Source organism: Thermobia domestica, chromosome 4, assembly GCF_964235325.1.
Source record: "Thermobia domestica chromosome 4, izTheDome1.hap1.1, whole genome shotgun sequence".
Taxonomy (NCBI): Eukaryota; Metazoa; Arthropoda; class Insecta; order Zygentoma; family Lepismatidae; genus Thermobia; species Thermobia domestica.
Genome location: NC_137457.1, coordinates 33,748,938 through 34,037,295, shown reverse-complemented (window position 1 = coordinate 34,037,295; position 288,358 = coordinate 33,748,938). Strand labels below are relative to the sequence as shown.

Here is a 288,358-nt window from a genome sequence, read left to right as displayed (position 1 = left end):
GCTTCTTATTGCAGCATCTACAAGAACACATTTTTCATCGTTGGGACCAAAACTACGAACAGTATGTACTATTAGCTTCATATTACTTAATTTAATATAGGCCTAAATAATATTGGATTAGATTACAAGTTCACAATGGTGGTTTCAGAATATTTCGCCCAAGACACTTTAACAACACGAGAGTGAAAAGAAATATTGCGAAAATATTGGTAACACATTCAGTACGAGCGGATTTATGACCCCAGGGAATTTTCCCCGGGTCGCCTTCTGAAACCATTACTGCAAGTTCGGTTTAAGTTTCTTGGGTATATTAGGAAAGTGGATTCCATTGCCTCCTCCCATCTGCGTCGTCACTGTTCCTATACTCAAACTCTGAACGTGAGAGAAGCATGGAATTCAGTATCTAGAAAACAAAAATAAAAAATCTTGAAAAGGTCTTTATGTAGCAGTGAATAGAAAGTTGTTGCAAATTTTGACAATGGCAATATTGAAATATAAATCACATTTTAACTCTTTCACCCAACAGGCATTTAGATATTTCGAAAAAAAGAAATCATATCCGAGAAAACCCCTATGATCCCAGGTGGATTGGTTTCTTCGAACCCTGAATTTTCGGCCCTGATTTTAGTAACTGTTTACTTTGATAGATGCTCTTAGCTGTTAAGTTTCTAATATCCACAAAAAAACATGCATCAGTCAGCAGTCGAACCTGGAATATTGAAGTCGCCGCCTGACGCTTCAAAGTGTACAGCTACTGCGGTCTTACTGGGATACAAGACTTCTTTCAAAACTGCAAAAATGGTTTTAAAGTACTTTTAAATTTTCATCTGCAACAGATGTAATCTGTTAGTGGTAGAAGGATGTCAGAAGAAAAAGAAAAAATATATACAATAAAACAAAAATATATATATTATTAAAACAGCAGCAATTCCATAGTAAAGCGCGGCAGATCTAGGCAACTTTGGATACGTATGGTTTAATGTTAAATTTAGCATTTCAATCAAAACACAATGAATTGTATGTTGAGCATTCATTGACATAGTAATTACCGCAATTTCTTCAAAAGTGTTGTGTGATTGGAAAACGAAACTGGTGATTAAGGGTATTGATATAGTAATTAATTAATTGTAAGTTTGCTAAATGTATACACATAACTTTAATTATTACTGCTATTTAAAGATAGCAATATTTTCTCATTTTAATGGTAAGAGATGAATTACTTGATCTTCAAATATCAAAGCGAATATTTATTAAGACAGGGCATTTTGTCACTATCTATGGCTCATAAAATGTGGGATTACTTATGAAGATCACATTGCAAAAGCGAAGAAACGAAATTAATCAAATTGCGTTGTCCCAAGTCCTTTTATTCCAACGAAAAATAAAGAATGCCCTTCTGTGCCCCACTGCCATATAACCAGATTTTACTAAAATACACGAATATTGCATAAACAGGCTATTCAAAATTCCTTCCTCAATTTACTATAATTACTGATGATGATCTTGGAAACATCCGAAATATTGTTGTTGCTATTTCTAATAAATTTATTTTCGAAATAATAAAATTTGCAAAAGATAAAGAAGAATAAATAGTCTAAATGTCGTACCAGACAATTACGAATGTTAAACGAGTTAAAAATGCCGACACTGGCCTTATTCAATGAACCATTACAGCATTTGCCTAGTACGACTGAGAGAAACCAGGGAAATACTTCAGTCAGGATAGGCGGTTCATGAGCGCAAATCCAAGACCTTCTCAATACGAAGCCAACGCTCTACTAACTGAGCTACGGTCACTCAGTAATATAAAACAATACTTTAATATAATTACTTCTAACTCTAGTAAGAAGTCAGATACATTTTCTGTTGAATTTGCTGAGCTTAGTCTCTCATTAGGAACCACCAAGGGTTCATTTGGTACGACACAAGTTTGTTGTTTCTCTTTTGACTTCAGTTTTTGCCTTTTTCTTCGTTGTGCCAATCTTACGAAAATATCCTACGGAGAAGCAGAGGAGAGAATTAACTAACTAACTAACTAACTAACTCTATGGCCTATGGAACCCGGAGGTTCAGTGCCGCGTTCACAAAAGCTCTCCACTGACTTCTATCCTTAGCTAATTGCATCCAGTTTCTACTTTGTATTCCTATCTCTGCGAGATCCATCTTAATATTGTCGTCCCATCTGCGCCTAGGTCTTCCTAATGGTCGTTTTCCTATGGGTCTACCAGTCAAGACTTTGAAAGCGTTTCTACTTTCTTCCATTCTAGCTACAAGACCTGCCCACCTAAGCCTCCTAGACTTGACGACCCTAACAATGTTGGGTAAACCGTATAAACTATGTAGTTCCTCGTTATGAAGCTTCCGCCATTCCCCATTCTCGTTCCTCTTGGGTCCGAATATTCTTCTCAGGATCCTGTTCTCAAATACTTTCAGTCCATGTTCTTCCCTCAGAGTAAGCGACCATGTTTCACAACCATACAGAACAACAGGCATGATTATCGTTTTATATATTTTAAGCTTCAAATTCCTCGACAGAATTCGCGACGACAAGAGATTTTGAACCGAATAGTAACACGAATTCCCTGCTTTCAGTCGACATTTAATTTCTTCGTGAATACGATTTTCGTCTGTTAACATTGATCCTAAATATTTGAAAGCATCCACTTTATCAAAAGTACTATTTAACATTTTAACGCCTCCACAATTTGCCGTATTACGGTCCCGACGCACTTCCATGTATTTAGTTTTCTCTGCATTTACTTCTAAACCCATGTCCCTGCAAGCGTTTAATAAGATCTCTGCATTTATTTCTACTGTTCTCCTATCATCCCCTATTAAATTTACATCATCAGCATATGCCATAACCTGGTGAATGCCATTCAACTCTAGGCCCTGGTTGCTATCTTTGATTTTCCTTATGGCGTATTCCAGCACAAAGTTAAATAATAATGGCGACAACGCATCTCCTTGTTTCAGGCCATTTTCGACGTGGAAGCTCGTGGACAAAAATTTTCCTACCCGGACTTTACTTTGGGATTCACTTAAACATATCTTAATTAATCTAATTAGCTTTGTCGGTATTCCAAGTTCTGTAAGAACGTTGTATAATGTTTCTCTCCTAACCGAGTCGTAAGCCTTTCTAAAATCAATAAATAGTTGATGTACCGGGGTATTGTATTCCCACTTGTTTTCGAGTATTTGGCGAATGGTAAATATTTGGTCGATAGTTGATCGATTTCGTCTAAATCCGCACTGATAATCTCCAATAATTTCTTCTGCGTATGGGGTCAATCTTGCTAACAGAATATTTGAAAGGATTTTATAGGATGTTGACAGAAGAGAAATGCCTCGATAATTATTACAGTCAGTTTTGTCGCCTTTTTTTTTTTTTTTTGAATTGGAACAATGATTGATTCTTTCCACTCTTGTGGCAATTCTTCCTTGTTCCAGATAAGGAGAATGAGTTTGTGTATCTTGTTCCACAATTTTTCGCCTCCAGCTAAAATTAACTCAGCCGGAATTTCATCTACTCCCGGAGATTTGTGTTTCTTCAATTTCTTTATAGCGGCTTCAGGAATATACGGTTCTGCGGTGTGTATCTCCTTTTCTCCACGCGCATTAGTTTTTGGCTGCGTGTTCAGCAAATCGTCAAAGAAATCTTTCCATCTATTTAAGAGGCTATCCGTATCGGTGAGAACTGTTCCGTCAGATTTCTTTAATATATAAGCACGAGGTTGATAGCCTTTCTTAAATTCGCTGATCCCCTTATACATGTCCCGAATATTTTTATTTTTACTATTATCTTCAAGTTCCTTAATTTTAGCTTTCAAAAAATCCCGTTTCTTTGTTCTAAAAGTTTTGGAAGTTTCCCGCCTGGTATCTGCGAAATTTTGTGTAGTTGTTTCATTTGGATTTTGTAGCCAGCGTAATTTTGCCTGTTTTCTCTTCTCTGCTAGTTTAATGCATTCTTGGTCGAACCATGGTTTGTTCCTACGTATTTCCGCGTGTCCCAATTTTTCTATTGCTGAACTTTTGATGCTATCTCTAATTTCAATCCAAGTATCCTCAACACTAGTGCACTCCGAGTCTTCTAAAACCGCGAATCTATTCGAAACTTCAATCTGGTATTCCTCTCTTACCTGGCTCTCTTCTAATTTCTTTAAATTAAACCTCTCCGTTTTCGGACATTGAATATTACCTTTATTCAACGATAATCTCTCCCGTATTATCGCTACTACCAGGTAGTGATCAGTATCACAATCAGCCCCTCTAAACGACCGGACGTCAATTATGCTAGATTGTCTTCTTCTATCTACTAAAACGTGATCAATTTGATTATGTGTTTTTCCGTCTGGTGATGTCCAAGTGTATTTATGAACGTCGCGATGTGGGAATTTTGTACTCTTCACGATTAGGTTTTTGGATGTTGCAAAGTTCACGAGTCTAACACCGTTGCAATTACTTCCTTATGCAAACTTTCGTTCCCTATAATCGGTTTGAAAATATCCTCTCGTCCTACCTTCGCATTGAAATCCCCTAATAGAATCTTCATATGGTATCGCGGAAGTTGGTCAAATATCCGTTCCACTTCTTCGTAAAAACTATCTTTTATATCGTCACCCTTATCTTCAGTTGGAGCATGTACATTTAAAACAATAATATCACACCACCATCCCTTAAGAGTAATAAAAAAAGTCTGTCAGTAACAAATTCAACCCGTTTAATTGCTGGTAATATTCGTTTGTGAACGAAAAACCCTGTTCCTAACTGGTGATTTTTATTTCCTTCCCCGTAAAAGAACGTAAAATTTCCTGAATTCTCAGATCCATTTCCTTCCCACCTAACTTCCTGAACTCCTACTACGTCCATCCTGTATTTCTCTAACTCACTCGTTACAGATTTTAACGCGCCTGACCTATAAAGACTTCTAATATTCCATGTTCCAAATCTCATGTCCATTTTCTTTTGCTGATGTCGTGCCAAGTTATCAGTCCTTGTCCGAGGCTTTTGTGATTGTTTCTGAACAAGTACCTTTTTTTTACAGGATGAGGGTGTTAGCCTTACCCAAACCCCCAAGCTGGAGGACCACTCCTAGTAGTCTGTCCGCGACTGCTTATTCAGTATATTCGCAGCTAACCTCTATATCTAGAGGCCTTCTCCTCGATCCGCAACCTGAGGACGCGCCATGCCGTGGTGACAGGAACCCACGTTACACGGGAGGAGAGAATTGTTACTTTTATTTTACCAATAATAGGCTAACTCATAGTTATAAGTCAAAATAAAAGTTACTGTGCTTTAAAATTGAAGTAAAACATTTGTATTATACTCGCGCTATTTATTCCTATTGCATCAGACAGCTACACATTTTCTTGTAATCGATGTCTACTTTCGGAAAAAGATCTATTTTCTTATCACTGCGTTCCATAAGGACTTTAAGACCAAATAAAATTATTTATATCCATATGTAATCTAAATAAATAAATAAATTTATGTAAACAAAAAGCGGTTCCAATAAAAAACTGGTTTAAACCCCAAAAATATTTAAAAAAAAAACGAAAAACCTCCATACCAACCCTGTGTAGCAGACAGACGCTGGTACCCAACAACATATTTCCACCAGTTTTATCGGGTAATATTAAATGTTAGTAGCGTAAGTTATTTCGGTGTTCCTATAAACATAAATTACACACGGATCGAATCACAGTACTTACAGACAAATTGTTTGTTTAGTTTCAGATATTGTATTTTCTATTGAGTTTGCGATAGTGAGCAAGGAACACTGAAATTTCGAAGCTACCGTATATTTTCCTTTTTTTTTTAATTTTGAGCTAGCACCGTTCAAGAAAAGAAAAGAGAGCTTGGTAAGTTGTAGGTCCGGTTGCTAAATATTTCTTTCGATCGTTTTTACGTTAACTGTTTTTTTACTTTGTACGAACTCTTGTGGAATATCAGTTACGGCCAGGTTATTGTAAGTCCTTTTAGTTTTCTTCGTTACACTCGTGATGTAAGAATATGAGGTGGGGTATGATGAAGGGAGAACACCTCCCCCATTATTTTGCGACTGTTATTGCCGCATTTTCATAAAAATAGGCCTTTTCTGTGTGCACATTGGGAATGTTCTCATTGCCATGTACTTGTATACAGAGTTCGAGAGATCCGTAGAAGGTAGAGACAGGGGCACAACGTTGTGATTGGTGTCTGAGGAAGGAGGGGGCATTTGTGCTGTATCGAGGACCACACGAAAATCGAAAAAGTACCAAAGTGTACTATTTCTTGGTTAGATTCTATTACGTTACGTTAGGATAGAATAGGTTAGGTTTAGTTACCTTCAGAACAGAGACATGTAAACTTTTACAATTTAGCATAGAAAATTACAATTTGCTTATAAACACGGCATCCGGATGTATACTACAGTGCAAAAAATCAAACCAACACATGCTAGGTAGCTGCTAAAGTGTAGGAATCCTATCTCACTGAGTCAGAGCGAGGGGAAGGTATTGAGCTCGTGCGACTGCGAGGGGTGCATACGAAGGAAGCAAGCGTGTCAACAACGATGGGTATGCGAGTGAGTATTGAAAACACGTGGTTACTAGTTACAATATCACCACTTCATATTAGTAAACCTCCGCTTAAAAATATATTATACCGTATCTTTCACACAATTTCAACAAGTGACGTTCGTTATTTTTGCATAATTCTATAAAACGCAAACACGATACGTTACAACCTTGACATATACATGCTATTTCCACACTGCCTTTCCCGCCACTAAATCGTAAGTGTACCTCTCTGCCTTCATGTACAGTATCCCTTACATCAAACACATCCTACAGCAATCACTTTCTTAACTTCAACTATTCCCCTCCCCTGACTTTCACTCACTCTTCTTCACAAACCAAAATAAATGATTCAGTTCACCCGGTAAACTAAAAAAAAAAAAAAAAATGGTCCGGCGATACAACACTTAATCCTCTCACACATTCACTTAGTTGCTCTTCAATCTACCGTCTATTGAATTCTCGAAGTCCTTGAAGAAGTACAGGGTACAGGGATTTAGTAAATGTTCTCTTGAACACAAGCACCAGAAGCCATATACACAATCTATGCAAACAAGGGAAGTGCAAGATGTACGTAAGCAAGTATGTGAAATCCAATTTATAATACTTACCCTTGCACTCTGGATTCCATAAATGATTTTTGATTTTTCTACGTTCATGAATGGACCACGGAAAAGTCGCAATACTATTCACATAAAGTGACGAAAATTAGCATGTACTGCATGATAAAAAAAAAATTACATTTCGTAATCGGCTTAACAATCGAATTGTTTCAAGGAACTATCGCTTAAATTACTGTTTAACTACGAAATAATATAGTATATATTTTAGACAAGTTAATTCATTTACAATATCCAAATACAACTATGAATACAAGAGTTTCCACTTACTCTTATATATGAGTCGTTTGATTGATTACTCGAATATTCCCGATCTTCTTTCAAATAATGTACACACAACACATTAACCTATAACACACAATATGGCGTATGTTCATGTTGGTATCATGTACCTTCTACTATTGTCATGGGTACATTCTTCGGTACGAATTTACTGTACCCATAAATCTTCCCTGTACCCAGACAACACGTACTTGTACGACACATGTGCACTATTCATGCATAAGCCGTTCATGTGCATTTGTGTGGATGATGAACACATACATAACCCGTGCATAAGCCGTACACTTGAATTTGCGTGGATGAATCACACATCCATAACCCGTGTATGTGCACATGTGCATTTGCGTGGGTTATGCACACGTACATAACCAGTGACTAAGTCGTGCTTGTGCGCATGTGCATTTGCATGGATGAAGCACATATTTATATAACCCGTGCCTAAGCCATTACGTGCACATGCGAATTTGCGTGGATGAAGCACACGTGCAGAACACGTGCTTAAGCCGTTATGTGCACATGTGCATTTGCATGGATGAAGCACACATTTATATAACCCGCGCTTAAGCCATTCTATACACATGTGCATTTGCATGGATTCAGCGCATGTACGAAACCCGTGTTTAAGCTGTTATGTACACATGTGCATTTGCGTGGATGCAGCGCACGCACAGAACCCGTACTTAAGCCGTTATGTGCATATGTGCATTTGTATGGATGAAGCACGCATTTATATAACCCGTGCTTAAGCCGTTATGTACACATGTGCATCTGCATGGATGCAGCGCACGTACGTAAACCGTGCTTAAGCCGTTATGTGCACATGTGCATCTGCATGGATGAAGCACACATTTATATAACCCGTGCTGTGCACGTTATGTACACATGTGCACTTGCGTGGATGCAGTGCACGTACATAACCCATGCTTGAGCCGTGCATGTGCACATGTGCATTTGCACGGCTACTGCACGTGTGTATAAGTCGTCCATAATACCGTCCAAGTGTATACTTTTACTTTCATTCTTTTACTCTCATTCTCGTCAACAATATAAAGTAATCTTGATTTTTGGTAGGTGTCGTTTTTCCTATAGGCGGTGTTATAGAGACTTTTCGACGAATGACAGCGGAATAATTATAATAACTCCATAACGTCCACTGAGCTAAGATACAAAACCAACAGGTAGCAGCACTGTAGTGATGTAGCTACTGTCAGGCAGTTCATAGGCTTACAAATTATTTTCGTGACCGATTACAGCAGAATATGTTGCGGTATTTGTTACTTGCCAAGCATGTCAAAGATACTACCTAAAGCTTTGCTCGTTGCAAATAATAAGCTCCAAAAGTAAAATTCTCACTGACAATTACTAGTTATATGTGATATATTTTGAAGGTGATGTCTTAGGTGTTCATACCTTACCAAGAAACCTAGCCTCTCTTGTGTTGGTTATTCTGTCAGCGAGGACCAGGTATTGCATCACGTACCTGTGAGCATAACACAAATACTACACTTAGAGGATTGACGGAAGTTATCACTTTCGAAGGGTTCCTTGTTCTTTGAATCTCATCTAATCATCTTTTCATCTCCTTTCATATTCGTTTGGGCTTTGGCCCTGGTACTCTTCATCTTTATGGCGGACTCAGGCAATGATCACGGACAATCGAATCTTGTTCATACCTCTCCGTTAAATATTGGTCCACATGGTCGGCAAAAAACACAACCACGAATTGTTACTGGTACTACACGTCTAGTACAAGCTACCACAACTGTTCCTACAAGTTATGCATCGTGTGTAACTAACGGACAACGAATTCGTTCTAGATCTCTTTCCGATGGTGAGCAAACATTAGACCCTAAGAAACAACGCCTTACACCCATCGCAGATCCTATTGCTGCTAACAATGTCATCACTAATATGGATTGGGCATGCACCTCGGCTGACTATCAATCAAAGTCACATCAAGAAACAGTTTATAACTTCTTGTTAACCGACTATGATACAAAATACGACTCAGTACGTGCTGTATTTCAACAACTAACAAAGTACGTTCCTCGTCCAGAAATACGAGAAATCATCAAGACACTTCGAGGCATAATCCTGAAATCGACCAATCCAAACTTCGCCACACACGTCCGGAACAATGCCACTTACGAAATTTTTGGAGTAAAAGCAAAAATATCAACTTTAAGTTCGAGCGGACGGAAAACACCACCTCCACTACGGTGTCCTCCAATGCTATCTGTCGTCATTCGAGGCGTGGAACCTGACTTCACCGATGAAGAAATTTACTCGGAATTACATTAAGAACAACTACCTGTCAAACGTTGTATACGTATTAAGAACAACCAGGGTCCAACATACTTAGTCCGTGTTCTTACTGATCAACAACAGTTGATCGACCAACTTCTTCTCAACGGTGCATATCTATACCGGCGTCGTTACAAGGTCGAACCATCTCGCACACCAGCACCTTTACCTGTCAGATGCGAGAAATGTCAACAAAACAATTCTCATCCGACATCTGAGTGTCCAAATACCATCAAATGTGGCTACTGTTCACTTGAACATTCTACAAAAACTTGTCCAAATATTAAGGAACCACCACATTGTGACCGATGTTGTCAAAGCCATCCTACTTATAGTTACAAGTGTAAAGCTAAGCCTAAACCCGACCCCGCTAAGCCAGAGCTTGTTGTACCGATACGTTCCGTTGACACACCAACCCCGCCAGCAAATTCTTTACGCCATCCAATAACCGTTGAAGACTTATTACGCTTCCTTACTATTTCTTTACAGAATATTCATCCTTTTGATCGCAACCACATCCTGAACCAGATCATATACGCAGCCAAATTACTGTTTAACTTACAACTTCATGCTACCTATTCCGGACCTACAGCTCACTTTCAAATTCAACCAATAGAAGTCTACGTTTAACATGGATACTGCTACAAACACTTATATACTACATATAATTATGGCTTATAGCTTACTTTTTCTTAACATTCGATCAGTCTTAACACACCATGTGCTCTTTACGCAGCTTCTTCAAGAAGAACAAATTGCAGCCTTTGCACTTAACGAAACGTACCTCGCACCACATCTCAACTGTTACTTTCCGAAATATCACTTACTCCGACATGATGCTCCATCTGGTCCACGAGTCTCTGGAGGAACAGCTATGGGTGTTAGCCAACGCCTTCCTTATCAGGAAGTCACGGTTCCATTAACGCTCACACTGCACCTACCTGAGCATAATGTCACGACTATTTATTTTCGAGGCCGCACTGTCACCTTTGTTACCATATATTTTCGTCCAGGTAAAGCACTCAACTACGACTTCTTTCGATATATCGATTCTACCTTTAGCACTATCTTATCATGGCAGATCTAAACTTTCATAGCCGGTCACAGCGTGACAAAAATAACTTTCTTGACTTTCTGCAAACTGAAACAGTTGCTGAGTTCCATGTTCTACCGAAGCCTACACGCCCCGTCAGCAATACTACTCCTGATGTCATCACATCAACATCTCTCTCACAGAGTATTCATATCGATGTGCTTGATTCAATTGATAGTGATCATGTGCCTATCAAACTTACACTTCACTTCTCTCCTCGCTCTCAACCTAAGCTACCTCCTCAGAAAGTATTCTGTTACAAACGAGCTAATTGGGAGCAATATCGCTCTGATTTGGACAATGCTATTAATACACTACTCATGCCAACTACACAATGTGATCTTGATCACACAATAGCCGCTCTTACTGAATCTATTCAAGATGCAGCACACCGTTCCATTCCAACAGCAGAAGTACAATTACATAAACCAAAATTGCCTCCGCACTATTTACCTTTCATATCCGCTTCTCGTTGAGCACATCGTGAGTACCTCGCTACGGGTAATCTTGAAGCGCTTAGACTTCATCGCCAATACCTTAGAATTACGCACAATTATATTGTTGCCTATAAGAAACGCCATTGGATTCAAAATTGCAACACACTTGCAAGTGAATCACACCCCAGTAAATATTGGCGCAAATTCCATCAACTCACCGGTACAGTATCCCGCACACCATACCCCATTGTTCACAATAATCAGGCAGTGATCACTGATATGGATAAAGCGAATACGTTTGCTTCATTTTTTCAAGATATTTTTACACCTCTTCCTGGTTGGCATACACCGCAGCGCCTACAAAATTCAATAAACCGACGTACAGATCCAACATCTGCTTCTCTGCGCCCATCTATCAGCCACTCTTTAGAGCCCAATAATAAACTTACCACTCCGATCCAATCAGATGATATTCGCCAAACATTGCTCCGTAAACGAAACACTGCACCATGCTTTGATTCTGTTACCTATGTTCTCATCAGGCAAGCATCACCTGCTTTTCCACTTTTTCTCAGCGCCATATATACTTTCATCCTGCGAACTGGATTTTTTCCAATCGACTGGAAATACTCGTAAGTTCTTCTATTTCCCAAACCTAACAAACCTTCAACTAACGTACAGTCCTATCGCTCTATTCATCTCACCAGTTGCCTCTGCAAAATATTAGAACGCATTGTAGTCCGCCGCTTGCACGCTCATCTTGCCACTCATAATCTACTTCCTATTCATCAAGCCGGTTTTCGACCTCATTTTAGTACAATGGATCAGTTATTACGACTATCTACGGCTGCTTATGATCAATACAACACAGGTTTTTCTTCTTGTCTGGTAGCCTTTGATCTAGAAAAAGCTTTCGACAAAGTTTGGCACCCTGGTTTACTATACAAACTCCATAACTATTTTTTTACCATCCTCTTACATCAGATTCATCCATTCTTTCTTACTAGGGCGAGTAGCATATATCTCTATTACCGGAACACTTTCTCATCCGATCTTCATCCAATCTGGCGTTCCTCAAGGCTCGTCACTGTTTCTTTTATTATACCTACTGTATGTTGCCGACCTTGTGGTTCCAAACAACATCAACATATTTCAGTTTGCTGACGACACCGCCTTTTTTACGACAGCCCGCACAGTACAATCCATTAGTAAAACTATGCAAACGGCAATTGATGCATTCGTTGACTGGTGTAATGTATGGCGATTAAGTATTAATTCTACCAAAACTCCTATTTTGGCTATTGTTTTCCTGCCACGTAGACGCCGTTCACGTATCTACAGGAATCCAAGTCGATTAAACCTCCAAGTAGACCATACACCTGTCGCGCCGTCAAATACTCTTACTTATCTTGGTGTCATATTTGACTCCAAACTTACTTGGACCCCACACCTCACCAAGATCATACACCAAGCGCAAAATCGGCTCAACCTCCTCAAGCGCCTAGTTGGTACAACCTGGGGTTTAAAACCGTTAACAGTACTTCATACATATAAACATTTATGCGGAGTACATTAACATACGGTCACACTGCCTGGACATCTGCACCGCCCAAATTCTATCAGAAGTTGGCTATCCTAGAGCGCCATGCTCTACGCCTAGCACATCGCATCAGCATACCGCATCCGACACGGTTACTTTCGAGCTGCTTGACTTTTCACCTTTATTGCACCATCTCGAAAAGCTTCGTACTCGGTACGTTTGCAAGCGAATTGACCAGCAGCATCCCATGTTACTTGATATCCTACGGTACGATATGGATCACGACCCACCCTCAGCTTACGTTGATACTCCCCTACAGCACTTCATGACACTTTATCATTTGCAACTCGATGATGGTGTAGTGGATCCCGAAATCTTTCACATCTACGAACCACGTGAGCTTTCATCATTCATATATCCATCATACGCACCGTAACCACCTATTAACATGGGCTTCCTCTGTCTCCATCAGTTCCTGAATCGCTCCAGGAACAGAAGATAACTTGCATTCGTCTGTACTAACAAATACCTTGTGATGTGGCGTTCAGAGCACTTCATTTCATTTTCATCTACTTCTCTCCATATTGCCTCCTGTACCATATTCATTCCAGTTTTACACTCGTCTTAACTCCGCACTACATGGTAATAAACTTATTATTTTCTACAATATTGCTGTCTCATGCTTATAGTGTGCTTGTACTTCATTAGATGTTATTGTCACCCTTCCATCCCCTCTCTGTGTATATGTATTTAAGAAATAAATAAATATTATATACTTGTGCGCCTCTTACACACCACATTAAACTGCAAACTACATTTTATATAAAGCACTTACCCGAAGAAAGGGCAAAACCCTTTAGCGGGACGACGGACAAAAAAAAATAGGTGTTATACATACTTTACCAAGAAACCTAACCTCTCTTGTGTCAGTTACTGTCCCAGCGGGGACCAAGTATAGCATACGTACTTGCGAGCATAGCACAATTACAGCACTTAGGGGTCTGACGAAAGTTTTCACTTTCGGAGGGTGTCTTGTTTCTTGAACCTCATTTAACATCTTTTCCATTTTTTTTCATGCTTTGGCCCTCGGCTCCTCTATCACGATGACGGACACTGACAAAGTTCACGGATCTATGAATCTCGGTCATGATATAGGATTACAACCTCCACCGATTAACATCGGGCTTAACGGTCGCCAAAAGACGGAACCAAGGATTGTTACGGGAACACCTCGTTCAGACCGTAACTCTATTCCTTCCTACGCAGACTGCATCACTAAAAGACATAGAATTAGTTCTCGATCTTTCTCTGATGGCGAACAAGCGCTAAATTCAAAGAAGCAACGAATTACTCCCAGTGTTAATCAGATTACAACTGACAGCCAAATTATGGATTGGACTCCACTTCTGCCGATAATCATCATCAGCAATACCAGCCAGATCCCGTGTACAACTTCTTGCTAACCGACTACGATCAGAAGTATGACACTGTTCGTGCTGTCTTCCAGCAATTAGTCAAGTACGTCCCTCGGCCTGAAATCCGTGAAATTGTTAAGACACGCCGTGGCATCATTTTGAAATCCAGTAACCCAAATTTCTCCACGCATGTTCGCGACAAGGCAACTTATGACATTTTTGGAGCGAAAGCAAAGATTTCTACTTTACAACGGAGTACATGCAAAACTCCTCCTCCACCACGGCGATCTCATATACTGTCTGTAGTTATTCGTGGTGTAGAACCCGATCTTACTGATGAAGAAATTGTTGCTGAACTCTATCAGGACGGGCTACATATAAAACGTTGTATCAGGATCAAGAACGACCAGAGAACAACTTATCTAGTACGAGTGCTAACTGATCAACATCAGCTTATTGATCAACTTCTATCCAAGGGCGCATATATCTATAGACGCAAATATAAGGTTGAGCCCTCTCGCACGCCAGCACCTCTGCCTGTTCGCTGCTATAAATGTCAACAGTATAATTCACACCCAACAGCTGAATGCACAAACAACACCAAATGTGGCTATTGTTCCCGCGAACATCCTACAAAAAACTGTCCAAACCTTGAAGAACCACCACGTTGTGATCGCTGTTCTGAACGTCACCCAACGTACAGCTATAAATGTAAAGCTAAGCCTCAGCCTGATCCAGCTAAGCCTGAACTCGTTGTCCCCATACGTTCAGTCGATGCACCAACTCCACCAGCAAATTCATTGCGCCATCCAGTTACTGTCCAAGATCTACTCCGTTTTCTCACTATTTCACTACAGAACATCCACCCCTTTCTTCGCAATCACATTCTAACTCAAATCATGCACGCTGCAAAACTGTTATTTAATCTACAACTACATGCAACGTATTCCGGACCAACAGTGCATTTTCAAATCCAACCACTTGAAGTTTATGTTTGATATGGGCAACTCTACCTTCGGACTTATATTCACTTTCATTATGAGTTACAATTTACTATTCCTTAACTTACGATCACTGTTGACGCACCAACTGATCTTTACACAGCTACTACAGAAAGAACAAATTGCCGCATTTGCTCTTAACGAAACTTACCTTGCACCATATTTAACATGCTATATACCGAAGTATCACTTACTTCGACATGACGCACCAACTGGACCACGTCTCTACGGAGGCACAGCTATTGGTATTCGGCAAAGTCTTGCTTATCGTGCAGTTACTGTTCCACCTTTTCTTCATCTTCCTGAACATAACATGACGACAATTTATTTTAGAGGCAAAATCATTACCTTTGTTACTATTTACTATCGTCCAGGCCGAGCTTTCAGCTATGATCTCTTCCGCTATATTGATACCAACTTCCGGCATTACATTATCATGGCCGACCTCAATTTTCATAGCCGTTCCCAACGTGACAAAGACAACTTTCTCGAGTTTGTTCGGAATGAAACACGAGCTGAATTACATACTTTACCGAAACCAACACGTCATATCAGTCGCACTACTCCTGACGTAGTCACAACTTCATCTTCACTATCTCAGTCTATTCACATATCTGTACTTGACTCCATAGGTAGCGACCAAGTCCCCATCAAAGTCGAACTTCATTATTCTCCCAACACTCAGCCGAAGCCTCCTCCTCAGAAGGTCTACTGCTACCAAAGGGCAAATTGGGAACAATATCGCGCCGATTCAGACACAGCCGTAACTACGCTCACAATGAATAGTACGCAATACGAACTCGATCGAACAATCACTGGACTTACTTCAAGACGCAGCACAACAGTCTATTCCAGCGATCGAAGTTCAGCTACATAAACCTAAGTTACCTCCGCAATATTTGCCATTTATTTCAGCATCCCGGAGAGCTTTCCGTGAATATCTCGCTAGGGGTAACCTTGAAGCGCTTCGGCTTCATTGCCAGTACCTAAGGATCACTCATAATTATATCGTTGCGTTCAAGAGACGCCACTGGATTAAAACTTGCAACACAGTAGCTAATGAAACACATTTTACAAAATGTTGGTGCAAGTTCCATCAATTAACAAGTAGAGTTTCCCGTATGCCTTACCCCATTGTTCATAATCATCAAACAGTCCCTACGGATGCAGAAAAGGCTACTTCTGATTTCTGCTTCCTATTTACAAAATATCTTTACACCTCTACCCGGTTGGCATACACCAAATCGTTTGCAATCAAGTATAAACCGACATACCGTTGCAGCTTCTTTCTTTCGTCCGCCTGCTGATCATGATTTAGAACCAAATAATCCTCTAACCATGCCGATTCAACCCGAAACTATTAGTAATACACTTAAAGGTAAACGGAATACTGAACCAGGATTTGACTCTGTTACATATGTACTCGTCAGGCAAGCGCCTCACTCTTTTCTACTCTTTTTTAGCACCATTTATACCTTTATTCTGCAAACTGGATATATTCCACTCGTCTGGAAATACTCAAAAGTGCTTCTCTTTCCTAAACCAAAGAAACCTCCATCAGAAGTCACATCCTATCGTCCTATTCACCTCACTAGTTGTCTCTGCAAAATCTTGAAAAGAATCCTTGTCCGTCGCATGCACGACCATCTTCACTCACATAATCTTCTTCCAATACATCAAGCTGGATTTCGGCCAAATTTTAGTACTCAACATCAATTATTCCGTCTCACCACAGCTATTTACAATCAATATAATGCAGGTTTTCCTTCGTGCCTTATAACGTTTGTTTTGGAAAAGGCTTTTGACAAAGTTTGGCACCCTGGCTTACTATATAAACTTCATAACTATCTTTTGCCAACTTCGTACATCCGTTACATACACTCCTTCTTAATAGGACGACTAGCTTATATCTCAATCAATGGAACGCTACTCATCCTATCTTGCAGCAAACTGGTGTACCACAAGGCTCATCATTGTCTCCTTTATTACACTTACTGTACGTCGCTGATCTTGTTATTCCTAATAACACCACAATATTTCAGTTTGCTGATGACACTGCTTTTTTCACATCTGGCCGTACTGTACAATCTCTTAACAAAACCATGCAAGTAGCTATTGATGCATTTGTGCGATGGTGTCATGTTTGGAGGTTAAATATTAACTCTTCCAAAACACAGAGGTAAAATTTTGGGATGCGGTGTGTACCCACTAAAGTCTTCGGCACATTAAACTTTCATAGGTACATCAGCGAAGTACCTTCTATTTCATGGGTACTTGTGCAAAATTATGGGTACTGTTTAGAGTGTACACACAAGCATACTTGCATTCCCAAAACATTTTATGTAAGAATGACAAACAGCAATAAAGTATCATAATAACTAATCTTGGATATATTCTGAAAATCATAAACGAGTTAAATCTTGGCTCTGAAGATACCGTGTTTAGTGAAAAATCTTAATTCGCATGGAATAGGGTCGATCACTTTTGAAACATAAATCCTACTCGTTTTCTTACAGGGGGTGGGGTGCTTTAGTGGTAGAGCATTCGTTTCCGGTGCTTGGGATTCCTGGTTCGATCTCAGCTCACGGACTGTGGAGTTTGTGGTGAGCAAATACCGTGCTCGTGTGTTTTCTCGTGGCTCTCCCGTTTGGTCCCACTTTCTTCATTCTATCATTTTACTTTTTTACTGAGGCCCACGGCATACAGGTCATTATTTCTCACGGAAAATCATTTATCTTGCCTGATATGAACTTGGGATGTCTAACAAGGTACATTCGCGAAGTGTCCCCTCGGGATTCGTGTACAATTGATTTAAATACAAAGTTCTCAGCGGCGGAATGTATACAGTACTAACTTGAGCGGCCCATACGGGTAATTTGCATGTTTATGGGCCTTCATGTATCCGGAATTCATAAACAACTATAACGCTCGGACGCAAATTGCTTTTAATTTCGTTAGATGTAAATAGTCATGAATGTGGTTATATGCAAAACAAATTGCATCAAGTACGACTTTTCTGACGCATGTCACTCACCCCGGCCGCCATCTTGGATACACCATATTGGATTTTTTACTTTCGATTTTTTAAATGGGCTTGAATGCAAGCAATATATCAAATTCATATAAAACTTTCTTGGAAATCCACTGGTGTAGTTGCTTTTACCATGGCTTTGGATCGTTTGGAAGTAATTGCGTATTAAATCTCTCCAGACACTTCGCGAATAGACATTTTAGAGTAATATCAGTTAAGATAACGATGTTGACAAATCGAAACAATTTCTAACTGCAAAAAAAGTGTAGGCAGTGGTATATTGAAGAGGGTCTACCGGGCTTAAACCATCCACCCAAAATTTTATTTACTACCTTAAAATAAATGAAATTTTTCAGAATTTGCACATTTCCAGAAGTAGTTAGCAAAGCCCCCGAAACAAAATCGTAAATACACCATTGACTGTAGATATAAACTAACTCTTTACAACATTGGTGTTATAATCTTATTATATTTGCGAGCGATTGTTATTACTTTCATGTTATACCATAAAAAGGACGTATTCTCTTACGGTCAAAATGACTAATGTAAATGAAAATACGACCAGATTTGGGTGAAGACCTATCATTTCCGTATTTACGTCTGTGTGTATGTATGCATTTACGTTCAGGGAATATTTTGTTCACAATAAATCGGTTAAAAGATTACATATACACACGGGGAACTGCACAATTTTCTATTTTTCAACATTCGTGAAGTGCCTGACATTTAATATGCAATACCTTGCAAACGGTGCAAGCTACGTTAAAATTAACTACTACCAATGAATTCCCGAGAAACATTTATATGAATTTCATGTATCACATGCACCTATTCTCATTAAAAAAAACGAAAGTTGAATCAAATATGGCGGATCCAAGATGGCCGCCAGGATGGGTAACACTTGTCAGAGAAGCAGTACTTGATGCAATTTGTTTTGGATATACCAACATCCCTGTCCAATTATATCTAAAGAAACTAAAAGCAATTTTGTGACTGAGCTTTATAGTAGTGGTTGACTAAATTGCGGATATATGACGGCCCATAAATATGCAAATTACTTGTATGGGCCTCTAAAATTAGTACAATAAACGGGAACTTTGCATTTGAATCAATTTTACACAAATCCCGAAGGGACACTTTGCGAATGTACCTTGTAAGATATCATATATTTTTATTCAGTATTATTAACTGTTTTCTAAGCACAGTGTTGGAAACTATATGTGTGAAATTGTTTAAGTTACCATTTTTTATTTATGTCAGTAACTATGACCTATTTATTTTATTGTTTCTGTAGAAAAACTGTGACACAGATCAATTGGTACTTAGTACAGTGTAATATGTGTACAAAGGCGGCTTCTAAAAAAATTTTGTTGGTGAGGCAGTAAAATGGGATAAAATGGGAACAGTGGATTATACTTCAGTATTTGAATGAATTCAGGGTTAATCTTTTATAATTCCATCTCGGTTATCCTTGGAATTTCGAAATTCTTTCAAATTTTGTTTCTGAGTAAAGCTAGACAGTATGATGGAAATTCATTAGACATTATGGGGATCTCACCAGAGAAGCAGCATTGCCAACTCAACATAAGCTACGATTTTTCTAGTAGCAAAACGTCGCCTTTTTGCACCTATCGAATGAATATCTATAACGTAAGCAAACAAGTTTCGACTTGGCAGTCAGTTTTGTAAACTAACACCACTACAACATCATGAATATTACAAGGGATTCACTGCAAGAAACTTACTACTGCTCCATTTGTTACATTTGCTTTATGAAACGAAATGTTCAAATCACTGTATTTTGCATCCAAATCTGACAGGGTTATTTCCACCTTTCTTCATTCGAGCTCACTACCTTCTATATCAGATTCATATAAAAGCCCTTTAAGTTCCTTCTCAATTGAACTTTGGCGAAGAGCTCGATTTGCCATTGTTCCAATGCTACTTCAGATTTCCACATACAGTCACAGTCAGATAATAAGAAACTAACAATTTTCTATGAAATATGCGTCTTCAGTCAGTGTTGCAGGCTGCTGCTTGTAGATTATATCATTAAAAGTACTTGATAACACCAGAGGTGCAGCATCATAGTTCTTTCCAATCACCATTGAAACTTGATGCTCTTTCTTTATGTATATAACAGGTTTAAAGGAATAAACTAATAGAAATTAAAATATTTATGCGCCAAAAAATAATCAGAAAAATGTATATGTTAATTTTTAACGTGCAGTTGGCAACAGAGCACCAAAACAATAGCTAAGGTTCCCCTGCATGTTGTAATACCAAAATTGTTTCAAAGAAAAATAAAATCTATAGCCAAAACATTGGAATATAGCAGTTAGCTTATGCAATGAACAGCTCCTTCGTACTATCAAGGGAGAAGAGGGAAGGGTCTGAGCCCTACGGCACTTTCTTTATTTATAAATATAGGAAACAAAACACTAAAATCTAAGGAAGTATGTTGTATCAGGTATGGGTCAAGCTTGACAATGTCAATTGTCTTCAGATATTTTATACAATTAGAAATGTTACAAAATGTATCAAAAATAGTTTTAGCGTCTCCGACGCCCTACTTGGTGTTATTATTGTTAATAGCAATCTATAGAAACCTTTCAGTAATCCTTCTATCAAAAGACAGCATCCTAATTTAATGGAAATGTAATAATGCGATGTAATGTAATAATATAATAATGAAAATGTAAAGTCCTAATTCTAACTGGGAACTCAGGTTTATGCAAGGCTAATTCATTCATCAGTGACAATGTAAAAATTATAGATGTTCAAGCTTTTTGGCACTATAATATTATCTAGAGGTGCTGTAAAACTTAGTTAAACAGAAAACAACAATTGACATATTCCTGTTTAAATATTCATATCTAGACAAGTTCATACATCTACTTATCAACCTGAAACTACTACTGACATCTCGAACATCAATCCAAAATAAAGGGATTCTTTATTTCTGTACATATGAGATTAGAACTCCCTTTCATACCCAGAACGAAATTGTCCGTCCTTTAAGAAGGTAAAGTTCAATACATGGTAACATGGCTTAGAACCTCAGTCAAATAGATTTATAACAGGAGATTGAAATTGTCCATCTGAAGGTTACAGGAAAGCTCGTGTTAGTTGCCATTGAAAGACAATGTCCACACCCATAAATTCTAATAAACACAAAATTGAAGAAGGTATCTACATAGGTGTAGAAAACAATATTGTTTTAATGGCAAAGAAGAAATGGATAGGAAGCTGAAAACAAAAACCATATTTTCTCACGAAAAGAGAGGTATTTCAATTTAGATATAGGTGACACAATGTACATTGAAACTAGGTAGCATATTATATTTTAAAACATGATCAGATTTAAAAAAGGAATTCTGACGAAAGCACATTCTGTTTAATAAATAATACTGTTACGATTTTATCTTTGCCGAAACTTTAACGGTATTATTTACTGAATAGTATATGCTTCGAATAGAATTATTATTTTTGTTTTCTATCAAGAAGTTTTAAGATAGAATGAGTGATGTCCATAATCAGATTTTTTGTCGCTCCTTCACTTCTTCAATAAGCTTACGAGAGAGGGTTTTGACGCTGTTCATAGAATTGTTCGACAGTGGTAATTATCCACGAATTCCGGTAGTGACCTTTGTCATAGATAATTTATGATTTTTAATGATGTGGAGATGAATGATGATACTTTGATGTATATGGTTAAATGGACCGTGCTTACAAGCTGTACGTGATAGGAATCAGCTATGCTAAACATCTTCATGTTTTCTCTGTATTGACGTATTTCGTTGCCAAGTACAATAATAGCGCTCATAATTGAAACATGAATATCTAAAAAGACAAAACAACCCATAACATAAGTCACAGTATGCTGTCACTAAAACACTAACGCAACGGACATTGTACACCGTCTTAAATTTAAGTACCCGTATTCATAGGTTCTAAGTTAATACCTAGAAAAACCTATAGCGGGAATATCGTTAATGAAGTGTCTTAAATATGTAACTTGTTCCAAACAACTCCATCAACATATATTATACTTAACAACGGTACTATCAAAACCATAAGTTAGGCCTAAATGCTCCAGAAACAGTTAGACCAATATTTGTATTTGTAAAGATAAGATTTGAAAGGAAGAGAACAATTAAGCATACGTTGACTGGTTCGGAATAAAAAATATCATAAAATTTACTTGGAAAATATTACAGGTTACAATATTACTTGACACTAACACACAAATAAAAACACTGAACAGTCTGTTCCTTGCAGCATTGTGACCTTTTGGAAAAATCAGTTAAATTGCCTATTGTAGTCAATTTTATTTCGTGAGCATAATGCATGCTAAATAAATAACAGTATACGCTATACATGCACTTGATAATGAAGTCGATAAGTGCAATTAGATAAATGTCTAACAATTTTCTAAATGTAACAAATCGAGAGAAGACAGTTTACGTTTTCTGTCCCTTTTAGGATATTTGTCAACAGACTGTATAAATGTCTCAGAGCTACTGCATATTCTTTAAATAATTATCAGTTTCAACCTATAGTAAATCTTCCACAGTATACACGTTACTCACTTGATTTTACAAAATACATTTAAATACTGATAATTATCAACATACATTGAGTTTATAATTTCATATACAAGCAGTACTAGTTTTTGCTATTCTTAGTTAGCAGTTTGTTCTTCATGCATTACGGAAAATTACCAAGTGCAGAGAAACTATTCACATTCTTGATATGCGTGCAAATTTTTCAGCATTCTGATTTAACTTTCCTTCACTTTGTTATTTCAAAACTTTATAGCATAATGCAGTTTCTTTAGAAAAGTATTACAAAAATACAATCTGACACACAATCACAGTCATACGTCTTGCGAATAAAATCAGAAAAATAAACACGCTGCTGAACAAGACTGCACTTATTTAATATATAAGAACATTTACACGTGACGTTTCGATCTTCTAGCCAAGATCCTCATCAGACGTATACTGATGAGACTCCTAATTGATATATCACATGACTACCTTTCTATTTCAAATGATATCACATATTTCAAAATGGCGTATTTCAATAGACGGCGGCGGTTCATGATCTACTCTGCCAATTCACCTTTTGACAATATGTGAAACTACCACCGTTTGCATTGTCTATCTTTCATTATTTTTACGATTTAACAGTTTATTTGATGATCCATCTATAATATAGCATAGTCCTTTTCCCACCAATTTTAATCCCTCCCTCTCCGTTTCTTATGGCGCTCAGCTACTACAACTTTACACATACACATATTTCCACATCCTCTATCAGTTGCACTATGTCTCATCCCTCAACAAGATTCACTCATTTTGACCCTTTACTTGTCAGCGTCGCTTGTCCTTGACAGTAACTGTGTTTTTGGACTTTATCAGTAACTGTCCCATTGCAATATGTTGAACTAGAGCATGTTGAGATTGCCTTTCATTAAAATCCAAGGTACGACACTGGCATTTCTACCAACCAACATCTCGATAATGTCGATGCGATCGGCATTCGATAATGGCATGATTCAACACCTTGGACGAACTCTTACTTAAATTAGATACCGGTGTGGTTATAAATTCGAAGTTCATATAGTTCAATCAGATTACACTAATAATGTTCTTAAATTCTAGCTCAGCTTCATATATCTCACCACTCTCTCCTCATTTAAAGCTTTTGCGCGAAATTCAGAATGGTTGCTAGGAATATGGTGGCCGTCATTATGATACGCACCATAATGTTACCCTCGGCGTAACGTGTTCTTACATTTACCATCCTCTATCTACAATGACTTTTATTTTATAAATGCTGCGAATGGAATCTTGACTCACCATTTATTTTACTTGCAAGGAAAGCTTCGTGCATAAGGAAACTATTATATTATTTCATTATATTCTACAAGGTGCCATTTCTCATTTTGTTTTTATATTTGCACATAATTACTTCAACATTTATGTTTCTTAGAATTTAATTTCTTCGGAGCCCATATGCGTAGACAACAAACACGTCCATTATAAGTTAAGCTACAAGAGGTTCATGACACACACGAACAATTTTATTCAAAGAACGTCCGTCCCTTGTGACGACGCCTGCCCATGCAGACAAATTTTATTATGAAATACGAGAAGTAATATAAAATTACCTTTTTCGTATACACAATTGTGCTGCCTCTCCATTTTTTCTGTTCTTCCACTTACTCACACCTAATTAATTAAAACTGGCATCGTCACTGTTAAGAATACATCAGTTAGTTCCTTTGTCAATGTATCCCAATTTAAAATACTTTTCACTGAATGTTTTATAGGTTAAGAAATAGTTACTCTTGAAGCAATCGATGACTCGAAGCAACTGACTCAGTGAAGCAATCGATGCAATTAAGTTCACTATTGTTGACTGAGTAGGTATTGAAGAAATGACCTGGAAACGACTGCTAAATCGTAGTGTGAAATATGGTATGAAAAGTTGTTCAAATACATAACCTTACATATTAACGTCTGATGGTTGCATATGAATTTGTGATTAAATTTGATTTTTTTTTTTAAATTTTGATTAGGGAAAACGTAGATATAGGGAGCAAAAGCACAGATTTGAAGCATCAATGCACTGTCATCTCTGAAAACATTCGTATTCTCACTTTTTTGATTTATTGTCTTATGTGTTAAGGTCAACACCACAACATCTATCACTGATAGCGTAAAACGTCTTACTTTTTAAAATTCCCTCTGTAGCCTATTTGTCAAAGCATTCATCTCGAACTATGATGTACAGAGAAGCGAAAATTTTTTTGCTAGTCCGAGGCTAGCTCCCTTGCGAGGGTTACGCCCTCTATCCGGGGTGAGTGATTAAATTATTGGAGTAGTAAGGTGATTGGAGCTGGTCTATGGGATGTAGGAGAACTGGATCATCATTTATTTAAGTAGCACTTTATTATATTTCAACTTTATTTCATTTTATTTTAGTATCCATTGGACATTATGATCTTGTGATCATAATCATTGGGTCAGGAAGAGATGATGATGAGGTGCAATTGACAGGACAAACACAAACAAGTTGTTAAAAACACGAATGGTGGTTATCTTCTTGTCCAGGGGCTTCTCTGAACAGTGATGAAGACGAGTGAAGCCCGGCTAGTATTATGAGTTTACAGTGCAACATATGTGGGCGAAACGTGACGGGGAAGATTGTCGGAAGAGAAGGCGTAAGCGAGAGAATGATCGCGGTGGCCAGTTGGAATTGTTTCAGATAAAGAAAGAGAGCAAAGATAGAGGGCAAATGACGAAATTATATCCCAGATGGTAGTGGCGGTCGATGTCCATTGTGTCCATAAGTAAGGATGCCTTTGCTGAATTTGAGTGGTAATGAATTTGAGCCTTAACTTTTGTATGTGATGAAGTATTGTTGGAAAAGTTATGCAGTGATACAACTCCTGCGTTAGACTCGGGAGCTTGATTTGATAAGCTAAGCGGAAAGCATTGCGTTCGAGTACTTTCAATTTGGCATAGAAGGAAGGCAAAGCACTAACCCAGGAAAGTTCGCCTACGTCAGGATGGGACGTAAAAATACCATATAGGTATTTAGGACTGCAGTAGGCTGTAATCCTCAGTTGGTGCCAATAAGATGTTTAAGTAGATTTAGACGATTGTAGGCCTTGCGAATGATTTCTTTCAAATATGGACGCCAAGTTAGATGATGATGGATAGTGAGATCTAGGTAAGTATCCTTTTTGGAGGTTTCAATTCGTGTGCCATCAACACTGATGTTAAGAAGATTCAGATTTTTCTCTATTGGAGAGGGCTTCCCAGTTGGAATAAAGACTATTGCCTGCGTCTTAGTGGAGTTGATGTGAAGTTTCCACGTATTGCACCATCTAAGGAAGGAGTCAATCGCTATGCTAAGAGAAGGATTGATCTGTGGAACGGTCCGGGCTTGTCAGAGAAAAGCAGTGTTATCGGCATATTGAAAATTGTACACATTGGTAGGAAGAGCCGTCACGTCAGCTAAAACAAAAGGTATAGAATGGGTGAAAGCGGAACCTAGAAGTACACCAGAGTCAATAAAAATAGGATGAGATAGAGAGTTATTTATGATTACGTAAGATAGGCGGTTAGAAAGAAAATGAAAGATGAAGCGGAGGTAAGATAGTGGAAGCCGGAAGCGGTGAAGTTTAAACATGAGAGCTAATTGCCATACTTTATTAAAAGCTTTTTCAAGACCAAAAAGAATGAGACAAAACGGACGTGCAGTATTATAATGATTCGTAATGAGATTTATGATTCTGAGTAATTGGTCATTGATGTGAAAATTAGGTCGGAAACCAGCCTGATGCACAGGTAACAGATTATGGGTAGTGAGATGAAGATGATGTCTGATGACAATGATGCGTTCTAGGATTTTACTAAATACAGAGGTTAGTTGAATCGGTGGGTAAGATGCAACAGAAGCTGGAGGTTTCTTAGGCTTTACAAACATGGTGGTAGAGGAGGTTTTCTAGTCTGGGGGAAAGTAGCTGGTACGCAGAGTGAACGTATACATATAAGAAAGGAGGAGAAGAAGACAGTAAGGTGCTTCTTTGATATAGCTGAACGTTATCCGATCCAGACCAGGAGCTGTATTCTTCGCCGAGCATGTTTTGGCGAAGAAAAGGATAGATATTTTGCATAGCGATAGTGAAAAATGAAAGTAGTTGTTGGATAGTAATGGTTTCTTTGGCAGTTGGTGGTGGTAGATCGCGCTGAGTTGGTGGTAAAAGAGGTCTTAACGGAACAGGTAGCTTCGGATTTTGAGGCTCAGCTATAGGCCGTACTTTGCAGCGATAACTATAAGTCGGGTGCAGCTCCGGACATGTAGAAAATTGAGGAGGCCTAGCTAAGTTAGAGCAAGCCTTGATGTCGTGGGCACCACTACAGTACCCACATTTGCTAGGTTGTGTGCATTTCGAAGTCGGATGAGAATTGTACGCCACACCGCGTTAACATCTCAGTAGTAGAGACGGTGACGATTTGGACGGCTCGACTGTATGCTTTTTATAGATGAGAGCGCCATAAGTTAACAGATCATCAATGGTAGTTTGTGAAATTTTTACGTTCAGTGATTAAGAATGTTGAAACATAGGATTTGAAGATTATCCCGTTTCGTGTACGAACAATTTGAGCGACTGAAGCGCGGAGTAGGTATTTGATGAGCTGTGGCAGAACCAGCTTGGTGTTTTCAAATTTGGTATCGAAATTATTAAGTAAGAATGAATGGAGACGAAGTTTGGAGGAATCTTCTAGAGACGGAAATTCATTACCGTCGTCGAGGTTCATGGACGAAACAGACTGTTCTGATTCACTCACGGTGTGATTACGCTTACACAGAGGCTGAGTTGAGGAAACGTTAGATATATCCGGTGTGCGTGATCGGGATCTACCAGTATTTTTGCCTTGAGAAGCAGAATTCGCCCAGTCCCCTGGCCCACTGACGTGGGGTTCAGAGACGACCCAGGAGGTTCCTGTGGTAGTCTCGGATGGCCACCTGAAGCCATCCAGATGAAAGCAGAAGCTTACGAGAGAATGGAGGATAAGGTTCAAGAAACGTCCTCGATCGGGTGAAACCCTCTGAATTCTCTCTTCAACACTTCGCCCGAAATTCAGGTCTACCTGATCTGCGTCCACAAAGCAGTAATAACCAGAATACAGACTTGGCAATTATAAATTGATGCCTCACTGGGAAAGCCAATGACGGATTAGTAGGAGAAAGAGATTCAACATCTGTAAGATTTATATGATTCACTAAGGGACTATATTAATTAGAACATCCGAGTTAAACACACGTAACAGAGTGACAGCGAGATCTAAAAATCTGAACTTTGAGAAACGTCCTAGAGAGGTGAAAATATAGTTTAAAATTAGAAAAGGAATCACGTAATTTATCTTCCTTTTCTTATATACTAGTATATTTATTTAAGCATCCAAACATCTCCATCTAGGATTACAAGATAACGGGAAGAGAGAAACATTTCCGTTTTAAGAATTAAATCAGAAAAAAATTCTATTCTACCTGACCTAGACTCGAACTCACAAACTTTGAACTTGAAGATCAGAGTCCTACATACTGAGCTGGTAAGTGCTACTAGAACTTTTCACTCTTCAGGAATCTAACACGACCTGTGCGTAGGAAATTTTCTAAGTTCTTAATGTGTGACTGAATTACTTTATTCGCTTCACTGACCTTATTTAAGAATGGAAACTGAATACGCTGAACGTAAATATGTTTCGCTGTCGTAAAGCAAGGGTCATAATAAATGTAAATAAGGTTCTTATTATTATATAAAACACAGAAGTATTTATCCGTGTGTAGCACAATATAACACAGTGGTCCAGTAAAATTAGTTACACCACTTTTCATATCTCCTTCCTTCTCTTCTCTCTAGATCATGTCTGCAGATGGATGTTCTGACTAATAAGCTACAGTGACGAATTTAAGAAGTAAGACGATATACACTATAAATAACAAATTTATATAGGGCAATAAATCGAAAAACTCTATATCAATCTTTTGCCACCACCCCGTTGGAAAAAATCCTGCGGGTGATAGTGATTTTCATGTTGCTTAGTTACTGTATTATATTGTACTATACACGGAATAAATACTTCTGTGTTTTATTTAATAATATGAACCTTAATTACATTTATTACGGCCCTTGCTTGACGACAGCGAAAAATGTTCATGTTCAAGTTAATCAGTTTCCATTCTCAAATCAGAACAGTGAGGTGAATGAAGTAATTCACGCACACATTTAGGACTCAGAAAAGTGTCCTGCGAACATGTCGTAGTAAATTCCTGAACAGTGGAAAGCGCTAGTAGCAGTTGTTAGCAGCTATTAATTTAACACATAGGACAATAAATTAAAAAAAACTGAGAATACGAATCTTTTCAAAGATGGCAGTGCGCTGATGCTTCAAATCTATGCCTTTACTCCCTATACCTACGTTATTTTCCTAGATAAAATAAAAACTCTTCAAAATTAATCACAATTTCTTATGCAACCATTCCTTTCTTGGAGTACTGATCGGTCACAAACCGTCACGGCGATGTAAAGGCACTTTTGGCGACGAGGATACAATAATAAGAAATATGCAATTCCTGTAAAAAAAAAAAAAAAAAGATGTATGTGCTCTATCGAGTTTTGAAAACAGAGCTCCTCATATGTACACAGTATGACTACTAACAACATAATGCAACATAAAATCATGGTATTTTATGCTCGGTGTCTACTTGAGAACCTTACTTCTTGTTTTCTTCAAATAATAAAGGTTTTCAATCATACGAATATCTTATTTTTATATTTTTACTTCGCAACACATTCAAAGGAGCAACATTTTATTTGCATTTTTTTTCTTAGTAGAAGTGTGAACATATTTTAGTCTAGCAATCTTACCAGGCGCGTACGTCTACCAAGGCACGTAGCCACGGGAGGCGTTCGGGGTTTGCGGACTAACCTCCTTCGAGACCAGAAATTAAAGAAATTAAGGAAGGATAAAGCGGAATAAAATGACAAAAATTAAAAACGGCGTTAAAAATTAAAAAAATAGTACAGAAAGCTTTAGGTTACTAATCTTATGACGACATTTGTATTACATGCAATACATGGTGGTGAGGTGAGTGAGATATTCCGGAAGATGCAGGGAATTTGAAATTACCGGAAGTTTCACAATTCCTAGAATATCTGCTACTAGTCAGGGAGATTTCAAGCTTTTGAAAGCATAATGCCGATTGTGCAACAGCGTCGACATTTTTGATCACAATTTTTCGTCATCGAATCGTTGCAGACTCAAACATGTTATTTGAAAAACAATTTTCTGCTACTCCTTTAACCTGTCGTTTGGTACAAGGAGTAGTTAAAGTAATAATAAAAACAAAAATTCATGTGAAAAGAAAGTTGTGTTAACATTTGCTTCAACAGTGAAAGGGACGCAGATATTGTGAAATATTTTACAAGACATTATTGAGTTTGTACACTCATGTCCAAAATTATTGTCGTATGTCTATAAATATGTTGTTGTAGGAGTATAATTTGCTAATGAATTCGCCCGGTATTTCTTACAATGTTAGTATGTGTATAATGGGCAAAGACATGTATGTGGCAAATTTTGTTAAAAGAGCAGTAAATAAGAACAATAAAAAACTTTCTTCTTCATTTACCAACATTTCGTTTTGTTTACTCTAATTTTCGTATTTATAATTCTGTTCCTATGAAATTTACCACAAATAGAGTCGATACATTTCCCGATTATACACATCGCATCAGTATTAAAAGTACCCTCCAAAATCATTATCAAATTATTTTCTTACGACAAGACAGTCATAGATATGCGACAATTATTTTGGACATGAATGTACTTTTTATAATAATGAATATGTACGTTTTATAATAGTTGAGGTCGTAATGAAGAAAAATTGTTATATTTGAATGAACAGAGGAAGAACCTAAATATTGTAAAATCATTTTCAATACATTTTTGTATTATTTTACTCGAAGTTTCTCCGTAGTTTGTTATTAAAATTCTTACCAACATACTCTCATTTTATTGTCCTAACAAACCAATATATGTTGATAGTAAAGTAGTTTATATTGATTGGGCCTTCAGTGTTTAATGTCACCTCCCTTTTACGAAATCCTGGCTAAACGAACCAGTATATGTTCCAGTAAAATAGTTTAGAATGATTGAGCCCCTGGTGGGATGACCACAATATTTCATGATACAGCCCGCCGTCACGTAATTCTGGCTACGGGTCTGGCCCCACAAAATAACTTTAAACTAAAGAAATCAAAATAATCAATATTTAAGGTAGATATCTAAATGAAATAAATATATCATATACAAAATTATAGTAACTAAAGCGACATTCATAAAGTTATTAAAATTACTATTACATCTTAGGAGCGCATACACCACCTTCAGGGTTGCCACCAGGTCTAGGAGGTAAGATTTTTATTCTTTAACAAATACATTATATTTGTAATTGTTAAATGGAGTTTCGTTAATCATATTTTAATTTTAAAGGTTTATCTATGTGAAACATGCAAATATGCTACTTGTTACAGTAATAGAAAAGATATTGTGTTTCTTTCGTTACTGTGAAAATACGCCTTGATAATATATGAACAAAGTACGCCTACTGATGATATACTGCAGTATTTGAAATCAAACATTTACTTTATTTACCAGAAAAGTTTACTTCATTAATCAAAATTATTTCTAATCTTAGTCCAGAAAGTCCAATGCAAAATTTGTAGTCATATATAAGCAGATGAAACTCATTTTTACCACAATATCGATCGTTATGTACACTGCCATAGGTATGTATTTCTCCGAATTGGTACCAACTATATGATTAATGTACGTAAAACAAAGTAATTTCTACCAGCCAATGAAACTCACTAGTAACATTTTTAACTATGTGAAGCTGGCTATAATTCCAGTTAATAGCAAACTCGAGCGTTCAACAAACTTCTTTAGCTGAGAACGTGATTACCTCCATTATTCTTTGGAACTCTTAATCACGTGGTTCTCGAAGGTATAGAAACATCTTAGGCAAACTTTGGAAAATACTTATGTATGGAATTCCTGTAAGTTTATCCTAACATTCAAGGTACAATGTATTTAATCAACGTTTGTTGAGACACTAACTGATTATTCAACAGATATTTTAAAGTAATGTACTCCTGAGTTTGAGGTCATTTCTGAACATTAACGTTACGAATGCTATGGCTACTTGTATCATTGTTAAACTAACAACATTAGACTATAGTCTAATTCTGTACATCTGGAGACTTTGGATTTTGTCGTAGTACTAAAATTAATATTATCGAACTGCGTGTGCGACTCCAGTTTTCTTTATTTTGCAAAATATTTGCATAAAATTTTAAAATCTTTGAGGAGAGGCCGGTAAACCAAACATGGCGTAATAAGTGTTTTCAGCGTTTCAAATTAAGAAGCATCAATGAATAAAAAAGCTAATAAAAACGATCATGATCATTGTGGCATTATTCTCAAGCACTATAAGTGCACGTCTTTACGGAACTTGTCTTTGATCCTTCGCTAATAGCTGAGAAAACTGGGAATGAGGAAACAATTCGATCATGGAGAATATAAATACTACAAAACCAGCACCATACTTACCTGGTTTTAAATCTTCCTAATTCTTTCAATTTGATAAGTTTAAACCGAATCTGATAGAATTCGTTTCAGCAAACGAAGACCCGCTAGAAAAAAACTGCAAGGAAGGAACACACTTTCAGGATATTAATCTCTATAGCTTCTACAAATGGAAAATATCATTATATTTCGAATGTTTCATTTTACTTTGAAATTCCATATTACTTTTGTTATCTAAGAACGAATTCAGTAAGCATGTACATCAGAAACACTTTCAACGTACGTATTCTTGACACACACTATTGCACTTATTTTCAATGCGTACTATACATTACACTTTGCTATTACGTATTCAATTTTCTTGTTATATATCTATATCTATGTCTATCATTCTATCTACCACTACTAGGCGTGTGAACTAACGAAGTTTAAATGAGCGTTCGTTCAAATGCGTTCAAAATTAAATGAAGTTTAAACGTGGATCCAGGACTTTTGTTGCAGCATTCAAAGTCGAAGTTCAGTACATCTCGTTTAAGTAAACTTCGGTGAATTTCTAAAATCAACTCTGATTGGTTGCCGTATTTTGTCTCTATTCTTCGTTTAACAAAGTAACAAATAAAGAAAGCATACCGCATGCCGGTCTTTTCGGCTTTCCAGATTGTGTGCTTGGAACTGTGAGTAGTTTAATTTCAGTGATCGTACTTGTGATAGACAAAATGAAACCTCGAACAAAAAAAAATCTCCGAACACGAAGATGTATTGTAATTTCGTTAGTGGAAAAAAAATACAAATACATTATTGAATGTAAGCAAGCTGACTTGGATCAACGAAGAGTAATCCGCCAAATTCGGCCGTTGAACCTAAAACCAAGTATATCAATCATTTGACCGAAACTTAACTTTGAAAATGTTATATTGTACAGATACATAATTTTACTTTTTAAATTAGCTGGTATATATTGTCAAAAATCTTCGAACGTTTCTTTTATACTTATTTCTAACTTTGAATTATTACGTAAATATAAAATGTAGAGATTGTTCATCATTTAGATGAAAATTTGAACCTACAAAGGAATAGAAGAAGATTATATATCGAAGTAGAAGGTAGTGAATACACCATCATAAAGCACTAATGACGACTATTTAGGAACTCCAATATTTTTAAATGCATACACAGTGCGTGTTATATGAAGATACAGGCTTCCAGAAAGTCTGTTATCACCCCTAGAATTCGCAAACAATGAAACAGATGCCAAATTAAGAAAACACGAGTTTGATCATTATAAAATTACATCGTGTCAAACAAAACGTGTTATCTCAGGGCCACTCACAGGGTCCCACGCGGCTTCCAGATCAAAATTTGCAAATGGTAAGGGGGCCAAGTAGCATATCGTTCGAAAGCTGTTATAAAATGAAAAAGATGGAACAAGTCTCGACTCACTAAAATAATCTTGTGATACATGGTGGCAGTTCAAAATGTCAGAAACAATGAAATTGTAAAATCTCTACCCACCTCCATAAATCTGGAACGGCAATACAGAAGTCATAACCGGAAAACACGTGTGTCGTTATTTTAAAAGTAATGATTAAAAGTAAAACTATTTTGTCTCAGGGTCTACCGCAGGGCCCCACACGCGGTCCTAGTAAAGATATCAAACAGCAAGGACGGTCAAGTACATATCGTTGAAAGTTATTGTTAGATGAAAGCAGATGTAACAAGTCTTGATATTCTACATGAACGCTGTGCAAAAATATTGCGTTTTAGATATTATTTCTATAGTTGGGTTTTAGTGTTTTCACTTTTATCTTGTACACAACTGAGAAAAAGGAAATGACACTACTGTTATATTCTGCCCTTTGGGAACAGTAATGTCTAAATAATAAAAAAGAAGTATAATAAAATAAAATTAAGAAATAATAGGAAGAAAAGAAATAATATTTGACATCTTTGAGTATAGAACATACTACTTAACATATAATGTAGAATACTGGTAATTATACTCACTGTCTGGTTTATCAATTATAAAATGATTTAAACAAAAAATGAATCATGCTATGTTTTGCCAGAACCTTTTTCTGAATTAATAGGAGAGAATATGATAGTGACGAACATTACGAAATGAGTTTATTAAGTGATATGCTTCACAGAGATGATATCATTAGCAGACATCACGCTATATATGGCGTAATGCAACTGCAGATTTACTGATCTTTACTTTTGACCTTCTCCCTGTTCGCTCGCACCGACGGAGCTTCACCACTGATAGGAACAACTTGACTCCAGACAAAAACAAATAACTAAATGAGTATTAAGTAGTCATTCAATGTGCATGTAAAATAAACTAGAATTCATTATTGGTGCCAACGGAAATCTCTAGGAAATCGGTTTCAGACTAAATTTAAATCATTCCTTTGCAATCCGATGCGATATTTGGTGAAAATGGGAAACTTACAATTAAACAGACATACGACTTTTACCATACATGTATTCGGGCCAATCATATTACAGTTTCTTCTACGACCATAATTAGTACTTTCGACCGATATATAATTATTCCTCCATTTCGACGTGTAATCTCTATCTTTTTCTGCTTTTCTTTTCATATTGTTTCTTTTATTTTCTTTCTTTATTTATTTCGTTCTTTCTTTCTGTACACATTAATACTGAGCAGACCAAAACTTCCACAGCCAAAACTCCTACATAAATGGACGAATCTTCCAAATTAACGAACGGTCATAACTCCCAACTAAGAAAATATCAAAACGCCTACATAATCGGCCATAACTCCTACACAAATGGACAAATCTCCCAAATGAAAGAACGGTCTGCTAACATTTCCACACAGGTAAGCGGTCATAACTACCTATTACAGTGATAACTCCCACACAAATGGACAAAACTCCCACACGTAGCAATGGTCAGAATCCCCACATAAACGGACAAATCCGACACACAAATTGACAAAACTCAGAAATTGTCACAACCACCCCACAAATGGGCAAAACTCCCACATTCAATGAATGTGAAAGCGCCCACTTAATATGTCATAATTCCCATACAAATGGAGAAATCTCCCAAATGCGCGAACGATCTAATCATCCAGTTATTTCTGTTTTTCTTTTCAGAGTGTGAAAGTTACAAGACGCGCAACAATCATCATTTCAAACTGTGGGAGATTTGTCTGAATTTGTGGAAGTTTTGTCCATTTATGTGGGGATTGTGACCACTGTTATGTGTGGGTGCTTTGTCCATTTTTTGGGAGATATGGCCAATTCTGTGGACGTTTTGACATTTCTTGAGTGTGGGGATTTGGGCAGTGGGCACTATCACCGTTCGTGCATTTGGAAGATTAGTGTCTTTGTGTGAGAGCTATGACCGATTGTGTGGACGTTTTGAAATTTCTTGAGTGTGGGAGTCTTGTCTGTGGAAGTTTCGACCTATACCACATTAATAGACCTTCAAAGCAAAATAAAGCAGTGGCGGCATTTCCTTTCTTTACGTTGCGTACACGAATTCAACAGAAAAAAAAATAAAACGCAAATGTAGAAAGAAGACCTAAAATAAAAAAATTGTTTGCACAGTGTTATCGTAGAGCGTTCATATTGGTTCCATCTGCTTTCCTTTTCCAGCAGGTTTCCAACGAAATCGTATTCGGTCTCTTACCATTTGCAATTTTCTTTTGGACACCGAGTGGAACTCTACGGGTGGCCGTGGTAGAACACTTTTTGCTTTGGTACGATATACATTTAAAATGATTAAACAAGTGTTTTTCTATTTGCACATCTGTCTCACTATTTGCGATTTCTAGGGGTGGTAACGGACTTTCGAGACACCCTGTATATTCGTGTAAGTGGCACAGTACATGCATTCCGAAACATTACATTACAGTTTTGTAATGGACGTCATTAGTACTGTAAACCATCTAAACCATCTTACACTTCAATATATAATCTTCCTCTCTTCACTTGTTGCTAACCACAATGGAAAAGAAAGCTTATAAAATGTCAAATTGCGAAAAATTCTAAAAATTAGTTTTAAATTAATTTGTGTCAGTAAAATCATTAAATAATTTTATGTATGGCTATATAAAACATTCATTTCCTTTTGTCACAGTTTACAAAGTAAACAGTGCTCAATACAGTTTTGAGATTAGAGACAAAACTACACCTGTTATGTACGAAATGGCTTAACCGAATATCCTTCAACAAAGAAAGCATTCGATAGAAATGTATTTTAATTATTTCAGCATATTTTTGAACTTTCTTTGCATAAACGTTATTAAAATAATGCAATTTGAAGAAGAAGGAGGACTTATTGAATATTCATTAAAATCATTTTATCAAAATAAATAAAATGACATAGTTCTATGGTTCAAAAATACTTTCAAGAACATAATTTGATAAATAAACAAAAATACAGACTTTGAGTTGATATCACAATATATGAGTTGTTTCCAAATATTTTAAATTTCTGGTCAAATTACCAGAAAAATAAAGCTACAATTCTAATTTTGTTCATTAAATTGTCAGAAACACTTTTTTTTTCGGACAAACTTTACCAAATGTAGTAGGTAAGATCAGTTGTTGATATTGGCTTTGAATTGAATTTTGTCGTAATTTAATATTTTTAAACGGTTGAGTTAATTCAGTATTTAATTAAGCTCTATCAGTGACTTCTCTAAATTGAAATCTCAAAAGTTGGTATAACAGAGTAAATTTTTTGTTCCTTTTACAGTCTTAACTAAGAATACTAACCACTTTCTATTTTCTTACTGGATCATTGCTACAAACCAGCTTTTTTATAATAGGAATTGTTAAGAAATAGTTACCTTCTTTGTTAAACTAATCAAGAATACTTTCTAAATTGACCGAATCTTAATACTACCCTTACACAGTGAACCTACCCAGTGACCTATAATTTTAAGTATACCCAATTGTTTATGTTGGGGTTACATTACTAATGAACTGTACTAAAATCTATTGGTTCATATTACGTTAATTACATTTTTATTCCTTAATGATTGTCAATTTCCTGATACTTCATTTTGTTGAATCCATTTTCAAGTTAAATTTTCATCACTAGCTTCACCAGTTGATATTTGAAACACAAATTTATTTAGGCTTATTTAGCATTCTCTTTTAAATATTTAAATTATTTTTCATCATTTATGTTTAAATATTTAAATTATTTAAATCGTTGCTTTTCATCTTTGTACATTCGTGATTTTTTTTTGTCAATTTATGTCAACTTTTGTCAATTTATGTCAAGATAATAAAATTCGTCATCGCTAAGCACGGAATAAAGAGTTTGCTAAAAGAATTATTTCCGTATTAATTCATTATGATAGTGTACTCTCAGCGTAAATAGTTATTCATTTTACGAATTACTTTATTTCATACTTTGTATTCAATTTCCTTATACCTCTTTTGTTGTTAAGGTAGACGATTTCTTAAGTTTATCCATTTAACGACTACACTGTATACAACATATAAGAAAGCCCGGATAGCGTATTTAATTAATGAATTATATCAATTTTCTTTCACAAATCGTAGAATACTTATCATTTATGTAAACGTATTAAGGTGGATATCTTATCCTGATATGAGTTTGTTATTATTCTGCCTTCTATAACAGTAGAAGAATTATTTCACTACTATGTAATATTTATCTCAGATAAAACGGAACATACTAATGTATTATTTGTACATTTATAGAAAAATCAACAATACTCATTATAATGGGAAGTCCCAATACGATATTTGGTCGTGAATTGGTGGTTTATGTTCTTTACTAATAATAATTCGATAATTTTGGTAATTTTCGTATATTGCCTAATAATGTTACTCAAAGTTAAAGACACTTGATAGAAAATTTTTTATCTACTACATGGTTTTCATTTTAATAAACACAAAAATTTTAAAAATAAATTTACTCTAATCGAGCTGATATTACAAAAGATATTCATATCTGTAATAACATAATAACAGGACCATTTATACTCTACCTTCGGTTTATTCGGTATGTTTGATATACATTTATTGTTAAAATTCTACCGAATTTGACATTGTTCCTCTATTATATATAGGGGCTAATATTCCTTTTACCAATTAATAGATTGGTAGTAGTTATAACATAATTACCCAAGGTACCCTAATATTAATTTTAAGGTTCAACTACTCCACAACCATGTTTACCTTCAGCTGAACCAGGTAAGAACAAATTAAACATTTCAGTTAAATTAAATATTTGATTCTTGTATATGTATTGAAAAATACTTCATGTTTTCCCTTAGTTGGATATTAAAACATTAATATATCTTTTTCATATTTCATGTATTATATAAGAGGATCCATTATTTCTTTATCGATAAGCGTGACTCAAATTTCTTTTACACGTTTTACTTTTGTTATGTTTCATACTTACCAATCAACATATATCTTCAGTGAACGTGAACACTTCGAAGACGGGAACAAATAAGAAATATAATTCATGTGAGTGTCGAAGTGGCAAGATTTATCATTTGTAATTAGTTTTTGTTTAGATTTTGTTTAGCATGCTGCATATATAATACATAAGGCGACTTTTCCTTCAAGTATTACTTACCATCAGAGTCGATAAAAAAATTTCATTTCTGTCAACATTTATTTCTTATGTAAAATATATACTTCAGTTTTCCTAGATCCATTTCTACGTGTTATATGGCCAATAAACAGACTATCAATCTCTTGAAGTAAGGATATATAGTATTTTCTTACTCAGCAGTACATTTTATTGCCTATCTTATTTTGAACCAGTGTTTCATCTTTCGTACCATCAAACTATAAAGCTTTAAGTTACACATCAAATTTATTATGTAATGGCCTTCTGATTTTCTGCCTTTCAATTCTGCCATTACTTTTGTCTATAACAAAAAAATGTCTCACATTCAACCACAGTATTATAAGATACTGAAAGCAACTGATGCCTTCAATGTATCCGACAACCTGAACCTATCATTTGCTAAAGCTATGTCAGTCAGTTTCATTCGCGTTTGAGGTTATGATGGTGAACATCGTGTTTGTAAGTTTCGTTCATTATTGTATTCAACATTTTCGGTAATCTTTTTCTCTAAACGAATCTCAGAAAATGTAGTATCATCTTGGTACTTAAGAGTATCAACGTCGTGTTTCTTACTCTCTTCCTTTATCCTGATTCTTGTACTTTACTTGTAGTTGACGACGTTGATCACACAAAATCTTAATGTTCTTTGTAATGGAAAAATTTTCGTTCAATAATAAGTATTCATAAAACAGTGATTTTTAATTATTTAACGAACTTTTAACCTGAATACAGCAACTGAGGGTAGTATCCGATTTCGAGTAACTTTTCATGCCTTTTTAGACATCTATGAAAATTTTCGCTATATTAGAACAATAAGAAATAAACTGAAATCTATAAAGGTAGTCTCAAAATTCAAGATTTTTGACAATTTGACGAAACTTGGAATTTGATGAACGGAGGGAATTAATGAACCGATTTCAGAAAGGATTCTAGGTTCTTTCCTGATATGAGTTTGTTATTACTGTGCCTTCTATAACAGTAGAAGAATTATTTCACTACAATGTAATATTTATCTCAGATAAAACAGAAAATACTTATGTATTATTTGAACACTTATAGATAGATCAATAATACACATTATGATAGGAAGTCTCAATATGATATTTGGTCGTGAATTGGTTTATGTTCTTTGCTATTAATAATTCTATAATTTTGGCAATCTTCTTATATTGCTTAATAATGTTACTTAAAGTTAAAGACGCTTGGTAGAACATTTTTTGTCTACTACATGGTATTCATTTTAATAAACAAAAAATATATAAAAATAAATTTATTCTAGTCGTGCTAATTCCTTAACAGATATACGCATCTGTAGTAACATAATAACTGAATCATGTGTACTCTACCTTCGGTTTACTCGGTATGTTTGATATATATTAATTCTTAAAATTCTAACGAATTTGACATTGTTCCTCTAAATTACCAAAGGGCTAAAATTCCTATTACCAATTAATACAGTGGTACTTAGTTATAATATAATTAACCAAGGTAATCCAATATTGTTTTTAAGGTACAACTACTACACAACCATGCTTACCTCCAGCTGAACCAGGTAAGAAGAAATTAAACATTTCAGTTAAATTAAATATTTGATTCTTGTATATGTATTGAAAAATACTTCATGTTTTCTCTTAGTTGGATATTAAAACATTAATATATCTTTTTCATATTTTATGTATTATATAAGAGGATCCATTATTTCTTTATCGATAAGCGTGACTCATATATCTTTCACACGTTTTATTTTTGTTATATTTCACATTTGCCAATCAACATATATCTTCAGTGAACGTGAACTCTTCGAAGACGGGAATAAAGAAGAAATATAATTCATGTGAATGACGAAGTGGGCAATTTTATCATTTGTGAATAGTTCTTGTTTAGATTTTGTTTAGCATGCTATATATATTATACACAAGCCGAATTTTCCCTCAAGTATTAGTTACCATCACAGTCGATAAAAAAATATCGTTTCAGTCAACATTTATTTCTTAAGTAAAATGTATACTTCAGATGTATAGTTTTCTTAGAACCATTTCTCCGTGTTATATTGACATTAAACAGACTATCAATCTCTTAAAGTAAGGATGTATGGTATTTTCTTTTTCAGCGGTACATTTTATTGTCTATCTTTTCCTCTACCAGTGTTTCATCTTTCCTATCAACAAATGATATAGCTTTAGGTTACACATCAAGTTTATTTTGTAATGATCTTCTGATTTTCTGCCTTTCAATTCGGCTATTACTTTTGTCTATAACTAAGAATGTTCCACGTTCAACTATAGTATTAGAAGATACTGAAAGCAACTGATGCCTACAATGTATCCGGCAAACTGAACCTATCATTTGCTAAAGCTATGTCGGTCAGTTTCAATCGCATTTGAGGTTATGACGGTGAACATCGTGTCTGTAAGTTTCGTTCACTATTGTATTCTACATTTCCGGTAATCTCTTTCTGTAAACAAATTTCGGAAAATGTAGAATCATCTTGGTATTGAACAGTATTAAGGTCGTGTCTCTTACTCTCTTCCTTTATCTTGATTCTTGTACTTTACTCTCAGTTGACGAAGTTGATCAAATAAATTCCTTATGTTCTTTCTAATGAAGAACTTTCCGTTCAATAATAAGTAAACAGTATTATCTGCAACGTATTCCCAAAATAGTGATTTGTAATTATTTATGAAATTTTGACCTGAATACACCAACTGATGTAGCATCCGATGTCGAGTTACTTTACGTGTATTTTTAGCTATCTATGAAATATTATCGCTGTATTAGAATTATAAGAAATAAACTGAAATTTATAAAGGATGTCTCAAAATGGAAGATTCTTGCCAATTTGACGAAACTTCGAATTTGATGAACAGAGGGAATTTATGAACAGATTTCGAAAAGGATTCTACCATTACACCTTTAGATATACAGTCCATGTTTTTGGAATTATAGGAATTCGATTTTAAAAAAGTAACTTTTTTCGAACCGTTCTATTATGGGATAAATTCTGTATTTGTCATGTTTAATTGTATAATATATCTACTATTAATTACTTACACGTATATAAAAATATCAAGTACTAATAAAAATACAACATATGGAATATTATTGTTATTTTAAGGGTTACCAGCTCATTCATCCAGTATTTTTGGACCTGGAAAAGGTAAGATTGTCTTTGGAATATTAAAATATGAATATTTGTAGATTTGATAAATATATTTGCAACGGATTCATACTTATAAAAGTAAAATTTTAACAAATTTCAGGGGTACGGTACCTGTAGTTACGTTATTGAAAGTCACAATCAGCAGAATGTACCGAGAAGAAGTGTTAATCTTAATGTAGCATAAATTGTTTAAGCATCAAACCAATAGAAATGAACAGCTAAATTTAATGATCAACATTACAAATATAACAGTTATTTTAAAGTTGCGATTACTTTTGTGCCAGCATGTATATTATTTTCATTAAAGTTCCATTTAGGTGTCAATATACAGTAGTATAAATAGCAGGAACAACTCCTTTACAAATTTAACTCAATATATTAGAAATCTTTCATTTCTCTAAATAAATACTATCGTTACAGAGGGCTATATTCTCCTTCGAAATCCTATCTAAATACTTACCAATTTGTAATTCTTCTTTTGAGCTTTCTGCGGTGTTCTCTTCTGCATATTTTTCCCTACCTTATATACGTCAATTTTATTATAGAGCAGGTGGCAGAATGACATCGCCAAAATTTATGTTCTTAAAGATCCATCTGTAAATAAGTTTGGAAAATTTTTAATGATTTCTTTTATTTTTCCTTTATTTAAGGATCAACTACTTTAACTGCAATATTCTCGTATACCCAGTTGAAAAAACGTCTGCAGTTTCCGATAACTGATTGTTAGTATTGACAATTCGGATTAAAAGGAATCTTTGCACACTAATTACCCTAGCCGGTTGAGTGTAAAAGAGGACATAATATCATGTTGTTCTAAAGGGTACGCGAAAACTCAACTGACTTAATAACTGTTTACATGATATGTGGACATTCACGATTTTATGCAAGAATATTAGATCAGAATTTTTTTCTCTTATTAGGATAGATTTGCAACGAGGGATTTAAACGTATTTTTTGAAGCGTTCAGGGGTGAGCAACGCGATTGGATACAATGGATAAAACGAAATTATTATGTGTTTCAGATGTAAAGCGTCACGGGCAGTAGCCATTGCTGTGCGATTTTCCGCGCGGTGTTGCCAGATTTCGGTCTTCCGTTTCCCTTCTCGCTCTTCTTCCAGTTGAGATTTTGACATATACATTGGCAACATTATTCGCAATGTAAATACACTATTCCATCAAACTCAAGAATTTTGACTGTGCATCGTAGAAGTATATATAGCAACTGAATAACCTACCTAATAACTTATTCCAGTGGAACTGCTAAACGTTCGTCTTCAACACTACTTTCACTGTCGTCTATGTCAATTAATATTTCGCCATTGTCTGAATCTGACTCTTGTAAATTTATTATTATTATGAGTTCCAAAAATGTAAACACAAAAAATAATTCTTCAAGCTTCACTTCGTAGCACTTTTAATTTTTTTAAAGAAAATTCCGCACTTGTACTCGGTTTCCTTAAAGACATTGTGAACTATAATTTTGGAGAACAAATGAACTACTACGAAAGAAAGCAACCCAGATGCTGGTGAATTCCCAGATAGTGTACTCTGAGCGTAAATAATTATTCATTTTACGAATTACTTTATTTCGTAACTTGTATTCAATTTCCTTAATACTCTATAACTCTTTCATTGTTAAGGTAGGTGTTTTCTTTACTTTATCCATTTAACGACTACACTGTATCTATTGCATTTATGCCAGTTTGTTCCCAATTTCTTTTGTATCAGGAATAATACTAAATATAAGAAACCCCGGATACCGTATTTAATTAACGAATTATGTCAATTTTCTTGAACAAATCGTAGAATACTTATCATTTAGGTAAACGTGTTAAGGTGGATATCTTATCCTGATATGAGTTTGTAATTACTCTGCCTTGTATAACAGTAGAAGAATTATTTCACTATTAAGTAATATTTATCTCAGATAAAACAGAGAATACTTATGTATTATTTGAACATTTATAGATAGATATATATTACTTATTAAGATGGAAAGTCTCAATACGATATTTGGTCGTGAATTGGTTGTTTATGTTCTTTGCTAATAATAATTCTATAATTTTGATAATCTTCGTATATTGTTTATTAATGTTACTCAAAGCTAAAGATGCTTGATAGAACATTTTTTGTCTACTACATAGTTTTCATTTTAATAAACACAAAAATTTGTAAAAATAAATTCAGTCTAATCGAACTAATATCCTAACAGATTTACACATTTGTAGTCACGTAATAACTGAAGCATGTGTGATCTAGCTTCGGTTTATTCGGTATGTTTCATATAATTCCTTGCTAAAATTCTAACGAATTTGACACCGTTTCTCAATTATATCAAGGGGTTAATATTCCTTTTTCAAATTAATACAGTGGTAGTAGTTATAATATAATTAACCAAGGTAACCCAATATTGTTTTTAAGGTACAACTACTCCACAACCATGTTTACCTCCAGCTATACCAGGTAAGAACAAATTAAACATTTCAGTTAAATTAAATATTTGATTCTTGTATACGTATCAAAAAATACTTCATGTTTTCCCTTAGTTGGATATTAAAACATTAATATATCTTTTTCATATTTCATGTATAATATATGAGGAACCATTACTTCTTTATCGATAAGCGTGACTCATATATCTTTCACACGTTTTATTTTTGTTATATTTCACACTTACCAATCAACATATATCTTCAGGGAACTTGAACTCTTCGAGGACGGGAACAAATAAGAAGTATAATTCATGTGGATGACAAACTGGCCAGTTTTATCATTTGTGAATAGTTCTTGTTTAGATTTTGTTTAGCATGCTTTATATATTTTACATAAGGCGACTTTTCCCTCAGGTATTAGTTACCATCACAGTCGATAAAAAATTATCATTTCAGTCAAGATTTATTTCTTATGTAAAATGCATACTTCGGATGTATAGTTATCCTAGATCCATTTCTGCGTGTTATATGGACAATAAACAGACTATCAATCTTTTGATGTAAGGATATATAGTATTTTCTTATTTAGCGGTACATTTAATTGCCTATCTTATCTTGTACCAGTGCTTCTTCTTTTTTACCATCAAATTATATAATTTTAGGTTACAGATCAAATTAATTTTGTAACGATCTTCTGATTTTCTGCCTTTCAATTATGCTATTATTTTGTCTATAACTAAGAATGTCTCACATTCAAGCACAGTATTATAAGATACTGAAAGCAACTGATGCCTTCAATGTATCCGACAAACTGAACCTATCATTTGCTAAATCATTTGAAGAAATCAAAATCAGCGAAATATACTGTGAAGGAGTGTTAATCTTAACGTAGCATAACTTGTTGAAGCATCAAGCCAATAGAAATTAACAGCTAACTTTAATGATCAACTTTAAGAATGTAACAGTTTTTTTAAAGTTGCGATTACTATTTTGACAGACTGTATAACATTTTCATTAAAGTTCCATTTAGCTGTCAACATACACTAATATAAATAGTAGGAACAACTCGTTTACAAATTTAACACAATATTTACACATCTTTCATTTTTCTAAATAAATACTATTATCACAGATGGCGATATTCTCCTTTGTAATCCTAATCTAAATACTTACCAATTTGTAATCCTTCTTTTGAGGTTTCTACGTTGTTTTTTTCTGCATATTTTTCCCTACTTTATATACGTTACTTTTATGATATAGCAGGTGGCAAAATTAAGTCGCCAAAATTTATGTTCTTATGGATTCATCTGTAAATAAATTTGGAAAATTTTTAATGATTTCTTTTATTTTTCTCTTTTTCAAGGATCAACTACTCCAACTGCAACATCTACGCATACCCACGTGAAAAAAAAATCCTACAGTTTCTGATAACTGATTTTTGGTACTGATAACTCGGATTAAAAGGGACCATTACACACTATTAACCCTAGCCACTCGAGTGTAAAAGATATCACTATATCTTGTTGTTCTAGAGGTTGCGCGAAAACTGATCTGACTTAATAACTGTTTACATGATATGTGGCCGTCTACGATATTATGCAATATTAGATCAGAAATGTTGTCTGTCGTTAGGATAGATTTCACATTGAGGGATTTTAAACGTAATTTTTGAAGCGTTCGAAGGTGAGGAACTCGATAGGGTACAATGGCTAAAATGAAATTGGTAACATAATTTATTTTTTCATGGATATGGTAGGGGATAGACCAGATAGGAGAACAGTACTCAATATTGGGATCAACATATGACTTATAGAAGAAACTCAAGGAATTAGATGTTTTGATGATTGAGAAACGATAAAGAAGTGCTAGTTTACTCATTGCAGTACAAGATATAGTGCTTATATGATCCGCAAAAGAAGCTTACTGTTGATAACACAAGGACCTCTGAAAGACGTGACAGGATTTGTGTTCCTATCACGAATTTTGCAAATGTGGTTTTAGGTTCCTTCATTACAGAAATCATAAGAGCCCATTTCTCGATGTTTAAGTTAATTTTCCAAGCTTTACACCAGTTGGGAAGAATTAAGTCTTCATACTGAAGAGCAAGAACGTTGAACTCTGGTTGAACTTGTCTGTAGAGTTTGCAATCATCCTCAAATAGAAGAAAATTGGTAGAGGTCTTTGTAAAAATGACGGCAGATCGTCCAAGTATAATAGGAAGAGAAGTGGACACAGAACACTGTCTTGACGAACTCCAGAAGTTACGGGAATAAATTCAGAAAAGTAACCTGTAACAAAAAGTCGACGTGTCTTATTACTGAGATAGGTTTCTAGATTTTTATGTAATTTAGCATGTATATTGAATCTAAAACTGAGGTTGTATATATGAAGATGGTTTGGAACAGAATATAAAACGTTAGACAGATTCAATATATAATCTCGAGCTAAGACCTTTTTTGAGTCGCTGGCAACAGCATCATACAGAAGAACTTATAAATTAGTAAGACAAGAATTTCCTGGGAAAAGCGTGTTGCGAGGCGTTTATAAATGGAGCAACAAATTGAAAGAGCCCCTTTTTTGATTCCTTTCAGAAAAAAGTGAAAGCGGTGGTAATAAAAAAATAGGTCAATAGGAAGACACATCATTTTTATTTTTACCATACCTGTGAACAGGAGTGATAGCTCTTTACTACGTATGGGAAAGATACCTGCGAGAAAATGATTTAGTGAATACGAAAGAGGTTGAGAAATTGAACTGGTAACACTGCGCAGGAAACAAGTATAAATATTATCTGGGCCTAAGGCGCCTTGGTAGGGTTATAACAGGAGAAGAGAGAGTACTTCAGTTGGTGTGGTGCTGATAGAAGACAAACTCAGAATAGACAAATTGAAGAGGGAAGAGGAAGGAAGAATAGGTGGGAGGAAATGAAGAAAAGCCAAAAACTAATTAAACACCTTTGAATTGTCTTCTTCATTTAAACAAGTATCTTTTTAGGTCAGTTCTGTCGGTATTCGAGAACTATTTCTTCGATATTTATTAGGGTCTAAAAACGCTTAGGGTTTTACTAGTAACAAATCTTATGTGTTCAATGTACTCCTCATACTTCCTTTTCATAATATATTTACTATTTGTTCTAATATCTGTGAAGTTCTTGTAAGTATACTTACTGGGAAAATCCTTCAATGGCTTTGAAGGATTTTTGTTCGGAAGTATATATTTTAGTTGCTCATTAAACTATGGGGAAACTTTGAAGAATGTCTTTTAAGGAAAGACAAAAAATCCATACGGAGAAACATCGCTGCTGCTTACAACTCTACGAAGTAGAACATATTATTCTTGTTATTTAAAATTTATTTGAGTTTTTTATGTAATTATTTTATTTATTCATTTATTTATCTTTATGAATTAAATAAATTATAATTATAAATAAACACAATTTGTTGCAGGTGTAATTTATTCAGGTATTTATGCCTGCATGCTACACACTTCTTATATTGTAACATGGTTTAGAAAAAAAACACTGTAATTCATGGAGAAAAACGGACTTCAGTTTCGATTTCAGCACACCGAAAATCACAAACATAAGCCACTTTAATCAAATCGATTTTTTTTTAAAAAAACGTGGACCTGTGTGATTGGTATTCCTAAAAGTGTCATGAGAATGTCAATAGCATGATGACATGTATTGACTTTTTAGTGTCAAACGTTTAATATTGATACTATGTGTATAATCGGGAAATGTATACTTATGGTAAATTTTCTACTATTACACATGATGTGTGCTTGCAGTATTGCCTAAGAGAATAGATTTTGGGCTGTCTTAACTCGAATAGTATATTTGATTCTACTGGAAGAGTTCTGTTTCGTAATGTATCTCGTCACGAAAATTTTTTTCCATCTCATCTCGCGTATGTGTCATTTTGTTCGATGAAGTAAAATTTACCATATTATTATTAATGATATAATAATATTGGTGTAGTTAATATTTAAGAATTACCAATCCTCTGTTGGTGTTGTGATTGAACTCGGTGAAAGATAAGAAAATAAATGCATCTCTCAATGTAAGAAATGTGTGTCACAACTGCTTCTGTGAGCTCTGTAAATAGCGTACACACCTCCGGCGTGTGATTCCTGGCAAGAGCTCATCTTCGGATCCCACACTAAGCTGTACAATGACGTTTCATATATTATTTCTGGTGAAAGTGACACTAATCTCAAATCTAACTAATTAACAATTTCTGCAAAATATTCTGATTTTCATGAAACATGTTTTATGTATGAGTCTGTGCTTGTATGTTGCATTTGAAATTTAAGAACATTTCATATTGCTTGGAATTGAGATCAGTCAAGGATTAAGGTTAAATTCATTCTATTGTTTTTCTCGCTTACTCTCGCTTACTTTTTCTCTTCTTCTTGTTGTCATACCCTCTTTCGTATTCGTTATAATACAACTTCTCCAGAACGCACTTAACATCCTTCTCCTTCTCTTCCCTATATTTTCAGCACTCACTTTAGCGGCTGGATGGAATTCTCTTCGTTTTACTCTTTCATTTTCAGACTAGCTTTCTGTCAACCTGAACACAGCATTAGACATCTTTCTTATCTTTATCGAATAAGGAAGAGAAAGAAGAAAATTTAATACTATAGTAATGTTCTTCTGGTGTCACAAGGAAAATCAGTAAAAGGAAATTAATTAAGACGACCTATGCTCTGGTGTAGAATTATATAAAGCAATCGATGTAACATAATGTAATTATGTAATAAAGTAATTAAATATGATGTAATAAAATGCAAAATATAATTAAAATACATTATTCATAAATTTCTGATCTCATGTTGCCTTATCTATTATGTTAATGAGAAAGTTAGATACTTTTACATCCTACATTTAAGATATTATTTGATTATAATTCAAGAGTACTTTGTATAGATTAAAATTCCATCCTTTTTTCCCAATAGATGTATTCATGCTTATAAATTTAAAAGAATGCACACTCTAAAATAGGGAAGGAAAAAATAAACACATTAACCAATATTCCTGCATATCGTTCATTCCTCTCCAAAGGAAGAAAGAAGATTTTTCCACTGTCAAATAACACAACAATACAAACCATTTGGATTTTCTACGCTAATCATTTTTTCTTTTCTTTTTCGCCAAAACATTTCTCAAGTGACGGACAAGAATACTCACCACTCTGGTCGAAAATTGTCAGCTAGCTTGAATTTCTTGGCAACACCAGATTTCGGAGAAAGTATCTGTATCACTACCATGTAGTAGGAGGAGAAGGTTAACAGGTCAATTTTCCATACCTTCCCCCAAGGTTTCTAAAATGTTTCTGAAAGTTTACCTCTTTTGTTTTTAAGGTAGGTGTTTCCTAAGTTTATCCCTTTTAGCAACTACACTGTATCTATTGCATTTATGCCAGTTTGTTCCCAATTTCTTTTGTATCAGGAATAATACTACATATAAGAAAGCCCGGATAGCGTATTTAATTAATGAATTATATCAATTTTCTTGAACAAACCGTAGAATACTTATCATTTAGGTAAACGTGTTAAAGTGGATATGTTATCCTGATATGAGTTTGTTATTATTCTGCCTTCTATAACAGTAGAAGAATTTTTCACTATTAGGCCCTATGTAATATTTATCTCAGATAAAACAGAAAATACTTAAGTATTATTTGAACATTTATAGATAGATCAATAATACGTATTATGATGGGAAGTCTCAACATGATAATTGGTCGTGAATTGGTGGTTTATGTTCTTTGCTAATAATAATTCGATAATTTTGGAAAATTTCGTATATAGCTTAATAATGTTAATCAAAGTTCAAGACGCTTGGTAGAACATTTTTTTCAACTACATGGTTTCCATTTTAATAAACACACAAATATGTAAAAATAAATTCACCCTAATCGACCTAATATCCCAACAGATATACACATCTGCAGTAACACAATAACGGAACCATGTGTATTCTAGCTTCGGTTTATTCAGTATGTTTGATATACATTAATTGTTAAAATTCTACCGAATATGGCAATGTTCCTCTAACATATCAAGGGACTAATATTCCTTTGACCAATTAATACAGTGTTAGTTACTTATAATATAATTACCCAATGTAATCCAATAATGTTTTTAAGGTACAACTACTCAAGAACCATGTTTACCTCCAGCTGAACCAGGTAAGAACAAATTAAACATTTCAGTTAAATTAAATATTTGATTCTTGTATATGTTTTCAAAAATACTTCGCGTTTTCCCTTAGTTGGATATTAAAACATTAATATATCTTTTTCATATTTCATGTATTATATAAGAGCATCCATTATTTGTTTATCGATAAGCGTAACTCAAATTTCCTTCACACGTTTTATTTTTGTTATATTTCACACTTACCAGTCAAAATATATCTTCAGTGGACGTCAACTCTTCGAAGACGAAAACAAACAAAAAATAAATGTAATTCATGTGTTTGACGAAGTGGCCAGTTTTCTCAATTGTGAATAGTTCTGGTTTAGATTTTTTTACCATGCTATATATATTATACATAAGACGACTTTTCCCTCAAGTATTAGTTACCATCACAGTCGATAAAAAATATCATTTCAGTCAAGATTTATTTCTTAAGTAAATTGTATACTTCAGATGTATATTTTTCCTAGATCCATTTCTATGTGTTATATGAGCAATAAACAGACTATCAACCTTTTGAAATAAGGATATATAGTATTTTCTTACTCAGCAGTAAATTTTATAGCCTATCTTATCTTGTACAAGTTTCTATCTTTCCTACCATCAAATTATATAACTTTAGGTTAAAAATCGAATTTATTTTGTAATGATCTTCTGATTTTCTGCCTTTCAATTCGGATATTACTTTTGTCTATAACTAAGAATGTCTCACATTCAAGCACAGTATTATAAGATACTGAAAGCAACTGATGCCTTCAATGTATCCGACAACCTGAACCTATCATTTGTTAAAGCTATGGCAGTCAGGTTCAATCACATTTGAGGTTATGATGGTGAACATCGTGTTTATAAGTTTCGTTCACTATTGTATTCAACATTTTCGGTAATCTCTTTCTCTAAACAAATCTCAGAAAATGTAGTATCATCTTGGTACTTAACAGTATCAAGGTCGTGTTTCTTACTCTCTTTCTTTATCCTGATTCTTGTACTTTACTTCCAGTTGGCGAAGTTGATCAAAAGAATTCTTAATGTTCTTTGTAATGAAGAAATTTCCGTTCAATAATTTGTAAACACTATTTTATACAAGAAATTCCCAAAGCAGTTATTTTTAACTATTTTAAGAAATTTTGACCTGAATACACCAACTGACGGTAGTATCCGATTTCGAGTTACTTTACGTGTATTTTTAGCTATCTATGAAATATTATCGCTATATTAGAACCATAAGAAATAAACTGGATTTATAAAGGATGTCTCAAAATGCAAGATTCTTGCTAATTTGACGTAACTTCGAACTTGATGAACGGAGGGAATGTATGAACAGATTTCAGAAAGGATTCTACCGTTAGACCTTTAGATATACAGTCCATGTTTTTGGAATTATAGGAATTCGATCTTTAAAAAAGTAACTTTTTTCGACCCGTCCTATTATGGGATAAATTCTGTATTTGTCATGTTCAATTGTATAATATATCTACTATTAATTACTTAATGTATATAAAAATATCAAGTACTGGTACAAATTCTACGTATGGAATATTTTTGTTATTTTAAGGGATACCAGCTCATTCATCCAGTATTTTTGGACCTGGAGAAGGTAAGATTGTCATTGGAATATTAAAATATGAATATTTAAGAATTTGACAAATATATTTACAACGGATGTATACTTATAAAAGTAAAATTTTAACAAGTTTCAGGGGTACGGTACCTGTAGTTTCGTTATTGAAAAATCACAATTAGCAAAATATACTGAGAAGAATTGTTTATCTTAATGTAGCATAATTCTTTAAACATTAAATCAATAAAAATTAACAGCTAACTTTAATGATCAACATTAACAATATAACAGTTTTTTTTTAAGTTGTGCTTTTGTGACAGACTCTGTATTATTTTCATTACAGTACCTTTTAGGTGCTAATATATATTAATATGAATAGAAGGAACAACTCGTTTACAAATTTCACTCAATAATTATAAATCTTTCATTTTTCTAAATACATACTATTATCACAGAACGCGGTATTCTCCTTTGAAATCGTAATCTAAATACTTACCAATTTGTAATCCATCTTTTGAGTTTTCTACTGTGTTCTCTTGTGCATATTTTCCCTACCTTATGTACGTTACTTTTATTATATAGCACGTGGCGGAATGGAGTCGCCAAAGTCTATGTTCTTAGAGATCAATCTGTAAAAAAAATTCTAAAATTTTAAATGATTTCTTTTATTTTCCTGTAGTGGTTTTAGGTTCCTTCACTACAGAAAACATAAGAGCCCATTTCTCGATGTTTAAGTTAATTTTCCAAGCTTTACACCAGTTGGGAAGAATTGAGTCTTCATACTGAAGAGCAAGAACGTTGATCTCGGGTTGAACTTTTCTGTAGAGTTTGCAATCATCCTCAAATAGAAGAAAATTGGTAGAGGTCTTTGTAAAAATGACGGCAGATCGTCCAAGTATAATAGGAAGAGAAGTGGACACAGAACACTGCCTTGAACTCCAGAAGTTACGGGAATAAATTCAGAAAAGTAACCTGAAATTAAAAGTCGACGTGTCTTATTACTGAGATAGGTTTCTAGAATTTTATGTAATTTAGCATGTATATTGAATCTAAAACTGAGGTTGTCTATATGAAGATGGTTTGGAACAGAATATAAAACGTTAGTCAGATTCAAATATATAATCTCGAGCTAAGACCTTTTTTGAGTCGCTGGCAACAGCATCATACAGAAGAACTTATAAATTATTAAGACAAGAATTTCCTGGGAAAAACCGTGTTGCGAGGCGTTTATAAATGAAGCAACAAATTGAAAGAGCCAGTTTTTGATTCCTTTCAGAAAAAAGTGAAAGTGGTGGTAATACAAAAAATAGGTCAATAGAAAGTCACATCATTTTTATTTTTACCATACTTGTGAACAGGAGTGATAGCTCTTTCCTACGGATGGGAAAGATACCTGCGAGAAAATGATTTAGTGAATACGAAAGAGGTTGAGAAATTGAACTGGTAACACTGCGCAGGAAACAAGTATAAATATTATCTGGGCCTAAGGCGCCTTGGTAGTGCTATAACAGGAGAAGAGAGAGTACTTCAGTTGGTGTGGTGCTGATAGAAGACAAACTCAGAATAGTCAAATTGAAGAGGGAAGAGGAAGGAAGAATAGGTGGGAGGAAATGAAGAAAAGCCAAAAACTAATTAAACACCTTTGAATAGTCTTCTTCATTTAAACAAGTATCTTTTTAGGTAAGTTCTGTCGGTATTCGAGAACTATTTCTTCGATATTTATTAGGGTCTAAAAACGCTTAGGGTTTTACTAGTAACAAATCTTATGTGTTCAATGTACTCCTCATATTTCCTTTTCATAATATATTTACTATTTGTTCTAATATCTGTAAAGTTCTTGTAAGTATACTTACTGGGAAAACCCTTCAATGGCTTTGAAGCATTTTTGTTCGGAAGTATATATTTTAGTTGCTCATTAAACTACGGGGAAACTTTGAAGAATGTCTTTTAAGGAGAGACAAGAAATCCATACGGAGAAACATCGCTGCTGCTTACAACTTTACGAAGTAGAACATATTATTCTTGTTATTTAAAATGTATTTGAGTTTTTATGTAATTATTTTATTTATTCATTTATTTATCTTTATGAATTAAATAAATTGTAATTATAAATAAACACAATTTGTTGCAGGTGTAATTTATTCAGGTATGTATGCCTGCATGCTACACACTTCTTATATTGTAACATGGTTTTTAATAAAAACACTGTAATTCATGGAGAAAAACGGACTTCAGTTTCGATTTCAGCACACCGAAAATCACAAACATAAGCCACTTTAATCAAATCGATTTTTTTTAAAAAAAACATGGACCTGTGTGATTGGTATTCCAAACGTGTCATTAGAATGTCAGTAGCATGATGACATGTATTGACTTTTTAGTGTCAAACGTTTAATATTGACACTATGTGTATAATCGGGAAATGTATACTTATGGTAAATTTTCTACTATTACACATGATGTGTGCTTGCAGTATTGCCTAAGAGAATAGATTTTGGGCTGTCTTATCTCGAATAGTATATTTGATTCTACTGGAAGAGTTCTGTTTCGTAATGTATCTCGTCACGAAAATTTTTTTCCATCTCATCTCGCGTATGTGTCATTTTGTTCGATGAAGTAAAATTTACCATATTATTATTAATGAAATAATAATATTGGTGTAGTTAATATTTAAGAATTACCAATCCTCTGTTGGTGTTGTGATTGAACTCGGTGAAAGATAAGAAAATAAATGCATCTCTCAATGTAAGAAATGTGTGTCACAACTGCTTCTGTGAGCTCTGTAAATAGCGTACACACCTCCGGCGTGTGATTCCTGGCAAGAGCTCATCTTCGGATCCCACACTAAGCTGTACAATGACGTTTCATATATTATTTCTGGTGAAAGTGACACTAATCTCAAATCTAACTAATTAACAATTTCTGCAAAATATTCTGATTTTCATGAAACATGTTTTATGTATGAGTCTGTGCTTGTATGTTGCATTTGAAATTTAAGAACATTTCATATTGCTTGGAATTGAGATCAGTCAAGGATTAAGGTTAAATTCATTCTATTGTTTTTCTCGCTTACTCTCGCTTACTTTTTCTCTTCTTCTTGTTGTCATACCCTCTTTCGTATTCGTTATAATACAACTTCTCCAGAACGCACTTAACATCCTTCTCCTTCTCTTCCCTATATTTTCAGCACTCACTTTAGCGGCTGGATGGAATTCTCTTCGTTTTACTCTTTCATTTTCAGACTAGCTTTCTGTCAACCTGAACACAGCATTAGACATCTTTCTTATCTTTATCGAATAAGGAAGAGAAAGAAGAAAATTTAATACTATAGTAATGTTCTTCTGGTGTCACAAGGAAAATCAGTTAAAGAAAATTAATTAAGACGACCTATGCTCTGGTGTAGAATTATATAAAGCAATCGATGTAACATAATGTAATTATGTAATAAAGTAATTAAATATAATGTAATAAAATGCAAAATATAATTAAAATACATTATTCATAAATTTCTGATCTCATGTTGCCTTACCTATTATGTTAATGAGAAAGTTAGATACTTTTACATCCTACATTTAAGATATTATTTGATTATAATTCAAGAGTACTTTGTATAGATTAAAATTCCATCCTTTTTTCCCAATAGATGTATTCATGCTTATAAGTTTAAAAGAATGCACACTCTAAAATAGGGAAGGAAAAAATAAACACATTAACCAATATTCCTGCATATCGTTCATTCCTCTCCAAAGGAAGAAAGAAGATTTTTCCACTGTCAAATAACACAACAATACAAACCATTTGGATTTTCTACGCTAATCATTTTTTCTTTTCTTTTTCGCCAAAACATTTCTCAAGTGACGGACAAGAATACTCACCACTCTGGTCGAAAATTGTCAGCTAGCTTGAATTTCTTGGCAACACCAGATTTCGGAGAAAGTATCTGTATCACTACCATATAGTAGAAGGAGAAGGTTAACAGGTCAATTTTCCATACCTTCCCCCAAGGTTTCTAAAATGTTTCTGAAAGTTTACCTCTTTTGTTTTTAAGGTAGGTGTTTCCTAAGTTTATCCCTTTTAGCGACTACACTGTATCTATTGCATTTATGCCAGTTTGTTCCCAATTTCTTTTGTATCAGGAATAATACTACATATAAGAAAGCCCGGATAGCGTATTTAATTAATGAATTATATCAATTTTCTTGAACAAACCGTAGAATACTTATCATTTAGGTAAACGTGTTAAAGTGGATATGTTATCCTGATATGAGTTTGTTATTATTCTGCCTTCTATAACAGTAGAAGAATTTTTCACTATTAGGCCCTATGTAATATTTATCTCAGATAAAACAGAAAATACTTAAGTATTATTTGAACATTTATAGATAGATCAATAATACGTATTATGATGGGAAGTCTCAACATGATAATTGGTCGTGAATTGGTGGTTTATGTTCTTTGCTAATAATAATTCGATAATTTTGGAAAATTTCATATATAGCTTAATAATGTTAATCAAAGTTCAAGACGCTTGGTAGAACATTTTTTTCAACTACATGGTTTTCATTTTAATAAACACACAAATATGTAAAAATAAATTCACCCTAATCGACCTAATATCCCAACAGATATACACATCTGTAGTAACACAATAACGGAACCATGTGTATTCTAGCTTCGGTTTATTCAGTATGTTTGATATACATTAACTGTTAAAATTCTACTGAATATGGCAATGTTAATCTAACATATCAAGGGACTAATATTCCTTTGACCAATTAATACAGTGTTAGTTACTTATAATATAATTACCCAATGTAATCCAATAATGTTTTTAAGGTACAACTACTCAAATACCATGTTTACCTCCAGCTGAACCAGGTAAGAACAAATTAAACATTTCAGTTAAATTAAATATTTGATTCTTGTATATGTTTTCAAAAATACTTCGCGTTTTCCCTTAGTTGGATATTAAAACATTAATATATCTTTCTCATATTTCATGTATTATATAAGAGCATCCATTATTTCTTTATCGATAAGCGTAACTCAAATTTCCTTCACACGTTTTATTTTTGTTATATTTCACACTTACCAGTCAAAATATATCTTCAGTGGACGTCAACTCTTCGAAGACGAAAACAAACAACAAATAAATGTAATTCATGTGTTTGACGAAGTGGCCAGTTTTCTCAATTGTGAATAGTTCTGGTTTAGATTTTTTTACCATGCTATATATATTATACATAAGACGACTTTTCCCTCAAGTATTAGTTACCATCACAGTCGATAAAAAATATCATTTCAGTCAAGATTTATTTCTTAAGTAAATTGTATACTTCAGATGTATATTTTTCCTAGATCCATTTTTATGTGTTATATGGGCAATAAACAGACTATCAACCTCTTGAAATAAGGATATATAGTATTTTCTTACTCAGCAGTAAATTTTATAGCCTATCTTATCTTGTACAAGTTTCTATCTTTCCTACCATCAAATTATATAACTTTAGGTTAAAAATCGAATTTATTTTGTAATGATCTTCTGATTTTCTGCTTTTCAATTCGGATATTACTTTTGTCTATAACTAAGAATGTCTCACATTCAAGCACAGTATTATAAGATACTGAAAGCAACTGATGCCTTCAATGTATCCGACAACCTGAACCTATCATTTGTTAAAGCTATGGCAGTCAGGTTCAATCACATTTGAGGTTATGATGGTGAACATCGTGTTTATAAGTTTCGTTCACTATTGTATTCAACATTTTCGGTAATCTCTTTCTCTAAACAAATCTCAGAAAATGTAGTTTCATCTTGGTACTTAACAGTATCAAGGTCGTGTTTCTTACTCTCTTCCTTTATCCTGATTCTTGTACTTTACTTCCAGTTGGCGAAGTTGATCAAAAGAATTCTTAATGTTCTTTGTAATGAAGAAATTTCCGTTCAATAATTTGTAAACACTATTTTATACAAGAAATTCCCAAAGCAGTTATTTTTAACTATTTTAAGAAATTTTGACCTGAATACACCAACTGACGGTAGTATCCGATTTCGAGTTACTTTACGTGTATTTTTAGCTATCTATGAAATATTATCGCTATATTAGAACCATAAGAAATAAACTGAATTTATAAAGGATGTCTCAAAATGCAAGATTCTTGCTAATTTGACGTAACTTCGAACTTGATGAACGGAGGGAATGTATGAACAGATTTCAGAAAGGATTCTACCGTTAGACCTTTAGATATACAGTCCATGTTTTTGGAATTATAGGAATTCGATCTTTAAAAAAGTAACTTTTTTCGACCCGTCCTATTATGGGATAAATTCTGTATTTGTCATGTTCAATTGTATAATATATCTACTATTAATTACTTAATGTATATGAAAATATCAAGTACTGGTACAAATTCTACGTATGGAATATTTTTGTCATTTTAAGGGATGCCAGCTCATTCATCCAGTATTTTTGGACCTGGAGAAGGTAAGATTGTCATTGGAATATTAAAATATGAATATTTAAGAATTTGACAAATATATTTACAACGGATATATACTTATAAAAGTAAAATTTAGCAAGTTTCAGGGGTACGGTACCTGTAGTTTCGTTATTGAAAAATCACAATCAGCAAAATATACTGAGAAGAATTGTTAATCTTAATGTAGCATAATTCTTTAAACATTAAATCAATAAAAATTAACAGCTAACTTTAATGATCAACATTAACAATATAACAGTTTTTTTTAAGTTGTGCTTTTGTGACAGACTCTGTATTATTTTCATTACAGTACCTTTTAGGTGCTAATATATATTAATATGAATAGAAGGAACAACTCGTTTACAAATTTCACTCAATAATTATAAATCTTTCATTTTTCTAAATACATACTATTATCACAGAACGCGGTATTCTCCTTTGAAATCGTAATCTAAATACTTACCAATTTGTAATCCATCTTTTGAGCTTTCTACTGTGTTCTCTTGTGCATATTTTCCCTACCTTATGTACGTTACTTTTATTATATAGCACGTGGCGGAATGGAGTCGCCAAAGTCTATGTTCTTAGAGATCAATCTGTAAAAAAATTCTAAAATTTTAAATGATTTCTTTTATTTTCCTGTAGTGGTTTTAGGTTCCTTCACTACAGAAAACATAAGAGCCCATTTCTCGATGTTTAAGTTAATTTTCCAAGCTTTACACCAGTTGGGAAGAATTGAGTCTTCATACTGAAGAGCAAGAACGTTGATCTCTGGTTGAACTTTTCTGTAGAGTTTGCAATCATCCTCAAATAGAAGAAAATTGGTAGAGGTCTTTGTAAAAATGACGGCAGATCGTCCAAGTATAATAGGAAGAGAAGTGGACACAGAACACTGCCTTGAACTCCAGAAGTTACGGGAATAAATTCAGAAAAGTAACCTGAAATTAAAAGTCGACGTGTCTTATTACTGAGATAGGTATCTAGAATTTTATGTAATTTAGCATGTATATTGAATCTAAAACTGAGGTTGTCTATATGAAGATGGTTTGGAACAGAATATAAAACGTTAGTCAGATTCAAATATATAATCTCGAGCTAAGACCTTTTTTGAGTCGCTGGCAACAGCATCATACAGAAGAACTTATAAATTATTAAGACAAGAATTTCCTGGGAAAAACCGTGTTGCGAGGCGTTTATAAATGAAGCAACAAATTGAAAGAGAGAGTTTTTGGTTCCTTTCAGAAATAAGTGAAAGTGGTGGTAATACAAAAAATAGGTCAATAGAAAGGCACATCATTTTTATTTTTACCATACTTGTGAACAGGAGGGATAGCTCTTTCCTACGTATGGGAAAGATACCTGCGAGAAAATGATTTAGTGAATACGAAAGAGGTTGAGAAATTGAACTGGTAACACTGCGCAGGAAACAAGTATAAATATTATCTGGGTCTAAGGCGCCTTGGTAGGGCTATAACAGGAGAAGAGAGAGTACTTCAGTTTGTGTGGTGCTGATAGAAGACAAACTCAGAATAGACAAATTGAAGAGGGAAGAGGAAGGAAGAATAGGTGGGAGGAAATGAAGAAAAGCCAAAAACTAATTAAACACCTTTGAATAGTCTTCTTCATTTAAACAAGTATCTTTTTAGGTAAGTTCTGTCGGTATTCGAGAACTATTTCTTCGATATTTATTAGGGTCTAAAAACGCTTAGGGTTTTACTAGTAACAAATCTTATGTGTTCAATGTACTCCTCATATTTCCTTTTCATAATATATTTACTATTTGTTCTAATATCTGTAAAGTTCTTGTAAGTATACTTACTGGGAAAACCCTTCAATGGCTTTGAAGCATTTTTGTTCGGAAGTATATATTTTAGTTGCTCATTAAACTACGGGGAAACTTTGAAGAATGTCTTTTAAGGGAAGACAAGAAATCCATACGGAGAAACATCGCTGCTGCTTACAACTCTACGAAGTAGAACATGTTATTCTTGTTATTTAAAATGTATTTGAGTTTTTATGTAATTATTTTATTTATTCATTTATTTATCTTTATGAATTAAATAAATTGTAATTATAAATAAACACAATTTGTTGCAGGTGTAATTTATTCAGGTATGTATGCCTGCATGCTACACACTTCTTATATTGTAACATGGTTTTTTAAAAAAAACACTGTAATTCATGGAGAAAAACGGAGTTCAGTTTCGATTTCAGCACACGGAAAATCACAAACATAAGCCACTTTAATCAAATCGATTTTTTTAAAAAAAAAACGTGGACCTGTGTGATTGGTATTCCAAACGTGTCATTAGAATGTCAGTAGCATGATGACATGTATTGACTTTTTAGTGTCAAACGTTTAATATTGACACTATGTGTTTAATCTTGAAATGTATATTTATGGTAAATTTTCTACTATTACACATGATGTGTGCTTGCAGTATTGCCTAAGAGAATAGATTTTGGGCTGTCTTATCTCGAATAGTATATTTGATTCTACTGGAAGAGTTCTGTTTCGTAATGTATCTCGTCACGAAAATTTTTCTCCATCTCATCTCGCGTATGTATCATTTTGTTCGATGAAGTAAAATTTACCATATTATTATTAATGATATAATAATATTGGTGTAGTTAATATTTAAGAATTACCAATCCTCTGTTGGTGTTGTGATTGAACTCGGTGAAAGATAAGAAAATAAATGCATCTCTCAATGTAAGAAATGTGTGTCACAACTGCTTCTGTGAGCTCTGTAAATAGCGTACACACCTCCGGCGTGCGATTCCTGGCAAGAGCTCATCTTCGGATCCCACACTAAGCTGTACAAAGACGTTTCATATATTATTTCTGGTGAAAGTGACACTAATCTCAAATCTAACTAATTAACAATTTCTGCAAAACATTCTGATTTTCCTGAAAAATGTTTTATGTATGAGTCTGTGCTTGTATGTTGCATTTGAAATTTAAGAACTATTCATATTGCTTGGAATTGAGATCAGTCAAGGATTAAGGTTAAATTCATTCTATTATTTTTCTCGCTTACTCTCGCTTACTTTTTCTCTTCTTCTTGTTGTCATACCCTCTTTCGTATTCGTTATAATACAACTTCTCCAGAACGCACTTAACATCCTTCTCCTTCTCTTCCCTATATTTTCAGCACTCACTTTAGCGACTGGATGGAATTGTCTTCGTTTTACTCTTTCATTTTCAGACTAGCTTTCTGTCAACCTGAACACAGCATTAGACATCTTTCTTATCTTTATCGAATAAGGAAGAGAAAGAAGAAAATTTAATACTATAGTAATGTTCTTCTGGTGTCACAAGGAAAATCAGTTAAAGAAAATTAAGACGACCTATGCTCTGGTGTAGAATTATATAAAGCAATCGATGTAACATAATGTAATTATGTAATAAAGTAATTAAATATAATGTAATAAAATGCAAAATATAATTAAAATACATTATTCATAAATTTCTGATCTCATATTGCCTTATCTATTATGTTAATGAGAAAGTTAGATACTTTTACATCCTACATTTAAGATATTATTTGATTATAATTCAAGAGTACTTTGTATAGATTAAAATTCCATCCTTCTTTCCCAATAGATGTATTCATGTTTATAAATTTAAAAGAATGCACACTCTAAAGTAGGGAAGGAGAAAAATAAGCACATTAACCAATATTCCTGCATATCGTTCATTCCTCTCCAAAGGAAGAAAGAAGATTTTTCCACTGTCAAATAACACAACAATACAAACCATTTGGATTTTCTACGCTAATCATTTTTTCTTTTCTTTTTCGCCAAAACATTTCTCAAGTGACGGACAAGAATACTCACCACTCTGGTCGAAAATTGTCAGCTAGCTTGAATTTCTTGGCAACACCAGATTTCGGAGAAAGTATCTGTATCACTACCATGTAGTAGAAGGAGAAGGTTAACAGGTCAATTTTCCATACCTTCCCCCAAGGTTTTTAAAATGTTTCTGAAAGTTTACCTCTTTTGTTTTTAAGGTAGGTGTTTCCTAAGTTTATCCCTTTTAGCGACTACACTGTATCTATTGCATTTATGCCAGTTTGTTCCCAATTTCTTTTGTATCAGGAATAATACTACATATAAAAAAGCCCGGATAGCGTATTTAATTAATGAATTATATATATTTTCATGAACAAACCGTAGAATACTTATCATTTAGGTAAACGTGTAAAAGTGGATATCCTATCCTGATATGAGTTTGTTATTATTCTGCCTTCTATAACAGTAGAAGAATTTTTCACTATTAGGCCCTATGTAATATTTATCTCAGATAAAACAGAAAATACTTAAGTATTATTTGAACATTTATAGATAGATCAATAATACGTATTATGATGGGAAGTCTCAACATGATAATTGGTCGTGAATTGGTGGTTTATGTTCTTTGCTAATAATAATTCGATAATTTTGGTAAATTTCGTATATAGCTTAATAGTGTTAATCAAAGTTCAAGACGCTTGGTAGAACATTTTTTTCAACTACATGGTTTTCATTTTAATAAACACACAAATATGTAAAAATAAATTCACCCTAATCGACCTAATATCCCAACAGATATACACATCTGCAGTAACACAATAACGGAACCATGTGTATTCTAGCTTCGGTTTATTCAGTATGTTTGATATACATTAATTGTTAAAATTCTACCGAATATGGCAATGTTCCTCTAACATATCAAGGGACTAATATTCCTTTGACCAATTAATACAGTGTTAGTTACTTATAATATAATTACCCAATGTAATCCAATAATGTTTTTAAGGTACAACTACTCAAGAACCATGTTTACCTCCAGCTGAACCAGGTAAGAACAAATTAAACATTTCAGTTAAATTAAATATTTGATTCTTGTATATGTTTTCAAAAATACTTCGCGTTTTCCCTTAGTTGGATATTAAAACATTAATATATCTTTTTCATATTTCATGTATTATATAAGAGCATCCATTATTTGTTTATCGATAAGCGTAACTCAAATTTCCTTCGCACGTTTTATTTCTGTTATATTTCACACTTACCAGTCAAAATATATCTTCAGTGAACGTAAACTCTTCGAAGACGAAAACTAATAACAAATAAATGTAACTCATGTGAGTGACGAAGTGGCCAGTTTTCTCAATTGTGAATAGTTCTGGTTTAGATTTTTTTTACCATGCTATATATATTATACATAAGGCGACTTTTCCCTCAAGTATTAGTTACCATCACAGTCGATAAAAAATATCATTTCAGTCAAGATTTATTTCTTAAGTAAATTGTATACTTCAGATGTATATTTTTCCTAGATCCATTTCTATGTGTTATATGGGCAATAAACAGACTATCAACCTCTTGAAATAAGGATATATAGTATTTTCTTACTCAGCAGTAAATTTTATAGCCTATCTTATCTTGTACCAGTTTCTATCTTTCCTACCATGAAATTATATAACTTTAGGTTAAAAATCGAATTTATTTTGTAATGATCTTCTGATTTTCTGACTTTCAATTTGGGTATTACTTTTGTCTATAACTAAGAATGTCTCACATTCAAGCACAGTATTATAAGATACTGAAAGCAACTGATGCCTTCAATGTATCCGACAACCTGACCTATCATTTGTTAAAGCTATGGCAGTCAGGTTCAATCGCATTTGAGGTTATGATGGTGAACATCGTGTTTGTAAGTTTCGTTCACTATTGTATTCAACATTTTCGGTAATCTCTTTCTCTAAACAAATCTCAGAAAATGTAGTATCATCTTGGTACTTAACAGTATCAAGGTCGTGTTTCTTACTCTCTTTCTTTATCCTGATTCTTGTACTTTACTTCCAGTTGGCGAAGTTGATCAAAAGAATTCTTAATGTTCTTTGTAATGAAGAAATTTCCGTTCAATAATTTGTAAACACTATTTTATACAAGAAATTCCCAAAGCAGTTATTTTTAACTATTTTAAGAAATTTTGACCTGAATACACCAACTGACGGTAGTATCCGATTTCGAGTTACTTTACGTGTATTTTTAGCTATCTATGAAATATTATCGCTATATTAGAACTATAAGAAATAAACTGAAATTTATAAAGGATGTCTCAAAATGCAAGATTCTTGCTAATTTGACGTAACTTCGAACTTGATGAACGGAGGGAATTTATGAACAGATTTCAGAAAGGATTCTACCGTTACACCTTTAGATATACAGTCCATGTTTTTGGAATTATAGGAATTCGATCTTTAAAAAAGTAACTTTTTTCGACCCGTCCTATTATGGGATAAATTCTGTATTTGTCATGTTTGATTGTATAATATATCTACTGTTAATTACTTAATGTATATAAAATATCAAGTGCTGGTACGAATTCTACGTATGAAATATTTTTGTTATTTTAAGGGATACCAGCTCATTCATCCAGTATTTTTGGACCTGGAGAAGGTAAGATTGTCATTGGAATATTAAAATATGAATATTTAAGAATTTGACAAATATATTTACAACGGATATATACTTATAAAAGTAAAATTTTAACAAATTTGAGGGGTACGGTACCTGTAGTTTCGTTATTGAAAAATCACAATCAGCAAAATATACTGAGAAGAATTGTTAATCTTAATGTAGCATAATTCTTTAAACATTAAATCAATAAAAATTAACAGCTAACTTTAATGATCAACATTAACAATATAACAGTTTTTTTTTAAGTTCTGCTTTTGTGACAGACTCTATATTATTTTCATTACAGTTCCTTTTAGGTGCTAATATATATAATATGAATAGAAGGAACAACTCGTTTACAAATTTCACTCAATAATTATAAATCTTCCATTTTTCTAAATACATACTATTTTCCCTACCTTATGTACGTTACTTTTATTATATAGCACGTGGCGGAATGGAGTCGTCAAAGTCTATGTTCTTGGAGATCAATCTGTAAAAAAAAATTAAAAAAAATTAAATTATTTCTTTTATTTTCCTCTTATTCAAGATTCAACTACTTCATCTGCAACATCCCCGCATACAAAATAATTAGATCAGAAATCCTGTTTGTCGTTAGGATAGACTTGATATTGAGGGATTTTAAACGTAATTTTTTAAGCGTTCGGAGGTGAGGAACTCGATAGAATACAATGGATAAAATGAAATTGGTTACATAATTTATTTTTAATGGGTAGGGCAGAGGATAGAACAGATTGGAGAACAACACTCAATACTGAGAACAACATATGATATATAGAATAAACTCAAAGAATTAGATCTTTTTGATGTTAGTGAAACGATAAAGAAGTGCCAGTTTACTCATAGCATATTGTGCTAATATGATCTGCAAAAGAAGCTTACTGTCAACGATAGCACCAAGATCTCTGAAAGAGGTTACAGGATTTGTTTTCTGATCACGAATTTTGCAAATGCAGTTTTTAGGTTCCTTAATAGAGAAATCTTAAGGGAACATTCTTCGATGTTTAAGTTATTTTCCAAGCTTTACACCAGTTGGGAGGAATTGAAGCTTCATACTGAAAAGCAAGAACGTTGAACTGTGATTGAACTTGTCTGTATAGTTTGCAATCATCCTCAAATAGACGGAAATTGGTAGAGGTCTTTGTAAACAAGGACGGCAGATCGTCTAAGTATAATAGGAATAGAAGTGGACACAGAACACCGCCTTGACGTGCTCCAGAAGTTACGGGAATAAATTCAGAAAAGTAACCTGAAACTGAAACTAGTTGTGGCGTATTACTGAGATATGTTTCTAGAATTTTATGTTATTTAACATTTAATTGAGTCTAAAAGTGAGTTTGTATATATGAGGATGGTTTGGAAAAGAATGTAAAACGTTAGTCAGATTCAAATATATAATCTCGAGCTAAGAGCTTTTTTGAGTCGCTGGTAACAGCATCAGACAGAACTTGTTAATTAGTAAGACAAGATTTTCCTGGGGAAAACTGTTTTGCGAGGCGTTTATAAGTGGAGCAACAAATTGAAAGAGCCCCTTTTTTGATTCCTTTCAGAAAAAAGTGAAAGCGGTGGTAATAAAAAAATAGGTCAATAGGAAGACACATCATTTTTATTTTTACCATACCTGTGAACAGGAGTGATAGCTCTTTACTACGTATGGGAAAGATACCTGCGAGAAAATGATTTAGTGAATACGAAAGAGGTTGAGAAATTGAACTGGTAACACTGCGCAGGAAACAAGTATAAATATTATCTGGGCCTAAGGCGCCTTGGTAGGGTTATAACAGGAGAAGAGAGAGTACTTCAGTTGGTGTGGTGCTGATAGAAGACAAACTCAGAATAGACAAATTGAAGAGGGAAGAGGAAGGAAGAATAGGTGGGAGGAAATGAAGAAAAGCCAAAAACTAATTAAACACCTTTGAATTGTCTTCTTCATTTAAACAAGTATCTTTTTAGGTCAGTTCTGTCGGTATGCGAGAACTATTTCTTTGATATTTATTACGGTCCAGAAACGCTTAGGGTTTTACTAGTATCAAATCTTATGTGTTCAACGTACTCGTCATACTTTTCTTAAATAATACATTTACTGTCTTCTAATATCTGTGAAGTTCTAGTAAGTATACTTACTGGAAAAATCCTTCAGTGGCTTCCAAGCATTTCTGTTTTGATGTGTATATTGTTTCGTACCGCATAAAACTACGGGGAAACTTTGATGAATGTCTTTTAAAGTAAGACAAAAAGTCTCTGTTGACAAACATCACTTCTCCTTACAAGTCTATGAAATAGAAAATATCGTTTTTGTTATTTAACGTTTATTTGAGTTTTTTATGTAATTATTTTATTTATTCATTTATTTATCTTTATGAATTAAATAAATTATAATTATAAACAAACACAATTTGTTGCAGGTGTAGTTTATGTTTGTAAGCCTGCATACTACACAATTCTTATATTGTAACATGGTTTTTAAAATAAAAAAAAACACTGCAATTGATAGAGAAAAACGGACTTCAGTGCCGATTTCAGCACACCGAAAATCATAGAAATAAGCCACTTTCATAAAATCGAATTTTTAAAACAAAATCGTGGACCTGTGTGATTGGTATTCCTAAACGTATCATTAGAATGTCAGTAGCATTATGACATATATTCACTTTTTAGTGTCAAACGTTTATTACTGAGACTGCGTCTATAATCGGGAAATGTATACTTGTGGTAAATTTCATAAAAAAAATTATAAATATCAAAATTAGAATGAGTAAAACTAGATGTTGCCAAATGAAATAAAAACTTTTATTTTAGTTTTATTGTACATACTTACAGCCCTTTCAGCATAGGATTTGCCACATACCTGCCTTTGCCGATTATAAACTTACTAACATTATAGAAAATAACGGGCGAATTCATTATAAAATTAAATTCCAACACATATTTACAGACATGCGACAATACTTTTGGATATGTGTGTACCTTCAGGACTTGGCTCTTATTTAGTGTTGCAGTTAAAGTCACAAAACTAATTGGACACACTCAATTACAAACAATTAATAACAAAATTAATCGATTTAAGTAGGCCAAAATTACGGGCATTTGTAGGGCTGTATTGGAAATTTTTCAGAATCAGCTGGACGAAATGAACCAATTGATACATATTTTAAGACAATTAGAAGTTATTCGTTAAGTTATGCCTCAGGCCACTGAGGAACAGAAAAAAAATGTATATCTTTAGCTGTAACGTTTTTTTTTGCACAAAAAATTGCCTTAGAAACATTAGCTTTGCAGTCACACTTGCATAACTTTTAAAAGGCGCAAGAACTTATGGAAAAGCGTGATTATGTAGAATTACAGCACCTACTTCATTCACTTTGTGACCACAATCTACCAGTCAGTAGTTTAGATTCTTCACCAGTTGCTAGCGCTTCCTTTCCCACACATAATCAAAAACCAACTTCTCGTTCTACTAAGAATTTCAAAGACGGTAAAGTACGTATCGTTTGAAAGCTGTTGTTAGATGAAAGCAGATGTAACAAGTTTGGATATTCTACATGAACACTGTGCAAACATCTTGCGTTTTAGATCTTCATTCTATAGTTGGGTTTTAGTTTCTTTTCACTTTTATCTTGTACTCAACAGAAAGAAAGGAAACACTACTGTGAGATTCTGCCCTTTGGTAATAATCGTGTCTAATTAAATATAGAAATATAATAAAATAAAATAAAATTTAGAAATAATAGGAAGAAAAAAGTAACATTTGACATCTTTGAGTATAGAACATACTACTTAACATATAATGTAGAATAGTGGTAATTATGCTCACTGTTTGGATTATCAAGTATGAAATGATTCAAACAAAAAAGATTTATGCTATGTTTTGCCAGAAGCCTTTTGTTTCTTGAATTAATAGGAGAGAATGTGATAGTGACGAACCTTACGAAATGAGTTTATTACGTGATACGCTTCATACAGATGATATCATTAACAGACATCATGCCTTATTTGGAATAAAGCAATTTCAGATTTTCTGAGCTTTACTTTCGACTTTCTCTCTTTTGGCTAGCACCCACGGCGCTTCACCATTGATTCGATCAGCTTGACCCCTGCCAAAAACAGATAACTAAATGTGTATTAAGTAGTCATTCAATGGGCATGAAAAATAAATTAGGATTTAGTATTTTTGTCAAATGGAAATCTCTAGGAAATCGGTTTCAGACTATATTCAAATCATTCCGATGCTATCGGATGCGATATTTGGTGAAAATGGAAAAACTTACAATTAAACAACCATACGAATTTCACCGTACATGTATTCGGACCAAGCATATTACAGTTTCTTGTACGACCATAATTAGTAATTTCCGCTGACATACAAACATTCCTCCATTTCTACGTGTAATATATGTCTTTCTCTGTTTTTCTTTTTTATTGTTTCTTTTATTTTCTTTCTTTCTTTGTATTGTTCTTTCTTTCTTTACACATTAATAGGGAGCAGATCAAACCTCCCACAGCCAAAATTCTTGTCACAAATGGACAAATTTCGCAAATTCACGAACTGTCATAACTATCACAGCCAAAACTCACACACTCACAAAATGTCAAAACGCCCACATAATCGGCCATAACTCTCACACAAATGGACAAATCTCCCAAATGGAGATATGGTCATAACTTTCACAGATAAAATTTCCACACATGTAAGCGGCCATAACTCCCAACAGTGATAACTCCTACACAAAAGGATAAAACTCATACACATAGCAATGGTCACAATCTTTACATAAACGGACAAATCTGCCGCACAAATTGACAAATCTCGCACACTCAGAAATTGTCACAAACGGCCAACAAATGGGGAAAACTGCCACTTTCAGGGAATGTGAAAACACCCACACAATATGTCATAATTCCCAACAAATAGAAAAATCTTCCAAATGCGCGAGCTAACAAAACACTCTTTTATTTCTTTTTATTGTTTTCAGCTTGTGAAACTTACAAGACGCGCAACCAGGATCATTTCAAAGTGTGTGAGATTTGTCCGATTGTTTGGGAGTTTTCTCCATTTGTGTGGTGGTTGTCAAAATTTCTGCGTTTCGGAGTTTATTCCATTTATGTGTGGATTGTGATCGTTGCTATGTGTGGGTGTTTATTACATTTCTGTGGGCGTTTTGACATTTCTTGAGTGTGGGGATTTTGGCTGTGGGAACTATGAACGTTCGTGCATTTGGGAGATTAGTTTGTTTGTGTGGGAGGTATGACCGATTGTGTGGACGTTTTGACTTTTTTTGTGTGTGGGAGATTTGTCTGTGGAAATTTTGACCTACATTCCATTAATAGACCTTCAAAGCAAAATTAAACAGTGGGTGCACTTCCTTGCTTTACGTTGCGTACACGAAATGAACTGAAAACAATAGGGCCTATAAAACGCAATTGTAAAAAGAAGACTTAAAATAAAAATGTTTGCACAGTGTTATCGTAGAGCGTTCATATTTTTTCCATCTGCTTTTATTTAACAACAGCTTCAAACGATATGCTACTTAACCGACACCGGCTCTTGCGATTTGAAAATTTTTAGCAGTACACCATCTGAGACGCTCTGAAGGACCTAGAGATAAATATTATTACTTTCAGTCGCTGTGATTTTGAAATGATGACACACGCGTTTTCCTGTTTCCGCTTCTTTATCACCGTTTGAATTTATGGTGGTGGCCATAGATTTGACAATTACGTTTATGCTGACATTTTGACCGGCCACTGTTTTTTACGAGATTATTTTAGAGAGCTGAGACTTGTCCCATATTCATTCCTTTCCCAACAGCTTTACAAGAAAATCGTACTCGGCCACTTACCATTTGCAATTTTTGATCCCCGCGTAGAACCCTTCGGGTGGCCGTGGGACAACACTTTTTGTTTTGTTACGTTGTACATTTAAAATGATCAAACAGGTGTTTTTCTGTTTGGACATTTGTCTCACTGTTTGCAATTTTGCAGGGGTGATAACGGACTTTCAAGACACCCTGTATGTTTGTATAAGTGACACAGTGCATGCATTCCTAAACATTTCATTACAGTTCCTTAATAGACGTCATTAGTATTTTCGGTTGTTGTCTAAACCATCTTACACTTCAATATATATTAGATGTCATTAGTATTTTCGGTTGTTGTCTAAAGCATCTTACACTTCAATATATAATCTCCCTCTCTTCACTTGTTGTTAACCACAATAGAAAACAAAGCTTATAAAATGTCAAAAATGCTTAACATTCTAAAAATTCGTCTTAAATTAATTTGTGTCAGTAAAATCATTAAATAATTTTATGTATGGCTATATAAAAACAATTCATTTACTTTTGTCACAGTTTACAAAGTAAATAGAGCTCAATACAGTTATGAGATTAGAGTCAAAACTACAAATGTATTCTGCGACATTGTTTAACCGAATAACCTTCAACGCTGAAAGCATTCAATAGAAATGTATTTTACTTATTTTATCATATTTTTGCAACTTTCTTTGCATTAAAGTTATTAAGTTAATGCAACTTGAAGTAGAAACAGAACATATAGGCGGCTGCAGATATGAAAAAAAACCCACCTAACCCTCAAAAAATTCCTACAAAAGGTTTCTCAACGGTTTTTTGTAGTATCAAATGTGATGAATAACATATTAAAAGTTTACCAAAATTTGACCACCGGAAAGACCCAATTTTCAAGATGGCGTCCAAAATGGTTGTTAACTCTTTTACAATCTTAGACTTTCATTCAAGTAGTTACTGAATCATCACTATTTATCCTAGGATTATGGTTCGTACATCATTCTCTTCAGAATGAAACAAGCTTTCAAGTGGTGCCATCCAAATGTGTGCATGATCTACGTGGAGATGGAAATTGAGAATAATTTGAGAAATTCCCCTCTTAAAAATCCCTTTTCAAAAGTTTTGCGCCCTCTGAAGCGGTTCCAGTTAAGAATACATGACCCAAACCTTCCTAGAGAAGTACTTTGAGATATAGACTATGTACGTGCCAAATTACATTGTGAAATCTTTAGTATTTACGACAGATTAATATATTTACCAATATTCTACTCTGTGAATTTATCTAACCAAATATATAAGTAGACAATAAATAGGACAGAACATAAAAGTTTGTAACACAGTACTATTAATCTGGGTATTATCATTCGTGACTTATTGTTTTTAGAATGAAGCAAGCTTTCCTATGGTATAATTCCCATGCGCCCATGATGCACATGGAAAGAGAAATTGTGGATAATTCGGAAAAATTTCCCCTAAAATTCCCTTTTCTAAAGTTTTACACCCTTTGAAGCGCCTCTGGATAAGATTACACTACCTTAATGTTTCTAGAAAATTACTATGCGGTATATGCTATGTGTGTGCTAAATTTCATTCCGATATCTCATTATTTTACTATGTTATTTGCCATTACTTTACTGGGTTAATTGATATAGTATGACAATGCAATAATGTTTTATCTTGTTCCTTTCAACCTTCAGTATGAATGCTAACCTTGCAACCCGAGAAATCTGTCCTATTGGCCATGAAAACTTAAGTTGTGGTTCAGACGTATGATTTCGTCAGAAAAGAGCTGAAGGAGTCAGCAAAGGAAGTTCAGAAAGAAGAGATAAGTTGTTAATTTCAACAGGAAAAAAAATACTCTCAAAATGCAAGCAGCGCTACAGCAAACAAAAGACATTAAAAGTAAACAACAAAAAAGATTTGAACCACCAAAGAAAAGTGCTAGGGTATCTTAAGGTCCTTCTAACAGCCAAATAAATTGTCTCTTCTGCGGTATTACAGTCACACCAGAAGTGCTGGTATTAGTTATGTGAAAACAGAAGTAATTGTGAACAGTATTATTGAGTATTGTAATAGTCGTTTAGATGAACGGGTGAGTATCGTGAAAGGAAGAATAGAATATTATGGACATTACCTGCACGCCACTGGCTGTGTTTACCATCACTCTTGTAGCAGTAATTTTCGTTCTGAGATTTGAATACTGCTACAGTTCCATAATGACCTAGAGGCGAAACGCAGTAGATCTGGCCGACCCAAAAACAAAGATTAAAAGCAAGCATTCTTCAAAGTTCGATCTTATCTAGAAAATAATGACCCTTTCTTTCATGCCTGATTTCCTGTAAAAATTGTTAAATGGTATTTTGTAGGTAAAATATAAAGTACGATGCCCGGGAAACCAGTACAGAGGGCTTTACGTGGACATCTCTTGTTAGACAGATGTCTCAACTTTCTAATTGTCTCAGATCTAGAAAAAAACAGCACACAATTTGTGTCGGTAGTGAATGAAGCAGAAACGATATAATCATCAATGATATTGAAACATATTACAATCGAAAGTGACATAAAGTTGGATACGCTGATCGAAATAAAGAAAATCATTGACACAAGAAAGACAGAATTTGGCCACAGGTCAGAAACAAGTTTACTTTGGACAAACTATCAGAAAATGTTGCAGGTTGTCCGATCACTCATCAAAGCAGATCGCAAAGGGGGTCCTGGATGATGCACCTGCAAGTGGTGTTAGACTGTCTGCCAATATTTGCTGCTGCTGGACACTATAACTACCTAAAATCTGCATATATCTATGTGCAAGAAATGAGTCAACTGCAGAGCCGCATCCTGATGTATATACCGCATTTGCCAAGGGATTCCATGTGATTCGCCGCAGTAACCAGTTCTGGGCAGGCCTTAGTCCAGATCTAGTAATCGAGCAGACATTAATGAGATCCTTAAAGAGCAGTGGCAGGTTGATCTACGGAAGTGGCATGACTGAAGAAATGCGTGCTTTGTGGACAATATCCACACCTATCTCATCTCAATATCACGATGCCATGCAGGAATTCAATGGTCTTACATACACAACCAGTCATCAGCATCGAGAAACAACATTGTCAAGGATGAAAAGAGATCACTGAGACTTGGAGAAGATTAAAGAAAAGCTTGTAACCTTTATGCCATTCTCACCAGACTCTTCTTTGAGAAATATTGTTACGGGTGTAATTGCCAAAGAGGATGTCAATGTGCATAATTCACAGATGATCGGGAAAAATATTGTACAAAATATAATTGGAAAACCAATTTTAATGCATCATTTAAAAGAAAAGACCAAGCAAAAACCCTTGCCAATGAGTCCAGCATTAAAATTGACAAAGACAGAACCATTGATCCTGCTCTTCTCTATCAACGATTTTTGGTTGTCAAAAACTTGAGAATTTTCTTTAGAACGTGTATTGAGCTATGAGCTCAGTCCATTTGTAGTAGCCATGATTGACGCCAAATAAACTTCGTAAAAGTGACAAAGCTCAACTGGCTCATACGATTGAGGTGTATATTATTAAGCAATCTAAACAAGCTATCATGGATTCGGTTTCAGCAACTGAACATTATGTGTTAGATGGTAGTTCACTTTTTCATCGGCTGCCTTGGATAAAGAGCAAGAGTTATGGTGGCATTGCACGTTCATACGTAGAATTTACCATAAAACATAATGGTAAAGCAAATGTTATTTTTGACTTTTACGAAGCTGGTCCTTCCATCAAGGATAATACACATCATCGAGGAGGCCAAATCACCCATTTCACTATCAGCTTCAATGAAGCAACAGAGTTTCTAAGGGGAAAAAGATGATTTTCCTGCCACAACCAGCAAAAAGCAGGAACTTTTCACATGGTGGCAGAAGAACTGCAGAAAAGTGGCTGCAGTGTTATCAATGCATCAGGAGATGCAGACGTAGACATCGTCAAAGCATCTGTCAAGTCATCAGAGCAACATTCAACAACATTGATTGGGGAGGATTCAGATTTACTCATCCTCCTTCTTTATTGTGCTCAGTATGATAATGAAGGCCTATATTTTCGTTCGGACAAGTCTACACTTCATAAGATATATGACATCAGTGAAATGAAACGTGTTCTGGTTGGTAATGTATATTCGCAACTGTTGTTCATTATGCTTAAACAGGATGTGATTCAACTTCGCACATATTTGGTGCAGGCAAGAAGTCAGCATTCCAAAGATTCATAAGCAGTGAAAAAAAATCAGAACTGTGGAAATGTGTTCCTGCTGCCACATCAAACAAAATCAGTTGTAGCATCGTTAGGGTAAAGGTAATGGCTATCTTGTTTATACGCAGAAGTACTGACCTCTTTGCGCTACCAACTCTTCAGGAAAGAAAAACTGTTTCTTCCATGTCACTCATCACTCAAAATGCCTTCCTCCTACTGAGTTCTCTACAAAATACCACAGCTTTAAAGTTTATTACCAAACCAAGGTTTGGATCAGAAATGACAGTGATATGAATGCAGTTGGTTGGAGGTGGAAACTATGGCACAATCAGTATATACCTGTTATGACAGATACATCTGTTGCACCAGAAAGTCTTCTTCGTATGCTCCACTGTAATTGTTCAACTGCCTGCCTAACAAAACAGTGCAGTTGCAAGAGATATGAACTACCATGCACATCTGTTTGCAGACCTTCCCAAACAGAAAACTGTGAAAATATTTTCAATGAATCTGTTTGGGATGAAGAATGTAACAAGGACTATTCGTAAATACGTTAATGTTTAATAAAACGTATATTAATTTTGTGTAAACTAAGGACAAAGAAACTATTCTTTACTATTTAGATGTAACAAATGTATTTTAAGACTATAAAAAATACACTTCAAATACATTAGAATGAAAACTGAGGAAACAAAATATTTTGAATGAAATAGTATGGGAAGAAAAAATCTTACAATGATTGTTTGTAAATATGTTAAAGAAAAATTCTGTTAATTTTTGCTAAAATAAGAATAAAGAAAGTACTGTTTAGAATTACGGTGTAGCAGATGTGTGTTAAGTCCATAAAATTATGAGTAGACAGTAGAATAACTTTTGTACGATGAAAACTGTAGGATGTGCAATTTGTTGCCTACTTATAGGTTCGGTTAGGTATATTCACATAGTAGGATGTTGGTAAATGCTTTGTTTTCTCGTAACTATTGAAGACTTCAGAATTTAATTTCTCACACATATAGTGTATTCATCATAGTAATTTTCTAGAAACATTAAGGTAGTGTACTTTTATCTGGAGCCGCTACAGAAGACGCAAAACTTCTGAAAAGGGAATTTTTAGGGGATTTTTTCGAATTATCCACAATTTCCCTTTTCACGTGTATCATGAACGCATGGAGATGATACCATAGGAAAGATTGCTTCATTCTAAAAATAATAAGTCACGAATGATAATACCCGGATTGATAGTACTGTGTTAGAAACTTTTATGTTCTGTCCTATTTATTGTCTACTTATATATTTGGTTAGATACATTCAAAGAGTAGGATATTGGTAAATATTTTATTCTGTCGTAACTACTAAAGATTTCGCAATGTAATTTGACACGTTCATAGCCTATATCTCATAGTACTTCTCGAGGAAGGTTTGGGTCGTGTATTCTTACCCGGGGCCGCTTCAGAGGGCGCAAAACTTTTGAAAAGGGATTTTTAAGAGGGAAATTTCTCAAATTATTCTCAATTTCCCTTTCCACGTAGATCATGCACACATTTGGATGGCACCACCCGAAAGCTTGTTTTATTCCGAAGAGAATGATGTAAGAACCATAATCCTAGGATAAATAGTGATGATTCAGTAGCTACTTGAATGAAAGTCTAAGATTGTAAAAGAGTTAACAACCATTTTGGACGCCATCTTGAAAATTGGGTCTTTCCGGTGGTCAAATTTTGGTAAACTTTTAATATGTTATTCAGGGCATTTGATACTACAGAAAATCGTTGAGAAACCTTTTGTAGGAATTTTTTGAGGGTTAAACCGTATTTTCAGCCACCTAATATTGAATATTCATTAAAATAATTTTATCGAAATAAATAAAATGACATAGTTCTTCTCATGAATGCACTTTTAGAATTTTATGGATCAAAAACATTTTCAAGAACATATGATAAATTAACATAAATACACTTTGAGTTGATTTCACAATATATGAGTTCTTTCCATATATTTTAAATTTCTGGTCAACTTACCAGAAAAATATAGCTACAATTCCAATTTTGTTCATTAAACTGTCAAAAACAATTTTATTCGAACCACCTATACCGAATATAGTAGATAAGATTAGCTGCTAATATTGGCTTTGCATTCAATTTTCTCGTAGTTTTTGTATTTTTAAACGGTTGATATAATTCAGTATTTAAGTTCTCTCAATGCCTTCTCGAAATTGAAATCTCAAAATTTGGTATAACAGAGTAAATATTTTATTCCCGTTTACAGTCTTAACGAAGAATACTAACCACTTTCTATTTTCTTACTGGATCATTGCTACAAACCAGCTATTTTATAATAGAAATTTGTAAGAAATAATTACCTTGTTTGTTAATCTAATCAAGAATACTTTTTAATTTGACCGCATCTTAATACCACCCTTACACAGTGAACCTACCCAGTGACCTATAATTTTAAGTATACGCAATTATTTATGTTGAGGTTACAATATTAATGAACTGTACAAAAATCATATTACGTTAATTATTTTTTTATTCTTTAGTGATAATCAATTTCTTTATACTTCATTTTGTTAAATCCATTTTAAATTAAATTTTCATCACCTGCTTCGCCAGTTGATATTTGAAATACAAATTGAATAAGGCTAATTTAGCTTTCGCTTTTAAATATTTAAATTATTTTTCAACATTTATATTTAAATACTTAAATTATTCTGTTTATACAAGTGTGCAGGTTTAGCATCGAGCCCGGTTCCTCAGTATTCGCCTTGCTTCATTTTCCTTGGTCAATGGAGCTTAGTTTCTCCATTTTTCCAGCGTTCGTGTATGATGTGTGCAAATAAAGTAAAATTTAGAAGGGGTTTGTTCCCACTGACCTTCCTTCGTTTCTTTCACTAGTTTCTTTTTATTGTTGTTTTTGTTTTGATTTTTTAGTTGTTATTATTGTTATTGTTATAGTAATTTTATTCTTCGTTTATGTTTTTAAGTTGGTACCACAGTTTCTAGTTTCTCATAGATTGAGCTCCTTCCCTTGTTTCTTTTTTGATTGTTTCGTTTTGGGTTTTTCTTCGTTCTTGTGTTTACAGCCTAGTCGTCTGTTTTTTGTTCTGTTTTCGTTTTTTCGTTTCCTTTTTTCCTATGATATTTATTTCTATTTCTTTTGGTTTTGGTTTTCCATTCTTTTTTGTTGGGTCTTCCTTTGGTTGGTTTGCAGCTTGTCTCAATTTCTGGTTTTCAAATTGGTTCAGGGCCGGTGGTTCTGTTTGGTTTTTCCTTTATTCCTTTTTCCATGGTTTTTCCAGTATTTTCGTTTTCTGTTTTTCTGATTTTTTTGTTTTCTGGGATTCTCTTTTCGATCTTTTTTCTTTTTCCCTTTTCCTTTTCCACTTTCTGTTTCTCTCCTTTTCTTTCTCTTTCCTTTTATTGCCCTTCTTTTTTGCCTTCTCTTTTCTTTTTCGTTTTCGTTTTGTTCTGTTTTCTTTTCTCTTTCGTTTTTATTTTTCTTTTTTCCATTCTGCGTTTTCTTGTTTTCTGTTTTTATTTTGTGTTAGTCTCTCTGTTCTATTTTTGTGATTTTCCGATGTGGTTATTTGTTTCTTGGTGTTTGCCTTTTTTTATTGGTCCGTCATATGTTGCTTTTGTATGGTAGTGTTTTAGTTTTTTGGGTTTTCTGTATGCTATCATTGGGGTACCTTGGGTCATCTTTTGCCACCGGTCTTCTGTTTTGTACTCCATTTTTACTTTTTCACAGAATTCTTTGATAATTGTTTTCAGTTTTTTCTCATAGTTCGGGTGGTAGAGTAGTAGGAATATTAGTCTGTCTGTCCTCGGTTTTTTCTTTTCATTTTTTGTTTTGTTAACAGGTTCTCTATTTCGGTTTTGACAAGTGCGTTTTGTAGCCTCTTGTTACAAAGGTTCCGCCTAGTAGTTTTAGTCTGTTTTTCAGTTTTTGTTTTCAACGATTCTTCTTAGTCTTAGTCCTTGGCTTGTTATTAGTGATTTTTTCAGTGTCGTGGAGTGTGCTGAGTTTGCTCTCAAAAATTCTTATTTATTTGTGGGTTTGTAGTAGATATCTGTCTCTAGACGGCCGCATGGCCTTTTCACTATTGTTACATCCAGGAAGTGTATTCGATTTTGGTCAGTTTCCATGGTGAATTGTAGTCCTCCTTTGTTTCTTTGTAGGTTTTCAATATATGTTACTAGTTGTTGTTTGGTGCCTGGGAATATACCTGTGATATCGTCTACAAATCTATATTCGTGTAAAGGTTTTATAGGGCCCGTTTCTGTTTGGGTTAGCTTCATGTGAACATAGATGTTCGCATATTCAACCGACACCGAGGCTCCCGTGGCTGTGCCTTTGCGTTGGAGAAATATTTTGTCACCAAATCTAATGTAGTTGTTGTACATCAGAATTTCCAGTACTCCCTTTATTAGAGCAGGGGCTGGTGGCTCCAGGGTTTCTCCTTCGCATTATTTTTTTAGCCAGTCATATCTTGAAGTGTAAAAGTGTGATACAAGTTCTATACCTTTTTTGCTTTCCATGCTCGGGTATACGTTTTTTATGTCTGTTGTGTATGGGAGGTTCTTGGGATTCATTTTCCTTATTTTTCTGATTCTCTGGAGGAAATCTGTGGTGTCTTTTAGCCATTCCGGCAGTGTTGGTAGGAGTTTCATAAGAAAATGTGTTAAGTATTTGTCTAGGTTTTTGGTGTGGCTGTTGCAGGCTGATACTATTGGTCTCCCTAGGGGGAGATTAGATTCTGGTCTTGGTTTTTTATGTATTTTTGGTAGTAGGTAGAAGCTCGTTAGGTTTGACCCTCTGTTTATAGGTCTTCGTGCATGGAAGTGTTCTAGTGCTCCTGTTTTGATCATTAGGTTTTCAAAGGAGATTATCTTGTTTTCTATCATTTTGATAATTGCTTGTTTTGATTGTTTTATTTCTCTGAACGTGGTTTTGTCCTCCAATTGTAGGAGTGCTTCTTTTTCATAGTCTTTTGTGTTCATTATTACTAGTCCTCTTGATTTACCAGTGAGTGTTATAATTATATCCCCTTTTTGATTTAAGTTGGCACAGTGCGTATCTGTGGCGTCGGGATAAGTTTGATTATTTTCGTTTGGAAGAAGTTTGAGGACTTTTTTCTTGTAGCTGACCTATGTTTTCTTGAATGCAGTGTATCGTCAGGTCTTTGTCTTTGTTCTCTCTTTTTTTTAGCAGCGGGGTTTGTGGTTTGAGTTCTGTTCTGGCTCTTTCTTTTCTTATTGCTGTCTGGTAGAATTTGTTTACTTTTTGTGTGAATTTTTTTCAGGTCCTTTCTCAGGACCATTGTGTTTGTTTTGTATGTTGGGCAGAAGGATAGTCCTTTTTCCAATACTTCCAGTGGTTTGGATCAAGACTTTTATTTGAGGGGTTGTGTATGTGTGATTCTTTCTTTTTCATGTATTTGTTTCTGGGTCGGCTTTATTTATTTTGATTTTTGTGGGTCTCACAGCTGTGTTAGGGTTTGGTACGTTTGATTTTACTCTTTTCTGGAATTTTTGTGGTCCTGAGAAGGACCCTTGGTTTTGGTTTGGATCTAGCATATTCAGGTTTTCTCTTTCCAGAGATCTTGGTGGTCCTAAGAAGGACCGATGGTTTTTGTTTAGGGTTGGCATATTCAATTTAACTCTTTTCTGAAGTTTTGGTCGTCCTAAAAAGTACCTTTGTTTTTTTGTGATTTTGTGTTTCTCTACTTTTGGAAGTTCTCCAAGAACTCCATTAGTTCTTCTATTGAGTCTTTCCTTGGTTTCCTTTGTGGGGTGTTCTGTCTTCCTCCTTGTGTTTTTTGGCCCTCTTCAGTTATTCGTTTGTATGTTCTTCGTTTTTTTGAGGTTCTATCTTCCTCCTGAGAAAATCCAGAGCCACTTTTTTTAGCTCTCTGGACAACCTCTTTTGTTTCTTGTGGCCCAAAGCGGGATTTGCATTCTTTTAGGGCAAACTCCCGTTCTTCTTCTAGTTTTGGTCCTAGTTGCTTGTAGTGTTCTATAACTTGCTTGTTTATTTCACTTTCTGCTTTTCTCAATATGCTTTGGATATTCTCTTCGAATGTGGTTGGTACTTTATCGTATTCAACCAAATTCAGGTCTTGTTTGTGAAGCCTTATCAGGAGCTTGCCAAGTTGGATCCCCTTTTTGTGTTCGGTCCCGTACTGCTGCTCAAGATGTGTTTTGTATACAAGCTAGCGTAGCATTTTGAAACAATCTTCCCTTTCCCCACTCAACCTGTAGTTGGGCTGAGAGGTTCCGGGCTGGTTTCTCACTGCTCATGGGAGATCCGGTCATCTGCTGGGTCCTGGAGTGCTGCTCCTGTCCTCTCTCGCCGTGCGGTACTGGTTTTCTCCCTCCTGCTGGATGCCTTCCACAGTGTCATTCCACTCCGGCAGGTCCATATTTAGATCGTCCACCAATAGGATGTCTGCTTGTTCTGCCATTTCTGTTGTATCTTCTGTTTCAGGTTTATATGAATAACTGCACTATTGAGGGGTCCGTACTAACAAGCACGGTTTCAACGCGGACTTGTACTTAGTACAATTGCGGTAGTAGGATCGTGTGTTTTGTACTAAAAAGTACAGTTTTTGTTTTCTCTTTAGAAGTTTGGACTGCTATGGTGTGCTTTGCCCCAGGATAGTAGGGCTCCAAAATACTTCGACTATTCGTCTCGTCAGCCGGGGCTTCTTCCGATGTAAGTTCTTCGCAGTCTTCTTGAGAAGTGACTGGTTTGGATCATATTCCCCATATTTACGTCTTTTTTTTATATGGCCTGCCTGGCGAATAACGTTTCACTTGTGCGTTTCCGAGCGTGCTTATGTTCTCTTGCCCGCTTGGTTGTTTTCCTTTGTTTCTCCATATCCTTTGAGTTTATTTTTGTGTCTTTGTTTTTTGTATCTGATTCCATGTTTAAATTATGTTTCCACTTATTTGAAAATAAAGTTTTTGAGGTTCGCCCTCTTTTCCTTCCAATCTGGAGGTTTTTAGTTTCAAAGGAAAATTTCTGTGCCTCATGTCCACAAAGTCGTGGTTCTTGATGTCAATAGAGGGTGAGCGGGGATCAAATAGACCTAACGATGCCCCAGTCGTCCTAGTTTGGCGACTTCCAGTACTCTGTATATACAAGTGTACCGGCGGAGCATCGAGCCCGGTTCCTCAGTGTTCACCTAGCTTCATTTCCCTTGGTCAGTGGAGCTTTGTTTCTCCATTTTTCCAGCGTTCGTGTATGATGTGTGCCAATAAAGTCCAATTTAGATGGGGTGTGTTCCCCTTGAGCTTCCTTCGTTTCTTTCACTAATTTCTTTTTATTGTTGTTTTGTTTCGATTGTTTAGTTGTTATTATTGTTATTGTTATAGTATTTTTATTCTTCGTTTTTGTTTTTATGTTGGTACCACAGTTTCTAGTTTCTCATAGACTGTGTTCCTTCCCTTGTTTCTTTTTTGGTTGTTTTGTTTTGGGTTTTCCTTCGTTCTTGTGTTTACATCCTAATCGTCTGCTTTCTCTTTGTTCCGTTTTCGTTTATTCGTTTCCCTTTTCCTATGATATTTATTTCTATTTCTTTTGGTTTTGGTTTTCCCTTCTTTTTTGTTGGGTCTTCCTTTGGTTGGTTTGCAGCTTGTCTCAATTTCTGGTTTTCAAATTGGTTCAGGGCCTGTGGTTCTGTTTGGTTTTTCCTTTATTCCTTTTTCCATGGTTTTTCCAGTATTTTCGTTTTCTGTTTTTCTGATTTTTTTGTTTTCTGGGATTCTCTTTTCGTTCCTTTTTCTTTTTCCCATTTTCTTTTCCACATTCTGTTTCTTTCCTTTTCCTTTCTCTTTCCTTTTTATTACCCTTCTTTTTTGTCTTCTCTTTTCCTTTTCGTTTTCATTTTGTTCTGTTTTCTTTTTTGTTCTGGCTCTTAATTTTCTTATTGCTGTCTAATAGAGTTTGTTTAGTTTTTGTGTGAATTTTTTTCAGGTCCTTTCTCAGGACCATTGTGTTTGTTTTGTATGTTGGGCAGAAGGGTTTGTGGTTTGAGTTCTTTTCTGGCTCTTAAACACAATGGAGAACCCAAAGACCGGAGGAAATGAACCAAGGCCAAACAAGAAAAGAAGAGAAGAGTAAAGGAGCAAAACTCCAAAACCAGCAAACAACACGGAACCACTTGGCCCAACTAAAGGCTGAGCGGGGAAAGGAAAGAGAACCTTAAAAACACTACGCAAGCTAGTCTACTACGACGCCTTGCGCAACACTACGAAGACAAACCAAAGAAAGGGGCCCAACTTGGAAAACCCCGAACACGGCTTCAAAACATCAGATATGAACTTGATTGAATACGCCGAAACACCAACCAATTTCGAAACCAAACACACAAAATTATTTTTTAAAAAACTCAAATTGAAATAAACAGACGAGTCATTGAACACCACAGACAACTAGAACCAATATTTAGAAAAGGGGGGGATCTTGCCCTAGAGACGCGCAAGACTCGCTTTAGCCCACATGATACAAAAAGAGGCAGCCCTGAGAAAAACAAGTAGATCTGGACATTCCAAAAAGAAATTTTCCAACCACAACAACAACAAGAACGAACCCCAACCGAAAAGAACCAAACCACAGAAAGACGAAAACAAAAACACTTCACAAAGAAAACCAAGAGGGGAATCGATAGAAGACCTTACGAGTTTCTGAAGAACTTCAAAAAAATAAAACAAAGAAAGCTAACACCAAAGGAACAAGGGTCTCTCTCAGGATCACCAACACTTTAAAACAGAGTTAAAATTCTACATGCCCTACCCAAGCAACACTGAAAAACCATCACCAACAAACCCAATGAAACAACAGCGAAAAGAAAAAAGAAAAAGAATAGAAAGGAAAAGCAAGCAGAACCAGAAAACAAAAAATGAAAAGAAACATTAATATGCAATCTATCAAACAAAACTCCAACCCGCAACCAACTGAAATTACTGGGAAAAGACTTTCCACTTGCTAACACACGAAGCAACTCAGATTGTTCTGAAAAGGAAACTCACACATAAACTGAAACATAATTATACCAAATAGCAATAAAAGACACAACAAACACTCGTCAAAGAATAATAACAGTTCAGAAAAATACATCCCACAGACCCTCTATACACCACAGACACCAAAATTCTACAACCAAGGATGAAAAGCAAAAAAGAATAGCACTCGCATCAAACTACCACACCTCAAGACGTGCTGGTCAAAAAATAATGCGAGGGAGAAATTCTGTAACCACCAGCCTCATTACTAGACAGTAGAGGGCTGGATAGTCTTATGTATATTATTACATTAGATTTGGTGACAAAAAATTTCTCCTGCGCAAACATACAACAACAGGGGGACCGGTTGTCGGTTGCCCAGGCGAACGATTACGTTCACATGGAGTTAACTCAGACAGAAACCGGCCCTAAGAAACCTTTATACGAAAACAGAGTGATGCCCATCGTGAAAATAATCCTAGGCACAAAACAAAGATTTGAAACAGAAAAATTACCAAAAATTATAGGTGTGTGATGACTCACCACGGAAACAAACCAAACCCGATCAAACTACCGGGATGTAGCAAGATAAAAGACAATGCTTTCACCCAGAGACAAAAATACACCACAAGCCCACAAACAAACGATAAACACTGGGAGATGACTCAGAAGAAAAGGAAAAAAACGTAAAAAATAAAAAAAAATAATAAAGAAAAGAAGGAAAATCAGGAGAAGTAAATAGAAAAAAGAAAAATACGAAACGAAGAGAAAACAGAAACTTATCCAACCAAGGAAACTAGAAACACAGAATGAATAAAAAAAGTGAAGCTAGAACCCATGAGGAAAGAAAAAAAAGAACAAAAACAGTCAAACATCCCAACCAGAATCGACAAAAGAGAGATAAAAAAAAAACACATACACGCACAAAAAGGCTTTAATGCAGACCGAAAGATCGAACCAGAAGATCAAACAAACAAGAATTAAAAGCAAGTGAAAGAACAATTATAACAAAAAAGAATACCGAGACACGGAAGACGAAACATAACAAAGAAAATGGAAAGAACAACAACAAAATAACGAAACAACATAAACAATAACCACATTTATAGTGAAACTACCACACTTGTGGCCACATCCAGAAAAAAAACTATTTAACGAATAATAATAATAATAATAATAATAATAATACCAACAATAACGAAAAACAGAAGGAAAAAGGGAAAGAAAAAAGGATTATATACAGCGGAAAACTAAAGCCCCCTCTGAATTTATATACATCACACACATATATATGCATATATAAATCTTTGCACACAAACGCAGGTATAAAGGAGAAACCAAGCTCACTTGAAGCAAAAAAAAAAAAAAAAAAAAAAAAAAGAATGGTGGTGTAAATGGAGGAACCGGGCTCTATGTCCCGCCAGCACACTTGAATATAAAGATTACTTTTCATCTTTATACATTCGTAAATTTTTTCTTAACTTTTTTTCAATTTTTGTCAAAATAATGAAATTCGTTATCACCTAGCACAGAATGAATAGTTTGTTCAAAGAATTATTTCCGTATTCATTTATTATGATAGTGTACTCTGAGCGTAAATAATTGTTCATTTTACGAATTACTTTATTTCGTACTTTGTATTCAATTTTATTAATACTGTATACCTCTTTTGTTGTTAAGGTAGGTGTTTTCTTAAGTTTATTCATTTAACCACTGCACTGTATTTATTGCATTTATTCCAGTTTGTTCCCAATTTCTTTTGTACCAGTAATAATGTTACATATAAGAAACCCCGGATAGCGTATTTAATTAATGAATTATATTAATTTTCTTGCACAAATCGTGGAATAGTTATCATTTAGGTAAACGCGTTAAGGTAGATATCTTACCCTGATATGAGTTTGATATTATTCTGCCTTCAATAATACTCATTATGATAGGAAAATTCAATATGATATTTGGTCGTACATTGGTGGTTTATGTTCTTTGCTAATAATAATTCGATAATTTTGGTAATCTTCGTATAATGTTTAACCTTTTGTCACTCGCGCTGTTGGAAAAAAGCAAACAGGTGAATAAAAACTAATGATTTTTACGAACGGTTGCATTAGTGGAGTCATCCCTCCTGTTATTTCTTAAGTGGTATCTCCCCCTCTTCCAGCTAAAAGCTCGCTGACGTGCTGCAATTGTAGTAGCTGCCAGTACAGGTTGAGGAAAAAGTTTCGGCTGTGTTTGCTTTTTTCAAACGCGCGAGTAGTTCCGTTGTAAAACTAGCAACCATATATATCTATGGAGTTTGAAATTTTCCAACGTGCGATCGTTAATGTAATACTTACTGTTTTTGAGTGAAGTTTAGTTTTTCTAAGCAATGTTTCCCTTCTTGAATACAAGTGAGATACAGAAGTGGCTTGACAATATTAATGATGAGTCTGATGCTAACTATCGAAAATTAGTGACTGCTAAAAGTGATGCGGATTTAAGTAATGAAAAAGTGAATGAAGATGATATTGATCATGATAATGAAGCAGATAAGAACAGTGTAGATGCAAACGATATGGATGTGAGTTACAATTACAGTGAAAGTAGTGAATATTGTTTCATTGGGAAAGACAGAAAAACAAGATGGAAGAAGTAACTGGCAGCATCGGCAAAGACAAAGTGTAAAAACATTCTGAAAAAGATGCTACGACCGAAACTTACTGCTAAGGGTATCACTGAGTAAATTCATGATTTTTTTTAATTTATCTATATTGACGTGATTGATGAAATTGTAAAATGTACTAACAAGTATTTGGACAAATTACGAACAAGTTTCGAGGAAGAAAGCACTGCAACTGTACAGCAACTTTTAAGAGCGGAATCAATGGCTTTATTTCGACGTCTTTATTTGATTGCCATGAAGAAGGGAACACGTGATGATGTAAGATGAAAGTGGCCATGTGACGGAACAGGAATTCCAATCGCAAGAGCAGCAATGAGTTACACGGCATTAGATTCGATGATTTCAAAACCCGAAGTCAGAGAAAGATATTGACAAGCTATAGATATACCAAATTGACGTAACATTGTCTTCTGTTCCAAGCGCTGCTATCGGCTAAGGAATTCACTCCATTTCGCCAAGGATCTCTCGTTTAGGAACGGCGTAGGTGTGCGATGGTTTGAACTTTTGTTCGCAATTTTGCCACGGATCAAGACGTTTTGACAGCACTATAGCAGCAATTCGAAATGTTCTAGTAATTTACTCACAAATTGCATGAATTACATCAAATAAATATTACTAAAAATATTGTTTGTATCTCAAAATGTCAATGTTGGAAAAACGTAAACGCGCGAGTAGTTATGTTACAAATTTGGCGCGAGTGAAAAAAGGTTAATAATGTTACTCAAAGCCCAAGATGCTTGATAGAACATTTTTTACTACATGGTTTTCATTTTAATAAACTCAAAAATATGTAAAAATAAATTTCCTCTAATCGAGCTAATATCGTAACAGATATACTCATCCCTAGTAACATAATAACTGTACCATGTGTATTCTAGCTTCGGTTTATTTGGTATGTTTGATACACATAATAGTTAAACTTCTACCTAATTTGACATTGTTCCTCTAATATATCTAGGGTCTAAAATTTCTTTTACGAATTAATACAGTGGTAGTTAGTTATAATATAATTAACCAAGAAAATCCAATGTTGTTTTTAAGGTACAACTACTACACAATCATGTTTACTTCCAGCTGAACCAGGTAAGAACAAATTGAGCATTTCAGTTAAATTAATTTTTCATTCTTGTATATGTATTCAAAAATACTTCATGTTTTCCCATAGTTGGATACTAAAACATTAATATACCTTTTTCGTATTTCATTAATTATATAAGATGATCCATTATTTATTTGTCAATAAGCGTGACTCAAATTTCTTTCACACGTCTTATTTTTGTTATATTTCATACCTGCCAATCAACATATATCTTCTGTGTACGTGAACTCTTCGAAGACGGGAACCAAAATAAATATAATTCATGTGAGTGACGAAGTGGTCAGTTTTATCATTTGTGAATAGTTCTTCTTCAGATCTTGTTTAGCATGCTATATATATTATACATAAGGCGACTTTTTCCTCCAGTATTAGTTACCATGAAAGTCTATTTTAAAAAATATGATTTTAGTCAAGATTTATATCTTAATTAAAATGTATACTTCAGATCTATAGTTTTCCTAGATCCATTTCTGTTATATGGGCAATAAACAGAATATTAATCTCTTGAAGTATGGATATATGGTATTTTCTTATTCAGCAGAACATTTCATTGTCTATCTTTTCTTGTACCTGTGTTTCATCTTTCCTACCATCAAATTATATAACTTTAGGTTACACATCAAATTTATTTTGTAATGATCTTCTGATTTTCTGCCTTTCAATTCGGCTATTACTTTTGTCTATAACTAAGAAAATCTCACATTCAACCATAGTATTATAAGATACTGAAAGCAACTGATGCCTTCAATGTATCCGACAAACTGAACCTATCATTTGCTAAAGCTATGGCAGTCAGGTTCAATCGCATTTGATGTTATGATGGTGAACATCGTGCATGTAAGTTTTGTTCAATATTGTATTTAACATTTTCGGTAATGTCTTTCTCTAAACAAATTTCAGAAAATGTAGTATCATCTTGGTACTTAACAGTATCAAGGTCGTGTCTCTTACTCTCTTCCTTTATCCTGATTCTTGTACTTTACTACCAGCCGACGAGGTTGACCAAACAAATTCTTAATGTTCCTTGTAATGAAGAAATTTCCGTTCAATAATAAGTACACAGAATTTTGTACAAGGTATTAAACAAGTGATTTTTAACTATTTAACGAAATTTTGACCTAAATACAATAACTGAGGGTAGTATCCGATTTCGAGATACTTTTCGTGTATTTTTAGATATCTATGAAAAATTATCGCTATATTAGAACTATAAGAAATAAATTGAAATTTATAAAGGATCTCTCGATATGCAAAATTTTTTACAATTTGACGTAACTTCGAATTTGACGAAGGGACGGAACAAATGAACCGATTTCAGAAAGGATTCTACAGTTACACCTTTAGATATACAGCCCGTATTTTAGAATTATAGTAAGTCGATTTGAAAAAAATATTTTTTTTCCGAACCGTCCTATTATAAGATAAATTCGGCATTTGTTATGTTCAGTTGTATAATATATCTAGTATTAAGTACTTACACGTATATAAAATTATCAAGTACTCGGACAAATATTATATATGGAATATTATTGTTATTTTTAGGGTTACCAGCTCATTCATCCAGTATTTTCAGAGTCGAAGATGGTAAGATTATCTTTAGACTATTAAAATATGAATATTTAAGAACTTGACAAATACATTTGCTAGGGATGTATACTTGTAAAAGTAAAATATTAACCAATTTCAGGAATACGGTACCTGTAGTTACGTTATTGAAAAATCACAATCAGCAGAATATACTGGGAAGAAGTGTTAATCTTAACGTAGCATAAATTGTTTAAGCATCAAACCAATAAAAATTAACGGCTAACTTTAATGATCAACAATAACAATATAACAGTTTGTTTAAATTTGTGCTAAGTTTTTTGACAGAATGCATACTATTTTAGTTAACTCCTTTTAGGTGTCAATTTACACCAATATGAATAGTAGGAACAACTCGTTTACAAATTTCACTCAATATATTACAAATCTTTCATTTTTCTAACTATATACTATTATCACAGAAGACGATATTCACCTTTGAAATCCTAATCTAAATGCTTACCAATCAGTGAGCTTTCGGCTGTATTCTCTTCGGCATATTTTTTCCTACCTTATGTACGTTTCTTTCATTATATAGCAGGTGGCATAATGAAGTCGCCAAAATTTATGTTCTTAAAGATCCGTCTGTAAATAAATTTGGAAAATTTTAAATGATTTATTTTATTTTTCTCTTATTTAAGGATTAACTACTTTAACTGGAACATCCTCGCATACCCATTTGAAAAAAACATCTACAGTTTCTGATAATTGATTTTAGTACTGGCAATTCGGGTAAAAGGGATATTTTCACACTATTTACCCTAGTCGCTCGAGTGTAAAAGAGATCACACTATTGTGTTGTTCTAGAGGATACTCGAAAACTGATCTGACTTAATAACTTTTTACATGTTATATGGCCATCTACGATTTTATGCAAGAATATTAAATGAGAAATTTTGTCTGTCGTTAAAATAGATTTGATATTGAAGGATTTTAAACGTAATTTTTGAAGTGTTCACAGGTTAGGAGCTCGATTGAATACAATGAATAAAACGAAATTGGTTACAGAATTTTTTTTATTTGAGTTCCTGAGAACAGCATCAATCTTAAGAACTTATAAATTAGTTAGACAATATTTTCCTGGAAAAAACCGTGTTGCGAGGCGTTTATAAATGGAGCAAGAAATTGAAAGAGAGAATCTCTGATTACTTTAAAAAAAAAGTGAAAGTGGTGGTAATGAAGAAATAGGCCAGTAGGAAGTAACATCATTTTTATTTTTACCATACTTGTGAACAGGAGTGAATTTTTCTTTCCTACTGATGGGAATGATACCTGCGAAAGAACGATGTAGTAAATACGAAAGAGGTTGAGAAAGTGATCTGGTGATACTGCGTAGGAAAGAAGTATGGGTATTATCTGGCCCTAAGGCGCTTGTTAGAGCAATAACAGGAGAAGAGGGAGTACTTCAGTTTGTGTGGTGCTAATAGAAGACAGACTCAGAACAGACAAATCTAAGAGGGAAGAGTAGGGAAGAAGAGGTGGGAGAAGATGAAGCAAAGCCAAAAACTAATTAAACACTTTTGAATTGTCTTCTTCATTTACACAAGTATTTTTGTAGGTCAGTTTTGTCGGTTTCCGAGAACTATTTCTTCTATAATTATTAGGGTGCAGAAACGCTTAGGGTTTACTAGTATCAATTCTTATGTGTTCAATGTACTCCTCATACTTTCTTTGCATAATATATTTACTGTCTTCCAATATCTGTGAAGTTCTTGTAAGTATACTTACTGGGAAAATCCTTCAGTGCCTTCCAAGCATTTCTGTTTTGATGTATGTATAGTTTAGTAACTAATAAAACTAAGAGTAACCTTCGATGAATGTCTTTTAAAGAAAGACAAAAAGTCTCTATTGACAAACATCACTTCTCCTTACAAGTCTATGAAATAGAAAATATCGTTCTTGTTGTTTAAAGTTTATATAAGTTTATTTATGTTATTTATTCATTTATTTATCTTTATGAATTAAATAAATTATAATTATAAACAAACACAATATGTTGCAGGTGTAATTTATTCATGTGTGTATGCCTGCATGCTACACAATTCTTATATTGTAACATGGTTTTGAAAATAAAAAACACTGCAATTGACGGAGAAAAACGGACTTCATTTTCGATTTCGCCACACCGAAAATCATAAAAATAAGCCACTTTAATCAAATCTTTTTTTTTTTTTAAATCGTGAACCTGTGTGATTGGAATTCCTAAACGTGTCATTAGAATGTCAGTAGCATGATGACATGTATTGACGTTTTAGTGTCAAACGTTCAATACTGATACTATGTGTATATTCGGGAAATGTATACTTACGGTAAATTTCACAGGAAAAAATATTACCAAAATTAGAATGAGTGAAACACGATGTTGCCAAATATACAAGAAACTTTTATTTTCATTTTATTGTTCTTATTTACAGCCCTTTTAACATGGGATTTGCCAAATACCTGCGTTTGCCGATTATAAACATACTAACATTATATAAAAAAACAGGCGAATTCATTATCAAATTATATTCCAACAACATATTTACAAACATGCGACAATATTTTGAACATGTGTTTTCCTTCAGGACGTGGCCCTTGATTTAGTGTTGCAGTTAAAGTCACAAAACTAATTGGACACACTCAATTATGAACAATTAATAACGAAATTAATCATCATAAGTAGGCCAAAGTTACCTGCATGTAGGGCAGTATTGGAAAATTTTCAGGATCACCTGGGCGGAAACGAACCAATTGATACATATTTTAAGAAAATCAGGATTTGTTCGTTAAGTTATGTCTCAGGCCACCGACAAACAGAATATATATATATATATATATATATATATATATATATATATATATATATATATATATATATATCTTTAGGTGTATTTTTTTTTTTTTACAAAAATCGCATTAGAAACATTCATAACGGTTCAAGATTTGCAGTCACACTTGCATAACTTTTAAAAGGCGCAAGATTTTATGAAAAAGAGTGATTATGTAGAATTACAAAACGTACTTTATTCACTTTGTGACCAATATCTACCAGTCAGTAGTTTAAATTTTTTGCCAGTTGCTAGCGCTTCCTTTCCCACACATCATCAAAAACCAACTTATCCGTACTACTAAGGATATCAAATAGCAAGGACGGTAAAGTACATATCGTTTTAAAGCTGTTGTTAGATGAAGGCAGATGTAACAAGTCTGGATATTCTATATGAACACTGTGCAAACATCTTGCGTTTTAGATCTTCATTCTATAGTGGGCTATAGTTTCTTTTTCACTTTTATCTTGTACTCCACAGAAACAAAGGAAATGCCGCCACTGTGAGAATCTGCCCTTTGGGAAAAATAATGTCTAAATAAATAAAGAAATATAATAAAATAAAATAAAATTAAGAAATAATAGGAAGAAAAGAAACAACGTTTGAGATCTTTGAGTATAGAACATACTACTTAACATATAATTTAAAATAGTGGTATTTATGCTCACTGTTTCGATTATCAATTAAAAAATTATTCAAACAAAAAATTAATTCATGCTATGTATTGTCGGAAGCTTTTTCAGAATTAATAGGAGAGAATGTGATAGTGACGAATATTACGAAATGAATGTATTACGTGATACGCTTCATACAGACGATATCATTAATAGACATCACGTCTTATTTGGAGTAATGCAATTGCAGATTTTCTGACCTTTACTTTCGACCTTTAATTAATTATTTGAACAACTTGACCGCTGCCAAAAACAAATAACTAAATATGTATTAAGTAGTCATTCAATGTGCATGTAAGATAAACTAGGTTAAGTATTTTTGTTAAACGGAAATCTCTAGGTAATCGGTTTCAGAATAAATTCAAATCATTTCGATGAGATCGGATGCGATACTTGGTGAAAATGGAAAAAAAGTACAATTAAACAGTCATACGACTTTCACCGTACATGTATTCGGGCCAAGCATATTACAGTTTCTTCTACGATCATAATTAGTACTTTCAACTGGTATATAAATATTCCTCCATTTCGACGTGTAATCTCTGTCTTTTTCTGTTTTTTTCTTATTGTTTCTTTTATTTTCTTTCTGTGTTTCTTTCATTCTTTCTTTATTTGTTTCATTCTTTCTTTCTTTACACATTAATAGGGAGCTGGTCAGAACATCCACAGAAAAACTCCTACACAAATTGACAAAATCTTCCAAATTTCCAAATGGTCATAACCCTCATAGCCAAAGCTCCCACACTCACAAAATATCAAATTGCCCACCTAATCGGCCATAAATCTCACACAAATAGACAAATATCCCAAATGTAGGAACGGCCATAACTTTCACAGATAAAATTTCCACACAAGTAAGTGGTCATAACTCCCAACAGTGATTACTCCCACACAAATGGATAAAACTCCCACACATAGCAACGGTCACAACTCTCATATAAACGAACAAATCTGCCGCACAAATTGACAAAACTCCCATACTCAGAAATTGTTACAACGGCCCAACAAATGGACAAGACTCCCACATTCAAGGAATATGTAAACGTCCACACAACATGTCCTAATCCCCACACAAATGGACAAATCTCCCAAATGCACGAACGATCAAAACACCCTTTTATTTCTTTTTATTATTTTCAGCGTGTGGAACTTACAAGACGCGCAACCAGGATCACTTCAATGTGTGGGAGATTTGTCTGATTGTGTGGGAGTTCTGTCCATTTGTGTGGTAGTTGTGAAAATTTCTGCGTTTGGGAGTTTTGTCCATTTATGTGGGGAATGTGACCGTTGCTATGTGTGGATGTTTTGTCCATTTCTGTGGGAGTTATGGCCAATTCTGTTGGCGTTTTGACATTTCTTGAGTGTGGGGATTTTGACTGGGGTACTATGACCGTTCGTGCATTTGGGAAATTAATCTGTTTGTGTTGGAGCTATGACCGATCGTGTGGACGTGTTGACATTTCTTGAGTATGGGAGTTTTGTCTGTGGAAGTTTTGACCTAGAACCCAATAATAGACCTTCAAAGCAAAATCAAACAGTGGGCGCGCTTCCTTTCTTTACGTTGGGCACACGAATTGAACTGAAAACAAACTAAAACGCGAAAGTGGAAAGACGACCTAAAATGGAAAATGTTTGTACGGTGTTATCGTAGAGCGCTCATATTTGGTCCATCTGCATTCATTTAACAACAATTTTCAAACGATATGCTGCTTGACCCACACGCGCTCTTGCGATATGAAAATTTTCAGCAGTACGCAATCTGAGATGCTGCGAAGGACCCAGAGATAAATACTAATACTTTGAAGCACTGATTTTGACATTATGGCACACGCGTTTTCCTGTTTCCGCTTCTTTATCACCGTTTGAATTTATGGTGGAGGCCATAGATTTGACTATTACGTTGTTGCTGATATTTTACCGGCCACAATTTTTCACGAGATTATTTTAGAGAGCTGAGACTTGTTCCATATTCTTTCCTTTCCCTACAGTTTTCCAACGAAATCGTACTCCGCCACTTACCATTTGCAATTTTTGATTTCGACCCCGCGTGGAACCCTTCGGGCGGCCGTGAGATAGCACTTTTTGCTTTTTTACGTTGTACATTTAAAATGATCAAACAGGTGTTTTTCTGTTTGGATATCTGTTTCACTATTTGCGATTTTGTAGGGGTGATAACGGACTTTCGAGACACCCTGTATATTCATATAAGTGGCATAGTATATGCATTCGGAAACATTTCATTACAGTTTCGTAATAGACGTCATTAGTATTTTCGGTTGTTATCTAAACCATCTTACACTTCAATATATAATCTCCCTCTCTTCACTTGTTGTTAACCACAATGGAAAAGAAAACTTATAAAATGTCAAAATTGCGTAAAATCCTAAAAATTCGTCTTAAATTAATTTGTATCAGTAAAATCATTAAATAATTTTATGTATGGCTATATAAAAACAATTCATTTACTTTTGTCACAGTTTACAAAGTAAATAGTGCTCAATATAGTTATGAGATTAGAGACAAAACTACACCTGTGTTGTGGTACGTCGTTTAACCGAATAATCTTCAACGCAGAAAGCATTCAATAGAAATGTAATTTACTTATTTTAGCATATCTTTTGCAACTTTCTTTGCATTAAAATTATTAAGTTAATGCAATTTGAAGTAGAAACAGAACATATTGAATATTCATTAAAATCATTTTATCGTAATAAATAAAATGACATAGTTCTTCTCATAAATGCACTTTTAAAATTTTATGGTTCGAATATATTTTCAAGAACATAGTTTGACAAATTAGCATAAATAAGACTGACGTTATTCACAATATATGATTTATTTCCGTATATTTTAAATTTCTGATCAAATTATCAGAAAAACAAAGCTGCAATTCCAATTTTGTTCATTAAATTGTCAACAATACTTTTTTTTCTGGCAACCTATACCAAATGTAGTAAGTAAGATTAGTTGTTAATATTGGCTTTGCTTTCAATTTTCTCATAATTTAGCATTTTTAAACGGTTGAGTTAATTCAATATTTAATTGAGTTCTGTCAATGATTTCTCTAAATTGAAATCTCAAAATTTGGTATAACAGCGTAAATATTTTATTCCCGTTTACAGTCTTAACGAAGAATACTAACCACTTTCTATTTTCTTACTGAATCATTGCTACAAACCAGCTATTTTATAATAGAAATTTTTCAGATATAATTACCTTGGTTGTTAATCTAATGAAGAATACTTTCTAATTTGACCGAATCTTAATACCACCCTTGCACAGTGAACATACACAGTGACCCAAATTTTTAAGTATAATCAATTATTTTTGTTGGGGATACATTATTTATGAATTGTACTAAAATCTAGTGATTCATATTACGTGAATTACATTTTTATTCTTTAATGATAATCAATTTTTTATACTTCATTTTGTTGAATCCATTTTAGAGTTAAATTTGGATCACTAGCTTCGCCAGTTGATATTTGAAATACAAATTGAGTTAGGCTAATTTAGCTTTCGTTTTTAAATATTTAAATTATTTTTCAACCTTTATGTTTAAATATTTAAATTATTTAAATAGTTACTTTTCATCTTTATACATTCGTGACTTTTTTCTTAACTTTTGTCAATTTATGTCAAAAAAAGAAAATTCGTTATCACCTAGCACAGAATGAAGGTTTGTTCAAAGAAATATTTCCGTATAAATTTGTTATGATGGTGTACTCTGAGGGTAAATAGCTATTCATTTTTCAAACCACATTATTTCGTACCTTCTATTCAATTTCCGTAATACTGTATACCTCTTTTGTTGTTAATGTAGGTGTTTTCTTTAGTTTATCCATTTAACGACTACACTGTATCTATTGCATTTATTCCAGTTTGTTCCCAATTTCTTTTGTATCAGGAATAATACCACCTATAATAAAGCCCGGATAGCGTATTTAATTAATGAATTATATATATTTTCTTCAATAAATCATAGAATACTTATCATTTAGGTAAACGTGTTAAGGTGGATATCTTATCCTGATATGAGTTTGTAATTACTCTGCCTTCTATAACAGTAGAAGAATTATTTCACTACTTTGTAGTATTTATCTCAGATAAAACAGAAAATACTTTTGTATTATTTGAACATTTCTAGATAGATCAATAATACTCATTATGATGGGAAGTTTCAATACGATATTTGGTCATGAATTGGTGGTTTATGTTCTTTGCTAATAATAATTCGATAATTTTGGTAATCTTCGAATATTGTTTAATAATGTTACTCAAAGCTAAAGACTCTTGATAGAACATTTTTGTCTACTACACGGTTTTCCTTTTAATAAAAACAAGAATTTGCAGAAATAAATTCACTCTAATCGAACTAATATCCTTATAGACATACACATCTGTAGTAACGTAATAACTGAACAATGTGCATTCTAGCTTCGGTTTATTTGGTATGTTTGATATACATAAATGTTAAAATTCTACCTAATTTGACATTGTTCCTCTAATATATCTAGGGTCTAAAATTCCTTTTACGAATTAATACAGTGGTAGTTAGTTATAATATAATTAACCAAGAAAATCCAATGTTGTTTTTAAGATACAACTACTACACAATCATGTTTACTTCCAGCTGAACCAGGTAAGAACAAATTAAGCATTTCAGTTAAATTAATATTTGATTCTTGTATATGTATTCAAAAATACTTCATGTTTTCCCTTAGTTGGATACTAAAACATTAATAAACCTTTTTCGTATTTCATTAATTATATAAGATTATCCATTATTTATTTGTCAATAAGCGTGACTCAAATTTCTTTCACACGTCTTATTTTTGTTATATTTCATACCTACCAATCAACATATATCTTCAGTGAACGTGAACTATTCGAAGACGGGAACAAAAATAAATATAATTCATGTGAGTGACGAAGTGGTCAGTTTTATCATTTGTGAATATTTCTTCTTCAGATCTTGTTTAGCATGCTATATATATTATACATAAGGCGACTTTTTCCTCCAGTATTAGTTACCATGAAAGTTTATTTTAAAAAATATGATTTTAGTCAAGATTTATATCTTAATTAAAATATATACTTCAGATCTATATTTTTCCTAGATCCATTTCTACGTGTTATATGGGCAATAAACAGAATATTAATCTCTTGAAGTATGGATATATGGTATTTTCTTATTCAGCAGAACATTTCATTGTCTATCTTTTCTTGTACCTGTGTTTCATCTTTCCTACCATCAAATTATATAACTTTAGGTTACACATCAAATTTATTTTGTAATGATCTTCTGATTTTCTGCTTCTGATCTTCTGATCTTTCTTCTGATCTTTCTTCTGATCTTTTCTTCTGATCTTTCAATTCGGCTATTACTTTTGTCTATAACTAAGAAAATCTCACATTCAACCATAGTATTATAAGATACTGAAAGCAACTGATGCCTTCAATGTATCCGACAAACTGAACCTATCATTTGCTAAAGCTATGGCAGTCAGGATCAATTGCATTTGATGTTATGATGGTGAACATCGTGCATGTAAGTTTTGTTCAATATTGTATTTAACATTTTCGGTAATGTCTTTCTCTAATCAAATTTCAGAAAATGTAGTATTATCTTGGTACTTAACAGTATCAAGGTCGTGTCTCTTACTCTCTTCCTTTATCCTGATTCCTGTACTTTACTACCAGTTGACGACGTTTACCAAACAAATTCTTAATGTTCTTTGTAATGAACAAATTTCCTTTCAATTATAAGTACACAGAATTTTGTACAAGGTATTAAACAAGTGATTTTTAACTATTTAACGAAATTTTGACCTGAATACAACAACTGAGAGTAGTATCCGATTTGGAGTTACTTTTCGTGTATTTTTAGATATCTATGAAAAATTATCGCTATATTAGAACTATAAGAAATAAATTGAAATTTATAAAGGATCTCTCGATATGCAAGATTTTTTACAATTTGAAGTAACTTCGAATTTGACGAAGGGACGGAACAAATGAACCGATTTCAGAAAGGATTCTACAGTTACACCTTTAGATATACAGCCCGTATTTTACAATTATAGTAAGTCGATTTGAAAAATATATTCTTTTTCCGAACCGTCCTATTATAAGATAAATTCGGCATTTGTTATGTTCAGTTGTATAATATATCTAGTATTAAATACTTACACATATATATAAAATTATCAAGTACTCGGACAAATATTACATATGGAATATTATTGTTATTTTTAGGGTTACCAGCTCATTCATCCAGTATTTTCAGAGTCGAAGATGGTAAGATTATCTTTAGACTATTAAAATATGAATATTTAAGAACTTGACAAATACATTTGCTAGGGATGTATACTTGTAAAAGTAAAATTTTAACAAATTTCAGGAATACGGTACCTGTAGTTACGTTATTGAAAAATCACAATCAGCAGAATGTACTGGGAAGAAGTGTTAATCTTAACGTAGCATAAATTGTTTAAGCATCAAACCAACAGAAATTAACGGCTAACTTTAATGATCAACATTAACAATATAACAGTTTGTTTAAATTTGTGCTAAGTTTTTTGACAGAATGCATACTATTTTAATTAACTCCTTTTAGGTGTCAATATACACTAATATGAATAGTAGGAACAACTCGTTTACAAATTTCACTCAATATATTACAAATCTTTCATTTTTCTAAATATATACTATTATCACAGAAGACGATATTCACCTTTGAAATCCTAATCTAAATGCTTACCAATCAGTGAGCTTTCGGCGGTATTCTCTTCGGCATATTTTTTCCTACCTTATGTACGTTTCTTTCATTATATAGCAGGTGACATAATGAAGTCGCCAAAATTTATGTTCTTAAAGATCCGTCTGTAAATAAATTTGGAAAATTTTAAATGATTTATTTTATTTTTCTCTTATTTAAGGATTAACTACTTTAACTGCAACATCCTCGCATACCCATTTGAAAAAAACATCTACAGTTTCTGATAATTGATTTTAGTACTGGCAATTCGGGTAAAAGGGATATTTTCACACTATTTACCCTAGTCGCTCGAGTGTAAAAGAGATCACACTATTGTGTTGTTCTAGAGGATACTCGAAAACTGATCTGACTTAATAACTTTTTACATGTTATATGGCCATCTACGATTTTATGCAAGAATATTAAATGAGAAATTTTGTCTGTCGTTAAAATAGATTTGATATTGAAGGATTTTAAACGTAATTTTTGAAGTGTTCAGAGGTTAGGAGCTCGATTGAATACAATGGATGAAACGAAATTGGTTACAGAATTTTTTTTTATTTGAGTTCCTGAGAACAGCATCAATCTTAAGAACTTATAAATTAGTTAGACAATATTTTCCTGGAAAAAACCGTGTTGCGAGGCGTTTATAAATGGAGCAAGAAATTGAAAGAGAGAATCTCTGATTACTTTAAAAAAAGTGAAAGTGGTGGTAATGAAGAAATAGGCCAGTAGGAAGTAACATCATTTTTATTTTTACCATACTTGTGAACAGGAGTGAATTTTTCTTTCCTACTGATGGGAATGATACCTGCGAAAGAACGATGTAGTAAATACGAAAGAGGTTGAGAAAGTGATCTGGTAATACTGCGTAGGAAACAAGTATGGGTATTATCTGGCCCTAAGGCGCTTGTTAGGGCAATAATAGGAGAAGAGGGAGTACTTCAGTTTGTATGGTGCTAATAGAAGACAGACTCAGAACAGACAAATTGAAGAGAGAAGAGTAAGGAAGAAGAGGTGGGAGAAGATGAAGCAAAGCCAAAAACTAATTAAACACTTTTGAATTGTCTTCTTCATTTACACAAGTATTTTTGTAGGTCAGTTTTGTCGGTTTCCGAGAACTATTTCTTCTATATTTATTAGGGTGCAGAAACACTTAGGATTTACTAGTATCAATTCTTATGTGTTCAATGTACTCCTCATACTTTCTTTGCATAATATATTTACTGTCTTCCAATATCTGTGAAGTTCTTGTAAGTATACTTACTGGGAAAATCCTTCAGTTCCTTCCAAGCATTTCTGTTTTGATGTATATATAGTTTAGTAACTCATTAAACTGTGAGGAACCTTCGATGAATGTCTTTTAAAGAAAGACAAAAAGTCTCTATTGACAAACATCACTTCTCCTTACAAGTCTATGAAATAGAAAATATCGTTCTTGTTGTTTAAAGTTTATATAAGTTTATTTATGTTATTTATTCATTTATTTATCTTTATGAATTAAATAAATTATAATTATAAACAAACATATGTTGCAGGTGTAATATATTCATGTGTGTATGCCTGCATGCTTCACAATTCTTATATTGTAACAAGGTTTTGAAATAAAAAAACACTGCAATTGATGGAGAAAAACGGACTTCATTTTCGATTCCGGCACACCGAAAATCATAAAAATAAGCCACTTTAATCAAATCGATTTTTTTAAAAAAAATCGTGAACCTGTGTCATTGGTATTCCTAAACGTGTCATTAGAAAGTCAGTAGCATGATGACATGTATTGACGTTTTAGCGTCAAACGTTCAATACTGATACTATGTGTATATTCGGGAAATGTATACAGTAGTAGAAAAAGGGGCGTTCTGCGCCACTGACCCTTTACTCACTTTCTCAGTCCCGCCTGAAGCAGACAACGAATTTCCCAGTGCCGCCTGACACACTATGCCGGGGGACATATGGGGGATACGAGAAATCGAGCATCGTGAACCGTCAACCCACGGTCTTTTACGACCTCCATTTTAGGGGTGAATTTGTTCCCTTTTATGAGCACCTTTTAGGGGGTGTACTCGTTCCCTTTTACGACCTCCATTTTAGGGGGTGAACTCGTTCCCTTTTATGAGCATATTTTCCAACCTCTACGAACACATAACAGAACTCAGACTACGTAACATAACGAACATACAGCAGAGCAGATAACACATAAGACTCGTTCTCTTTTACGACCTCCATTTTAAGGGTGAACTCGTTCCCTTTTATGAGTACTTTTTCAACCCTTATTTTAACATAGGAGATAACACATAACACTACGTAACACACAGCAGAGCAGATAACACATAAGACTCGTTCTCTTTTACGACCTCCATTTTAAGGGGTGAACTCGTTCCCTTTTATGAGCACTTTTTCAACCCTTATTTTAACATAGGAGATAACACATAAGATTACGAACACATAGAAGAGAAGATAACACATAACACTACGTAACACACAGCAGAACAGATAGCAGATAACACATAAGAGTAGTCCAACCCCTATTTTAACATAGCATAGAATACATGGAGACTATGAACATACAGCAGAGCAGATAACAAACACAACCACCTCCATTTTAGGGGTGTATTCATTCCCTTTTATGAGCATATTTTTCAACCCCTATTTTAACATAGCAGAAATTACATTGAGACTATGAACACACAGCAGAAGAGATAATACATAGCACAGCTAATAAAAGAACATGGTTTATTTTCCATCCCTTATTTTAACATAGCAGAAATTACACTGAGAGTACGTAACACACAAGGGTGTATTCATTCTCTTTTATGAGCATATTTTCCAACCCCTATTTCAACATGACAGAGACTACGAAACATGGCGGACATAGCACAGGGGGTGTATTCATTTTCTCCACCCCTAATTGAACATAGCAGAAATTACACTGAGAGTACGTAACACACAAAAACCTCCATTTTAGGAGTGGACTCGTTCTCTTTTATAATTACTTTTTCAACCCCTATTTTAAGACAATGAATACCTATGTAACATAGCGATTGGATACGCTCTTTGAACCGATTTGGATAAAACTCGGCATATGGGGGTTTTCGACCATGCTGAGTACGAATATCATACTTATTTTTACCTGGGTCCTATAGTTTATGTGGCATAAGCCCTTTGGATGACAATTTTAACCAATTTGGGTGAAACTCGGTATATGGGGGTTTTTGAACATGCTGATTACAAATATCATACTTATTTTTATCTGAGTCTGATAGTTTATGTGGGATACGCCCTTTGTATGACACTTAAAATCTAATAACACGAAAACTGAGCCACATATTGAAGTGCTGTTTCCAAATCTAGTAACTCGTCATCAACTAGTACAATTTCCAAAATAATGGCCATCGAGGTCAAAGGTCAAAATACTTAAAACCCAATCACTCGTAAACGAAGCAACGTATTGAGATGGTGTTTCCACATTTAGTAATTGGTCATCAACTACTACAAGTCCCAAAATAATGATCATCGGGGTCAAAGGTCAACATACTTAAAACCTAATAACACGAAAACTGAGCCACATATTGAGATGCTGTTTCCACATTTAGTAATAGGTCATCAGGTACCACAAGTTCCAAAATAATGACCATCGAGGTCAAAGGTCAACATACTTAAAACCAAATAACTCTTAAATGGATCCACATATTGAGGTGCTGTTTTCAAATCTAGTAACTGGTCACCAACTACTACAAGTTCAAAAATAATGATCATCGAGGTCAAAGGTTAACATACTTAAAACCTAATAACACGAAAACGGAGCCAAATATCGAAGTGGTGTTTCCACATCTAGTAATTGGTCATCAGGTACTACAAATTCCAAAATTAGTGGTCATCGAGGTCAAAGGTCAAAATACTTAAAACCCAATCACTCGAAAACGAAGAAACGTATTGAGGTGCTGTTTCCACATTTAGTAACTGGTCATCAGGTACCACAAGTTCCAAAATAATGACCATCGAGGTCAAAGGTCAAAATACTTAAAACCTAATACCTCGAAAACCGAGCCACATATTGAGATGGTGTTTCTACATTTAGTAATTGGTCATAAGGTACTACATGTCCCAAAATTAGTGGTCATCGAGGTCAATGGTCAAAATACTTAAAACCTAATAACTCGAAAACGGAACCACATATTGAGATGTTGTTTCCATATTTAGTAATTGGTTACCAACTACTACAAGTTCCAAAATAATGACCCTCTAGGTCAAAGGTCAAATATTTAAACGCAAATAACCCTTAAACAGAGCAACGTATTGAGGTGTTGTTTCCAAATCTAGTAATACGTCATCAACTATTACATGTTCCAAAAGTACTGACTATCGAGGTCAATGGTCAAATATTTAAGCCTTAATAACTTTAAACAAAGCCTGTGTGATCTATTCAATTTTGTACAAAGCAGAGAAAAGTGAAGAAGGAATAAATTTGAGTAGCTTATTTACTTTTGTATTAATGAGAAAGAAATCAAAGGAACACAATTTTAACTAGCGCAGAATTTCATTACCTTTTTAGGCTATTCAAATGGATTAACAAGAAAGCAAACAAAGATATGCCATATTAACTAGCTGAGAATTATATGTCATCTTGTATTATTTAAGCAAAACGAAGAAAGCGAACATGGACCATTTTACTCAAATTTGGATGGAGTATTCATCTTTGTATGAACCAGAAAAAAAATGAAGAAGGTACGTTTTAACTAGTTCAATATTTCTGTACAATTTTGTACTACTCAAATAAACGAAATTTTATTTTTGTATCAATCACAAGAAAATCAAAGAAGGGTCATTTCATACCTTTTTTGTGCTATTCAAATAATAGAGGGAACAAATTTCAGTGGTCTATTTTATTTTTTGTACCAATCAGAAGAAAAGCAAAGATATGCCATTCTCAGACTTTTATACCATTTTACTACTCAAACAAACAATGAAGTATTTAGTTTTGTACGAACCAGAAAAATTTGATTGTATTATTTCCGTAGGTACCAATTGGAAAAAGTGAAGGGCCATTATTCAAATAAACGAAGGAATAGAGTATTTCGTTTTGTACCAACTGGAAAAGAGAAGAAGAGCTACTTTAACTAGCTCATTATGTACTGTTTAAAGAAACGAAAATTGACCATTATGTAACTTTTGAACTACTGAAATGTTCTATTTTTGTATCAATCAGAAAAAAACGAAGAAGAGCCATTTAACAAGTTCATAATTTCGATGTTCTACTTTTTATACCAACGAGAAAAAATGAACTAGCTGAATATTTAAATATACGAAAGAATAAGTTTGTGACCTATTCAATTTTGTACCAATTAGAAATGGCTCAGCAAAAGGCGAAGAAGGACTATTTTATATAATTATGGAGTATTTGGTTTTGTACCACCAAGAAAAAAAAAGAAATTGCACCACTTTGGAGTATTCAAACAAACAAAGGAATTATAATTTGTGTCAACTCTAAAATCAATTAAACGAAGTAATGTATTTGAGAAACCGAAGTTGAGTATTTTATACCATTTTGTAGTATTTCAACAAACAAAGGAATAAGCAAAAAAAAGGATCATTTTAAACTAGTCTAATAAACGAAGGCATGAATATGAGTGAGCTATTTAATTTTGTAGCAACCAAAGAATTTTCACGAAAGAACAAAATTATACTAATCAGAAAAAGCGAAGAAGACCCATTTTAACTAACTGAGAATTTCTGTACCTTTTTGTACTATTTAAACAAACGATGGGATAAATTTGAGTGACCTGCTTTTTGTACTAACCAGAAAAATCGAAGAAGGTCCAATTTAGCTAACTCAGAATGTATGTATCTTTTGTACTAGCCCAATGAACGAAAGAACAATTTTGGGTGTTCTACTTTTTTATACCAAACAAGGAAGAACCATTTTAACTAGCTCAAACACAATTTTAACTAGCGCAGAATTTCTGTAACGCAAAAATTAATTTGGATGGAGTAACAAGAAAGAAAGCAAAGATATGCCATATTAACTATTTAAATAAACGAAGGGATAAATTTAAGTGATCTATTCCATTTTGTACCAAGGAGAAATGCCATTTTTATCTAGCTTAGAATTTCTAGTGCATGTTGTATTATTTAAACAAAACGAAGGGCTAAATTTGAGTGGTTATTCAATTTTGTAGCAAGAAGAAAAAGGAAAGAACTAACATTTTGTACTAATCAAATAAATGAAGGAATATTTAGTTTTGTACCAAGCAAAATAAGAAAAAGCAGTGAAGGACGAATAAAATTTGGATGGACTATTTTCTTATGTACCAACAAAAAAGAGAAACCGAAGGAGGAATAAATTTGGGTGACCTATTCAGTTTTGTACTACTAAAATAAACGAAGGAATAAAATTGAATGTTCTACAGAAGAAAACGGAGAAGGGCCATTTTATTTAATTTTGTAGTACTCAAATATACAAAGGTATAAATTTGTGTAACCCATTCTGTTTTGTTGGCTTTTTTTAGAAAGACCATTTTATCTTTTGTATTCAGATTTTCCGGCTACTTTTTGCGCTCTACAAATAAACGACGAAACAAATTTGAAGGAGGCTCATTTTAACTAATCCTGCTGCGAGTAGATCAATGTGGCATTATTGTGACTTTCATTTTCAAATACATACGGATTAAACAAGAGGATCAACAATTAAAAACCCACTAGTACAGGGCGCCGATTCAGTAAAACTCATTATTCTTTCTTCTACGGTCTTCGGCATGCATTTTAGACCAAGAGCAGCAAGATTAATATTCGATACTTGGAAATTGACCCAATAAGCATTTGTTAACTTTATCCATATCCGTAAAATGTTCTTTGGTGTGTAAAATTGGATCCACTCATCAGTATAGTAGTTAAAGATAATTGCTTCCAATTTCGTAATACCCTGTAAAGGCTTGTCTGAACAATGAACAAAATTTGGCAAATAAAGTTGTTGTAAATTTTAATGGAAGAATTACCTGTATTCCATCTAAGACAATCTACACCCACGGAATCATCGCTGTTACAAATAGTGTTAATATTCTGTTTGTAGATGTTCTGAAATTTTTCTATTGATACATCTGCTAATTCCATCCTAGTACTTCTTACTTATATCTCCCAAATACTTTTGCACGATTTGTTCTACACCTCTTCCTCATTTAATTTAACCTTAAATCTGAGAAATCATTATTGGTGGTACACTACAATACACCTTTAAAACCTACTCTCATTCGAAAAACAAACTGCACTATTACAGACTATTATTATGTTATAAATACAGTGCAATACCGCTATTAATTGGAAATTCTTACACAATGTATCGTTATTGTTATCGAAGTCTATTCCAAATAAGCATAAGGAGAAAGTAGTATTTTTTGCCATAATGGATTATTCTGTATGTATAGCTTTATTGTGAGAAAAACTATTTGTTATTCTTTTTCACCAAGTTTCCAAATACTGCGAGGTCCAACAGATAGGTATCAGGGGAGGCCGCAAGAAGGCCAGTTTTATAACATCGTGTAAAACAACTAAGTAAATCTGCAATATGGATACTTGGCCTGAACTCGCATCCCATGGTTCCAAAACTGTAGTAGCTCATCCAAAGTGTCATGTGTTCTCCCATAGCGAAAGAAGCGATAATAGCGAATATTAAACAAACAAAACTAAATATTCTATCCCAATTTATTTGAATGTTTTTTCTCGGTGGTAAAAATAGTACAAAATACTTAGTTTGTTACAATGGTACAAAACTAAATTCCTTCACTTTTCCCAGCTGGTACAAAACAAAATATTCCATTCAAATTTTATTTATTCTTCACTCCTATTTTCCCAGGTACAAAACTAAATTCCTTCGTTTGTTTGAGTAGTGCATTTCCCTACATTTTTTTTAAACAGCACACGATAATATAATAAAATGGCATATCTTGTTCGTACATATGCCACTCAAGTTCATTTATTCTTCCCTTTGACCTCTAAAATGATAATAATAATGATTTAAAATTATTCATTTTTTCACACTCTCTCTTTATCTCTACTACAGTATTTACCCATATGGAACTGTTTCAAAATTATCTATTCGTTTTCTTTTACTTGCTGTAACCTCATAAGTTCTAAGATATGGATAAGGTTAACAAATGCTTATTGGGTCAATTTCCAAGTATCGAATATTAATCTTGCTGCTCTTGGTCTAAAATGCATGCCGAAGACCGTAGAAGAAAGAATAATGAGTTTTACTGAATCGACGCCCTGTACTAGTGGGTTTTTAATTGTTGATCCTCTTGTTTAATCCGAATGTATTTGAAAATGAAAGTCACAATAATGCCACATTGATCTACTCGCAGCAGGATTAGTTAAAATGAGCCTCCTTCAAATTTGTTTCGTCGTTTATTTGTAGAGCGCAAAAAGCAGCCGGAAAATCTGAATACAAAAGATAAAATGGTCTTTCTATAAAAAGCCAACAAAACTGAATGGGTTACACAAATTTATACCTTTGTATATTTGAGTACTACAAAATTAAATAAAATGACCCTTCTCCGTTTTCTTCTGTAGAACATTCAATTTATTCCTTCGTTTATTTTAGTAGTACAAAACTGAATAGGTCACCCAAATTTATTCCTCCTTCGGTTTCTCTTTTTTGTTGGTACATAAGAAAATAGTCCATCCAAATTTTATTCGTCCTTCACTGCTTTTTCTTATTTTGCTTGGTACAAAACTAAATATTCCTTCATTTATTTGATTAGTACAAAATGTTAGTTCTTTCCTTTTTCTTCTTGCTACAAAATTGAATAACCACTCAAATTTAGCCCTTCGTTTTGTTTAAATAATACAACATGCACTAGAAATTCTAAGCTAGATAAAAATGGCATTTCTCCTTGGTACAAAATGGAATAGATCACTTAAATTTATCCCTTCGTTTATTTAAATAGTTAATATGGCATATCTTTGCTTTCTTTCTTGTTACTCCATCCAAATTAATTTTTGCGTTACAGAAATTCTGCGCTAGTTAAAATTGTGTTTGAGCTAGTTAAAATGGTTCTTCCTTGTTTGGTATAAAAAAGTAGAACACCCAAAATTGTTCTTTCGTTCATTGGGCTAGCACAAAAGATACATACATACTGAGTTAGCTAAATTGGACCTTCTTCGATTTTTCTGGTTAGTACAAAAAACAGGTCACTCAAATTTATCCCATCGTTTGTTTAAATAGTACAAAAAGGTACAGAAATTCTCAGTTAGTTAAAATGGGTCTTCTTCGCTTTTTCTGATTAGTATAATTTTGTTCTTTCGTGAAAATTCTTTGGTTGCTACAAATTAAATAGCTCACTCATATTTATGCCTTCGTTTATTAGACTAGTTTAAAATGATCCTTTTTTTTGCTTATTCCTTTGTTTGTTGAAATAATACAAAATGGTATAAAATACTCAACTTCGGTTTCTCAAATACATTACTTCGTTTAATTGATTTTAGAGTTGACACAAATTATAATTCCTTTGTTTGTTTGAATACTCCAAAGTGGTGCAATTTCTTTTTTTTTCTTGGTGGTACAAAACCAAATACTCCATAATTATATAAAATAGTCCTTCTTCGCCTTTTGCTGAGCCATTTCTAATTGGTACAAAATTGAATAGGTCACAAACTTATTCTTTCGTATATTTAAATATTCAGCTAGTTCATTTTTTCTCGTTGGTATAAAAAGTAGAACATCGAAATTATGAACTTGTTAAAATGGCTCTTCTTCGTTTTTTTTCTGATTGATACAAAAATAGAACATTTCAGTAGTTCAAAAGTTACATAATGGTCAATTTTCGTTTCTTTAAACAGTACATAATGAGCTAGTTAAAGTAGCTCTTCTTCTCTTTTCCAGTTGGTACAAAACGAAATACTCTATTCCTTCGTTTATTTGAATAATGGCCCTTCACTTTTTCCAGTTGGTACCTAAGGAAATAATCCAATCATTTTTTTCTGGTTCGTACAAAACTAAATACTTCATTGTTTGTTTGAGTAGTAAAATGGTATAAAAGTCTGAGAATGGCATATCTTTGCTTTTCTTCTAATTGGTACAAAAAATAAAATAGACCACTGAAATTTGTTCCCTCTATTATTTGAATAGCACAAAAAAGGTATGAAATGACCCTTCTTTGATTTTCTTGTGATTGATACAAAAATAAAATTTCGTTTATTTGAGTAGTACAAAATTGTACAGAAATATTGAACTAGTTAAAACGTACCTTCTTCATTTTTTTTCTGGTTCATACAAAGATGAATACTCCATCCAAATTTGAGTAAAATGGTCCATGTTCGCTTTCTTCGTTTTGCTTAAATAATACAAGATGACATATAATTCTCAGCTAGTTAATATGGCATATCTTTGTTTGCTTTCTTGTTAATCCATTTGAATAGCCTAAAAAGGTAATGAAATTCTGCGCTAGTTAAAATTGTGTTCCTTTGATTTCTTTCTCATTAATACAAAAGTAAATAAGCCACTCAAATTTATTCCTTCCTCACTTTTCTCTGCTTTGTACAAAATTGAATAGATCACACAGGCTTTGTTTAAAGTTATTAAGGCTTAAATATTTGACCATTGACCTCGATAGTCAGTACTTTTGGAACATGTAATAGTTGATGACGTATTACTAGATTTGGAAACAGCACCTCAATACGTTGCTCTGTTTAAGGGTTATTTGCGTTTAAATATTTGACCTTTGACCTAGAGGGTCATTATTTTGGAACTTGTAGTAGTTGGTAACCAATTACTAAATATGGAAACAACATCTCAATATGTGGTTCCGTTTTCGAGTTATTAGGTTTTAAGTATTTTGACCTTTGACCTCGATGACCACTAATTTTGGGACATGTAGTACCTTATGACCAATTACTAAATGTAGAAACACCATCTCAATATGTGGCTCGGTTTTCGAGGTATTAGGTTTTAAGTATTTTGACCTTTGACCTCGATGGTCATTATTTTGGAACTTGTGGTACCTGATGACCAGTTACTAAATGTGGAAACAGCACCTCAATACGTTGCTTCGTTTTCGAGTGATTGGGTTTTAAGTATTTTGACCTTTGACCTCGATGGCCATTATTTTGGAAATTGTACTAGTTGATGACCAGTTACTAGATTTGGAAACAGCACTTCAATATGTGGCTCAGTTTTCGTGTTATTAGGTTTTAAGTATGTTGACCTTTGACCTTGATGATCATTATTTTGGAACTTGTCGTAGTTGATGACCAATTACTAAATGTGGAAACACCTTCTCAATACGTTGCTTCGTTTACGAGTGATTGGGTTTTAAGTATTTTGACCTTTGACCTCGATGACCACTAATTTTGGAACTTGTAGTACCTGATGACCTATTACTAAATGTGGAAACACCACTTCGATATTTGGCTCCGTTTTCGAAATATTAGGTTTTAAGTGTCATACAAAGGGCGTATCCCACATAAACTATCAGACTCAGATAAAAATAAGTATGATATTTGTAATCAGCATGTTCAAAAACCCCCATATACCGAGTTTCACCCAAATTGGTTAAAATTGTCATACAAAGGGCTTATGCCACATAAACTATAGGACCCAGGTAAAAATAAGTATGATATTCGTACTCAGCATGGTCGAAAACCCCCATAAGCCGAGTTTCATCCAAATCGGTTCAAAGAGCGTATCCAATCGCTATGTTACATAGGTATTTATTGTCTTAAAATAGGGGTTGAAAAAGTAATTATAAAAGAGAACGAGTCCACCCCTAAAATGGAGGTTTTTGTGTGTAACGTACTCTCAGTGTAATTTCTGCTATGTTCAATTAGGGGTGGAGAAAATGAATACACCCCCTGTGCTATGTCCGCCATGTTTCGTGGTCTCTGTCATGTTGAAATAGGGGTTGGAAAATATGCTCATAAAAGAGAATGAATACACCCTTGTGTGTTACGTACTCTCAATGTAATTTCTGCTATGCTAAAATAAGGGATGGAAAATAAACCATGTTCTTTTATTAGCTGTGCTATGTATTATCTCTTCTGCTGTGTGTTCATAGTCTCAATGTAATTTCTGCTATGTTAAAATAGGGGTTGAAAAATATGCTCATAAAAGGGAATGAATACACCCCTAAAATGGAGGTGGTTGTGTTTGTTATCTGCTCTGCTGTATGTTCATAGTCTCCATGTATTCTATGCTATGTTAAAATAGGGGTTGGAATACTCTTATGTGTTATCTGCTATCTGTTCTGCTGTGTGTTACGTAGTGTTATGTGCTATCTTCTCTTCTATGTGTTCGTAATCTTATGTGTTATCTCCTATGTTAAAATAAGGGTTGAAAAAGTGCTCATAAAAGGGAACGAGTTCACCCCCTTAAAATGGAGGTCGTAAAAGAGAACGAGTCTTATGTGTTATCTGCTCTGCTGTATGTTCGTTATGTTATGTAGTCTGATGTTCTGTTATGTGTTCGTAGAGGTTGAAAAATATGCTCATAAAAGGGAACGAGATCACCCCTAAAATCGAGGTCGTAAAAGGGAACGAGTACACCCCTAAAAGGTGCTCATAAAAGGGAACAAATTCACCCCTAAAATGGAGGTCGTAAAAGACCGTGGGTTGACGGTTCACGATGCTCGATTTCTCGTATCCCCCATATGTTCCCCGGCATAGTGTGTCAGGCGGCACTGGGAAATTCGTTGTCTGCTTCAGGCGGGACTGAGAAAGTGGGTAGAGGGTCAGTGGCGCAGAACTCCCATTTTTCTACTACTGTATACTTATGATAAATTTCACAGAAAAAAAATATTACCAAAATTAGAATGAGTGAATCAAGATGTTGCCAAATATACAAGAAACTTTTATTTTCATTTTATTGTTCTTATTTACAGCCCTTTTAGCATGGGATTTACCAAATACCTGCCTTTGCCGATAATAAACATACATACAATATAGAAAAAAAGGGGAATTCATTATCAAATTATATTCTAACAACATATTTACAAACATGCGACAATATTTTGAACATGTGTTTTCCTTCAGGACGTGGCCCTTGATTTAGTGTTGCAGTTAAAGTCACAAAACTAATTGGACACACTCAATTATGAACAATTAACAACGAAATTAATCAACATAAGTAGGCCAAAGTTACCTGCATGTAGGACACTATTGGATTATTTTCAGAGTCACCTGGGCGAGAACGAACCAATCGATACATATTTTAAAAAAAATCAAGAGTTGTTCGTTAAGTTATGCCTCAGGCCACCGACAAACAGAATATATATTTATATATCTTTAGGTGTATTTTTTTTTTTTTTTACAAAAATCGCATTAGAAACATTCATAACGGTTCAAGATTTGCAGTCACACTTGCATAACTTTTAAAAGGCGCAAGATTTTATGAAAAAGAGTGATTATGTAGAATTACAAAACGTACTTTATTCACTTTGTGACCAATATCTACCAGTCAGTAGTTTAAATTTTTTGCCAGTTGCTAGCGCTTCCTTTCCCACACATCATCAAAAACCAACTTATCCGTGCTACTAAGGATATCAAATAGCAAGGACGGTAAAGTAGATATCGTTTTAAAGCTGCTGTTAGATGAAGGCAGATGTAACAAGTCTGGATATTCTATATGAACAGTGTGCAAACATCTTGCGTTTTAGATCTTCATTCTATAGTTGGGCTATAGTTTCTTTTCACTTTTATCTTGTACTCCACAGAAACAAAGGAAATGCCGCCACTGTGAGAATCTGCCCTTTGGGAAAAATAATGTCTAAATAAATAAAGAAATATAATAAAATAAAATAAAATTAAGAAATAATAGGAAGAAAAGAAACAACGTTTGAGATCTTTGAGTATAGAACATACTACTTAACATATAATTTAAAATAGTGGTATTTATGCTCACTGTTTTGATTATCAATTAAAAATGATTCAAACAAAAATTAATTCATGCTATGTATTGTCGGAAGCTTTTTCAGAATTAATAGGAGAGAATGTGATAGTGACGAATATTACGAAATGAATGTATTACGTGATACGCTTCATACAGGTGATATCATTAATAGACATCACGCCTTATTTGGAGTAATGCAATTGCAGATTTTCTGACCTTTACTTTCGACCTTTAATTAATTATTTGAACAACTTGACCGCTGCCAAAAACAAATAACTAAATATGTATTAAGTAGTCATTCAATGTGCATGTAAGATAAACTAGGTTAAGTATTTTTGTTAAACGGAAATCTCTAGGTAATCGGTTTCAGAATAAATTCAAATCATTTTGATGAGATCGGATGCGATACTTGGTGAAAATGGAAAAAAGTACAATTAAACAGTCATATGACTTTCACCGTACATGTATTCGGGCCAAGCATATTACAGTTTCTTCTACGACCATAATTAGTACTTTCAACTGATATATAAATATTCCTCCATTTCGACATGTAATCTCTGTCTTTTTCTGTTTTTTTCTTATTGTTTCTTTTATTTTCTTTCTGTGTTTCTTTCATTCTTTCTTTATTTGTTTCATTCTTTCTTTCTTTACACATTAATAGGGAGCTGGTCAGAACATCCACAGAAAAACTCCTACACAAATTGACAAAATCTTCCAAATTTCCGAATGGTCATAACCCTCATAGCCAAAGCTCCCACACTCACAAAATATCAAATTGCCCACCTAATCGGCCATAAATCTCACACAAATAGACAAATATCCCAAATGTAGGAACGGCCATAACTTTCACAGATAAAATTTCCACACAAGTAAGTGGTCATAACTCCCAACAGTGATTACTCCCACACAAATGGATAAAACTCCCACACATAGCAACGGTCACAACTCCCATATAAACGAACAAATCTGCCGCACAAATTGACAAAACTCCCATACTCAGAAATTGTTACAACCGCCCAACAAATGGACAAGACTCCCACATTCAAGGAATATGTAAACGCCCACACAACATGTCCTAATCCCCACACAAATGGACAAATCTCCCAAATGCACGAACGATCAAAACACCCTTTTATTTCTTTTTATTATTTTCAGCGTGTGAAACTTACAAGACGCGCAACCAGGATCACTTCAATATGTGGGAGATTTGTCTGATTGTGAGGAAGTTCTGTCCATTTGTGTGGTAGTTGTGAAAATTTCTGCGTTTGGGAGTTTTGTCCGTTTATGTGGGGAATGTGACCGTTGCTATGTGTTGATATTTTGTCCATTTCTGTGGAGTTATGGCCAATTCTGTTGGCGTTTTGACATTTCTTGAGTGTGGGGATTTTGACTGGGGTACTATGACCGTTCGTGCATTTGGGAAATTAGTCTGTTTGTGTTGGAGCTATGACCGATCGTGTGGACGTGTTGACATTTCTTGAGTATGGGAGTTTTGTCTGTGGAAGTTTTGACCTAGAACCCATTAATAGACCTTCAAAGCAAAATCAAACAGTGGGCGCGCTTCCTTTCTTTACGTTGCGCACGCGAATTGAACTGAAAACAAACTAAAACGCGTAAGTGGAAAGACGACCTAAAATGAAAAATGTTTAACGGTGTTATCGTAGAACGCTCATATTTGGTCCATCTGCTTTCATTTAACAACAACTTTCAAACGATGTGCTACTTGACCCACACGCGCTCTTGCGATTTGAACATTTTCAGCAGTACGCAATCTGAGACGCTGCGAAGGACCCAGAGATAAATACTAATACTTTGAAGCACTGATTTTGGCATTATAGCACACGCGATTTCCTGTTTCCGCTTCTTTATCACCGTTTGAATTTATGGTGGAGGCCATAGATTTGACTATTACGTTTTTGCTGATATTTTACCGGCCACAATTTTTCACGAGATTATTTTAGAGAGCTGAGACTTGTTCCATATTCTTTCCTTTCCCTACAGTTTTCCAACGAAATCGTACTCGGCCACTTACTATTTGCAATTTTTGATTTCGACCCCGCGTGGAACCCTTCGGGCGGCCGTGAGACAGCACTTTTTGCTTTGGTACGTTGTACATTTAAAATGATCAAACAGGTGTTTTTCTGTTTGGATATCTGTCTCACTATTTGCGGTTTTGTAGGGGTGATAACGAACTTTCGAGACACCTTGTATATTCATATAAGTGGCATAGTATATGCATTCGGAAACATTTCATTACAGTTTCGTAATAGACGTCATTATTATTTTCGGTTGTTATCTAAACCATCTTACACTTCAATATATAATCTCCCTCTCTTCACTTGTTGTTAACCACAATGGAAAAGAAAACTTATAAAATGTCAAAATTGCGTAAAATTCTAAAAATTCCCCTTAAATTAATTTGTATCAGTAAAATCATTAAATAATTTTATGTATGGCTATATAAAAACAATTCATTTACTTTTGTCACAGTTTACAAAGTAAATAGTGCTCAATATAGTTATGAGATTAGAGACAAAACTACACCTGTGTTGTGGTACGTCGTTTAACCGAATAATCTTCAACGCAGAAAGCATTCAATAGAAATGTAATTTACTTATTTTAGCATATCTTTTGCAACTTTCTTTGCATTAAAGTTATTAAGTTAATGCAATTTGAAGTAGAAACAGAACATATTGAATATTCATTAAAATCATTTTATCGTAATAAATAAAATGACATAGTTCTTCTCATGAATGCACATTTAAAATTTTATGGTTCGAAAATATTTTCAAGAACATAGTTTGACAAATTAGCATAAATAAGACTGACGTAATTCACAATATATGATTTATTTCCATATATTTTAAATTTCTGATCAAATTATCAGAAAAACAAAGCTGCAATTCCAATTTTGTTCATTAAAATGTCAACAATACTTTTTTTCTGACAACCTATACCAAATGTAGTAGGTAAGATTAGTTGTTAGTATTGGCTTTGCATTCAATTTTCTCATAATTTAGTATTTTTAAACGGTTGAGTTAATTCAATATTTAATTGAGTTCTGTCAATGATTTCTCTAAATTGAAATCTCAAAATTTAGTATAACAGAGTAAATATTTTATTCCCGTTTACAGCCTAAACGAAGAATACTAACCACTTTCTATTTTCTTACTGAATCATTACTACAAACCAGCTATTTTATAATAGAAATTTTTCAGATATAATTACCTTGGTTGTTAATCTAATGAAGAATACTTTCTAATTTGACCGAATCTTAATACCACTCTTGCACAGTGAACATACCCAGTGACCCACATTTTTAAGTATACTCAATTATTTATGTTGGGGTTACATTATTTATGAACTGTACTAAAATCTAGTGATTCATATTACGTGAATTACTTTTTTATTCTTTAATGATAATCAATTTCTTTATACTTCATTTTGTTGAATCCATTTTAGAGTTAAATTTGGATAACTAGCTTCACCAGTTGATATTTGAAATACAAATTGAGTTAGGCTAATTTAGCTTTCGTTTTTAAATATTTAAATTATTTTTCAACCTTTATGTTTAAATATTTAAATTATTTAAATAGTTACTTAAATAGTTATTCGTGACTTTTTTCTTAACTTTTGTCAATTTATGTCAAAATAATGAAATTCGTTATCACCTGGCTCAGAATGAAGAGTTTGTTCAAAGAATTATTTCCGTATTAATTTGTTATGATCGTGTACTCTGAGCGTAAATAGTTATTCATTTTGCTATCTACTTTATTTCGTACCTTCTATTCCATTTCCTTAATACTGTATACCTCTTTTGTTATTAATGTAGGTGTTTTCTTTAGTTTACCCATTTAACGACTACACTGTATCTATTGCATTTATTCCAGTTTGTTCCCAATTTCTTTTGTATCAGAAATAATACCACCTATAATAAAGCCCGGATAGCGTATTTAATTAATGAATTATATATATTTTCTTCAATAAATCATAGAATACTTATCATTTAGGTAAACGTGTTAAGGTGGATATCTTATCCTGATATGAGTTTGTAATTACTCTGCCTTCTATAACAGTAGAAGAATTATTTCACTACTTTGTAGTATTTATCTCAGATAAAACAGAAAATACTTTTGTATTATTTGAACATTTCTAGATAGATCAATAATACTCATTATGATGGGAAGTTTCAATACAATATTTGGTTGTGAATTGGTGGTTTATGTTCTTTGCTAATAATAATTCAATAATTTGGTAATCTTCGAATATTGTTTAATAACGTTACTCAAAGCTAAAGACGCTTGATAGAACATTTTTGCCTACTACACGGTTTTCCTTTTAATAAAAACAAGAATTTGCAGAAATAAATTCACTCTAATCGAACTAATATCCTAATAGACATACACATCTGTAGTAACGTAATAACTGAACAATGTGCATTCTAGCTTCGGTTTATTTGGTATGTTTGATATACATAATTGTTAAAATTCTACCTAATTTGACATTGTTCCTCTAATATATCTAGGGTCTAAAATTCCATTTACGAATTAATACAGTGGTAGTTAGTTATAATAAAATTAACCAAGAAAATCCAATGTTGTTTTTAAGGTACAACTACTACACAATCATGTTTACTTCCAGCTGAACCAGGTAAGAACAAATTAAGCATTTCAGTTAAATTAATATTTGATTCTTGTATATGTATTCAAAAATACTTCATGTTTTCCCTTAGTTGGATACTAAAACATTAATACATCTTTTTCATATTTCATGTATTATATAAGAGGATCCATTATTTCATTATCGACTCAAGCGTGACTCAAATTTCTTTCACACGTCTAATTTTGTTATATTTTTTATACTTACCAATCAGCATATATCTTCAGTGAACGTGAACTCTTCGAAGACGAGAACAAGTAATAAATATAATTTATATGAGTGACGAAGTGGACAGTTTTATCATTTGTAAATAGCTCCTGTTTAGATTTTGTTTACCATGCTATATACATTATACATAAGGCGACATTTCTCTCCAGTATTAGTTACCATCACAGTCGATAAAAAAATATAATTTCAGTCAAGATTTATTTCTTAAACCCTTCAGTGTGGGTGGCGAGTTAACTCGTGCCTTCAAGACGCACCTGCCGTACGGATGGCGTATATATACGCTTTCATTTTGCTCTGGCTATTTTGTATTGCGTATGGCGAATATACTTGCCCGTATTATGAGTAATGTTATTCCCTACAATATTTAGCGAGTTTGCGCTCACCTAGAACCCCAAGAGACCACACAGAAAAATGTATCTTGATCTGTTGAGGCATTCCCAAATTTTGTGTAACCTAACCAGTTGATGATGATGATAAGAATAAATACGACAATGACAAGTCGTATTTATTCTTGTCGTTTAATATAGTAGCTAATTGGAAGCAACAAAGGTCATAATGAATGTGATTGCTGAGAGGTTCAAAAGTTATTAAAAGGTAACAAATTCCAAAGTTCTAAAAACAAAATTACACTTTTTACAGCGGCTCGCATCTCAAAATTACGCACTGAAGGGGTTAAGTAAAATGTATACTTCAAATATATAGTTCTTCTAGATCCAATTCTACGTGTTATATGGGCTATGAAGAGACTATCAATCTCTTGAAGTTAGGATATATGGTATTTTCTTATTCAGCAGTAAATTTTATTGTCTTACGCACTGAAGGGGTAAAGTAAAATGTATACTTCAAATATATAGTTCTTCTAGATCCAATTCTACGTGTTATATGGGCTATGAAGAGACTATCAATCTCTTGAAGTTAGGATATATGGTATTTTCTTATTCAGCAGTAAATTTTATTGTCTATCTTTTCTTGTACCTGTGTTTCATCTTTCCTACCATCAAATTATATAACTTTAGGTTACACATCAAATTTATTTTGTAATGGTCTTCTTATTTTCTGCCTTTCAATTCGGCTATTACTTTTGTATATAACTAAGAACGTCTCACGTTCAACCACAGTATCATAAGATACTGAAAGCATCTTATGCCTTCAATGTATCCGACAACCTGAACCTACCATTTGCTAAAGCTATGGCAGCCAGTTTCAATCGCAGCTGATGTTATGATGGTGAACATTAAGAACAGATGGTGAGTGTAAGTTTCGTTCACTAATGTGTTCAACATTTTCTGTAATCTCATTCTCTAAGGAAATCTCTTGACGACGCTAATCAAACAAATTCTTAATGTTCTTTGTAATGAACAAATTTCCGTTCAATAATAAGTAAACAGTATTTTGTACAAGGTATTAAACAAGTGATTTTTAACTATTTAACGAAATTTTGACCTGAATAGGACAACTGAGAGTAGTATCCGATTTCGAGTTACTTCTCGTGTATTTTGAGATATCTATGAAAAACTATCGCTATATTAGAACTATAAAAAATAAGCGGAAATTTATAAGGGATGTCTCAATATGCAAGATTTTTGACAATTTGACGAAGCTTTGAATTTGATGAAAGGACGGAACTTATGAACCGATTTCAGAAAGGATTCTACAGTTACACCTTTAGATATACAGTCCGCTTTTTAGAATTATAGGAATTCGATTTTAAAATGTAACTTTTTGTAAACCGCCCTATTATAAAATAAATTCTGCATTTGTCATGTTAAATTGTGTAATATATCTAGTATTAATTACTTACACGTATATAAAATTATCAAGTACTGGCACACATACTATATATGGAATATTATTGTTATTTTTAGGTTTACCAGCTCATTTATCCAGCATTTTTAGAGTTGAAGAAGGTAAGATTGTCTTTAGAATATTAAAATATGAATATTTAGAAATTTGACAAATATATTTGCAAGGAATATATACTTATGAAAGTAAAATTTTAACAATTTTCAGGAATACGTTACCTGTAGTTACGTTATTGAAAAATCACAATCAGCAGAATATACTGGGAAGAAGTGTTAATCTTAACGTAGCATAAATTGTTTAAGCATCAAACCAATAAAAATTAACGGCTAACTTTAATGATCAACATTAGCAATATAACAGTTTGTTTAAATTTGTGCTAACTTTTTTGACAGAATGCATACTATTTTCATTAATTCCTTTTAGGTGTCAATATACACCAATATGAATAGTAGGAACAACTCGTTTACAAATTTCACTCAATATATTACAAATCTTTCATTTTTCTAAATATATACTACTATCACAGAAGACGATATTCTCCTGTGAAATCCTAATCTAAATACTTACCAATCAGTGATCCTTCTTTTGAGCTTTCTATGGTGTTCTCTTAGGCATATTTTTTCCTAAAATATGTTTGTTACTTTTATTATATAGAAGGTTGCGGAATGAAGTCGCCAAAATTTATGTTCTTAAAGATCCATCTGTAAATAAGTTTGGAAAATTTTTAATGATTTCTTTTATTTTTCTCTTATTTAAGGATCAACTACTTTAACTGCAATATTCTCGTATACCCAGTTGAAAAAATGTCTGCAGTTTCCGATAACTGATTTTTAGTACTGACAGTTCGGATGAAAAGGAATCTTTGGATACTATTTACCCTAGCCGCTTGAGTGTAAAAGAGAAAATAATATCATGTTGTTCTAGAGGGTACGCGAAAACTGAATTGACTTAATAACTGTTTACATGATATATGGCCATTTACGATTTTATGCAAGAATATTAGATCATAATTTTTTTCTCTTGTTAGGATATATTTGCATTGAGGGATTTTAAACGTAATTTTTGAAGCGTTCGGGGGTGAGGAACGCGATTGGATACAATGGAAAAAACGAAATTATTATTTGTTTCAGATGTAAAGCATCACGGGCAGTAGCCATTGCTGTGCGATATTCCACGCGGTGTTGCCGGATTTCGGACTTCCCTTTCCCTTCTCGCTCTTCCGCCACTTGAGATTATGACACATACATTGGCAACATTATTCGCAATGTAAATATACTATTTCATCAAACTCCAGAATTTTGACTGTGCATCGTAGAAGTATATATAGCAACTGAATAACTTACCTAATAACTTATTCCAGTGGAACTGCTAAACGTTCGTCTTCAACACTACTTTCACTGTCGTCTATGTCAATTAATATTTCGCCATTGTCTGAATAAGACCCTTGTAAATTTATTATTATGAGTTCCAAAAAATGTAAACACAAAAAATAATTCTTCAAACTTCACTTCGTAGCACTTTTTATTTTTTTTAAAAGAAAATTCCGCACTTGTACTCTGTTTCCTTAAAGACATTGTCAACTATAATTTTGGAGAACAAATGAACTACCATGAAAGAAAGCAACCCAGATACTGATGAATTCTGTTTATGCTAGAAGAGATGTTGCTTTCCTACATACACAACTAGCTCCTTTGCTTCCATGTCTGTTCCTATAATAACATTTGGTTGAGAATTTATATTTGATGTAGGTCTCACAACAACAATACATCTAATTCGTAAGCAACACGATATGGTGGAGTTTGTTTTGGGTTCCAATAATTTATGACACCACTTAGACGCCTGTTGATTTTGCATCCCTGCTAGAGGAGTAAAGAGGGAGTACGTAATTGGCCACACATACGTAAGGTATTGAAACGAAGAAAAAATTCATACTGCGTTTCTTCTGTCGAATAAGAAAGAATCTTGCATGAAGGCAATTTCAAAACAATATTACGAATGTCCCAAACCTTCTCTTCTTATATATATATATATATATATATATATATATATATATATATATATATATATATATATAATATGAATCAAATTGCAGAGGCTTGTTATTTAATTCGATCGCTTACTATTCTCAAGGGTGTAGAAACTGGGGAAAAGAGGGCCTTGACTGTCCAAACTATTTCCGCCCCGAAATGAGGTTCATCTGGTATATGTTTAGTAAATTTATTTAATAGTTAATGCAAATTAGGAACGTTTATAATAAAATACGATTTAAAAAAAAGAAAAATGAAAACATCATCAATACAGTTTCTGTGCCTAATTACAAGGACGCTGATTTCTCTGTAATTTTTTTGGGGGGGGCATTCAGATGCAGAAAGCATATATGATGATTTTAGGACAATTTGCATTCAAATTATGCCTAATATTGCAAATTTACAAATAAAATGAGGGTGCCCTGGCACCCTCAGTCCCGCAGGATCGGCGCCCTTGACAAATTAAAACAACTAACATTAATTATATGCTTTATATTCTCATTTCCCTAACTGGACGCTCACCGTGTGATCTCACTACTATATTATTGCTTAATAATATCTGAGTTGATATTTTTTCGAGTTTTTTTTGCTTTAGTATTTTAACCTACATAAACACAAAGTTGGATAAACAGACTGCTAGAAACAGCATTTGTTTTCTTACGAATAGCTTATTGACTTATCTCTTAAAATCCGGTTTTCAACTTTAGTACTGTCAAGATCCGTCTTTTGTTAAGGTAGCATCGACAAAACATAATATGTGTATAGTATAGATGGTGAGTTGAAATGCTTTCATATTCTGAAAAAGGTCATTTGTTCTGTTTTTAAAGTGTGAAAAGCTTTCCAACCCCTGAAAATAATGTTCCCCTAGAACAACCTCTTGGTTACACCCCTGATTATCCTTTAATAAAAGTTGAGTTTCCTTTCCAAATCGAAGAAAAATCCTCTGGAAATTAGACGGGACTCAACGCTCGTTTTACTAATTGTTTTATATAGAAACCTTTCAAAGCGTGTATCGTGACAACCAGTTGTCATAAAAAGATGTAGTTTTCACGTATGTGTTTGTAATTCTTTTCTCTACTTCGTAAAGTGAGCAGTTAATGTGCTAATACAATATTTCTAATAAGCGCCTCTGCTGTTGTCAAGATTCGCAGTAGCGCGAGAAGTCAGTGTGCAGAACTGCTTGTTGCGAATTGTCAACACCGCTCAAAGCCAATTGGACGCCGCGTGAAGCCAATTCAAGGCCATGCTGCTTATCATTTGAAATCTGCTATAGTTACATTATTCATATTTTTTTAAATTTGAGTCGCTGCCAATAGCATCAGACAGAAGAACTTATAAATTAGTACGACAAGATTTTTCTGGTAAAAACCGTGTTACGAGGCGTTTATAAATGGAGCAACAAATTGAAAGAGCCATGATTGATTATTTTCAGAAAAAAAGTGAAAGTGATGGTAATTTTGAAATAGGTCAATAGGAAGTCACATCATTTTTATTTTTACCATACTTGTAAACAGTAGTGATAGCTGTTTCCTACTAATGGGAAAGATACCTGCGAAAGAACGATTTAGTAAACACGAAAGAGGTTGAGAATGTTAACTGGTAACACTGCGTAGCAAGAAAGTATAAATATTATCTGGCCCTAAGGCGCCTTGTTAGGGTAATAACAGGAAAAGAGAGAGTACTTCAGTTTGTTTGGTGCTAATAGAAGACAGACTCAGAACAGACAAATTGAAGAAGGAAGAGGAAGGAAGAAGTGGTGGGAGGAGATTAAGTAAAACTACTACCAAAAACTAATTAAACACCTTTGCGTTGTTTTCTTCATTTACAGAAGTATTTTTGTAGGTCAGTTTTGTCGGTATGCGAGAACTGTTTCTTCGATATTTATTAGTGTCCAGAAACGCTTAGGGTTTTACTAGTATCAAATCTTATGTGTTCAATGTACTCCTCATACATTCTTTTCATAATATATTTACTGTCTTCCAATATCTGTGAAGTTCTTGTAAGTATACTTACTGGGAAAATCCTTCAGTGGCTTCGAAGCATTTTTGTTCTGAAGTATATACTTACAAGGACTTGTAAGGAGCAGTGTGCTCATTAAATTTCGGGGAAACTTTGAAGAATGTCTTTTGAGGAAAGACAAAAAGTCCTTACGGAGAAACATCACTGCTCCTTACAAGTCTACGAAATGGAACATATTATTCTTGTTATTTAAAGTTTATTTAAGGTTATTTATGTAATTATTTTATTTATTCATTTGTTTATCTTTATGAATTAAATAAATTATAATTATAAACAAACATAATATGTTGCAGGTGTTTAATTAGTTTTTGGTAGTAGTTTTGCTTAATCTCTTCCCACCACTTCTTCCTTCCTCTTCCTTCTTCAATTTGTCTGTTCTGAGTCTGTCTTCTATTAGCACCACACAAACTCAGGTACTCTCTCTTCTCCTGTTATTACCCTAACAAGGAGCCTTAGGGTCAGATAATATTTATAATTTTTTCCTACGCAGTGTTACCTGTTAACATTCTCAACCTCTTTCGTATTTACTAAATCGTTCTTTCGCAGGTATCTTTCCCATTAGTAGGAAACAGCTATCACTACTGTTTACAAGTATGGTAAAAATAAAAATGATATGACTTCGTATTGACCTATTTCAAAATTACCATCACTTTCACTTTTTTCTAAAAGTAATCAATCCTGGCTCTTTCAGTTTGTTGTTTTATTTATAAACGCCTCGTAACACGGTTTTTTGCAGAAAAATCTTGTCGTTATTTATGTAATTATTTTATTTATTCATTTATTTATCTTTATGAATTAAATAAAGTATAATTATAAACAAACATAATATGTTGCAGGTGTAATTTATTCATGTATGTATGCCTGCATGCTACACACTTCTTATATTGTAACATGGTTTTGAAAAAAACACTGCAATTGATGGAGAAAAACGGACTACAGTTTCGATTTTAGCACACCGACAACCATAGAAGAAGCCACTTTAATAAAATAGAATATTTTTTTAAAATCGTGCACCTGTGTTATTGGTATTCCTAAACGTGTCATTAGAATGTCAGTAGCATTATGACATGTATTGACTTTTTACTGTCAAACGTTTAATACTGATACTATGTGTATAATCGGGAAATATATACTTATGGTAAATTTCATAGGAAAAAATATAAATACGGAAATTAGAATGAATAAAACAGGTGTTGCCAAATGGACAATAACCTTTTATTTCCGTTTTATTGTTCTTATTTACAGCACTCTCGGCAGGGGATTTCCCACATATCTGCCTATGCCGATCATAGACATACTAACGTTGTAGAAAAAACAGGCGAAATCATTATGAAATTATATTCCAACAACACATTTACAGACATGCCACAATACTTTTGGACAAGTGTGTACCTTCAGAACTTTGCCCTTGATTTAGTGTTGAAGTTAAAGTCACAAAACTTATTGTACACACTCAATTACGAACAATTAATAAGTAAATTAATCAATTTAAGTAGGCCAAAATTACGGGCATGTAGGGCTGTATTGGAAATTTTTCAGGATCAACTGAGCGAAAACGAACCAATTGATACATATTTTAAGAAAATCAAGAGTTATCTGTCAAGTTATGCCTCAGGCTACCGAGGAACAGAAAAAAAAATATATCTTTAGGTGTAAAGTTTTTTTTTTTTTTTTTTTTTACAAGAATCGCATTAGAAACATTTATAAGGGTTCAAGCTTTGCAGTCACACTTGGTTAACTTTCAAAAGGCGCAAGATCTTATGAAAAAGCGTGACTATGTAGAATTACAGCACGTATTTTATTCACTTTGTGACCAAAATCTACCAGTCAGTAGTTTAAATTCTTCACTAGTTGCTAGCGCTTCCTTTCCCACACATCATCAAAAACCAACTTATCCGTTTAGTAATCATACACCTTGTTAGCATCACTACAAATATCCCGCTCCAGTATATTTGTGCCTTCAAAACCACAACTAAAAGGTTCTTCGCAAACTCAATAATCTTCAAATTCTCCCTCCCGAGTTGGTAGTATACAAATCCCACCCAAACCGCTCCGCCTGCCACATCTAATTTCAAGAGCTCGAATATTTCATTACAATTTAGTAAATTACCCAATCAGATGGCCGAATTATCTCTTTTAATAGCTCCAAATGCTATGAGAAATTCACAATTTAGACAGACGGTCACAATAGGCAATGTAGGCCGTAATAATTACAAGTCAAGAAATACAAATAATGGCAACAATAACCAGTATAGAAATGTGAAGAAAAGCAATTCTAAGAATAACAATAAAAATAGTAATACACCTAAACCAGAAACGGTTACAGCTTGCTGTACGTGTTACAAGCAATGACATTCTTCTGACATATCTTATAGGAACAACAAACAAGGAAACGCATAGGGGGGTCCCAGGACAAATTTTCTCAAGAACATGTTCTGAGGGCTGAAAGACAGGAAAAAATGAATAACTAGAAATTACGAACATTGAAATCACTTTACACTGTGTCAGAAATGACTAACAGGAGACAGAACATAAAGTTAGTAAATCAGGAGCATACGTTGCTAATTGGTGTAATAACTAACAAAGAAAATATGCTGTAATAATTGATACAGGAAGTTCTTTGGCCTAAAACATTGATTACTCCAAGTACGCAATTAATTCATTTTAACACAAAAATTCAAGGAATTTCATCGTAAATCTGCGTTACATTGCTTTAATTAAATTCAAAGTTGGGTCAAGAACATTTTCATACTACTTTCAATTTATAAAGAAATCACCTTTATTCGGAGAAGATATTTTAAATCGTTTAAACGCCAAAATTGACTTACAAAGAAATACATTGTCTATACACAGGAAGCCACGGTCACCACAGTATCCAACTGAAGTTAATACTCAGGAAGAACTATCGGCAAGTGCCATTCATTCAATAAAACAGCATACATCATCTGACGTATACACTACACGTAAAGTTACCATCCCAGTTAGGACACATTTCTTTCTATTTATTAATATCAACAAATCGAAAATGGATATGGAATATTTCATTGTTTCTCTACTAGAAAATTTGATAGATAAATATGGATTACAGAATTTCCCTACTAAAGTACCTAGGAACAATTTCAGACGGTTAATATCTACTCCAAATGACATTAGCGAAAAATACACTGATTGCATATTTAGAAGAGGACTTGCAAGAAGTCGATATAAAAAGAGATCAGCAATTAAACGAACAAAATGACGAAACAATTTATAGATCTGAACAGGAAACTCAGTATAGACTAGATAAAGCTAAATCACTTTTTGATATTAAACTATTTGACATAAACCTAGAACTATTGGATGAACACAAAAAGGCTGTACATAATTTGCTTTTTAAGTAAAGGGATGTCTTTTTATATTCACCGAGAGACATAGGATATTTTCGCGGTTATGTTCATAAAACAAGGATAGACAAAAGAGCTTCTTTTCATCAGAAGTCACCTCCTATTACTTTGGCGGTGAGAACGAAAATTGATCTACAAATTAAGCAGTTCCTAGAAGCTAATATCATTAAACTAGTGACAGCTCGTTTTCATCGCCGCCTTTAAGAGTCCGCAAACGAAACACTTCAGAATTCCTCTTAGTTTTGAATTTAAAGACCTGTAATAAATTTAAGTAATATCTTAGCATACCACTCGAGTCCACAGACGACAATTTGCATTGCATTTGCAATCTTGCATTTCAACCATTGACAAAATATCCAGCTATTTTTCAGTTATTATTGCACCCTGAAAGCTAAAATGTACATGACCTTCGAGGTCAATCATAGCAGGAAATCCTATCAATTTCAAGGTGAGATGTGGGTCATACCACTAAAGCAGGAGGCCTAACTATAGCAGTAAAAATGCTTTTAGAAGATTTACCACTTCGTATTACCGCACTTGCGGATGACTTCATAATAGGGAACAAGAATTGGAAACACTAATTATCGGATTTGGAGTTACCCTTTAGGAGGCTAAGTGAACATGAATTTGGATCTAGTCCAAACAAGACTCCCCTGTTGTATTGAGAATTAGATGTATTATGATTTACAGTTAGTGGCAAAGAAATCAAAGTTTCCCCCAAAATTGTCAATAAAATACGGAATTTAAGAAACCAACTTCTAAGCTTGCCTTAAAGGGTTTTCTTGGTCTCTGCTCTTATTTCAATGCACACATCAAAAATTTTACGGAGAAAGTGGAGCCATTTCAAGTTCATTTGGAAAAAGCTTCAAGATTCAAGTGGGCATAACAACATGACGAGTTGTTTCAGAAACTTAAAACTGATATCATTCATGCCTCGTGCTTATTTCATTTCGACCCATCTTTGGAAATCCGTACATACTCTGATGCATCATTAATCTCGGCAGGTATAATTTTGGCATGTTACGGCCCTAAAACTAACCAGGAACGTGTCGTTTCCTATTACAGTCGGCGTTTTACCAAAGGCGAACGTAAGGAATCAACATGGCAGAATGAATTATATGCCTTAATACACTTAGGAAATTTCGATATTTTCTACTAAATAAAAAAAGTCAAGCTAGTAATAGACGATAAGTGCTCGGTTTTCTGACAAAGTAGAGAACGTAGAATATTCAAGTATTCTTAGCAGACTATAATTTTGAAATTCATCACATTGAAAGTCAACAGCATCCTGCTGATATTTTTAGTCTTTCAGAAGAAAAACAATAAATACAACGGGCCGAAGAACATGAAACTGATAACTTTTCTCAGACGAAGGAGGGTAAAGATTTTGCTTCTGAATCATTGGATCAAACCTTTGAAACTAACAAGCCCTTGACCCAATTTGGCTGAAGAGCAAATAAAGGATGCTTCATTTTCAGATGTTATCACTGTTCTAGAAAATAAGGAACCTAACATATTGTCAACAATCCGTATTGCGAAATATTTCTATCTTAAAAATTGACTACCATATAGTACATATATACCTCCTCAATTGGGACTGCTGTATTTTCTCTGTATACCAAAATCCTTACTAAACAAATGGTTTGATGGTACTCATAACAACCCATCGGCGCCAAACTTTGGATATACTATAACGTACCAATCGGTATTGAGAAAGTATTATTTTCCTAATATGATTGCATATATAACAAACAAGATAAGGTAGTGCACTCTCTGTAAAAAACTTAAGAATCTACCAACCAAGTAATCTGGCCCATTACTCCATCATCCTACTTCACCTATTGCTACTGCGTGGTAGTATGATTCAATTGGTACGGTCGGACAAGCAAATTTTAAACTCATAATGGTAGCAACTGAAATGTTCACTCATTTCTGAGTGGCAAAATTCGTAGACAAAATTACAGCTGAAGAAATTGAAAAATTTCTTATATATGAAACCATTCTTAAATATGGAGCTCTTTCGTACCTGTATTTCGATAGACACCCTGTACATAATGCAAAGAGATTACAAAATCTAGCGAAGTTTTACAACTTTGAATTTAAATTTTGTCCAGTATACAATCATAAGTCTTTAGTTGTAGTGGAAACATTCCACAGAATTATACGAAATGCTCTTAAATTATCTGTGCAGAAAAATCAAAACAAATGACCGAAGCGTATTCCGTATACAACCTTTGCTATTAACATATTCATCCAGGCTGGAACCAAGTATTCAATTTTTTCTTAATGCACGGTTATGAAACTAAGAACATTTCGGATATTGGACTTACGTAAACTCCAACATTATGTATCAACAGGGAACATTTAAACATGATACGGGGAATAGCAAAGAACAATTTAACTGCAGCCTATAAGAAGCAGATGAAATATTATGATGCAAAGCATAAGAAAATTGGTTTTGAGAACGGACAGAAAGTACTTGTATTCTATCCGAATCGTCAGATTGGAGTACCAGAAGTATTCTCCTCTGAATATGTCGGTCAGGTCCGATACTCGAAAGAATCAATCCTAACTTTAATATGGCGAAGTTTCCTCACTCATATCGTCAACTCATACAGGAAATTTCTGTAGACAACATTAAGCCGTATTTTTTAAACCTAGACGAAACTCAGCAAAAGAATAATTAGCTATTTTTTTCTACAAGAGCTAAACAATAAAAAAACAGCAAAGGCGGAAAGCCAGACGAAAGATGCACGATAGGATCTGGCATATATAGCTCATATTTTAAATATTTCTCTTCTTTCAATTGGCAGCACGAAACAAGAAGAAAAGGATAAGAACAGAATTACATCTAAATTATTTAAATGCTTCAAAAATCATATTCGCAGTTAAATTATACAGGATGTCCAGGATTTCAAGTTCATCATTATCATCATTATTGACATTTAACAATTGGATTATTTTGTTTAAATACATATACTTAGTGCAAATATTTTAGAAAGTTTACATCTTATACAGAGTGACCAAGAAATCACGCCGTTTACATAACAGACTTTCCAATATAAAGCATTTTTATATTTCTGTGAAATCGCAAACTTCTTAATATTCGCAACTCTTATTATCTTATACATACTGTATCGAAATCTTAGCTCGAAAACAAAAATATCCAAAAAAACTCTGTCTAGATATATCTTCACCAATTCCAATCTATGCATTTAAAAACATTCATACTCCTAATGAACAAACAATTTCACAAATATAAACACCCCTCATCATTAGTGAGCTAATATACGTATATTAACTATCCAACGACAAAGGTTAAACAGCCCTTCCTCGAGGGAAACGAAGTGACATACAATATGCACCGATCATGCAGATGTTTAGGGAGTATCTGTTTATTGCTTTCTTCCATTACCTTAGTAGTGCTTCGAAGAGTGAATTTTTTAAGTGTGTATAGTGTTATTAGTGCTGTTAGTGATTTTTTGGTGTGTGGTCCCATAGTGTTGCTACCCCCTACATGAAGAAAAATAATCTTTAAAACAAGCCAGGGGAATGTAATGTCTCACGTGGTATTTTGTGCGAGCAAGTCTTTACGCTAATGTTTAAAAACACTACCGCATGGTTTTACGAGAAGATACTACACACCAGATGAGTGCACACCGACCTGCAGACGACAGACTTCTGGCTCCTCGCAAGAAGTAGACGAATACAATGGAGCAGCAACGTTGTTCTCCGTCTGGGGACTCAATAAATTTGATGGCCAACAGTAGTTCTGTAGCAGTTCTCAGGTATCCCTCATACTGTTTGCAAAATAGCATTAGGAGTAACCTTATTCCAGGCCTCTAGTCTGAACGGGACTCTTGGCCTATTCTTTCTCCTGGCTTAGCCTGCTACGGGGCTCTGTCGGGAATCCTAACCTCAGCCACTTAATTTGCTACGGGGTCTGTGGTCAGCTAACTAACTCACTGCTTGCCACGGAGCATAGAGGAACCTAACGCCACTCTGCCTAGTCTGTTACGGGGCTCTGTGGTGATCCTGTGTGCGACCTCTCGGTCAAAGACTGCCTATATCTTACCTTACAGATATAGAGATGTTATCTTTGTAGCATTTTGTAAAATACTGCTTATAGTGGACATTTTATAATAAAAGTGTGAGCCGGTTCCGGACACTTTTTTTTATTTACGCCCTTCCTACACTCTATATGGGACAGACTTTTACAATATATTTACCAGAGAACATTAAATTCCATAGATCAAAAACTGTAATAGATAACAAGAAGAAGTTTCCTGTAATCAATTAAATGTTCCAAAATCATATTTCATCTCCTCTTGTATCTGTTAAAACCAGAAGTGCCAGAAATCAACCACTTCCGTTTTCAACGTTGATCGTTATAGAGTGAAAACGGTATCATTGCGAACTGTTTTCTGCCATGACTTAAGCGTCTCAAGAATACATTCTATCTTCATGCTAATCTGTCTACTAAAACAGGGTGTGGCAGAATATCTAATTTCTTTTTTACGGTGATCACTATAGAGTAGAAACCGTGCTGGAGAGAAGCTGTTTCTCTTAATCGGTTAAATATATAAGAATACGTTTAATTTCCTTCTTTAAACCTGTTAAAATTCGAAGCGGTGGAAAGCCACTATGATAGCTTGAAAACAGATTGAGGAAACTATTTTAACTCATATAGAAATATTATCTCTTTCTTGCATACACCATAAAATATAACATGATGTAATATTTAAAAAAAATCTTACAGATTCGTTTTTTCGAGGGTAATGAATTGTACCACGTTGTCTGTGGATTGAAGGAACCTTTCTAATGGTATCACTTTCATATCGGTATCATGCACTCGGAGAGAGAAAATTCCCTTTAAATAGGGTAATTTTTCCTTAAAAATCACATTTTGTCCATTTAGACGCTAGTTTACCACTTTTGGTACGCAATCGGGAAATTTCAATAGTACAGTTGGAATCCTTGCTTCATTGCGAACAAGATATGTTAAACCATGATCTTAGGATAAATGGGGATGTGTGAGGAATTTTGATTAAAAACACACTAAAATTTCCATTTTACTTTCTTGAGTATTTGTGACCTAACTACCCCCAGGCATCCTAGCGGTGACCATGGTCTATGATGCTTCCAAGCTTTAATGACTGTAAAAGCACAGTGTAAACATCTTTACTAGAGATTTATACAGCACACCCCGAATGTCAATGTCATGGTGCAGATGTACGAAAAGTCCCCAAAGGTCTAAGTTTGGATAGGAACTATTTCTCACTTTTCTATTCAAGATAAGCATCCCTATTAGGAATCCAACCCTTAATTGCGTGCATAGAATGCACACAAATCAGAAACTTGGACAAAGAGAGACATTAATAACTTAGCTTAGTGCGAATTGTAACACTGAGTGAAAGTAGTACTATGAGCTTGACCCCTTGCTACCACGAATTGCTCAACGAAACTTTCGTTTTGATAGTATTATTACTAAGGATCGAATTTTAATTTGCAAAAATGTGGTAGGATAAAGGGAATAAAAGGTGCTGGAAAATCATTCAAAAAGGTAAAAAAGGTGCTAATAGGATATCTTTATTAAGTACTATAGTATACAGTTACATGAAAATTCTTTATTCATTACGCCAAGAAATATTGTTAGAGTCTTGGGTTTAAACATTGGACATAAATTGCAAAATTGTTTTACTTAATCCCAAACTTATTCAACATTCAACATTCTTGTAATAAAATGGTGGTTACAACCAACTCGATATTTTAAAAAAGAAAACTTCAATTTAGCAATGTTATGGCTTGAGAAACCGTCACACACTTTTGGGTTTTCAGAAACTGGTTATTCTAGATTATGTACAACACTCCTATATTTTCAAATGTTAGTTCCTGTCGCTTGGAGCTCAACTTCACTCGATATCAACGAACACCAGTGGTACACATCTTGTAAGCTCTTGGACAGGAAGTTCAGTTGGCGTTGCGGAGGTTTTTATGACCGAATTGTTTCGCAAATTCAGTTCAAATTTATCCCTAGAAAATCCGTCAAGATTGCGTCTAAATTTATGGAATGTTATGTGTAACCTAGATTGAAAATAAAACGTATTGTTTTGTCCAAATTTTTAAAAACAGAGAAAAAAGGGACTTATAAAGGTGCTGAAGGCTAAAAGAAGTAACATAAATGAAAGTTTATGAATCTAGCAAAAACGGTGCAACATTGACGAAAAAGGTGCAAAAACGTGCGTTCATTTCAGTTCGTTTTATGCCCGAAAATAGATATTTTGAACTTTGGTTGTTGTAACAACTACATTTTTAGTTGTTGTAACAACTGCACCTTAAAATCCTTTCTCGAATTATTACTATTCAATGTAAGTATTTAAGACATATGGATTAGAAATTACATTCCAGGTTATTAGTCTAAAGCTAATTGTGACATTTTCTTATACGCGAGATCATGAAACATAAAATAATTGAGCCAATATATTTTTCCGCTAATGTTTAAACCCAGTCTCTCGATCTGCTTGACAGGTGTTTTAGATTTATACTTTTTGGTACTTAATTCGTTGTGTTGTTGAGAAAAAATGCAGCATCGTAAGTAATAGAGGTACCAAATTTAAAAAAAAAAAATAGTCTCACAAACGTTAAAACATTCTGTAATATTTCAGTTTGGTATCTTAACTTTATTGCCAACAAAACTGAAATAGTTACTTTTCCATTTTTAATGTAAAGCTAAGGCAGAATCCAAATCTAGTTAAAAACAGTTTGGCTCCCTCTTATCTTACTTGTTATTATACGTGATTCCTGATACTATTGACTATTTCTTTGCTTAATTACCACACGTTTTCCACTCATATAATTTATTATTCACCCTGCATTTCAGAATACCTAAATTTATTTGAGTGTGTCTATAAGGAGTTAATTTTTATATATATATATACCAAGACTGTTTAATACCAAAATATCTGAGGAATGCAGTATAAGGGGGCAATGTACCACACAGCTAAGTTTAAGAAAGAAAAAGATTGGATTGTAGCAATGTTTTAGTCTCTTACGTACACTATGAAGTATGTTTTAGTTGATTTTGAGATAAGAGCGTTAACAGAAGGATGGTCCAGAAAGGCCCAAACTTGGAAAGAAATGATTTTTCGTACAAAATTCCCATTTGGAGGAAATTTTCTCTCCTGAAATACGTGATACTGATATGGAAGAGGTACTGTCGGAAAGTGTCTTTCATTCCAAGGAGAGCGAGGTACGATTCAGGATACTCCGATAAAAAGAGATGTATCAGAAAATTTTTATATAAAGTAATGTTATATTTTATGATGTTAGGTGGAGTGGGATACTCTTTCTACCTGAGCTAGTAATCTTTCCCGCCTTCAGTTTTTAAGCTATGAGATTGTCATTTTGCACAGATATTACATACACTATATCGTATGTTTTAGGTGATTTTGAGATACGAGCGTTAATACAAGGGGCGCTCGGTGGGTTCCAAACTTTGAAAAAAATCTATGTTTTCACAAATTTACCAAATTTATGGAATTGTTTATTCTCAGGTTGATGGAACTGACATGCGAGTTTATGCTGAAACTGATTGAATGAAAATTGACTGAAAACGTATTATTCCAGTAAAATTGGTCAATCTGCTAAAGAATATTATTTTTGATATAATTCGCATGTTCTTGTCGTGTAATTCAGGGGAGGTATTCGCAATAAACAAAGACACTTCTTTCATCTCCGTTTTCCAACTTTGGATGGCAATTTTCCACCTTAGGTACATAATAGGGAAATTTGACTGGCACAGTTGGAAATACTGATTTATTCGAAACAAAACGAGGTATAAGCCATTATCATACTACAAACAGTCTCGACGCAACAGATGCTTGACTTAAAGTATATAATTTACCCAAAAAGTGGAAGTGTCTAAAGGATTAATACTTCTGAAGATCACATAGAAGTTACTGTATCAGTGTTATTTATATTGAATTCAATTTAGGGAAAAACTCAGCATACCAGATTTATACTTAAATTGTTTAGAAAACGAAAAGGTGGGAAAGAAGCTTATCCTTGTTCTTTATTCTATCATAAACTAGGCAGATAACACATACATTTTGTGATATTTGTTTTTCGTGTGTATCTGTACCATGTAGGCACCATATAAAATTACTGTGTTCGGTAGAACAGTACTCTAATTGTGGGAATAATCTTGCTGTTGCAGTGGAAGAAGAAAGTATGAGTACAACTTTTCAGACAAGGGATCAAGAACAAATACAGAGACTGGAAACTGCACTCCAGTCGGAACAAGCCAATATCATAACAATAATTGGAGGTGAGATATTCTTTTATCTCTGTTTTGTATGCAGTGCTTCTAGTGCATTTATATTTCATTTGTGCATTTATGACACAAACCATGTGTGTTTCTGTATAATAAAGAATTTGTTGCCTTACCGCGTAGTAATTGCACACAAGAAATTGTTATTTGCAACATCTATTTTCATTCGTATTGTACAAGGTAGGAACGTAAAAGTGAACGAAATATGGTTTTATACATTGAATAAAGGAAAATGGCATGCAGTTAGTCACTCGTCTGTTTTACAAATGCTGCGTTGGTCTACACTCCGTAAAAGGCTCCTTGGTTTTATAATACCTGCAGTTTGACTATATATGTTAGATGGAAAATTAATATAGTAATTGGAAAGTTGAAATATTCTTTTCAAATATCTGGCTTTCTATTTCTTTAAAGCTGTGTCCAGTATCTGAGATGCTATAGAATTTTCCTATAATATGGCATGTTACTCCTAAAATCTTACAAAAACTTTTTTATTTTATAGAATTCAAAATTCTTCAAAACTTTATCGTTATTAATAATTTATAGTGCACTAATTAAAATTTATTTTCTTCCATCTGAATGCTTTTAAATATGTGGGCTGTATTTGCAACAGAGAGAGGTTAATCTTCTAGCTAGACCAGTAGGTTTCTTGAGTTCCCGTCCCCTCGGAAGGTTATGCTCGTATGCTTAGGATTGTCCCAGGAAAGAACGGAAATGAGAAAATGAGTTTTCACGAATGCCCAGACCCCCTACTAGACCCCAATCCCCTACATTCTTCCCTGTAAAGTGTTGGTACATTTTCTCCATGCAATGTGCCAAGACAGTCATAAGTATAGTTTGAGGCATATGATGACTGTCAGCATCCAGAAATAAAAGAAAGTTTGTATATGTTACATTGATTGAAGTGGAAGAATGTTACCGATTCGTGTAGTTTTTTTAAAGTTGTTTCAAACTTTATATAATTAAATGATAATAACAATTTGAGATAGTGATTATTAATATTTGACTTCAGACTGAATATTATACTCGTATGTCTGATGACACTGAGAAAGCCCCTGGAAAATTCCAAATCAGGATGCCTGACGTCGAGGTTCCAACACAAAACGTTCCGATTGGTTAGTGCCAGGACTGACTACTCACCTGCGAGAGATATAGCAAAATATCTGTGTACTGACTAGATAAAATATTACTCCAAGAAAGTTTGCAAAACTTAATGTGTCAGCTAGATATAAAAATATGAAGATAAATGACAAGACTTCTGTAAGGAAAACGTTAATAGATTAATAGCTCTTATTGCCACTATACAATATAAAGGGCGGGCATAAGCTATATGGCAAACTTTGAACGATGCGAACTCCGCTAAAGATTCTCAGAAAGAAGTATTCCCTTCTAAAATATTCGTAAGGATGCAAGAAACGGGCAATTTTATAATTTTTTTGCCTTATCTTATATGTACAGCTTCACTCACATTCAGGCGCTTCCAAAGATTGTCTACAAGTGTACAACAAGTGTATGTAGATAACTAGAAATGAAATAATCAATGACTAAAAATTCCAATAGATTGTATTAGAGCAGGGTATACTAGTATTTACAGCAGAAAAAATAAGGGTTAGAGAGGACTTTAGAATAACTCTTCTGCTATGACTGACTATATTATAGAAATCTTTCATAAATTTCGAATAGTTGTACATATCGATCGAACCATTTTTGTCTGGTGAAGCTTTGTGAATTCTGCATTCCCTTTTACACGTTCCCTTATTTGTACACGGCACATAAGTTAACTTGTTAACACCTTTTTATGCCGAAGGCTTAGTCATTTTGTAAAAACGGTTGAAATCTGTTAACGGGATTTTCTGGATGAGCACTAAACAAACGCCAGTTCAATTTCTTTATTTGTTAGATGATATGTAGTAGAATATAGATAGATATAATCTAAATAGAGAAGACCCACCTTGTTTCGCAATACTTGCAATAAAGTAAATGTGTTACATACAAAATGTTATTTCATATCCAGGGTTTCGGCACAACAGGACACCGCGAAATGTCAGAATGTTTAAGGGTACAGGGATAAGTCAGGGAATTGTACTAAGAGCCAGGAATTTTGATTTGCGAAGAATGAGATTTTAAAACATTCAAAAATGAAAATGTTTAGGTCATTTCATGTAGTACAGTACTTGTTTTATAATTAGCAACTTCAAAGTTAAAAATATATGTGTATTTCCCACCAAGGATGTGTAACATACCGTACTTACGGTTGTTCACATCGTGTTTATTTTTCCTAATGCAGTGAAATATCATATTGGCAAATATTCCACTAAATGCAGTTGGATCAACAATGCAATGCTGAAGTCATAGTTTCATCCTTATTCCTTTTTCTTTCATACCAGTTTAGAATATATAAAATTTTCCTTTCCGACAGTAAGTGGAGAAAAGTATTTTATAACAAATACGGAATAAGTTTTTGGACTACGGTTACTTGTACTTAAGCTTTTATATTTTCATTGTAATATATTTTAAATTCGCAAAAGGTTTATTTCGAAAGTGCTTATGAGTTTACTAAAATAGCTGATAAGTTGCACTTTACTGTATACACCAGGTTATCCTTAAATATGGAATATGTGTACGTATACACACCAAATGTAATTTCTACTTTGTGCTTATAATGCAATATTTACTGCTATACATTTATAGATACATATATAATCATTGTTCAGGATAATTGCACATTGCAATGATTTGTTAATGATGAAGCGTCTCGTAAATAAAAAAGTAAATTGTTTATTCTTATTTAAAAACTATTTTGACAAAAAGAATGCAGCAGTTTCCTAACAATATTTATGTCAAATGAGTTCCAATAAAATTTCATTTTCTCTATCTCTCTCTCTAATTATTCTTTGAGCCAATTTTGTACGCTTTTTCTGTGTCAATAGAAAATATCCAAAGTTCTATAGAACAAGATTATTTCAGGCAATATGTGTGAAAAATATTTAATAACTGGAATACGGATTTTGAGATAGGGACATAATATTTGTTCTGGGTTTTAATGTTGTGTATCTAGGAAGACACCTTGCTAATATCTCTGTCCTACAATACAAAACAAAAAGTGGATTTCTTTATTTACTAGTTTGCTGTAAAGTGAATGAAAAGCAAAAGAGACGTTTGCAATTATCAACTGAAATTCACTTGTTTTCGTTATACTGTAGAAGTACCAAATTTCGTGATGCTTGTTTTGATATTGACATATTCCTGTTTGGTGTAGACCTGTTCTTACCCTTACTGAGAATAAAGTTGTGAATGGATTCTCCGTCTTGTTCATATGTTGCTATTCTGTATCCTGTTTCTCGCAAACATCCCTGGGTATTGAAACTATGTAAGTAAACAGTTTTTTTCTTGTTGACGGTTTAATTTTTATGTGTTACAGTGAATGAAGGAATCTAATTCAATGGATCGATTGTGTTTAAGATATTACATGTAGATTTTTGCATATTCATTTAACTCAGATAATTCTTTGCGTCATTTCCTAGAACGTTCAGTTTTATCACCGAAGTTCCTTCGTTCTACTCATGGGTGAGCAATATGAGTATTGTTATTAATAAACACCGACTGTGTGTTTTTTCGGGTTCTCCCGTTTCCTCTATTTACGTTCACTTAATTTTTACGTCATTATCTCAGTATTTGCTATCCCGTTTGTAGGAAGTTAAACCAAAGATTTAGTGTGGAGTATAAATTTTAAGCAGTGAGCATCATGGAAATAAATCAGCACAACTTCCTTAGTTTGACGTTATTGGGCTCATAAAGGTATCAAATAAAAGCTTGCAGGATTTTACCTTTCAGCAGATCTTAAGTAATCTTGCAAACATTTATACTGTCAAACATTAATGGGCATACAAATCAAATTTTAGGGCTTTTATAAATTGTGCCACTGCTCAAAAGTTATAGCTATTAAACTTTTGAAACTTTTTTGTACACTCATCTTAACACGTACATGGTATTGTTAAAAATAAAGATAGTGTTTTTTGTATTTTTGTAATTATTATTTTTTGTGCACGCAAATATACAGTTTTAAGTTTTGTTACAAATTGTGTCATTTCTCGTAAATTACAACTGTGAAATTCTTGAAACTTTTTATAGGATCAATTTATCTCATACATCATATGCTTTTGGTATTTTTGTAATTATTATTTTTGGATGTTAGAAAGCAATTCATGAATCGCTCTGGGCCTTCTATATTCTACTGGCCACAAAATGAAGAATTTTTTTTGGATAACGTTTGAAAATATCATCTTCGAAGTTCCTGTTCCACCTCTCACAAGCCAATTAGTCCGAACTTACGCAAATGAAAGCAAAATTAGAAGAAGATATCATATCAACAATGAAAAGAATGACCTGTGAAATATATGACACAACATTTTGTATGTAAATCTATGTAATTCTAAGAAGTTCTACCGGTATGTATATTCATTGTTTTCATCCATGTATATTATTCTATTGTTTCTTATTTCTGTTTAGTGGGTTTGTAATAATCACTCAATCCCTTACATTGCAAGGCCTATATTTTCCATTCACAAAACCGCAAGATTATTACAAAAAAGTATCCCGTTTTGTTATTTAAACATACCTAGTAAATGCAAACTAATCCAATAAAAATTTAGAAAAGTTTGATAGTTGTAAGCAATGGTACAATTGGAAAAAAGTTGAGTCATATTTAAAATAAAAAAATTAATATTATGGTAATACCAAAACTACACATATAACACTACTTCTATTTTTAAACATACCTAATACTTAGCATGATAAGAATTTGAAAAATTTTAAAGTGTGACAGTTGTCACTTCAGAGTAGGGATGGCCACTCCAGAATTTTCCCGAATTCACATTTCGGAATTTTTCCGAATTCCAGATTTTTCTGAAATCAGAATTTTTCCGATTTTACTTCCCGAAATCCGGAAACTAAAAATTGCGGAATTGGCCATCACTATTTCAGAGCAAAGACATAATCTGTTAACAATAGTAAATCTGTATATTTCTTTACATTTAAAACAGAAATAATAATAATAATAATAATAATAATAATAATAATAATAATAATAATAATAATAATAATAATAATAATAATAATAATAAATGCAAAAATATCAAATGCACCCTTTTTACTTTTTAAACATATCGTGTATGTGATAAAATGATTCTATAAGAAGAAGCTTCAATAGTGTCACAGTTGTAACTTATGAGTAATGAAAAAATTTGTAACAAAATTTAAAACTGTATATTTCCATACATGTAAAAGAAAAAATTAATAATTACAAAAATACCAAAAGCACCATTTTCATTTTTAACCATATCATGTTCCTCTTATGGTTGAGACGATTCTATTAAGAGAGTTTCAGAAAGTTTTATAGTTGTAACATACAAGCAATGACACAATTTCTAACAAAAGTTAAAACAGTATATTTCCGTGCACAAAAATAATAATTACAAAAATACGAAAAACACCCTCTTTAATTTTTAATCTTACTCTGTACATGAATCTACGTAAAAAGTTTCAAAGTTTTCATAGTTGTAGCTTTTGAGCAACGACACAATTTGTAGAAAACCCTAAAATTTGCTTTGTATGTTCATTAATATTTTTCCGTGTAACTTTTTACAAGGTTACGTAGGATCTATTAAAAGACCAAATACAAACCGATTGTGTGACACCTGGATGAGCCCAATAACTTAACAAATAAGGAAGTTCTGGTAATTTTAGTTCCACAATGCTGAGTGCCGAAAAGTGAACTTGAAGCAAAATTCACATTAATCAAAAATTTCTCTGCAGCGATTTCAGCCAAAAAATCGAAAAAAAAATAATTTAGCATAATTTCATTGGTATGAAAAAAATTAAGAGAATCTGAGACTTTGAAGCACGGTCATGTTTTAAAATTAGGTGATTTCAGTTGGTATGACACTTCGTCCAAAAATGCGAATCCAAGCGGTTTAATTGCTATGTTTAGGAACCTGTTAAGATCATTTCATATGGTAGAAGTGTCAGATATAATCCAGACTGATTGGACACTTCCTTTTCCATTTAACATCTCGAATTTAAATATTCCGGATTAATTATTATTGAATATCCTGATTGTTTATTTGTTATTAAATAATGTGGCTTTACTTTCCATGTACTTACAGAACATTGCTTTAGAATTAGTTCTTCAGTAAAAATCTCTAAATCAATTAGTTAAAAAAAATAAATAAATCGAAAACACTCAGTCATTCCAAGTTGCTAACCTACAAGTCGACATTCGAAATTTACCAAATACAACAGGGTAAAATAAACCTATAGACGCCTATATTTTACGAAACTTGCATGTGATAAGACAGACGATACTGCCAGCAACAGAGGCTCAAACGATTCCATTATATATCCTTACGATTAAAAAATATTTTTATTGTAAATTGCATTAGAGTCCTCTCAAAGGGTGCAAACCCTACAGGATTATCTTCACTTATTAGAAGCAGCACAAGATCTTATCAAAAGTGCGAATTTTCACAAGCAATTTATTACTTTTATAGTCAACTATTCTTTAAATTACCTAGGCCAATTAGTAAATCAAATACCCTTGCTCCTGCTAAATCCTCTATACATGTGTACTCCATGACCAAACCTTACCCTACAGCCTATAATAATCCTGCAAATTAGCAGAATTCCCAGAATTTACAAAATTACCAACACATGCAGCTTACGTTGATGCTTCCCTCCGTACCTTTGCTACAATGTGTTCCCCAAAATCAAATTCAGCCTTTCCTAACACGTACAATCGTCACAATCCTCTCCCTTTAGTAGCAACTCTAGCCAATTTCGGGCAAATAATTTAACTGGTATTAGAAGGAACACTCTTTGTTAGTTGCCAAAAATATCATTAGAGAGATCCCAATTTACAAGAAACAGGGGCTGCTGAACTCTCTCAACAGAAAAGAAAGAAACAGAGTAACGGAAAAGAAAGAAAGGAAGGAGTAATATCTGCAACAATAAGTCGTACGAAAATAATGGCAAAAACATTAAAGTTGAAAAAAGTATCGGTATGTCCATGGGTAATCGGGATGGACACGGTGCCAGTCGATGTTATCAAAATAATAAACGAGAAAACTAGAAATTTGGCCCCAGAACAATTCTCCTTTTATGCGTGCTACTATGAAAACTAAAATCTAGCAAACATTCTAAACTCATACCATTCTCAACTAACATTAGAAGAGTATCTACTACAATCGTTGACCTAATATATATATATCTGGTGACTCCGGTGATAAATATTTTGGAAAATGCTGAGTTCGTACCTCTATTCGGGAAAGGCTTCAATAAACACCTTCTGGCTAAAATTATTTTACAAAGAAACACATGGTCTCTATATTGAAAGCCACGGAAACCAGTTTTTTTTTCATTGGAAAACACGAGACTTAAGAATTATCTGAGAAGCCTACTAATTCTATAGATCAAACCGATTCTGCAGTAGTGATGATCGCAAGAGTCTTGGTTTTGCAGTTTGTGAGTTGCATGAACAAACAAGCATGTGCTGAAAGTTATACAAGGTTTCGAATTAATGTATCATCAACTTCTTGTAATCAATGTTGCTTTTTTCTACACTTGGTAACATTTCTCATTAGATTAAAAACAAGGAAAATGGATATGCAGAATTTTACCTAATTGTAAAGGTTTGATTGGAGATTAGAACCTGGTTTACCTTTTTCCGAAGGTACCCGAAGTTGGACTTAGGAGATTTTTGAACCAAAATAGCAATAAAGAATGAGGCCAATCTTTACGAGACAAGATGTACCTCATGTGTTGCAGGATTGAGGAATGGGTATAATGGTAAACATCTGACCATGCCGTTTGAGATGCCAATGATTTGACGAGAACAAAAGCTAATTATGATGAGTTATTTTTCTTATGTAAAGTTAGGGGATTTATCAAGAAGAACAGGGAATTGATCATATATCCGTACTTACCAGAAACCATTAGAGTTCTTCCGTATGGGCAACAAATTCTGATTCCTACACCACCTGCTGGGCTACAAGACGTTGAGGAGTTCTCTGGTTTAGAGCTTTCTGCAACTGAAAATGAGGATGTCACACCGTATGAAGCTTTATCGCCACAAACTTTTACTCAAAGTGAGTTAAACAATTTAGTGAGTCACCTGGGACTTAAAAAAGGGGAAAAGTGACTTACTCGGATCAAAATTAAGGAAAGGAGCATATTTGTACCAGCTGCAACTTTCTATTGGTATGGACATTTTGAAAAGAGTATAGTGATTATTTTGTTGAAGAGATTAAAGCGGTTTATTGCTCTGATATTCCTGCTTTGATCCATCAATTAAGTGCAGATGCCTACGAACCAAATTATAGGTGTTTCTTTATTGACTCGTCAAAACGTAGCCTAATGGCAATGTTGCTGCATAACGGTGGTAAATATGCATCCATTTCTATAGCATAATCCGTAAGTCTCAGAGAAACTTATGAAAACTTTTCAATGTTATTTAAAAAAGTCGCGTACCAAGAACATACCAGGTTAATTTTTGGGGATTTAAAAGTCATCGGGATCTTACCGGGCCAGCAAGGGAGCTACAACAAATTCCCTTATTTCTTGCATTGGTTTCAAAAGGAAAGGAAGGAAAGAGAAGTGTTAATACTAGGAAAATATGTTAATGCCAATTTAGTTGATTCAAGATAAGTTTTACTGCCTCCTTTGCACACCAATTGCACTCTTTGCAAACTCGTTATCATGAAGCAATTTGTGCGAGCTCTGGACAAGTACGGCTCTTGTTTCTCTTATCTTAAGCGTATTTGTTCACATCTATAAGAAGCTAAAGTAAAAGAGGGCATATTGCATAGGCCACAAATAAGGAAACTCATGAATAATTACACATTTATGACAGCATGAATGTCTTAGAATTACAGATATGAAATGCATTTAAGGAAGTATTTGCAAAGTTTTGGAAATGTAAAATAATTCCAGTACGAAGATATTGTGAAAGATATGTGAGAAAAGTTTTGTTGTCTCGGTTGTAACATGAATTTGAAAATTCAATTTTTGTTTTCCCATCTCGACTATCTTCCAGAAAACCTGAAAGCCCTGTGTGAAGAACAGGGAGGAAGATTTCGTTAGGACGTGAAAGAAATTGTGCGACATGTCAAGGTCGTTGGGAAGTATCCATATTGGCAAACTACTGCTGGACGCTCAAAAGAGGAGATTCTGAACATCATAAATGTAACACCATTGAACAATAATTCACCAGTAAGACAAAACGTACAGAGCTTCTGGCCTGAATATGGCTAGTACAGTTTCGTTACAAATCTGTTCTCTCGCTTTAAGGAGAATGTTATTTATTTGTTCACAATATTCAACTAATATCACAAGAATGGATGTTAACCTTTAGAGGATGGCTGTTTCTGTATAAGACACAGATGTGCAAACCTGTATAGCTCAGCTCCTAAATATCATAGAAAAACGAATTTGATGTCAATCTCTTCAGAAAGGATAAAAATTTCCAATGATGTGCATTTCATCCACATGGGAAAGATGAGTAATTTTAGTTTTCTTTCTCGTAGTCTGCATTTGAGTGGTCACTCCCCCAAGGAAGCTACAAGCATGGAAATTGATATCAATAGAGATAAACGAATATACTAACTAGTAATATCCTGTATATGGCCCTTGGGCTTGCGTGGGGTTGAATGATGTGATATTGAATTTACTCTTTTCTTCAATGTATTTTTTTTTCTAATCAAAGGAAACCCACATATAATATTTGACTTCTTTTTGGCCTCTGCAACTCTGTTCTTTGTCGTGAGCTGGAAAAATCCGACATGTAGGTCAGACATTGGATGAAGTCATATAAGAAAAGAAAGGACATAGGTTCAATAGCAAGATAGATAAAAATTAGAAACATCGTACCTACTATAATCGCCCTGTATATTCTTTGGCAAGGACTATGGTCTAGTCACACGTTGGTAGCCCTACGGACGTCCATAATTGCCCCAGAAACATGAACAATACCTCGTTGGAAAATTTGTGGAGCAAAAATTCCAACGAGGTAACTTTTGTGCCCGTCTGTTTCAAAGATGTGGAAGAAGAAGAAAGTAAGAAGACAGAAGAGTAATACACGGTTCTGACGTATTTGGGACTCTGCCAAAACTAATCTTTGTCCTACGCAAGACAACAATGCTCCAGGAAAACAATGCTTTAAAGGGCTTCCAGTAAGAGATGGTCTCTGACATTTCTTACCACGTGCGGAGGGAAATTGCAGCCGCTAGTTTGACGCTAGTGTTACCAACCGCGTCAGTCTGTTTTACTCCATTGAAGAAACTGCTACTATAGGTGAAAAGATTCTTTTACTCCCTTCACATATAATATTGTTTCTTCGTATGTCCTCTGTTTCTGTTTCTTTTTACATTCTCCGATTTTTTCTTTTCCTTCCTTTTTTTTTACTTTCGAATCGAACAGACTTCTATGTGCTGCTCAATAAATAAATAAGTCTTACATATAAAAGGGGCCGCGGTGGCTCAGTGGTAGAGCGTTCACCTCTGATACTTGGAGTCCCGGGTTCGATCCCAGCCCCCGCCAAGTGAACCTTGTGGTGGACAGACACCGTGTGCGTGGGTTTCCTGGGGGTTCTCCCGTTTCCTCCCACTTCTTCATTCCATCATTTCATTAATTTATCATCATCACCGTCTCCTTTAGCCTAGCCGGCATAACCATGGAACATAAAGCTCCAAGATTGATTAGCATATAAATGCGTATATAAGTTACATCATACAATAACTACTGAACCAATTAAAATTATTCTTGGCATCATTATCAACTTTAGGCACCCCACAGTTCATATTATGTTAAATTAATTAAACTGCTAGCGGAAAGGGGGATCATACTTTATACGAAAAATCATATCATGCAATAACTACTGAATGAATTAAAATGATATGTAGCATGATTGTCAACCTTCGGTTTATATGATATTAAGTTGAATAAATTACACATTTTAAGAGGAGTGGGATTCATATTTTATACAAAAAAATCAAATCATGCAATAATTACTGAGCCCAATAATTAAAATATTACTTGCTTTGATTAAAGTGGGGCAGCGGGGATCTTTTTCCAAAAAAAGGGGGGAGGTAATATAAAGATAGTCGAAAACTACTGATATTGTTGTCTAATACATAGCTTTCGCGGTCGCTGAGATGAATAGTGACGTCCCCGTCAGGCCAAATTCATTTCCCATTGGCATGTGAGTCAGAAGTGAGGGTAAGAAGAGGTGACATGTAGGGGTAACTGATTGTGAGGTGACTACTGACACATCCAATTAGTGTTGATCACGAAACGAAAAAATGAAATGAAATGAAATCTTTGAGTTTTACTTTCTACGTTTATGCCTGCTAGGCTAAAGAAGACGGTGATGATGAGAAATGAATGAAATGATGGAATGAAGAAAGTGGAAGGAAACGGGAGCACCCCCAGGAAACCCACGTACACGGCGTTTATCCACTACAAAGTTCACTTGGCAGGAGCAGGGTTTGAACCCAGAACCCCATGCACCAGAAGTGAACGCTCTACCACTGAGCCACCGCTGCCCCAAAGCACGAAACGAGTCGAGAAGAGACGAGAAAATAACGTTTTCTTGTCTAGTCTCATAAGTTTTCTAGAAATCTCGCTTTGATTCTCGAAGAATTTTTTCTCGTCTCAATTCTCGAGAAAAACATTTCTCATCTTGTCTCGGTTTGTAAATTTATGTACAATATATCCTGATTTTATTCTTAATTTCATTAGAATCATTCCTATCACGAGAGGCCACAAATAGAGAAAATAAATTTGATATTGCAGTGTAATGTGTAATGACATGCGTATCTTTAAACATTGATACGCTCTTCATTGTGTTCGTACAATCACTTTATCAATTTATAGTTTTTAATACTATTATTCATATAACACAAAAGCAGTGTTTGGTTTGATTTAATTTGGACTTTAGCGTCCCTTTCAGCAGCGAAGCCATATGAGACGTGTGTCATAAACTCATTTATTCATTATTTTGGCTCTATGCAGCTCAAGCAGTTTAATTCTCTTTTTAATTTAAAGGGACTAGCATATACTAGCAGACGACGTTTTTTATGTGTATGTGTGTGTGTGTTCCCACTCATCGGATGCATGTGGGCGGAGTGACCTTGATCAACACTTTTTCAGCCAATCACAGCTCTGTCTGCTCTTACGTCATTTAACGCGTGAAACCCACGCGAACAGCGAGAGCTGAAGAGATTTAGCGGGAGACAAACTATTCGGCGCGAAAGGACTCACTACGCAACAGCATGATTTTCTAGCTGCGACATATACTTCAACAGTTATATAATTACCCATTGATATCAGAGTATTAGAAATCCATCAACATGTAAACATCATAATAATATCCCATACTATAATATTGGGACTTGTAAGTATTTCAATATAATTAAAATTCTCAAATCGATTGACGAGTATTTTCTGCGATTGTGCATGTCATCCCCTCACGCCTCGTGGTGATTCGTTTAAGTGCATGGTTCAAAATTTACTTTTTATTTATGTGTGTAATTCATTAATTTTCCGAAATTACGATGCTGAATATTTTGTGTCTCTAAAAGTTGTAAGTAGAATTTTTGCTTATGTGTAGTTGTCGTTGAAAGGAGCTTTCTTCGGATAACTTGTTTCATCGTCAACGCTCGAGCAAACGTCCTATTTACGACTATCAAATATAATGCTTGCTCTATCTGGATCGCCATCCTATGGAGTAAACATTATAAAATGGTGCCGGGATAAATGTGTCGAAGCAGAAACCTTTCTTTTTGTATAAATGTTCAGTTTTTGTGTTTACGAACATAGGCCTAGGTATTTCTGATGTTCAAAACTTGCTGCGTAATTTTGCCGCCATCTCAGAGAGTTAATAGTACATGAAATTCGTGTCATTGTATCCTTGTCCAGTGCATTCATCCTACTATATTGAAGCCTAAATCCTGTCTAAATTAGAATATTTTCTTATTTGCATTCTTAGATTTTTGCAGAAATTAGTCAATTATTTGTGTCATCATGGATGAAGGAGATCTCAAGACGGTAATTCTCGCCATGCAACGGGAATTAACCGCATCCATAAATGAGGTTAAAGAAAATCAGAATAAATTGAACGAAAGAAATGAAAAATTGAGAAGTGATATCAAAAGTGATCTGCAGGAATTACGTAGCGAGTGCCGTGAAAACATATCCCAGTGTAAGGATGATTTGTCAGGTGAAATTAACAATGTGAATGCGTGTATTAGTGCAGTGCGGCAAGAATTGATAGAACGAATTGAAGCAGTGGAATTAAAGTGTTTTAATACGAGTGAAGACATACGTAGAAGCGTACGTGAATTAACAGATGCATTGCACGATGTACGGGGCACAGTTGAAGAAAATACGCGCCAAGTAAACGACCAACAACGTCAATTAAATGAATGTCACAATAGAGTGGATGATTATGAAAAAAGGTTGCGTTTGGTCGAAAGTCTCGACAAGTACCGTGAAAGCAGAATTCAGAAGTGCGAGACTAAACAAAGTGAATACGGCATAGCAGTGCAAGAGTGTATTCAAGTGTGCCACGAGCAGGGTAAATTTAATCAGCAGTGTTTTGAAACGTGTCTCAACGCCAGCGAATTAAGTGAACAAACTAAGCAAGATGTGGAACGACTATCAGAGAGTGTGCAACGTATAGAATTAGCAAATGAGCGCCATGATACTGGAAGTAATATATCACAAAGAAACACAGGTTCCGTGCACAGTGTGAAACGCGAGAGGAAATCGAGCAGTGAGTCTCAAACGGTGTCTGATACAGAGGAGGAAAGTGATGTAATAAGGAGAACCGTGCCGAGAATCAAAACCGAAAGAGAAAGTCCGCGTATTAAGCGTGCAAGAAATAGTGAAGTGAAAGCAAGGCGTTGTTCGTTGCGATTAGCAGACATTAAGCAACTCTCTACATTTTCAGGTGATATGATGAAGGAAAGTGCAAGTGCATTTTTAGAAAATTTTGGTAGAGAAATGTCGTTCGCCGGAGTGCCTCAAAGTGAATATTTAACGATCATGCCATTGATTCTTAAAGACAGTGCACTTAAGTGGTACGATTTACATGGTAAGAAGTGTCAAACATTTCAAGAATTTGTGATGGAGTTTCAGAATGCATTTGAAAGTCCTTTAGTGAAAGCTACACGTCTGCGCAACTTGCGATCTATTCCGTTTGACCCAAAACGATATAGTAGTGTTGTTGATTTTGTGACAGAGCGTTTTAGTCAAATTCAGGCTCTGGAAGAGTACGAAAATCCAACCATTACGTTGTCACACATCATCACTCTCCTGCCCAAGCGGTACCAATTAGCAATGATGGGTTCTATGCCTGATAACATAAATCAGTTCCTTGCGAGTGTGCAGTCCATTGAAGGATTGTCAGGAATTACTAATATGTACGACAATCAGCGTAATAAGCAGAAACAGCAAGGTGGTGCCGGTGTTAGCGTGAATAATGTAAAAGTAGAACACGGTAGTGAAGTGAGCAGTGATAATAGTGCGCGTCCGAATTTCAAACAGGGATGGAAAAGGAAATTTCATAGACGTGGACGGCGAGGTAATTTTAATAGAAATAATAACAACTCGAACGGTGGTAATCAGTCGCAAGGCAATGGCCGACAAAACACAAGTGCAAATGAAAATCGGAACGAAACGCAAGGTGCAAGGGCAAACGAAAATCAAAGTAGTGCGTCGACTTCCCAGGGTAGTCCGAATCAAAATAATAATTGGTTTCCAACATTTAATAGAGGTCCTGGTGTAAATAACGGTAACAATCAGCAACGTCAATTTCCATACCAACAAAGTGGATTTTATCCGCAGAGTTCTGTGCCTTTAAACTAGTAGCGCCCTCCCACTTGGTAGCTGCAAAGGGGAGGGATTTCAGTAGTGTAAACCGGATTACTTTTCCACGTATGTGCAACGAGGAAGATTTACAAGCAGAAGATGATATAAGCAATGATAATGAAGAAGAAGTGATCAAATGTGAATTAGGTCACAATACAATGAGAGTAAAAATTTTGTTAAACGATCAACCCAAAATTTGTCTGTTAGATAGTGGATTAGAACTATGCCTATTACGGTACAATATTTTTCGAGAAGTCACAAAGTGTGTAGCAAACGTGCATTTGCAAAAAGGAGAGCATATCGTTTTGTGCGATTTTCTAGGAAGAAAGAAAAAGAACGTAAAAGGAAGGGTTATCTTACCGGTACGAATTGAAAATGTGGAAGTGCCCGTTGAGTTTCTTGTGTTACCAGAACTGCACGAAGACGTAATACTTGGTGCAAACTTTCTCGAGAAATTAAACAGTGTCATCGATTTTAAGCGAAGTAACTTGCGTGTTGAATTTCAAGGAATTAGTGGTGAAGTGCCCTTAATACAGAGAAATAGTGAAAATGTCATTGTAGCTAATGTAAATGAAATTAAGTGCAAGGTAGCCCCTATTGTCGTGTTGTCCGAGATAAGGGATCTTAATGATTTTTATGCGAGAACGATGAATGTGTTCCGCAGTGGGTTCGCCGAGCCTTTAGAGAAAAATGAAGCTAGTGACTTAGTGGAGGACTTCCCACCGGATCTATATTTCACAGTAGATGAAATAAGGGATGCAGTTACACGCGCTACGCTGTTTAGTGAAAACGAGAAAGAAGAATTATTTCAGTTGTTAATGAAACATAGGAAAGTGTTCGCCCATTTTCCTGGCCTGTGTAACAAATTTCAGTACCGATTAGAGGTGGATACAAATGAACCCATTGTTGCTCGTCCTTACGATATCCCGCACAAATATAAGGAAGGAATGCGTGAAGAGATCCGAAAATTGTTAAAGTGGGGTGTAATTAGACCTAGTTCTTCATGTCATCTATTACCGTTGCACGTAGTATTGAAAAAGAGTGGAGCGTTGAGAATAGTAACAGATTGTAGAGCATTAAATGTGCACATTAAGAATCCAGCTCTGCGTGTAGAAAAGTTGTCCGACCACTTTGCTAAATTTAGTGGAAAACGTGTGCTAGGTACTCTTGATTTTACTAGTTCGTATCAACAATGTGGAATTACCGAAGATTCTATGCCATACTTAGCCTTCTTGTTTGAAGGAACGTTATATGAGTACACACGCATGGTGTTCAGTGTGAAAAATGGATCGTCTGTACTGCAGTTGTGCTTGAATAAAGTGTTCCCTTTACCGCTACAAGAGAAATTAATCAGGTATATGGACGATGTAGCTCTTGGTTGTACAAGCGTACCAGAATTCTTGCAGCAGTTAGATGAAATGCTTAGTTTGTTAAGTGATGCGAACATGACGCTAAATTTATCGAAGTGCATTTTTGGTGTAAGTGAAATTAATTATTTAGGCTATTACGTATCTTCAGAAGGCGTACGAAAGGATCCGAAATCAGCTGAAGCAATCGAGAAGTTACCAGTGCCTAAAAATTTAAAAATGTTACGCTCATTTCTTGGTGCTGTGCAGTGGCATTCGCGAACATTTAAAGGTCATGCTGTTATCGCTAAACCCCTTTATGAACTTTTAGGGAAGGAAAAGAAATGGAAGTGGGAAGAAGAACACCAAAAGGCATTTGAATCATTAAAGGCTGAATTAGTAAAAGATGTGAAATTACACCATCCACAGTTCGATAAGCCGTTTTATCTCGAAAGTGATGCAAGCAAACTCGGGTTGGCTTGTGTGTGTTATCAAATTATTGACGGTGAGAAGTGTGTATTAGAATATGCAAGCCGTACTCTTAATAAACATGAACAGAACTATGCCATAATCGAGCTTGAGTGTCTTGCATTTGTGTGCTGTATTCGTAAGTCGCATCTTTGGCTCAAAGGAGCGAAAATATACATACGAACAGATCATAAAAGCTTAGTGCAGTTAAAACGTATGCGTAATTGGAATGCAAGACTGATGAGGTGGTCTCTTGAACTTCAATCTTACGATTGTGAAATAGAATTCATCAAAGGCAAGACTAACACACTAAGTGATTGTTTATCTCGTATGTTACCAACACAGGAAGATCTAATGGTGAATGTAAATCCTATACAGGCTATTCAATCAGAAGTGTTTGATTTAGATCCGTCTACAATTGCGAAATTACAATGGGAATGTGACGAGTACCGTCCTATTATTAGTTACTTACAAGGTAATATAAGTGAAAGTGAAAGCAGTGCAAAGAAGAATTCTTTTCGTAGTAGTGCTCGAAATTGGAAACAAAATTACACATTGGAAAATGGTATTTTGATGGTGAGAGATTTTCACTTCCCAGACAGATTAAAATTGTTTGTACCTCCATGTTTAGTGAAAAATATTTTAATTGGCTACCATGATCATTACGGTCACTTTGGATTTATGAAAGTGTTTAATATCATTTCCAGTATGTTTTATTGGAAAACCATGTGTAGTGACATTAAATCGTACATTCTTGATTGTGAGGTCTGCATGAGGACGAAGGTAGACCACCACCCAGTGAAATGTTTAATGCAATCAGTGCCAGCGAAAAACATACGTTATTTGGTCTCAGCAGATTTAGTTGGTCCTCTACCTCGAGGTAAACATGGTGAAACTTACCTGTTAACAGTGTGTGATGTATACTCACGTTATTTAGTAGCATATCCACTTTGTCGTGCAACAAGTGCAAGTGTAGCAAAATGTCTCACTGAGTCATACATGCTTCATCTTGGTATTTTTATGAACATCTTAGTAGATAATGGACCACAGTTTATTGGTAAGGAATTCGTACAAGCTATGGAAGCATATAACATCAAAATACATTATACTACGCCTTATCACGCACAAGGAAATGTCATCGAAAGATTCCATGCTGATTTAGAGAGAATTTTGCGTGTGTTGTGCCGCGATTCTCATTCCTCATGGCCAGAATATATTGTGCAAGCTTGTTTATTGTTGAACTATACTATTAGTGCCAGTTTGGGAATAGCGCCTGCAGAATTACATCTTAACATCAAGCCAGAAGAATTTACATTGTCACATTTTGGAATTGTGAAAAGCAACGAAACAATCGATGAGCAAGAAGGTATAGATTGGAATGGAAAATTAATAATGGCTGACTTACGGCGAAAGAAAATCATTCAGCAACGTAACGAAAAGTTGAACGTTCATCAGAGAGCTCGAAGAACTTTGTGTGAAGGTGACTTAGTTTTCTTACGTCAGTATAATATTAGTAGCTTGGTAGACAAACGTATAGCCAAACTGTGTGAAGTGTACCGTGGACCTTACTTACTGTGGAAACAAGTTGGCGAAAATGTGTTTGAAGTATTGGATCCGCAAAGTGGTAAATATATCGGATTTCAGAATGTTTCTAGAATGAAGCTGTGGAGACCAACACCAGCTACTAGGAAAAAGTGGCTAGAAATTCTGAAGAAGCATGTGGATGAAGAACAGTTCCTTGATATTTTAGAGAGAGCCGGAAAAGAAGCCAACGGAGATTACATGAACGAAGAAGAAGAGGAAAGTAAAGAAGATCAATTGTGTAGTATTAATAATGAAGATCGAGAAGTGAGAGTACATTCTAGTTTCGTCGACGAAAATGTCTTGTGGTATATACGACATTGTTATTTAGATGAGCGAAAGTTGTTGAATTTATTAGAGAAATATTACCATTAGTACTTCGAAGAAGTCAGTTTGAATTTAGAGATATGTCAGGAGATATTAGAGTAATATACACGTTTATTAGAGTATTCCTTTTGTTGTTATTGGAACAACATTGAAGTTTTACCTTACGACCTACGACCACATTTCGCCATGAATTTCATGTGCATCGTTTTCTTTTTGTCTTCTATAAAACTCTATGGAGTTTCCTTAGTATAACTTGTTTGTAACCACATCTCTGTGTGTCTTCGTGGTCGTATTTACAGTGGGTAGGTTTATATGGTTTTTGTGGGTTGGCTCTTCTTCATTTAGTCGTCAGACCATCCCTAAGATGGATACAGGTTGGCATCTGTAGACATCTGACATTGCCTCAATATAATTCTCCATCATTCGAGCTTATATTGGTTTATTTCACTCTTCATTATAGTATTCATGTAACAGTCATCAGTAAGGTTATATCTATAGGCTTATTACATTATCTATATATATATATATATATATTATTCAGCATCATGTCCTATATAAGTATATTTCAGTATTAATTTTTCATGAACCATGTACTTATTTGATGAAGTTGCACGAAGGCGTTGAGGATTGGGGCGTGCTTGTCGTAGTTGTACTCGTGAAGTGATTTGGAAGAAAAAAAAAAGGAATGAAAGAAGAAATACTTACATTTCTTTTGTTAACCCATCCCAAGTCAACTTCCTTTTAACCATAATTATGTTATTTTAACCTTATTATAGTAATTACATGTAACACGTAAAAACATACGTTTGATATCCATACACGAAGAATACAACACAAGGAAGAACACACGTAGGTCCAAACAATAAGAAGAACACACATTCTATTCACTTCCACTTAATACGAATGCAGCAGTAGCAAATGCAGCACATTTTAAGTTTAAAAAAAAAGAAAAGAAAAAAAGGAAGAAAGGAAGATGCAAATTATACGTTAATAAGTTTATACGCAATAAGTTACAATATTCCACGCATCTTCATTTTGGCGCCGAATTTTGGTAAATAGTCCTGTATAAATAAATAAATAAATAAATAAAAGGGACTATAGCCTGCAGAGAACGTCTAGAACTTCCACCGATGGACCTAGCCCTATCCAATGGGAAGAGGATAGGAGCAGAAGATTTAGTTCCCGAGTGTTCATTCAATGGAAGAGAATGAACGAAGAGGCTTGCCTATGGACTGGACATTGTTCTGGAGCATGGTGTAGATTGTGAATAGTGGACAACATGGACAGTGTGACGTGTGCAGATAGTAAAAGTATAAACAGTGTGCTATAACTGAACTGTGAAGTGTTGTTATTCGAACTAAAATTATATATATATATATATTTATACTCATTCTTTTTTGTTTTGTTCAATTGATTGCAAAGGTGAAAGTGTTTTAAAGGTTGAAATTAATTCATTGTTTGAAGTGTTTTCTCATTTTGTTCATATTATTTGCAATATTTTAGTGTATGTGTTAAATATTCAATTTCTTTAAGTGTTGAGTGAATTTACATTTGAACTAATAGGTTACAATGAATACATATTCATACATTTATTCATATTTGTGGACTGAATAAACATTTTATTTTAATGAGTGCAGTGTTAACCAAGCATTAATGTGAACTATAACCCAAGTGAAGAGTGCTTCAAAAACTTTATACAGTGTGTCCACGTCATACGCAGACACAAACTATAAGTGTTGCCAGGGTTCTTAGGATAAACGTATCTCATCAGAACTTTACCTATCAACTGTTCGGGTGCCATTTGTCATAAACTCATTTATTCATTATTTTGGCTGTATGCAGCTCAAGCAGTTTAATTCTCTTTTTAATTTAAAGGGACTAGCATATACTAGCAGACGACGTTTTTTATGTGTATGTGTGTGTGTGTTCCCACTCATCGGATGCATTTGGGCGGAGTGACCTTGATCAACACTTCTTCAGCCAATCACAGCTCTGTCTGCTCTTACGTCATTTAAAGCGTGAAACCCACGCGAACAGCGAGAGCTGAAGAGATTTAGCGGGAGACAAACTATTCGGCGCGAAAGGACTCACTACGCAACAGCATGATTTTCTAGCTGCGACATATACTTCAACAGTTATATAATTACCCATTGATATCAGAGTATTAGAAATCCATCAACATGTAAACATCATAATAATATCCCATATTATAATATTGGGACTTGTAAGTATTTCAATATAATTAAAATTTTCAAATCGATTGACGAGTATTTTCTGCGATTGTGCATGTCATCCCCTCACGCCTCGTGGTGATTCGTTTAAGTGCATGGTTCAAAATTTACTTTTTATTTATGTGTGTAATTCATTAATTTTCCGAAATTACGATGCTGAATCTTTTGTGTCTCTAAAAGTTGTAAGTAGAATTTTTGCTTATGTGTAGTTGTCGTTGAAAGGAGCTTTCTTCGGATAACTTGTTTCATCGTCAACGCTCGAGCAAACGTCCTATTTACGACTATCAAATATAATGCTTGCTCTATCTGGATCGCCATCCTATGGAGTAAACATTATACGTGTACCTAGAGCTTATTGTGGAATCCGTACCACATGAGCTCCCGCCGGGATCAAATCTGGGTCTTGCACGCCAAAGGCGCATACATTTACCGCTTAGTCACGAGAGAGCTCTAAAGTAATGCTTGGGGTCTAAAGACGGGTTAACTACTGCTGCCTACGAGTCTCAAGAAATTCCTCGTCTCGAATTCAAAAAAAGTACTTCTCGTCTCGTCATCAACAGTACTCTCGACCCCGTTTAAGTCCAAATTCATTCCCCATTGGCATGATAAGTTGACGGGGTGAAAATGGGGGACATTACAGATTTATCATTCCACTTTCATTGTAATGTGTATCCTAAGGAGAAAAGGGTTCAAATACTTTCTATAAACCTATTCGGTCGTGGAATTTCAGCTAGTAAATAAATAAATAAATAAATAAATACAGATCAGGGAACACCTCCATCAGGCCTATACATATAAAGTCTTAATGCTGTACAGTTCTATTTGTACAATAAAAAAACTCAAGTTCTGTATACAGTACTTCCTTATTGCGATTCATGTAAAGCTTTACATGCTACGAAGGAAAACCGTATGGGTGCCTATGGCCTCAAGAAAATTAGTTTAGCTGTGTTATCATCAATGGCTACTATGATTCATGGGCAGAAAAAGGACGGAAGTACCATGGCCTTATTATTAGTAAGTTACCATCCCGCCATCTCCTAATGAGACTGAGTGAATCCCTGGAAAATCGTTCGTCAGGCCCTTTGGCTTCGTTCTTGAATTTTAAAGTAGAATTTAAAAAGCGCTTTTTTGTTGTTTACTGATGGCATAATGGAAAATGAAAAAGAAATGGCTCCTTTTAGTGCATTCATATTTTTAAAATAGTAAAACTTTTTGTTTATGGATTATTCAGGCTTTTTCACTCGTCCTTCTTTTGTGGAGTTACACGTCCCGTCAATTGGTTATTGTAGCTTGCGGACAGGGTACCGTCCCTTCATTCCCTGGTAGAACTATGGAAAAAATTAGTCAAGATGGCCAGGTTCGAGTATGATTCGAATTCTTCAACTCGAACATTAAGCTTTCCAAATTCACAGCTCCGCAAAGCAAGCGAATTCTATCTTTTTTTTTTTTTAATCGTCACGAACTTTTCTTTTTTCACGAATTCTTCAACCCGAATATCGTCATGGTAAACTTTCCTTCAGAAGTGGAGAAGACGAGGAGGGTGGAAGAAACCTAATGCAGTAGGGGGCTTTTGAAACAATACGAAGCGGCATGTGCTGACCGTTCCTCGATCCCTCAAACTCTGCTGTTGTTCAACTGGCCACTTCGCAGCATTATTCGTTTCACATCTTGGCAAGACCTCTCAGCACAGGGAAAAGGGGAAACTTATGAAAATATACTATTTTTTCTTTTTTTTTTTTTTTAAAAAAAAAGATAACTTTTATTATTGTAATAAATTCACAACGATAATTTGAAAAACAGTTACAATTTGCTACTGACGGATTTCAGCACAATAAAACGTATTACTATTCAGCTTAGTACGAAGTTATATGGTATCTGATCATAGAATTAGTACGTTTACTGTGTCGTTGGCAACACTCGAAAAAAAAGCTGGTTTCTACCCAAAATTCCAAACAGATGTTACAACGTTGCCGGTTTTCAGACCGGTCAATCTCACTGTCATTTATATGTAACTCTTCTAGTTGGGTGAGAAGAAAAAAAGATACTGTCAATCCTTTGTTGTTTTTAAGTTAAATATTCAAATATTTATTTTAAGTGGCTGTGCTAGTTAGTGATTATCTGTCAGTGTTTGGTGTGTGATTTGCTATTCTTTCATACTTGCTGGCGTATTTGTATTTACTTGCATTTTCAGTGTATGATCGTGTTTTGTGTTAGTTTTGCCTTCGTTCATATTTTCCAATGGCCTCTAATAGCAAGAAAAGCAAATTCGGCAGAGGTGCTACTTTGAACAGTCAATGTCGTGAGTTGATTTTTAATTTGCGGACATATTTCGAGCAAGAAAGAGACAATGGTGGCCCCTTGATTCCACTTACAAAAGTAGTTGAAAGAGTTGCTGCAGCTCTTAAAATTGGCACAACAACAGTGAAGAGAATAACAAAGGAGAAATGCCCAAATAATCTCAATGTTCCAACGGTTGAAGTGCTCCGAACGCCTGGGAAGACGCGGCCAAAACCATGTACAAAGACCGCTATGGATGCCTTTCAAAATGACGCGATTCGACGACATATTTATGAATATTATTCAAGAAAGGAATATCCCACCCTATACAGACTCTTATTGTCACTTCAAGATGCTGGATTGTTCGAAGGCAGTAAAAGTAGCCTTAGTTTGATATTGAAAAAACTTGGATTTCGGTGGAAAAAGTTTTCCGGGCGAACTGTTTTGTTGGAGAGAAGTGATATTGTTGCCTCAAGATGTCGTTTCTTACGTGAAATTTTACACGAAAATCTAGAAGATATCGTTTGGTTAGACAAAACTTGGATTAATATTAGGCATACGAGACCAGAGGCTTGGACTGACGATTCTCCGGATGGTACGATGAAGGCCCCAATTGGGAAAGGGGGGCGCCTTATAGTTGTTCATGCGGGGACTGTTAATGGATTTGTGCCGAATGCCATGATGATGTTCCGCTCAAAGAAAACCGGGGATTATCATGAAGAAATGACAGCATTGAAATTCAAGGAATGGTTCAAAGATAAGCTGTTTCCCAACATAAAAGAAAATTCTGTTCTGGTTATGGACAATGCTTCATATCATTCTGTACAAGAAAATAGAGCTCCAACAAGCAACTCTAGGAAAGTGGAAATTCTTGATTGGTTGAAGAATAACAACATACAAGAATACAACAGTGATATGAAGCGAGCCGAACTTTTGGAAATTGTCAAACAAAATAAATCACGTCTTATCAAGTACGAAATAGACGAAATTGCGAAATCGCGTGGACACAAAGTAATTCGCCTCCCACCATACCACTGTCATTTTAATTCAATTGAATTGATTTGGGCTCAAATGAAGAACTACGTTGCCGATCAAAACAAAAACTTTACTTTGACTGCCGTAGAAAAGTTAGCTTGCGAGGCAATTGATAACATAACAGCAAAGAACTGGTACGACGTCGTCCAACATACGTGGACAATAATACGTGAAGCCTGGAAGAAAGAGGGGTTACTGGAAGATACCGTTGATCAACTTGTAATTTCCCTGGGAGACAGTGACAGTAGCAGTGAAAACGAGACAGACAAGGACCTGGAGGAATCAGATATATACGAAGATTGTGGTGTGAGTCCGCTTGAATGAAATTAAGGAGGTAAGTCTTTAATAAAAGTAAGAACTTCTTTCTTTTTAATTGCTTTTACAAATATATATATATATATATATATATATATATATATATATATATATATATATATATATTACATCGAGCAGCCGTGGCTCAATGGTAGAGTGTTGGCTTAGCATTGGAGAGGTTGTGGGTTCGAAAGTCGGGGCTAGCCGTTGTCAGTGTTTCTTTCAGGAAAAAAAAAATGTTCCGGGGAGCGTTCTTAGTATTCGGAGGGACATATATTATTTTCACACGGTACTATTCCATTTATTATTATATTATAAACATATTATTTTGGTTTGCTCCGCGGGGCACTCTCAGAACTCCCGGGGTCAGTGCCCTCAAAACATGTCTGGAAGAAACACGCCGTTGTGACTGAGTTTCAACGATTTTCCCTTAGGCAAAGATGAAACAATCTCAACTGACAAAAGTCCGTGCCTACATATTTTCTCTTTCTTGTCCGCACCTTTCGTACCCATAAGCATTAGCAGCCAATGTAAATGTTAAAAAAAAAATACAAGATACAATGAATGAAAAATCTTGAAATGCTTTTTTCTTTTTATAATAACATAGGTTGTGTTGCGATGGCTATTATCTTTCGTTATCTCCTTCGGTTTTCGCATTTTAGGTATATTATAGTTGCGTATTATACATAAATATTTTTTTTATTCTGTCGTAACAATTTCATAGTCTAGGTGATTTGTAGCGCCTGTTTGTTTAGGTAAACGTGTTTATTTATGGCATCTTTTTCGCTCGGTATTTAAGCATTGAGATGTGAGTAGTGTCAACGCCGCTGCGAACTGTCAGAGACTTTCTCTTACTGGAAGACCTATAGGACAGACGTTTCGTGCAATCATATAAAAATTTAAGGGTACAGGCTCAATAGGAAGGGAGAAAAAATTCGTCACTTCGTAATTACGTGTCATCCTGTATATATTTTCGATGGATTGTTGTCGCCCCCTGTTTGGCAGCCCTAGCGACGCCCCTAATTGTTACAAGAACATGAGCGACATTTCGTTAGAAAACTTAAGGAACTTTTGCGTTCCCCTATTCCAAACGTACGGCCCATAACATTGTTGCCAGGGACCCAAGAAAATCAAATAACATGTCTTTTCAATTTTTGATTTTCTCCTTCGTGTTCTTCTAGAGCTTTGTTACGGAGAGAGCACAAATATTACCTCGTTGGAGTTTGTTTTCCATACGCTGTCGAACAAGGTATAGTTCATGTTTTTAGGACGAATAGGGACGCGTATAGGGTTGCCAACATGAGGTTAGACAATAGAAAAAGGATTCAGGTTGACTAACGGAGTTACGAGGTTCCGAATTTTAGTCTCCCTTGTTAAAAAATCTACGCCCATTCGTGTTTTATATGATTGCACACAGTGTCTTGTCTACATGTCAGATTTTTTTCTGGTGTACGACGTAGATTACCAGAGGTGTAAAAAGATTTTTTATTTTCTTCTTCTCCTTGTACGGTTTTAAAAAGGGGCCCAAAAGTTACTTCTTTGGAATCTGTTTCATATGTTTCTAGCGAGATACATTTCATGTTCCTATTACAATTAGCAGAACTAGTAGGGTGTCCAACGTGCAGGTCTATTATTTTTTTAAACCCCTGGCCGTCCTCTAATGCTTAACCTGATCGGGGCATTCAAATGAAATGTTGTGCTTGTGTGGTTTTGTTTTCCTATATAAATGACACATGTCTCGCTTCCAAGAGCATGAAACATAGTTCTAAATGCAGCAAGACATATAGCGGAAGAAAAATCCTAAATATATATGTTGGAAAATAAGGTGTCAAACATGAGTATAATTTCTCGCACGGAGATACTCGTTGTTAAATTGTATTTTACTTTTACATACTTTATTATCTTTAAAATGATATATTAATCCTTGATCCAATGCAGTTATCAAAGGCTCAGAGAACTATAAAACATAATCCTGTAATTGTTTCGCTCCCCTTATAAACATATAAGAAATTTACAAACAACAAAAAAGCTGACGTGATGGGGGAAAACTGTTTAGAAATCTGAACTCAGCATACTTCTATGGTTCTAAATCACATCCTAAATTTAAAAAAAATGTTTTAAACCGCAGGCTGCTGTTACCAGCTGTTTTCAGGTATGTGGGTGGTGCTCAGGACACCCACGTGGCAAAAGTGGGTTGATGTTTACCAGTTCTTTCTTTTTCATATTTTTTTGAAAAAGCAGTAGAATATAGTTTTTACTTGAAAACTTTTAGAGAAACAAGTTTTATAATTTCAGTTACTTATAAATAAAAGAAGGTAGCTTATAAATAAAAGAAGATATTCAAGTAATTGAGTGCATTTCCTAGTTGTACTTTTGTGTTCTGGAATGAAGTATAGTTCAACGGAGGATGTTTTGCAGAAGAAAACAATAAATAATATTTCGGTCAAAATACGGTAAGTCACAGGCAAGAACCAGAAAATACGAGCTTTTATTATAACTTAGAGACAATGTTTTCTGCAGTGTTGCATTAAAGATCGTAAATATCTGTATGAAGAAAATACCATCCCTATGATTACTAGTCCACGATTACTAGATATCTTATGTTCAGACAGTTCGAGTGAAGATGGTTGTTCTTTGCTTTGGAACAAAGTGTGCAAGATAAGATCGCGGCCTATTTTGAAGTGGAAAAAGTGCTTGCCACTTGTTCTCAAATTACCTGATCGACCATTTGAATGTTTTCGGCAGTTTGTGTGTTCTTCACTCCATCCTCCACTTCCTTCGGGAATTTAACGTAGTAAACAATCCAAACTAAGGGACGTTTAGAAATAGGTTTTTCCTGTCTTTCTCTTTCTCCTCTAACGGTTCCATGTTTCGTTTCTCTTTGGCCGGAACACGAGGGAGCAGATAGTTTTTGTGTCTGTTATATTAGTATGATTACATTGTATACAGATTTAGTGTATGTCTGATTTGGATGTTGGTTAGATGATTGAAACGTATGTTGTAAAATATTTTTTATGTATAGTACAGTATTTTTCTGGAGTTCAGTGTCTTATTTCTTTTCTTATTTGCAATGTTGTGTTGTTCAGTTTGAAATAGGTCCGAAGCTGGAAACGGCTGTGGAGAAGTGGAAGCATTATAGAAGGAAGGAAATCAACATGGAGCAGCAAGTGGATTTTTTACAGAAGTGTAAAGAAGGGAAGATTATACCAAGAAATGTGAGAATCCAGACGAAGAACATAAAGAGGCTATCAGTGAGACTGAAGAAATGGAGAATAGAAATGGAAAATTTGAGGAGCATGATAGTTGGTTTGAAGAATACTGAAGTGAGTAGAAAATTTACACAGCATTTACTAGCAAAATGTTTGGTTAGTCAAATATTTGGAACAGTTTTTCAGTAGTAAAGTAGAACAGAGACTACAAAAGAAATTAATAGCATTGGGGATTTTTGAAAATAAGAAAACTGAAAAAGTAATGGTGATAGGTGACATACATGTATCAGAAGAGGAGAAGAGTTTTCTCTGTTTAGGGTGCAAGTTTAAAGTGAAAGAAAAAGAAACAAGGGTTGATGATATGGTTTATTCTATAGAGGAAGCATTGACAGAAGTGAAAGAAGAAATAACCAGAGACAAATTCAGAAGAAAGGCAATTTCGTTGGTAAAGGGGGAAGTGCACAACAGATCTACGAAATTAAGTAAAGAAGAAAGAAGAGGCTACGAGAGGATTAAGAAAAGGAAATACGTAATAATAGAGAGAGCTAATAAATGACAGGCAACAGTAGTCCTGGATAAAGGGTGGTATAATGACAAGGTTAGAGAGTATATATATGGGCAGAATGAATTAGTGAATTAGAGGAAAGAAGAGATCATGAAAGAAATAAAGGAAAAAAAGTAAGAGGAAGGGGCTCAAAATGTGGGTAAATTATGAAGAGAGAATAGCAGGAAGGGTTGAAAGGTTTTCCTAACATTTAAAAAAAGGAAGTGAAATTAAGGCTAGTGATGAATTCTGAAAATAATTATTTTCAACCATTGACTAGAGAATCAAAACCAGTGTTAGCCTGGGTAAGAAACAAGCAGGACTCGTTGTCAGTCAAAGATTATAGGGAGATAATAGACTGTAATTGACTGCTGTAATTGAAAATAATTTTACATTATTTAAGCTGGATGTATAAGCTGTCCCCGAATTTAAAGATGGGTGCCATATTGGATGTCATTAAGGGGACCATGGGAAAAGAAGGTATTAAGATTGGAAATAGGAGAAAGTGAGAAAAGCTCTCAACTTGTTATGGGATTTCAGTTTAATTAGTGAAGAGTGGCATATATAGAATAAAGGAAGGATTGCGTATAGGGTCTAGGATAAGCCCTGCGTTATCAGATATCATTATGAATGTATGGAAAAAGGTGATGGAAAAGGGAGAAGGGAAGATTAGGTATTTGTGTAGATATGTTGATGACTGTCTTAGGATTTGGGAAGGGTCTAAAGGAGATTTGTTGAGTTTTGTAAATACCATTGAGGATAAGAAAAAAGGCATAGAGTTAGAGTTTGGAATAGAGAAAGGAGGTAGCCTTTATTATCTGGATATTTTAGTGAGTAAAGAAGGGAGGGGAACTAGAATATAAAGTAATAGAAGTAATACAATGCGGGTATTTATTATAATAAGAAAAGTAATTTTTACAAAATAACACATTCTAATTTTATGAGGAATATGACAAGAATTACCAACATTAGTAACAAAAATGTAGAGGAGAATATTAAGAAGTATGAAGAAGAGTTGTATGAAAATGGGTATAGTAGAAGGGATATTGTAAAGTTTCTGGAAAGACGAAGAAAGGAAGGATGATAAAGTGGTAATATGGAAAGGTATTATTAATTAGGGGAAGAGACAGAAATTCTTAAAAATATGTTAAGAAATCCGTGTGAGATTGTACAGAAAAGGCAGTAGGAAGTTGTTAGAGTAGTAAGAAGAAAACGGGTGAAACAGAAAGGAGGAAAAAGTGTTATATATTGTATAAAATGTCTAGATTGTGATATGAAGTATATTGAAGAAACGGGTAGATTGTTGAATGAAAGAATTAAACAAATTAAACAACAAAAGAGTGATGAAATATACGGTAGAGAAAGTATTACTATATCCAAACATGTCAAGGGAAAAGCACATAAGGTGGACTGGGAGAAAGTTATTGTGTTAGAGTATGAAGAAAGTATGTTCAATATGAAATAGAAGCAAGTATGGTGGATAGAAAATGAATGAGATAAGAATTTAAATGAACTGGATTAAAGACTTGAGCATTAATAAAGAATGGAAAACAGTTATTGACAAACACAAGGAATTATATGTTAATGATGTTTCATGAGGTTTTTCTTGTTACTTTGAGATATTCTCTCATTGGTCGAGTAGTCTTAAATTTGGGCGTTTATGATTGGCTTAGGCTGTCTTCGCTCAAATTATGGCTTTCCTAAACTGTGCTTACATTAGGTTTTAATGGAATATCTTAGCCTCATTATGAAGTATTTCGCGAATGAGATACAAGCGAAACTGTAGATAGTTTTACCATAAATATTATCTCAAATTTGAAGTATACTAACACCAAGTGGTCAGAGATACTTTACTATCCTAAAACACAAATTTCATGGATGCATTTTGAACCAAAATCACAAATTATTATTCAAAATGACAATTATTAGCGTGCACACAGTTCTCAAGTCTTTGAACTCCATCATAAATTGCATTACGCAATATATCAACTGGAAAGTCTGCAGCTGCCTTCCGAAGAGACCTTTATATTTTCAACATTACAATGTCTCTTCTTGCAAGCCATCATCTGAAGCTTGAGTTACAAACCGGATTTGTACAGGCCTAATCTGATTTGGAAACGGAGTCCAGAACATTTGTTTCCAGCCACTGCTGTGTTGTCCATGCCTTGTGTGCTGGAGCTGAGTTAGTTCTGTTCACTCAAAAAAGGTATTGGTGAGATTGTTGTCTAGTCTCTCAAGCACTCTCCTGGCACTTGGGCTGAACATTTTTGGTCCCCTTTTCGCAGAAATGGTGCTCTGCTAAGCTCTGATTTTTGGTATGTAGGTCACACCCCATAAAAAACATGACTGAGGTAAGATGCTTACACCTCTGCGTCACTGCACCAGCTTCTTTAGAATATGTGACATATATACTGTCATTTTGGGCGTTGATAGTCTCCTCAACACTGAAAATTATTTCGTGGGTGAAAAAAGTGCGACGGAATCCATTTGCGTGTAATGCGTAAGTAAGCGCTTGGCTTTTGGGAGCATTTGGCGCTTCAGTTCATTTGTCACAAGAACTCCTTTGCGTTGTTTTTCAACATGAAGTTCCAGGACACTGCTTAACGTGCGAGACACTGACATTTTTATATCCTTAGGTCACGATTCATAACTGACTGTTTCCTAACTGGATCTCGTCGAACACGAGCAGCAAACGCGTTCATAAGTTTCGGTGATCGTACTCTTAGCTGTCTTCCTTGCTGCGGGCGATCTTGCACAATTCCTATCTCAACAAAGCCATGGAATGTGCAACATTTTTTTCTAATTTGCAGCTCCTGGAGGGTTTTGAATATATCCCTTTCCTAGTTGGTGCAACGTTATCAAGGCCACACGATTTTCATACTCTTTCCATTCTATCTTGAACACTTAAACTGACACCATTACACTTTTTCAGCTTAGCAAGCAAGAACTTACGTCTTACGTTACCGATCTTGATGTAGCTCGCTTGTGCATTCAGAAGTACAGCCACCCTCAAAAGTAGGGACGGTATTATAACATTCTTTAATTGTGATACAAATACGAAATTATAAATTCAAGTACTCACCTAATCCTCCGGGAGAGAAATAAAAACAGGATCACCTTTCAAGTACGAAAAACGGTAATAAGTAAAAGTGTAACTGATCATGTAATGAACTTTTGTTCTAAAATAAAATTTAGAACCCAATGTCTACAAAATGAAAGTATGACTGTTTGTAAAAAACGGACTTTAAAACCATACGCAATTGTATTAAGTGATTTCATTCAGAAAATCTCAGCCTGCAATATCGGAATCTCGGCCTGGCAGGTGATATAACAGTTCTCGGTTGTTTTGAAGTTAGCTGGAATTGGCAATTTATCATGAGTAGACTCATGCCGGAGCAAAGTTTGCAAATTGTGCAAATTTAGTTTGAAAACTATTGGTCAATTCTAGAAACTCATCGGGCATTACGTGCATTCTAGGCTGCACATAATCGATCATCAGTGCGATTATTTCGTGAAAATATGGATTGTTTCCACGTGTACTCCTAACGATAATACACATTCCGTAAAACGTCGTACAGTGCGGACAAAACAAGCGATGGATGGTTTAATCATTGGTCCATATCTTCTCAAAAATGATACTAGTCAAAATGTTACAGCCAACGGTGAGCGGTACAGAGATATGATTGCTAACATTTTCGTGTCTGGATTGAAAGACGTTAATGTTGCAGACATATGTTCTCAGGAGGACGATGCCACATGCCATACAGCGATCGCCATAATTAATTAATTCAAAGAAAGATTTTTTTACTAAGGTATAATTTCAAGAAATGGGCCTGTTAATTGGCCACTCGTTCTTGCGACTTGACTATATTAGATTATTTTCTGTGGGGTATGTAACGTCGCATGTCTACGCCTGAAAATCAGGAACAATTGAGCACTTGGAAGCAATCATTCGACACGTTATTGCCGAAATACATCCTGATTTATTGTGTGAAAATTGGAGCTCCAGATTACGCCATGTACGCGCCAGCCGCGACGGCCACACGCCGAAACCATATTAAAACATTAATGCTGTAAAATAGTCTGTCAAAGAAAGCCAATTTCATGGATATTATAAATATTTTTTCTGTATATTGATCCAAAATAAAGTCCGTCCTTTAAAAGAACACCTTTATGAGATTGAAAATTTATATTTAAAAAACAATTACAAGAACCCCTTTAAGGAAGGGTGAACTAGAAATGATCCTTAAGTCAGAATCTACGCTACGATAAAATTTTAACCTATGAGCTTGCCGGTCAATATTCTAGAATTGTTGCTAAGGTCATTTCTCGATTTTCTTCACTTTATATCAAGCAAATTAAGCAAGGTTATATCGAATAAATTAATGGTAACAACTTGAGTGAAAAGCAACTTGCGAACATGGCACGTTTCTGGTGTTAAAGTTAAGTGAAACTAAATATTCATATCTGAATTATGTAAATATACAACAATAAGAATAAGCTACTGAATAATATTTTAATAATTTCTTATGGGGATTATTCATGATTGCATATTTATATATTAGTGGCCTAAGTAAGTAATTACTATTATGGTACATATATGGAAATACTTAATTTTGTTCATACGTATGGACAACTCAATTTAGTTCTTTGTAAATTTATGGTTATTTAAAGGGAATACAATTGCTGAGTAGGAAACAGTTATAACTTACATTCCAATATAAATTTATATAGCACATATTTTCGGGGAAAATGTTTTCTATACGAAGTTATTCTATTTTTTAAATTATTATACACGCCCTCACGGTGTTCTCTAGCTGCTCAAATGGAAGGGGTCTATGTGTGACTATGTGTTCTCTTTTGTTAATAGAGAACAAGATTTATTGTAGGAATTACTTAAATCATAGAGCTGTAATAAAGATCACCAATTACTAGAAAGCACCTCCTATGGAAAATTTTGAATGTTCTGATTGATTATAAGGGTCATGTCTTAATTTGGTATCTATGTGTATCTTTCAATCGATCGATCTATCTATCTATCTTATTTTGGGGCGTTGCTACCTCTAGCAGTTTTCGTCAGAAGGCTCAATCGGTCTCTTTGTTCCCGTAAGTTCTCCTCGTCCCTAATAAACGGTCTCTTCGTCCTCAAATGGATATCCAAAGAGAACGTTTTGAAGGTCTCCTCGTCCCAATCAGGCTTACCAAAGAACTTTTTATGAAAATTATTGACTTAAGATTTTTAAGCACAGGCCCTGAATTATTCCCTTTCAATGCTTTATAGATGTCTATACTGTGCTTTATAGATGTTCGCAACGTTCTAAATATCAGCAATAAGATGTTGACAAAGAATTTTAAATTATATCCTGCTTCCAAGATCAGGATTCTATTGTGAGTGCATCAATAACAAAGGGAAGAGAAACAGCAAAGAAAAAATATGTACTAAGGTTAATTTCAATTTTAAACTAAGGTTCATTTCTAGTTTGGTATATGTGACAATGATTTCGTATTATTAAGACAGAGAGGCAGCTAAAGATAGATTAAACTAATTCTATCTTTAAAGCAAAAATGAAAATAGATTGAAATCTTTCAGTTTAACATCCCACGATTATGCGCGTAATATAAGGAATATGGTGATTAAGACAAGTAAATGATGATAAAAGAGTTAATGGAATGAGACTGTGAGAGGACACGGGAGTGCCTCGAAAAAATCCACGAAAATATTGTCCACCAAAAACTTACTTGGCCGAAGATCCAGCATGAACCCCATGCTTCAGAGGTAAGCGCCTTAGAACTTGGCCACCGTACCCTCTTCCTTTAAAGTTTTCGTTGCACAAGTATAAAAGGAAAATACTGTTGTCGCTTACAATAATATTCTAGTAACACAAGTAATTGAGTGACTGACATGGTAACGAAAATGCTTCTATACATATGGTTTAAATATAAAATTCTAATATACATAGAAGTTACTATACTATTATCTCATGGTGTAGTCGGAAATATCATATGAAGGATACGCCATAAATCTAATAATACTAATAATCTATTTTATAAGGTATATGTTAAATTCTTTTTGATACATTTTCTTCCTCCAGATAAACATCTCCCTCCTCATTTATGTTTAGAGACCATATACACTATCATGGTATTCCAATTCTTTTCATTTTCTATTTATGACACACTTTGATTCTACTTTATAATGTTTGTGTAACAACAATAAAACATTTTACCCACCACACACAATAAGAATGTCTTTATATGTTTTTGAGACAAAAAATCTCCCTCTGACAAACCCACGAAATATATGTATTAAATCAGGACCTCACCCAGGTCTCACATTCATATAATGGAATTGTAATGCGCTACATTAAGTAATCATTTACAAAGTTTTTCAAGATGAACATGGAAATTGTTGGAAAGGACTGACTTAACTTCAATTTTAAGAACTAAATATCTTAGTCTCCTGCCTTCCGTAAATAAGCATATCCTTAATCCCAGTGTCTCGCAAATTGTAATGCGCAAATCACGAGTGATCCCCGAGATCTATCCTTCTGATGCACTTAGAAATGAACATTGGTCGAAAAAAAGGCAGAAAAGTTAAAATTCGAATGAATTTCGTATCAGACACTAAAGCTGTTAAAAATCTAACACATAATTTGGAAATAACATACTCAACCATAATTTACTTTTTCCTTTAGGACTGAGAATTTATGAAATTTATGATTTTACTCTATCAAATATTCATGTTCGTGTTCAATTATTAAAGGAAACTAACATGTGTGTATTAATAGAAAAACAAAATAAAGGAATCTTAATATTCTTCAAAAATTATTATTTTTTAAAAAATAAACATACTATTAATATTTGCAGATATGTTCAAATATTGAAGATAAATTTGCTTTCGAATGTGAAAAAATTACAGTGTTCCATAGAACATTTGGACTAGCGAAAATAGTCCTAATTTGAAAAATGTTTGAGAACTGCTGTTCTAGTCCATTCATATCTTCAAAATTCTTTGAGCTAATGTGATGTCGTAAGTAGAAATTAATCCTCGGCGACACACAGACAATTACCTATATTTCCAACGTCTAAAATTTAATAATAATAATAATAATAATAATAATAATAATAATAATAATAATAATAATAATAATAATAATAATAATAATAATAATAATAATAATATGCATTCCCGAAGAATATGCAATACCAATCTATAGTTTTCTCCTTTCTCTCCAATTTATGCTATCTTTAGCCAATTCAGTTTGCATTTTATCGTATATCGCAGCCGTCAACAGTTGGCACATCACCCAGAATAACCACATCAAGAATATTTCACTCACACTACTCAAACACCTGATCCTTAAGTTTTGCCCTTTAGTTTCTTTCCTGACTATATACAACGTTCTACTTCATCAGGCATTGTCCCTGTGCCGTAGCAGCCTTACAATATACAAATCATGTTTATTACCTTAACGATCTTACTACCCATACTCGCTATTGGATTCTGTTGAAATCTTTATTTTACTCGCCGTTTCTATTCTCTTCTACTGACCTCGGACAACCGCCGAATGACTCCACGGGTACTTCCCATCGTATTTAACTTTTCATCTGTCTTTATTTCATTTCCCTTGGCAGTTCCTCTTTTTCAAAATATTGTATAATCACCCTTCGTTCAGAGTGATTGGCAGATATTAAAACCTTCCTCATTACGGTAGTTCGGAGACAGTAAAAATTAGAATCCCTCCGTTTTGTTTTTAGATAAGCATCACTTTTACAACTTTTTTCCCGTCGCCAACAACTTCAGCACTTGCTCTCTGCTAAAACAAAACAGAAAAAAGAGAAAAAAAGAACATGATTATATGCTAGGCTAGGGCTCATTTTTCTCAACAATTATTTTTTAAACATTTTCTTTATTATAGCGTTTACACCTAGTTTACGCTTTCTTAACCCCATGACCAACATTACCCTCCAGTTTCCGAGGCGTACTAAAGTGTGGACAACAGAACAGTTTTCTCCGCTACGGATCCAGTTTTCGCCCCTACTAATCCAGCATCTGGCTTCTCAAAAGGACGTGGGGGCGCGGTGGCTCAGTGGTAGAGCGTTCACCTCTGGTGCTTGGGGTCCCGGGTTCGATCCCAGCCCCCGCCAAGTGAACTTTGTGGTGGACAAACACCGTGCTCGTGGGTTTTCTCGGGGTTCTCCCGTTTCCTCACACTTTCTTCATTCCACCATTTCACTCATCTCTCATCATCACCGTCTCCTTTAGCCTAACCGGCATAACCGTGGGACGTAAAACTTAAAGATTTCATTTCATTTTCAAAAGGACGTGTCAGCTGGCCACTGACTACAGTAGTGCGAAGTCGCAATTTGCCGCCTAAGACCATGAGGTCTTCCATCTACAACTCCTCCCAAGTGACGGTGTTCCTTGAATCTTCCGCCACTGGGACATACTCCGACGTCAACGACGCTTCTGGCATTTAATAAAAATCTACGTCCAATACAGCACCACCTCACATTTGATATCAATTCTTGCTACCGATTAATTTGCTTCATTCAGTGGTTTAGTGAATTCAGTGTTTTCTCCTTTCGTGTGTGAGTGTATATACAGTGTTTTTTTCTTCTTGGACAACACCAGAAAGAACCACCAGAAGGACGAAGAAGAATCTTATAAAAATGTGACAATGGCCACGATGACTGTTGGTTCAACCTGGTGGGGAACTGTCACATACCCACCAGGAAGGACGATGGAAAAAGTTTGTTATTAATTGTTATTTAAAAAAAATATTAGATGTCTCTAAAGACTACGTTTAAAGAAATATTAAATGACAATAAACCTAAACCAGATTTCAACTGAACTTAAACCTGACCCCGTATACTAACACCCAATCTTTAGATAAATAATTATTAAGGTAAATTTTAACAAGATAAAAACTAAACGACAAGATAAACTTTCAAATAAAAATGTGGGTGGAAGCAGCGGGAACATTACTTCAACTTACAACAGTCAAGCTAACAAGGATGAGACTCTTTATAAAGAATGGGACTGGAGGTTATGGTGTAAGTCATTTTCCCTTTCACTCCTATCTTGAGCTGTGGACATGGTAGTAAAAATTGGTATCCCATGAGGCGACAATCTATTCTATTGGATATCACTATACCATGTTTTAATTTTCTAAAAGAACTAAAGCTGCAAAACATAATATATCATTGTTCATTTAGATTAAATTTATTATTCAATGGCAGACTTTTAAATAGCCAAAGACCACAGTAAACATAGTACCCTAGAAAGATTTAAAATCAATTATTTAAAGACTGATACAATATCATTAAAAGTAAGAACAGAAATTCTGGACATGGAGAATTAGGATAATATACAAGGGCCGTTTGAATAAATCCCGGAATGGCTCAGAGTTGACTGCACTAGTTAAAAACAGAACTAGTATGAGCAATGTTCTTTTATGATAATTTAGCATTATTGTCTGGATGATTAAACAATAGCTGAAAGTACAAATTATCATTCAATTACGCTGCACGAATTTTTATTTTTAAAATGATTGATTTTAAATATCTATCGGTCATCAAACAGTAAATAAAAAAGAGTATCAAGACATCATGTATATATATATATATATATATATATATATATATATATATATATATATATATATATATATATATATATATATATAATATCAAAAATATATAGGTTTGCTTGGGCTCCATAATTTTCAAGTACTATCGGTTGAACGTTGAAGTTAAAATTGGTCGTGAAACTCGTGGATTATTGGAAATGCACACGACATTATACTTCAGTATTGCAAACTAGAGAAGAAAGCAATTGCAAAAGCATTAGACATTTCAGGTAAACGTGTATTCCATATTTTGTCACAAGAATTTTTTCATTAAGAAACCATATGCAAGATTTGTGTTACATTCCCGTTACTAAGCCAAAATGTTCTAAGAACTCGAAACAAATTAGTAAACATGATTTTATATAACAGTTTGTATTATGGGTACACTACTGTATTCCAGAAACGACACAACACATTGATATAACTCATTAAAAAGAGAGTCCTATGTGTGAAGTCAACTTTAAGGGTCATTGTTTCAGTTTTTCGTGTTACTAAAGATGTTCTTCCTTTTGATTATCTTCCGATAGGTAAAACCCTGCCCATTGAATACTGTTCAAAATATTTGGACCAATTACAGGAAGAAAATAATAAAGACAAGGCTGGTTTATCAAGGAAGAAACTTACATTGTATCACAATAATGCTATCTCTCATATTGATGTTGCAGATTTGATTTCATCAGACTGCATTTTTCTTTGAAGCCGAGAAAATAAAATAAATCAAGTGACTAATTTTCTTTAAAGAATGAGCGGAAAAATATTTTGGAGGCTTGAATCTGATTTTGGATTCCATAAAGTCTTTAGAATATCGTTGGATCAAGTGTATTAGTATCAGGTTGGTAAAAGTGAGCACCAGGAGATAAGTCATTGTTGTAAGCGTCGTTCCGATAATATTTCAAATGACACTCGTGTCTGACACTATAATGTAAACTGATTGATTAAAAATTGGCACTTCGGCTTATATAAGAGTAAAGAATTCATTCCAAATGATCAGCTCAAGTCATATGAGCGTTTAGTGATGTGATATCTTAAACTTTTCGTTCCCTTAGAATACATTTCATTCCACCTTTTCATCGTTCTACAGTTCATTTTTATTATCACCTGTACCTTATAGGATATACTGTGGAACGTTAGGCTTTGACTACGCCATTTCACAATTAGAGTGGTATATTCTGGCGCTTGTTTGCGAAATGATGAAATTAGTGAAAAGAAGCACAATTGTTCTGGCTGCTTTCACTTATTTAACCATGTGAAACATTTTTCTTTATATTCTAATCTTCAAATCAGGTCTCTACGTGACCACATTGTTTTGCTTGTATTTTGTTCTGTGAATTAATATATTTTTATAGTCTTTATCATAGTTGTAGGTACATAAGATAAATAGCGTTTTCTGCTTTATAGGAATCCATAATTTTTAAACGGATTATGTTTAGGAGTGGGACCCAGTTCCATATAATCATCACGTTTTTGTTGATTCCTGAAATATCCCTTTTGTGGATTGCATTACTGATATTATTATTATCTTAATGTAATCGAGATGGATGGATGGCTAAACGAGGTGGATGGTAAATAGAGGTGAATTATTGTAAAATTAAATTTTTGAACTCTCCAATCAGAAATTGAACCCGTATTAACGTTCACCAAAACACTTGCGCTAGTCACTAGACCAGCGGGAAGAGTTTTTATTATTATCTCATTTGCCGTAGCATGAAAATCATGAAATAGTATGCAATCGTAAGGCAACTTGTTGAATTGAAAATAATGATTTACTGGTATCCTACTCTTTATGTATTTGCATTTATTTTAGGTTTCTAAAGTAGTTATTGCATCAACTTCATAAACAAAATTGGCAATGGGAAAAACAGTTTCAATAGCTTGGTCCCATTCCCCCTTCCATTCCTTCCCCCTTCAATAGCTTTCCCCCGTCCACACTCAACACTGCACATTCACCACTTTTATTTTTAGCAAGCCATATGATTCTTCTTCCCTCACAAGTATGTAATCTCCCACAAGCTTGTTTGCAAAGCTCACTGCAACAACAAACCGCTCTGCAAGGACTGTCAGGTGTAATCAAAACACAATGTTTGACAGAAATTATTCCTAACAAAGACAGCGTACTTCTATGTATAAATTTCTAATGTTACAGTACTATAATTCAGTATTGTTTGAAATAATCACGAGCGAACAATGACAGTGTATAAGGCGTATAAAATTTACTGTAATATGAAGAACGTTCAGATACATTGCCCTTTTTATTGTACGTTAGAAATTGTAACTCCCTGAATCAAACTTGATATATATATTTTTTTTAACAAGAAGCACGCCTGGTATCCAAAATGACCCAGACTTAGTACTTTAAGTAAATGTTTAGGCTTGGTACTCTAAGGATTAATGGCCAGTCTCTTTTTCCCAGTGGGAATTTTTTCCACGGCTATCCTGTAAGCAGAAGAAAGGAAACTTTGTGTACCCAGATTGTTGGTCTTACTGCATGCTGATTACTTTCATGTCACCGCAGATCAACCACATACGAACATTCTAACGAATTCTATCGAGAAGTAATGCGAAATTGTCGTATACTTCTTTTAAATGTACCGAATATCCAACTGGCACTGAGGTATATAAATTGTCATTATGTAATAAAATGGCCTTCAGACTCCTCTTCAGAGTCAATGAATAAAGGCCAATGATTCAAGTCATATTGTACACCTATTTGGTCCATCAGTTCAGGAATATCTTTACAGTACACAGGAATCTCATCCTGATCAAAGTAAGACAAAAAAATATTTCACTATGTCGATACCATGAAAAAGAAGTGTCTGGTTGTAATAAATTTTTGTTCCTAAGGCGGTATCTAAGTAATTGAGTATCATCTTTCGAAAGTCCAAGATGTCGCACTAAGTCATTCAACTCTTATTTAGATCGCTATCTGAACTGTCTTGTTCGAAATCACTGTTTGATTCATACTCGTACTGTTTGATTTATCTACCCCCTCTGTTTCCCAAACAAATCTGTCCAATTCGCAAGGGGGCTGAGGAACTGGCAATTCCAGACCGTATTATAGCGGACGACTAAGCAGATTTAAGATTAGGGTAGTTAATAAGCTTCTGGTTTTCTGAATTATAAACTTGAACATCACAAATACGAAAGTAATATTCATCTTAATACCATTTTTGCTCCTTCGCTCATTGGGATATCATATCTAAACGATTTTGCTTCTCGTTTGTATTACAAGCGCAGTTTTTCAACGCAGTTATAGTCTTGGGAGCAGCACACACTTTATCTTGATTACCTATTTTTTAACCTGAAATGTGCATAATTTAATTTCTGGTCGAAATCGTTTATATTTCTTTGGTATTTCTTGATTGTGTACTCACCATAGATAAAGCAGAGTTAGTCTTGGGTGGTCACACAACGATAATGAGACATCTCTGATAATGTCAGTTGGAAACGTACAAAGTTTTGTAAACATTTGCAAGAAACTACGTGTACTCACTTCAACTAAATACAACTCGACTGGCTGACAGAGAGCGAGCAGCCACAGGGACTCCAAAGTACAGATATAAAAAGTTTAAAAAGGTTTAGCTTTCAACACTAAATAATAATGACAGACAAGAAGAACGTTACTGTCTGTACAGGTTGTGCCTGGACCTTCATGCCTGCACCAACCATTGCAGGAGAGTAATGCAATATAGAAAACAAACGAAAAACACTAGCAGTTACAAGTGTAATAACTACAATTTTGTTGTATTCATATATATATATATATATATATATATATATATATATATATACGTTTTAGTTAGCAACGTTTACCAAAAATTAATCAGTAGTCGTCACAGGTCTACGAGATACAACATATAATTTTGGTTATTTAAGTTTATTTATGTATTTGATTTATTTATTTATTTTATTAATTTATTCATCATTTAATTTACCAACTAAATTAATTATAATTATGAACAAACACAATCTGCAACAGGTTTAATTTATTCATGTGTATATGTATGCACGTATGCTACACACCTGTTATTAGGTTATATGTTTTAGAAAAATCGCTGTACCTGATGGAGAAAAACGGACTTCATTTTCGATTTCAGCACACACAAAACCATAAAAATTAGCTACTTTAATGAAATCAAATACCAAAAAATTGTAGGCCTGTGTTACGAGTACTCCTAATCATGTCATTAGAATGTCAGTAGCATTATTATTTTTATTGCCTTTTTAATGACACATGTATAATTGGATGATGGGAATGCAATTTTGGGACGAAGAGAAAAGAATTTACGGAATGCTTGCTGACGGTAACAACGAAAAAATACTTCTCACATTCCAAAACAAAATGGGTTATGCTGCATAAACGCTAGTTTGGAAACTACTTATGCTATCCCATCTGTCCATACGAGGAAAGATTATGAATGTAATAAATTAAATTTTAAATATGTTCTGTTCTTTCGTTTCGTTATTAGTTCACATGTATTTTATTAATAGTTTTTCGACATATTTCACTTTAAAAACTGATGAATGATGTATAATCAGCATGAATAATTTCAAAGCATGAAATCGATTGGTGATTTTTATCAACATTGTATTATCTGCCTTCAATGTTTTAAGGAGTTTATTTTTAAAAAATTCATAATGTTTAGGAAGTTCATTTTAATAAAACACCTTTATATATATGTTTAACACAGAACATTAAGTTCTTTTGTTGTCCACTACAACGTTGGATTTTAATATTAACATAGAACAAATAGTATAAGTAATAGCGAGAAGCAGTTCTTTGGAATTGATTTAAAGAAGACTTCTCCTCTACTCAAACCAAAGCTGACAGAAATTAATCACTTCCGGTTTTAATGTGGATCATAATAAATCAAAATTCGTAACCACTTCCGTTTCTAACGTTGATCGTTATAGAGTAAAAACGTTATCATTGCGAACTGTTTTCTGCCATGACTTAAGCGTCTCAAGAATATATTCTATCTTTCTGCAAATCTGTCTACTAAAACAGAGTGTGGCAGATTCTCTAATTCCGGCTTTAACGTTGGTCACTATAGAGTAAAAGCAGTAGGGGAGAGAAGCTGTTTCCTTTACTTGGTTAAATATTTTAAGAATATGTTTAATTTCCTTCTTTAAGCCTGCTTACAGTAGAAGCGGTAGAAAGCCACTATGACTTGTAGTTTCAAACGAAATGAAATCTTTCCGTTAAACGTTCCACGTTTTGTTTTCCTTTATTTTTCCAATATTTTTCTTTTCTGTCGACTTGTGTATTATATTCCTTCGTTGATTAATCAGGATTTAACGTCCCTTTTCATCACAAACCCTTTGGATACTTCCAATTTTCAGCTAAATTTTAGACTTTCAGTTAAGCAGTTAGGACCCCCATTCATACCTCGTGTCCTTCGAAATGAAAGAGTGTTTCGAACTGTACAAGTTAAATTTCCTTATTATGTACCATAGGCGGAAAACTTTCGCCCAAAGTGGGAAAACGGAAGTGAAAGAAAGTGTACTCGTTTATTCCTAATATTTCCCATCACATACATGACACGATCATTTGAAAAGTACCCAAAGATTATACCTTCATTCTTCAGAGAACAACATACGAGAAGTGGTCTGAAGAAAAACTGTGGTGATGCTTTAGCTGATTTACCAATTTTAACCGGATAATTCCTTTTTGGTGAACTTTAATTCAATCACTTTCAGCACAAAGATTATTCATTGTAGGAACGTGAATTGTCTCTTGTCTTCTTAGGAATAAACCTGCATTTCGAGGGGTACCACTCGCATGTTCGAGCGGCACCACCTGAAACATACGACATAGTCTGTGCAAAATGTCGATCTCATAGGTTGGAAACTGAGGGCGGGAAAATTAATAGCCCATATGGAAAGAGTATTCCACTCCACCCTACATCATAAAATATAACATGATATTATATAAAAATTTCGTGATAGATGGTTCCTTTTATTCAAGGATCATCAATCATACCTCGCTGTCTTTGGAATGGACGTGCCACTTCAATACCTGTATCATGTTCTTGAGGAGAGAATATTCCCTCGAGAAAGGGTTCTTTTTTCCTGAAATAATCCTATTTTATCAATTTGGACATGAGCGTTCCACTTCTGGTACGCAATCGGGAAATTTCAAAAGTACAGTTGCAATACTTGCTTTATTATGAACACCAAATTTCAAACCGTGATCTTAGGATAAATAGGGATGTGTGAGGAATTTCTTTTTAGAAAATGCTCTCAAATTTACTATGTTCCCTTCTTCAATGTTTGTGACGACACTACCCCTAGGTATAGCCCATGAGACATGTTCTTTTATGCTTCCAACCTTGAATGACTGTAAAAGGCCTGGTGCGAAAACCTATACTAAAGATTATAAAGCAAATTTCGAAACTCAACGCGATGGTACGGATGTACCAAAGAGCCTAAAAGGGTAAAGTTTGGATACGAACTATTGCTCAGTCTTGTATCAAAGATAAGCATCCCTATTAGGAATCGAACCAGGATTGCGTGCATGGAATGCGCAGAATTCAGTAACTTGGCCAAAGAGAGTCATTCATACCTTAGCTTAGTGCGAATTGCAACACTGTGAGAAAGTGGTACTACGAACGTGAACCCCTTGCTACCATGAATTGTTCAACGAGTATTTCGTTTTGATAGTATTATTTATATTCAATTTAAGTTTTTAGGACTTATAGATTAGGAATTAGATTCCAGGTTATTGGTCTGAAGTTAATTGTGATATTTTCTTAGACATAAAATAATTGGGCCAACACATTTTTCCAGTATTGTTTATACCCAGTTTCTCGATCTATTTGACAAGTGTTTTGGATTTATACTTTTGTGTAGTTAATTTGTTACGATATGACGAAAATGAAGTATCGTGAGTAATAAAAGCACAAAATTAAAAAGTTGTCTCGTCAACGTTGAAACCTTCTGTAATATTTCTGTTCGATATCTGAACTTTATTGCCAACATAGCTGAAACAGTTGTATTTCCATTTTTGTTGTAAAACAAAGGCAGAATGCATCTCTAATTAAAATTAGTTTGTCTGCCTTTTGTCTTATTTGTTATTGTACAGTACCTGCTTCCTGTGACTATTTACTATTTTTGTTACTGGATCACAATACGTTTTCCACTCATAGAATTGAACATTCTCTCTGGATTTCAGAACACATGAATTTATTTGAGTGTTTGTATGAAGTTAAACTTTTTAACTTGCCCACTTTTTTTATACCAAGGCTGTTTAATACAAAAATATCTCAGGAAAGATGTGTAAAGACGCAATATAAATACCAAAAGCTATGTTTCAGAAAGAAACAATTGATGTTGACAATGTTCTAGTCTATTATATACACGATTTAGTATCTTTTAGGTGATTTTGAAATACGAACGCTAACACAGGGACGGTCCAAAAAGACCCAACCTTCGAAAATAATGATATTTTCTTACAAAATTCATATTTCGAGGAAATTTTATATCCTCAGATAAATTATATTGATAAGGAAGTGATACGTTAAAACTGCCATCCATGCCAAGGAGAACGAGGTGCAATTCATGAACCTCGCATAAAAAGCCATCTGTCAGGAAATTTTAATATAACATCATGTTATATTCTATGATGTAGGTGAAGTGAGATACACTTTCCATATAGGCTAATTATTTTCCCGCCTTAAGGTTTCAATCTATGAGATTGATATTTTGCACATATATTACATACACTATGTCGTATGTTTTGGTTGATTTCGAGATACGAGTGTTAAAACAGGGAGCGCTCAGAGGGGCCCAAATTTTGAGTATAAGTTTTTTTAAATCGCTTTTTACGGAGATTTCTCTCCTCAGGTACATTATACCGACATGCGAGTGGTACCGTTCGAAAGGGGATACATTGCAAAGGAGACGTAATACTCTTCATGTTTCTACAATGAGTAGCCTTTATGCTGAAGCTGATTGAACAAAAATTGACTGAAAATATATCATCCGTGGAGTATTGGTAAACCGGCTAGAGAATAATGACAATTTTTCTTCGGATCATTCGTCGTATTTCCTTCCCTTCACAGTGAAACACTTTGTAGTACTATTCACATGTTCGTGTCGTGTATCTAAGGGGAGATATTCGCGATATACAAGAACACTTTTTCTTTCATTTTCATTCTCCTACTTTCAGCGGTAATTTTCCACCTTATTTACATGAAAGGGAAATTTGCTTAGTACAATGTAGACACACATTTGTTCGAAAAAAAACGAGGTATGAGCCATTATCATACTATTAATAGTCTCGACTCAATAGCTGCTGGGAAACAGTTTATCCTTGTTCTTTATTCTATCATAAACTAGCCAGATAACATACATTTTGTGATATCTGCTTTTCGTGTGTAGCTGTAGCATGTAGGTATAATATTAAAGTGCTGTGTTCGTTGGATTATTACTCTAATTGTGGCAATGATCTTACGGTTTCAGTAGAATTGCAAAACATGGGTGTCATCTTTCAAGAACAACTACAGGAAATGGAAACTGCACTTCTGTCAGAAGAAGTCAAGCAGATCTTATGTGAAGGTGTTACAGTGAAACTAGATGGTGAGATATTCATTTATTTTCGTTTGTATACAGCACTTCTAGTGCTTTAGTATTTGATTCGTGCTTTAATTGCTCATGATTTTGTGCTTTTGCGTGTTTCTGTATAACAATTAGTTTGTTTGTTGCCTAACCGCGTAATGATTGCACACAAGACACTAATATTTGCAGCATCTATTATCATTCCTATTGTTCAAGGTAAGAACGTAAAAGTGAACGTAATGTATGGCTTGAATCATTGAATAAAGGAAAAAAGGTATGTAGTTAGTTACTCGGCTATTTTATAAATACTAATTTAATCTGCACTTCGTAAAATGCTCCTTGGTTTTATAATACCTGCAGTTTGACTACATACCTTAGATGGAAAATTTATTAATTGTTATTGTTAGGTATTGCTGAATTTGCAAGTTCTAATTTTAATGATGTTCGTAAAGATTCACAGCATAGTGCAGGAAAAACATTCTTTAATTTCACGAGTGTGGTGTCAAAACGTGCGTGAGCATCTCAGGATTGCTTTAGTGAAATCCTCGTTTCCAATAGTTCTCTGAAACTGATTTAGCTTTTAATTTACAGCTTTTTTTCAGCCATAACATCGTTTCAAATACGTTACTCCTAACAATGGTAGTGAATTGTGTGGATATTAAATCAAAGTTTAAAATCTATTATTCTATTATTGCATGGTTTCAAACATGAACGTATGCTTACTTTACCTACCATTTGTTTAATATGTCAACGGGACACGATACTAGCGCCATGCCTGACAATGTCGACCACTCTGTGTCATTGCACTATAATGATGGCCCAGGCATTCATAATTTTAATACTGCTGTTGCACCTATACATAATGATTCAATGTGTTCTCAGTGAAACAAGCAATTACTCGATGCAAGAGGCCTAACAATCCACAACAGTAAGTGCCATCTCACTAGTAAAAAAGCCAAACCCTCATCGTCCAATATCACTACCATGCTTTCACCTTCTTCACACAATTTTACCTTGAGCAACTGTACTTTTAGCCCCAACGAGATGGCGATTGAAGCATGCAACACTCTCCTCGTAAAACGCAAGTCCATAACTGCTATTCTTCGTAGAGTTCTCGGGTAGCAGCGTTTGGTGACTCCCTCTGTCACATTCTGCAGAATATTATATCCACTAATAGCTTGCAATCATGGAAGGAGCTCTTCTTCTTCCCCTACGTAACTCTTTGTTTACCAACAAGAACGAACAATCATGGAAGGAGCTCTTCTTCTTCTTCCCCTACGTAACTCTTTGTTTACCAACAAAAACGAACAATCATGGAAGAAGCTCTTCTTCTTCCCCTACGTAACTCTTTGTTTACCAACAAGAACGAACAAAGTGTCCAATCTCATTACATGAGTGAAACAAAGAATCACAAGTTGGACAAATTCTCGCTGCAATGCCCTTCTTTATCGTCACCAATAACCCTCCAAACCTTGCTGAGCGACAGACCCAATGTCCTTCAACATCAAGGTTATCGAGAACAAACTTTCCGACGGCGATGTTCATGGAGCAGTCAGACTCCTTATCTCTGATGACACTTTGGCGCCTCCAGAAGCTACAGTGCTAAATGCATTACGCAATGAACACCCTCCACACAGTCATACTTTCACACCTCCTGCACTCATTGACAACGCTCCGGCTGTCCCTAGGGTTTCTGTCAAAGAAGTACAGAAAGCTCTTCGATACTTCCCTACCGGCTCTGCAGGAGGTATGGACAATTTACGACCTTCCATTCTCAAGGATCTCTTGCTGTGTCAGGACATCCATTCTAGAGACCGTCTGTTAAGCACTATCTGTGATTTTCTTCGTATAATCCTCACTGGAAATTACCTACAGAAATTAGAACACTATTTTTCGGAGCGTCGCTTATAGCGTTAAGGAAGAAAGGTGGTGATATACGCCCCATCGCTGTCAGTAACGTTTGGAGACGGTTCTCAGCTAAGATAATATGCCAAAGAATTAGGGAACCGTTATCTACTTTCTTGTCACCACATCAGTTGGGAGTGTGCGTTCCTCATGGCTCAGAGGTTAAAACCCATGTCGCCCGACTATATTATTCCCCTACCCACAAAGAAGAGAACATTTTCTTGAAAGTAGATTTCCGGAATGCATTCAATGAAATCAACAGGGACTCTATGCTTACAGATGTAAAAACGCACTTTCCTTATATATATACGCCTTCATACATCAGTGCTACTCACAACCTAGTCATCTATTTTTCGGTGAAGATATAATAACCTCCCAGCGAGGTGTTCAACAAGGCGACCCAATAGGACATGCTTTATTTGCGTTAACACTTTAATCTATTGTCAAAAATATCAATACTAAGTTAAATATTTGGTACCTCGACGATGGGACTATAGCTGGAGACAAGGAGGATGTCTTCGAAGTTTTGTCAAAGATTCGTACTCAATCACGTGACATTGGATTACACCTCAATTTAGGCAAATGTGAAGTCGGTTTCCTAGGAGTCTCAAACGAACAGACTAACACCCTTTACTCAATTTTCAACGAAGTTGCACTTGGAATTCAACTTATATCATCCGACAGAGCCTCCCTTGTAGGTGCAGCTCTACACACTGATACTCGACGCATTTTGTTGTTGGACAAAATATCTAAATTAGATCTCTTCTTGACTCGCCTATCTAAGATATCTACCCACTCAGCTTTTTATCGCCTACGGGCCTCACTAGTCATTCCTAGACTGTTATATTTCCTTCGTAGTTTTCCATCCTGGCGTGAGACAGATCTTTTGGAACAATACTATGAATCCATCCTACTTGGCCTAGAATCTCTTCTCAACTGCTCTCTCACAGATAACTCATGGCTACAAGCATCTCTTCCAGTGGATCACGGAGGTCTAGGAATTCGTGGAGCCCTTGACTTGGCTTATCCATCTTTCCTTTCATCCATGTAGAGCTCTATGCCTTTGATCACTTCTCTTCTTTGCCGGGATATTCATCAATATTCAGAAGCCGAGATAAATGATTGTATTTCCCAGTGGATATTGTGCGGCGGACTCGATCTACCTGATATTGGCCTAAACTTCATTAATGAAGTTGGACACCGCATAACTCTTAGCACAGACGATACCCGAGCTTCATCCTATCTTATAGAAACAATAAGTATGGCTGTGCAAAGAGGGAACGTAGCAGCGATGCTAGGAACTCTCCCCTCGGGAAAAGCTTTGGACGAAATCTTCCTTTTGTAATCATTCTCCTCTCACCAAAGTCTTGCAATTGCTAGTAGACGAAGAATAAACCATTTTCATATATTTAAAAGGTATGACCGTTCCTCGTAGCATTCACTTGAAAAGTTTCCAATTTTGGACAATATATTTTTTGTGCTGATATGAACAAAATGTTTGTAGTTTATTTCAGTTTTGTAAATTTCGACTCAGTTGTGATGTATAAATTAAATAAAACTGTATCATTTTTCCACAAAAAAATTAAGTAATTTGAAAGTTGAAATATGGTTTTAAAAATCTGGCTCTTATTCTTTTAAAGCTGTGACCAGTAACAGACATGCTATAGAATTTTCCTATATAAAATAAGGCATGCTTATTTCTAAAATGTTACAAAAACTTTTTATTTTATACAATTTAAAATTTATCTAAACTCTATTATTATTAATACTTTAGAGTGCGCTAATAATTTTTTTTTTGCTATTTGAATGCTTTTAAATATGTTTGCTGTATTTGGCAACAGAGTGAGGTTCGTCTTCTAGCTAGACCAGTAGGTTTTTGAGTTTCCGTCCCCTCGCAAGGTCATGCCGGTGAGCTTATGATTTTCTCAGGAAAGAACGGAAATTAGAAAATGTGTTTTCACGAATGCCTACATCCCCTACGAGAGAAAATGTTTTTTTTTCCGTGTAGTGTGTTAGTATATTTTCTCCATGCAACATGCCAACATAGTCATATGTATACTTTGAGGCATATGATAGCTGACAACGTCCAGAAACAAAAGAAAATCGGTATCAGTTACATCGACTGAAGTGAGAAGAGTGTTCCCAATTCAGGTAGTTTTCTTAAAGTTGTTTCAAACTTTATATAATTAAATGATAATAAGAACTTGAGATAGTGAATTTAATATTTGACTTCAGACTTAAGATTATACTCGTCTGTTTGGTGTGACTGAGAAAACCCCTGGAAAATCTCGAATCGGGATGCCTGAAGTGGAGATACGAACACGAAACTTTCCGATTGGTTACTGCTAGCATTGTCTACTCGCCTCTTAGGGACTATATAAAATATAGGCTATGTCTACTCCCTAGATTTAAATATTAATCCATGAAAGTTTGTCAAGCTTAATGTGTCACCTACAGAAAAAAAATAAGATAAATGACGAAACTTCAGTAAGGGAAACGTTCATAGGAGGAAAACTCATATTTCCACTATAGCCTATAAAGAGCTGTGATAAACCATATGGCGAATTTTCAACTATGTGAACTCTGCTAAAGATTCTCAGAAAGAAGTATCCCCTTCCGCCTAACTAAAATATTCGTGAGGATGCAAGAAACGGACCATTTTTAAAATGTTTTTGCCTTATCTTATATGTACACTTTCATTCACATTCAAGCGCTTCCAAAGATTTTCTCAAAGTGTACAATAAATACATATAGAAAACTAGAAATGAAATAATCAATGATAAAAAATTCCAAAACATTGTATCAAAGCAGGGTATTATAGTATTTCACAGGGAAAAAAATAAAGGGGAAGGGATGTTTTTGCAACAAGTGTTCTGCTATGACTGATTATATATTATAGAAACCTTTCATAAATTTAGAATAGTTGTTCTTATCGATCGAGCAATTTTTGTGTAGTGAAGCTTTCTGAATTCTGCATTCCCTCTTACACGTGCTCCTTTTTGTCCATCACACATGAGTTAACATGTTGAAACCTTTTCATGCCCAACACTTAACCTTTTTGTAAAACTGCTTGAAATCTGTTAGCCTGATTTTGTAGTTTGAGCACTTCGTATGGGTTGATTCTAAGTTTGTAAATTGAGCATTAAACAAATGCCAGTTCGATTTTTTTTGTTAGGAGGTATGAACTAGAATAGATGCAATCTAAATAGAGAAAACCCATCCTGCTTTTCAAGAATTGACATAAAATAAAAATATCTTACATACAAAATGTTATATCATATCCAGGGTGTCGTCAAACCTGGAAGCCGCGAAATGTCAGAATGTTTGAGGAAACAGGGATAAGTCAAGGAATTGTGTTAAGAGTCGTGAATATCGATTTGTAAAGAATGAGATTTTAAATCACTTAAAAAAGAAAATTTCAAGATCGTTTCAGATGTGGTTCAGTACTTGTTTTATAATTGGCAACTGCAAACTTAAAAATATATGTGTATTTTCCACCAAGGGTGTGTAACAAACTTACGGCTATGCGAGCTGTGGTTTCCTTTTTCCTTGTGCATTGGAATATCATATTAGCAAATCTTCCACTAAATGTAGTTGGATCAACGATGCAATGGTGAACGTATAGTTTCAACTTTATTTCTTCTTCATTCATATCGATTAAGGTTTTATAGAATTTTTCTTTCCAACATTAAGTGAAGAAAAATATTTTATAACAAATGAATGAGTTTTGGAATACTGTTACGGGTATTTAAGCGTCCATGTTTTCATTGTAATGTATTTTAAATTCGCAAAGATGTTTATTTCGAAAATGTTTATGAGTTTACAAAACTAGCTGATAAGTTGCATCGTGTATGCACCAGGTTATTATTAAGTATGGAATATGTCTAGGTACAGACACCAAATACACTTTCTACGTTGTGCTTATAATATACTATTTATTACTATACATGTATAGGTACATATATATTAATTGTTCATAATAATTGCACATGTTTAATGATTTACTAATGATGAAGCGTCTCGAAAGTTAAAAAGTAAATTGTCATTTGAAAATTATTCTGACATTAAAAAGGATGCAGCAGGTTCCTAACAATATTTATATCGCATAAGTTGAAATAAAATTTCATTCTCTCTTTCTCTCTCTCTCTCTAATCATTCTTTGGCTATTTTTTTGTACGTTTTTCCTGTGTCAATAGGAAGTATCCAAAGTTTTATAAAACAAGATTTTTTTCAGACAAGTCGCGTAAAAATATATTATAACTGGAATACATATTTTGACAATGGGACATACAATCTGTTCTATTGTTAAAAGGCATGTATCCAGGAAGACCCCTTGGTAACATTCTTCTCCATCAGTATGAAACTAAAACTGGAATTCTTTGTTTAGTAGTTTCTTGTAATGTGACTGAAAAGAAAGTAGGACGGTTGGAATTTTCGATTGAAATTCATTTGTTTTCATTATACTGTGGAAATAACAAAGTTTCATAATGTACAGTTCCTGGTTTGACGTTCGCATTTACTTAACTTTACTGAGAATTCTTAATCCAAAGTTAATCAAGCACCCAGAATTTTTAAAAGTCTTATATTCTTGATTTTTATTTAAATCTATTTTTTATTTAAATAACTCGTACTTGTTTTCCTTAAACGGATTACAATTTAAGTTATATTCCTTTTTAACTGGTTTCAGATTTGTTGTTTCATATAGTTGGAATAAAAACGAAATTGGGAATTTCCAAATATGTATGTTACGTTTCTCACACGTGACAGTTACTCAGTAGAAACAAAATACGATTCTCCCAACATATAAGAGAGATAGTCACAGTAATATTCCACTTCTCAATAATTGGACACAAAAACGATACTTATGCTAATCATATTGTGTATTTGTTTAACGAATTTTAATTAGTAACAAAACAAAGTACGATATGCACGTGTAGAATATGCTACACGTTTGCGAACTACAAGAATTTTCCCTTGCGTTTCATAGCTAGTATGTAACTAAGTAGCTAACTCTATGGCCTATGGAACCCGAAGCTTCAATGCAGCGTTCGGAAAAGTTCTCCATTGACTTCTGTCCTTAGTCAACTGGATCCAGTTCCTAATTTTTATCCTTATTTCTGCAATGTCCATGTTAATATTGCCCTTCCATCGCTTCTAGGTCTTCCAAAAGGTTCTTTCCCAATTGGATTTCCAGTGCAAATTTTTGAAGCGTTCGCACTTTCATTCATTCTGACAACATGACCTGTCCATCTCAGCTTCCTAGACTTAATGTCCCAAACAATGTTTGATATGAAATATGTGGTTCCTCATTATAAAGTTCTATCAATCCCCATTCCTGTTCTTCTTGGGTCTGAATAATCGCCTCCGGATTTTATTCTCAGATACTTTCAGTTTGAGTTCTTCATTTAGAGTAAGCGACCATGTTTCACAGGGATATAGCACCACAGACATGATTATTGTTTTATACATTTTAAGCTGTAAAGTGTCTCGACAGAAAAAAATGAAATGAAATCTTTAAGTTTTACGTCCCACGGGTATGCCGGTTAGGCAAAAGGAGCAGGTGATGACGAGTGATAAATGAAATGGTGGCATGAAAAAAGTGGGAGGAAACGGGACAACCCCGAGAAGACCCACGCACACGGTGTTTGTCCACCACAAAGTTCACTTGGAAAGGGCTGAAATCGAACCCGGTACCCCAAGCACCAGAGGTAAACGCTCTACCACTGAGCCACCATGGCCCCATTGTCTCGACAGAATTCGCAAAGACAAGATATTGTGAAGTAAATAATGACATGAATTTCCCACTTTCAGTCGACATTTAATATCTTCAACGATATGGTTTTGGCTTGGTTTTGAGAGTATCCAAAGTGATTATATATCCCCCTTAAAAGTTTTTTATTTTAAACTTAATACTATTTTTTAATATTTTTTTCATCATAACTTTCTCATATTGAATATAAGTGCCTTCTGCTTTAAAACTGTATAATTATTCAAAGTAAATTTACATAACAACGTGAATTGTGTATGGATATAAATGTTTGATTTCAGGTTATGTGCACTTTGTATGACAAATATAATATGATATGTGTAATGCCATAATAAATAACTTCTCTCACAAGGGAACCTTCCGAAAATGATAGTTGCAGTGAAAGATGTGACCTATGCCAATTGAAAGAGCTGTATCAGAGATGAGTATTCCCAAAAAAATTAGCTGCCCATTGCAATAGATTCAAGAAATATAAGGGGTTGAAATTCGGGAAACAGCAAGGTTGGACAAGGGGGAAAAGTGCAAATTCCTCATAAAAAGGGGGACACGGCAAAATACAATGCTGATAATTGATGTATAGAAAGAGACTTGCCACAATAGGGAACAAATGAAGGCCACCAGTGGGGTTAACAGTGTTGCCAACTTCAATGAAAAGTACATGTTTTGTAAAGAGCACTATATGAAGTGAGTGCAATATTCAGTGTCAACCTGTCATGTAGAACATAAGATATGACATGTATAATCAGTGGTACAATCTAACAAAAGAAAATAGAAAAACAGAAGTACGAAACATACGGGAAAGACGGAGTTGGCCATAATGCGTCACATTTGATCACGAGCTGTGCATATTAGAATGAACAAAACATGAAAGCACCAAGTATGCAGGAACCGACGTACCTAGAGTCGAAAAAAAAACGAGTTCCAAAGTTGGCAACACTGGCCATGATAATCCAGACAAGTCTAATATAGTTAGGCCACTCGCTTCACAAAAAGAAAATTCCGGCAACAGGCATCAGCCTTCGCATCATTTGTGCATGCTCGTCAACATTGTACGTGTAATTGTTCGATTGTACAGCAACATTTCAAATGGGAACAGGGGGTGGATGATATTTCTTTGGATAGATGCAACATCGCGTATAAGAAACATTTGCTATATGAAGCACTGGTTTCAAAATGGCCGCCAAAAATGCACGTTGTTCTTGTCACCGAGCAGATATTTTTGGCGGTCATTTTGAAATCCCATATAGTAAATATTTCTGATATGCCTTGTTTCATATTCCAAGATTTATCGAAAGAAATATAACTCGACCGATGGTGCCATTTGAAATTTTGAAGTTGGCTCCTGGGACCCTATGATGGTGGACTTGGGGGCACTTGCATCTCACAGAAGTTTGTCGCCCGCTGACATGGGTACATTCCTGCACAACTGGATGTGTCACATTTTTTTCGCTTTGAAACTATTCAGTCGCAGAGTTAGGTGGGACACTCTGGGTATATCATATAGGCGGTGATAGTACTGTAGAGAGCAGCACAAGATGTTTCCTACGTCTTTCCAATTGTGTTGAACGGAGGATGATGAACAAGTAAAAACCATTAGATGAGTGGGAGGGAGAAGGTGTAGAAAAAAAAGACAAATGCTATCACAGGAAAGGAAAAGAGTGCGCTGCAGTGACTGGTCAAGGTGGCTCATAACCTGCTGCTAAAGATAAGCATTAACCTCTGTACGAATGATCATGCTAGATTAGTAGTAAAGGGTAGTACAACAAAAACATTTTTGGCGATGAAATACGAGAAAACTGAACTCTGTGTAACATATGCACATAATCAATACAAGGAGTTCAGTAATTTCAATGTCAGAGTTTGGGGTTGAAACGAGGAGAGAAAAAATTAGGTGAACGCATATTATGTAAAGCAGAGTTCTTTCCAAGTTATGTGTGAGGAAAAATGCAAAAACTCAATTTTGAAGGATAAAAGCGCATAGATGTATGTGCAAGTGGCAGAAGGCAAAGGAACATTTCCCCAGAAGACCAAAGACTTTTTGTCAACTCTTCCGAATATTAAGGCCTTCACAAATACAACCGCAAACATGCGGAAGAGTGAATTAAGCGTATTTTATGCCAACGTGTTTTGGCCATGTTAGGCAGAAATAAACCTAACTGATGTTGTGCTACTTGTTGATTCTTGGACAGCGAACAAAGACACCAACTTGCTCTACGAGCATGTACCATCCGGAGTGAATTTCAAAGTTGAGCTGATCCCTCCTGGTTGTACGGACCTGATACAACCACTTGATGTTTATTTTTTTTTAGACCATACAAGAACTTTGTACGCTACGTTTCAGAGCTTGTGTTATCACATATCCACTTTAACATTTGGTCCCGCGAGAATTTTCTGAAACTTCAAGCCTTAACCCATTATCAGTTTACGGCATGTTTATTCAAGCCTTTGATTATGTTTGATTTCTACAGGTGTGGATATGTGACAGAAAGACCACCAAAGGTTTCGACACTTCTACAGTATTGTTTCGAGACATTCACAGGCGATCATTGCACCATGTGTGACGGATTGGCAGTATTCCGCTGTGCTCACTGCAAATGTATCTTTTGTTTGGACCATTGTCTCATCGAACAATTACACGTACAATGTTGACGAGCATGCACAAATGATGCGAAGGCTGATGCCTGTTGCCGGAATTTTCTTTTTGTGAAGCGAGTGGCCTAACTATATTAGACTTGTCTGGATTTTCATGGCCAGTGTTGCCAACTTTGGAACTCGTTTTTCTTTTCGACTCTAGGTACGTCGGTTTCCTGCATACTTGGTGCTTTCATGTTTTGTTCATTCTTATATGCACAGCTCGTGATCAAATGTGACGCATTATGGCCAACTCCGTCTTTCCCGTATTTTTAGTACTTCTGTTTTTCTATTTTCTTTTGTTAGATTGTACCACTGATTATACACGTCATATCTTATGTTCTACATGACAGGTTGACACTGAATATTGCACTCACTTCATATAGTGCTCTTTACAAAACATGTACTTTTCATTGAAGTTGGCAACACTGTTAACCCCACTGGTGGCCTTCATTTGTTCCCTATTGTGGCAAGTCTCTTTCTATACATCAATTATCAGCATTGTACTTTGCCGTGTCCCCCTTTTTTTCTTTTTTTTTGCGGAATTTGCACTTTTCCGTCTTGTCCAACCTTGCTGTTTCCCGAACTTCCACCCTTATATTTCTTGAATCTATTGCTATGGGCAACTAATTTTTTGGGAATGCTCACCTCTAATACAGCTCTTTCAATTGGCATAGGTCACATCTTTCACTGCAACTATCATTTTCGGAAGGTTCCCTTGTCAGTAATAAGATATTTCTAAGCAAGAATGGCATTTACTCTTCAAATAATTTTTTTCTTTCTATTTACTGTATTAAAAGCTAGTAGAAATGCCCGTTCTTTGCTCGGGAAGAATATGTCTATGCAAAATATATAAGAGGTATAGTTATCTGTATACCCTCTTTCCACCCCTTAGGATCCGTATTTGAAGCGGATAGAAATACAACTCGATCCACGAGTTATGTATATTCAAAAAAACCTTTCAACTAGTACGGCCTTTATTGTTTGTAAGAACTCGAAAAGTACCAACCCCCTATCCGTTCTTACAAGGAACGGACATGAATGTGTCATCCGGACATCCGAATCAAACCTAGTCCAGTAGATAAACATAACAAAGATATGTTCATGCAAGAAATTTAGGGGCCATGAACAAAGGAGTAAGTCCCTGGGGCCATTAACTCTGTTAATATAAAGAAAATCGTAGGCTCGAAAGAAATAGCTATAGGGGATCCGAAATGTGTGTACCAAGTTTTGTATTGATAGATGGAATAGAAATGAAGAAATAAAATCTATACCAATACACGCTTTCCCCTCATATTTATTCCGTCTATCAATACAAAAGTTGGTACACACATTTTATATCCACTATAGTTATTTTCAAGATACATTTGCATCACATGCTTTTACCCGTTGCTACCTCAGGAGGTCCAAAGTTGATGGGAGGGATTTGTGGAGGGAATTTTCCTGACATTCTCCCAATTTTCTCTGTTCAAGTACATTATGGCCCCCAATACATAGAACCTCTATAAAGAGCATGAACTACAAACCATGACTTTCCAATGAACAACGTTGATGCAATAGCTATTTTGATTGTGATTTTATTATTTTCTTTATACTAATAGGGTTAATGGCCCCAGGGACTTACTCCGTTGTCCATGGCACATAATTTTTTATGTATGTGTTTATCGAATGGACTAGGCTTTGTATTTAATCCAAGTCACTAATGATAAATTTCAAAGTCAACAAAAATTATGTTTAGAAATCCATTTTAAACAGTTAAATCTTATCCCCATTCCACTCTGGGACACGGCTCAATTTATTATTTCCAGAAAGGATTTTGTATACACTGAGTTCCATCTGCCTAATTTAAAGGGATAATGAAGTACATATTTTTGTTATACATTTTGAAATCCTCCTCCTTAGTATATGCATTTTGGTGAAGGTCACAAGTAAAAAACCAGCGCGAGCGAATTGCTCATTTTATTCAAGAATTCACTCCAAGGGATTCAGCTATTTTTCCGTGATGACAATACAGACAACACTTATGATCCTTCGCATATATTGGTAATAACATGGAAATGGTCTCCCCTTTAAATGAATTTTCTAGAACGCTGGAGCACGTTGTCACTTGTTTATAAGGAGGTTATATATGAAGTTTCCGCACATGAGAGACTAGCGAGATATTCTATTTTTGTAATACATTCCCCTCTACCATCCCTTTTAGGATACGCATTTCAATGAAAGTGACATGATAAAAATGGGCTCGATCCGAGTGTTATGTACAAAAATTCATTTCAAACGATACACTCGTTAACCAGTGATTACGAAACACACAAATTAGATTTAAATGAAAAGAAAAAATATAGAAGTTTCTCAATTTCTACCTCAAAAGCAAAAGTTTTAAAAACGTATGGTCACGTGCCAACCTATTTTTGATCAGAAATTTTTGTATACCAAATTTTTTCCCTAACTTCCAAGGCCCCTATAACACTGATTTTACCATAAATTTTGATCCCACTCTTCTCTCTTACCATACATATTTTAATCAAAATGACAGGATAAAAAGCACAGATTAAAGTAGGTAACAATTATATACAAAACTTGATCTCAGATAGGTCAGCTCTCAGATAGGCATATATATCACTCCCGCCAAGTAAACCAAGACTTTTTTGAAAAACTATTTTCGCTCTCAACACATTGGGGCGATTAAATTTTGCAGGTGTTATCTCATTTGGATAATGCTTGAGAAATATGTCCCCTGTCACCCCTTACGTATGTAAATATATTTTTTTCTTTAAATTCTAGGCCCAAGAACTATCGATATTGCAACTTTCATTAGAATCGTTCCATTTTTTGTACGCTATTCCTAAGACCAAAACTATATGATTTGATCGAGGAATATGCTCCCTCCACTCCCGCCAATAAACCAAGAAAATATTTTAAAATTGTTTTTGTTCTCAATACATTAAGAAGATTAAATTTTGCAAGTTTTATCTCATTCGGATAATTTAGGGGTATGCCCATCTCACCTTTTATGCATTTAAATATTTTTCCCGTTCTTAATTGTAGGCCAAAGAGTTATAGATTTTGCAAGTTCCGTTCTAATCGTCTCAAGAGCCAAATATTTACTCAAGAGCATTCACAAGAAACCCATTAGTAAATTTTAAATAAAGATGGAAAGAAAAATATTTATTTATCTGTTGAGATTCCACCACTCTTCCGTGGATCTAAGTAAGATCGTCACTTAACACTATTAAAATACAATTTATACTGCATTATTAAACTAAAACGTACAACACGAAAGAAAGCGCGTACTGTATATTTGTTGCAGACACGGCTAGTAATCAGACCCCCGCGTTGCATTATCGGGAATTTCTCGAGATGTGGTCATCTGTGCTCAAAGCAAAGATGCCAACCCGCAGTGGAAGATTCTCTTCAATGTTGTTTCTTCGACATTTCGTTTTGTTTTTCATTCTTCTTCTATAATTTTATCCCTAAATTTCGTTTTTAGGAAAAAGATACGTAGTAACTGTGAGAAGTATAATGGGGCAGCAGAATTAAGCATGGGCTATTGAGTAATATAAACGAATAAACCCAACAATGTACAGATGTAAAAAGACATTTGGCATAAAAGAACAATTTAGAAAATTTCCCCAAAAATTATTTAAAAAAAACACACACACACATTTATAATTCATTTAGATACTTCCCGAAACTTGGGAGCAAACCTTGCAAGTTGATTAAAGAAAGAGAATTGTAACCCCTAGTCTCCACCTCAACTCTTTTTTATGTTTTTCGAAGAGTCCTTTGTCAAGAAAATGTAATGACAAACATATCCACATAAGTCCAATTCTCTAAGAGCATTATTTCTGGTCCAAGAATTGGTCCCAACGAGGTCGGTTTGACAGCATGTGGCTGACACGTTATGCGTTACGTGTATGTGCACGTGTTTGTATGTGTATGTGTGAATAACCAGACTTGTTAAATGCAGTTGTTATTTTTTAATATCCGGTCAACTATGTTGCCATTGTCTTTCTCACATCAAAAAAGTGCTCGTAAAAGAGAACAATTACATCCTTGATGTTATATAATACGTGAAAAACACTACTGGCAGTGTTAAGATCGTTCATCGTCTTGCTGATGTGTGTAATGTTTCTGCGTATGGATGTTCCTGTGTGGTGTTCATAGCCATAAAAGGCTACTCGTTGCGCGTAGTCTGCTCCGGGGAAACCGGAACGGGTACTTTAACAGAAGTGGGAACATAAGTCGGAAAAGGACTCGGAACAGGAATCGGAACTGGAACAGGAACAGCAACCGTTTGCGCATTCGCAGTAGGTCAAAAAGCAGCACCTAGTGCCACCACTCTACTTATGATTCACACACAAAAGTATACCTATTTATTTCCATATCATTAGTATACTTAAACATAATATTTAATTATCTCCGTATAGAGGAACATTCTCTTCTCCATATATATTACCTTTTCTCAGACATAATATTAGCCCAAAAATGATGAAAGAGAACGTCGTGCTATACTTCCCTCTCTTTAAACACAATTCAAACAATATAATCATGTCGTTCAGTACTAGTGCTTAAAATGTGGCAACATACTGACAGTGAACGATTAGTGTGAACTTTCGAAATTGTACACGGCTTCAGATTAATATTTTCAGAATGGGCCGCAGTGGCTAAGTAGTAGGCCGTTCACCTCCGGTACTTTAGGTTAGTGGTTCGATCTCTGCTTGCGCCGCCCGTACTTTGTCGTGGACAAACACCGTGCTCGTGGGTTTTTTCGGGGCTCTCCCTTATCCTCCCACTTTCCTCATCTCTCACCATTCTACTCATCTCTCATCATCACTGTCTCCTTTGGCCTAACCGGCATAGCCGTGGGCCGTAAAACACAAAGGTTTAATTTAATTTTCCTATTTTCATAAATATTTAAACACCTAAGAAACATTTCCTGGATTTCTTGTACTACTGTAATATATATAATGACTACAGAGAGCTGGGCCAAAGTGTAGCTTATGGCTACTATGTATGTCGCTTCGTTTAAAGATAAAGCAATGAACCTTGTTTGTTGGATTTCTTTTCTAATTTGTGTATTTTAACAATCTAGTGAATATTGTTCCATTTTCTGAGAGTTCCTTAGTTCCTCTTCGCCCTGACACAGCAACTTGACAAGCCTTACATAATTTTCTATTATTTGAATTAAATGATTCTTCATGTTCCCTGAAAGCCAGTTTCTGTTTACTTAACCCTTTATTTGCGACATGTTTAAAGAACGGAGTTAGACATGAACTTCTGATATTTTTGCTTGAACAACAAAGAAGTATTTTTTGCATAACAATTGCAAAAGAATTATTACTGAATTTTTGGCGGCCCCTCTGACTCAAAAGTATTGTCAGGGCAGAAATATCAATTTTGCCCAGTGTAAAACATATGAGGCACAGTTGTGATCACTACTCTTTTGTATTTCTTTCGTAAATTATGACAAAATAAAAAAGTTTTTACTTTTATGAGCACTCAAAAATAAATTTGGACATTATTTAGAGGCAAAGCAGCCTAAGTACCAACATGAATAATGCCTAACTTAATATGTACATCAATATTAATTTCGACCGTATTTCGACCCTACAAAAATTACATAAATATCGTACAAGAAAATTTATTTAGGAATTGGACATTCAAATATTGCTACACAATTCCTCTTCTCCTCCACTCTGCCGCTCGCTCCCACACGTCATTTTGATTGCTAGCAAAGACTGCAACATATGTTTCATTCCATTGTTAAAATTGACTGGAATATTTTATACTGAGCAGCGCTCGGCACATGTTTCTATTCTTTTTCAACATTGGTAATAAGGAATTTGCTGAGAAAAATTGCTCCATATCCCTACAGATGAGATTTTCTTAAGCCTGAGTTCTTATTGTTTCCTACTATTCTTCACAATAAGTTCATAATGTATGGCATACCGCAACACCACTTCAGATTACAATTATTTGCAAATGTATTAGCCATTCTCACAATTCATCAGATGAATCCAGCGGTACAAACGTGTCGCGAAAGTAACGACAAATTTCATTCATACCGCTGAATCTACCTGGTGACTAGATAAAGGGCCCATAATAAAATATGGGACAAGAATGTCTCATTCTACTCTCTATCACATGCATCAATTTACGACTAAATAATAGGATTTTTTATTTTCATTTACCTGAAACTCTTCACGTTACGTTTTTGGTATACATTTCTCAGATTATTTCCAGATAAAAATATATATGGAGATAGGTTACCTCTTACTCCTGCCTAACTTCTTACATCTGAGTCAGATATATGTTTGCTTGAATTATTCAAAACAATTTCAACTATTATACAATTCGTGGAGAAGACTACTCTACATTCTTCTTAAAGATATCATAAAAGGTAGGAATTATATGTACCTTTCCGGTTGTACGGCACTTCTAAGCTCAAAAGAGCAATTTGTTCTTTGGCACACAACACTCAAAGAATTCCGAAGCTTAGAAATGAATATATGTCTAACAAGCAAGTAGGTAACATTTAAAAAAATATCAAAGTACCTAACTTTGTTAGATTAACCTAGCGGGTCTCTCCAGCACTGAATAGTGAAAACACTTACCTAGCCCTAATGCCAGTCTGAAACAAAATTGCTTTAGCAGGAAATATCTTTGTTCTGCAGGATGCTGCTAGCTATTTTCGATTTGCAGAGCAGAGAAAAATGTCTTGCAGGAGTACCGTTCGAAAACAACGTACGTGTCTTTTCCATAATGATTTTTTCTGCTTGACTTTAAAGTACCGTTAGCAAATAAAGGATTAAGACACATTTAATGCAAGTAAGTCTTTTGAGTTCCTCTGTATTTTCCCTTACAAGTTCTTTGTCTTGTGAATCCCATAATTTCTTTTGGTAATCCAACATGTGCCCTATTCTTGGTTTCTCAAATGTTTTCTCATTGATTACAGCTTGAAGATGATTCTAATGTTATATTATTTAATGGCAGTAGTAGGACATGGTTACTTCTGGGCCAAAACTCTAGACCAACCCATTTCGAACATATTTTTGACCAACGCAGAAGGATTCAGCTAATTATACAAAGTTACACGGCGCAAAGTATTCCCATAACTACAATGTTAAAGTGAGATCGCATAGGCTTTTATAACATTTAAAATCATAAAAACTTATATCTAAAAACTTACATTATAAGGAATTATACATAGCTACCAAAAATCGCTAAATCTAGTTACAAAATTACAAAAAATCACGAAATCTAGTTACAAAATTATTTAAAAATCACTAAATCTAGTTACAAAATTACAAAAACTCACTAAATCTAGTTACAAAATTACAAAAACTCACTAAATGTAGTTACAAAATTACAAAAAATCACTAAATCTAATTACAAAATTATAAAAGTCACTAAATATAGTTACAAAATTACAAAAAATCACTAAATCTAGTTACAAAATTACAAAAAATCACTAAATATAGTTACAAAATTACAAAAAAATCACTAAATCTAATTACAAACTTACAAAAAAATCACTAAATCTAGTTACAAAATTACAAAAAAATCACTAAATCTATTTACAAAATTACAAAAAATCACTAAATTTAGTTACAACATTACAAAATGATCACTAAATCTATTTACAAAATTACAAAAAAATCACTAAATCTAGTTACAAAATTACAAAAAAATTACTAAATCTAGTTACAAAATTCAAAAAAATCACTAAATCTAGTTACAAAATTACAAAAAATTACTAAATCTAGTTACAAAATTACAAAAAATCACTAAATCTAGTTACAAAATTATAAAAAATCACTAAATCTAGTTACAAAATTACAAAAAATCACTAAATTTAGTTACAAAAAGATTTACATAAGAATCAAATAGAACTTTATAGCACTTAACTATGAAGAATTTACATCTAAAAACTTAAAATCTAAACCTTACATATACAACTACAACTCTTCTAACTTATAATGTCCCCATTGCAGGGAATTTACCCCATCCTTTAAAACACATCTCTTATCAACTACACAACTTAAAGCTAACTTATTTACTTCTATACTGTACAAATAGTGCTTATAACTTCTAATCAAATTCATCTTATAATATTCTTTTTGGTTGAACAAACAGTCTTTATAATCGTTAAATGATAGTTCTTTACTTACAACATTTTTCTTAACTCCTTTTGCTTTCTTACAACAGTTATCTTTTTCCAACCTGATTGAATACATTTTTGATCTTAAACGAACAAATTCTTCTATGATTGTTCCTTCAAGTTCATCCTTCATCTTACCAAGTATTTTCTTATTGACCTGTGGTATCTTATATCTGTTATCTTTAGAGTAATCATTCGTGTGGAAGTAATCAATATAATTTTTCATGTCCTCGTACACATCTTCTGTTTGAATATGGTATATATAACTATCAGTATCTGTATAACATACTTCTGTTTTGTCTTGGTATTTTGGTTTCATCACATTATAATGGAAATCATACATTAAATATTTCGACAATCTAAAATTGACATACCTACATAAATCGGTTTGTTAAATTGCACTTTAACCATGTTCATGTGAACTGCTACTAAATTTTCCGTAAAAACTGTAGTACGCTTATAATTTGGTTTTGCTACAAACTTCTCGTATTTTTTCTCATCACTTGCAAGTTTAATATTAGCTCTTTTTCTAATATTCTCCATAGTCTTCCCAAATACTGAATTATTCATGAGCTTATAGAAGTCTTTTTCAAAATCATTTGTTGCTTTCGTTCTCATTTGTGTGTTTAAATCAATATATTTCTTTAACCAATCCTATTGTTCGAACTCTATTACTCGCTGTATCTTCTAAAGTTTTAATTCAAGTGAAAGACAATGTTTTAGGTTTCGATAGTGAATTACATAATTTTCTTTGTCATATAGGGTTGTTAATAGCTTCGATTGTTTTGAACCAGGCGGACATATATTTTGAGGAGCTAATGGATAGTCTTTGTGATAGTTATGCAGTTCTTTAGGATATTCAAGATCAACTTCTAATATGTAACCAGTATCAGAATTATCAGTTATACTTGTAAATCTATTTCTTCAATCTCATCTTCACTTAAACATTTAAATCCCTTATACGGTAAATATTGCCTCATTGCCCACCCATACAAGTTATTGACATCTAGATACATAAAGTAAGAATCTTCTTTATTCTTATCGTAATCTTCCATATACTTATTACTTGCTTTAACATATCTTTTTGAGCATTGACTAATCCCACCTCTTATATCTTTCTCTACCATTAATACCATATAATCCCACAACAATTCTAATTCTATATTTGTCATCTTTAGCATTGCATTCCAAGCTAAACCTGGTGCTGCCATATACCAAACAGGATCAAGGTCATACGCTTTAAGACATGTTTCTCTAAAGTTCTCAAACACATCTACTAACAATAATACATCTGTTTTCAAATATAAATCATGGTATTGTCCGAGATTCTTAATGTCAAATGTTTCCCATACTTTCTTTGCATGTTCATAATCTTCATCACTTATATCTCTGTTCCATAAGCTTGTTGTAGAATGCTTCCTTTAGCGGTAATTTTCTTTTTCTAAACCTATCCCAATTGTTAACATAATCGTGTTGTGTATGTATCATTAGCTCAGGTTTCAAGTTCGATGATAATTTGTCTAAACTAGAAGCCATAAATCTAAACGAATTTACAAATTTCAATTTAATATTTCCAACCTTTTTACTGAATGATATGTATGTTTCTTCATTATTGGGTATTAGATCTATTTCTTCTTTATTACATCCAAGCTCTTTTATAAACAAGTGTGAGTCATATCCTGTCAAGTTATGTATGATCACTGGTACAAACTTTGGTACTTTAACTTTTAAATTGCAGTTATTACATAGAGGTGCTACAAATTTTCCTGTTATATGATGATGATGCTTAACTTTATAATTTTCTTTAGTATACTTCTGCTTACAGTAATAACAACACTCGGATTCATTGAACTCTTTTCTCTGACTTTTTGTTAATCGTAATTCGTTATTTTGTTTGTATATGTTCGATATGTGTTTGGCTTCTTTTGTTAACAGTCTTATAAATTTATTAGCAGCGTTTTTACCTCTATACAAAACAGGATTAGTTTTACTTCCATTGCTCTTTACTACATAATAACAAAATCCAGATGGTTTATGTTTTTGATATTTCTTTTTATATGGCTCGTTATCCGGATAACATTCTTCACAACCCATAACTTTATGCAACAAGCATTCAAAATCAGCATATATTACAAAAGGCATTTTCATTGTGTATTCGTAGTTTTTAAATTCAACACATTTACCTTCTTTGGGCATTATTATTTTTACCGGCTCATTTAACGAACAATCTTGTTCATGTTTATTTAAAGCGTTTTGAGAGTAAAAGTATAACAAACATCTATCACATAAGTATTTTCCAGCTCTCTTTTTAGTTAATTTTGTACACACTAGTCTGCTTAAATCCTTAATCCAACAATAATGTGTTTTAATTTGGTCTTCATTTTGTTCTTCTATATATAATAAATTGACATGATTTTCTTTCTTGTTTTGTGTATGATGTAGTATATATATTGAATAGTCTTTATCATACGCATAGACATTTATAGAAATATTAAGTAATTTTTCATCTTTCGGAATATCGCTTAGTTTTACAGGAAAATGAATATTTTATGTTTAGATTCTAAGTTTAATAAAAGTTCATTATTTCTTGGTACTCGTTCAGGATGTGAATTTGTAGGATATAAGGCTCTGTATAATGAATATAAGAAACATTTTTCATATTCATTCTTTACATTAATTACTGCCTTTTTGTTTTGAATTTGTTTAGGTAATTCTATGTATGTTGATCCTCTATATGGTGTATATTTGACGATTGCTAGTTGTACAAAGTTAATGTTTATAAGAGCCCAGCCAGAACCTCTAGCTTGGAACTCATCCATTCTTGTTCTTAATCTTTGTTTCGTTTTAGTTATTTTTTCTTTTAAATTACTTGATTGATATATTTCTTGGTTTTCAGTGTTAAAATAGAAGTTTTGAGTTTCTTCCCCTTTTTTATATGTACAACTTATATAAAGATTAGCTTTCAATGAACTATGTTTACTTAAGCTAATTTGTAATCTGTTTAATATAGCTTTAGATGTTGTAGTAATATATTGTTCAAGTGGATCTTGTGGTTTTAATCTGTTGTAAAAATCCATGTTTCTAATCTTGATTTCATTGTCGTTTCTTTGAGCTTTACATCAATTGGTACTGATTCAGGTTTTACTTTTGGTTCTTCAATTACCTCTTGTATAAATGGGAATATGTTTCTAATCTGTCTTCTGCTTTGTTCATCATCATATTGTTTAAGAAGGTTTATTAGTTCTGCTTTTCTTAATCGGGAATATCTTTTGATTCCCTTTTCTTTACATCGTCGCCTTAACTCTATTACAGTAAATCTACTATAATTACTCATCTTATTTACTATATAGAAAATCTTACTATTACTCAATTGTTATCTTCACCGGATTATTTCTAATCATTATTGCACAATTTTTCTTCCATTTGTCCTAATACAACACTTAACATTGTACACTCCTGCTATTGTCTACATATTATGCGTTGTATTAGAACACGACTTTCATGGCAATAACCCATCAAAGTTACATATACACAATAAATTACATATTAAAATTAAATCATTTTTGTAAACTTACTCATCATCGTCTTAATCATCACTACCATATTTATATTCATCATCACTACTCAAATCAGATGTGTTTTGTTGCATTATTAATAATTCATTTTCCTTTAACAGTATTTGTTTCTCTAATAGTGCTGCTAAGAGTTTAAGATCATGATGAATTAGTTTAAGTCTATCATGTAATAAATCAAATTCTTTCTCCATATTTATTATATAGAAAACCAACAAAAATGAGATAAATTTAAAAAATCTAAGAATAAAAACGAACAGGTGAATATAAATAGTGCTAAGGAAATATTATCTTACAAACTTATATTTGATTGTGTATGTAAACATTTAGATATTGGTAGTTATAATGATGAAGATAAAATAAATTTTAGCGTGTCCATAGGTATGTTAGATCATTTGTTCAAGAAAGCCACTAAAGAAAAGAACTCATTTCTTATAAAAAACATTCTCTATGCAAACGTTATGAATTTGCCCGATGAGATGCTAGATTCATTGAGCGATGAACAATGGTTATCTATAGGTTATGATGATTAAGAGAAGGAATATAACTATGATCTCATTACAGAAGACTTTATACGTAAATATCAGGAGAAAGTTAATTTAAGTGAAATATATTCATGGAAAAAGTTATCAAACGAGTTTATAAGAGAATTAGCTGATAAAGTTGATTGGGAGATTATTTAGGAAAGCCAAGACTTATCAGAAGACTTTATAAGAGTATTTGCAGATAGAGTTGATTGGAAAGAAGTATCGTTAAATCAAAACGTATCTGAAGAATTTATTAATGAGTTTATAGACAAAGTTGATTTTGATGCTATATCTTATGGAAGCAAACTCTCCGAAGCCTTTATACGAAAACATGCAGATAAACTTTCTTGGGAGTGCTTATGTAGGAGTCAGCAATTATCAGAAAACCTTATAAGAGATTACGCTGACAAAGTAGATTGGAAAACGATTTCAATGTTTCAAAATTTAACAGAAGAATTTATTGCAGAGTTTAAAGACCTCGTTTATTTGGATAACATTTCAATCTATCAAGACCTCTCTTTAGAGTTTATATATTTATTTAGACATTTTGTGGATTGGAGAGTTATAATAAGAAAATATCATAATAATTCTTATTTAGGTAGTATATTGAATTTAGCATTCGATGTTACAACAGATGGTTTGTTTAATGCTTAACTAATTACCTTTTACGACTATTATACCATAAAAGTCGTAACCTTAGTTATTAAATAATAACCAAATTTCTTCTGATAGGAATATCCAAAACTCATTATCCTTACCTTAACGAATATCTAAATACGAAACTTAATGTTCATTATCTCTTATACTTAAAAACAAATCAATAACAATCTCCTCATCTTCTTCTCCATCCACATTTTTTAGATATACATGACAACCATGCCAAATAACAATCATATTTTTTAAAATTTATTTAGAAGGTTAATAACTGTATTCGCCTTTTATGGTTATTATTCCATAAAAGACAATATTTATATTTAAATTACATTACTTTTATCTATCCAACTATTATATGAATCATCAAATCCTAACCATTTAACGTATACTTTATCACCTATCTTTCTCAACACCTTTTCCACCAAGTATTCAGCTTTAAGTTTCGTCTTTAATAGTTCTGGTTCGTAAAATCTACCTTGTACATCCTCCTCTTTTAAATCTTTAATTCTATACGTATGTGGATTAGATGAAATAACTTCGCTAATAACAAATACTTCTGTTGACCAATAAGGTGTATATCCTTTCTCAAATAACCCTTTCGACTTACTTATGCGGATATGATCACCTAACTTGTATTTGGGTTTAACACGCTTATATTCTTTCTTATACACTTTCTCCAATATTGCTCGCTCATTCTTCTTATTAACTTCTATAGGCTTTAAACCAATTGTTCTATGTACTTTATTATTATACTCACTAAACAATGTTGATAATATTTCTATCCATTTGTAATTCCCTTGTGTTGTGAACCTTTTCCACATGTTCTGTTTAAGTGTTCTATTAAATCTCTCAACAACAAAAGCTTTCTTACCACTATAGATTGAGTAATGATTAATCCTATTTTCCTCCATCCACTTCGTAAGTTCTTTATTGTAAACCTCTTTGCCTTGATCAGTTTGTAAGTTGCTAGGTTTTCTCGTTCTTAATATGGATTCGAATGCTTCTGTATCAATTTTACCGCTCTTATCTTTAACAGGAACATCAAACGCATATTTCGAAAACACATCTATAATCGTTAGCAGATACTTATAGCCTTTATTTTATTTGGAAACACTTTTTAATACTGCGCAATCTATTTCTACAAAATCAGCTTGCCAAAGACCATCGATACCTTTTATAACCACATTTAGTCTGTCAAAGTTTTTTTTCTAGGTGGTTTGTGAATTTCTTCTATAATGTCTTCTCTACCACCTTTACCATCATATAGTCAATCATTCTTTTTAACGAATTGAGATTTAGTAACACCGCATACAGAACAAATACATTTCTTTTATATCTTCGATTCTTTGTTTGTTCAATTCTAATGGTGTCTTTCTTCGTATCTGTTAATTTTTTACATTTAACACAATACATCATGTTTATTATATAGAAAATCAACGAAAAATTTAAAATTTATCATTACCTAAAACAAAACTCTTAACATTATCTGCATCATCACTTGATTCGTTTTCACCTTCATCTTCTGTTTCTACATACATAATAAGCAATAATCTTCTTTCAAATCAGAATCTTTGATTGGTCTAATTTTTAACTGATCATACATATTAAAGTGTAATGGAAAACTTTCAACTAAAGCGTCATTTAAAAATAGGTCCATAAGATGTTTATTAAGACTTGATTCTATATGCATTAACCTACCTTTATAAAGAAATTTGTAGGCAGCAGCTAAATTATATACAAAAAGGCGGGTTTCCCAACATCATTATCTGCCAATCGACATGGAAATTCAACAATTTCTTTTCGTGTAAGTAAATTAAACTCTTCTTTCACTGATTCAAGCTGCTCTAATGTTATAACATCTTGTTTATCAATAGCATTAGATACATTAACCAATCTTTTGTTCTTAAAATCAACCCAGGATGTGTAATTTGACGTAAAAACTTCTCTAGATTCTTCTTTTATACTTTTAATGTTACCAAATATAACCATATTTATAATATAGCAAACGCATTTACGAAAGTTCTCTTTCTATGTACATTACAACAAACAATTATTGTCCTTCTTCCATAGCTGAATTTTTATTTGTTTTAATTGTAATTATATCATTCTTATTAAAGCTAAAAGGTAAAATTTCAATCAAAGTATCACCCAAATATACCTCTAGAAAGTATCTATCCAAACTGAATTCAATATGCATTATTTTTCCATTATAGAGAAATTTGTAACTATTAGAAAGATTGAATATTCTAAACATCGAGTCTTTAACATTCTTAGTTCTCAATCGATATAATAGAGGTATGGTTTCTTTCTGCATAATCAATTTAGTAGTATCCATCCTAATCTTTTGAACATCTTCTTTCTTTATGTATATGTCTTTAACGCTTCTAATGCATTTTCAAATCGTTTTCTATCGTTCTCTAATTGAGCTTCTATTGATCTAAGTTGACTTACGCTAAGAACATCATTCAAATTCTCCAACAACTTTAATTTTTCTTCACTAATATTAACATCACCTTTTCTATCTTTAACATTACCAAATATATCCATACTCATTTATTATAAAGAAAATGCCCATCCTAATTTTTCAAAACATTTCTTCAACATCTCTATTTTTCTAGGTGAATGTTTAAAATCAATATCAACATGAACATCATGCTTTTTCAATAAACAGTACAAAACACATTTTAAGTTAATAAACAATTCTCTCTTTGGATACAGTTCCCTAAAGACCTCGTGTAAGTTTTCGAACTCATTTATAAGTGTTTCCTCTGTATGCTGTAATTTTAAGGGTTTTTGATCGGTAACGTGATAGTGTATTAAATAAACATCATCATAATATTTTGTGTATTTATTTTTCTTTAGTACTTCCAGAACATCTTTTGTTGATATGAAATCTTTTGCTATATCTCTAAATTCATCATTTAACACCTTGAACACATCTTCGGGAATAATTCCATCCTGTAAAGCTTGCAAACGAGATAACTGTAACTTAAATCTTTTTGTAGTATCATACCACGGTTTTCTTGCATAACCAGCTTTTATTTCTTCATTAGTACTGTAAACCCAACCACTCTCTACAGAACAATCATCACAAATGTATCTACTCATATCTTTTGTTAATCACTTCCTACCACAATAACTGCATTGTAATGGTCTAGAGCTATAATTTGACAACAACTCCTTTAAAGTAATTATTGGACGTAACTTTTCCAACTCTTCTTCCGTGTACAAAAAATTAGGAATTAACATATTCCATAAATCAATAACTGTATATATGTTGTTTTTATTTTTTAAGTCTATCTTACTAATATACTTAAAATACTGATAAAAATTATAACTAACTAGTGCATCTAGTTCATCTCTATGCTTCTCAAAATAATCTAAAAATCTATTGTGTATAGCTTCCATATTTATCTTAAAACAAAACTTTTATGGATATAAACCATACAAGCACTTAAACTTAATCATTCTTAATCATATACATAACGTCACTAAAAGAATACCCTTGATTTAGAATATTTAAAACCTTAACACAAAGATGACCACATATAACTGAATTAAATACTTGTATTCGTTCGTCATTATGAAATAAGTTTTCGGTACCAAGATATTGTACTAGTTGTTTAGGAGGAACACCACCATAAGAATCGAACACATACTTTTCGCTGTTATCTTTCCAATAGCATATCCAATGAGTACCAATGTTTACTGATTTATCGAAGTTAACTACACCGCACTCATTTACATAGAGTTTTTGTGGAAGTTCATCACTCATAAATACACCTCTAAATCGTTTTATCTTTAATTGTTTAACCAACCTCTCAATATCGAAGTTGGTCAACGGTTTTAGTTTTTTCACTTCTTTGGTTTACCCGCTCCCTGCTTTTCTTCTATAGCCATATTGTGTCGTTTCTGTTCTTCAAGACCTTGTTTATTTTTCTTAGCATCAAGTACAGTTTTAGTAATCGCCGCGGCACCACCGGCTAATGAACCAACTGCTCCTAAAGCTGCTAGAATGGCTGGAATTGTAAAGATAAAACCACCCATATGCTCTTTCTTAATATTTTTCATTTGTTTAGTAGTTAGAGTTAAATCCATTCCCTTACCTTCTTTAATGTTATTAGATTTATAACTAAGTTGTTTCTTTGTTAATACATGATCGATATTTAAATCCTTTATTTCGTTATAAGGAACACAAACATACAACCTTTAATAGAACACATCTTCCTATTTATTTAAGAGAAAATCTTGGTTTGTAAAAATACAGTTGTTGTTGCTCCACCAAATCCAATTATGGAATCATTCTCATCTGTTATCCTTATCTCAAAATTGTCAACCTTGTCTTTAGATATAGGGAAAAATAATGGAGAAGTAGGATCGTAAATAATACTATGTTTAAACTCAGCATCTGTTTTAAATGATGCTATAATTCCTGTTTCTCTATGTGTATACTCAGTATCTTTAACAAACCTATCATCTGCTATATTACAGTGAACATTAATTGTATCGGACGGATGAAACTTTGGTATCTTATCTCGAACATGTTCTGTGTTTCTAGCTAAGTTTTTTTCACTAAAACCTAATACAGTATTAATGGTATCTAAGGTTATATCACATCGTTCGTTAAATATTTTAACTCTGTTTTTCTTTCTATCTTCTGTGAATTTAATATCTAAACTAGCATTAAAAGCATCAGAGTATGGAAGATTTGATTTAATATATTGTTCTAACTCTATTAAACTATATTGACCAGGTTGAACTATAAGTTGTTTTGTAAGATTAAAAAAGCCAGGAAAGTTACAAAATGTTAGTTTACTATTTCTTTCTGTAATGTTTGGTGTTTGATATGTACTGCAAAACCCAACTAGTCCTATACTTAAATCGTTGTTACTGTTGTCTAATTCGCAATGGAGTTTCTTTTTTAAAACAGAAGTATCACGCGTTAACTTAAATACCTTAGCCATTTATTATATAATAAATGAATGAGTTTGATTTACCTAGAGATATTCCAAGAGAGAAAGTAATCAAGTTAATAGAAGATATCATTCGAAAATTAGAATACAGCTTAAAGAAGAAAAAGGAAAAACTGCGAATTGTTATATGCATACTACACTTTGATTACGTTATCGGTTATACTTTCTGCAACAACTGGATTTATTAATATTTTTATACCTGTAAAAATTTACTCAATTTTAGCAAAATCTCTTGCAGCTGGAAGTGCTATTATAACAGGTTTGTCTTCTAAGTTAAACATAAGTAAAGGAAAAGATGAATATAAAACCATTCTCACTTATATTAATTCATTTAAAGAACAGTTAGAGACGATAATAACATAAAATGGTGAAATGGATAACGAATATATAAAAGATACGTTGCATAAGAGCAGAGAACAACTTAAAAATATAAGATGATAAAAGGTGTTAGCACCTAGGGACTTGACGATTTTCTCTATAATAAATGAGTAGGAAAACTATTAATTGGGATGTAAAAGAGATGATAAAATAAACAACAGCTAAGAAAAGAAATGAAGAGCTTATACCTGATGGTATTCGAAGTATTATCGTGGGCCCATCTGGTTGTGGTAAAACATTTCTATTATTTAACTTCTTATTACGCCAGGTTGGTTAAACAACAATTGCTTCTACATATATTCTAAAAGCATGAATCAGCCAATTTATGAACAATTAAGAGATCGATTTGAAAAAGCAGAACTAAAGTTCAAGAAGCAAATAGCAACGTTCTTAGGCAGTAATGATTGTATTGTACCTATTGATGAATGTGAAAAATACTGTCTTGTTGTATTTTATGATTACATTTTGGAGAATCAAGATACTGTTAGAAATTACTTTACGAGAGGTAGACATAGACATTTAGACTGTTGCTATCTTGCACAGACATATTCAAAAGTACCTAAACAGCTTATAAGAGATAAAGTTAACTTCCTATGTGAATTTAGACAAGATGATGCTAATCTTAAACATGTGTTTAACAAGTTTGTTGGAGGAGATACATCTTATGATAAATTTAAAGAGATATGTTTAAAATGTTGGCAAGGAGGTTATGGTTTTATAGTAATTGATATGACAAGGAAGGTAAACAATGGTAAGTATAGGAACAAGATAAAACACTTCTTAAACGTTTGACGCTTTTTGACGTTTTAAGTTTTAACGTTTAACGTTTTTTGATGTTTTTAACGTTTATTGACGTTTTTTCACGTTTATTGATGTTTGTTCGTTTTCTATATAATAAATGGATGAGAAAGAAATTAATAAGAATATTAAGTTAAAGGAGTTCTTAATAAAGGGCTTCAAATCTTGGAAGAAAAAAGGGTAGGTATTTACGATAAATTTAGGACGCAAGAAGAATCTGTAATTGATACTATTCAAAATTTAGGAAGTGAAATCAAAGAAGTAGCAGAACAAAATAAAAATCAAATAACTGAACTTGTTCCAGCTGTACATAAGACGGCTTCAATGGATCCTAGTCCACTAGAAACACCTAAAAAGATAGCTTATGATAGTTCCCCAAGTAGTAGTGATACGCCTATAACGGGAGAAATAAAACAATGAGAAAACAAATTAAAGACAAAGTTGAAGAAGTAGAACCTTTAACAACAGTGATATCATTTGGTAAGTTTGCAACAAAATATTGTAGTAAAAGAAATGATAGTGTATTTGGAATAAGAGCTGTAGAAGAAGATGGAAGAATAATAAATAAGATAGGAAATTCTGAAGTTAAAGCGAGTGATGATTTGATAATTAATGGTAAAACTTATAAAGGAACAGAAGGTCTATGGGAATTGTTAACGATGAATACTAATAGAACCATTGATGATTATGATGATGACGATTTTGAACAATACAAGGAGATAATAATAGAATCAGATGCTGCCTTCCAAAAATATAATCGAGATAAAAAAAAGTATTATCTAATAGAGGTTCTAAGTACATTAATATTATCAAGCCTATTTGGGATGATTATATTAAGCCAAATTTACCTCCAACTCCTAAAAGGACTGGGGAAGGAATAAAACAATATACAGAGATACTTAAAGAATATATATGGATGGATGATGTGAGAAAGTTAATTGATCGGCTAATAGTTATAGATGGAGAAGAAAAGGCTGGTAATAATAACTTTTATAATGAGGAAGTAGGTATAGTGAGTATGATTAATAACAAGCTTTCACAATTTATTCCTAATGATCCAAAAGGTATAGGTTATTTGATTAAGATCTTAAATACGTTACCACCACGATTCTGGAATGATGAGAAGCTTGGAAAGGATTAGTAAATAATTTGATTAATAAACTCCCATTTGAGTTACATATTCCAGGATATTCGTATTGTGGTCCGGGAACTAACCTACAAGAAAGGATAGAGAGAAATGATGAAGGTATTAACCCATTAGATGAGACTTGTAAAGAAACGATATATACTACAGAGACAATAAAGATAGAGAGTCAAGACATATTGCAGATAAGGAACTAGAAACTAAAGCATGGAAAAGAGCATTTAGTAGTGATGCATCAATTGGTGAACGATTAGCTGATTTTGGGGTTGGTGCTGCTATGAATGCTAAGGTTAAGTTAGGATTGAGGATCCTAAGTTTTTAAATATTATTATGTATGATTTTTTTATTTGTATATCCCATAAAAGCGTTGTTTCTAGATTTTCTTTATAATAAATGGATAGTATTGAGAGTTACAAGTTACAGAGTTTTAAAGCTAACACAAGAACATTAAATAATTTGAATGACGCTAACAAAGATATTGATTGAGTTTGATTTCGATGTGGGGGATGGGTTCATACATCCACACAAAGCAGATTGTCATATGACTTATGAAGTTGTTGGTGCATCAGTTGGAGGAACATTTGGTGCAAATGATACTATAAAATTTGTAGATAACTTCTTACCATTCTTCTTTTCTCAAATTGAGGTTAGAAAATATGGAGTTGTTATAGATAAGATTGAGCTACCAGGAATAACATCTACAGCTATTGGAACATTAAAGATGTCCAAACCCTAAGTTGAATATCTAAAACAAGCATGATTTGAAACTGATGAAAAACTTGGTCTACGAAAGGACTTTAGCGTTTTGTATCCATTAAGATTAATTCCAGGCTTTTTAAGTGACTAAAAAGAGGTTATGTGGAAAGGTGGATTGAGAATAACATTTACAAAAGCCAACAATAACGATGTCTTATACAAATGGACTGGAACAGGAGCAAGTGCAACAGCTCCTCATGATGGAAAAATAACAATAAAGAGTATGGAGATAAGAATGCCAATTATTAAATACGAATCTAATTACCAAAGCCAGTTAAAGTTGGATATTCTTAAAGAACTTAAAATACAGTTTTCACTCCATACTTATCAATGTGTTCAGAAGACTGTTGTAGGTTCTTTCTTAGAGTTCGATGTTGCTACTCAATTTAATTCTAGACAATTTGATATGCCTGATTTCGTAGTTGTAATGTTCCAAACTGATAGAAGTGGTAAACAAACAGCAGATGCAAGTGAGTTTGATCATTGTAAGGTAAAGAATATTTATCTTAAGAATGAAAAGATTGCGGTATTTCCAAAAGAATCAAGAAACTTAGATATTGCTAACAAGGATTATTTTAAGATGTACGAAGATTACTCTGCATTTAAGAGAGTAACATGTGGTAATACTGAAATGTACTATGACCTTAAAGATTTTATAGATAACAGACCAATGTATGTGATTAATTGTAGTAAGAGGAAGAATGTATCGGTAAATGAGAGAACAAATATAAAGGTTTTAGTAGACTGCAGAAACTGTTGCTGATAATACTATATGCTATGCGATTTTAATTGGACAAAAGAACTTTACATATGATACTAAGAATGAGAAAGTGGTAGAAGAGTTTTAGATAGTTACATGTATTTTTTGTAATGTTTATGGAGGTTCTCCATAAACATTACAAAGTAATTAAAAAGATTTTTTGTTAAAGATAAAAATTGAAGAGCGATTATTGATTTTCTATATAATAAATACGATGGCAAATCATATTGAGGTTTTAAATAAACTTGGATGTCTTGAGCAAAAACAAGTTATTGGATTAAGAAAATTAAAATTAGACACAGAATATAAGATTTTAAAAATGGAAAGGACTAAAACTAAGTTTGGAAAGAGCATTTTAGTTGAGTGTGAGGACTTTAAGGCCTTTCTTCCACCTAGATTTACAAAACACTTAACAGATAAAATGATTGATGAGATCGTTAAAGATGGAATAAAAATCAAATACACTGGCCTAAAAGATAATTATCCCACTGTTGAGTTCTGTATGTAAATTTCAAATGAGGATCGGTTTTGTGAATTTTTTTATAAATATGACTAGAATATGTCCTCAGAAGTAAAAAGAAATGGAGTGGTTATTATGGATTCTAAAAAGAAATTTATACTTACTAATAATTTCAATGTAACTGTGAAAAATATGCAAACTGAAGTTCAAGTAGTTTTTGATATTAACGGCTGTCTATTCAGCTTGAATTATGATCAGTGGACAGAGTTTAAGAAGTCGTTGTTTCCTATAGAGAACGAGATTAGCAGAAGATTCAATTATCAGTATCCGAACTTGTAATTTTAAGTATGTTCTAAGTGTATAAGTGTTTTTATGGTATCAGTATCCGAACTTGTAATTTTAAGTATGTTCTAAGTGTATAAGAGTTTTTATGGTATCAATACTATAAAAACTAAGACCTTTAACTATACAGAACACAATGTCATTTGAATTTTAAAGATACATGTATAAATAAAGGATTTATTGTAGTTTTTTATAATTATATTCCTAGAGTTATGCAACCTGCAAGACATTTGATAGATAGTAAATTTACTTCTCTATTAACTGCCGTTTGAATTTTGAAAATCGGTTAATATTTGACGAAGTTATAATTATTTCAAAATTTCGTGAATTTTTTACGGATTTATTTTTGAGTTTTCGGGAAAATGTTATTCTTTAAAAAAGTCTTAGAATTATATGTTAATTATGCTAGTATTTTTTATTTTTCAAATTTCTGAATTTTTAATTTTTTTTCAGTGTCAACTCATAATTTTTTCTGAAATTTGCCAAGTTTTTATTTGATGAGTTAGCGCATTGTAACTATGGAGGGGTAAAACTATCCTCTTAAAAATATTTTGGGTAAACACTGTAATATTTGGTGAGTGGGTTGACAACACTGACTTTTTTTCTTTTTTGAACATTGATGTTTTAGCTAAATTTGCTAGCTAGGTGGGCATTTTAAGAAGTTGCTGACTTACTCAGTAAATGACGTTGCATATCTATTTTGTTTATCACTTTGCTTATAGATGGCGTTGCTTGTAGAAGTATTTGTTCATATATAAGGACCGATTTTCTCTTCATTCACAGCGCTAGCCAGTAGCTCAATTGGTAAGTGCGCGATTCCATAAAGCTTGTGGTTCGTAGCTGATAACGTAAGTTCGAACCCTTGCCTATGACTTGCCAATTTATGGAAATTTGTAATTTCTTAAGGAACTGTAAAGTGAATTGAGCTATACGGCTGTCTTTCATCACAGATGGCTACAGTGTCCTCACCTCTGACTCATGTGTGGGGTATGGCTGGGCGTCTCTGTTACTTGGGACAGCAAAAATAAAAGGGAAGGGAGGGAAACCTGGCGCCAGGGATGGGACGGGATGGATACAATAAGATTGTGAGCTGTGTGGGTAAATGTTGTGACTCGTATTCATATAGGTAGCTATACCGAGGCTGGGTGGAAAGCCACAAGTTCGCTTACAGACCTCAAAGGAAAGAAGGAAAGAAAGAAGAAAGGCACATAGAAATTGAACAAAAAACCCTAGGATCCATCTGGGAGGAACAACAACAACAACAACATCAGCGCTGACCTCTCAAATGGATCCTAGGATTTCTGTGACGGCAGTTTTGCTGAAATAAGCTCTGATTTTTTTAAACATATTTATTTAACCTATTTCTTATGATCTCGTGTTGTGGTGTTCCATTGTTAGTACTGGAATCGTTCAAAATGAATCAGTGACAGATCACTTGTTCCGGAGTAGATGTAGTATTTGTATATATTCCTTCTCATTGAGTTTTTAAAGCTAATTATTAACGAATTTTCATGATTGAAGTGTTAAAGGAAAGCTTATAAACTATAAATTTAGATGCATCAAATATATTTTGTATAGGATTAAGAGAGCTCTGTCAGAAAATGGAATACCTATGTTGTTATGGGTGCATTATAAGATAGAAGAGAAGTAAGTTTATAGTTATAAGTTTTAGATGTAAGTTTTTATGATTTTAAATGTCATAAAAGCCTGTGCGATCTCACTTTAACATTGTAGTTATGGGAATACTTTGCGCCGTGTAACTTTTTATAATTAGCTGGATACTTCTGCGTTGGTCAAAAATATGTTCGTAATGGGTTGGTCAAAAGTTTTGGCCCAGAAGTAACCATGTCCTACTACTAGTGGCATTGTTCACATTTCGTATATACTGCCCCTTGACCACACACTATTCTCTTTTGTAGAAAGCAGACAGCACCAACGAAAGCAGACAGTTTTCGTTTTTCTGGCTAACCAGATAGTCACTCATTACTTTAAAGAGTTGGATATTAAATTTCCTTACTTAAATTTTCGACGTAGTACGTGTAATGTCCGGAATTGGTCTTCCTGTTTTGATAATGCCATTGTTCCTTTCAGAGTCACGCGATTGAAAACTCTTCATCAATATATCACAAATGATGACCTTCTTCCGCAACACTGCATTTAGGAGAGACATCCTTTTTCATAATTTTGGCCGCAAGTTTGTTATTGCCTACCTTGGAAATTTTCTACTAGTTTCGTATAAAATACAGAACAATAATAACTTATAACGTACACCAACTATTACTTGCATACAAACACATATGATGCGCTTAGTTTTACGAGCTTAATATTACATATATACCTATAAAAATTAAAAATTACAAGAGACAATTTTCGTCCAAAACGGTTTGTTAATAAACTGAATATGTATCCAGTTTATGCTATGAGGATTGCTGGGCTTCAGGAAAGTAACGGACGTAACGGTAACATAAAATCTGCCAGACAATCTTCCCTAGGCTTGTAAATGGCTGTGAAACGCGGCTGGAGGATTTGGAACAGGCAAATGTTAACTTTTCATAAACAGTTACATGCAACAGAAAGTCTTCGATAAATGAGAGAATTTGTTTCAAATAGAGTAATAATGATTATTTTAGATTTTAATTCACAATTTCATGCGTAATCAGCGCTTATCTTGTATACATTAAAAACACATCACTGCAGTATATACACAATGCAATATAGTATATAAATGCAATGCTATTAAAGGGTTTAATACCTGCCTTCAATTATTTTCGTGTCTGTGCATGAAATTATCAACCGAACTGAATTATTTTTGCATAGACTAACACCACGTGTTTAAATTTTGCTGCAGTACTCCTTTTCATCCCATTTCCTAGAAATAAAATTTCTTTTTGTTTACTGTGAACACTCCAAGTCCGTAATGGTTATCATTGTCTCATATATCTTTCCTTAAGTTCATGATCACTGAAGAGTTCATCTTAGAATTATTTCGCTGTAAGAAGAAAATTTACCACGAACTCTTCCAAAATTTCATTTCATTTCATTGCAAATAGATGTGCGTTATAGATATTCACTTCTCATCATAGATATTTGCAGCGTGATGAGTTTTGCACTTCCCGTTCTTCAATAATATGGAAATTTTGAAAGACAGGATTATTTAAATCGGAATGTAAACTTCAGCTGAGAGAATTGCATCAAATTCAGAAATCGTTGTTGAAACTTTCATTATCGTCAGACTTCAATTCATAGATGTGTTATAAATGAAGTTAAAAATGAAATTACGATTCAAAAAGATAGACGTGGTTATTTTCCCACTACTACAGTAGATTTTTATATTTATCCTAATGGAAGACAAAAGTTTACCCTGTACTTCCTCCTTCCATAATATATAGTTTTCTCTGATCAACCACAACTCATACTTAGATAGTTGATCGTGTAACACAATAGATCGGTCAAATGTGACACAATTCACGCATTTTCCAGTATTTGTTTCCGGCAAGTTCCAAATAGTTGTACGATATAGGAGTTACACAGGTGATGTCCTATGGCGACTTAGAAACATTATCATAAAAAATAAGGAATAAATATATCAAGTTAATACGGTAAATAGATATGTATGTATAAAATATATGTAGCAGATATACTGTACTGTTTTCTTTATCATTAAAGATATATAGAACCATAGCCATGCTCTTTGAAACTGTTAGGCCCCTTTTCAATAGGACGGACAAAATTACTTGATTCAACCATTACTTGGTAATGTGTGAATCACATACATCATAACAAGTAAAATACAATTTGCTTAGAAAAAGCATAGAAGTGTAGAATTGTCTTCATGTTGTAGAACAATTTTTACACAAAAATTAGAGTATGTATGAGCGTCATAATTTAGCATTTTATTAATGGTTTTCTGCTTATCATGTTTAATCTGATTTTACCCTCTACGTTAGAACACTAACCTTTAAGGCGTGAAATATCCAATTTTTCAGACATCCTGACTCCTGAGGGGGAAAGTACACTTGCAGATAATATTCCTTTGGATTACTGTTATAATTCTGCGGAGCCTGGATATTTACCTTTAGACTTTCCATCTGTTCCCAGTGACCCTAAAACAATTGAGGTGAACGATGGGAAAGGTAATGATGAAAATTCTAGGAAGAATGATCAAAGAAAAGTCAGAGTAAGTGGGAAAAATTTTATAATAAATTCACATTCTATTTTGTTCATTGAAATTTTATATTTTTCATTTTCCAGGTCCGTGAAATTGTTATGTTCAGGGTATATTTCTTTGTAGTGTTTTAGTTTATGAAGTTAAAATGATTAACGAAGTATCTATATTTACGAAAAAAATAGAATATCATTTGTTTCTGGTCAATACGGTCAAATTCACTACAAAATATGATGACAATTTTGGAGGCTGTCAATAGACCTGACAAAAATCGGACTATTTGCATTTCACATTATTGCATCTGGAAAGTAAATGCCTTGGTGAATTTCAGTTATACCATGGCCCAATTCGGGGACTACTTTAATTTCGTAATTACCATAGATGTTCCAGAAAGATTAGACTTCTCCAATATCCCTTTCTCTTTCTATATTTTCCCAATTACCATACGCTACAGCGATAGATTCATGAACATATCAAGTTGTTTCTTAGCACTGATCTGTAAATACTCGTTGATTCGGTCTCTAGTTTCTTACAAAGAATAGAAGAAAAGTATTACTTTGCTGAGAACGGCTGGAGAATGGACAAGTGAATTAGACCCGATTAATAAGTAGCTACAATGTAAGTTTGAAGTTAAGTTGTGATTTTTGCCATAAAAATAAAAGTCAATTCGTAGACTGTATTTTCAGTTAGTCGTTTCTTTATGAGATTAGGTTCAGACTTAAAAGCAAAATTCCATATGAATACATTTAAGATCAGCTATGATCATAGACAATCTGTACAACGATGAAGTTTCGCACATTTTTCCTAATATAATTGTTATATTATTTTGCTGAACTTCCCATTGTTATATTCGCTATGATACACAACAGCCCTCTACTTTATTTTATGCCCACATAAAACGACGACTACTACTTGTACTGCTACTACTACTATTAATAATAATATACTATTGTAGGTTTACAAAGCTGGTTATTTTTCACTTTATTAATTTACGGGTATAACGTATTGTCTCCAATGTTAAAAATGTTAAACTTCTATATTTCTATCGAAACTTAAATGTATTTTTGCTACACAAAAATCAAAATATAAAGAACACGCTACACCAACCGATCACTTAATTCGATTATCCTTCTGAATAGTAGATTCTATCTTATTCCCACGTGGGTTTCCTCGATAACACAGCGCATATTTATTTATTTATTAAGAAAAACAACACAACAGGCTTAATGCCTAGTTATAGTGTCGTATAATATGCATATCAGGGTAGTGCGTAGCTATGGGCCTAAATAGTCGGTTAATATTGAGATTTTGCTCGTGATGGGTAAGATTATCAGTGTTTTACAAAGGTAAGGAAGTGGTGTTCCGGAAGCCTGATTAGCTGATTCCGCAAACTGCTGTACTAGTGAGGTGTTTTAGGGGAGTGAAATAAAGTTCACGATGGCTTCCGGAGGAGTGGGCAGGAGGAGTCGAAAGGAGTGGGCAAATCAGGAGAAACTGTGTAATGTTATTGCTGGTGGGCATTAGACTCAGCAACCGATACTGGTGTATGAGATTCTGGGGACTTCGTACGTGGTATCAAGAGTAGAGGCTTCTGACGGCAGATATATGATCCGCGTGAGATGTACGTAGCAAGAGTTAACTTTCTGTGGGTTATAGATAGATTCATGAGTTGTGTTTGGTATTACGGTATTCTGGTAGACTGATTACATTCCAGCGTATTATATGTTTAAACATTGACAATTACATTTTCCAAGACGACGACATACCTAGCTACCACACATGCTTTGTGCAAGAATGGCAGGAGGAACATAATGTGGACTTCAAGTATTTGTTATGACTCCGACCTTCTGGAACTTGACATTATTGAGCATCTGAAGGATGGATGACACAGAAAGGCATACAAAGTCTTTCTTACAAGGGAAGAGAGAGATTATATATCGAGATGGAGGATAGTTTACACACGAATCAAAAGCACTTATGACACCTATTACAAAACTCTAGTAAACGTTTTCCGAATGCATATACTGTGCGAGTTGTATGAATATACAGGGTGTCCACAAAATCCATGGCCACCCTCAGATATCGCAAACGGTAAGATAGATGTGAAAACAGGGAAACACGTGTTGGATCATTTTAAAAGTGCAGGGTATCAAAGCAAAAAATGTTGCCCCAGGGCCACTCGCAGGGTCCCAGGCGGGGTCCAACTAAAAATTGCAAATGACAAAAAGAAATCTTTTAGTTTTACTTCCCATTTTGCCGGTCAGGCTAAAGGAGACGATGATGATGAGAACTGAATGGAATTGTGAAGTGAAGGAAGTGGGAGGAAACGGGAGAAAGCAGATAAACACACGAGTACAACACAAATTCCACACGGCGCGAGCTGGGATCGAACCAGGAATATCAAGCATCGGAGTTGAACGTTCTACCACTCAGCCACCGCGCCCACGAAATTGCAAATAGTAAGGGGGCCAAGTAGCATATCATTGGAAAGATGTTGGGAAACAAAAGAAGACGGAACAAGTCTAGACTCACCAAAATTACCCTGTGCAAATTGGCTTTCTGTCAAAATGTCAGCAAAAGCGTTATTGTAAAATATGTGGCCACTCCCATAAATCTGAAACGGTGATACAGAAATCAAAACAGAAAAACACGTATGTTATCATTTGAAAAGTACAATGATTGAAAGTAACAATATTTATCCCAAGGTCCTTCGCAGGGTTCCAGATGGGTAAAATTTTCAAATGGCAAAAGGAGTCACGTAGTTTGAAATCTGTTGTTAAATGAAAGCAGATGGAATAAGTCTGGACGCTCTATGATAACAGTGTGAAAACATCTTGTGTTTTAAGGTCTTCATTCTGTAGTTAGCTTTTAGTTTGTTCTCAGTTTAATTCTTGCACAAAACGTAAAGAAAGGAAATGCCCCTACTGTGAGATTCTGCTATTTGTAGCCCATTAATGTCTAGAGAAAGAATGAGAGAAGCAAAGAAAGAAAGAAAATAAAAGAAACGAAAAGAACAGTAAAACGGAAAGGGACCGAGATTATATATGAAAGTTGAAGAAAGTTTATACACCAGTCGAATGGATAAATTATGCTCATTAACAAACTGTAATATGATTGGTCCAAATGCATGTACAGTGCGAGTCATACGCCTGTTTATTTGTATGTTTCCCATTTTCTCCGAATGCATGTAGTTGTTTGTTTTTGGTGGAGGCAAGTTGCTCGAAGCAATAGTTAAGCGCCGTCAATGAAAGCTAAAGGGTAGAAGTTTGGAAAGCGAAGAGTGTTGTCTGTTAGTGACGTCATCTGCATGAAGCGTATAACGTAACAAATCATTTAGGAACGTTCGTCGCTATGACATTCCCTGATATTAATTCAAAGCAACACAAGGTTTCTCGCAAAACATTGCACGAACACCGGACAAACTGTGCATGCTAACATTGCCTAGACACTTGAGAGACAAGAATGTGAATTCAGCCCTAAAAGATATTCTGGTTCTTGCAGCGGTAAGTTGACGTTGAAAGTTTATTCAGGTTTTGGAACATTTGTTGGTTTACGGTTAGAAAAATGCCACAAATGAATATTGCCAACGTGCTACCACTTGTCATCGACCAAGACCAAAGTTATATCCGCAATAAAATCATCTCCAACAAGTGAATGCGAAATTCAATTTACGGCAACCATGAGTGAAGGTTGTGAGAAGAGTGATCAATATCTGACTCACTTCTTCTCTCCGACTTCTTCGTGATTGATTCAGACATACTGAGTGATAGTCTTCCATCATCAAGAAAGACCTAGGTAAAATTAGCTGCTGATGCTGATAACGAGACATCTTCATCCGCGGTCGCCCACGATTCTCGAAGAAATGTACTGACTACGAGAAGAAATTGGTAACTGATTATGCTTGGACACCTACTGGCAAATGCAGGAAAATCACATCAATTTGTAAGAAACGTTAATGGGCGCCAGAAATACGCCGATGGAAAAAACAGCTTGAATCCGGTGGTGACATACAAACTTTCCTAAAAAAAATGCTGAAGACGCACTTGCAGGTAAAAAACTCGAGCAAGAGAATGACGCTTCACCTAGTGGTATCATGACACAAGGTGGTTGTGACAAATGTGTCACAGATCTACTCGCGAAAGCCGCTTCATCGACAGAAGAGAATCTTGGTTTGCTTAGCCATTCGGGACCATTCACAAATTATGTGAGAATTGCAGACAATCTACCTCAAGATATTTAATTGCGTGTAGAAATCATTCTGAAAAATTGCACAAGAGTTTGTCAACCATTTGATATCTACGGATTCGGAACTTGGAAAACTACCTATAAGAGCTAGAACACTTTGTGAAACTCTAACAGGGTGATTACAATGTTTTTCAGAGAGATCACCGTCTGGTGCTCATGTCTATTTTGCATCATCAAAATAGTTCATCAAGGTATATTGGCATATACCAATATGATTAGATAAAATCTGGATTGAAACCTAGTGTATCCTCATCGCTAAAAGTGCCGTTATATCGCCGTGACGGCTATGTGACCGGCAGTAAACCAAGGAAGGAACGGTTACATAAGAATTTGTGATTAATTTTCAACAGTTTTTATTTTGACTAGGGAAATTACGTAGGTATAGGGAGTAAAGGTACAGATTTTAATCATCAGTGCACTCTGAAAAATTCGTATTCTCAGTTTTTCAACTTATTGCCTTATATGTTAACGCAAACACCATAACATCTATATGAGATAGCGTAGATCGTCTTACTTTTTAAAATTGCTTCTCTACCATATTTATCAAAAGATTAACCTCCAGACATGAGGTAGACAGAAGAGAAAGTAAGATATACAACATTTGTAAGATTTATATTATTCACTAAGGGACTATATAGACCGACTGAACGAATAACTGCTACTGGCGCTTTTCACTTTTCAAGAATTTACTACCGGTTGCTTACAGGACACTTATCTAAATGTATGCCTGAACTATTTCATTCTCCTCACTGTCTTTATTTGAGAATAGAAATTGATTAAGCTGAACAAGAATATGTTTCGCTGTCGTAAAGCAAGGGCTGTAATAAATGCAAATAAAGTTCTTATAATCAAATAAAACCAAGAAGTATTTATTCCGTGTATAGCACAATATAATTTAGTAACTAAGAAACATGATAATCACTAACGTCATAAGATTTTTTTCCAAGGGGGATCAAAGACCAATATAGAATTTATCGTTTTATTGCCCTTCATATGCTAAGTTAAAAGTCATAACATTTAACATTGATAGCATATACCATCTTACATTTTAAAATCGCCGCTGTAGGAGCCCAATAGACAAAATATTCATCTCCAGACATGATGTAGAGAGAAGACAAAGAAAGAGATATGACCAGTGGCGTAACTAATTTTACTGCGCCCTGGATCGATTTACTCATACCCGCCCCTACTCCACGCATTTCAGCTGCTTATATCTATATATATATACGAGTTCCATGTCCCGAAGGCCCGAGAGAAAACAGCCTAGGTCAAAAGGGCAGACGACAAAAGAGCCCGAGTCAAAACGACCTGCCCCAAAAGGGACACGCGATAATACAGCCAGATCAAAAAGGTCTTGTGTCAAAACAGCTTGGTTCAAAAGACTGCGCATCAAAAGAGCCCCGGTCAAAGGTCCTCGCAACAAAGGGGCCCGAGTCAAAAAGGTCCTACATCAAAAGAGTCCGGCTTAAAAGTACCACCCTCAAAAAAGCACGGGTCAAAACAGCCCCGCACCAAAAGGGCCCGGGCCGAAAAGACCCCGTGACAAGTGGTTCGAGTGAAACGGGTCTCGCCTTAAAATGGGCCGAATCAAAAGATCCCTGCGTTAAAAGGGCCCAAGTCGAAGAAGCCCCACGTCAAAATGGCCCGGTAAGTACGATTCCACGGGTAAAAAGCCTGAGATGAAAGCAAGAGTGGAAATCCGGCATGAACAAGAGGATAGTGTCTCCTTAGTATGTTGAAGCGTTTGTGCAAAGAAGGGAAAATATCTGTGGTTATTATTGTGAAATATGAAATTATGATTATCATTGAGAAATATGAATGGTGATATTAATTTTGTTTGGTTTTGATTGTTCTGCAACAATCACTATCGCTTAAGTCGGTTCTCCATGAAAGTTAGCTTTCAGACCCCTCTTTCTGAGTTCGTGTTGGGAGACATAGCCTTATCAAACGTCATGTATTAGATGTTGACTTTACCCAACATCTGATGAACATAAATAACCCAACCTATTATACTTCCTCATCCGTGGTTTACAGTAGGATGAAATTCTTGACATTTGCTCTGTATTTACTTTGCGAAAAACTATTACTCACCATCATATCCATGCGGGTTTAATTTATATTCGTAGGAAGACATCACTTGTTCCCACCAATTTTTGGGCTTATCTACGAAAGTTCTAGAAAATTTAAGTATCTTACTCTTCTTAATTTGGATAATATACTGTTTCTTTCTAGCTATTCTTATACCATTAAACCCTTAAATATTAACCCCACAGAGAACAATACACTGACAAGATAAAACATTGTTACCACTTGTTACTATTTAAACGAAGTCGTTGGGCCCTACTGAATATTCGAAACTTTGCACATTGAGACAACCTATAGTTCTATATTATTAAAGAAACAATTAGCAACAAATGTATCATGGCTACTATTTAAAATATGTTAAAATATATTAAACATACTATAGAAATGAAAATCTTTGCGTTTTACATACCACGATTATACCTGTTAGGCTAAATGAGACGGCGATTATGAGAAATGAATGAAAAGCTGGAATGGAGAAAGTGGAAACGGGAGAACCCCGAGAAAACTCACCAGCAGGTATTGTCCACCACTATGTCCAAACCGAACGAGCTCGGATCGAACCAAGCACCGGAGGTGACTGCTTTACCACTGAGCCACTCCGCCACCTACACTATCCTTTTCATATAAGTGGTAACTCACTCTACAGTATTTTAGAAATGCAAGCATACGAACAGAAACGTAAAGAACACGATGATTTTTTCTTTATTACTTGCCTGTCCCCATACATTTTCTACTATTAAAATGCAAACGTAGCGTATGCTATCTCGCAAACGAATGATGGTCTGTACAAATCTATTCAGGTTACCATTTGTAGGAAGATTCTAGCATCAATTTATGTGACACACTCTTTCTATTTAAACATATTGTGTTGTATACAAAATGCGGAATTCAAAATGGCTGCCATGATGTACACTAAATCATTTAGCGCAGTTTCCACATAATTCCAAATTGTAGCATTTGCTTTTCCTTCATCTATGCATCTCTTTGTTACTACCCTGTCATAATACTTTCCCTATTAGATACATATATCAAATATAGCACAGCCTGTCTCATACAGATGATGTGTCAAAAATGAGTTCACATTCTAATTTGTTGGAATATTCAAGCCTAAGTTGAAGTGTAAAATTATAACCTTTTACATTTAAAACAATATTGTTTGGTATGCAATATGGCAGAATTCGAGAAGGCTTCAATCGCGACCACACTCCAAATCAGTACAGTTTTTGCAGTAATACCAATTGCAACATTTATTTTTCCTCCGTCCACGCATATCGTAATTATTGTTTTGTTTCAATACTTTTGACTAACCCTGTACACAGATCCACATGTGTCATATCACAGCAAAATTAAACTAATCTTTTCCACACAATATGTTCATACTATACTTTGATCCACGGGTAGAAATAGGATAGTGGAACTAATGGGAAAATCAATAATACATAAAGTTTGATTTAGCTATGTCACGAACTCAGAAAGACGGGAGTGCAAGCAAACTTCCATTAAAAACTGACTAGAGCGATACCGATAGTTGCAGAACAATCAACAACCAAACAAAATTAATATCACAATTCAAATTTCATTATTGTTACTAATAATCACTGATATTTTTCCTTCTTTTGCTCAAACGTTTCAACTTACTATGGAGTCACTATTCTCTTGTGCATGCCTGATTTCCACACTTGCTTTGATCTCAGGCATTTTACCCGCATAAACGTATTTAACGGGCCCTTTTGAGGCGGGCCTTTTCGACTCAGACTTTTTGACGTGGCGCTTCTTAACGCGGGGCTTTTGGACTCGAGCATCTTTGAAGCGGGGCTCTTTTGACTTGGCCCTGGTGTCGCGAGGAGCTTTTCACACAGGGCCATATTGACTCGGGTCCTTTTTTGACCAAGACCTTTTGACCCGGGGCTGTTTCTTTTGTTTATTTCTGTCCTCTTCTTTTTGTCCGAGTCCTTCTAACTAAATATTATCCAGGGCTAGATAAAATTACTTACGACACTGGTCATATCTATTTCTTTCTCTTGATTTACACTTCTGCTTTGATCTCAGATTTTTACCCGTGGAACCTTATTTATCGGGCCCTTTTGAGGCGATGTAATTTATCTGGACATTTTTGATGCAGGGCCCTTCGACTCTCCTTTGTCGCTGGAGCCTTTTGACTCATCCCCTATTAAAGAGGGGCTTGATTCGGACGCTATTGTCGCGTGTTGTTTCAACTCGGGACCTTTTTCGTGGTGCCATTTTGAAGTTGATCTTTTTACGCGGGGCGATTTGATTCGGGCTCTACTTTTGAGGTTCATTCACTTGGATCCTTTTGACTCAGGAACACGTAACACAGCACATTTTTTACTCAGGACTTCTTGTCGCCAAACTCTTTTGACTCGGAGCTTTTTTGACTAGCGTCGTTTTGACGAGGGGCGCTTTTGACTCGGCCCCTTTCAACTCAGGCCACTTTCACTCGGGCTATTTTGTCGTAGTGCCCTATCGACTCGGTCCGTTTTGACCCGTATCCTTTTGAGGCGGGGTCCTTTTGATCTGGGCTCCTTTGACGCAGGGCCCTTTCGACTTGGCTACTTTGTCGCGGGTGACTCTTGACACGTGCCCTTTTGACGACTGGCCGTATTGAATCAGGCTCTAGTCGCGGTGCTCTTTTGACTTGGATCCTCTTCATGCAGGAACCTTTAACACAGCACATTTTTTGCTCCTTGCCTTTTGTCGCTCAACCTTTTGATAAGGTGCCTTTTGACTCTGGCCTTTTTGACGGGGGCTTTTTTCACTCGGGCCTTTTTGACGGGGGCTCTTTTCACTCGGCCCCTTTCAACGCTGGCCATTTTGACTCGGGCCTTTTTGTTGCGATGCTCTATCGACTCGGACTCTTTTGATGCGGAGCCGTTTTTAACCGTAACCTTTTGAAGCGGGGTCCTTTTTACCTGGCTCTGTTGATGCATGGCCCTTTCGACTCTGATCCTTTGTCGCGGGGACACCTTCACCCAAGTTCTTCTGACGCGGAGCAGTTTTGAGTCGGGCGCTTTGGTCAGGGACAATTTTGAAGCGTGTAGTTTCGAATCTTTCCCTTCTGTAGCGGGTCACCGTTTTGGCCTTGCTCTTTTGACGCGGGGTATTTTGATTTAGGCTCATTTGTTACGGGGGACTTTTAACCGATACCATTCTGACTCGGGTCTTTCTGTTCACATATCTTTCTTTCACCTCTCTATACATCATGTCTGGAGATGAATGTTCTGACTAATAGGTTACAGCGGCGCTTTAGAAATTAGGACAATATACGCTATAAATGATAAATTTTATGACTTTTAACTTAACACATGAAGGGCAATAAAAAGAAAAAACTCGATATCGGTCTTTTGCCCCACCTGGAAAATCCTGCGTCGTTAGTGATTATCATGTCTCTTGCTTATTGTATTATATTGTGCTATAAACGGAATAGATACTTCTGTGTTTTATATGATAATAAGAACCTTATTTACATTTTTTACGGCCCTTGCTCTACGTCAGCGAAACATTCAAGTTCAGCGTAATCAATTTCCATTTTCAAATAAGGACAGTGAGAAGAATGAAACAATCCACGCACACATTTAGAAAAGTGTCCTGGGAGTATGTAGTAAATTCCTGAAGAGGGAAAACCACCAGTAGCAGTTATTTTTTCAGTCGGTCCCTATAGTTTCTTAGTAAATCACATAAATCCTACTTATGTTGTATATCTTTTCTTCTCGTCTCTCTATATCATGTCTGGAGATTAGTGTTTTTACAAATAGGCTACAGGAGCATTTTTAAAACTAAGACTATTTACGCTATCAGTAATAGATGTTGTGATGCTTAACTTAAGATTAAGGCAATAATTTAAAAAACTGAGAATACGAATCTTTTCAGAGTGCACTGGTGTTTCAAATCTGTGCCTTTACTCCCTATACCTACGTTATTTTCCTAGTCAAATTAAAACCTTTTCAAAATAATCACAAATTCTTATGCAACCATCCCTTCCTTGGAGTACTGCGCGGTCACAAAGCCGTCAAGGCGATGTAAAGACACTTTGGCGATAAGGATACATCCTCAGTTCGATTCTCCGAGTGCATTCGCTTTTCATTTTGCAATCGATAGTTATTGTAATTGTGAGACACTGGCATATATTCGCTGTTCCTGGTGCAAGAAAAAATTTTTGTCTGCATCATTTTATACTCGATAATCCAGACAACGAGCATAAGTACCACTATTGTACAGTATGTGTCAAATGGTCAATTCTATACTCAAAGATGTCAAATGTTATTTTTTTCTTATTTCTTAATTTTATTAATTTCATATTTTTTATTTAATTACACATTATTCGGCCCAAAGAGCAGATTCTCACAGTAGGGGCATCTCCTTTCTTTATGATGAGTACAAGAATTAAATTGTTAACAAACTAAAACCCAACTACAGAAAGAAGATCTTGAAACGCAAGATGTTTCCACAGTGTTATCGTAGAGCGTTCAGACATATTTCATCTGCTTTCATTTAATAACCATTTTCACACGATATGCTACTTGCTCCTGTTGCCATCTGAAATTTTGAGTAAGACCACATCTGGGATCCTGTGGAGGACCCTAAAACCGATATTTTTATCTTCAATCATTTGTCTTTTGAAGTGATGACACACGTGTTTTCCTGTTTTGATTTCTGTCTCACCGTCTCAGATTTATGGGGGTGACTTCAATTTTACAATGACGCTTTTGCTGACATTTTGACCGGCAGTCAAATTGCACACGGTAATAATGGAGAGTCTAGACTTGTCCCTTATTCTTTAATTTCCCAACATATTTCCAACGATATGCTTCTTGGGACCTCTTACCAATTGCAATTTTTGAGTTGCATCCCGCCTGGGACCCTGCGATTGGCCCTGAGACAACACTTTTTGCTTTGATACGTTGTAGTTTTTGAATGGTCAATAATGTGTTTTCCTGTTTTGGCATCTGTTTTACCGCTTGCGATTTCTAAGGGTGGCAACGAATTTTGTCGACATCCTGTATATTCATATTACTCGCACAGTATATGCATTCGGAAAACTTTTATTACAGTTTCGTAACAGATGTCATTAGTGCTTTTCGGTTAGTGCATCTCTTCCCTTGTTAGACCTCCATCTCGCTACTGGAGGTCCCATTACATGTATTTTTGGTGGCTTGTAGCATTGGATATCTACGAACATCATTACATCGCTGCCACATATGTTTGCTGTGTACGGAAGCCGGAAAGGGGAATAAGTGCTACTAGGCAGATGGTCATAATCCAGTGGTCGGCTGGAATATACGTGAACTGTCAAATCGATGCCGTACTTAGTATTCTATTTGTTGTATTAAATTTATTACAGTCTACTCCTATACGAAGATCTCAGCGTCTAATAGACCGACGTGAAAGAGAAGAAGTGGCTCGGATTAGGGCTGAGAACGAGGAAATGTTTAGACTGGAGAGGCTGATAATGGAGGGGAATAACAAAGAAAACGAGCCAAGTTCTTTACCAGAGGAAACACAGTCTAGAGAAACTATTAGTCCTAAGGTAATAAACTTCCAACCAGTATATTTTAGGAAGGTGTTCTGTTAGTTTAATCATGTTAAGTAGAGATTTATATTAAGATATTCGTAAGTCAAATAATTTCCTACCTAAGTTGCGAATGAATCTTAAAGCGTAGATTTAGGTCCTGTCTCGCGTAGATTTCAGTGTTCAGCGTTATACCTGATGTAGATAGGCATCTCATTTCTTATCCATATAACTCAATAGCCCTGATGGGTATTCACCTTGTCAACGGAACGCCTCCGCTTTTTTAATAATTAATTTTTCTTCTCCATTCTTTTACTCTCATTGCTGTTACGTTTGTTATTATGCTATTTATCCACCGGCATCTCTTCTCTTCATCCATTTTCTCACCTAGTATCCTCTTTGACATTCTATTGAGTTTTATTCTGCGAACATGTTCCAGCAACTTCATATTCTCCGTTTCTACTATGTCATCTAAATACCTCGTCCATGTTATTTCCTATACTCGGAAAGGTGTCCCCGTGCATTTGCGCGTATATTTCCCTAATGATTTGCCTTCTCCTTATGTTACTATTGGTCTCACTAGAGTCTGGTATGATACATTTTAACTTGAGTTACAGAACTGTAGACAGAACTCTAAAAGATAAATAAACTGGTATCGGTATTTTCAATACTGAAGTTTCAGCATTACTCAAGCCGAAATATCGATATACCGAAATACCGAAACATATGGAAGTATTGAAATGTCGAACCATACCAAAATATGAAAATACAAATCAATGTATTAATAAACGTCTAGTTGCACTAATATGAAAACGGTTGGACATAAATGAATCCAAAAAAAGCTCAAATAGGAAAGCCATGGGGACACATCGAATTGTGTTGTCGCGGTGTCCCCCAGTGTCAGGGGGGCCAAGGCCCAACTTTAAAATTTAAGTGGAAACACGGGACGAGTGATTCCTCGTGCAATAAATCTTCAAACACTAAACAGAGCTGTGACGCAAGATTTTTTTCTCGGTAGCCGTAATCATAATGGCCGCCAAGACATGTTCCTGTATCACATAAAACGTCCAGTACCACTAATATGAAAACGATTGGAGATAAGTGATCAGGATAAAACTCGTATAGGAAATAACAGAGGTTATTTATCATTCCACGCCTCGAGAATAATCCAACGGAGAAAAAGATTGTTAAAGTATGTGACATAACGCTAAAGAGGAAATCTAACTCTTAGAAAATTGTTTCCCATCTCCGTCCGTAAATAGGTGAAGCGGAAATGAATGATAACATCTCATATGAGAGCCCAACTGGCAATAGGTACGATTTACTTGCAACAAGTATGGTTTGTCTGGAAAACTTGGGTGTACAAGTTACTGGTACTGTAATATTGTTCAGACGACTTTTGAGCAAAACCAACATTTGTGTTTCTAAAGTTGCATTGTTCGACAAATTGGTTTCGCATTTCAGTTGATTCATTTTTGCACAAATCATTGCGTGCAGTCAAAATAAAAGGTATAATGTAACAACATTTGTACGACCTTCCTCCATTACAGACAACTATCTGCTATAAAACACATCTAACACACTTTTGTTGTGTAGATACAATTTGCAAAAACTGAGGTTCTCATTTGCAATTTCAGCGTTTCTTCCTGTCCCGCTTCACCCACTTACGGAAGTCTTTGGAACGATGATTTTCTAGGAACTAGACTTCCTCCTTTGCATTATGACACTTTTATTCTAATCATCTCCTCTGTTGCAACATTTTCGATCCTCGTAATGATAAATACCATTTTTGATTTGCTATAGGAGTTTTATTCTGTTCATCCGTTATTATCTTCAACCATTTTCATATTAGTGGCACTGGACGTTTCATCTGATACAGGCAGCATGTCTTGGCGGCCATTTGGAAAACGTTGACCCATATGAACAATCTTTTGCTACAACGCTGTTTATTGTATGAAGATCTATTGAACGAGGTATCACTTGACCCATATTTTCGTTCAAAATTTCTAATTTGAACCAGGGCCCCATGAAAAGCAGCCCTGGGGACACCGAGACAACATAATGCGATTTGTCCCAATGGCTTTCCTATTTGAGTTTTTGTTTGGTACATTTATGTTCAACCGTTTTCATATTAGTGCCACAGGACGTTTATCTAATATAGGTAACATATATTGGCGGCTATTTTAAACACTGTGACCGACATGAAAAATTTTTGCTACATTGCTTTCAAGTTTTTAAACATCTATCGAAGGGGGTGTCAATCGGCCAATGTTTCCATTTAAATTATAAACTTGGGCCCCGGCCCCCTTAAAAAGCGTTCCCTCGAGGGCACCGCGACATCACCATTCGATTTCCCCATGACATTTCCTATTTGAGTTTTTGTTCAGTTCATTTATGCGCAACTGATTTCGACATATTTCCATGGAAAGATTAACATGGGCCACAATGTATATCAGGACGCTTCAAAACAACGCCGATAATATTTGGAAGGCGATTCCTGACACCAAGAAACGACAAAAAGCATAGAACAACCGAGCTGCACAAATGTTTTCTTCTTTTGGAGTTAAAGGATGCCGAAAACATGAAAAATGAATTTTAATGGTATATAGCTCCAATACTATGGGACCTATTGTAGTCGGGTCAAAACGTCACTTAGGAACTGACATGTAAATCATTTTTCCATTCATTTTATAGTTCATGTTTCATGATGTTTTACTATGTTCTACACACTTGAGTAAAATTTCCTTTTGGAATATAAACCCAACATAGTTTCTTCTACGTTTGAGCTTCTACATTTGAGCTGACTTTCAGCTATCTACTTCTTTTAGTATTTGAGATAAATAGAGGAATTATGTATTTTCATTTATAATTAATTGATAATAATGTTAAAATTTTGTACTTTATTAACGATGTCCCATCAATTTTGGGACAATTTGCTTTCAGAATTCACAATCTATATTGTCTCTTCTTCATTTAAATTACATTTCAGCTATTTCCCCCAGTTTGTTCATAGTATAGTAACCGGATATATCCCTTTTAGTCTGTTAACGAAGATACTTAATTTTATCCTCCATCAGCAAAGAAAATAAAAATACATCCGCTGAAAACTATTATGCAGATCCCCGTGATATCTGCATCTTCTCAATCTCTTGATATCTTTCTTGTTTTAAAATGCAGAAGACATTCTTTTCTTTTTCCTTTACGAATAAACAAAGCATAATGTTTTTCTAGTATTTACAAACACGGTTTATCATTCTGTGACCTTCTTTCTTTCACAGTGCGAACCCTTGAGTTGTTGATTAGAAAATGATCTCTGTACTCTTAAGTACAAACTGTCTGTGCAAAAGAATTTTCAGCACACTTCTATAAACATTGGTTTCATTTAGATGTGACGTTTGGTACTTTATATCAGGATTGAAGGCTACTTTGATCTAAGCCTACGTATTTATCTTTTATTTCGTTTCGTTTATACTTCTTCTTACTTTAACTGGTGGCTTAAAATATATTTTATATCATATTCATGCGTAGGACGTTTCACTGTTAATCGCAGAAATTCACTAGCGCTCACGCTAACTGATGCGCTGGTGAAGGGAATCACAAATCCCTTTCTGCAAGACGCAATCCAGGGTGACACCAGTTGCACCGATAGTCTCTGGGCTAACCTCTCACGTAAGGTTTTCTTTGCACTTTCAAATATTAAATAAAAACAGCACTCTTAATTCAGTTTATAATCTGAAATGCTATAATGTAACCACAGTAATGTATACGTTGGATCCACCATGCGTTTAGTGATTAGTAGATCTGCAAAGGTTGTGTCTTCGCACTCCTTCGCTCTTGAATTCCGTCGCTCGACTGAATTGTCTTCAAAGCTAGTTCCTTTTGCCTTACGGTTAAGGAGGAAAATGTACCGATTTGCTTACACATTCGGAACCGAAAGGAATGGTTAAGCTGGATGTTGTCTTCAGAAATGATACTTCCTCTATTTTCTTTTCTTTCTTTCTTTTTTCTTTTTCTTTTTCCTTTTTTTTGCCAAATGGGGTGCTCTGGGCGACTAGCGTCACAGCTAACTTCACTCGTAAGCAAATATACATGTATATCTTTGCGAAACAATTTCTTTTCTATACGAGGTTAGTTCAGTAAGGTCGAAGTTCTCTCTTATTTCTTTTAATTAAAACAATAAAAGAGCTTCAAATATCAGTGATATTCTTTATGGCGCGGACAGGACTCCAAGTAAATTGATTCAATTTGCGAAAAGAATCTTGGCCCTCGAAGGATTATGGATTTCACTGTATTATTTATCACCCTGTAAGCGGATTTAAATCACTGGAAATTCACTATGGGGTAACGGCATATAGGGGTCACACTGCATATAGTATAATACATTCTAGTTGTACTCATAAGGTTATTAATCCTGTATGAGTTTGAAGCCACCATTTTTTATTCATTTATTTATTTAACCCTTAATACCGCAAGGTGTGTCCAATGGACACATAGCTTTGAATTTTTGGAAGCTGCATCTTTATTATTTTTAAAATTTTCTTTTCCTTCTAGGTATGCTTCTAACTACTCAATAGCACTATACTACCAAAGTAAGTTTGTTCTAGGAGCTGATTCTTGTTGCATATGGCGGGATTAATACTTTTAGTTCGTTAATGCCGCAAGATGTGTCCAATGGACACATATTTAAAATGTATTGAATAATTGTATTTTCAAAATTTTTGAATCAATTATCAGACGTTATATCCTCCCCTCGTTCTTACTTGCGTTCTTCTTTCGTGTTTTCTTTCTTTCTTTGTCTCTTTTTCGATATTTATGTTGATAAAATTTGATAAAGTATATCTTGTATGTAGTTGCTTTCTTGACAGATGTGGCTGGCAATATTGTTATGCGCCTTTAGTAATTCATTTGTTTTCCCTTTCTTTTCTGTTAGTGGATGTTATTCCAGATTATTTATCTTTTGAAATATTTTCCTTTGTGTTTGTGAGTGTACTTTATCTGTAAATATGGCAAAAAGAAAACTGAATGATACAGAAATTGGAGAAATACTTGCTGATGATGAATCGTGTTCTGATTGCAGTATAAATTCAGATGAAGAATTGCTATTCGATGAAACACTAGAAAGTGATTCGAGTGAGGCGGATCACGTGAGTAATGTAAGTGAACATGAAGATCAAGAAAGTGCTTCGGATAGTGATAATGACACTCAAGTACCTTCTCATTCAAGTGTAAGTGAATATGTAAGTAAAAATGGGACCCGTTGGAATACGGACGTTCCAACTCCTACCAAAATAAAAGCACGAAATATTGCTAGAGGCAGTTGCAATAAAGTAGTTCTTCCTGCTAACTGTGAAGTAAAGGCGCCTGAAGATGTGTTCCACTTATTCGTTGGGGATAATATTATAAGTGATATTGTTACAAACACAAATGCAGAAGCTAATCGGGTCTATAGGGAAAAAAAGAGGGGAAAGGTGTGGAAGATGTGTGATTCTGAAGAAGTTTTAGCATTTATTGGACTTCTTATTACTGCTGGTCATCTGAAATGGAAAAACATAAACATAAAGTCCCTATGGAATAAGAAGTACGGTCCACCTTTATTTCGCGCTACTATGAGTTATAATAGATTTATTGATCTACTGTCTTTCATCAGGTTTGATGATAAAACTACTAGATCGGAAAGAAGGAAGAAGGACAAACTTGCTCCGATTAGAGACATTTGGGAAAAGATTTGCAAAAACTTAACAAAATATTATCTTCCTGGTAGTTGTCTAACAGTCGACGAACAGCTTGTTTCCTTTAGAGGTCGTTGTCCTTTCAAACAATACATGCCGTCAAAGCCGGATAAGTACGGTATGAAAATTTGGTGGATATGTGACTCCAAAACCCATTATCCTTTGAAAGGTATACCGTACTTAGGCAAAGAAGGAAGAAAAAGAGCAAATAAGTTGGCTACAGAAGTTGTTTTATCCTTAGCGGAACCATATTATCGAACTAACAGAAATATAACTTGTGACAATTTCTTTACAGACATGGAACTCGGAAAAACCTTACTAAGAAACGGTCTAACAATAGTAGGCACTGTGAGAAAAAACAAACCATTTGTTCCTGAAGAATTCAAACCAAGCAAGAACAGGGTTGAGCAATCATCTATCTTCGGGTTCACAAGTGATTTCACATTAGTTTCCTATTGCTCGAAACCGAAAAAGGCTGTTATTCTTTTGTCAAGCATGCACAACACTGACGATATAGTTGTTGATAAAGAAAAGAAGCCAGAAATAATACTGTATTATAATGAAACAAAAGGCGGCGTTGATAGTTTAGATCAATTAGTACACACCTACTCCTGCAAAAGGAAAACCAATCGATGGCCTCTAGCATTCTTCATGAATCTTCTGGATGTATCTGCTGTAGCCGCCTATGTTGTGTGGTTGAATATCAATCCTCAGTGGAACATAAGAAAAGCGAACTCGAGACGACATATGTTTCTTGTGGAGTTGGCGGAATCCTTGGTTCTCCCTCAAATCCATCGAAGAAGAAAATTAGGACTTCAGAGACCTGTTCTTACTGCAATCGACGTGACACGTGATACTTCTTCAGCTCAGTCAAGTGTATCATCCACAGGTGTTGTCACACTGAAATCTACGCCCAAGAGAAGATGTTACATGTGTAACCCCAAAAAGTGCAGAATGCAGAGACAAGTGTGTGATATTTGCAAGAAAAATGTCTGCTCTGAGCACTCAAGTGTTATCAGAAAGTGTCTGAAATGCTCCATGGGTAACTCTTAAGGAGAAATATACAAAAAATTAATGTCAATGATATATCAAAGCATTTGTACTAGAAATATTAAATATTTTCAAAGTTTTTCAAATGAGTCGCTTATCATACATTAGATACTTGAGGATGGAAACCCTGAACAATATATATATATATTTTGTCTTGTATTAGAATGTAGAATGTAGTGATGTTAAATGTGTGAAATGTTGAATGTTTTGTCAACAATACCAAACAAGTCTATGAAGAAAACATTAGTGTTCAGTTTTTCAAAGTAGTTGCTTATCTTTGGTATTACAAAGAGTTGGAAACACTGAATATTATATGTTTTTCCTTATATTAGAGTATTTTGATGTTCAATGTATAACTTAATCCATGTTATGTCAATAATATACAAAAATATATCTATGAATAATATATTTGTCTTTACTTTTACAAATTTGTCGAGCTTATCTTTCGTAATACAAAGAACTTGGAAACACTGAATATTATATATTTGGCTTATGTTAGAATGTATTGATTTTAAATACACATTTCTACAAAATTACAGTTAAGAAAAAATAAAATATTAAAGTATTGAAAAGGAAATGAGGTGAAAAATCGTAATGTGTCCATTGGACACACCTTACGGTTTTGTGTAACTGAAATACCTTGCGGTATTAAGGGTTAAAGCGAGCATTAATAACGTGTTCATTATCATTTCGATTATTATATATGTGTACTTCATAGTGTTTTATTTACACCAATCTGTTTTTCAAAATATTGCTTTCTGACAAAAGGTATACGTTTCAATGTGATTCCAATCTTTTTCATTGAGTATATTATATAGTGTTGTGTAAACAAAATAGGAAAACATGCTAAACAGGATAAACACAAAATATTTAAATACTAAATAATAATGGATGTTGTATGTGTATTCGTTTCGGAAGTGTTACCTGATAACGGTTTTTACGATAAGATATGATCCAGGGAGGGGCTAAACCATATTTTGCCGTTTTATCCAGTGTAAAGCAGAATTGAAGCCCAATTTATCCAGTGTATACCTGATGCTCAAGAGGGGGCTATAGCCCTCCCCTTGGATCCGCCACTGTATATATATATATATTCACACATAAAAATAATAATGAAGCAAAACAATATATGAAATAAACATTTCGTAAGATAATCATTGTATCAATAATAAGTTCGCTATCAAAACGCTAAATTGCAATAACAGATAAAGAATAAAATAACATGTGATTGTTCAAAATCTGAAATTTCAGTAATCGTCTTGCTCGAACGACAAAATAAGAAGCATATTCAAGCATTGCAAACCAATTTAAAATCACATCTTAACTCACAAAATGATTTCTTCAAATTGTGACTGTTGAAATCGAATATGACAGGAACATTTTCCTTTTAATTTCCCTTTAAATGACTATTTGTTATCACAATGTAAATTTGCATTTCTACTAGATCATCACTATCGACTAGAATACTTCGTAGGCATTAACATTATTGCACTGTCTTCTACAATATTGCACACAATAGTTAGTTGAAACAAACAGTCATAATGTCAGCCTTCAACAAAACATTTTATTGGCAATCGCAAAGTAAAACCTTAACCACACTAAATTGTTTACGGACATTAAGCAAGAGGGATACACTATTCATTAAACATTTAATATAAACATCCTCTAATCATCTAGCAGCTACAAACTAGGTATTCAAAAATTAACAAAGAGTAACTATCATCCTCGAACGAGTGATGCCATATGTCCTTTTCCGCTACGATAACGTTTGCATATTCATTACAATCAATCTACATGAAGATGCTGCTCTTTATTAACCTTTAGCATCTTAAAAATAGCGCTAAATTGCTTATCCTGCTCAATTGTTATTGACACATAACATAAAGCGTTTCAAGTATAATCATTTTGTTCACTCGATGAGCACTTTCAATATCCACGTGTCTAGATAATTTATGGCTAATTTTATAACCATATCTTTATCAGATGGAATGGTTATTAAAACAATCAGATGTTGAAGTCGTGCATCATGTATTTTACCGTCATTCGGTAAAATCGAAATATTTCCTCTTTTTTAATATCAAAAATCTTTAAACTCAATATGCATATTTAAAATCTTAATTTCTGTTGCGTGAGTTTATTCACAAGTGCTAACTGCATGTAATGTTATCTTTTCGAACTAATAAGCTCTTTCACTATTGGTTGAGAACATTTTGTTCATATAAATATTGTAGCGAAAGTTTCTTGGTAATTACATCATTTACGTTGAAAGCAAATAAAATTGACGTAAAATTTCATTGATTAGATTTTTCCTCAGAATGAGTACTCTAGACCAATTTTTTTCTCATCATTTTGTGAGCCGTTGAGCAATAGACGAAATAACTAAGTCATTGAACGAAATATTTTATCCAACCTTTTTTTCATATATGTCTCCCTATTTTCAAACAACGTTATTTCTTCAATTATATTCGATAAAAACAGTTAAAATATACTAACGCAAAAACTACAAAATGTACTAACAAAGTTTTAATACCAATTGTCGTTTCACTACTATACACCCAAAAAATGCACTCGAATTGACGTCCTTTGGATTTATAATCCAGCGAATAAAACACTACACCGAGGTGGGTTATATGTTTAGTTGTTGGCATATTTTTTGACATTTTATTTTGTGTTCCTACTTGGACAATTTTTATTCTTTTTTGTTCCTTTACCTGTTGTTTCTTGATATGTCTTTAAGTACCGTCCTTTATCTAGACCATGCACTATTTGTGTTCATAGTTTGTGCCCCTCTTCAAATGCTTAAGCAGATTAGTATTTATCTTTATGAGTTCAGTTTTGATGGATTTATTTCTCATATTCTCTAATGTTAGAGCGCAGAAATGGAAGTCTCAAGAAAGAGATGTACATTTATTTTTCTAACAGAGCACATGCTTCTAAAATGAGGGCGCTAAAAACCCGTCATCTACTCAGAAAGAAAAGAAAATGCCCACATACTACTGGACACTAAAAAAAAAAAAAAAACACAGCTCATATTTTGTTCCTGTGACAGCAATGTTTCGTTGATGTACATTTAAACATAAGACTAGCATGTACCGCTGTGTAATACTTCCAACCTTGTAAAGTTACTGCAACATTCCTTTCCATACAAACCAAAATAACATACATCTTTTCCTTTTTAACTTTCCATCTTTATCAATCTCTCTTACAAACACATTCTTTCTCTAATTTTCAATCCCAAATACTCCTCAATGTAGTTCGAATAACTGTATACAAACACATAAATCTACAGTTCTGTTGGCGGCCACAGTCACGGTCACGTTACGTTTACCATTGTGTTGAGCAGTGGTTTCGAACCTTGAGTTCATGAAGAGCGAGCAAAGAAGAAACAAGCTACTGACAGAAATAATCAATATTCGTATATATAGGCCTATATATCTTGTACAGTTCGCGGCATAGAAATTTACAAAAAAATCAAAGTCCAAATTAAGAACAAACTCTTGCCTCGTCTTCTTATCCATCCAGAAATACATGTCTCAATCGATTAGTTGCTTCTAGTGCAATCCAACTCCAACTTCTTCCTTCCTCCACCTCTCCTGTGTAAAGAGTGTTAGTGAAGTAGTACACTCTTTCCACTCAGACGAAAGAAAACCAGGAACGAAGTTTACAATGTTATAGCTCCAAACGAGTTTTTTTTTCATTTGTTTGTTCTGAAATAACTTTTAAGAGACTAAATTTTTTTTAAAAAAAAGTCACACAATCTTTCCATAGCTTCATTGATACCTTTAGTTTCATTCTTTCCCGTCTTTAATGACTGCAAGTTAGTAAGTTGCACACTAAGAAATCTATGGGAATTGCCAATAACGGCAGTAAGTTTTGTGCTTCCTAAAGTCTGTGATGCACGCACAGAGCACGAGAATATATACTTACGGAAACGAGTGTTATTCAATGATTCATTTTATTTCTTTTCAGTAATTCCAAGCAAATGGTCCGAGATCGTCATTTGGGCTTGACAGGAGGGTGTAACTTCCCTGCCCTGAGCTTAAGAAATAAATATTGTTTGATCAAATGATATAGTAATACACTATTAAAAAAGTGAATTTTTTTCGGCAGAGTATCTCCCCCCCCCCCGAATAAAATCTAAAATGACACTGCTTTTAGCAACAAACCTTTAGAGTTATGACAGCACATTTCTAGAGAGCTTACATTTAGTTTCAAGAGTTGAAGGTTTGGTCCAAAGCAATGTGAGTTCCTAAGCAACATTGAGAAAACAGAGAGAGAGAGAGAGAGAGAGAGAGAGATTGAAATATGGGGACAGAGAGGAATGATTTATACACTGACTTAAAACTGGGGAAAATGATAGAGTAGCATTCGTATTATGACGAAAATTGTGATTTTGTGAAACAGAAGGAGGGAAGGTTTCGAACTGCGACGATCACATTAAGCAGCTTTCGAATTAAGGTGGAGAATCAGATGATCACGAATGGAGAGAAAGATCTTGAGAACTGAAGAATTAAGAATTTAAAAAATCTCCAGCATACTAGACGGATTTCGAACCACGGACATTGTAGTTATCGAAACGTGACTTTATCCATTTTGCTAAGTAGAATTTTATGTACACATTCACATAAGTTTTCTTTAGCTACGTTTAAAGCTAAGTCAAAGGGATATTCCAAAAGTTGACATAGTGGATGCGCCGTTCTGATAGGATATAAACCTCTTGTAACTTAGTTACAATGTGCATAATGAACTTCTCCTTGTTCAGAAGAGTTCAGAAAAATTTGTTACTATTGTGTTGAGTAGGTTACGTTTCATAGAACCGTCTGATAAAGTAAAAAACCCTGTGCGTCATTGTCTGTTAGGTGAACAGTAAATGTAAGTTACTCCTACGTGTATAGTCCGAGTTTCGAATCAAGACTATTCTTATTGATTATTTTCTTTGAGCAACGCTCATACTGTGCATTCCACAAGTTCAATTTTGAAGTAATGTAGTCACAGCTACTTAATTCGAAATTATTTTCAAATATGACATTTTGCTATTACATACGGTTCTTTAACTTGCGATGTTACAAACTTGATATTAAATCTTACAAACTTAATGTAACTCATTTCCATGCTGCATATCATCATGAATGTTTGCACAACGACGGAATTCAGGCATTAATACATAGTTCAGTTCTTACTGTAATATATGTATATATATTTGGAAAGTTTGACCCAGAAAAAAAACGTACAGTGTAACATTGACTCTTGGAGAAATTTCCAACGAATTTGCTATACTTATAAATTACCATGTGCACAATTTACTATGTGGTTTAGAACACTGAAACCATTCCAGGGAAGGAAAGGTGTTAAAAGTAAACAAGTAACAGAATACGAAAGATATTGGTGTCAAATTCATAGTTTTCGGGTTTGAAGAGATGACTAGGGGCTATTAGATGGCACTCCTCACTTGTTTGTAGCCTTGAACAAATGGAAAATGGCTTTAAAAGTACATTTTAAGTTCAAGTATGATTGTAAAGAAAACTTCCCCTTCAACATTATGTTTTATAATTACTTTCTACTGTATTTCTTATTTATAATAACATATTTTATATTTATATTGCATTTTATGTCATACGTTTCTTATTTACATTTTATATCTTACATTTGAAGGGGAGCTTATGGCAAACAAAGCAGCAGGTACATATACAGGATGCAGGCAATGGCAATCCAGAACTCCTAACCCATTAAATCGCAACTTTTCTGTATATTACATCTAATTTTACAAATGATGATAGACATATTAGTAAAACATGCCCTCAAAGAGCTTTGTCTACTACCCTGAAAAGTTGTGATGATTGTAGAGAGTGATCAGTAAGTAATGCAGCACTGGAGGAAGGACACTTCTCCGGGACTCATATCTCCGATAATTCCGAATGTCATATCAGCATTTGTGCATTATCACTTTCACCCGCAGCGTATTGAAAAACACTTAAAAGGAATTGTTCTGAAGTCTTCACTGGTTCCCCTATTGAAACTAACTAACTAACTCTATGACCTATGGAACCCGGAAGTTCAGTGCTGCGTTCACAAAAGCTCTCCACTGACTTCTATCCTTAGCTAATTGGATCCAGTTTCTACTTTGGATTCCTATCTCTGCGAGACCCATCTTAATATTATCCTCCCATCTGCGCCTAGGTCTTCCTAATGGTCGTCTTCCTATGGGTCTACTAGTCAAGACTTTGAAAGCGTTTTTACTTTCTTCCATTCTAGCTACATGACCTGCCCACCTAAGCCTCCTAGACTTGACGATCCTAACAATGTTGGGTAAACCGTATAAACTATGTAGTTCCTCGTTATGAAGCTTCCGACATTCCCCATTCTCGTTCCTCTTGGGTCCGAATATTCTTCTCAGGATAATGTTCTCAAATATTTTGAGTCTATGTTCTTCCCTCAGAGTAAACGACCATGTTTCGCAACCATACACAACAACAGGCATGATTATCGGTTTATATATTTTAAGCTTCAAATTCCTCGACAGAATTAGTGACGACAAGAGATTTTGAGCCGAATAGTAACACGAATTCTCTGCTTTTAGTCGACATTTAATTTCTTCGTGAATATGACTTTCGTCTGTTAATATTGATCCTAAATATTTGAAACTATTCATTTTATCAAAAGTATTATTTAGTATTTTAACGCCTCCACAATGTACCGTATTACGGTCCCGACGCACTTCCATGTATTTAGTTTTCTCTGCATTTACTTCTAAACCCATGTCCCTGCAAGCGTTTAATAATATCTCTGAATTTATTTCTACTGTTCTCCTAACATCCCTTATTAAATTTACATCATCAACATATGCCATAACCTGGTGAATGCCGTTCAACTCTAGGCCCTGGTTGCTATCTTTGATTTTCCTTATGGCGTATTCCAGCACAAAGTTAAATAATAATGGCGACAACGCATCTCCTTGTTTCAGGCCATTTTCGACGTGGAAGCTCGTGGACAAATATTTTCCTACCCGGACTTTACTTTGGGATTCACTTAAACATATCTTAATTAATCTAATTAGCTTTCTCGGTATTCCAAGCTCTGTAAGAACGTTGTATAATGTTTCTCTCCTAACCGAGTCGTAAGCCTTTCTAAAATCAATAAATAGTTGATGTACAGGGGTATTGTATTCCCACTTCTTTTCGAGTATTTGGCGAATGGTAAATATTTGGTCGATAGATGATCGATTTCGTCTAAATCCGCACTGATATACTCCAATAATTTCATCTGCGTATGGGGTCAATCTTGCTAACAGAATATTTTATAGGATTTTATAGGATGTTGACAATCCTATAGGATTTTATAGGATTGACTCGATAATTATTACAGTCACTTTTGTCGCCTTTCTTGTAAATTGGAACAATGATTGACTCTTTCCACTCTTGTGGCAATTCTTCTTTGTTCCAGATAAGGAGAATGAGTTTGTGTATCTTGTTCCACAGTTTTTCGCCTGCAGCTAAAATTAACTCAGCCGGAATTTCATCTACACCCGGAGATTTGTGTTTCTTTAATTTCTTTATAGCGGGTTCCACTTCTATTCGATTGGGTTCTGGAATATACGGTTCTGTGGTGTGTATCTCCTTTTCTCCATGCACATTAGTTTTTGGCTGCGTGTTCAGCAAATTGTCAATGAAATCTTTCCATCTATTTAAGAGGCTATCCGTATCAGTGAGAACTGTTCCGTCAGATTTCTTTAATATATAAGCACGAGGTTGATAGCTTTTCTTAAATTTGCTTATCCCCTTATACATGGCCCGAATATTTTTATTTTTACTATTGTCTTCAAGTTCCTTAATTTTAGCTTTCAAAAAATCCCGTTTCTTTGTTCTAAAAATTTTGGAAGTTTCCCGCATAATATCTGCGATATTTTGTGTAGTTATTTCATTCGGATATTGTAGCCACCGTAATTTTGCCTGTTTTCTCTTCTCTGCTAGTTTAATGCATTCTTGGTCGAACCATGGTTTGTTCCTACGTATTTCCGCGTGTCCCAATTTTTCTATTGCTGAACTTTTAATGCTATCTCTAATTTCAATCCAAGTATCCTCAACACTAGTGCACACTGAGTCTTCTAAAACCGAGAATCTATTCGAAAATTCAATCTGGTATTCCTCTCTTACCTGACGCTCTTCTAATTTCTTTAAATTAAATCTCTCCGTTTTCGGACATTGAGTATTACCTTTATTCAACGATAACCTCTCCCGTATTATCGCTGATACCAGGTAGTGATCAGTGTCACAATCAGCCCCTCTAAACGACCGGACGTCAATTATGCTAGATTGTCTTCTTCTATCTACTAAAACGTGATCAATTTGATTATGTGTTTTTCCGTCTGGTGATGTCCAAGTGTATTTATGAACGTCGCGATGTGAGAATTTTGTACTCTTCACGATTAGGTTTTTGGATGTTGCAAAGTTCACGAGTCTAACACCGTTGGTTTTACTTTCCTTATGCAAACTTTCGTTCCCTATAATCGGTTTGAAAATATCCTCTCGTCCTACCTTCGCATTGAAATCTCCTAATAGAATCTTCATATGGTATCGCGGGAGTTGGTCAAATATCCGTTCCACTTCTTCGTAAAAACTATCTTTTATATCGTCACCCTTATCTTCAGTTGGAGCATGTACATTTAAAACAATAATATCACTCCACCGTCCCTTAAGAGTAATAAAAGAAAGTCTGTCAGTAACAAATTCAACCCGTTTAATTGGTGGTAATATTCGTTTGTGAACGAAAAAACCCTGTTCCTAACTGGTGATTTTTATTTCCTTCCCCGTAAAAGAACGTAAAATTTCTGGAATTCTTAGATCCATTTCCTTCCCACCTAACTTCCTGAACTCCTAGTAAGTTCATCCTGTATTTCTCTAACTCACTCGTTACAGATTCTAACGCGCCTGCCCTATAAAGACTTCTAATATTCCATGTTCCAAATCTCATGTCCATTTTCTTTTGCTGATGTCGTGCCAAGTTATCAGTCCTTGTCCGAGGCTTTTGTGAATGTTTCTGAACAAGTACCTTTTTTTACAGGATAAGGGTGTTTGCCTTACCCAAACCCCCAAGCTGGAGGACCACTCCTAGTCGTCTGTCCGCGACTGCTTATTCAGTATATTCGCAGCTAACCTCTATATCAAGAGACCTTCTCCTCGATCCGCAACCTGAGGACGCGCCATGCCGTGGTGACAGGAACCCACGTTACACGGGGTTCCCCCTATTACTTTATGTCAATAGGGCCAAGATTGGACATATCCACATCTGAAATATCACCTTTTTTGTCAGTGATCCCGAAAACTATCTATTGGACACAAATATAGTATATTTTCAATTCTTTTGCCTGTCACCCTCCCATTGCCAAATCCATGCCAACGAAGGCTTGCTCTGGACTTACGGAGCATCCACAGCATCCACAGCATCCACCAGTAGGCGTCTAAACAAATACGGAACACTACTATCAATGAGAGTTGTATAAGATTAGATTTGTAATTATTGCATTCTAAGTTAAATTTAAATCAATCTTGTTCTTTATTACTGTTCTTCATTACTTATTCATCTTTCGACATCAATTCGACACTAATATCATTCGCATTTGAGTTCTTTTACATGTCATCTTCACATCTTGGTACGAATGGTTTCAGTGTCTCGCCCCCATAACTATAGAGAAATTTCAAACAACATAAGAATAATTATGAATTACGATTTGAAAAATAACTGTACAGCTGATCTTTATCGGGGAGGAATTCGTTAACTACTCTCTCCATATCAATGTATTGCCTTTATTTTGCTTTCAATTCTGAAAATTGCCAAAGGGCTCAACTTCATCTGCACATTGTGATATGAATATAGGTTTTAGTTCCCGAATTCACTGAATGCTTGCTTAGATGTTGCTCTCGTCACAGGAAAAGTGAGATACAGTTATAAAAGAAAAATAAAATAAAATATTTCAGTTTTATGTCCCACGTTTATACCGATTACGCTAATGGAGACATTGATGCTGAGAAATTATTTAAATGGTGGAATGAAGAAGTGGGAGGAAACGCGAAACACTCAAGGAAACTCAAACACACGATATTTGTCAATAATAAAGTTCATTCTGCCCGAGCGCGGATCGAACCAAGGACCCAATGCAGCATAGCTAAAGATATGAAAGAATAGGCGTCTAAACAAATACGGAACACTACTATCAATGAGAGTTAAGTAAGATTAGACCTTTAATTATTGCATTCTAAGTTAAACTTTCAATCAATCTTGTTCTTCATTACTGTTCGAAAATTTAAAGTTGCAAGGACGTGATAATCTTTTCAGTAGACTTCACAGTCCTTCACAAATTCTGTTTCATCCAAGGTTTTAGTAGTTGCATTTTAGATATTGAGGACAAAGTGTGAAATTGTATAAAAACCTCGAAAGCGGAATTACGAAACTTCAGTAGGCTTCTTTTTGCTGTAAGCCTCCGTCACCACACTCTCGTTAGTTACGCCGGCTGCATGATACAGTATCGTCCTTTTAGGAATATTTTCTAAGGCAGTACGAGGTTTTTGTTTTACCGTTGTGTGAATAGTTTTATTTGCTAGAACTGTTTTTTAAAGGAGATGAAAGATCCTATACTCAAATATAAATCATGTCTTTCAAACGCTAATGGACAACGAAACGATTCGTCGTATACATGTTACGTTTTTGAAGAGAAAAAGAGCAAAACAAGAAAAGGTGAGTCGTAATTCCATTTAAAAGTGAAACAGAAGACTCATAATAGCTTAACCTAAAACGAAACACGATTAGGGACACTCGTTTTTTTCTACATATTGTTTGTGAAAACATTGTAGTGAGCAATAATATGCAATTGTTTTTTGATTCGGTTTGGTTTGTGTTAACAGGTTGAAAATTTAATCTTTACGTTTAATGTCCCACGATTATGCATGTTAGGTTGAGGAAGACCATGCTTAAACCAATTAAGCTATGATTGACAAATTGGTGGAATGAGAAAGTGGGAGTGTATCGAGAAAACCCACGAGTACGGTGTTGTCCTTCTCAAGATTACTTGCCTTGGGAACGTACCAGGCACCCCACCCATCAGATAGTTCAGTTGGCGGGGTCTCAGTTTTGATTCGCGATGGGAGAGCCTTTGAAATATTAAATGTCCTCGATGTATTTGTGTTCGTGTCGCTGTTGTACAAAGTTTCTTTAAATAAAGGTAAAACGAGAATAACCGAATACAATGGAGGTAAGTTACGGAGATATTTTCGGTCCTTTTTATTTTAAACTTGTAGTTTGGACTATAGTATTTTATCATGACCGAAATCAGTGTTTCATCGTTAATAAAATTTAGGAAAAGTAAACTTATGCAATAGTTTATATACACGAATGCTTCTTAACTCTTACTTAAAGAGTAGTCTTAGGGTAATTGCTTGAGCAGTCACTTTGAGAGTCAGGAGTCCGCGGTTTGAGTCCCTCGGACGACATTCAGAAAGAAATATTATTTACAAAGTCAATATTTCTGATGTATTATAACATGAAAAATAGTCAATTTCCCTCGTTCATAAAAGCTAGAGTTGAAACAAAATTCCTTCGCAGGTGGATAACTAACAACATGACGTCACAGTCTATACTCTTGATTCCTACTGTCTGAAAACTTCGCGTGTTTCGCAAACAATTCTTGAATACAAAACGGTCATCCTTCAGGTTTAGTATGAGTCATAAATTTGTCTGAAACGACATTGTGGAATTGTTTTTAAGATCTTTCACTCTTAATAATAATAATAATAATAATAATAATAATAATAATAATAATAATAATAATAATAATAATAATAATAATAATATTTCCGTTCGTCATTTTCAACACGTTCCATATATTCGTTCAAACAAAATTGGTAAATACGAACTATTTTTTGTATATTTTTTTATTAAAATATCAATATAACACAAACATGATCCAATATCTTTTACCCAAAGGAAGAGCGTTACTATGTATCGTGATGAAGACAAATCCCACTTAGTTCGGTTAAGGCACCCGAAGGTTCGATTTTCATATTGTCCAGTAACTGACACTTTCTTTCTTCCCCTCTTTTCCTTTCAAAGTACCTCTTATAAGGCAATGCATCCTTATAGAGGGTCCAAAATTTTCTTCTGATTTATCTTAACTTCAATATGTTTATTTGCATTGAAATAGAACGTAATATTGAGGTCTCAAATATTCAGTAATAATAATAATAATAATAATAATAATAATAATAATAATAATAATAATAATAATAATAATAATAATAATAATAATAAAAGATTTAGAGTTGCCTTAAAACTTGGAAAACGTAGGGATTTCATAGAAGGGGTTCCGTACCTTCAAGACACACCTTTGCAACTACCCACATTTTAAACAAAAATTTCGACTAACGTTTCATGTAGAAAGTATTATACTGTATGTTTCATGAAAAATAACTGTAATAGATATAATTGAATATCACTCAACAGTAAGGCATACAATATACTAATTTTTAGGATATACAGAGATAAGTATAAAAGCTTTGTTTAAAAATACCTATACAGAACATAATTCAATGAGTTGTAAAATACAAACTAAGAAAAGCTGATAAGATTCCGTCTACAGACACATTGTTAATTAAACAATGGACATGCACTATTTCGAGAATCGTAACAAGACGAGAAATATTTACGGTACTTTTCATCACGTCTCGATTCTTATCTCCAAAGCGACATGGTAATTTGAGTTACCCTTATCCCGTCGAATGTAAAATATTAATTTTCATGTAAAATATTAATTTTCATGTTTGTTTGTTTTAGAAACAAGATGAGAAATTTCTCTTCTCGTGGGCAACATTAAACACAACAGAAATATTCTTACCAGATGTCACGTTTCTGCTTGTAACGGTATGAACGGAGCGATAATTAGCTCCTAGCTTTTAAGCTTCTGCGAGATAGTAATAAGTATTATTATTAGTATTATTATCCCTGAATTGATAGTTCAAGTATTGAAACATCCGAGTATTCAAATATCTCAATATAATAAAACGTGTGTTATCGTCGATCAATCGCCATCAAAAATCCTAAAGTAAAACAATGCCCGACGCGGATTCGACCACGAACCTCCACATTACTGGTAGAGCGCCTTCACCATTCAACCACGATCAGTACGCAGTAAATGATTCATATTTAGTCATGTTATGTTAGGTTTCTTTGCCTCCGCTTGCAAAGTTGTATGTTATATTTCTTCATTTCAGAACGTCGTTCGTATTTCTTTCATGATGATGTAAGTGAATAATGTTATAAGTGAATAATTTGAGTTGTTCTTAAACCTTTGGTTCTCAAATTTGTTTCTTATCCACACGAAACTACAGATATGACAAATTTCATTTTAATACTTTGCACTTGCTTTCAAAGAGGTCACCATTAATTGGTAAAGCAATTTTTCAGTCACGGTTCATGAATTGTGTAACAAAACACTTCAAGAAATGAGTTAAATGAAGGATGGAAAAGTTGATATCAAAGTCGAGTACTGTAAGCTAATGAAAAGCGTGTAATAATGTCTTGTATTTGAAAATGTCAACTACTTTTAATTCACTAACTGGTATTAGATTTGGTTGAAGCTTGAAGATCTGGAATGCACAATCTCAGTGTAGCTAAAAGAAAAAAGCAACAGGAATGGACGAGATTCGAAGGTGGGACAACCAGCAGAAGAATCCCCTTTACTAACACCTCATCTATCAACGCAACACCTTTTAAAAGATATAAATTTGCATGCAAATAATACCATTATACGTTTGTGCAATCAATGTTTTGCTTTTTTCTCTTCACAAACGTATCATGTATAAGACGAATAGTTTCGTTTTTCATTAAAGCTTTCGAAGACATGATTTGTGTATGCGTATAGGATCTTTCGTCTCCTTTAAAAACCACTTCTAGCAAATGCAACTCAATTCACACAGCAATGAAACAAAAACCTCGTACTGCCTTAGAAAATATTCCTAAAAGGGCGAAACTGTATTATGCAGCCAGAGTAAGTAACGGGAGTGTGGCGAGGGAGGCTTACAGCAAAAATGGGCTCACTGAAGTTTCTTAATTCGACTTTGGAGGTTTTTATATAATGTCAAATTTTTCCTCAATATCTAATATGCAACTACTTTAGCGTTAGGTTAGTTAATTTGGAAGGAGATATAGACTATGAAGTCTTCTGCCGTGAAAGTGATACTGGCCTCAAAAGGTATGGATTTGACATTAATATCGTTTATTTTCGATTATTTTTATATATCCCTGGGTTCCCCATGGCAGCCGAGGTTCGATTCCCGGCCGAAGTCGTGTAGTTCGGGTTCCATGTTAAGTTGTAGAACCATATCTTATATAGACTCGTAGCTGAAAGGGACGCTAAACTCTATATCACCTCACCTCGTGAGATATTCTACTTTTCTATAATTTCTAAACCACTTTTCTCTTTTTGAATCCCCCTCACCCTTACGACACCACAACAGGTTCAAACCGAAACTTTCTTCATGGTTGGAGGATGCAAGGCTACTGTACCATACGTGTACAACCACTAAGGGACTATGCTAATGAGATGCGGAGTTTGATCAGCACGCTTACATTTATATTTATTAAAATCTCATATTAGATCTACTCCGCAAGACAAACTTTAAACAAATGCGACTTTTAAAATTCTGTCCTTCTTCTTCTTCTTTTCCTTCTTCTTTATTATTATTATTATTATTATTATTATTATTATTATTATTATTATTATTATTATTATTATTATCATTATTATTATTATTATTATTATTATTATTATTATTATTATTAGTAGTAGTAGTAGTAGTAGTAGTAGTAGTAGTTGTAGTAGTATAGCAATAGCTATATGAAGCAATTAATTCGGCCAACTTCGTTAAAACACACAATTCATCAACCGGTAGTTATAGAAATGAGTCTGTTGCAACAGTAGTTGTTAGCTCAGTGCCGGTGGGTGTAGCCGAGCGGTCTGAGGCATTAGGCTGATGATCGTGAGGTGAACCCCATCGGGGGCTCGAGTCTTTATGTAGTAGCAAGGGTGGAAATTTAACTGTCCTCGATGTTTCTGTGTTCGTGTCCCTGTCGTGTCTAGTAGTCCTGAAAAGTGGTTGAAGTAGAAAATAAGTCAGGAAGTTTAAAAAAATAAAATAATCGGTAGAGCGCAGACTCATGGATTCAAGGGTTGTGAGTTCAAAACTAGTGCGAGTCTAAAATTTTTTGCTGATTTAATCCTTTAGATGGAAATGTTTCTCCATTCACTTTTATCTCGTAATTCTGGATAGAGATGTTTGGATGTTAAAACAAGTATACTAGAACATAAGAAAGGAAAGATAAATTACGTGATACCTTTTGCACTTTTTAACTATATTTTCACCATTCTAGGAAGTTTCTGAAAGCTCAGATTTCTATATCTCCTTTTCGCTCTCTTACGTGTCCTTTAACTAAGTAACTCATACAGTTACCTCATAAATCACATATACATATATTACAGATGTATCTCTTTCTGTTCCCTCTACATCATGTATGGAGATAAATAGTTTGAAAACACGTTAGAGACGCGACTTTTTTAAAAAATAATACGATGTACGATATCAGTGATACATGTGTGGTGTTAACATAAGTTAAACTTTAGTGAAAGTGAACTTTATGGTGGACAAATACCGTATGCCTTGGTTTAAATTTGACCTACATCTGTTCCCTAGAACCCAACGAAATGATGCTATTAGCAAGTTCATATTCAGGCATGTTTATCATTACATCAAATCTTCAAATGTCATTTACTTGTTTTAGGCATCATCTTTAATTTAATAACAATATTTTTATTAAGACGATAAGAGTCACATACATAACAAGACTTATTTATTGATTAGAAGAGCTTTTGTGAACTCGGCATGGCACCTTCGTGAGTTCCACGGGTCACATATTTCAATTTTCGACATTTCATACAGCTACGCAGATTTTAAAATTTAATAACTACAATCGTTCCTATGCATACTTTATGCATATGACTGGTAATGTTATGAAGACTATAATATAGTGCCGATCCTTATCACTTGTTGCAAAATAGTCCTTCCCTGCTGCTCTAGAGGTAGCATGTGTGCTATATGACCACGGTCCTGGGTTTGATTACCGCTGAAATTTTAATATTCTAGTGATTAGCGCCGGTCTTATATGTACAGTCCTAAGCTCGATTATCCATTGAAAGTATATTTTTTGACGTTTTAATACCACTTTCATCGAGTATACAGACACCAATTAAGACATCTTTAAACTGACATGTCTTTATTGTTTTGGCTTGTATTTTTATTTCTGTAGTCCCCGGTCCTGGTTCGATTCCCAGTGGGAGAGCATTGAATATTAAAGACATTAATTTGTATCAATTCTTTCTGCTGTGAAACGCAAAAAAATAAATCACACACAAACACACATACTGAGCTGAAGGAAAAACTCATAATACGCACAACAACAACCAATTCTGACGAGAAGTAAAACACGAGGAAAAATCATGTTACATCTTGTTTATACATGCGCTTAATAGAATGAACGTGTTCTACCAGATGGCAACAGCCAATTTTCTTGAGAAGAAGAAGAAGAAAAGAAAAAGGCATGTGTCATCCTGTTTCTACACCCAATACACGCGTTTGCGTACATACGTATAGTAACAGCCCAAGTTTCACATAGGAGATTTTTCCTCCCCCGACGTAGCGGGAACTTTCTACTATAAATCCGTTTCAAATCTCGTCACTCGGTTATATCATGCATGTTCTTTGTCAGAAACACAGAAATGACGTGATGAAACATGAAGAGATACAAATTCTTACAATGAATGTCAAAGAGTAGTACAAATGAGAACGGTAAAATAATCATGAGAAACTTTCAAATCATACCGTAAAAAAGAAACACTTAAATGTGTTTCATACTTGGAATACTTGGTATAAAGGCAGAATTGTTCGAATTTAATTGACTTGAAAACCATATTGTTGTCTTTTGAACAAACGTATGTTTAGTGTTAGTTGTGATAATTCCTGCTACTTCAAGTTATGACGCCCTTTTCAGCACCAAGGCTACATACGTGGACCCACAGCGTAAGATGGAATCTTCATCACCTTAATACGCTGAAATTTGAAGGAACTCCCATCAAAAGCAGAGGGATTCGGTACAAGAAACGCACGTACACTATCCATCAGATCGCAGCTCCTCTTACTACTAGTAGTAGTAATTATTATTTATTTTGTACGTCAATCTGGAAAGGAGAGCAAGACATCCGATTTATTTTACTCCAGGAGTAGTGCACATTGGCGGTCTCGCACTACTATGGTAATTTTTCAGCTGTTTCATTATACACTGAAAGGTTTCTAGCCTCATGGAGATCGTCACTAATACTCAATTCAATCGTGTACCAAACTGGATTGAACGAGAACTAACAAAGTAACACTACACTTAAAAGATGTATTTCATTCTCCTTTATGACTGCGTGCATTTATTAGTGGCTCTTGTGTTCAATCTGCTTTCTCTGCTGCCACGAAGGAATAAGTGGGATTTCGTTGTCTCATGAACTATTTAACACCTTTTGAGCCACTTATGAGCGACAAGTTCATATTTTATTCAAGTTCCCAACAACAACAAAAATTAGAGAACGGTTAGGAGAATTAGAATATATCACCGTGGTAATCTAATTTTTAATGACAAATCATGAGCACACAAATTTACATTAGTAAGTATAATGGGGAAAATTCCACTTATCATAAGATAAATGTCATTAACATAACAAGAATGTACATATAATGGGGAAACTGAGGTTGTATAACATTACACGCATTTTCCTCCACGAAGATTAGTTAAAATTAGAATCATGAAGAAAGAAAAAATAACGGAGGGTAACATTTCACCTAGTTAACCAGTCACTTTTAAAGTAGAAGTTTAACAGTGGGATCTGTCAATATTTAAGTTTTTTATTTAACAATACTAATTATTGTTTGCATTTTTTTCACTAGGTCAGAGGCAGAACTCGGCCAAAAAAGTTCGATACCATTGGGAGTATTAACAGAGGGCGCGGACGAGTAACATCTCGTACACAGACGTCTCCGTCACAGTCTGCAAGAGGAAAGGGACGCTCAACTAACGTAGACACAGATGAACCTTCTTCATTTGGATTAATTTCGTCTTCATCGACATCATTGAATGAAGGCGTGATCACAGTGACAGCACGGGAGAAAGTGATTTCAGTGTTAGCACCTCCTGCCTCGATAGCTGCTACAGCAAGATTAGTGCCTGTTATTACGCCAATTGTGTTGACATCTTCTCAGGCAACTCTTCCTCTAAAGTCGCATGCAAAGACTACCATTGCTAGTAGCACTAAACAGACGGCCACAATTTCTGTATTGACACCTACTAACGAATTGGAAAGTGTAGAGGTATGTGATTCAAGTACAACTCAGTCTACGAGTGACGTCGAATCATCAACAGGCATAACTGAAAATGGATTCAACTTTGACAAACCAAAAGAACAAACTAAAGCTGAAGAAAAATCTGGTCCTCAAGAAGAGGCTCAAAATAGCTCTGCTTGTCACGTCCCAGTTGCATTGCCAGTGAAACGAGAACCGAACACTGCGAAACTGATACGAATAGCATCAAAATCTAAAACTAAAGTTCTTTTGATGCCATTGGAGGCTGAATTATCTCAAATTAGAATACGTGAAAAGGTTTCGTTGTCCTTAAAAAAGAGACTGAAGGCTCCAAAGAAACTTCAAGTGAAGGAAAAGAAGCGAAGCAAACGAAATGGTAAGTGTTTTTGTTTAGCATCTCCAGTTTGTTACAAATTATTTTTTTAATCAAAATATCCAATACATTTTAGGCAATTTTTTAGGGCTTATATCTCGAGAACTACATAAAGTGAAGCCAAGCCAAAACCAACAATTTTCTCAGTATGATGTGCTTATTCCGAAAAAAAATAAGAAAACCTGATTCATGGACCATTCAAAAGTGTTGTGGCTCCTGATCCATAAAATTCAATATATTTCAGGCAATCGAAAATTTTCCTGTATACCTCATATTTTGAGAACTACATATAGTGTAGCCAAACCAAAACTAACAATTTACTCAGTATGATGTACTTGTTCCGCAAAAGGTACGAAAACTCGATTTAGGGGCCATTCCAAAATTTTGTGGCTCCTGATCCACAAAATTCAATATATTTCATGCAATCGAACATTTTCCTGTACCCCTCATATTTTGAGAACTACATATTGTGTAGCGAAACGAAACTAACAATGTACACAGCATCGTATGCTTGTTCCGCAAAAGGTACGAAAACTAGATTTAGGGGCCATTCCAAAATTGTATGGCCCGTGATCCACAGAAGTCAATATATTTCATCCAATCACACGTTTTTTTACGTCCTATATTTTGAGAACTACATAGAGTGTAGCTAAACCAATACCAAATTTACTCAGTGTGATATGCGTATTCTGCAAAAAGGTACGAAAACTTGACTTAGGGTCCGTTCAAAAATATTGTGTCCCTTATCCAAGAAAATTCAATGTATATCATGCAAGCAAATATTTTTTGTATGCTCTATATTTTGAGAACCACATATAGTGTAGCCAAACCAAAGTAACAATTTATTCAGTATAATGTACGTATTCCGCAAAAAATACGAAAACTCGGTTTTTGGGCCGTTCAACATTTTATAGCCTCTGATCAACTAAATTTAGTGTATTTCATTCATTCAAACATTTGCTTGTACGCTCCTTATTTTGAAAACTACATACAGTGTAACCAAAACAAAACTAACAATTTACTCAGTATGACGTAGTTAATCCGCAAAAAATACGAAAACTTGATTTAGAGGCCATTCAAAAATTTTGTGGCCCCTCATCCGAAAAGTTCAATATATTTCATTCAATCAAAAACTTTTTTGTAAGTCCCATATTTTGAGAACTACATATCCAAACCAAAACTAAAAAATTACTTAGTGTCCGTGAAAAATATGAAAACTCGATTTTTGGGCCGTTCAAAAATGTTGTGGTCCTGATCCACATAAGTCAATATATATTTATCCAATTGAACATTTTCTTGTATGCCCCATATTGTGAGAACTATTTATAGTATAGTCAAACCCAAACTCTCACTTAACTCAGTATAATCTATTTATTTCGCAAGATACGAAAATTTGAATTCGGGGCTATTCAAATTTTTGTGATCTTTATCCAAATAATTCACTATATTTCATCCATTCAAACCTTTTCTTGTACGTCTCATATTTACAGAACTTCGTGTAGTGTTGCCAAACAAAAGCAAATAATTTACTCAGTATGATGTGCTTATTCCTTATAAAAAATAATAAAACTCGATTTTGGAGCTGTTGAAAAACGTTGTGGCACTTGATCCACAAAATTCAAAATATTTCATTGAATCAACCATTTTCATGTACGCCTTATATCTGGAGCGTATACGGACAAAATCTCGCGACCGAAACATCGCCGCCCAAAATCTCGCCGGCCAAAACCTCGCGGGACAAAACCTCGCCGGGCCAATACATCGCGTGGCCAAACCTCGCCGCCCAAAACCTCGCGGGCCAAAATCTCGCCGGGCCAAAACCTCGCGTGGCCAAAACCTCGCCGCCCAAAACCTCGCGTGGCCAAAACCTCGCCGCCCAAAATCTCGCCGTGCCAAAACCTCGCCGCGAATGAAACTTTTCTTTAAAATTTACCCAATGTGTTCCCTAATATGCAATTCCACATTACAAAGAATAATATTAATATTAATATTAATATTAATATTAATAATAATAATATACAAAACATCGTGTGCTTGAGCTTTCTCGGGTTATTCCCGTTTTCTCCCACTTTCTTTAATCGATCATTTCCTTCATCCTGGTCATCTACGTCTCCTTTAACCTATAGGACATAATCAAGGGACGTCGTAAAAACTCATATATTGTTTCATATTTTCATAAATATTATTAGATTTTTGTTAAAATTTTAAGTCTTTGGATGTTCCAAAGTTCAAGAAACTAACCTCCTTAGTTGTCATTACTTTCCTTATGCAGACTTTCTTTCCCTATAATCAGTTTAAAAACACCTTGTCGACCTACCTTCACATTGAAATCCTCTAATACAGAAATAGAATTTTCATATGGTATCGCGGGACTTGGTCAAATACCCGTGATACTTCTTCTGAAACAGCGTCTTTTATACCGTCATTCTTATCATCTGTTGGAACATCTACATTTTGGCCAGGCGAGATTTTGGGTATGGCGATATTTTGGGGCGCGAGGTTTTGGCCCGCGGTTTTGGGTGGCGAGGTTTTGGCCCAGCGAGATTTTGGCCCGCGACGTTTTGGGCGGCGAGGTTTTGGCCAGGCGGGGTTTCGGCCCGGCAAGATTTTGGGCCGCGAGGTTTTGGGAGGCGAGGTTTTGGCCAGGCGAGGTTTTGGTCCGCGAGATTGTCGCCGCGAGGTTCTGGCCGCGAGGTTTTGTACCCAAACCATCTGGAGAACTATAGATAGTGTAGCAAAACCCAAATTATCCCTTAACTCAGTATGATTTGCTGATTCCGTAAAAAGAACAAAAACTTGATTCAGTGGCCGTTCCAAACTTTTGTGGTCCCTGATCCACAAAATAATTATTGGCCAAGATTCCAAATTTTTGATTCAATTTTTTGGATCAATTCTAACATTCTTCGCCAAGATCGCAATCTTTTGATTCATTTTTTTCGACCATTTCTAAAATTCTTGTTATGTTCTAGAATATAAGCACTGAAATTATAAAGCAATGTAAAAGTGAATAACTTACACAGCTAAAGCATATTGCTTGTCCGTAAATGAGAAGTGTTTGTTACATTTGAGGTTATACAGTTTAAACTTAGCCAAGTAATTTATGTCGGTTTTTCACCCACCACCTTCGAACATTGATATATCACCTACGACGTACCTGGAAAATCAAAACTAGTCCCCATCAGCATCGACGACTTTCTGCCAACATTCTGGAAGGCCATGTATTCCATAGCCTTTACTTGGACATAATCGATTTTGGTCTCTAACAGAAATTCTAGTCCTGCAAAACATGTTAATATAGACTGTGGGAGAAAGCACCGTGAGATGATATCTGTCGTGCCTTAGATGTTTTTCCATAGTGCTGGTTGGAAAATGGTACCATTGATGATGCTACAGAGCTTCTTGCTGATACCTTTGCAGCTGCATTTCAAGACACTGTTCCTCAAAAACTACAGAAATAACCTAAGTTCCATTTTTGCTTTGACACTGAGATTCGGTCTGCTCTGAAAAGTAAGACGCTCGTGTGATCACTCTGGAAACAAGATCCAAACAAGTTTACTTACAATAGTTTCTCGCAATGTTGTCGATACACCAAGTTTCTGCTTAGAAAATATACAATAGTTAAATCTCCAACATCCCAACTTAATTTTGTTCGAGACTTAACACTGGTCCCTCATTAATTCAAGGAGAAATTAACACAGTATACAAATGAACGTCAACTATGCTGGGAGCTCTGTTACTGGAGGCACAAGCCTGAATCATTCAACGATTATTATTACAGAAATTTCTTCACCCAGACGGTATCAAATCCTCTACCTACTCTTGAAGCTGCATGTTCGCATTCTTTACCCTCGATTTCTACTACGCCTGCTAAAATCAAGTCACGCTTGTCAGCTCTACCTGCCCATCGTGATCTTGGTCCCGACAATATTTATACTATCTCCCTTCACAGTACAGCCGCGTCGATTGCTTATTCCGTGGCTTTTCTATTTAATAATGTTTTACAGAAGGCTTTTTCCCAAATTTGGAAACAGGATAATATTATTACAATCTGTAAATCTAGCAGTAAAACGTATGTATGTTCCTATAGACTCATTTCTCTTCTCTACCCGTTGTCAGTTCTTTGCGAGAAAATTATTAAGGACAAACTTTACAATTTCAAAACCACTTATTTGAACATTGGACAACATGGTTCCCTGCAACAGAATTCATGCCTCACCAACATATCAGGATTTCTTTTTAATGCTATAAACTATATTTCAAAAACCTATCAACTCCATGTAATATACTTAGATTTCTCCAAAGCTTTCGACAAAATTGACACCCATTCTTCACAAGTTAGCAAACACATTTGATCTTCATAACACATTCGTGTCTTTACTGAAGGATTGTTTTACCAATTGTATGCAACGTGTTGTTACGTCAGATGCTTCATTCAAATTTATCCCAGTTTTTTCTGGAGTTCTGTCTTTACTGAAGGATTGTTTTACCAATTGTATGCAACGTGTTGTTACGTCAGATGCTTCATCCAAATTTATCCCAGTTTTTTCTGGAGTTCCCCAGGGAGTGTTCTTTAACCACTGCTATTTCTTTACACGAATGACCATCCTTCCTTTCTGTCTTTACCATCTACAAATATTCTTCTCTTTGCCGATAATTGTAAAATTTCCATAAAACCTCTACTACAGATGATGCCCTACTTCTTCAACAAATTCTTACTAATCTTACGGACAGGTGGACGAATTGGAATTTACAACTAAGCCCTCAAAAATGTTATACTGTTAGTATTCCTTTAAGAAAATAAAATTTATCACAAATATTGTATTAATAAAAGCCCTATCGAAAGAGTCGCTACACATAAAGATCTCGGAGTATTGTTCGATGAGAAACTTACATTTGCTGATCACATATCTTTACTGTTAAGAGTGCTGTGAGAATACAGTGTATTATTTACAGATTTACTGAAATTCGAGATCTCAAATCATTCATCATTTTCTCCCAAGCTTTTGTATCTCCTAAAATCGAATATTGCTCACTGATTTGGAATATGGCCGTATGACCTGTGCCACAAACGTATCCCGTTTTGATTCTATCCTCAACATTTTTTTACCATTATCAAACAAAGAGTTCCTTCAGTGTGTAGCATTAATAAAACATGGTTCCTACAAACACTCCACTTTCAGACTCTACTTATTGAACGTCTGATGTCGGATTTGCCGTTTCTCCACAAAATTAGCAATGGGAAAATTAATTCCGAATTGCTGTTCTCCGTTCTCAATATTCACGTACCTTTTTGCCTCCCTCGCACTCATATCTTACATATATAACGCCAAGGTGGTAAATTATACGACGTTCCTTCTACTTAAGGCTGGCATCATTATTTAATAGACATGGCATCATTATTGTCAGATGTTGATATTTTTTACTACGAAAATCATTTTAAAACAAGTTAAAGTTTCTGTAAATATTGCTCATGTCTTATGTATATATAAATATATTTGTAATATTTTATACTAAAAGTTTTTAATTTTTATTTTTAATATACGTTGTTACATGGTTTCAGTGTAAAATGGGCATTGATCTTCATCTTAAATATTGTAAGTAAATACATTTATAAATAATTTTATATAAAATTCTGCGGAAACCTCTTAGGCAAAAGCGCGGCACTGAAAAATATCTATATACAATCATTTGCAATCAACCAAAAAAAAAAAAAAAAAAAAACACTGTAGTATATAATGAAATATAACATAACTGTCATCTTAGCAGGTTAAGGCTTTGTCAGAAGATTAAACTATTCAAATTTCCTAGGTTCAAGCTGATTGTAAAATAAGATTAAAATAAAACCAGTCAGTTCCTTAACTTTTCATGCCGGTGCCCCAGCACACTTTCTCTATTTAATTGCCTATCCTATGGGCAAGGTCCCGGCTAAGCACTTCTTAAAGTTAAATTCTAAAACAATTCGTCATTCCTCTGCCATTTATAGATATTTCTTTATACTTTAAATAGAAGGTCTAGAAGTTTTACTAGCAGGCATTTATGGTAGAAATGCTAATATGGTATGGAAGTATAGATTTAAAAGCTTTCTTGAGAGGTCAATATATCATTCTCCAAATAATGTAAATTAAAATTTTAATTCATTTGTTGTTCTGCAGGTACCATCTTGAATAATCATGGATTGTAATGATAATAATAATAAGTAACAACAAAAATTAAATTATGAAAAACAAAATGATCCTTAAAATTGAGTATATTTATTCATTTTGTTATTATTACAATGATTCGCTGAAACTTGTTAAACGATATAAACAATTCACTCGCCGATTATTACAACTGAATAAGGAGAGAAAAGGATAATAAAATTACAATTTCATACCATGCCTGACCTCAATATTCATGAACAACTTACAGTATTCTTGAGAACAAAGATAATAACAACATTAGCATTAGGAAATATATGTAACTTATACCATCCAATAAAATTTCTGTGTGTGATAATTCTTATTAAGAAAGGAAAACGTCTCAGCTTATAGGCAACCTAATAGTTAACATTCGCTGCTTTGCTACGTGTCTGGGTGCTAGACGCAAATAGATAACGCCTGGAACGCAGGTTGTTCCCAGATTTTAAACTAATCTGGCAATTTAATTGCAAGTTGAAAACGGAATTGTCTCAATATAATTAACTCAAACTAGGACAAGATTATAACCATGTTTAGATTGCTACGTCTCAAACTTTCGTGCTATGAAAAAAGTTTTAATAATAACAGAAATGTTATAATTCTTTCTTTTTCTTTGAAGAGGATAATTTTAAACAATGTTCCAAACAGCGCAGACTTTGTTTGTTTTAAATTGTTTTAGTTACTAAATTTACTTGTTGTTCACTGTTTTTACTTTGTCATTTCCTAAGACGTACATGTCTTGGATTATATTATTTATAGTTTCCTTCGCAGTATTGTTTATAAGTTATACGTATAATATTGCTCATTCTTGAAACAACATGGTGCTGAGCCAACACATATCGAAAGAACTCCGTTTTTAAAATTATTCTTTACTTGAAGACATTTTACATTTTAATTCATTTAACTTTTAAGTAATTTTATTTTGAATGTGCTTTTATATCGTGCCATTCAGCACCAGAATATTAATGTACTAACAATGATCTACCCATGGAAAACAGTATAGAAACAGGCAATTTAAGCTTCGACTGCACCATTTTGTGATCCAGCAATTTTGCAGCTTGTGTAAATTATACTTTATATATTAAAACAAATTTGGATTAATCACAATTTCTAGTGATGTGGTCGATAAAGCTATAGTTCGGCGACCGTAGTTAGTATTAATCCATTAATTAGATAACAGAGAATTTGTTTTTGTATGTTCCTTTACAATGAACGATGATTAATTTTAGTACTTAAAAGTTAATTTTAGTATCCAAAGCAAATAATAGCATTTGTTATTGTTATTATATTTTATTTCAAATATTATCAAAAATCGTAAGTGAATTAATTACATTTTTCTTAATATCATGTCTGAAATAAATACAACGTCCAGTTAAGTATCTTCGTCCACCTTATGATTAATTTAAGTAACTGATTTAAGTTATATATATATATATATATATATATATATATATATATATATATATATATATATGTATATATATATTATTTATGTAACTTACGAGATTGTTGTTGACGTTTGTATATGGATAATGATAATGATTATTCATGAATTCTGTTCCGAGGCGCTCTCGATGGTATTGTGTGATATAATTTATTTGTTCAAGAAAAAAACAGTGTACATATGCATTTCTGACAGCTTTTGCTGTTGAAGGTGGATAGGCCTACTAGCTACTTACCTTGTCAGCTGACCCAATTGTTGATAGTACTGTCATCTACAAACACTCGTGGGTGGGGCAAACCTCCGCTCTTCAGAACGAAGGAAAAGGTAATGAAATAGACAACGTCTATTTTTCTATAGTTGTCTAAATCATCTAAAGAGCCTGTTTTTAATAGATATTCTTTCATTTGTGCTTCCAATAAAAACTAACATGAGTAAGAATTTGAAGAATAATAGAAATTATTATTATTTGTGTAAAGAAGAAAAGTTTAAAATTAGTAGTGGAAAATTAGTGTTAAACTCTTCCACTAGAAATCCCTGCCTATGAATGGGACATTCTGTATGTCTAGTTTGTTTGCTGATAGTTATGTATGCCTTCTATCCTTTTTTTTGTTTTGTATGGACTACTTGATTTTATAAAATTTTGGGTATAGTTTATTAAAAATGAGGACATGCTCTAAAGACTTCGAAATAGCCCTAACTTTGAAAATCCGGATAGTAATTTTTTGTTGATGCGGAAATTATTACATTGTGTGTTTATTTATTTGAAATTGAAAGACTGCATACATTTAGTTTTCCAGCTGCTAGAATTATATTGAATAAAAATTGCTATATTCGTTTAGTTAAAAATCTCAAGTTTGAATTAAAATCAATCCTTTTGAGACAATACCACAAAACGAAATATCCGAGTGGTTCTTAAGTAAAATCTATAAGACCCTCACAACAAAAAAGCTACATATTCCTTCGTTCTCGGTGCTTTTCTTTAAAGAAGTAAAAGCATAGGCTTATGTGTACAATTGTATTAGTCTGGATTATAACCCTACTAAAAGAAAGACTAGCGTTCCAAATTACAACTTGTAAATTTGAGTTTATTTGTGAACAAGAGAAGCCCGGTAGACTTAAGAAATTAATTTTATGTACGCTGCAGAGGCATATGAGTGTTATAACCAATCTAATAGGAGAAATTATATTCCTGACCTTTTTGAAACCAGCACCCATTTAAATAGCACAGGTTAAAATGCTAATAATGGTAACGTGTTTATTTGGGAATGTGAAACCGGACGATAGTAGTCAGATGCGACCAGTAGAGGATCTGATTAATTTTGCTGGGACTGCAAACCCACATGATACTATACATCCTATTGTAGGACGTAATACAATTAAAAGGTGTAATTTCAGTAAATTTAAACGCAAAAGTGCATTTAAAGCAGCAGAAAGTTTGGTTAAGAATATTATCGTACTAAGTTCCGTAGATGAATACTAGATATGTCATTTTCTAATGCAAGCAAATAGTTTAATAAAACAAAAAGGTGCACCCACAGATATTATATTAATTATTTTTCTTAGGTAGTATAAGATTATAATGGCATGTGTTAAATTCAAAGTTAAACAATAAAAATAGGAAAATTGAAACAACTAATTACTAAAGAAAAAGAAAAAGAAAATGTAATAAGAATATAAATACCCTTATTATTTATTGTTTCCTATATTAAATATTTAGGATCCAAAGAGTTAACGTACTATTTCTAATATTACACCATTAAACTTTCTGTTATCTACTTATATTAGATAAATAATAAATTACTGCAACGATTAAAAGTGAAATAAATAAGGTTTGGAAAAGAAGTTTGAAATAAAAAAAACAAGTCCCTTTATGAATCAATAAATAAGCAAACAAAAAACAATGACGTGAATAAATCACAATGACAAAATGTATAAAAGATGTTAATACATGGATAAGAGTAATATAACAGTTGAAAAACTTATATAAAAATAAGAATGCAAATCAATTTTATTTAGGAATAAATATCAAATATATAGCTAATCAAGACTTTAAATTGCTAATATATCATAAAACCAGTAGTACGTACTTTGATCACTATCACAAAACAGCTGTGTTTGTGTAAAAGTTCTATCTATTGTTGATATGAATACAGACGTGGGAAGAACATAAATTATAACTAACCTTATTAGTAAACGTTCGTCAATTATTATTAGTACATTGTTTTATATTGCATAACGTCACAGTAAAATCTATCCATTATTTGTAAACAAGATTTCTCCCACTTTATCAGTGTTAATTAGAATTAAATTATCTTTATACTTATTAATAATTATTTGTATGATTCTAATTATGTGTATCTTTCGCCAATTGCTTCAGGTATACTAGGCAGTACCATTTGTTAAATTTCTTTTGAACAATATCAATAATTAATAATCCTTATTAAACAATGAGAAACTAATATATTACTAAAATTAATGTTGTAATAAGTAAAGGATAAGAGTATTATTGCGCATTATTTACAACCATTTGACAAAATTGACTGCAAAGATATTGAAACAAGGTGAGAAATTAAATATCAAAGACGGATTTCAACAATTATTTTAGAGTTGTGAATTTCACTTTCAAGTTAAGGTGAGCTGGCGAACGGGCGCGGTAAATGCCTTTTAAGTTTTCAATATTAACTGTAACATTTATCCAATTTTAAATTTATATGAATCTGAATTATACACATTAAAAAAAATAAAATCAATAAAACAGTTTTACTTCAATATATCCCCTGCAGAGCGTGTTCTACTAACTTTTTTTAAAAAATAAATAAATCTAGCCATTTAAAATTCAGCCATATTTTATATAAAGTTTATTTTGAATATTTTATTTTAATGAAAAAGTAACTCAAAAATTTAACGTCACAAGTCACATTTTGCAAAGAATATTACTCTCAGATGCTCTTTTCTTTTGTCCTCGATGTGGTTGTTGATTCTACTTTCAATATTGTGTTTGTCGTGCCAATAGAAACTGTATTCCTTATATATCGTCCCCTTCAGCAAAAATGTACAAATATTAGAACTATAAATGATATTGCAATGATAATAATGCTTTATTAGGAGTACATAAAAAGATTAGGAATCCCTTGATCCTATATTGATAAAGTAAAATCTAACATTTCAGCCATGACTAGCAAACTCGTTAGGCACGAAAAACCAAAGACGAAAGTAAGAAAATATAAACATTACAAAGATAATAGATATTTCTATACATTTGAAAACTCGGAGGTATTCTTCTTTGTGGGAAAAGTTATATAGAAAGAGAAATTTTCAAATCAATTTCCATTAAAATAAAAATTCTAGTCAAAACTCTTACCAAGGAAATGTAGATAATGTATAAATATAATAATTAATTAATTAAAACTTTAACAATATAAAAACCGAGTAGTTAGATAGATTGAATATTTAACTATCAACTTTGTCAAACAGAGTTCAAAACTTTCAGTCCTGACCTATACAATTGTGCAGGTAGATGGAATCGTCCGAACATACACAATTGTATATGTTACTTTCTTCGGAAAGCTACAAGTTTAAAAAAAATCACATTTTTGATCACTAGTAGATCATAGTAACATACGAAATGACTTTTCTTTAGAGCTTTTGATTTTTTTTAAAAGAGTCATTCGGTTGAAAAGGGATATATATCACTGTATTTTAAAGTGTAGCTTTGTTTTCCTTACTAGTCGCGCTTCATCCCCCCCAAAAAAAACGTTTAGTGAAGTCCTCATTCAAAGTTGATAGTATACACCCTAAATCCTAAATATATCAAAAACATCATTTCCCTACATTACAAAGAAACTAAGGAGATTAAACTGTTTTAAATTTGAAATATAATTAATTAAGGAATACTAATTTTATTATACACGTATACTGCAGCTACTAATAACAGCAATGGAAATTATCACCAGTTATGTATTTAGTGACTTGAGTAGTTATATTAATTTGTGCTGTATTTTCTTTGGGACATTGACATTTTCCTAAAAAAAATTGAAAAATAACCCTTAAAGTACGTGAAAATTGTTTATGTCTACTGAAAATTTGGTGATTGAATTTTTTTCTAACTTATGAATGCCAATAATTAATGAAATTTCTTTAGTTGCAGGCATAATTTCTTGTGGATTGCGGTGTGCTGAAAAAAGGCTCCTTCAGTATTTGCTCGAGTAGCTGCGTACTGCAAGTGAATAAAAAATTACACAAGTAACATTTTTTTCTGTTCAGATAAAATGACTAGCTAATAAATATAATGCACCTTCTACGTTTAGAGCGTATACGCTTTTGTCTCTTTCTTACTCTTTGTGTAGGTTGTGCAATTTATTTGTTTTAAATGATAAAAACGTTAATGAAATGCTCCATTATTATAATAAAGAAAATATAGTCTTGATACTGAATTTATTTTCCTAACTTAATTGAACTCCTGTTTCCACAAATATTTGCAAATGGTTAATAAAGTGACAGAGGCTTTCATAGTTATCTGAAAACAACTTTTAACTGTAGAAGAGTACTATTTTGTAGATTAGAAAAAAATAATTTTGGGGTAGGTGTAATTGAAATAAGTTTGAAATTAAATTTTAACACGTTCATTGTCAGACAAACCTCAGCTTACTCAGAACAATCGGAAATGCTGATAGCATGTATATGACATAACCACAAATATTGTCACTGGTCATACAGTAGTACTTAGATTGCAATTGCCTTCTACTACCGAAAGCATTAAAAAATCTTTGTAACATGAGCAGCATTCTTGTGCAATAAAATTCAAGAACTTTAGTTCTCCTCAAAGAAACAAGGAAATTATTCCTTATATGAACCGTTTTAAATGTACTGGGTATCAGTAGGAACTCAGAATGACCAACACATAAAGTATGTTGCTACTCTTAACAGGTGTGAATGGAACACAGTCACTCTCTATTATCTAGAACAATATCACCATGGACCGTTAACATTATTTGCTAGAAGAACTAAATTTTCGTTTTCTCTAAGTTATTCAAAATCGATTGCTTTATAAACAGTGGTGTCGTTGAATGTGAGGAATGAAAATAGTAAACTCACATTTTATCATCTATAGTGACGAACTCAGTTTTCATACTACTGTTGTTCTGATTGGTAAGGAACTGTCCAAAGTGTACAGAGAGACATTGATGGCGAAATGGTATGTCCCGAAGACTCCGAACTCCGTATTTACAACAAAATAAAGTCTTCTATACACAATACGGGTTACTCTAGACAGTCTTCGCTTTAACAATATTTCCTATATCTAGAGATGCTCTCTATTAAACAATTATCAGACACCTGCGAGGACAATATTTAAACCGAAGGGTATATATAGTTAGTTAAAACTTTTGTAACAAAATATTGCGCAGGAAAACATAGGATTTTTACCTACTTGCCATCGTACGTATCTATTCCGGGGATACTATGAAACAGCATTATAAAAATGATTTGTTCTCCACATTAAACCTATCATTCTCTCCAACATTATTTTTAACTATTTACATTGTTGATACCACTTTACTTGACAATTATTGCCTTTAAAAAATACATGAACACATTTGTCTTCTCTTATAACACAAAACTTGTCAATAAAGACACCGCAGCTAGATTTAATCACAATATCAAGGAACTGCGAGTTATCAGGCCCTTCATTCTTCAATAGACAAGAATAAAATTATTCCTATTTCCGACTTCGAAAGTAAACTATGCTATAACCCAAACAATTGATTTAGATGTTGATTTTCCATAGTAGCTGAAAGTCGAATTAGCAAGTGTATTGAAACTGAATTGTTTAAATTAACTACCAAAAGGAGTAAGCAGTTTCTATTAACTTTAACTTCGTACGCAATGTTTAAGTGTGTATTTAAAGTCACCATATGTCCTCTTGTGTAAGTTTGAAATTAAAACTTAAATACTTACAGTGAACGTTAAATTCATTGTAAAAATATATTATTGTTCAATTCCATTTAAAAAGAAAAAATCAAAGAATTGAACACATTATTTAACAAGAAAATAATTATAAATTAATTTACAAGTTCCTGAAAATCTTTCCAAAAATATATAAGTAGTTGGGATGACAAATCTGACAATTATGCCCTTGTACTTCAAAACAAGATAAAAGTTTGGAACATTATTAGTACTAAATTGCAAGTTTAAAAAATCTGTGTGGAAATAAACTGAAATGAACGGTGTTCCGGTGGTGTGTCTTTTATTTTGTGGTTTCGTTTTTGATATAATTGTATAGTCAAATATATTATATAGTCATAACAAATGTTGGAAATTAATTTACCTTAACATTATTCGATACATTTCCCAGCTATTTGTCTGAATTTTTGTTGGTAACTAATTAGAAGGTACCTTATAGTATGGTCCAAATTTCTAAATTTCCAATATTGTTCAGTAAGTTCTCCTCTAAAATATTAACAAGAAACTTGAAGAACGCAAAGGTGACTGAAAAAAATTATAGAGCATTGAACTCTAATTTTTTTCCTCAAGTTTTCAATTCAGCTTAGAAAATAATCAACGGATAAATATTGCAAACAACGTAAACTTCGCACGTACAGTGGTATCTGTTGACAGAAGTCACATCAAACATTTTACCACTACAAGCTAAGGGGAAAAAGTCTCATACACCTGTCTATAAGAATTAGTACATTAGGCAATCTTTTTTCCTTTAGTTTCCATAAAATTGTAATTTTTACCGGTGTGACCACTGAAGAGCCACCACTGCACACAGATAATACTTGATTTAAACCAACTTGATTTTTATAACATTTAAGTAAGTATGTGTATTAACTTCGTATACTAAAGTGAATACACATACTTACTTACATTAACTTCGTATACATAATTAACGTTACCCAAGCCATCGAATTCTAAATTAGAAACATATTTGCCTTTCGTCCTTCATCTACCTCTCAGCTTCCTAATTATTATTTCTCTTGAAGAAATTGAACATCAGGTGTGCTCTCATCTTTGCAGACGACACTACAGAAGGAACCGATCAATGAAATAATATAATTTTATAAAATTAAACAACATGGGTCGTTAGAATGTCCAAAATCATTTTCATATTACGTACTCAACTTTAAAACATTACTCACTCTACATGTAGTGTAAATGACCTCAAAAAGGCCAAACTTAATATTAATTGCCATGGCTATCGAAAATGAGAAGAAATAATTTTAGGACATTTGATTCTAATGGAAGTTAATATGTTAACTGCAAGTGTTAATCGATCTAGTTTTGGAATTTCATGTAACGCACATAAATATGAAATCTGAGTAAAAGAAACACTGACTGCCACTAAACTGTGTTACGCTTATGTCAACATTGTCTTCATCAGAAAAATTATCAATTATAAAGGAAATATGTTGCCGAAACTCGTATTGCTGCCGAACGGTTTAGTACTATTATGGTTTTTCTTAGTCAAATTTTGTCACTTAACTTTTAACTACAAGCGTACATAGATTTTCATCTCTTTCGTTCTTTATTGGCAAGCAACATTGGACCTATAGACCCCATGAAAGTGCATAGGGGTGTTGATAGTACTTATTTTGTTGGTACAGTCAAAAATCCTGCAACATGAAACATGTAAATTTATTTTGAAACTACGCCTAACACCGCACGGAATCAACATAACGTCTAAGTGGCACGAATCATGCCAGGAGAAACCTCAATATCCTCCCCTGTACATTAATTTTGAAAAAAATAAAGGACTTCGTCGTTTCACAATAAATTTACAAGCTCATGTTGCAGGCTTATGCTGCAAACTTTACAAAAACAAATAAGCTTTGATCTATTTAATGGGAAGTGTTTAAAGCTAATATGCTACATTAGTTTTTCTAGAAAATTTCCGAATATTATTCTTAGCTCTAAAATCTTACTTGAACTTATGTACTTCTTTCCTCAATGAAGATTTCAAAATTAATTTCAATGCATTCTCTACATATAGATCCTTTTCCAGACGCCACATCCTCTACAAATCACTTAATAATAATATGAATTATTATTAATGTATCTGTCCCGTGAAGGTGAATTCATTTTAAGACATTATTGTTTCGTGAATTTCGCACAAGCCACTTTTATCATTCAGTGACCTCCGCAAGTCCTGTACGGTTCCTCACAGCGGCCAACACAGCCTCGCACTGTATTACCTGCGGGTTCGGAAAGTAGAACGCTTTCCTCCGGTTGTCACTCAACGATTCTGCTCAATACACTAAATCCAATCGTCTACGGTCCAGGTTCGGAATGTAGCATCTGGAAGACGATCTAGAGCGTAAATATTGAGAACAGGTGAAATAATCATCTACTCTTGCCTACTTGTCACACAAAGATTATCATGCACTTACACCACATTTGTCATGATTTCATGGAAATGGAATAGAAAATACATATAGATTTCGTGCCTATTTATTATTAAAGATAAACATACCTGTTCACTTACATGATATATATACATTTTATTACCGCTCTTTTTATGTTATAAATTCGTAGAATTAACGTTCAAAACACTTAGTTACTTTTATTGTTCCACGCTTTTTTTGCACTTCAGAAGTATCATTCTTAAAGCACAAGTCCGTTGTTTTGTAATAATCCAGTTAACACACCAATGTCAAATGTCCGTATCGCCTCTTATACCAAGGAAATGAAATGCTACCGTCGTCATTGTTGTGAGACTATTTCGTTGACGTATGACGATCTGGAGAAAACAGATGTTGGGGGCTGCGTATTCATGTCAGCCTACCATCCTTACTTGTTGGACACATTATTTTTTCGCCGAAAGTACGTCTAGACCCCACCTTTTTTGATCACGAAACTGGGTGTGGTAAATTTTTCGTTTTACATTAATAGTTGCGGATTATTATAATACCCTACAATATAGTTTATCCATTTTCACATTTAATTCATTTTCGCATATGTCTCTTCAGTTTCACCCTTTCTTACTCAACATTGCGCTTCTTAACTCGCCGAATGTAACATTTTTATACTCTTCTTTAGTAGGTAAAAATTTTTGGTAACTAACAAAACAGTTTTACTGTTCCATGATGTTACTGAACGACAATGAGATTCTCTATTGAATATAGCTTTTCAGTTGTTGTCTGAATTTTATACATTGCCCCTTTGGCCTTTGACGCTAACAAAAGTCTTTTCGGATTGGCCACAACGTGTTCCAACCTACACATGGATGGCATAAATAGAAATAACTCTCTTTCTTATCATAGAAAATTTCACATGTCTTCTTCGAAATATGCAGAAAGACAAAAATCATATTTACAAAAAAAATTGAACTGGAAACGAAGAAAAAAGGAAGTTATAATTAAGAAAGAAATCTTCGAAACTTTAGTTGCTAAGTCCTAAGTTCTATTTTCGTGACCGTCAGAAAGGTGTATTGTCATTTACAAACGGTCCAGGATGTCAAAAGAACATATCACCACAACCCACAATACTCTGCCAAAAGCGGAAGTGGTTGTAATTTACGACTGCTTCCGCAATCAATATTGATTTCCATAGAGGGAAAACTGTAAGAGATATCGAGATGCAGTTTTATTCAATTGACTCAGCTTCTCAGGAATACGTTTTATTAAAGGATCATTCTCTCTAATCCCATCATTTTATTTCATTTTGTATTCCTGTATGCAAATCGGAAATTTTGGAAACCTCAATTGCAACACTGATCACAATATCAAAATTTAAATCAAAATACATCTTAGAAACGTTAAGACAGACAGATCAAACTCTATATATGAGCAAGTCTATACTAGTCCCAGCCATTTCGATAATTTCGGTTTTGAGGAGAGGAAAAATATCACGTTGTACAATGTTCCAATTTCCAATTTCCCATTCATAAAGTAACCAAAGTCCAAAAATAGTTAAACCTGTTTAAAAACAATTTGTGAGTTGGGTAGGCTTTGTTGTTTTTGATTGCACTTTGAGTCATAGGCGTATCGTAAGGGTAAGAAAATTGCTCAAAGCAAATACCTCTTTCAAATATTTTATACAAATCTAATTTTCCTGTGCCAAGAACGGGCATTTCCACTAGCGTATTGCAAGAACGAAATCGATATTGCCTGCATAAATATAGCGAGAAACCGGTTGAGAAATTTTGAGCACTGTTCTTGACCTGAATCTTTTGTTTTGATCAAGACGTATAAAGTAATCGACGAAAAAGGTGAAAGTTTATGCTAAAAGTAGAGTACATCACATCCTGTCAAACTACGGATAAGAAACTCGGTATACATATTTTTTCATTAGAAATAAGTGGTGATATATCCGAGCACTTTTCAACATTTCGCTTTTATGGAAGGAAAGGTAGTCCCATGCGCAATAAAAATTGCACGTATACTGTAACCCATGATTTTTCTCATTTATTCCATTTTCCTTACGTTTATGGATAAAATTCAATTTTAACACGTAGGCACAGTAGAAAGGAATCCATCGAAGCAGATATTTCCAAAAAATATAATAAAATAATAAAAATATAAGCAAAAAACAAAATTATGCTCGGTGTTGTGTATACTGGTAATCATGATATTTCTATGGATTTTTCAGTAGCAGAGCACGATTTCGTAGGATATTCAGTAGTGAAGTCGAGGAGTTGGATTAAGGAACTGGATAGTGGAGTAAAATGTTGCATTTAATGGTTATAACCTAGTTTGTAGATTGTCTGCCAAATATAAATTAGCTTCTGTCACCAATATATTGTACGGAAATATAGATACAAAAGAAATATAGATATCCTGTCTCGAGGTTGGAAGTGATATGAGCTATGGATATTAGCATTTATTTGTTAAGAAAAACAGAACAAGCAAAAAGTAGTTTCCGTGGTTAGGTTGGTAGCGTGGTCGATTATTAGTTCTGACACTATTTTGACACTAGATCGAATCCCATTCCATCCCATCCCATCCTTTTTTCAAAAATTATAATTTTCATGATAATAAGAACCGAAGCAATAACTTCTTAATATTTTCCTGTAATGACGTATTTATCCAGTATTAGAGTAATATTGGTAATAGCTATTGTTTTCAGTTTCATGCTGTTGTATAGCTTCTCTCATCCTGTTTCCTTGGGAAAACAACAACTGTGTCTCTAACGAAGTGTGAATTATATATACGGACAGAAAAATACATCTTAGTACCAAACGTGTTTTATTGTGATGAAATGGACTAGCTTGACATTATTTCAAAGGAAGTAAATTATTGATGTTAGCTTCTCTTTAGCTTTTAGCTAAAAATATTTTTTCTTTATAAAACTATACTTTATAAGGCAAGGTGTGTGAACATACCCATAAATTTAGCAAGGGAGAGAAAGGTGTTTGTTTATACAAACATTTTACAGATTTAGGTTCGTGAAACACCAGTACAACATGGTCCCGCTTATCTGACCTTCCTTTGTTCCACATACCGTATGATTCGCCACATCATTGCAGCTAGTACCAATCGGCAAGAAGAACTGCAAGTTGTGGTCTTAATTTATTTTTCATGCTCTGGAATCTATCGCCTAGTGCGCCCGCCTACGCCTTGACTATGTGTATTATTCAGTACACACACGTATCCATGTAACACGAATCCTCGTAAGCACGTAATTCAAATGTATAAAAATATCAATAATAATAATAATAATAATAATAATAATAATAATAATAATAATAATAATAAATAATAATAATAATAATAATAATAATAATAATGGAACATGAATGGAATGGAATAATTTCTCTTAAACTTTTTCCTACTTTTCATTTATAAACCGGTTTACTTTGGAAACTGCATTATAGCACAAACAAAATGAAACATATCTTCGAGAGAAATGTAGCTATAGAATACTGTCTGCTACGTATATCACATAACAAAAATTGGAAGAAGACATTGAGTGCATCATTCTAATATATTAAAGTTAAAAACACAACGGAAATGAAATGTTAATCCTATTTAAAACTGTTCTTTAATTCCACCTGGTATAATGACATTATGGTATGTTCTTAGAATTATAAGAAGACAAGAACACATTGCTCAAAGTTTGGACACTGACTCCAAGTAAACTGTTATAAAAGAACCTCAAAAGGGTAGAAGCAAGTTTATTAAAAAGTGCTTGAGTTTCAAAGGAGAACAGCGCTCAGGCCCTCACGCTGGATACGTCCCTGATTCAGTGCAGTGCACTTATTTGTTATAAAACATGATTATTAGATGTTTAATATGTAAAATTATATCATAAGTTTTACTTTTATTAGCTCTTTTCTTAATACATTCATATTATCCGCCGTTCTGCCTGCCTGTTTATATCGGATAAGCGAAATTCTACTGTATTTCCTGAGGTAGTACATACATGAACTAGAATTGTATCGTCCTAGAACAGACCATAGTGTGAAATGCTTATATTGAAAGGCTGGATTTTTTTAAAAAAAAGCGTACTGTTTTGGTAGCGTGAGAACAAATTAAAAACAATTCAATATATTTCCTAGGTATCAGATTATCATCTTATTGTGTCGATGTGTATTCTTTTTAAAACATAGCTTTAAAAGTCATACCATTTGCCATATTTCTAAGGAAACCGAAAGAAAAACTCCTATGTGCCTCTTGTGGCAAAGTGCTTAAGTGCATGGTCCGAAATCGATTCCCAAGTTGACGTATAGATAGAGTTCCCATATTTCAAAAATGCAAATTCGGGATGCTACTAAATTACGAGAATATTTGAAATGCTTAAAACTGAAACAAGTGTTGAATACTAATTTACTTTCTTCCATTAGGTAGAGTTGTTCAAGTATTACGTTATTACATTTTTATTCATTTCACAAGACCTTCTTCCAAGGGCGCCGATTTCTGTGTAAATTTGGGGGGCACTCGCATGCAGAATATATATTGAGACAAATTGTCCTCAAATTATGCCAAATATTGTATATTCATAAATAAAAATGAGGCTCACATATGCTTTGGGGAGCCTGGCCACCCGGTCCCCAGGATCGGCGCCCTTGCCTTCTTCCTAGTTAGGCAAATCTAAGCAGATGATTTACTCCCTTCCCCTGGTCAGCAAAATTGTTTTTTTCCCTCAAGATCTATTATGTTTCGTGAAATAACAGTAGCAATTTCTTGATTACTTAACCATCTAAATGAATATTTTCACTTAGAGCCATCCCGTCGATTCGCGTTGCCTAGGACTAAAATAAGTTAAGGGCCAATAACGAAGATGAGACTTCCATATCAAACATGAAGACACATGTGGATCGGATATCTTTCTTTGTTCGAACTTTGATTTTTTCAAATCAAAGCTGGGAAATTATATTATGAGTACAATTTTCGAAAGTAATAGTATACGATCGTAAAAATATATTACAAAACGATGGTTTATTGCAAAATGCTTTGACTCAAAGAATAGATTACAACTAATAAACTTGTTACTTTTCCTGAAGAGTCTAAGTCTTGAATGAGACGGAGGGTGACGAGCTTAGTGCTTCGAACGAATGCCTCACTTTTTCTACCTTCCCGTGGGGCAGCCTTGATTCGACTTGATCCTAAACGGATTATTCAGAAGTCGAAGTCGGAAGATGTTCCCCATTTTTGCAAAACACTCTTGGTCGATTACAATCTGCCTCGCTTTTGAGGGGACAACCCCATGCCGTAAGCGTCGTTGGACCACCGTTAGGTAACTAGCGACATGCCCTCAAAACTTGGCGGTCCCGCAGCGACGATCGGCGGTGTTCCCACTTCCGTTTTGAAAATAATACCACCAGCGGCAGAGTAGCGACGAAACGCCAACGAACCACCAATTTATTCCTCTGAAATACGTTAAATCGCCTATATGCGTAATTTGTTTTCATTAAGGTGAGTCTAAAAACATTTTTTAAAAGTAAAAAAAAAGCCCCGAGCTGGGCGCGAACCACCAACCTTAGGGTTACTAGTTGCGTGTACTCCCGAATTAGTCATGGAGGCGATTATGAAGACACAGGATGTAGAGTGATAAATAGTTGACGTCTTTTAATATTTCTAAACAGAGTGCTCTTTATCCGTGTATATTTGGCAATAACTGTTTGGAATCACATCAAATGCACTCGCCATGTAATTTTATAACAAAATGGGAGGCGTCTATGACTTTTTTCATAGTTTTCCCATATTCACTTGCTAGTGCTCGGCGACAATTGCCTTCTAAATTCATACAATTATACGCACCCATCACCACATTTTTCATTTCATGATGTAAAGGCAGGAGTTACTCTTGACTCAAGGAGCTCAAGTATTGTCCTTATAATAAAAATTCGTCAGGGAAAAATAATTTACCGCATGCACATGACTGGCTATAGTTCGTGTTGGCCCCTTTGCGATTCTCCGTGACAAATCAAAGGAGCGCGGATCAAAATGAAGTAGTCGCTGTTACGCTGTGGTAACTTCAATACCTCCCCCCGATCCTAGATATCTGCTTCGACTCGACGAATCCCTGCCGCTAGTGGCACACTAGCGACAATCCTTCGACGCGTCACTATATCGACGATCGCCATTTACCGGCAAGTGGGCAACTAGGTGTTGGCGATGTCTACGACATGGAGAAGCTAATAAACCAACAAATCAATAAATAAATCTAAAGCCTTACAAAAAAAAGTTTTCCCAAAATTTACATCTAGCAAAATCATTTGCTGGTATTCCAGAACTGCAAATGCACCTTTATTCATAATGCACTTCTATCGTAGTTTTGGTATAGGAAAGATATGTCTGAAATTGTAACACATGACATTAATACTTTTTTTGCTTTAGTCGTATGTAGCAGTTTTACTTAACAGTGAGTCAATTTGGGTCTGTGATTTTAGAGTTTTAGAGATTTCCTTAAATTTTTCAATTCTACAACAGTTTGCAACAAACACCATTAACGTATCTCTTTCGATATTTCCATAGGTAATGGCTTGGTCACTCTCAGTATATTTCAAACAGTAAACTACGGTGTCTTACTCCATTAATCCGAGCTACATTTACTATTCAACAACTCTGTGAATTTTCCCTTAAATTTGCAAACTTCCTACTAGGTTAAAAATGAGCAGTTTCTATTTTCTTCCTTTCCTGCTAAAACAAACTTGTTCTTTAGACAACCTAGAAATGATGACTCTATACTACATTATATTGCATAGGGCATTTTATGTAGCATATCAGTTGACAGTTGGACACTTTCTTCGTATATTGAAAGCCTACCCTGACCTGAAAAGTAAACAAATTATTTTATAATTCGTGGAATTGTGCCAATGCATTAGGTCCAGAGAGTTATTAATTTAAGATTTTATGTAGCCTATCATTTGACAGTTGGACACTTTCTTCGTATATTGAAAGCCTACCCTTACATGAGAAGTAAACAAATTATTTTATAATTCGTGGAATTGCACCAATTCACTAGGTCCAGAGAGTTATTAATTTAAGATTATTATTATTATTATTATTATTATTATTATTATTATTATTATTTTATTGACTTAACTTTTCTTGAATATTAAGCAATATTTCAGAAAAAGCTGGTATTTTTAAACAAATGTGTTCGATATCAAGTTTTCATAAAGTAGTCAATCTCTCCTATAAATAATTTCAGAGGGGCCGCGTTGGCTCAGTCATAAAGTGTTCACCTTTGTTGCATGGGATCCTTGGTTCGATCCCAGCTCGCACCGATGGAAATTTGTGATGATCAAACACCATGTGCATGGGTTTTCTCGGGGTTATCCAGTTTTCTCGCACTTTGTTCATTCCAGCATTTCATTCATTTCTCATCATCGTCTCCTTTAGCCTAGCCGGTATAACCGTGGGTCGTAAAACTTAAAGGTTTGATTTGAAATAATTCCAACCCAAACAGTTGCAGGATGTATGTCATTTCGAATAAAACAAACCACTCCATAAAATTCTGAGTATTATTTTTATATATACAATTCTAGCGGGCATTATATCTAAATCGAAGGGTAAGAAGACTAAATTCACTCTTTTATTATTATAGATTCATTTCAATTGAAGCACTTTAAATAGTAGGGAAAAATTAGAAAGCCATATTCTATATTCCAGTGTTCCACAACCGGATATCACGGCATACTGGCGTGACCAGCAAAATGAACAGTGTGACGCAAACTTTTACCTATTATTTACAAGAATATTTGTTGAGTTTATATTTATTCATCATTATCAACTATTCTTCCACGGATCAGCTGTCTGTATACACTTAAACAAACAAGTATCACATTGAGGGAATGAGTGTAATTATTTACTTTAATAGTAATAGAAAGATATATTTTCTTGTATTTTCTACCGGGAATAACTGCAACCGGTCTAGAAAGCTGGAACTAACAACAAAGGAACCTGATATGCCAACCACACATCACCCTATAGTTGTGAGTGCTACAAGTCCTTTTCTATGTCTTGGCACCCTAAGGGTTTTTGCCTTCAAAGAAATAGAGAGAGAGAAATAACTTAAGTCCATTGCATTTCTATACTTAAATAAATAAATTATGTAAATAACTATTTCGTTTTCTGTTTATTTTTATTATTATTATTATTATTATTATTATTATTATTATTATTATTATTATTATTATTAATAATAATAATAATTTCTTAGGAAGTTGACTGCCATATGTATGCACACGGCTCTCTCTTGCAGCGTTTCGTGTATGATTTTCCATACACAAACTATATATTCCAAGTTTGTTGTGTTCATGTTATAGGTGTGTTTGTAATTAGATGCATGTGGGGTAAAAGTCAAAATTTAATGTCCACGCTACGTATATGCAAAACCATAGACAAATAAATTTCTGAACAAAGACATTTATGGCGCTAAAACAGAGGGCAAAAATAAAGATTTACCGGCGGATTCTTGCTCATAGTGCATAGGTGATAACGATTAACAATGTTAAATTTAAACAATTAGAGTTTTAATTATGCACGAATTTAACTTATAGTATACAGTGGGGAAGGCTCAGGAGTTCGCTAGGATCGTTACAATATCAAACCCCGTGAAATGCACTGCATACCTGTCTGCAAGCCCCCCTGTAATGTTCAACAGATATTGTGTATTAATGCTCATTTCAGTGCAAACCTACATAGACCAACGCATTTCAATACTGAACAAAGGTGCAGTCTATTCATGAGTTACAGTATTGTCTCTCACCTACTGTATTCTTCTAACATGTCTCCCAGCGATTACATTTTTTGGTATCTGAATTATTTCCTAGTAGGATAGCTTTACCTAGAGACCACGGTTAACCTGGTATTGGATGTTTCACATTCTTACCTTTGGAGTTGACAGTCATCGGTTGGATATTTCAAACGCATATATCTAATATTAACAACGTTTCTTCTATAACTTCGTAATATTGTATTATTTCCTTGTATTATTCATTAGCTTAGTTAGGCTTGTTTAAACACTTTTCTCTTTGGACCTACTTATTACCTATACCTTAACGTTGGATAAAAATACACCAGCTCTCACCGGGAATCAATTCCAGAAACAATGCACTTGACCCACTTTGTCACAATGAGGAACATTTAAAAACGAGTTTCGATTCTGTTAGGAAAATTGTGATTTAAAAATATATTTAAGAATGGGTACGGATGAAACGCACTCAATTTTCTCGATCGAATTTCTTAAACTGACTCGTGTTAGGCTGCGGCTATTACTGAAACATTTATTTGGGAAATGCGAATAAAATGACATGTTTTGGAAAACTGTATTCGAAGCAACGCCCAAAAGAAAAGTACCCATTGGTCATATTCCTATTAGAAATAACTTATGTCACATATTAGAATTGTTAAGGAAATAATTGTATGTCAACTATGAGCAAAAGCGTCTGAGTACTTTCTGGGAAAATCGTCAATAAAGTCGTCCCCAGGAATAAAATATCCCTTGTATATCTTTTCAGGACAAACGATATATGCTATTTATGAAATACGAACAAAATTGCCTGAGTCGTTCTCGACTAAATCGTAGGGTAAAACTAACTCCGAAAAGTAATATACCACTTCTAACTTTTTAGGATGATGGAATTATACCATATCGTTAAGTTATTTATGTAACATTTATTTATGAAATATGAACAAAATTGCGTCAGGCGTTAATGAGAAAATTCTCGTAGAAGAGTAAACTAAGAGTAAACTACCCCTTCTGAATGTTCACAGGACGAACAATTTGTGTCGTATTCTTAGGCTACATTTATTTATGAAATGTAATTGGGAAAATTATTCGATAAAACGCATCCCATACAGTAAATTACACCTTATGTATTTTTTACAGAGCAATGGTTCATACTACGGTGAAGGGTTATTAATAAAACATATATTTGTAAAAAATAAGCAAAATTTTTATAGCTGTTTTTGAGACAAATTAATTATTTTCAATTTTCAACCTTCAGTAAACTACTCTTATTTTTAGGTGTCGGAGGATATAGAATTCGAAATGATAAAGTTTTATAAAAATTTCATGTCTAGAGTTCGGTCCAGATACGTCCAACAATATGGCCTCCATTTGAATGCATGCAAAAGCGTGACGAACCGACAGACGAACAGATGGACAGACATCAAAATAACTTTTTCGATATGTGGGGCGTGAAACTTGAATTCATTGAAATCTCGAATTCGATTTTTATCACTATCACTACAATTTCTTCTTTCGTCCCTCGAACATGAAAACGAATAGGAATACAACTACAGGTAAGGTGGTAATTTGTAATCCCCAAAATTTAATCTGTTGCCATGCTAGAAAGAAAGCTTATTCCTGTTTGTTATATGATTTTAATATCAGCTTTTACGTTACTATATAATGTAGAAATATGGCATGATTATCGTTCATATTCATGCTATCTTTTGGAAATATTCGTGTTCCGCATACATAGATCTGTATAATTTATTTACGTTCAACGAAAGCATTCTTGCACTTGTTGATAGTAGTGTAAAAAAAACGCTTTTTTTTCTGTGAAGTTTTTTTCAATAAAAGACATCGTTCTTTTTTTCTCTGTTTTTTTCTGGCAGGTATTATTTATTGATTTATGTTGAAAATTATTGAAATAAACAATGGAATTTGGGTCGAAGCCCTCGTAAATTACCAATTGTTTGTTTCCTTGTACCTATATGAGCAAAATCGTGTGGTTATTCCTTTCGGATCCAGGTCATTTTTGGCGTTTTCCTACCTTGTCAGTTAGTGACTTATTGCTCAAAAACCATTTACCCTATTGATATGGTTAAGACATTGGTTATTTGAAAAGCAACGTGGCTATTTTGTGGTGTACGTTACATTGCCATGTTGCGAGCGGGTGGAAAATTACTGAAGGAAATGTAGGGGTGAAAATTTACAAAAAAATCCCTAGCCGAATTTCAAGACTTTTGGTATCTAGCAGCACTGTTTCCATATGGCTCCAAGTCACCTAAAAATTTCTTTAGCGCGTTGACAAGGTACAGTGAAAACCTGAAGTCGCTGGCTTCCATTCAAAGAGAGAAAGAAAAATCTCTGTTTCCGTACACGTGAAATTTTCACACTTTTTACGCCTCAGAAACAAAAATCAATAGATATGCCGGGGCTAAAGATTCTCTAATTATCCTATTGAAACTTTTTATGGTGCGTTCTGTAAGCTAAAGAGAATGCTTTCAGGTAGTGGTACATTTGTTCCAACGTATGGAGCAAGAGGGAAATAATAGAGGGGAAAGGGAAATTTGCTGAATTATTCACTTAAAATCGGGAATTGATTGTTTTGGCTGGAAACACTGCCATAAAACAGACGTAAACTATCTGAAAGTAAACCTTGGTACCATAGTAATATAACCTACAGGTATCGTGGCAATATCTAACAAAGTAAGCATAAAATTTTTAAAAGAAATCTCATCCTAACTCAGAAATGCACAATTTTCTTACCATTTACAGAACATGGTTTATTATAAGCCTCAACTGCACTTCCCCTAATTATTCTACCAAAACGTTTTATGGTGCGCTGTATAGGCTATGAAAGAGGCTTTCAGACAGTGGTACGATTGTTCGAATGTAGCCAACAAGAGGAAAATAATAGAGACAAAAATGAATTTTTTCCCAAAATTTCCCCATAAAATCGGAAATTAAAATTTTCTGTAGCTGGCAACTTTGCTAGCAGACACCCAAAAGGAAATTCGACACACAGAAGAAAAAGAAAGTAAATTGATAAAATATGGACCAACCATATTTGGTAAATATATATATATATATATATATATATATATATATATATATATATATATATATATATATATATATGTATATATATATATATATATATATATATATATATATATATATATATATATATATATATATATATATATTAACAAATAAAACACAGTTCTGACCAGAGCAGAATGAAATATATTAAAAACTATACTTACAATGTGTTACAGTTTCAAGGACCTAACGTCCTCTTCATCAGACACAAACACTGATGAAGAGGACGTTAGATCCTTGAAACTGTAACACATTGTAAGTATAGTTTTTAATATATTTCATTCTGCTCTGGTCAGAACTGTGTTTTATTTGTTACTCTACTTATCCAGAGCCATGGAGTTTGTTCATATATATATATACCGATATCTTTATTAGTGACCATACAGGAGCGGATTTAAAAAAGTGACACACCCGTTTGTGCCACTTTGGCCACCTGGGTCCTAAAGGATTACGAGTGTCCACCTAATTTCATTTTTTTCACTACTAACTTTTGTTGTTGTGGTAATTATAGTATTTACTAATAATAATATCGTTGTTGTAAACATTCACAATCTCTCTTTTTACATCTTAGTTCCAATACTGATGCTGAGAAATGAAGGGTGTTTCAAAGTGAATATCGTGGAATTAAGTCTTCGTAGTACTTATTACATTTTACGCACAATTATAAACAATACATCAAATAAAAGAACACCTCAAAATGTTTTTGCTTCATGTTTTCGATGTGAGCTTCATTCGTCACATGGCACACATTGAGTGAATAGGTGAGAAAGGCCCATAAACTTTCCGCGATATGGCACAAACCATTCAATTCACACAGACGATTCCACTGTAAATACAGATTCAGTCTTTGCAAAATTAAAACAGACAAAGCTTTCTGGTCTCTAATCTCCATCTTTGCTACTTGCTCTTTCCAACGGCAGACAGAGGAAACAATTCAGACAGACATGCGTGTGTTCAAAACTGTTAGAGTTGCTCTTTTATTTGATAATACTTATAAGTTAATTGTAATAGATACTACAAAGTTTCAAACCATAATATTCATTTTGAAACATCCTGCATTACTTAAAATTATGTCATCCTATATTCATGTCTTGTATGTACACTCATGTCCAAAATTATTTTTGCATGTCTATAAATATGTTGTTGTAGGAATATAATTTGATAACGAATCCGCCTGGTATTCTTATAATGTTAGTATGTGTATAATCGGCAAAGACATGTATGTGGCAAATTTCATGTCAAAACAGCAGTAAATAAGAACAAAACGAAAATAAAACTCTGTTGTCCGTTTAGCAAAATTTTATTTTACTCTTTCTCATTTTCGTATTTATAATTCTTTTCCTTTGACATTTACGACAAATATACATTTTCCGATTATACACACAGCATCAGTATTAAAAGTACTTTGCAAAATCATTATCAAATTATATTCTCAAAAGAAGACACTTATAGATATGCGACAATCATTTTGGACGTGAGTGTACATATCACCAGGGCCGGCCACAGGCAATTTGCCCACCTTTGCCGCCTCCCTCTTTCTGCAGAAAGAAGAAATCTTAAAAGTCACGATTTTAACTTTAAGTATGCTACCCCAGCATGAACAACGAAGGGGATGGAAACTACACTCGCACTCAGAAAGGCTTAAATACTTACTACAAATACAATATTGTTTTGTCTGTTTTTTCTTTAAATATTAATCTACTATGTTAGTGAAAGATAAAGCAAATACATCTGAAAGATGGTAATCCTTTTTATAGAATTCAATATCGAGTTTCAATCTCAACATATCAGTTTGCAATTATAGTGCAACTAGCTCTTTTACCTTTATTTCTTGATTTCCTTCTACATCTATTATTTTTTTTAAAAAAAAGTGTTTCCATCTTCAATGATAACGGTCTTATTTGCGACTAAAACAAGAGAAGCTTTCATATCAGAACTCTGATAACTAACCAAAGGGGACAGGCATTCAAGAATTGATTTCTTGTATTTGACAACAATCAAGCAATTTATTCTGGGATTTATTTTACCATTTGCTTTAGCACTGACCATGTGACTTAAACTAATGCGACCTAAACATAATTTATGAATGTAGTATTCAAATTGAAGGTCGCTTAGTAAATTTAACTACAATGATTATGAAGTATGTTTCCAACGAGAAATACTTATTTTAAATAAAATACTTAGGACAGATATTGCAGCCCCGTGGAAATGCACGTGTTGCACATATGGTACAGCCAGCAATGCATATCATATATCTAGTCGACAAATTATTTATATATGATATTCAGAAAAATATTAGTAGGCAAATTAGTATTAGTTTTTTACCTTAAGACAAGTTATTTGCATTTTACACTGTTCGTGATATTTTCATCCTTATTAAAGGCCTACATTCACGAAAAAACAAATGTTCATTTACACTTTTATTTCTTGGTTGATATTGGTTAAAGAGTACAGAAACCCGGATTATTAGTAGGTACGCTACTCATATAAATTGTAAAATATTTGTACTGTATCAGTATTTAGTATTTAATTTATGGTAATTACACCTACATAAATAGTTCAGACTTAAATGACGTAAGATACATTACAAATGACTATTTAAAAAACAAAATTTAGAAAAAAACGAGAGGCAATATTTTTTTGTAAAAAACGTACATTTCTGAAAAAATGCGAACGTTTTTTTCTATTTACAACACTACTTGTGGATATGAAAAAAAGAGAGAGAAAGTCAATACTCTAAAAAGCAAGAAACACAAGCACACACACACATAAACGATAATTTGACATCAGGTGGATGTAACAAGGGGTAACACTGGAAAGACTGTCAAGGTCGCGTATGTTCTTTTTCCTGATCCTTACACACAAATCCGAAGTGAGTTGTCTGCTGTTCAAGAACGGGCAGGGGATGTGGAACATATAAAACCATAAACTGAAAGCAACCTTTGTTTCCAATAGTAGGCCTACATGTATTCTATTACTGACGTCGATTAAATAATATTATCAATAAGTTATTTCCTTATTATATTGTTTCGGTTCTTATTAACATCAAAATTAAATACTTCCTATAATGTTTTGTAACACACACACACACACACACACACACACACACACACACACACATATATATATATATATATATATATATATATATATATATATATATATAAATGGGATGAGATGGGATTCGAGCTCGTGTCAAAATAATAAAATAACTGCTAGTCCGACACTATATTCACCTAACTACGGACACTACGTTTTGTTTGTTCTTTCTTTCTTAACAAATAGTGCTTCAATACCATGGTGCGTGTAACTTCGAACCTTAA

General features: G+C 34.2%; 2 protein-coding genes across 2 annotated transcripts in view; both read left to right on the top strand.

The window, feature by feature from the left end:
- LOC145682723 (uncharacterized) overlaps window positions 1-92,203 on the top strand; it is a 130,977-nt gene extending 38,774 nt beyond the window's left edge. Inside the window, exons 5-19 of the mRNA XM_081754108.1 lie at window positions 31,240-31,281; window positions 40,568-40,609; window positions 42,173-42,214; window positions 44,639-44,680; window positions 50,802-50,843; window positions 52,409-52,450; window positions 54,546-54,560; window positions 57,251-57,292; window positions 58,858-58,899; window positions 60,992-61,006; window positions 63,696-63,737; window positions 65,303-65,344; window positions 88,101-88,142; window positions 89,701-89,742; window positions 92,157-92,203. Coding sequence (XP_081610234.1) covers window positions 31,240-31,281; window positions 40,568-40,609; window positions 42,173-42,214; window positions 44,639-44,680; window positions 50,802-50,843; window positions 52,409-52,450; window positions 54,546-54,560; window positions 57,251-57,292; window positions 58,858-58,899; window positions 60,992-61,006; window positions 63,696-63,737; window positions 65,303-65,344; window positions 88,101-88,142; window positions 89,701-89,742; window positions 92,157-92,203 — 581 coding nt within the window. The remainder of the gene's footprint in view (window positions 1-31,239; window positions 31,282-40,567; window positions 40,610-42,172; window positions 42,215-44,638; window positions 44,681-50,801; window positions 50,844-52,408; window positions 52,451-54,545; window positions 54,561-57,250; window positions 57,293-58,857; window positions 58,900-60,991; window positions 61,007-63,695; window positions 63,738-65,302; window positions 65,345-88,100; window positions 88,143-89,700; window positions 89,743-92,156) is intronic.
- Window positions 92,204-120,618: 28,415 nt separating this feature from the next.
- LOC145683820 (uncharacterized) lies at window positions 120,619-269,238 on the top strand. The gene is made up of 8 exons (XM_081755415.1): window positions 120,619-120,656; window positions 136,197-136,307; window positions 182,655-182,771; window positions 219,568-219,758; window positions 231,436-231,621; window positions 256,409-257,195; window positions 262,753-262,786; window positions 268,954-269,238. Exons 2-7 carry the CDS (start codon window positions 136,211-136,213, stop codon window positions 262,755-262,757), a joined length of 1,383 nt encoding a protein of 460 aa, XP_081611541.1. The 5' UTR covers window positions 120,619-120,656; window positions 136,197-136,210; the 3' UTR covers window positions 262,758-262,786; window positions 268,954-269,238.
- The last annotated feature ends 19,120 nt before the right edge of the window (window positions 269,239-288,358 follow it).

Excerpts from the sequence above, each read along its gene's own strand:
- LOC145683820 (XM_081755415.1), top strand. The coding sequence starts at position 136,211 with ATGAGTACAACTTTTCAGACAAGGGATCAAGAACAAATACAGAGACTG. Across the intron at positions 136,308-182,654 it reads TATCATAACAATAATTGGAG|TAGAATTGCAAAACATGGGT; the intron begins GTGAGATATTCT and ends TTACGGTTTCAG. Across the intron at positions 219,759-231,435 it reads ATGATCAAAGAAAAGTCAGA|TCTACTCCTATACGAAGATC; the intron begins GTAAGTGGGAAA and ends AATTTATTACAG.